The sequence below is a fragment of the Rutilus rutilus genome, assembly GCF_951802725.1.
Source record: "Rutilus rutilus genome assembly, chromosome: 24".
Taxonomy (NCBI): Eukaryota; Metazoa; Chordata; class Actinopteri; order Cypriniformes; family Leuciscidae; genus Rutilus; species Rutilus rutilus.
In genome coordinates, this window is record NC_140228.1 from 5,394,049 (window position 1) to 5,633,364 (window position 239,316).

General features: G+C 37.3%; 18 protein-coding genes across 30 annotated transcripts; 7 read left to right on the forward strand and 11 right to left on the reverse strand.

Moving 5' to 3' along the window:
* Window positions 1-1,331: 1,331 nt before the first annotated feature.
* rab11fip3 (RAB11 family interacting protein 3 (class II)) lies at window positions 1,332-27,957 on the reverse strand. 4 transcript variants are annotated; one of them, XM_084399232.1, is made up of 15 exons: window positions 25,483-27,952; window positions 23,843-25,299; window positions 20,545-20,638; window positions 17,068-17,141; window positions 13,962-14,131; window positions 9,852-10,070; window positions 7,958-8,092; window positions 7,046-7,081; window positions 6,665-6,752; window positions 5,707-5,951; window positions 4,892-4,973; window positions 4,548-4,685; window positions 4,305-4,460; window positions 3,276-3,416; window positions 1,332-3,198 (listed from the first exon to the last, which is right to left on the reverse strand). In XM_084399232.1, the coding sequence occupies exons 1-15, from the start codon at window positions 26,525-26,527 to the stop codon at window positions 3,085-3,087; spliced, it is 4,194 nt and encodes a 1,397-aa protein (XP_084255358.1). In that variant the 5' UTR covers window positions 26,528-27,952; the 3' UTR covers window positions 1,332-3,084. The 4 variants fall into 4 exon arrangements, with proteins under 4 accessions (XP_084255358.1, XP_084255356.1, XP_084255355.1 ...); XM_084399230.1 differs by having other exon boundaries at window positions 13,962-14,128; window positions 23,843-27,957; XM_084399229.1 differs by having other exon boundaries at window positions 23,843-27,956.
* Window positions 27,958-28,338: 381 nt separating this feature from the next.
* decr2 (2,4-dienoyl CoA reductase 2, peroxisomal) lies at window positions 28,339-32,882 on the reverse strand. 3 transcript variants are annotated; one of them, XM_084399405.1, is made up of 10 exons: window positions 32,751-32,882; window positions 32,495-32,602; window positions 31,891-31,959; window positions 31,510-31,561; window positions 31,248-31,383; window positions 30,375-30,499; window positions 30,139-30,232; window positions 29,653-29,757; window positions 29,382-29,570; window positions 28,339-29,081 (listed from the first exon to the last, which is right to left on the reverse strand). In XM_084399405.1, exons 2-10 carry the CDS (start codon window positions 32,593-32,595, stop codon window positions 29,047-29,049), a joined length of 906 nt encoding a protein of 301 aa, XP_084255531.1. In that variant the 5' UTR covers window positions 32,596-32,602; window positions 32,751-32,882; the 3' UTR covers window positions 28,339-29,046. The 3 variants fall into 3 exon arrangements, with proteins under 3 accessions (XP_084255531.1, XP_084255532.1, XP_084255533.1); XM_084399406.1 differs by having other exon boundaries at window positions 29,330-29,570; XM_084399407.1 differs by having other exon boundaries at window positions 28,996-29,081; window positions 29,305-29,570; window positions 32,751-32,863.
* A 387-nt stretch (window positions 32,883-33,269) lies between these two features.
* chlsn (cholesin) lies at window positions 33,270-41,831 on the reverse strand. Of its 4 annotated transcripts, none has more exons than XM_084398131.1 (10): window positions 41,697-41,831; window positions 40,826-40,988; window positions 40,576-40,671; window positions 40,389-40,460; window positions 39,391-39,504; window positions 39,005-39,118; window positions 37,912-38,028; window positions 33,933-34,150; window positions 33,751-33,832; window positions 33,270-33,612 (listed from the first exon to the last, which is right to left on the reverse strand). In XM_084398131.1, the coding sequence occupies exons 2-10, from the start codon at window positions 40,976-40,978 to the stop codon at window positions 33,430-33,432; spliced, it is 1,149 nt and encodes a 382-aa protein (XP_084254257.1). In that variant the 5' UTR covers window positions 40,979-40,988; window positions 41,697-41,831; the 3' UTR covers window positions 33,270-33,429. The 4 variants fall into 4 exon arrangements, with proteins under 4 accessions (XP_084254257.1, XP_084254260.1, XP_084254259.1 ...); XM_084398134.1 differs by having other exon boundaries at window positions 39,005-39,121; window positions 41,697-41,770; XM_084398133.1 differs by lacking the exon at window positions 40,389-40,460 and having other exon boundaries at window positions 41,697-41,776.
* LOC311283613 (G-protein coupled estrogen receptor 1-like) lies at window positions 35,383-37,864 on the forward strand. Its single transcript, XM_084398130.1, has 2 exons — window positions 35,383-35,550; window positions 36,088-37,864. The coding sequence occupies exon 2, from the start codon at window positions 36,146-36,148 to the stop codon at window positions 37,313-37,315; it is 1,170 nt and encodes a 389-aa protein (XP_084254256.1). The 5' UTR covers window positions 35,383-35,550; window positions 36,088-36,145; the 3' UTR covers window positions 37,316-37,864.
* A 224-nt stretch (window positions 41,832-42,055) lies between the features above and the next one.
* On the forward strand, window positions 42,056-43,218 carry uqcc4 (ubiquinol-cytochrome c reductase complex assembly factor 4). The gene is made up of 2 exons (XM_084399375.1): window positions 42,056-42,197; window positions 42,566-43,218. The coding sequence occupies exons 1-2, from the start codon at window positions 42,118-42,120 to the stop codon at window positions 42,915-42,917; spliced, it is 432 nt and encodes a 143-aa protein (XP_084255501.1). The 5' UTR covers window positions 42,056-42,117; the 3' UTR covers window positions 42,918-43,218.
* Window positions 43,219-45,104: 1,886 nt separating this feature from the next.
* On the reverse strand, window positions 45,105-47,617 carry h3f3d (H3 histone, family 3D). Its single transcript, XM_084398913.1, has 4 exons — window positions 47,530-47,617; window positions 46,404-46,550; window positions 45,932-46,085; window positions 45,105-45,626 (listed from the first exon to the last, which is right to left on the reverse strand). Exons 2-4 carry the CDS (start codon window positions 46,529-46,531, stop codon window positions 45,498-45,500), a joined length of 411 nt encoding a protein of 136 aa, XP_084255039.1. The 5' UTR covers window positions 46,532-46,550; window positions 47,530-47,617; the 3' UTR covers window positions 45,105-45,497.
* cUnh8orf33 (chromosome Un C8orf33 homolog) lies at window positions 46,490-51,820 on the forward strand. Of its 3 annotated transcripts, none has more exons than XM_084398910.1 (6): window positions 46,490-46,609; window positions 48,241-48,342; window positions 48,487-48,704; window positions 48,918-49,008; window positions 50,083-50,229; window positions 51,487-51,820. In XM_084398910.1, the coding sequence occupies exons 2-6, from the start codon at window positions 48,318-48,320 to the stop codon at window positions 51,690-51,692; spliced, it is 687 nt and encodes a 228-aa protein (XP_084255036.1). In that variant the 5' UTR covers window positions 46,490-46,609; window positions 48,241-48,317; the 3' UTR covers window positions 51,693-51,820. The 3 variants fall into 3 exon arrangements, with proteins under 3 accessions (XP_084255036.1, XP_084255037.1, XP_084255038.1); XM_084398911.1 differs by lacking the exon at window positions 46,490-46,609 and adding an exon at window positions 47,837-47,908; XM_084398912.1 differs by lacking the exon at window positions 46,490-46,609 and having other exon boundaries at window positions 48,139-48,386.
* A 511-nt stretch (window positions 51,821-52,331) lies between these two features.
* On the forward strand, window positions 52,332-62,072 carry anks3 (ankyrin repeat and sterile alpha motif domain containing 3). Of its 2 annotated transcripts, none has more exons than XM_084398915.1 (16): window positions 52,332-52,447; window positions 52,779-52,963; window positions 54,059-54,257; window positions 54,365-54,486; window positions 55,585-55,666; window positions 56,006-56,123; window positions 56,206-56,343; window positions 57,210-57,335; window positions 57,414-57,526; window positions 57,608-57,748; window positions 57,835-57,959; window positions 58,333-58,474; window positions 59,346-59,568; window positions 60,441-60,500; window positions 60,578-60,673; window positions 61,238-62,072. In XM_084398915.1, exons 2-15 carry the CDS (start codon window positions 52,785-52,787, stop codon window positions 60,658-60,660), a joined length of 1,851 nt encoding a protein of 616 aa, XP_084255041.1. In that variant the 5' UTR covers window positions 52,332-52,447; window positions 52,779-52,784; the 3' UTR covers window positions 60,661-60,673; window positions 61,238-62,072. The 2 variants fall into 2 exon arrangements, with proteins under 2 accessions (XP_084255041.1, XP_084255040.1); XM_084398914.1 differs by having other exon boundaries at window positions 52,352-52,447; window positions 52,768-52,963.
* Window positions 62,073-63,245: 1,173 nt separating this feature from the next.
* wdr24 (WD repeat domain 24) lies at window positions 63,246-78,108 on the reverse strand. Its single transcript, XM_084399524.1, has 14 exons — window positions 78,024-78,108; window positions 76,122-76,248; window positions 75,816-75,880; window positions 75,540-75,647; window positions 72,766-73,126; window positions 72,330-72,507; window positions 70,566-70,990; window positions 69,977-70,242; window positions 68,948-69,057; window positions 68,748-68,848; window positions 66,988-67,092; window positions 66,576-66,913; window positions 64,718-64,902; window positions 63,246-63,735 (listed from the first exon to the last, which is right to left on the reverse strand). Exons 4-14 carry the CDS (start codon window positions 75,639-75,641, stop codon window positions 63,567-63,569), a joined length of 2,340 nt encoding a protein of 779 aa, XP_084255650.1. The 5' UTR covers window positions 75,642-75,647; window positions 75,816-75,880; window positions 76,122-76,248; window positions 78,024-78,108; the 3' UTR covers window positions 63,246-63,566.
* On the forward strand, window positions 78,065-80,149 carry LOC311284504 (uncharacterized protein). Its single transcript, XM_084399525.1, has 6 exons — window positions 78,065-78,203; window positions 78,301-78,442; window positions 79,145-79,238; window positions 79,431-79,590; window positions 79,667-79,819; window positions 79,891-80,149. Exons 2-6 carry the CDS (start codon window positions 78,303-78,305, stop codon window positions 80,082-80,084), a joined length of 741 nt encoding a protein of 246 aa, XP_084255651.1. The 5' UTR covers window positions 78,065-78,203; window positions 78,301-78,302; the 3' UTR covers window positions 80,085-80,149.
* A 647-nt stretch (window positions 80,150-80,796) lies between these two features.
* Window positions 80,797-109,025, reverse strand: rhbdl1 (rhomboid, veinlet-like 1). 2 transcript variants are annotated; one of them, XM_084399116.1, is made up of 8 exons: window positions 105,666-106,330; window positions 96,810-96,968; window positions 92,781-93,005; window positions 90,990-91,138; window positions 90,091-90,203; window positions 87,234-87,334; window positions 86,336-86,396; window positions 80,797-85,427 (listed from the first exon to the last, which is right to left on the reverse strand). In XM_084399116.1, the coding sequence occupies exons 1-8, from the start codon at window positions 105,702-105,704 to the stop codon at window positions 85,156-85,158; spliced, it is 1,119 nt and encodes a 372-aa protein (XP_084255242.1). In that variant the 5' UTR covers window positions 105,705-106,330; the 3' UTR covers window positions 80,797-85,155. The 2 variants fall into 2 exon arrangements, with proteins under 2 accessions (XP_084255242.1, XP_084255243.1); XM_084399117.1 differs by lacking the exon at window positions 105,666-106,330 and adding an exon at window positions 108,851-109,025 and having other exon boundaries at window positions 80,798-85,427.
* A 1,434-nt stretch (window positions 109,026-110,459) lies between these two features.
* On the forward strand, window positions 110,460-112,237 carry h1-0 (H1.0 linker histone). The gene is made up of 2 exons (XM_084398229.1): window positions 110,460-111,026; window positions 111,142-112,237. The coding sequence occupies exon 2, from the start codon at window positions 111,150-111,152 to the stop codon at window positions 111,747-111,749; it is 600 nt and encodes a 199-aa protein (XP_084254355.1). The 5' UTR covers window positions 110,460-111,026; window positions 111,142-111,149; the 3' UTR covers window positions 111,750-112,237.
* A 2,051-nt stretch (window positions 112,238-114,288) lies between these two features.
* rhot2 (ras homolog family member T2) lies at window positions 114,289-133,015 on the reverse strand. The gene is made up of 19 exons (XM_084399539.1): window positions 132,819-133,015; window positions 129,554-129,612; window positions 129,394-129,475; window positions 129,269-129,312; window positions 128,190-128,243; window positions 128,021-128,073; window positions 127,830-127,938; window positions 125,004-125,105; window positions 124,820-124,918; window positions 123,801-123,909; window positions 123,594-123,714; window positions 123,429-123,513; window positions 123,192-123,337; window positions 122,098-122,198; window positions 121,863-121,993; window positions 118,977-119,057; window positions 118,782-118,904; window positions 116,676-116,875; window positions 114,289-115,796 (listed from the first exon to the last, which is right to left on the reverse strand). The coding sequence occupies exons 1-19, from the start codon at window positions 132,853-132,855 to the stop codon at window positions 115,679-115,681; spliced, it is 1,854 nt and encodes a 617-aa protein (XP_084255665.1). The 5' UTR covers window positions 132,856-133,015; the 3' UTR covers window positions 114,289-115,678.
* Window positions 133,016-133,505: 490 nt separating this feature from the next.
* On the reverse strand, window positions 133,506-159,510 carry wdr90 (WD repeat domain 90). Its single transcript, XM_084399526.1, has 42 exons — window positions 159,356-159,510; window positions 158,588-158,682; window positions 158,302-158,478; window positions 158,027-158,165; window positions 157,731-157,901; window positions 157,465-157,591; window positions 156,767-156,834; window positions 156,562-156,683; window positions 156,252-156,467; window positions 155,973-156,038; window positions 154,521-154,589; window positions 154,094-154,204; window positions 151,903-152,048; window positions 151,762-151,819; window positions 151,574-151,692; window positions 151,217-151,378; window positions 150,893-151,023; window positions 149,966-150,082; window positions 149,640-149,875; window positions 149,367-149,509; window positions 148,777-148,907; window positions 148,510-148,640; window positions 147,400-147,561; window positions 147,195-147,323; window positions 146,986-147,116; window positions 146,843-146,877; window positions 144,205-144,306; window positions 143,904-144,136; window positions 143,657-143,759; window positions 143,390-143,511; window positions 141,690-141,846; window positions 139,703-139,893; window positions 139,443-139,611; window positions 139,225-139,354; window positions 138,478-138,646; window positions 138,216-138,338; window positions 135,672-135,852; window positions 135,450-135,580; window positions 134,636-134,779; window positions 134,337-134,456; window positions 134,087-134,171; window positions 133,506-134,001 (listed from the first exon to the last, which is right to left on the reverse strand). Exons 1-42 carry the CDS (start codon window positions 159,366-159,368, stop codon window positions 133,844-133,846), a joined length of 5,523 nt encoding a protein of 1,840 aa, XP_084255652.1. The 5' UTR covers window positions 159,369-159,510; the 3' UTR covers window positions 133,506-133,843.
* A 595-nt stretch (window positions 159,511-160,105) lies between these two features.
* Window positions 160,106-166,863, forward strand: cluap1 (clusterin associated protein 1). The gene is made up of 12 exons (XM_084399551.1): window positions 160,106-160,187; window positions 160,614-160,674; window positions 160,771-160,882; window positions 161,003-161,087; window positions 161,204-161,383; window positions 161,475-161,654; window positions 162,846-162,979; window positions 163,702-163,843; window positions 164,078-164,150; window positions 164,503-164,613; window positions 164,687-164,739; window positions 166,341-166,863. The coding sequence occupies exons 2-12, from the start codon at window positions 160,653-160,655 to the stop codon at window positions 166,521-166,523; spliced, it is 1,275 nt and encodes a 424-aa protein (XP_084255677.1). The 5' UTR covers window positions 160,106-160,187; window positions 160,614-160,652; the 3' UTR covers window positions 166,524-166,863.
* Window positions 166,823-183,206, reverse strand: nlrc3 (NLR family, CARD domain containing 3). Its single transcript, XM_084399527.1, has 19 exons — window positions 182,980-183,206; window positions 178,069-178,251; window positions 177,001-177,261; window positions 175,137-176,922; window positions 174,390-174,476; window positions 173,691-173,774; window positions 173,384-173,467; window positions 172,746-172,829; window positions 172,569-172,652; window positions 172,389-172,472; window positions 172,220-172,303; window positions 172,032-172,115; window positions 171,105-171,188; window positions 170,451-170,534; window positions 169,875-169,958; window positions 169,694-169,777; window positions 168,057-168,140; window positions 167,258-167,341; window positions 166,823-167,066 (listed from the first exon to the last, which is right to left on the reverse strand). The coding sequence occupies exons 2-19, from the start codon at window positions 178,160-178,162 to the stop codon at window positions 166,976-166,978; spliced, it is 3,411 nt and encodes a 1,136-aa protein (XP_084255653.1). The 5' UTR covers window positions 178,163-178,251; window positions 182,980-183,206; the 3' UTR covers window positions 166,823-166,975.
* Window positions 183,207-184,109: 903 nt separating this feature from the next.
* LOC311284507 (uncharacterized protein) lies at window positions 184,110-200,110 on the reverse strand. Its single transcript, XM_084399528.1, has 13 exons — window positions 199,894-200,110; window positions 196,586-197,449; window positions 195,483-195,663; window positions 195,270-195,409; window positions 194,454-194,701; window positions 192,421-192,723; window positions 190,425-190,695; window positions 189,493-189,676; window positions 189,246-189,391; window positions 187,391-187,465; window positions 187,159-187,305; window positions 186,923-187,019; window positions 184,110-185,826 (listed from the first exon to the last, which is right to left on the reverse strand). The coding sequence occupies exons 2-13, from the start codon at window positions 197,427-197,429 to the stop codon at window positions 185,763-185,765; spliced, it is 2,700 nt and encodes an 899-aa protein (XP_084255654.1). The 5' UTR covers window positions 197,430-197,449; window positions 199,894-200,110; the 3' UTR covers window positions 184,110-185,762.
* A 20,438-nt stretch (window positions 200,111-220,548) lies between these two features.
* On the reverse strand, window positions 220,549-229,278 carry sbk1 (SH3 domain binding kinase 1). Its single transcript, XM_084399552.1, has 4 exons — window positions 229,075-229,278; window positions 226,177-226,361; window positions 224,347-224,549; window positions 220,549-223,714 (listed from the first exon to the last, which is right to left on the reverse strand). Exons 1-4 carry the CDS (start codon window positions 229,110-229,112, stop codon window positions 222,941-222,943), a joined length of 1,200 nt encoding a protein of 399 aa, XP_084255678.1. The 5' UTR covers window positions 229,113-229,278; the 3' UTR covers window positions 220,549-222,940.
* Between the last annotated feature and the right edge of the window lie 10,038 nt (window positions 229,279-239,316).

Sequence of the window (239,316 nt, forward strand, 5' to 3'; positions counted from 1 at the left end):
CATGTAAACATCTTTTATGTAAAATATCTTATTCAGGACAGTACTCAGTAAAAAAAATAACACATAGCCTATGTTTTTATGATCCCTCTTACATAGTTAAAATAATTAACATTTTATAGATTCTGCAAGGTGTATGTAAACTTTTGACCACAACTGTATGCATGTATGATATATATATGTGTGTGTGTGTGTGTGTGTGTGTGTGTGTGTGTGTGTGTGTGTGTGTGTGTGTGTGTGTGTGTGTGTGTGTGTGTTAAACGACTTATGCTGGAGGACAGGCACTGACCTGAAGTGGACCTCTCACTGTCGACCTGTAGAGGTCTCTGATGCAGTTGTAGAGGACTCATCTGTCATCGTGGAAGCCAGACTGCACCATAACAACACTGTTCTCCTGCTTCAGCCTAGAACATCAAGGCAGACTCTCTTGTCTATTCAAAGAGCCCAAAATATGGAGCACTGGTCCAGTCTGAAACTCCAGGGAAAGTTGGCAAAACTGCCCTGCGCGGGCCACTCTGTATCACCATCTACAGCAATGCCACCATCAGTGAAGAGATCCTAACCTTCTGCGTAAAGCATGTCTGCAGGTTCTTCCTACAAAATACAACTTATCAGTGTGGTTTCCCTCCACTCATTCGCCCCTCTGCATGTTGCATGTTACACTATTTGAGGTGTCATGTGCATTTGACTTGTTTATGGAGGACTCTTACTGTTCTAAGATTCTAAAATATCAGTCATTGATATCGATCATTGAGAACCTTGGGTACAAATGCCGGCTTATTGTGCTGGTGTTTGGCAGTCTATGTCATGTACACAGGCTGGCGATCCGTGGACTTTGCATTGGTGGGATTTCCAAAACAAGGGCCAAACAGTTGGCAAAGTACTGTTCAATCTCAGCAACTATAGAAAGCATGTTTGTTTGGAAAAGGCGATGCTTCCTGTACCCTTAGAACGGTTTAGTCCATAACAATGTGCTGATTTGTTTTAATCTGTTGGATTATTTAAAAAATTTGATTCCTAATGAAATTTGACTTGTAATGTGGAACCAAATAAAGTATATAAAATGTGTGTGTGTGTGTGTGTAAATGCATGTGCATTCTATGATGGGCATCAGCATTCATATATAATAGGACTGAATAAAACAGAACCCATGTGATTTTTATGAAAGTAAACAACTGTTCAAGTGCTAATTTTAATTTAAATGTGGTTATAAATATAAAAAAAAATACATGGAGTATGTTCTAGTCTACATGCTTTATGTTTAAGTTGTATATCCAGTCCATTCTATTCTTGTTTAATGTGCATGTATATGCTCACACAAATCCACAAATAAATTATTTGCACTTAATTTATTGGTGACTAATTTTCTCACTTTTCTTTTAACCTTCATATACAATAATTTGAAAGACCCCGTACAGTAAAAGATACATCTTAGAGGGGCATCTTCAAAATAAAGCAAAACATTCAACAGAAGACAATACTGATATCTCTCATTTATACAGTAACCTCAACAATTAGAGTAAACATTTTTACAATTGTATCCTTCATCACAAGGAGTCCTTCAGTCATAATTTTCTTTTGTATTAACAACTATTTATAATTATTATTAGTCTTTTAAAGTCTAAGTGGCAAGCAGAACTCCTAAGCTGTGAAATTTTGTCTTTGGACATATCTTAAATCATATACAACAGCTGTTTAACATCAGACAGATCATGAGCAGTGGATTCAGATCTTCCCTTATTATTGTCTCTGCCGAAACAGCAAAAAGCACACGACGCGTGCGCGCGCACCCACAGTTCACAGAAGCAAGGTTCCCGCGCTTTAAAGTCCAGTTGCAGTAGCTCGAAAACAGTAGAAGAGGCAGAATCGTCCTCAAATGTTCTCCAGCATCGTCGTGTATGAAGAACTGATCGGACGAGTTTTAGCAACAAAACCGAAATATGTCAGTCGTCGTCGGAGAGAGAAGAGAAAAGAAAAAAAACAGAAGATAAACTGCTGCGTGCTTTTCCACAATCCAAAAAGAGGAAAGGAGGATGATTAAGTCTCCATAAAGGTTTGAAGTGGAAATCAAACATGCTCGTCCCAGAGGAGAGGAAAGTCCGCTGGAACAGACGAAAAGAATCAATCAAGTGGAAGACAAAATGAAAAGGAATCTCATTTCCTGCTTGCCATAAAAATAGGATTCCAAGAACGAAAGATACAAACGTTCTAGATTGATATTTACATCATCATCAGAGAGAGAGAGAGTGTGTTTTAAGATGCAGAAATGAAGCACACGTTTTTTTTTCCCGCGTTAAAGGTTTTCGTATCCGTCAACGGCTCGATTTCCCTTCAGTGCTTGAGTGTCCGCTTCTTTTTTCCCGCCAACACTGATAAAAGAGCGTCACAATGTTTTTCTTCTTTAAAACAATTTAAATAGCAAACAATACTTCCCTTAAAAATAAAATAAAGCAGAGTGCAATGAACATTTCCAGTGTGTTTTGAAAGTCTTTTCTATAGAAAATCAACGTTTTTTGGAAATAATCCAGGAAAGGAAATGTCCTCAGCGAGGAATCGCGCAGGGCCAATTGCCTTACCCACAATGCAACACTGCAAACTCCCTTGGTGGGGATCGGTCTCGCTTGATCCTTTGCGTTCCGCATCATCATCGTAATAAATAAGAATTTGAAGGAAAAACAACATCAGTTAACTAACATTCAGCAAAAACTCGTTCACGAGTTAAATTGTTCGCACACGCTCAACCCTCAGGTCAGCAAATGTCCCTCAAATAGGCTAACGGTGTGACTGCTTTACCCAGAATTACACTGGTAACTTAAACTGGTTTCTTACACTGAAATTCAATTTATGAATCATAAACATACATATACAGAGAGAGGGAACGGGCGCCTCATTCCCAAAACTCTGGGAAGTCACAGGAACCAGAAGACAGGGCCAATCTCACACACACACACACACACGCACACACACAGTGCTATGGATTATTAAATCATTTGATCAACATAGTGATTGTATTCTCCATTTCCTCTCCAGACTCATTCAATACGCCTGTGTCAGTTCATAAATCAGGAAAGGTCGTCGTCGCGGCGATTATTTGACCTCCAGGATGGAAGGATTGGACTCCATGATGGCGACGATGATGCGGTCGATGTAGTCCTGCAGACGGAAGTTGATCTCCTCCTGTTTGTGGATGGCCTCCATCAGCTGCGCACACACACATTAAATATCACACAGCGTTCACATTTAAAGCAGAGATAAGCGTGATGGTGTGTGACACTGACCTCAGTGCGGGAGACGTTGTTGATCTCGGCGGCGAGCGACTCAGAGAGAGACTCGGTAAAAAGGCTCTTTGCTCCCTGGATGCTCAGATTAATGATCTGTCCGTTCAGCTCATCGTTCTGCTCCTTCAGACTGCGGTTATCCTGCACACACACACACACACACACACACACACACACACACACACACACAGAACCAAACCCGTGTTTGAGATCAGTCTTGGTTTCCTTTTTTAGACTGTGTTGATTAATTTTAGTCCGTCTACCTGTTTGAGTCTTTTGTGTTTGTCTACCAGTTTGAGTCTGTTTACACAAGTCTTGGATCTTCTAGTCTGTTGTCTAATGTGAGTGTGTGTTTAAGTTCATCTGTTTGAGTCTGTCTTTACTTGTTTGAGTCTGTGTTTTCAGCCTGAGTCGTGTTAATCTGTTTGTTTTAGTCTGTGTTGACCCGTTTGAGTCTATGTTTGAGTTTATTTTGACCTATTAGAGTCCGTTGACCAGTTTGAGGTGAGTTCAGATCTTTACCTGTATGTGTCTGTATTTCAGTCTGTTTTTACCTGAGTCTTTTGAGCCTGTTTACCTGTTTAGTCTGTGTTGACCAGTTTGAGTTTACACAGTTTACACCTGTTAGTATCTACCAATTTTCTTAACCAATTTGAGTCTGTCTATCTTTTTTAGCCTGTTTTTTTTTTTCTGTTGATCTGTTTGAGTCTTGAGTTTTAACCTGTTTAAGTGTGTTTTTTACTAGTTTAAGCCTGTTGTAGCCAGGTTGAATCTGTTTTTACAAGTTCAAACCTGTGTTTGAGTCTGTTTATACTTGTCTGAGTCTGCTTTTAACCAGTTTGACTCTGTTTTGACCAATTTGAGTCTGTTTGAGCCCATCTTTACCAGTTTGAGAGTGTTTTTACCCGTTTGAATGTTTTTCATAACCTGTTTAAGTCTGTATTTACCAGTTTGAGTGTTTTTACCCATTTGAATCTGTTTTTCATTACCTATTTAAGTCTACATTTCCCAGTTTGATTGTGTTTTTACCTGTTTGAGTCTGCGTATCTCCTGCTCCAGTTCGTTCTCTCTCATGTGAGTGTTGTATTCCTGTAGGCCGGAGCTGGCTGATCTGCCTCTTCTCGCTTCAGTCTCCAACTTAAACAGCTGCAGGTGTTCCAGCTGCTTTCTCAAGTCCTCTATCAACTACACACGCAGAGAAGCCATTAACAGAGACGAACACACACACACACACACGACTCCACCTATGAAGACAAACAGAGGACCTCTCACCCCCTGAGTGCACTCCTTCTCTTTCTGGTTCGTATGACGTTCATGGCTCATTTTGTCTGACATTTTCGTGCGAGATTCGATTTCTTCATTCAATCGATCGGTGACGTCTTCAACCTCATCCTGAAGTTTCCTCTTTTCCTGAAAAAATTACTCCATCTCAGAGATCTTTTGGACAATTCTTTGCGGGGTCGGCATCAAATTACTGAGTTATAATGAAGTGAAAAACAATTTTTTACTGGTTTGATGGCCAATAACTATTCTTAATTCACTCGTCTTTGCCAGAAGTGATAAAAAGGTCATCTCTGAATGTGATATACAGACGTGTGTGTGTGTGTGTCGGGTACCTCCTCCAGTCTCTCGATGTTGGCTCTCAGACAGGGAACACATGACCTCAGCTCACTGTTCTCCTCATCCAACTGATGCAACCTGAACACACACGGGCACACAGACAAAAATGTACCGTGATATTTTCTTTTTGGGCAGAGTGCACAATGAAAACAATAACGGGTGTGAGGAAACAAAAGTCTCTGTTAACACAGCCGGATTGTATTAAACGCTGAGCCAAGTAATCTCAGAGCTCCTTTGAGCAATCAAATCAAATTTCTGCTGTTCTCCACTAGATGGCGGACAGATCATACCCACACACACGGAAGAGCTGGACAAAATAACACAGACATCATTAACTGTCTGATGGCTTCATTATTTCTCTGCTATTATAAGAAACTGAATAGAAGTTACCTGAGCTAATGAGTTCCTCAGCCACCAAACACTGTTGTCATGCAAATGAACAGCCAGAGCACATTAAAAGTTTTCTGTTTTCAGTTAAAACGGTGTCGTGTAAGCTAATGAAACTAATGATCTTTGCAACGGAAATGAATCAATCAAATTCGAACTTTATTCTAGAGCTGCTGTAAAGCCCAAACAATCTCTGTTACTTTAATTTCCTATTACCACTGTAAAGCTGCTTTGAAACAATCTATATTGTTAAAAGCGCTATATAAATGAAGGGGACTTGACTCAGGAGTTCATAAAAAATAAATTTAAAAAACTCTCAAAATAACCTCAAAGGATTGTCATCCAAACCTTCCAAACCTGCTTTTTTCCTCCTTAAAATCCCACTCTACATTAATCATAAATGATGCATTCTGTCCGCACTCACCTGGCCTGGAGGTTCTCGATCTCCAGGTCTCTCTCTCGCTGGAGTTTGTTCAGTGCATCTCTGTGTTTACGGGTGTATGTGAGTAAATTGTCCTCTGCACGCAGCTCCTGCTCCTTCAGCTGTTCCTCCAGAGCGTTTGCACGGTGGACGAGAGTGAGGTTCTCCTGCCGCAAGCGCGCGTGCTGCTCTTCGCTCTCCGACGAGTCCTTCTCCAGCTCACACACGCGCTTCTCCAACAGCAACACCTGCGGGACAGACACTTGTTCCTCATGCAAATCACTTCTGCTGTTGTTCATGCATTTACAAAACTATCAGTTATTCTATTCCATCTATGGAATTAACTTTGCATATGTATTAAAGTGCCTCTATTATGCTTTTTAGGGTATTACCTTTTATGTAGTGTGTAATATGGCTGCTTGTGATTGTAAAAGGTGCAGATAAATGGAGTTATTGTCTCCCAAAAGGAAGAACCGATTCTGAACAGCCTGAAACGAGTCGTCAGTAATTCCAGTCTCACTTTCTACATGAACCTACGTAGGTTTGTAACAAATTTGTATAATGCCCGCCTATGGTTTTCATTGGCTGTAGACCAATCACAACAGATTGTAAGTTCTCAGAAAGGAGGAGTTTATAGAGACTGAATCCGTTGTCAAACCGTTTCAGACACTGAGAAAAGAGCTGATGCTGCAATGTATATTATGAGAAATTTGTGTTTTTGACCTTGGATGTCAGTAAAACTAAATTAGGAACCTTTAAAATAACATAATAGGGACACTTGAACATTTCTTTTTCACTTTTGCAATGTGAGGTTGGCATTTGATGACGAAACTAATGTACAGCGCAAACTAAAGCCACAAAACCAGAAGTCCACATCAAATGCACCATCTGAACCAGGGTCAGAAATGTAACACAAATTGGATGCAAGTTTGATGCAAAATATTCATATCAGTTTCCGAACCTTGTCTGTGATGTCACGATCCGCAAGGTCCAAAATGTCTGGAGTCAGATCTCCCATGACATCCAGATTGATGGACTGCTGCAAGTGTCTGAAAAACACAAAAACACTGTTTAAGCATATGCAACATTTTTAACTCGTTCCCTGCTAAATGTGCGTGCATTTCTAGTTGGTGGACCAGCAAACTTAGACATAGCCGACTAGCATGATGCTGATTGACCAATAATGTTTTGTTGGTTAATCTAGTTGGATGCTGGGAAAACCACCATAAAAAATGACTCATCAAAAAACATTGCCAAAGTTTTGAGTATTCAAAATGATGAGTTTTCAATTTCATTGTGTCCTTAAAACTGATGTCTGGTGCATTTAGAGGGAGGATCTCACCTTGCTGCTTTCTTACTGGACATCCTTTTGCTGGAACTATAAAAGAGAGAACAAACAGGAAATGAGTCAGGAAGAGAGCGGGAAAAAAAACTCTCTTTCCATTCATGACCTGTGAACCACAGGTCAAAAACACCCAGTGAAGTGCTGAAGTTTGGGCCGTCAGCTCTTTCTGGTGGTTGAAGGCTGAATCAATGCTCTTCTTTCAATGGTCATGACCTCAAAGCACACGGAAATAAACACACTGTTTTTATGGAGGTGTAACATGGATGCGTGAAAGGAGATTCTGTTCCTGTTGAGCAAGTCTGAAGACAGAGAAACTGCTTTGAACAGACTTACATCAACTGTTCCATACTGGTGCCTGGGACAATCCAGGATTTTCCATGAACAAAACACCATTTATTAATATGTTAACATAAACTGGACTCTCATTAAAGTTGGAGAAGTTATGTTTCCTAATTTAGGAAAAGGCTTATTTCCTTTGGTTTTGGAAAAACAGACCCATGCAAGACAACATTGAATATGTAATCAGACACGTCAAAAAGTCTCTAAGAAATTTGCTTACCTGTGAGTTCTTACAAAATGCTCTTTTACTTGCATTTGTATAATGTAGACTACTGTATATTATACTGTTAATATTTACCTCACAAACAGTTAGACTATTGTGCATGCATCAAATACACACACATAAACAACACACCACAGCAAAGCATCTATGTTTACCACACACTTCACCTACAGATTGTACAAACACTGAGCTTTGAAACCAAAACCAATAAGAGTAATGTGACACTGCACAGATATGTCTGCATATTAATGAAGCACACACATGCAGAAAGTGAATGTGTGTGTGTGTGTGTAGTGGTCAAATTCAACACACGCAAGGGAGGCATGCACACGCTGTGAGCGCGTTACCTATTCATCTCTAGTAACTGCAGTCGCGTGGACAGATCCTCCAGACGACTGATCTGCTTATGACAGTGAGTGCAGAAAAACTCCAGCGACTCCGACTGAAGGAAACTCTGGAAACTAGCAGGAAAAGAGCTGGGGCTGAGGAGACCAGAGGAGAGGAGAAGAGGAGGAGATACAATGGGAGAAATGAGGAGAAATGAGCAGAGGAGATGAGAAATAAAAAGAGTGGAGGAGAAATGAGGAGAATAGAGGAGAAATTTGGGGAAATGAAGTGAGATGATGATATGAGCAGAGGAAAGGTGAAATGATGAGAAATAAACAGGAGGATAGGAGAAAAGAGAAGATGAAACAGCAGAAGAAATGTGTACAAAAGAGCAGAAGAGAGGAGAAATGAAGAGAGAGAAAAAATATTGACAGGAGAATTTAGGAGAGGATAAATAAGGAGGGAAAATTAGGAGAGGAGAAAACACATGTAGAGAAATGAGGAGAAATTATCAGAGGAAAAGAGAAATTAGGAGAGTAGAGAAGATACGAAGGGAGAAACGAGTAGAAGATCAATGAGGAGAAATGTAGGAGAAGAGGAGAGGGTAGGAGAAATTAGAAGAGAGGAGATGATGTGTTGGGATAAATAAGTAGAGGAAAAATGTGGAGAATTTAGAAGAGAAGATATGATGGGAGAAATGAGTAGAGGAGAAATGCAGAGAGAAGAGAAGATACGATAGGAGAAACGAGTAGATGATCAGTGAGGAGAGGAGAAATGCAGAGAGAAGAGAAAATATGATTGGAGAAACGAGTGGAGGATCAATGAGGAGAGGAGAAATGCAGAGAAGAGAAAATATGATAGGAGAAACGAGTAGAGGATCAATGAGGAGAGGAGAAATGCAGAGAAGAGAAGATACGATAGAAGAAACGAGTGGAGGATCAATGAGGAGAGGAGAAATGCAGAGAGGAGAGAAGATCCGATAGGAGAAACGAGTGGAGGATCAATGAGGAGAGGAGAAATGCAGAGAGGAGAGAAGATATGATAGAAGAAACGAGTGGAGGATCAATGAGGAGAGGAGAAATGCAGAGAGGAGAGAAGATCCGATAGGAGAAACGAGTGGAGGATCAATGAGGAGAGGAGATATGCAGAGAGGAGAGAAGATATGATAGAAGAAACGAGTGGAGGATCAATGAGGAGAGGAGAAATGCAGAGAGGAGAGCGTGTGTGTGTGTTAAAAACGAGGATGAGCAGAGGAAGGCAGAAAACGGGGAACATTCAGTTGAGCCGGTGAAGGTTAGGAGAGGTGAGTACTACAGTGCAGCAGGAGCGGTGTGTGTGTGTGTTTATCTCAACAGGTTTGAAAGTGTATCGTGTTTCCATGCTCTTTTCTCTAGTGTATGAGTGTGTGTGTGCTAGACCTCATACGCCTGACAACACCAGCACTGCAGTAAAACAATAACCACAGTAACTCGACCTTTACCCGCCGATAATAATATTTCACTACGGAAATAATGATACATACATCATAACATCTCAAGACACACACAAAGTTCCATACGCGCTTTGTTTTGTCTATCACACACGCTCTTTGTCGTCTGTGGTCAGGATGTCGCTCTACAAGGTCTCATTATGCACACGACTTTCGGCTTACACAATGTGCTGACTCACATTCTCTTTCTCAGTGTGGAAACTAGAAATAGAAGGTATTTCTATTTGTGTCTGCAGTCAAGGCGCTCATTCAGTAAAGCCCAGATAAACATTTACAGTATCTATGTTTATAGTTGCCAAGTTTAGCTCAGGACACATCAGTCTTATAAATATATGGAGTGTATCAACAACACAATTCTTAAGAAGTATGTGAAACTTCTGCTTTAAATAATCTAGTATGTTTGTTTGTTTGTTTGTATGTGTTACCTAGGTGACAGCAGCATTAGTGGGCGGGGCAGTGGGCTCTCTGAGTGTGGGAGGGGCTCTTCATCTCCCTCCCCATCTGGCCCCGCCCTTCCCTCTTCCTGATTGGCCAGCAGCAGGTCTGAAGAGTTGTTACTCTCACCGAAATCCTCAAAGTGCTCCTCCTCTCCTCCAATCACGGCCACCACGGTGTGACCATTCAAATCAGAGCCCAGTGTGAACCTATCACAGAAGCACATGGAAAATAATGTGTTATCAGTGCATATTTAATTAAACACCAGGCTAATATTTTCTTTTTAATAAGGATGTTTAATGTTTAATTCCGCCTGGACATGGAAGATTCACTTCTTTTTGTGAATAAAACATTCATTTAACATAAAAATAACATACTGTTCAAAAGTTTGGGGTCGTTAAGAATTTTTAATTGTTTAAATGAAAGAAGTCTCATCTCAACACGGCTGAATTTATTTGATCAGAAATACAGTAAAACTGTAATATATTATGAATATACTGTGAAATATTATTACAATTTATAAAAACAGTTTTTATTTTTTATATATTTTAAAGAGTAATTTATTTCTCAGCTTTTAAGCTGATTTGCTGCTCAATTTTTTGTGCTTTGGTGCTCATCACTATGATCTTAATTTTTTATTTAATTTTAAGTACTACTTGAGTATTACTTTCTTGAGTCTTAAAGGGATACTCCACTTTTTTTGGAAATAGGCTCATTTTACAACTCCCCCAGAGTTAAACAGTTGAGTTTTACCGTTTTCGAATCCATTCAGCCGATCTCCGGGTCTGGCGGTACCACTTTTAGCATAGCTTAGCATAGATCATTGAATCGGACAGGACCATTAGCATCTCTCTCAAAAAAATGACCAAAGTTTCGATATTTTTCCTATTTAAAACTTGATTCTTCTGTAGTTACATCGTGTACTAAGACCGACGGAAAATGAAAAGTTGCGATTTTCTAGGCTGATATGGCTAGGAACTATACTCTCATTCCTGCGTAATAATCAAGAAACTTTGCTGCCGTACCATGAGTGCAGCAGGCGTAATGATATGACGCAGCGCCTGAAAATAGGTCTAATAGGTTAGACAAACTTAGTCCCGGTCACGTTGGAAGTTACCGAGCTGGGGACTATTTTCAGGCGCTGTGTCATATCATTACGCCTGCTGGACTCATGGTACGGCAGCAAAGTTTCTTGATTATTACGCGGGAATGAGAGTATAGTTCCTAGCCATATCAGCCTAGAAAATCGCAACTTTACATTTTCCGTTGGTCTTAGTACACGATGTAACTACAGAAGAGTCAAGTTTTAAATAGGAAAAATATCGAAACTCTTTGGTCATTTTTTTGAGAGAGATGCTAATGGTCCTGTCCGATTCAATGATCTATGCTAAGCTATGCTAAAAGTGGTACCGCCAGACCCGGAGTTCGGCTGAATGGATTCGAAAACGGTAAAACTCAACTGTTTAACTCTGGTGGAGTTGTAAAATGAGCCTATTTCCAAAAAAAGTGGAGTATCCCTTTAAGGAGAAATCGTAAAACTTTACCACATTATATTTATGTCTTTAATATCTTTATTATTTAAACAGATTGACTGTTTGTTCAATGTCTGCTCTTTTCTATTCTTACTATAAAAAAATATAGAACAACTTCTTATCAGTGTTTTTGTGTGCGAGACAGAATTTGAACAGTTTGTCTTTAGGATGATAATCTGATAATTCACTTTAATCTCTTGGCAACCCTAAAAACGTCTGAAGAATTCCAGATTAAATGAAAGAACAGCGTAAAACATAAACAATTCACACAAAACCAGCACATCATCACTGGTGTCTTGATAGACATCCCAGTGCATGTGTTTGATTGGTGAACTCAGTGAACGCACTGTTTAGGCTCAAAAAGATTTTTTCAAAAAAGAAAAGAAAAGAAATGAATACTTTTATTCAATAAGGATGCATTAAATTGATGAAAAGAGACAGTAAAGACATTTATAATGTTACAAAATATTTCTATTTCGCATAAATACTGTTCTTTTAAACTTTGTTTTCATCAAAAAATCCTGAAAAAACTACATTTTCAACATTGATAATAATCATAAATGTTTCTTAAACAGCAAATCATCATATTAGAATGATTTCTGAAGGATCATGTGACACTGAAGACTGGAGTAATGATGCTGAAAATTCAGCTTTGATCACATTAATAAATGATATTTCAAAATGTATTAAAATTGAAAACAGTTAATTAAATTGTAATAATATTTTACAATATTTTTACTGTATTCTTGATTAAATAAATGCAGCCTTTCTGAATACAAGAACACACACAAAAATGTATTTCTGAGTCCAAACATTTGACCATTTTAAGAAATAAATTAAAGATAAATGAAGGTTATACGCACTCACACACACACACACAATAACTGTAACTGATTCAAGCTTTATTCTACATTAGCTTTATATCCAACAATAAATCCCTCAAAGACTTACCCTCGCTTCACTGTAACATTGCGGTTGGTCACACAAAGCACGCGTGAAGACGGCGACCGCATCTTAAAGCGATTCGGTCTTTCTTTGGCGATTCTGAGCAACTGGGCACACAGCGTGTCAGAGCAAACTAAACTCCCACAATCGATATTAAACTCTATTTACATGTAGTTTCCCAGTTTCCCCTGTAGAGTTCAATCTGCGGGACATTCCTGCCGGACGCTTGTGACCCGGTAGATCTGAATTAACAGGCAAAATCTCCTGTGCAAGCAAAACTACATATGCTTAAATCGTACGTCTGTGTGGCGGTGTGTGTGTGTGTGCGTCTAATCAGATTTAGAGCTCAGTAACGGTGACCCAGTGTGTGTGCTAGCATGCTCTACAAGAACAAGCATCTGTTTAATCGGTTTAATCTCCATATGCAAGAACTTGCGTCGTCCGGCTGACACTCAAACAAATTAAACACAGAAATCACTCAGGACTTAATAATGCAACAAAACTGACTAAACAAAACTTGGTTAACTAAGGCTAATCTTATGGATCTGAATAAACCCCAAATGCAAAGTTTTGACACCTGAGACAGGATGTCAGAGTTCCAGAGAAAGTTATAGTAAAATTAGATGATGCATTTTTCCACAACTCTGCGCGTGAGTTTCGGAAGAGTCAGCGCTGGCGAGACGGCGTGACCCTGACACAACAGGAACGCTTAATCAAGAGTAACACACGAGGGCTGAGAGCCAGGATATTTCACAATGACAGAAGCAAGTAAGAGAGCGAGAGAGAAACAGACCCTAGAGAGTGAAAGATGGATAAACTTTGGGCAGCAGGAAGGCAGAAAGAGCAAACTCCACACTTCCTCCGACTGGGAAACAGGAAAATAAAGACTGACACCGATAACACGGGAAACAGGAACACCTCGGTCAGCTGACCTGATGTTAACGGCTCTTGGGGGAAAAAACCTCTAGTCAGCAGATTCTTGCATAAACACAAATAAACAGGCCTTACTTATGTGTGCAACAACACTGAGCACAATTTCATTGCACAAAACTTGGGACAAATGCAATAAAACGTCAAAAATGAAGGAGGATCTTGGTCGTGATCTTGTATATCCAGACACCTTTGCTTAACACTTGTGTGGCACTAAAGTTGTTTTCCCGATGCTTGCGTCATAAGACCAGACGGTGTTTTTGTAGTGGACACACTGTATCAGGAAGTTGTTTTATTTTGTACGATTATTGCGGATACATTCAAGGCTACTAAAACGCCATCATTATGCATGAAGTTATGACATTATTACTATTACAGTTTATATAGAAGCCATTAACATTGAGAGGAACAACACTGACTCTTCCTGTAAAAAGCAATTCATGCTAATTTCCTGACCAGTGATTTGTGATTAAAATGGTTAAGACCATTAAAAGACTAAAATACACTCAATATTTTGTCTTTTTTTGCCCAGGTGTGTGTGTGTAATATATATTTATTTACACTTTATTTCGATTTACTTTTTAGTTTTACTTAACAATAACAACAACAACTGCATTTATGGGTAATTTTGAGTGATTTATGAACCCAGTCTCTTGGTGCATGTTATTTGACAGCTGTGTATGGGTGCGTTACCTGTTGCGGTCGTCTCCATCTGTGAGTGTGTTTTCAATGCCGCTGTCGGTCTCCACGTCCTCGTGGAGTTCTGGATGGACCAGAGCCGTCGTGTCCTCGTCCGTGAAGGTTTCACACTCGCTGTATGCGCTCTCAGAGCCGAGATACGCACTGTCAGAGACCTCCGCCTGCTGCAAACAAACACACACTGATTACAAAACTTTTATTGCTATGAAGTTGGAGACATAATGGTGCTCTTGGTTATGAGGTTTCTCCACAAAAACCCCCCAGATTGAATCACATTGACACACTATGAGTCTAAACCTATAAAATGAATGTGGATAGATTTGGGAGAAATGTTTGAGTTCATATTGAGATTTCAGACTTTTGCATTGCATTTTTGTCCATTCTACCTGCTCATGCTGTTTAGAAGCACCGACATGCAAACACACACGGGCTTGAAGGTTATGAATGTGTGTGTGGTGAATGTTTAAGGAACAATATGATCCGACGCATTCAGAAGTGGTTAAAAAAATGTGACCGCATTGCATTTGTTATGTAAATGCCAATCCATCCCGATGTTTTCCAGATAACAGTGAAGGACCGCCTGCTCACCTGTCAATCATCCACTGCACTAAAACAAAGGTTTTAAACTTTAAAAGACCCTCAAAAGACATACAAACCATTGCTGTTATTTTTTGCTGAGTTTGCATGTTCCTTGAAGATCTAACGTGACTATTTACATAATTTCATGTGTGATTATAGAACCTTGCCTATAATACAGCCGTACAAATCATAATAATGACAGTAAATGGCAATTTTGGTCCATTACAAAGATCTAGTAACAAAAAAAAAAAAAAAAAAAACCGCAACAATAACAATCTGGAAACTTAATGTTCAACAGAACGTATACTTTGTACCCTTGTTCTACTGTTTATTATTTTATTTTTTTTCCTTTTTTATGATATGATTTTATGATTTTTCTCTTGAAAAATCAATGTTACAAATAAAAATCAGACCTTGATCTACTGTTTATTTTTCCTTCAGTTTTATTCTATGTAAAACTTACTTGAAAAATCAATAATGATAAAAAAGTTACAAATAAAAACAGAATGCAAACCCCATTTTCTACAGTTTATATTTTCCATTTCCCCCTTTTTTATACTACACACACCAGCCAAATAACTGGGTTAACATCCCAGATATTATGATGAACATTACAAATGATTAAATTCAAGAGTGAACCTCAAACCTTCATTTGGTCAATCGGTTCTGACCAAAAGAACAAACTCCATCAGAAATCCACATAAACCTGCATCTCAGAAACGTACCTGTTTGAGTCCGAGAGGAGCTCCTAGAACAGGAGAGGCCATTCCCAGAACCATTCTCCCTACTTGAGTACCACCACACGGGAAAAACAGGTTCACCAACTAACCGCAAAACTAACAAATGCTTCCTGTCTCTCCACACAGAAAGAGTCAACAGAGATATATATTACTCCTACTCCGCTTCTTTGGAAAATGAAGAACAAAGTCTGAAGGGCACCAGGACCAGAAATGGGTGGAGTCTGTGCCCGTAACCACGCCCCTTTTTATCTAACATTACCCTCATGTGCCAACAGAACATCTCAACACACGTCTAAACAGCATATATTGTGTGGATGTGACTCAAAACCTAGTGAGCTGCCGACTTAGTATTTTAGTGCATCTATGATGACCAAAAATGATGTCTAGTTAGACGGCTCACTAGGTTTTATGACACAGACTATTGCTGTTATTCATCTGTTCCCAACTTCCCATGTAGAAAAATATTAACGCTTCACACCCAACAACACACACAAACACTTATTCAGTGTCGCATGTGCTGACACAATCATATGTTCTGATGAATGAAAGGTGTGTGTGTGTTATAAAAAAAAATCTATCACCAGCCTGTCCTGTATATTGTCAAGCATATGTGTGTGTAAGTGTGTTTGTTCCTCTGGATGAGGTGCTACACACACCACCTCGGCCAGTGTGTTTTGAAAGCAAACATGGAAACAGCACAGCCATTCATGACCAACAGAAAAAACACACAGGTGTGTGTGTGTGTGTGTGTGTGTTTCATTAGAAGTGACGGGAAGACCGGAATGAGAAAAAGGAAAATCAGATCGCAAAAAAACAACACTCCGAAGAAGCACATTTCTATATTTACAGAATAAATATGCTAAATATTCCTGTGAATAATGAGTGGCATATGCATTTTGGAAAAGAGTTTGTGTTTCTGTAAACACAATTTATGAATTTACTACCAAATTATAACTTTATAGGCTAACTCCTCATTATAATTAAAGCTTATGATAGTCAGGTCCATAAACACTGAGGGGTACATGTTGGGATAACCATAATTTACTATAGTGAAACTATAGTTATATTTAAGTTTCCAGAGAATATAATGATAAATCAAAAACATAATTTACCATCATAAAAAACTAAAACAACATGATTACTAACAAACTAAATAAAAGTAAAACTGAAATAAAATTTTTTTTTTTTAAATAAAATAAAAACTATAAAAGAGACACAATTTCTATCACAAAAACACGTTTTTGAATGAACCTCATGAATCTCAACAAATCAAAATTTAGAGGAAAACACTTAAATGAACTAAAAACCTAGAATACACCCTAATTTTCATAAATGAGTTGTAAATATAGTACTGAACAACAGCATTTACCTAGAAATTTCACTAAAAGAACGGTTTCATGGACCGCCCAAACGAACCGACTCACTTTATCAAATCTTTCCAAACGATTTATGTGAGAGAAAACAAAGTGCGTGTTTGATTACTGCCTCAGTTTGCTCAAGCTGTGCTACAATATGGCAGGACAATGCAAAATAGTGTTTTTGCTACGTGTTGAGCTAAACCAGCAGGTGGCGCTGTGGCGGAACAATGCACATGCTCTGCTTCTCATGTTTCTCAGCAGCTCGTCTGTGGTCTTTCAATCTTTTGGAGGAATGTGTGGAATGTGCTGGTCTGGATTCCACCATTCTGCAATAATGGGGTCCTAAAATTCTGATTTATTATATTTATCATGACAAGAGGGAAGGAGAAAACGGGCCAAATAACCACAACCACTGCGTGTTACCTCGTCGTATTCCTCTGGAGGTCCATTGGCTTCCACTGCGCTGAGATGAGTCTTGTAGAGGTCTGGATCGGAACCTGATTAAGAAACGAAAAGAAAAGCATTTCCTATTTAAAACTTTGAGTTATGGCAGTGGGCTGATGGACAAATGTTTGTTTAAATGGATATATAGACGAAAAAAACAACTACTGGGTTGATCAACATCAACATGATTTGGAGAAACAGAGGTTTATGACACATTAACCCCCGGTTTCACAGACGAGGCTTAAGCTAGCCCCAGACTAAAATGCATGTTTAAGCTGTTTTAACTGAACGCAATTTCCGCTGACAGATCTTAAAATATGCAACTCAGAGCCATTGTTTTGTCTCAAGATGCACATCACATCAGTAATGTTCTTTTCTAAGGCACGTTTATTAAAGCTACTTAAATGTCCTAATCCTGGCTTAATCTAAACCCTGTCTGTGAAACCGGGCCTATATTTTTCATTTGTAAACAGTCACCATGGGATGGAATATAAGGAGCATCTGGGCTGTCTGGAGTCCAGGAAACTTTATTTATGTAATGTCTGTAATGAGTCTTATTCAGATAGCTGGAATATTCATGAATGAGAAGAGGCTGGATAGAAAAAAAGCATGTTTTTTTGGTCTGAATTCAGACCTCTACTGTAAAACTGTCACATTTACATACAAAAGTACAACATTTCCCTAATGTATTTCCCTTTTACCCAAATGTATGCTTCTTGCTATGAAGAAAGCTAACAACACGGTCCAGGGGTGCGTTTCCCAAAAGTATCGTTAGCCAACTATAGCCGTAAGTTCCATCATTCCCAGAATAGATTAATGATTCTGCGTTTCCCGAAACCACAGACCCAATGAACATTCACAAACAGCATCACACAAAAAGTTGTAAGTTGTGTGGTTGGAACTACAGCTCTCTAGCTATAGTTAGAAGCATAGTTTCTTGTTCAAATGGATCTAAAATAAGGAAAATAAGCAAGCAACATGGAGTACTTTCTATATCTTTCATTCCAAATATATACAAATTCTATTCTACTTCTTTTCGTTTGTCAAGAGAATGAAAGGCCTGATTTTAAACAGCTCTAGTACACCGGTGGAAACCTGAGTGACGTCATTAACTATACTGTTGAACCAATGTGGTTTCAATTGATGGATGTGCGACAATGTTACAATGTTTTCAGGAAACAGTCATGACTAGCTAGTTAGTTTCTCCAACGACGCATCGTACTGGTGGTTAAGCAGCGAGTTACGTCTTTGTACCCCAGATTAGTTCATTTGAGTTCAGTTGTAGAGCCTCCTAATGGTGTGATTTTGCCGCCACTGATGCGTGTTTATTTAGTTGGTTGGCACACCACGGCAACTGGGTTTTTTTTTTTAACACATAAAAGCAAGAGTTCAGAAACGCACAGCCACGGAAATATCTCAACCATCATTTCTAGCAAGCACGTTATATAATTTCCACCTTAACATTTTGTTTTCCATGACCTGGTAAATGCTATCGAGCACAAATTGACAAGCAGAGAGAGGTAGATGCTCCAGTAACTCATCCATTAGTGATGAGCGAAATCTGACTCGTGAAACACAGAGCGCCGTTAGAAACATGACCTCATCCTCATTACTGAAGTGATATCAGTAGAAAACCCAAGCAAAGTGCTTCAAACTATTCCACCATCATCATGATGATCAATCTAAAGCGAGATTGGGAGTGTGTATGCTCTCTATTCGAAAAATAGTGAGAAGCCAACATAGACCACATTTTAAGGAAATAAGCATGTTAAAATGCTTATTATGTCCACAACCTAGATAGTACTTTAAATAGTACTACTGTCTAGGAACAGAGTCTAACCGAACGCAGACTAACTATTCTGAAGGCTTAGAGCTGATTCAAATGTACAGCATCTGTGTCTAATCCAGGTGTCTTCAAGAAAACTATGGCAGCAAACATCCGAGGATGATCATGATCTTTGCATTTAAGACCAGGGGCCGGTTACACAAAGCTATTTTAGACCGGTCTACAGTGTTAGACAAGTCTAAAAGTTTCTCATAGACTAGTCTAATGCAAGTTAGACTGTTTCACAAAAATAAAGACTGACTTAATTTAGACCAAAAAAATTAGACACCTTACCCCCAGGCTAACTTAAGGTCTAAGACTCTGTTACCTTGGCAATCAGCAGTAACAATCAGTTACATTACAAACGGAAAATGGCTCATAATTGAAACATTTCTTCTTGTTACTACATTCTCCGCTAAATTTCCCAAGTAAAATGTCCTTGTAACTGTTTTACTCCTCCAACAAACACATATTTTCCACTGGGGTAAACATACAGATATGTTGGTGTGATTTCACTATGCCTGTCGTTTTGAATGTTTAATCTAGCTATTAAAGGTGCATTGTGTAATATTTGGGAGGATCTGTTGACAGAAATGCAATATCATAAACATAACTATGTTTTCAGTGGTGTATAAAGACCTTAGTTAATGAACCGTTGTGTTTTTATTACCTTAGAATGAGGCATTTCTATCTACACACACCGCGGGTCCCCTTACAATGAAATGAGCCGTCATGTTTCTACGGTGGCCCTAAACGGACAAACGCGTTTCGTCACTATGTTGTTCTTCGTGCAAGGAAGCTAGCTAAAGTCAGCGACTAAAACACTGACACAATGATGAACAAGTAACAATAATATTCGCAATAACATATCGTTTTATTGAATAATTAAGAAAACCTAATTTCTTAATTTATCTTTGTAAAGAAACCTCACTGCTTAACTGGCTACGACATCACTGACGACATCACTTCCTGTCGGCCACCGTAACTTCTGATGGTTGTAATTCGCAACCTTGCCACTAGATACCGCTAAAAATTACACACTGCACCTTTAATACTCTTAATATATCAGTCATGGTTATGATCCTGTGCGGATTTTGTTTATCAGCAAGTGAGACACTTTTCTCCAAAAGAAATGCAAAATTCCCAATCGAGCAGCGTGATTCACTGTGCAAAATAATGAGTCACTCAGAGCATCTGTGAATTACTCACAGTGTTTTTCTACACAGTATTTCAGGAGATGTTTTCATCTGAAAAATCGTTATCAAATAGTGTCAGATTATCACTCAGTCGGTCATGAAGAAAACAAGATCTTCTGTGTTTCTGACTCTGCTATTCTTCTGAGGACGGAACTGATGATGAATTTCCTGGCCAAATATAAATAAATAAAAATCCTTTTGGAGATGAAAAAATGAATACAATGAATTAATGCTGCATAAAAGGTTCAAAATATATGTTTATTCTGCTCTGAAAATGACAAAAGTTGTATTTTAGGGTTTGGGTTAGACTATTATATAATTAATCTGTAATTAAGAACAACAGATGTTAATGGAAACTCCCAACGTGATTTAAAACACGACTTGAGTGAGTGTGTGTGTGTGTGTGTGTGTGTGTGTGTGTGTGTGTGGCTGTACCTTCATTGCTGATAGCACTGATGCCTCTGTGGAAATCCTCAAAACTGATCACACCCAGACCGCTGGGATCCAAGAACCGTGTCAGATCCTTCACCTGAAACCACAAGCAAACTATTCATCTTACACAAACAGAGCAGAGATAACGATGTTATCATGCATTTATTGACAACAAAACACACATAAATTGATTTACCCACAAGATAAAGAATGAAAAACGTAGGAGAAACTTGTCATCTTAAAAGTCTTTCTTTTTCTTTTTCATAAAAAAAAAAAAAAAAAAAAGAGAATAAGAGACAAGTTTATGATATTCAATAAAAGTGACACGGGCTCATTTAGTATTTTTCTTATCCATCTAACCTTCTATTTAGGAACAAAACATTACTATGATATCTTTTTTGAATAAACAAAACACTGTCAATCCCTAACATATAGTGACAAAACACAGAACACACATTCCTTCCCTCTCTCTCTCTCACACACACACACACACACACACACACACACACACACTACACTCCAGTGAACAGACACAATAGCACAGTCGGTAACCAGGCAACAGCAGAACTTACAGTTGTGAATTCTCTAAAATCAAAGTTCTCACAGAACACAATCGAAGAGAGACACCAAACACGCTCAAACACCTCCGACCGAGAAATCAAAACATGAAACTGGTGCCTACACATTTACCTCTGATTGTGCGTGTCATATTTCAGCCCTAATGTCATCAAATTACACAACTACTTATCAAACACACACACAAACAAACATTAATTTGAGTTTAAATGACCATGTAGGAAACTGTTGGACTAACTGAAGTGCTAAATGAGCTCATAGGATCATACACTCCTGGATGACATCGGCTCATTTCAAGTCATAGTGACTGTCAGGCACGTCCAAAACCAGCAAGTATTGATTGAGTACCTTGATGATAATGATCTATCATCACTATTCAGAATCATTCATTCCAGAGAGCTGTATAATAAATACTACTACTTTATTTCTACCGTTTATGCAATCATTTGAAGATTATTCCAGGTTTTTTTTAATCACCTGTACTATCAAATATTCCTTTAATTAACCAAGCGATTGCTTGAGGTAATGAGTAAGTGTAATGTGAGTCAGCTGTTTTAACCCCAGTAACAGAAGCATCTCAACTCAAGGCCTTAAATATGTTGAATCACGAGTCAGTTGAATTACAGAGTAATTATTCTACCTTTATTACATTTTAAAATGCACTGTATCAGCTTTCTCATAGATATGGACTGAGTCACACGTGGACATTTTTGCGCAGTAACCTGATGCCAATTACAGTTGCTTCCTGGCAAATGCTATTTCCGGGTAAGAATTTGCATCTAACATCATGCAAACCCATAGCAACCGTATCATTAAAAGATAAAACGACATGGAAACAACATCATCGTGTATAACAAGCACAGACACACAATCACTCTCCAGTGTGTGCAGTGCTTTTTATCAGTTTCTGTCTACCTGTCTCTCTCCACCTCTTAAATCAGTCATAAATCATCTCAGTGAGCCAACCAGCTGAGCAAGCTCTTATAATGTACAATTGAATCACGAGAATAAAAATATCTGTAGATTTGAGTCCAATCACAGTCACGCAGACAAAGGAATGACCCTTGAGGCTAGGACGTAATATGGCATGCAGTTTCCTCCCTGAAACCATAAAATACCTTTTAAAGAACACGCAAACTTGCTTACGGTTGCAATTGTGTGATGCTTTTCACATAACAGGGGAGTTACATTTTAAACCTGGTCACAAGCTCATTACAAAATAAATCTGAGAAACTCAAAAATGGCAATTTTGCACAAAGAAAGAAGTCATAGGTAACTTTAAATATGTACAGTGCAAGGTGCATCTGAGAAAAGATGAAAAACAACGACGAAAGACAAATAAAAGCGTGCATTTGTACACACACCCCTCCCTGTCGTTCATCTGGCCGTTTAACCTTTCAGCTGATCGGATCAGCAGTTTTAACAGTCACAAAAGATACGGACTTCCGGCATCAAATCCATCCTCTCTTAAACGCACAATGGCGCGTGTCTGGGGGATCAGGAGTTAAAGGGAAACGCAAATCTATATTCTGATCTAAATAACCACAGAGGGATTTTAAAATTGGTACAATCAGTGCTTGACGTTATACGTCTAAAAGGCAGTTTTACATATAAAGTTCACCCTCCTGAATATACAGCATCACTCGTCTACTGACCTGCACAGACATGAAGCACATCTATAAACATTAGTGTTGCAACATCACTAACACTACTCAAACAGTAAAGATCACATCACAAACACAAACCAATTCATTCGTTTCCATACAATAACTATTATTGATTTACCTTCAGTTTAGGTGTCAATGAGGTGACATCCAAACTCAGTTAAACGGGTTTTAAAAGTATTCCTGTTTTAGTACAAAAAATGAAGCACAATCGACAGAACCTGTGACTTAATATCGATAATAATAACAAAAAACGGCCACTTTTTCTTTAAAATAAGAAAATATTGTGACACAATGGAAGTGAATGGGGCCAATTAATAAATGTTTCAATAGTATAGCCACAAAAAAAACTAGTTTTAACATGATTTCAGTGTAAAAAAAAAAATCTGGAAAACTATTTCTATGCAAAGTTATACCCAATTGTATAATTTTAAATAAAATGTCTGTAAAAACTATGATTTAAACTGTTTGAAAGCTCAGACAACTTTTAAAAGAAATGAAAAAAAACTATAAGCTTCACATTTCTGCTTTTAACATTTCAATTGCAAATGCCTCAACGTAACCAAAATGTTTGCTCTTTCTTTAATTAAGAAATAACATAAGACAAATCAAAATATTGTCAACTGAGCTTAGCTGGTATTGAACATGTTATATTCCAGTTTTTGTTCAAGGTAAAGTATAGCAAAAACAAAGTCACGACGTAATTAAACATAAAATCAGGTAAAAGAAAAATACCTCAAATGGGTATGAAGTTTGAGTGATCATTACAAGGCACTGAAAAGTGTATTAACACTTTGTTAAAACTTATGCAAAACAGCTGATAGTTAAAACAGGATAGACTCCATTAGAGTTGTATTCTGAGTCTTTGAGGGTTTGAATAATAAAAGAGCAGTTCTTGGGTGTCACCACGATCAAGTTTCACTTGGAGCTATGGGACTCAAGGGAAGACACACACTGTCCTGTAATCATAAAGCATTTTTATAACATTCACCCCCACCTCCACCCACCATTTATCCACCCACAAACTCACACAAATAGACGAAGATACACCAAACACTGACCTGTTCAGCTCCATATGCTTTTGCGAACTCGATGAACTCCTCGATGTGGACAAATCCATCTCCGTCCTGATCCAAAGCCTGGAAAACTGCTCGGAGAGCCGACTGCTCCTCGCTTCTATGGGCTGTTGTGGAAACTATAGGCACGTTTATCAAATCCACGGGGACCCTCTGGTCATGATGCGATTTGGTTGGCGGCGAGTCTGAGGCCTTGCACAAATCCAGAGTCATTTCTGCATGTTTGGAAATGTTGGAAGTATCTGGAGTATTTTCCATCAAGGTCAGGTAGGCCTCCCCATCAAGGCTGGATCCGCAGGGAAAGACATTTCTATGCAAGGGAGGAGAACTGGGGGAAACTGAGCTCACTTGTTGCTCTTGTGCCAGGTCTATTGGTGATGTTGTCAGCTGATGGAAATCCTCCTGATGTGTAAACTGAGCAGCAAACCCCACCTCTCCCTCTCCTGTAGCTTCACACAATTGGCTGGGAGTTTCTGTGTTGTCGGTAAGATCCGGCCCCACAAGTCCACCCATCAGAGTCAGCTGATCACACGGACAGGTAAAGGGAGTGGACTCTAAAGAATCAGGATTACTGGCACAATGAGGAATGACTTCACTCGGAGTTGACATTCTGCAATCCAATCCCTCCCCTCCCTGTAAAGACATTCTTTGAAGTTTCTCTTTGACTTTCAGTAGTGGTGTATTATGACTGTCACGGTGAGCTGTCACATTTTCTCCAGGCGTCTCTATTACAATTGCACTTGATTGTGGAGTCAAAGAGTCATTCAGTTGGTCAACAAGTGTGAGATTTTCCACAAGTACACTCTCTTCATGTTGAGCATGTTCCTGACAGGCTTCTATTGTTGCATTCGGTTCTTGATTGTTGTCAGATTTACTGCAATCTAGATTCAAACAATCATTTTGCAAGTTGTCCGACTTGTTTTTCAGATTGCTTGCCACTTGATTTTGATGCAAATCTGAGGTCTCCAAAACTTTGAGTGTGTCTGGATCCTCTGTGTTTTCTGTTGTATCGTCTGCGTGCCTCTCCGTTGCCTCACGGTCATCGTCTGCGTTGCCTGTTTCTACGCTTGCTATACTATCGTGAAATTCAAGTGTGAGTGCATCAGGTGAGTCTGCATCACATTGTTCCTGATCTGTTAGCTCAAAGGCATCCGTCACAGATGGACTTACGACGTCTAAAGATGGTACAGCTTCACAAGAGACGCTGTCTGTTAAGATCTCAAACATGGCAACAGGAATAAGGTCTCCATGATGCACCTCAGATAAGGCTTCAGCCTCAGTTGAGTGTGTGGGCTGGCTGTGATCCTCAGGTAAGATGTCATCTTCTGGTGAGAGCTCAAGTAAGGCGTTATGCTCAGGTGTGTGGACCGGTAAGGCTAATGTGGACTCTTGTCTGTCTATGTCAAGCAGGCTCTCAGTTGAAGGACCTTCTGCTTGTAAATCTATAAAAGCAATAGGTGTGAGGTCTGTTTCATCTTCAGAAAAAACGTTATCAGTTCTAGCGCTGGGCACAGCCTCCTCTCTTACCTCTTCGCCAACCGTGTCCAATTGTACACCAAATGTGCCTTCCGTGGAAAAATCACACAACGTTTCTTCACAAAGTTTAGGTGATATGCAAGACTCACCTAATGGACTCATACAGGCCGTCTCTGCTTCAGAGGATAGTTGTGTTGTTTCTATGTTAGCGCCTGTTGTCTCTTGGCTCTGAAGATCATCATCATGGGTGTCATTGCTAGCTGAGGGTTTACTACTCTCCTGTTCAGAGTACAGACCTCCAGCCAGCAGCTCGGGTAACAACATCTGTCCCTCATCCATTTGAAGGGGTGCATATGGTGAGCCAGATGGATCTGAACATGTCATCGAAGGGATTGGCTCATGGGAAATGGCTGAGGATGGGAGGTAGATGTCTTTAGACGTAGCCTGACAAATAATTGAAGGCTTGGGATTTGAGTTTGTATCCATAAACGCCACCTCCACGGGAGAAACGGGCGACAAACCTTCAGATAACAGAGTGAAATGAGTCCCGTGTGGAAGGAAGCTCTGACCGTCTTCAAACGTCTCAAACGTTCTTTCCTCTAGGGAATTATGGTTGAACTCACAGTTTGTTAAATGCGTGTCCTCAATGTTGAGGTGAGTTTCTTGTAATAGTGTTTTGTCAGTCTGAATGGTAGGGTTGTTAATAACCAGCTCACCTGTGTACACATCTAGAGGGTTTAAAGTGGCAGTAACCTTCACCGGTTGCAGGAAATCAGGCACCTGTTCAGGATGATTGTAAAAGTTGTTTTGATTCTGCATGGGTGAGTTTGAGAACGTAGGACTAGTCGATCTGGAGTTAAAACTGATGAGATCTCCATCCACAATTTCCAAACTTCCAGGCGAACCCTCTCCTTTGAGATCTTGGGAAGGAGGCGGCGGAGTCTTCCATTCGGGATAGACACATTCCAGATCATTTTCCCAGGAATACGTCTGCCCAGAATACTGAGAAGCCCAAAATAAGTCATCAAGGTTTATGGCGTTCTCCTGAAACATTTCATTAGTAGAATCACCAACAGAACTGTTATCTTTATCCATAAGGAGAAATCCAAGGGGATTCTGTTCGGATTCCCACTCGGCTTTCCCACTCACCTCCCACTCGGAACACCCCTGAGGGCTGGAGAGAACTTGCTCCATTGAAAAGAAGAGTTCTCTCCTCTGACAAATGGAAATATTCCAGAAATTCCAATCCTTTGTTATGATCCCACAAGGTAATGTTCGGAATTCAAAAGTAATTGATGGCCTCTTCCAGCATACGCACCAAAAGAAATATCCTTGTCGAGACCCATGCGTAAGCGTCCACCTCCCTGTAAATGATCAACTACTGTTTACTTTTGCGGACACAAGGATAATGTTTCACTGCGTAACACAGCTCCATGTGGTGCTGAGATATTTTTTTCCGATATGCAAACCTCTCCATGAATAAAAAGGTTGGCCTTGTTTCCCTGTTCTGCATTCAAATTCACTTCTAATCCATTTAACATAAGACTTCTCAAAGTGTGCTGATCCACATCCCAATCAACACATAACAACAACAGGATTACTGCAGTATTTAAGATTGCCGTCCATAAAAAAACTCAGAAATTCATAATGAAAAATACAATCTTAGAATATGTACATGTATTCGAGAATACATGAAACTACATAAAATAGAGAGCTATATCATTGCAAATATCACACTGCACATCCAAATTACACGAGTTGATTTTGTTAGCCTTTAACTTCCTAATGTAAAAAAAAAACTGAGCCTGCCTCATAAGCAAATCATTTATAAGGTTACATTAATGGTTTGACTCTTCCCTGGAATAACAACCGAGTATTAAAGTCTGGTTGTAATGAATAACACTCTGTAAACAATTAATCCTTGTATGGGGCAGTGTATTCAATCATTTCACTCAGATAAACAAGGTTGTCTCGCAATCTGAAGAGAGTAAAGCTTCGCGTATATGCAATTTTTAATGTTAATACAACACGCTGTTCTTTAAACAGCTGTCATTGTGTTTTCAGACTGAAGAAAAATAAAAGAAAACCCTTAAATCATAGAATGATCTAGCGCGGTTAGCATCAGCATCCTCCACAACTGATGTAAACCCAATGGCCGACTAGCTGGCCCAAACGACCCCCCTCTCATTTTAATTTCCAGTTTGAGTAAAATAAAAAGCGTTGATATGATTCTGGTCCACCGTCAGAGTTGATTTAATCCCTTAATTTGATTTGGTGCTGGGTGATTTATTCTTCAGTTTATCCTTAAACAGGCCAACATCCAGGTCGAGTCTTTACGAGTCATCCACCTGCGCTTGTTATTAGCCTGTTAGCGGGGATAAAAACAGCTCGAGACCCCCGATAATCCCACAAATCCTTCGGCGGCGATTTATCCGTTAATCTGAAATCCGAGATTTAAGATGAGCTCGTGAGATCTTGTTTTTTTTTTTTTAGTCGAAGAATAATGTTTCAGTTTTATCTGTCTCTTGCTCTCTCATCAGCAGCAACACACAACCTCTGCTGTCTCATTCACACATACACACTCGTGGGTACACACACGCACACAAACCGACGTCAGCAACACGCATGCGCAGCGCCGGCGCCGCAGTCTACAGCTTTAAACCACAGGCGTCAAGAATCCATTCCTCGCGCTGTTATCAGTGCATTTGGTTGCTTTGGTGATGATGGAATGTAGATTTATAACGGCATTTTTATGTCACATTCACGCGCCTCTGTTAAGTGGCGACTATGCTGCCATAATTTGTTATTAAAAAACACTCCTGGAGGTAAAATAGTGGCTAACATTATCGAGAGAGTTCGCCAGAATTAAATTAGATAATCGACTACTTAGAAGAAATGCTTATTTGTTAACCAGTGGTATTTTCAGTAATTTAATGTGATTTTCTTGCGCCCCCTTGTGTCCGAGCAAAGCATCACAGCTAATAACATAGATCGAAAAAGTAATATGAGCATTATAAAATATTTATTATGAAAACTGACAAGTATATAAGAACACAATATTAACCTTTCTTCACAATGTTTTGTAGCTGAAAATTAAAAAAGGCACTCATTTACGTAGTGCTTAGAGTGGTTATTCATGCCATCAGAAGTAAAATAGACATTTTGATGTATTAAAATTACTAATACTTTGTGGTTAAACATAATTGAAATATATGCTATGTGTCATAAGAATACACAGTACAGAGGTATCTATAAATATACCAGGTGACTCAGAGTTTGGTCAAGAACACATCTTTCATAATCTAACCTCAAAATCAAAAGAAAATTAGAAAAATGATATTTGCATGAACTGCAGTCTATTTTCTCATTACCACGAATGAGAGAAAAATAATAATGAATCGGATTAAAATTGTAACATTCATAATTCATAGTATTATTTGTTGTACTGACATTAATTTAAGCCTTAACTCTCATGATTAATAATTAACTCAAAAAGTATAATATGAAAATTAGAATTGGGGCGGAAAGTTTTTAATGGTCCTAAAAATAGGCTTATTTTTCTTTATGCAGAATATAATTTCTCTTTTTTTCTTTGTTTTTTGAGGGTGAAAATAATCTGCGCATGTTTTTGTGAGCTTCAACAGTATCTTCATACAAGATGTTGGCCTGATCACAACTGGTCCATTGCGGTTATTTCATCCACTTTAGTCGTGCTATTTATCCTTTCTTTTCTCTGCAGACCAAAAACCTAGAAACACAAGGGAAAATAAGTTATGATGAGTTACAATCCACATATTCACAGGTCAATCATACAGTGGCAGAAAAATCATTAGCAAATATGATTTTTTTTGCTCACCAGATCACATATTTGGAAAAGTAATTCTCATAATTGTGTTTGAGCCTTTGAATAATTATAATTAATTATATTTAACGATTTTAGTTAAGATTCTTATAAAACACCTGTCTTCTACCTCACGCACACACACACACACACACCTGTGTGCGGTGCTGTCTGTTCATAGTTTTGCAGAGCGAGATGAGATAATACCCAGCATCCGTTCCATGTCATTGGCCGAGGTAAGCCACGCCCCTCCGTCGGCGACCAGTATAGTTCCAGTGACGTATGAAGCAGCGCGGCTGGCCAGGAAAAGAACTGCATGTGCAATCTCCGTCTTATTGCCGGCTCTTTGCAACGGGATGCCGCGGAAAGCCCCTGCTGTCTCGGCATGAGAACCACCTGAAAGAAGAGGAGGATGAAAATTGATAGTGAAAAAGAAATAGAGACACAAAAATTTGGCTACACACACAACTGGTCTTACCCAGTCTACGGTATCCCTCTGTGCCGGAGATGGGCCCTGGGGCCACTGTGTTCACCCTCACTCCACTGGGGCCCCACTCGACTGCCAAGTGCCTTGTCATGGCATCTACAAACACACATACATATGCAGATAATTAGTCATTTTTTTCAGCCTATAGAATATCTCATATCCTTAAAGAGATAGCGCGTAGCTGTCAATGGAGGGACAGAAAGCTCTCAGATTTCATCAAAAAGATCTTCATTTGTGTCCTGAAGATGAACAAAAGTCATACAGGTCTTTTATCCAAAGTGATTTGGAGTAACATCACCCTTCATACTACCTTGATGTATTAATCTGAATACTATTGTTGTCTTATTGTTGTAACACTGTTAGTCCTATAATACTTAAATACTATATATTCTAACATTTATAAAAGCAATCATATGACTTAATAAAGCACTCAAACAGACACTTATACCATAACATCAACCAAAAAAGGACACTGACCATTTGCAGCCTTTGCTGACCCAGCATGCACCTGGAGAGCCTGACCTCTGTACCCCAGTGTGGCGGAAATGTTGACGATGGAGCCGCCATGATCCTGAGGGAGAAAAATAAAGCCACAGAGTATGAGACACTGACTATTAATCACTGATCGATACAAAGTGAGGAAAAAAGCCAAGATGCAAGATAGCTTGGTAATAAAAATTCTTGGTACGGCAAAGGTCAATGTACATCTTTACCTTGAACCATTTGTCAAACACCACTTTACTAGCGTTGAAAGTTCCCATGGTGTCGATCTCCATTACTGTCTTGAAAGCGTTAAATGACAAGGATGTAGCTGGGCACAAGAAATTACCTGCAGCATCTGAGAAAGAAAAATACAATCCACAAAACATACATAAATAATATATGCATGCATGTATGTATGTATGCATGCATGTATGTATGTATGCACGTGTGTATGTATGTATGCATGTATGTGTGTATGTATGTATGCATGAATGTATGTATGCACGTGTGTATGTATGTATGCATGCATGCATGTATGTATGTATGTATGCATGTACGTGTGTATGTATGTATGCACGTGTGTATGTATGCATGCATGTATGTATGTATGTATGCATGTACGTGTGTATGTATGCATGTATGTATGCATGTACGTGTGTATGTATGCATGCATGCATGTGTGTGTGTGTATATATATATATATATATTATTTTATTTTATTTTATTTTTTAAATATATATTGAAAACATATCCATGACTGTGACATGGCGTTGTTACGGCATGCATGTATTGAAGTTTTTTTTTAAATATGATAGTAATGGAAGAAACTGTCTATACTATAATTACTCTGAGTACTGCATTAAAGAAAACATTATTGATAAATGTAATTTTTCTGGAAAAGGAGTCCTGATGTAAGAGTACTAGTAGACGGCCTAACTACGTACACTATATTATGTAATCACATTAGAGAATGATAAAGAGAAACTTGGTCAGAGGGTGTTAGCTGGTCCATATCTATATCTATCTCAAGATCTCTTTGGTAATACACTGTACTGTATGTTTGTGGCATTATATGATTTTAAGGCACTGTGTTTGAGCCTTACTGTTAATAAGTATGTCAACACGTCCAAATGTCTTCAATGTTTCCTCCACGGCAGCAGTAATTGTCTCTGGTTGACGTACATCCATTACTATCGGCAAACATCGCTTGCCTGTAGCGCTGGTTAACTTCTTCGCTGCCTAAAACACACACACACACACACACACACACACACACACACACACACACACACACACACACAAAGATTAATAACTCTTCATCAAAGAAATTCCATAAATGAGTTTGGAGATTTGTTGAGACAGTACCTCAGAGAGTTTCTCCAGATTTCTGCTGGCAATGACCGTGTCACACCCATGCCTGAATGAATTGTTAAAGATAAATTAAAAAAATAAATAAACTTCAAATGACTTTTGCAAGAACATCAGAAAACATATTCAGATGAATTTGAAGATGCAGGCTTGAGAAAATGTTACCGAAAGTCACTCACAAAGGTTAAAGATCAATTTATAAATGTCATTATAAAAGGTGAGTGAGTGAGTGAGTGAGTGAGTGAGTGAGTGAGTGAGTGAGTGAGTGAGTGAGTGAGTGAGTGGGTGAGTGTGAGTGAGTGAAAGTGTCAGATTAAAAGTTCAGTCTTGACAAAGTGTTGACAGTGAGAAACTAGTGGAAAATCACAGAAAACTCACCGCATCAGAACTTCTGCTATTCTAAATCCAATACCTGAGCCTCCGCCGGTTATAAAGGCAACCTGATCACTGGGCAAACACACAAAAAACTATTATTATAAAAAGTATTATTATTATACTGTATGTATATATACGTATGATATATATATATGAAGAGTTCAGATGCAAAAGCCTCTAAGTGCCATCTGACATTTTCTTCTAGAATGATCATTTATAAAGCTTGTATATTTAAGTTAAGTAATTTCACTTAAATGACAATTAATAGGTAATTTGCATTGCAATTTAAGTGAAATTATTGAACTTAAATATACAAGCTTGATAAAAATGATAATTCTAAAAGAAAATTTCAGATGGCACTTAGAGGCTTTTGCATCTGAACTCTTCATATATATATATATATATATATATATATACACAATTACAAAAATAGAAATAATAAATACATAAATATGTATTTATTTATTAATATTCAAATACTATACTATATTCAAATACTATAAATACTGATACTATATATGCATATTAGAATGCCCTCATTAGTCTTTGAGCAATGTAGGGACTTCCAATGCAAAAATGAAAACTCAAAGGAGTTTATTGAGCTTACATGAGCAGATCAGGGCTGTAGATGTGTGTGTATGTGCGCAAACACTCATCAGTCCCGATGTCCTCTGGCGAAATACTGACCAGCTGAGGTTTCTCTGCCATGATGCTTCTAAAGAACCACACAAACCCATACAAACCATGTAAAAACTCATCTTTAGCTCACACCGCATTAGCAAATAACAGTTGAACTACTAAAAATCCACATCTACTAGAAGTAAGAAGTGATGGGGAAAGTCACAACGTCAGAGTTACATTACCCAAAATGTGAATCCGTTGACGATGAGCTCCCACGCTGTTAATGAAGTTTAAGCAAAAGTTGTTTTCATTCTGCACGATGGACTTCTGTACCTGGCGAGATGCGTGTGACGTCTAAGGAACGTGCAACGCACGGCATTATGGGAAATGTAGGCCAATATTACTAGCGGTAGCTGTGATGCCAATCGTAAAATACAAAGTTATGTATTATTTGACCGTTATGATAAAAAAGTGTTTACATTGTGCCCAGATAATAACCATAAATGCTCTCCTGAGCGACTTATCGCTTTAGGAACAAACAGTGTACGTTCCTTGAGATTAAACCTCATAAAAGTACTGATGGCATCAGAGTGATTAGCACATTCATGTACCATGGTATTTACATAAGGCAAAATAATATTAACGTACTACCATGGAGGTTGTATGATACTTTTTTTTGTTAGTGAAATATATAAAAAAAAAGTTAGAGGGAAGACCTACCTAGTTACATTTTAAAACATGATTAAAAAACAACACAGCCAATCGGTAAAAACCAAAGTAATCATTTTATTACATGGAATGTCAAGTTTTACATATACAAACTAAGACATTGTGACTACTCATTTGAATGGGTGCAAATGTATAGTTTATACAGAGACAGAAAACGTTTCATTTTGATGTTTTGCTTAACGATCGGGTCCATCACAGCATCTGGACGACCTGTTTGGCTCTCTGTTGCCTCTTTTCAGCATCTGCTGTATCTGCCTCTTCTCCTTGTCCTTCCCAACGCACAATCGCTTCAGCTTTCTGCAGCGTGGAGGATCGTGCCAATCCTTGTAGACCGTCAATATACGATAACAGCATCTCAAAATGATCATCAGACACCTGAGAGAGAGAGAGAAATGCAGAGGCATTTTTGCCACAAAAAAAATAATATGATCGCTGTGATTAGGAAAGCATGTGTTCCATGTTTTATTACTGTAAAAAGTGTGTAAAGCTGTAGATGATTGATGTTTCTCATACCTTCACGCTGTCATACATGTGTTGCAATAACCACGTTTGCCTGGCTTTATTAAACTTCCACGCTTCTCGTTTCTTAGACCAGCTAACAAACATAAAATAAATCAGTTAAAACAATATTTAACAATCTCTGATATAAAAAGGAAACATTTACACGTATGAAAAAAAAACTGTTTTTGTACTACCATGCGAGGTATTCCAGCGCCTGCGTCTCTGCAACATTTGTCTTCACCTTCTCCGGTTTTATGTTTTTGCCTTCTTCCTTCAGCTTCCTCTTCTCCTCCTTTTTCACAATCTTCTTCAACTTCCTCTCCAGCACTCGTCTCTCCTCAGGACTCAGTTCTTCCTCTCCATCGAGGCCGTTTTCATCCTCCACTCCAGAGGTGTTCACATCTCCAGAACTCTGAAAAATCACGTGCTGTTTAAAATTCACATCGCTTCAAGATTCATTGATAAATAGAAAGCTCTAAAGAACAGCATTTATTTGAAACCGAAGTCTTTTGAAACATTATAAATGTCTTTACTGTCACTTCTGATCAATTTAATGTGTCACTGTTGAATAGAAGACCCCAATAGACCCCAATTGGAATTTAGAATGGTATACACATGGCAAAGAAAGCAAAAAGCCATTTGTTTTATAGAACTGCTTAATTACATTAATTGCGTTTATTCCTGATTTTAATTGAGAAACAATTTCTGAATGATTATCATATTCAAATACCATTTACAAAATATTTATTCATAAAGCAGATGCTTTTATCATACGAGCTGAAAATAGTCAAAGTATACACTCTAAAAAAAATGCTGGGTTGTTTTAACTCAATTTTGGGTCAAATATGTACAAACTCATACATTGGATTAAAAATGCATTTTAAAAATGTAACCCAACGGCTGGGTTTGTCCATATTTGACCCAAAATTGGGTTAAAACAACCCAGCATTTTTTAGAGTGATACACACAATGTGAAGTTTAAGACGTTTAAGATAGAAGCTAGTATTATTTATACACTATTATAGTATTTTTTTAAAATATTTCGAATACTTTACCTTTTACTTTAATATTTTCAGGTTTGTTTTACATTTAGTTACATTTTGTTGTGCTTTTGTCAATTTTACTTAAAAAAAATAAAATAAAAAAAAAGATTTCTAGTTTTAGTTATTTTTAGCACTTCAACTTCAACTTATTTTATTTCAGTTTGTTGCCAAGACATACTTTTAAATTTTTTTTGTTTAAAGATTGACCTATTGTTAGTGTCACTAAACTTTGTAATTTTAATCTGGTCAAAAATAACTGAAGGAGATAAAAAATGACCAACACAGTTAACCAAGAAATGTATTAAATGTATTATATATATATATATATATATATATATATATATATATATATATATATATATATATATATATATAAAAATTTCTCCGGTTTTGAGAATTTGCCCATCACACACACACACACACTCAAATAATCGAGTTCTCCTTCACTGTGCAACTTTATATCATCAGAGGAGCTAATGGAGCATTTATCCATCATATTGTTTGGTGTAAACAAAGGCGGCCATTGTCCGTGTATAACCTGGCCCTCCTGTATTTACATATTTGTACATGAGACAGCGAGAATTCACCAGGAGAAACGTCTGCAGAACGAAGGAGGAGAAGGAGAAGAACGGAGGAAAAAAAAGAAACAACAACAAATGTCAGACTTCTACATTTGTTTCTCCATGACCTTAAAGGATATACACATGTATACAAGAACAAACCAGGACAACTTAATAAATATGGATAAAAGTATAATACAATACACACGGTAAGATCATAATTTTGACCATTTCATTTCAAACTATCAGTGGATTACTAGTGAAAATAGAAAATCAGAAAAATGCACATTAGTCAAATTCTGCAGGCAAATCCATTGTCTGTTGTAAAGAGCGTAGTGATGTTTAAAGTGCAGTTCGCATAGAAGGTACTTTCATACCAAGCAGCTTTCTGTTGGTCAGCGTGAAAAATTCACGTGAACGACTTGAAAATGTGTGAAATCTGCATGGGGAATATTTTCACGCTTTTGCAAAACTCCCAATCGCACGGATTCCTACTGGAATAACTGGATTTCGCCGAGCATAGTAAATGTGACTGCAACTAAAATTAGTATTAACTAATAATTTGTATATTTTTGATTTTACATTTAACATTAACAAATAATTAATAAATGCTGTAGAAGTATTGTTCACCATCAACTCGCCGAGCAACAGTAAATGTGACTGCAACTATTAAATACACATATTTTGAAACATGCATCAAGATCAGTAGTTTAACATCAATGTGCATGTGTCTTTGTGCATTTCAGTACTTGAAAAAGAGAAGAAAATGCAGAAAACTCCAGTATATTTCCACACTATGTGACAATGGAAGTGACAGAAGGGAAGATGATGGAAGATCCGATGACCTTTGACCCCACCGTTCGACCGAACCACTCCAGCCTGCACTGGCCAGTTATTGACGCCAACGAAACGAACTCCACTTCCCCGGACACCTACGCCATAAATCTTCTCCTCTCCTGCATCTACACGGTCCTGCTCTTCCCGCTCGGCCTCGTGGGTAACATCCTGATTCTGCTGGTGAACTTTGACCCTCGTCAACGGATGAGCCCCCCTGACCTCTACTTCACTAATTTGGCTCTGGCCGACCTGGTGCTGGTGCTGGACTCGCTCATCGAGGTGTTCAACCTGAGCGAGCACTACTACGACGACGCAGTGCTGTGCTCCTGCATGGCCATCTTCCTGCAGGTCAACATGTACAGCAGTGTGTTCTCTCTCACCTGGATGAGTCTGGATCGTTGCGTTGCGCTGACCGGCCTCAGCACGCGTGCGCTACCCGAAAACGTTTCCGTCTCACACCATTCGCGCGTCGCCCGTCGGGCTTGCGTGACCATTTGGGCGGCGGCCACCCTGTGCACGCTGATCCCATTCGCTACTGCGCACATGCATCACGGCTGGGGGCGTGGCTTCTGTTTTGCGGGTGTGGCCGAGGTGCAATGGCTGGAGGTGACGCTGGGATTCGCCTTGCCTTTTTGCGTGATGGGCGTCTGCTACACCCTGATCGCACGTGTGCTTCTGCGCTCCGATAGGCCGCAGCGAACCAAAGCCCTGCGCATGATCGTCGCGGCCGTGAGCGTGTTTTTTGTGTGCTGGCTTCCGGAGAATGTTTTCATCAGCGTGCATCTCCTGAGTGGCGACACTGAAGCCTCACGGCGGAGAGGAAACCACACATTATGGCAGCGCTACCCGCTGACGGGACACGTGGTGACCTTGGCGGCCTGCGCCAACAGCTGCCTGAACCCGCTCGTCTACAGCCTGCTGGGAAACACGTTCAGACAGAAACTGCAAGTGTTTGTCACACACCACGTGCGCTGCCAGCAGACATGCGGGCAGAATGTGAGCGCGACGCCACCCTGTCTATGCGGCGCTTGCACAAACGCGCATCATTCGTGCTCGCATGAGAATAAGGAGGAGGAAGAGCGTGACCTCAGGAGCGGCGAGGAGGGTCGAGAGTGTGTGTGTGACAGAGTGGGATAAACAGTCATGTTGTAATGACACAGGACAAGCTCTTGATTTTATCCACTATCTTTGACAGAAAATAATACTTATGTTAAGCAAGGATGCCTAAAAAGTGAACAGTAAAAACACTTATATTGATACAAAACATTTCTATTTCAAATAAACGCTGTTCTTTGATCTTTCTATTCATCAAACACTCCTGCTCATGATTTCAACTATAATATGAAGCAGCACGACTGTTTTCAACATTGATAATAATCAGAAATGTTTCTTGAGCTGCAAATCATCATATTAGAATGATTTCTGAAGGATCATGTGACACTGAAGACTGCTGAAAATTCAGCTTTGATCACAGGAATAAATTAAACTAGAAAATATTTCACAATATTACTGTTTTAATCTGTTAACATTAGTTAATGCACTGTGACTAACATGAATAAACAATGAACTGTAGTTTTATCAAGTAATATTAAAAAAAGATTAACCAATGCTGTAAACATATATTGCTTACAGTTCATGTTGAGTTCATTCAGCATCAACTCTCTGGACAGCATTACCCATCATTCCAAAACTTTGACAAACATAAAATATAAAAGAAAAGTATTTATCATTACCTTGTGTTTCTTTTTCTTTTTCTTCTTCTCCTTCATGTGATCTTCCTGCTTGTGTGTTTCCTCCATCGGTTCAGTGTCCTGCGGTTCCTCTGTGATGTTTTCTACAGGAACACATACCTGAAAACACACACACAAGAGAGACCATTTATATACATATCTGAATTTCAGCTCTTCATCAGCACTTGACACACAGCGATACGAACAGTAACGATTGCGTTGGTTTTACCGTATCAATTTAATCCTTTGGAAGTGCAGCAAAGTGGATTTGCTTTAGAAAGAAAACAGTTTCTTCTCGGCGTGTCAAAAACACGGACCAAACTCTTCCAGTCTCAGCTACAACTACAGCGTTTGAGGGGGCGGGGCAAAGTAGGTACTGTTTGCAGGCAGCCAATGAAAACCACAGGCTGGCATTATGCAAATTTGTTACAAACCTCCATAGGTTTGTGCAGGAAATAAGACTAAGAATTCCTGACGACTCGTTTCAGGCAATCTGTTCAGAATCGGTTCTTTATTGTAGGAGACAATAACTCGATTTATTGTGCACTTCGATACTTTGCAGACCTTTACAATCACAAACAGCTTTATTACACACTGCATTAAAAGGTAATATCCAAAGGGGTGCTTTAAAATTGAGAGCATAATTTATGTTGTAGAAAAAAAAAGTAGTGTTCACCACAGACATTATGTTGTACTCTAAAAAAGACATTTCTGAGAGAACCCATGCATGGATGATTCTCCTTCCAGGTGTGCCTACAAACTCACATCACATCTGAACAGCTGTATATGTGGACATAAACACGGTCGCCTGAGCAGATTACGACGTTGTTGGTATTATATAAGAATAATGATATAAGAGACATAACAGTATAATGAAAGTGACATACTGATTTATCCATTGGGAAAACAAGCTTTACAAAATTACATGTTACAGGATGTGTTCATATTAGACATGTAATATAATAATATTATATGCATATTATATAACTACTATAAACTTATCAAGTACATTATTATTATGTTGCCTTTATCATACATGCTAAACATAGACATATAGTGGTAAAAGATGGGAAGGAAGCAGTTAAACTGAACTCACCTCGGCTGTACTTTTCTTTCTCTTCTTCTGTTTCTTCTCTTCAGTAGTGTGTGTGTTTGCTGCTTCTTCCTGTGGCGTCACCGGATCTGATTCGGGAACAACAGCTTCAGAGTCCTGCTAATTCAAAACATCTATTAAAATATGTATTCACAGCATTTAAATAAAATCATACATAAAATATTAGCTCACAAACAGCAAATCAATTCTTCCAGAGAACCAAATGGATTAGAGAGGACTGGAAAACACGAATGCTTATGTGTCGTTTTAATAAAGAGATTCATGCATTTTACAGCACAAGTATTCAGCATCAACTCTCTGGACAGCATTACCCATCATTCCAAAACTTTGACAAACATAAAATATAAAAGAGAAGTATTTATCATTACCTGTTTCTTTTTCTTCTTCTTCTTCTCCTTCATGTGATCTTCCTGCTTGTGTGTTTCCTCCATCGGTTCAGTATCCTGCGGTTCCTCTGTGATGTTTTCTACAGGAACACACACCTGAAAACACACACACAAGAGAGATCATTTATATATATATGATCCAGAGAGAGCAGTAATCATCTATAGATATGAAACGGCTTCACAAATAGGTTGTGCATCAGTATTGTATCAATTACAACAAGAGACTGTTAAAAATAGATTTATTTGTCATTCAATCATTGCAGGAGATTTGTTCAAAAACTCTGATTCATCCAGTAATGAAACAAGTGAAGTCTTTATGAGTGAGTCATTGAATCATTCAGGAGATTTGTTCAAAAACTCTGATTCATCCAGTAATGAAACAAGTGAAGTCTTTATGAGTGAGTCATTGAATCATTCAGGAGATTTGTTCAAAAACACTGATTCATCCAGTAATAAAACAAGTGAAGTCTTTATGAGTGAGTCATTGAATCATTCAGGAGATTTGTTCAAAAACACTGATTCATCCAGTAATGAAACAAGTGAAGTCTTTATGAGTGAGTCATTGAATCATTCAGGAGATTTGTTCAAAAACTCTGATTCATCCAGTAATGAAACAAGTGAAGTCTTTATGAGTGAGTCATTGAATCATTCATTCAAACAGATTTTTTTTTTTTTTTTTACATCTAGGATTAATCTAATGAATTAAATATTTTTTAAATAGACTGCAGCCATTTACATTTTGTCAGAAACTCAAGTAAATTACGTTTTATTTCGTATAGTTGTCAAAATCGTGACCTCCGTTTTAAACAAACTAAATTGTGATACTCAATTTATCCAGAATCATGCAGCTCTAATATATATATATATATATATATATATATATATATATATATATACAAACTATATGGTGATTTATATTTATGATATTCATATGCAGTCATATAACACATCCTTTAAAAAGGGAAATCACTTTCACTCACTTCAGACTTCTTTTTCTTCTTGCGTATATTCTCTTCATGATCTCCATTTAATTGTGTACTTGTTTCAAGCCCCTTTATTTCCAAAAAACAAATAAATATAGTCATGAGTGCACAATATTAAACGCAGAGTAAGCTTCTAACATTAATTTAAACAATCATATATACATGCAGAATAACAGCCAGTTACCTCAGCTTTACTTTTCTTCTTCTTATGTTTGCGTATCTCAGTAGATTGAATCATCTGAATATTCTCCTCTGAAATGTTTTCTGTATCTTCACACACCTGAGAATTATCAAACAAATATTGACTTGTATGCATTATGAAAAAATGCATCTTCTGGCTTATTTGATATGTGGATCTATCAGTTATTATCCGACATTTGTTATTAGATCCACAGTCCAAATCCAAATGATAGAGTACTATTATAACCACACACCTCATCGTCAGCCTTTCTCTTCTTCTTTTTCTTGTTTCCATTCATCTCCTCCTTTCTCTCATCTTGAACACATGTGATTTCTTCTACATTGAGTTTGAGTTTCTTTTTCTTGTGAGAATCGAACTTAGGTACAAGAGCTTGACTCTTCGTCATGGCACCAGATCTGAGTGGAAAAGAATAGCACATGTTCATTTGGATTTGATTACAACATACATTTACTGTACAAAAGTGTATAATTTGTCCCAAAAGTGACAGACATTTATAATGTTACAAAAGATTTCTATTTCAAATAAACACTGTTCTTTTGAACTTTCTATTCAGCAAATAATAAAAAAATATATCATGGTTTCCACAAAAATATTAAGCAGCACAACTGTATTCAACATTTATAATAATAATCAGAAATGTGCAGCAAATCATCATATTAGAATGCTTTCTGAAGGATCATGTGACACTGAAGACTGAAGTAATGATGCTGAAAATCACAGGAATAAATTACATTTAAAAATATATTCAAGTTATTTTAAATTGTAATAATGTCACATTATTACTGTGTTTACTGTATGTTCAAATAAACGCAGCTTTAGTGAGCCTTCTTTCAAAAACATTTAATAAATCATACCACCCCCAAACTTTTGAACAATAGTGCATATAAACCAAATTAATCCAGACATATATCAAACTGTAAGTAAAAATAATCATAAACTGCTTCTTAGATACACAAACAAGATGTTGTTTTTGTAGGTAAATGATGATTTAATCGTATAGTAATATAGCAGTAGAAATGCATTCATGGACTTTAAGCCACCCAGCACACACAAACTAATTTACTAGTCGAGTAAGTTTATAGTTGCGTGTTAAGTTTACTTACAAGTCAAACAAAAAAATCTTCCAATGCTTCTTCAGATTCACGTGTGAACGGACAGCGCCATGAAAACGGAATCTGGACCACGCGTGATGACGTTGCTGGAGCTATGCAAAATATGCATCGCTGATTGGTTGATACTCAGAGCTCTGGGTAATGTAGTTTTTAAATTCTCCGTCACGTAATCTTAGAATACACTTTATTACATTTACACTTTATTAGAATACGATGATGTTTTTATAATATTTGTATTATGAGCAGCCCTATAGTATATTTGAAGTGATTAGACAAACTATTCTCTTAAAACGTCTAAAGATGAAAGCGGAACTACATTTCAGTTAATTGTAGTTTTCTCCCGGGTGGAGTTTACAGTAGCACTCGTTACATGACCTGGGAGAGTTACGTCTGATATGAAGAAGCTCTGAAGATGTCAAAAGCCTGCTTTCATTTATCTCGAATTTCTTTGAGTCACAATGTTTTTACAAGCCGGAGGAATGTGAATTTAAGGCAAGTGGATATTTTGTCCTTGTATAAATTATGAAATAACAATCATTCACCTCGATAGGGTTTGTGCTGTCAAATTGCTCTGCGTTGGACATTAATGAAGACAAACTTTTAGTTAATTGAGACATTTTTGTTGATCATTGAAATGTATTTCTTAAACAGATTTGTTTTTTTTCCGTTTAACACTCTTTAATGATCTCTTAAATTGTCAGCTGACCTTGGCTAGAGGGCTATCACTATCAGTGGTACATCATTATTTTTGACAAAAATAAGCACTGGCTGTATTTATAATATCGCTAATGTTGTGATATTTAAGCAGATCTTTAAAAGTAATGTGTTTTATTAAACGTCCATTACTTTTCAACCTGCAGACCATGTGCCACAAGGATGCTGTCCATTACATCACAGCTTTATGCAAAGTCCAGAAAACCTCCGGATGACGATGAGGATGATGAAGTGATATCCAAACCCATCAAGTTCTCAACAAGTAAAGCCAGTCACCGCAGCTGGAATGTGGACCGTTCCCTGGGGAGCAATTTCCAGCGTCCCTGGTGGAAAGTTGTACCCATCAGCATCTTTGGAGTGGGCTTCCTCCTCTGGTGCGTGTTCAGGAAGGAGACTGAGATGGACGAGTCTCTGGAGAAAAAACTGTACGAACATTTACCAGGACTGCTGTCCGATGAAGAACAGGAGCAAGTCGCTGACAAAAACAAACCATCATAGTGGCTTAAAAGACATTTTGCATTTGTGATGTTTATTTATCATTGAATGATGCCTTCAGAAGTAAAAACGCATTCTCCAAAGAGTCGGAAATCAAATTTGTTTATATATCAAACTGACCGTCCACACTACGAGTGCAGTGAACCTGTAGTTAGGTTTCTATTGAAAAGTCAGAAAGGAAGCTAATGGAGAAACTTCTGAATTGCAATTGTGGTGTTACTGCTGATTTAGGGATCAGGGAAACTCATGCTCGACCACATTGATAAAGTAATGCTTGATCTGTATAATAAAGTGTGTCAACTTATTTTAGTAGTTGGTTTTTACTTTAAGGCCTGGATTCACAGACAGGGCTTATATTAAGTGAGGATTAGGCATTAGTTCAACTAGGACATTTAAGTAGCTTTCATATACGTGCTTTAGAAGAAACATTACTGGTGTGCACCTTGAGACAAAACAATGGGTCTGACATTAAAGCTACACTGTGTAGGATTTTCTCCCATCTAGCGGTGAAATTGTATATGACTACCAACTGAATATTACTTTCTAGCCCCTCCCATTCCAAGGGCTTTTTAACTCCTACGGTGGCCGTATTATTTCAGATCAACAGGTGTTGTGCCGAATTTCGACCCCCGCCAAATTATTCCCCCCCTAGTATTGGTAGGTTTAGGATTAGTGGTGGGGGAGGGTTTAGGATTAGTGGTGGGGGAGGGTTTAGGATTAGGCAATCAGGTACTAGGCTTGTTCGACTTGAACCGGCGCTGCACAGACCGATCGGTTTATGACATCAAAGTACCGCGAGAGCAATTCAAAAGCATATAGGAGCCGTCTACTTTCTATTCGCTCTCGCGGTACTTTGATGTCATTCACCGATCAGTCTGTGCAGCGCCGGTTCAAGTCGAACAAGCCTAGTACCTGATTGCCTAATCCTAAACCCTCCCCCACCACTAATCCTAAACCTACCAATACTAGGGGGGGAATAATTTGGCGGGGGTCGAAATTCGGCACAACACTGGCAGTCGCGACTCTTGCGAGTAATCTCCCCCTCGCATTCGTCACGGTGCCACTGAGACCCTGTTTACACGAGAACGCTCGCGGGTGAAAACGTAAAAATATTTGATCAGATGTGCCTTTCGTTTAGATGGCGACGGCGTTTTGGGGGCTTAAAAACGCAAAAAAGTGAAACCACCCTCCAGAGTGGAAATCTTAAAAACGCTCCACCGTCGCGTTTCCGTCTAAACGGTAAAAACGCAAAAGTCTGCTAGACAGTGAAGGCATCGATCAGTACTCCACATTGCCACCTAGCAGCCTGGAGTGCATACTACATTGAATTTCACACTTATATATGCACGCAGATTTCCCCCCCATAACGCTCGTCTAAACGCAGAATAAAAAGTGATCACTCAGATCGTTTCCGTGTAAACGTAGCCTGAGTGTCAACACGTGAAAGGCGAAGCTTGAATTTCCAGGTATGTCCCTCTTTGGCTAATGTATTTTCAAGATGGAGGCACAACATGGCTGCCACCATTCAAGCGACTCGCTCGTATGTATTCTAAATGGCAGATTCTACACTTACTAGAGTACTTGAATAGTTAGAATTACACATGAGCACATCATTTTGAAAGAACGAAGTGTATTTTTTTTGCTAAGAATCAACTTAAATTACACACTGTAGCTTTAAGATACAAGTTGCTTCCAGTTAAAACATGAATTTTATTCTGGGACTAGGCCTAAGCCTTGTTTGTGAAACCTGGGGTAAGTGACATTGAATTTTAAACTAAAATATGACTCAACCCATTTAGTTAAATCTTCCTATTGAAACAAATTACATCCTTTTTACTTTGACAACATAGCCAAGTAAACAAGGTAGCATTTTCAGAACCTAGAGGGCATCAAGTCCAAGTAAACTCAATTTTATTGGAGCTTTGTGGACATTAGCATCTAGATCACGGAAGTGCAACTTTGGCCAACTTTTGTAATCACACCTGAACAAGCCAATCAAGGCCTTCAGGATTACTAGAAAAGATTTAGGAAGGAGAGTTATCAGGGTTAGCGCTAAACTCTGCAGGACAGTGACCCTACAGGACAAGTTCTTGATCTAGACATCCATGATCTCGATGCCTCAAACCTCAAATATGTCAAAAGAAAAGACTGAAATGTGAAACCCAACTAAAGACAAAATGAGCAGCAAGATTGAGGTAGTGGAAAGTTTATTTACAACCAAATGGCCACAATAGAAGAGAAACCCAATATAATAACGATAGAAATCAAATGGACATTCTAATTCATCATGAAGCATGCAGACTAGGCAGAGGTATATGAAAGTCTAAAATACAAACTTTAAAACCCTGAGGAGCTCCCGGAATGTTCTGACGCTGCCCCCCCTACTTATCAACTTTAACCACAAGATACCCCTCCCCTACCGCAACTACCAAAAAATACAAAAAATAAACTTAAACTACACAGGCATTTATAGTCAAGAGCATAAGAACCCCAATGCCCCTCCCACCCGACCCACCCACACAACAAACCCATCCCTCATATCTTCCTCCACACACAAAAATAAAGTTGAGTAAATGGTAAAGTTTAAGCACGCTCTCCACGGATTCGACGGGCCAACTGGATGTCTTTGGGCATGATGGTGACACGTTTGGCGTGGATGGCGCACAAGTTAGTGTCCTCAAACAGACCCACCAGATATGCTTCGCTTGCCTCCTACAATTCAAAGACAAAACATTATTAGGAGAGAAATAAAATAATAAAAACTGAAGCATTAGGTCAGTGGCTCTCAGGGTCCACTAGGGGGCCTCAAACTGAATTAAAATGAGCTAAAACTACTAAAAAATATAAACATTTGGTTATTTTAATAAATATACAGCTTTGTAGTTATGCAAAGCTCATATTTTATTGGATAGAAATTGAGTACATGGGGCTGTCAAATATTGTGGACACTGAGGGACAAAAAGGTTTCGATCTGCTGCATTAGGTAGAGCTACACAAAATCCACAACTAGAACACACCTGCAGGGCACCAATGGCAGCGCTCTGGAAACGCAAGTCGGTCTTGAAATCCTGAGCAATCTCACGAACCAGACGCTGGAACGGAAGCTTGCGGATCAGCAACTCAGTGGACTTCTGGTACCGACGGATCTCACGAAGAGCCACAGTTCCTGGACTAGGGGGAAAGGCAGAAAAAAATGCATTTAGTATCTAAATTACCAAAAGTACCATCTAAAAGTACCATTTATACACACATTATGCAATATGCATGCAAGAAATTATATGCAATTTACATGTACATATGCACTATATACATAAAGCATACATGCATATACAACACAACATTACATGATGCATGCAAGTGTATACACATGCATAAATGCATGCTTGCATAGTAAAAATGTGAATACATGCATATAAATGCATGCAAAAACTTCTATAAAATGTTTACACATACAAGCACATGCATTTACAAACAACTTGTGTTTCTCACCGGTATCTGTGGGGCTTCTTGACTCCACCTGTAGACGGCGCACTCTTCCTGGCCGCTTTGGTGGCCAGCTGCTTCCTGGGGGCTTTACCACCGGTGGACTTACGGGCAGTCTGTTTGGTACGTGCCATGGCACTCTAATAAAGCGGTCTAAAGAGGAACAAGAGCCGATGAGAACAGCAGCCGCGGGGAACTACGCATGCAATGACGTAATCAACAACAAAACTCTTTCAGTCCCGCCCATAATAAAGTCATGCATAAAGAATTTACTGTTTAGGAGAGGACCATAGCAAATTAGCAATACCCTATATGCTAATGTACAACTTGCTGGCGCCATTTAGGAGATCAAATATAAACCTGAACTTTAAAACTGGCAAAATAAAATGTGTATTTTTTAAAAAACGTACGGATTTTATTAATAAATTTGAGGTTAAATTGGATAAGCAGGTAAGTTAGAAACGCGTGTTGTAACGAAACAATAAGCTGAACAACTCACAGTGGCACACTGGGTCACACACACACATAACCGAGTCCCATTCAACGCACACACATTGCCTCAAGGCAAAAATCTTCAACGGTAGTCGGTTTCATTCAACCATTCAGCAACTAGTACTACAAATACGCCATGTCCGCTTCGATTTTTGCGAAAGAGATGAGAAACAACCGGCAAATTGAAATATAGAAGCGCTGCTTTATGCCGTAGTGAAGTCCACCATCTCAGGATGAGACACATACACGTTTCTGCCTTTATGTGTAACATGGCGCCCAAGAACACCAATTATAGCCTTCTCTTTGTCTACACCGACAATTCGGTAACTCCATATAAAAGTGTTTAAATGAAAAATGACACGTGTTGTTAGATTATGTACTAAAAGCACATAGCTAAGGCTAAAATAGCGAAATAACTTCTAAAATAAAGCACAAGTAAGTATGAACTCACGCTCGTTAGCTTAGCTTGTTGCTACCGCGACAAAAAGGATCTAAAACGGTCGCTTGCGAATTCAAACACTGAAAACAGACTGAAAAATGACCTGTGTTCTAAAAATGTCATACATACGATATTTAGTGTGTTAAATACACGATACTATAGGCGCGTATCAGTTAAAGACCGAATGTTAAAGATACTTACGATTTTTTGTTTCGGTTAATCCGTCAAACCCAAAACAAGGAACGTCGGTCACGCGCAGAGCGAGCTGCCCTATATTTATACAGGCACTGACGTCTGCGCGCGCGTTAGGCCACGCCCACGCCGTCGCTCATTGGCTGAAGGGCTGAGGGGGAGATTTTACCCTTCTTTAGTATTTATTTATAATAGTTATAGCGCGGTTTTGATGTAATTGTTTAAACCCTTTTCATTTTGTTTCTGCAGATGAATTCAGATTGTTTAAACAGTTAACTGTTTTCCAATGGCTTCATGACTGTTTATCAACAATCTTCGTGAAACATCGGCGTTAGATGCTTAAAAGCTTTTTATTTAGTCATGTTGGTGTCGATTACATAACCATCGTGTAAGAACAACCGTCCCTTACGGTTCCTTATAATATTAACTAATACAAAATATTATTCATACATTATTGCAACAATCGTTGCCCTGAAAACAATGAAGACAAATGCTTTTGAGATCATCTACTTTTTTTAGTGCAGTCTTTGTGTGTTACCATTGTAAATTCTATCACGCTGCTGTAGGAACGTCTAGAACAGCGAATTTGTTATCGGCGGAATCCTTTGATTGGAGCACACACGTGGGATATTAACCCATGAGTAGCTAAAATGTGTAAACATCATACATTTAAAATTCAGAAGTAGTTAACTGACTCTGTCACATTTCTGTTTCCTCAAGTGCTGCACACTTGATAGTTAATCGTTAGTGTGCAGACTACGAGTGTATTTGGTTTTCAGAAGATTAAAACTCCAGCTATGACAGAGTCGTCAACTGGAACAGGTACGTTAAGATTTCCCTGCAAAGCAGATCATAAACCATTCAAGGTGAATTTATTGAATATACGTGCAGACTTTTATTTTTAATGTATCTGTATGGGTTTAGTAACATCCAGATAAATGCTCTCAATTTGTGTATTCTTTCCAGGAACATCCAGAATGTTGGGAAATGAGAAAAGCACGGATGGCAAGAGTGGAGAGGCAGAGACTGACACAGTGCTGGACCCCAAAACAGCTGAGGCTCCTGCCAGTGCTAAGAAACACAAGAAGAAGAAGAAGAAAACAGCAGCTGACGGGAAAGACGGTCAGCAGAAAGGGATAACAAGCACAGCTGATGAAACATCGAAACAAGAGACCACAGAATTAGTGAGCACATACACAATTGAATGCTTTTAATATTGAGCATGCACGCAATCATTATCATTAGGAATCGTCAAGGACTGTATCGAAAATATATATAAAAATATGTACTTGATATTTACAAATACTTTATGTATACATTATTTATCAGTGTGTTTGCATGTATAAGCTGTGGCAAAGAGAGATAAATAAGTTGGACTTTATAACTGTGTGTGTTAGACTCCTGATGAGCAGCTGAACCGAGAGCTGGACTGGTGCATCGAACAGCTCGAGCTGGGCTTGAGAACTCAAAAAACATCCAGCAAACAAAGTGAGTGTGACTGACAACACTACAAATAACACATCTATATATATATATATATAGACAAAAATACTGGACTTCTCGCTATACATATGCTGCGCTCACGCCATTTCGTAATTACCGTAATTTAGAAATTGTCAGACTGGGAATGTTACGTTCCTACAGCACCACTATCAAAGACCTAAATGAATCTGCAGCAGTCAGGTGGTACAGAGCTCACGTGGTACAGCGGTCAGGTGGTACAGCGGTCAGGTGGTACAGCGGTCGGGGTACAGCGGTCAGGTGGTACAGCGGTCAGGTGGTACAGAGCTCACGTGGTACAGCGGTCAGGTGGTACAGCGGTCAGGGGGTACAAGTTGGACCTCTCAGAAAATTCCTATCTTGTGCCTGGTACACACTGTAGGATTTTGGACTGTCCCAGATGAAAGATTACCAATCGTGTCAATTTCTATGATCATGGCTCCTAAACGCTGGTCCTATGTTATACAGTGATGGAGTTTCAAAGACGGCCGGTGTCACGGTCTTGCGACCAAAGATAGTCTGATTTACTGAGAGTGTCATAAATTCAGCATGATCATCTCAGTGTGTTTGCTGCTATGACCTACATCTACTGACTAGCCAATAAAACTGCAACATGAAATGGCGTATTGATCAAAGTGACATGGCGCTAAAACTAAAACTAATTCCTCAAGCTCCATTTACAAAATTGCATGCCAAGTTGGCCTCTTTTCCCAAGCCATGACCACCTCCATATTCTCCACTTTCGCGTCCTCCTCTTCTTTTCAGCGCACATAAAAACCACAATTGCCAAAGTGCGATTCATCTTGCTCTATTTGTTTACCACTAGCACACTGATGACGTTTTATTTTTCTATTCTAACTTGTGTCATAGCCTACGATTCAATGGGTGTCATCATCGTACAGTCTACATACATGTCGTACCCAAGTTTACTAGATCCATGTCATACAGTGTGATTTGTAATGATCTTGTAGGATTGCCGAAATCGCAGTCTGTAGCAGACATTACAAGTTGTAATTACGAACGCTACGAGGACGTTAACACACCTTATATGTCTCCGTTTAGGGGAAGAAGCAAGTCGCGCTCTGAAGACGTTACGAAGCTCCAAAGCTCCTTTGGTGAAGAAGAGGCAGGTAATGCGAGCGATCTCAGGAGACTACAGGAAGAAGATCGAAGAGGAAAAAGCCAAGCAGTTCAAACTCATACAGTCAGGTAAGGCAGTGGCATAAATCTACATTTATATATATATATATATATATATATTTTTTCTTTTTCTTTTTTTCTTTTTTTGGTGTAATGTACAACAGGGACCCCCAAATATCCTTATGTGAGGGATCCAGATATTTTCATGTATAAAGACCTCATTTAAATATAAAAAAAATGCTATACATTTTTGGAAAGTATTTAGTTTCTATTATGGGTTTTTTTCTGTTCACTGTAATACTGTGCTGTTAGTTATTATTTATTTAAATAATTTATTTCACCATTTACTGTTTATTTCCTTTACAGGGCTGTCAACTCTTAAAATACACAAATACATTGAGGAGCAAAGAGGAAACTGACAACTTGCTGATAGAGAGTAGTTTACTTTTGATATAAAACTAATTTTATTACGAAATTCAAACAATAAATGTGCTCTTTAATGTGGTATGAGAGATCGCCGTATCTCTTCCTCTTTTCTGTAGTTATAGATTAAAATAAACATGAACATGATCAGAAGATATGCTGAAAGATACAGTACAACTTATTAAAAAGTCTCATGTAATCGTTCAATCAGTGTTTCAACAGCGGAAAGACGTCCATAAAACAGCTTTAAACAATGTAACGTAACTTTACATTTACCTCAGGAAAAGCCACTCAGTGTCCATAGTATGTTAGAAAGATTAGATAGAAATATGATCTCTAGAGAAGAGCATTTTGCACACACAAAAAACAACGCACTATATTACATTCCTTATATCAAAAAAAAGTTATTATTATAATGTTATTATTATAAAAACTGCCTTATATGTAATTGTATACAAATCTGTTGTTAATTTTAACTTTTAAAGGGATAGTTCACCCAAAAATGAAAATTCTGTCATCATATCATCAGATTTTCTCCTTGAGAAAAAATTACGTACTCTACCTGATATACAGTATCGAAATGAAATTGAATCAACATTGAATCTAATTGAAATTGAGATTGGAATCGAATCAAATTGTGAAATTTGCGTCAATAATATAATTCTCACTGAACTCAGAAGTTGGCAGCCCTGCTTTAATAATTTTTTATTTATTTTAAGCATTTATTTTATTTTTTTTACATTAATCTATGTATGTAATTATATCTTCTCTTTTTTTTCATTTTTACATTTGCTTTTTTACATAGTTTTTTCCCTTAAATTTGTTCACTGACCCCTTGCACTCTTTTGTGGCCCCTGAAACCCCTGACAGTATGATATAAAATTGCTGTCTCTGTCTCCATAGCAGTGACCTCGGCCCGGGTCACCACTGTCTCTGAGTGCAAACCAGTGTTCCACCGGAGAGCTGAGAGGAACACACAACCCACAGACAAAGCAGACCCATCTCAAGAGCTCCGGGAGACAGATGAACACACAGAGACTGATGACGGCACAAAACCTTTTGTTTTCACTAAAACACATGAAGAGTTTTGCTTCAACTTTAATTTGTGACTGTACCCATACCCATTAACAACAACCAGCAGGATTTGTGCCTTATGTAGACACGTGGTACTTCTATTGCATGATTTTGCTGTACATTCTTTATGAATTTCATTAAAAATGAAATTTTGCCAATCATATTTTACGTTTTAAAATGTTCAAGCCATTGAAAACAACCAAGGAAAAAATGCAGTTAAAGTGAATACAACCAAAGCTTTGCTCACTTTTTGTGAAAAGTTTCATACTATATATTTTTATATAATATTTATTATATATACCTTGTATAATTTATTATATGTACCTTTTTTCTTTAACAAATACTATTATATCTGTGGCAGCGTGTTGACGATGTAGTGTAAGATGCTATGACAACGTATTTAAAAGCCTTAACGTTACATTAGAATTATCAGCTTATTTTAAGTGCGTTATTTCCCCTTAAGTCCACCCTTATCGTGAAAACAAAACTGTAATTTTATGTGTAAAATTCCTTTGCAGTTTATCAACAAACGTGTTGCTGTTTGAAGTCGTCAGGCACGTAAAATATCAGTGCTGGAGCAGAGGCTCATGGGATATGCAGTCCTACATTGCGCACTTGCGGTTCATACTGTATTATGGGAAACAAACAAAAGACTACAATTCCCTGTGCGCTCCGTACTACATATTCAACAACACTGCCCGGTTGGAACACAAAACTTCCTTTGAGTTGCCGCTGCTGTTGCGATTTCTAAAAAAAACTTTGAATATTGCAAAGTTTTAATTATTTCAAGGTTTGTACGCTTTTAGTTGTCGGGTGCTTTATTTAGTTGTTGGGTTATGCGTTTATGGCATTAACTGTTGTTGTAAAAAGTTGTAATTTCCATATTTAGTGTTTGGTTTAACTAACTTTCAGCATCATAACCATGCTATAAACATAATATGAATATGGATATGACTATGAGATAGCATAATTGAGTTGAATTGATGCACAGACAATAGCCCTTTAAATGCCTGCGACCAAATAACGGAATATAATTTCACTGAATAAACTGCAAATTAATTGGAGAGACATAAAATAAATAATAAAATATACATACTGTAAATATCAAAGCTCATTTGCAGAGGAGCATGTCTGAACTGAGCGACGAGGCCAGCAGTGAGTCGGACCAGTTGGGCGCGAGTCTGTCCGTGTGGCTGGCGGACGGTGGAGATGCTCTGATCGGCCCGGAGGAGCTGAACGTGCCGCTGGATCTGCACACCGCCTGCTCTATCGGACAGTATGATGTGGTGACCGAATGCATTCGCAGGTAATAGTGAACACGTTTGATGTTCATGCATGTTACCTAGCTGGCCGTATTTTGACATGTTTTAGTCCAGTGTGCTTGAGGAAATAGATGTAAAAGAAACAGTCCTGGTTCTCAGAACGTTAGTTTTTGGTTGTAAAAAAATAAAACCTAAAAAAAACCCATTAATGTTAAAACTATCCTATACTAATCAGGGACGGCTGTGTGCATACAAATAGTGGAGAATAGATACATGCACTGTTATCATGTTTCAGAATCAGATGCTGCACTGTAAAGTACATGAAATCAAAACTGACAAATCTTTTTTTTATGGAATATTGCAGGATTTATTATAAATAATTTATCCGTGCACATCATTATTTTTTATAATCCTTAATCCTTAATCAAAAAGAGTCTTGCAGCAACATTTCTTCTCTGATGACGTGTTTACTGGCGCGAGGGCGGGGCAGCCTGTCACTCACATCAGATCCACCAATAGCAAACCACAACCATCCAATCAATTCCCCATGGACCCGCCCTACTTTTTTTTTCTCATTCAAGAAGCCATTTCACTCTGCTATATTGTCACAATAGGGAAGAAAAGACGATCAAGACCTTAATCAAAATAGATTTTATAGAAAAGGTTGTCAGAACGTTTTTGGTTGTAAAAACAGGGTTTCTGTGGGTCTTAAAAAGTCTTAATCCTCCGTCACATAAATTAAGACCTTAAAAAGGAAAACAAACTGGAAGACCAAAAAAAAAAAACATCACTTTTTTTGCCATGTGATCAGAAGATACAGTAAAAGTAATTTCCGTATTCTGTTGTTCTATTGGTTGCAAGTTTTATTTGCAAACTCTGAAATGTCTTTTTTTTTTGGTTACTAACTGAAAAAAAAAAATCCTAGAATGTTAACATTAATGTTAATACTTACATTACAGCTATTCAGTACATACAAACAATGCACTGTTACCATGTCTCAGATGCCACACTTTAAAATGTGCCCTAATAAGGTTTTCATGACACCCGATGACTCATTTACCAAACCTCACCAAATACAATAAAAAGACTTATTTACAAAATCTCCACTTTTTTTTTATTGTTTCCAAATGTTATTTCAGGGGAGACGTGGATTTGGATGGGAAGAACATTGGTGGTTGGACTCCTCTGATGTACGCAGCGTATATCGGTCACGATAGCATCGCTAAGCTGCTGCTGGAGACGGGCATCAGTGTCAACACCACCACGTCTAAAGGACTCACACCCCTGATGCTCGCCGCCAGCTGTGGAAACGAGAGCATCGCCCACTTCCTACTGCAGGTGAGATTCACGTTGAGAATTTGTTAACGTGTGAGTTGAATTATGCAGTTTCTTTCTCAAAGCCTCTGTCACTGTACAATACTGGATGAAACGTTCTCTCTGTACAGCAAGGAGCGCAGCTTGAATGTAAGGATGTGCACGGATGGACGGCTTTGTTGCACAGCACGGCTACTGGACATCAGCAGATGGTCAAATTCTTATTAGAGCATCACGCCAATGCAAGTGTCAAGTGAGTAACATTCGCATTCATTAATAACATCCTACACGCAAATATAATATCCTTCTTACTATCTTACACACGCAAGCTTTGTTCAGAATAGCAGACAATACTGCTTTTGTAGTATATTTGCACAATATGCACATTTTCTGTTGCATGGGACATTTTTAAATCCCACAATGCAATTTGACATTGTGCCCTAGACATTGACTTTTCAGTTCGGATATGATGAGTAAACTGAAGTTGATATCTTCAGTATCTTGACCTATTTTTTTATCTGAAGTCTGCTGAAAGGTTTACACAGAATAGGATTACAAATGCAATTTTATTTTATTTTTTTGCAAAATGATACACTGGCTGTCTAAAGTTTGGAAGAATTAATATTTGTTAATGTTTTGAAAGAAGTCTCTTCTGCTCACCAAGGCTGTGTTTATTTGATCAAACATACTGTGAAAACAGTAATATTGTGAAATATTATTGCACTTGAAAAAAAAAATGTCTATTTGAATATATTTTAAAATGTAATTTATTCCTGTGAAGACTGGAGTAATTATGCTGAAAATTCAGCTTTGCATCAGTGTCACATGACCCTTCAGAAATCATTCTAATATGATGATTTGCTGCATTTACAACGATACAAAGTTCTGTCATGAAACTCTAGATGGCGCACTGATAGGTCCCTAACTCAATCTGCTTGCAATCACGTCATTCCCTATAGGGCACAGCTGATTGGTTCCTGCTGTATCAGTAGCCAATGAGCTCGCTGCTCAACCTTCAAAAACTTGCTTTCAGAAAGCGTGCTTTCAGAAAACCTTCTCCTTCCCCAGCTCCACCTGTATAGGTAATTAATGTACTCTATATTGTACAGCGGCCGCATGTCTTACTCGCTCACAGCAGTGTGTCTGTGTGTGTATTGAGTCCCGTACTCGTTCTGCAGCAGCGTAGCAGATCTACTCCGCCAAGACCAAACATATCAACATCGTCATATCCATTACCAATGCCAAACGCTCAGAGATGTCATGACAAAAGTTCATACATTAACAATACATAACTGTCAGTAAACACGTGTCCGTTTGAGAGCCACTGAATCTTTGACCTCTGTCCTCACAGAGAGCCGCTGTCAGGATTCACACCGCTCATGGAAGCAGCAGCGTCAGGCCATGAAATCATCGTTCAGTACCTCCTCAACCATGCAAGTGTGACTTTACTATGATATATTATAGATTTAAAATAAAAAAAACAGTATTTTTTATAATAATTTTGGTTGTGCATTAGTCTGACAAAGAAAACTCTATGCATCCATTACGAAAAATGATAATCGAGAAATTATTCTTTGCATAGTTTTAAAAAGTTATACTATATTGAACAAAAATAAATAAAATCAAACCAAATTGTGACTGAATTTCTTCTTTCATGAAATCTCACAATTCAATTGAGTCTGTACTAAATGATGTAAGAGCATAAATTTACACCCCTTATATTGATATAATAAATATGTTTTTCAGTATTGTTGATTCTGTGTATGATTCAGGGTGTACGAGCAGAGGAGAGGAACATCAAGGGAGAAACGGCGAGAGCTCTGGCGATGTTGTACGGACACACTAAGATCGCCAGCCTCATCGACATGCACGTCATGAGAGCCAAATCATGTCAGTCACACACCTTAGCGTTTGTAATCTTCCTTTTCCATCACACATGCAGAGAATAACACAACCGAATCTCTCTCTGTAGCTCAGTATGAGGAGCTGAGTTCCTCTGAAGAAGAAAGTTCGAGCCCTCGAGTCCGTTCAGCTCGCTGCAGAACCAGAGGACCCAGCATTCACGACGGCCCTCAAGCTATCGCACGCTTCAGAGTCGGCTCCAGACACGGTACTCAATACACACAGTTTGGGGTCGGGAAGATTTTGTTTTTGTTTTTTAACAGACGCCGCCTCTCCTCACTGCATTTATTTGATCAAAAAAATATTGTGAAATATTATTACCATTTAAAAGAACTGTTTTCTATTTGAATATATGTTGAAATGTAATCTATTCCTGTGATGTAAAGCTGAATTTTCAGCATCATTACTTCAGAAATAATTCTAATATGCTGATTTGCTTCTCAAGTAACATTTATGATTATTATCAATGTTGAAAACTGTTGTGATGCTTAATGTTGCTGGAAACCGTGATACTTTTTTTTTTTTTTTTCAGGATTCTTTGATGAATAAAAGCACAGTGTTTATTTCAAACAGAAATCTTTACTGTCACTTTTGATCAATTTAATACATCCTTGCTAAACCAAAATATTAATTTCTGTTAAATAAAAAATCTTCCTGACCCCAAACGTTTGAACAGTAGTGTTCAACTACCGTTTAAAAAGTTTGGGGTCTTTTAAACAACGAATCCTGAAAAAAAAATCAGTTTCCACAAAAATATGAATCAGCACAGCTGTTTTTACAACATTGATAATAATCAGAAATGTTTCTTGAGCATCAGATCATCATATTAGAATGATTTCTGAAGGATCATGTGACACTGAAGACTGGAGTAATGCTGCTGAACATTCAGCTTTGCATCAGAAATATGTAAATAATAAATAACCTTTTAAAATATATTCAAATAGAAAACAGTTTAAATTGTGATCATATTTCACTGTTTTTACTGTAGTTTTGATCACATCAGTGCAGCCTTGGTGAGCAGAAGAGACTTCTTTCAAAAACGAACAGTAGTGTGCAGATGTTCTTTGATTACAGAGGTTCCTGTGGCTCCACCCGGATACATGACCTCACGTGAGGCTGGCGATCAGAGCGAGGGAATCTGCAATCGTGACGTCACTTCCCCCATCAATGAGCTGGACGGCCAGAGCAACAGCAGTAGAGGTGAGCGGTTCGGCGAGATGTCCATCATTCCCGCCGATGCATCCGCTATAATGTGATCTCTGTCCACTGTTTGTGTAGATGAGCTGATCTTTGATCACGACATGCCCACCATGAGGAGCTCCAGCAGCAGCAGTGAAGGTCTGTCTCATCTCCTCGGACTCAGCAGAGAGGCGTCGCTGGAGAGCAATGAGGTCTGACCATCATGCATCACTGCAGATCACAACACACATCTCCGATAAACTGTTCACTGAACGTCTCATTCATGTTTGCAGGACTCTGATCAAGCGAAGAGGAGTTGTCCACGTCGGTCCAACAAACTCCAGCACTCCAAAGGCAGGATTCCCCATAACAGCTCAGGATACCGTGAGGCGCCGTCTTCCTCTGGACCTCCTCCTTCATACTCTGGACCCAAGGTGTGTGTGTGTGTGTGTGTGCTAGTCACTTGCATGTGGGTGTTATGTAGAGATGTGTTCCTAACTGTAAAGTGTGTGTGTCACAGGATCTAGCAGAGTTTCTGGAGCAGATCGGGTTCAGTAAGTACCTCCCCCTGCTGGAGGAGCAAGACATCGACCTGAGAATCTTCCTCACACTCACTGAGAACGACCTCAAGGAAGTTGGCATCACGTGAGTCAGCCTTCACAGATTCAGCAACTCTCAACTCGATGGATGGAAATTAATTTGATTGATTGAACTTTTCTATTGTAATTTTTTTATTATATTAAAATGTATTTGATTTTATTGTATTGTTTTTTTTATTTTATAATTTGATTAAAATTGTATCTGATTTATTTAATTTGATTAAAAATAACATTTTATTATATTAAAAATGCATTCCATTTAATTTTATTATTTTGTATTTTATTACAAATGTATCATTTAATTTTATTGTATAATTTTTTTTTAAATATTTATTTAAATTATTCAGATTAATTTTTATTTTATTAGAAATGTAATTTAATTTTATTGTACTTAACTAGTTGTGCTTTTCTTTTCATAGTCTATTTGGTCCTAAGAGGAAGATGACATCAGCAATAGCCCGTTGGCATAGTAACGCCCGGCCGCCCAGTGATGCGTTAGAGCAGGCGTACGCCGACCAACTGGAGGCCGAGATGCAGGAAATGGCCATTCAGCTTCATAAGGTACTGACCGCATCACTTCCTTTCACATGAGCGATGAGCCAGTGTTACGGTAACTAAAACTACAAAAATAGTTGAAATAAATTAAAATATTAATATAAATAAAACTTTAAAAAGTTGTAGTACAAAAAGAAGTTGTAGTCAGTAAATTACTGAGACTGAAATGAATATAAATATTAAAAAAACAGACAAAAGCACATAAAAAACAACTAACATTTTGAATTTGGACTGAAGTATCCATTTCAACCACTAGCTGTCAATATTACAAACAGCACCTTTAAAATATAACAATAAAAGCTCATTCAAAATACTTCTGTATATACTATTACTATAAAGCAACACTGGCATGATCTTTACTTCATGAAGCTCATTTGCATGCAGAGGATTTTAGGGCCGTAGATTCTGTCAGGAAAGAGAATTAAAATCGTCTTGTAATTTGCACCTAGCTTGCTGTTATTTAATGCACTGTAACATCATTATCAGTGTCAAAACAACGAGATTGCAGTGACAAGCCTCTGTCCTGTAGTGCACTTGTTGACCTTCTAAGCCTATTTCACTTAGTAATGTTATAATAGTTAAATGTCAACAGGGAGTGTTCAGGTAGCTTGTTATATAACCGTATTGTTTATATGGTTTAACTGCCTTTAAACGAATAAAATCTTAGAGCATAACTGTACTTTATATTTATTTAGTTGTGTAACAGGTCACAATAAAACAAACAACATGCTATAAAATATAACCATTGAAACACGTTAAGATTAAAGGTTGCCATGCATACAATTGAAGTTGTAAAAAACGCTGTTCTGGCAACAATTTGTGGCAAACAGTTTATCACATAATACCTGCAAGTTTGCGCGTGTGTGTGTGTGTGTAGCAATGTGTGGAGGTGGAGTCTCTGCAGGCTCAGGTGTCTCAGGAGAAGGAGCTGCGTGCCGTGATGGAGGGATGTCTGATGGAGGAGAAGATGTCGTGGAAGAGTGTTCAGGCAGAGCTGCAGGAGAACACACAGCGCGTTCAGACGCTGAGCGGGAAACTACACACACTACGCAACGCTCACACACAGCTCACGCAGGAAGACACGCGAGCGGCGGGGAAAGGTGTGCAGAAGCTGCCAGTGCTTTTATTGAGGAAAGCTATAAATCCATGTACAAGAGGACATTCACTAATTACTTCCCAGAATGCAATCTAAACACAGTTGTAAAAATGTTATTGAAATCACACCAGATTATGGTTTTATAGAGTATGACGTATGCAAAAAATATATTTGCATGCAAAACTACTTATAATTTTGTTTTGCTATTTATATATAAATAAAAAAATAAAAGTATTTAGTGATATATTGTGTAATGGCCTGCTAGAGTTTTGCTTGAGAAACTATTTTCAGTTAATTATTTTGCAATTGAAAAAAAAAAGGGAAAATCATTGGTGTTTTTGCTTACAAAAAATAAATAAATTTGGATACACAATATTAACTCCAAACCACAGAAGCATATTAGCACTTGCCACATGCATCTCATGCTTGATCCATCTTGAAAGTTGTCATTAACACTTTCATTTTTTGTTAACACTTTAAATCAGGGTCCAATTCTCACTATTAACTAGTTGTTTATTAACATGCATATTACTAGGATATTGGCTGTTTATTAATACTTAAAAAGCCCATATTAATGCCTTATTCTGAATGATCATATTATACATCCCTAATCCTAGCCAATACCTAAACTTATCAACTACCTAACTGTTAATAAGCAGTAATTAGGAGTTTGTTGAGGCGAAAGTCATAGTTAATAGTGAGAATTGGACCACTTTTTTAAAACAGAGATTTGAATGGTGTTTTTTGTGAGCAGACTGATGAGCTAACAGAAGTGTAACAGAAGTGTCATGTTGTCTGAAGTCTCTGAGGCTGTTTGGATGTCTCGATCTTTCAGACCTCAGTGTTTTAATAACCGCTGTGATGTTTGTGTCGTAGGCGACGGGTTAATGTGCTCTCAGCTGCTGGCTAACATGGAGTCTCACATGGCAGAGCTCGGTAAGACTTCTGTGTGTGTGTGTGTGTGTGTTTCCTTCACGTGGATGTGTGTATTCATATTGTGTGTCTCTGTCCAGCTGACAGCCTGAAAGAAGTTCTCCACAGTCTCCAGCGTCTGAGCACTTCTGAGAAAAGCTCACACAACTGGGAAGAATCCTAGTGGCTGCCAATGGGTCAGTTTCTCACACACACACACACACACAGCCTCAATCAACATTATGTGTGCATAAACATTTCTACGAAGCAAAACAATGGGGCAAGTGTACATAAACTGTTTTGACAGTATTCCTAAAAGATTAAGAAATAAATACTTATTCAGCGAGAATGCAATAAGTCGATCAAAAGTGACAGAAAAGACGTTACAAAAGATTTCCATTTCATATAAATGCTGTTCTTTTGAACTTTCTATTCATCAAAGAAACTGTTTTCAACATTGATAATAACGATACACGTTTCTCGCATCAAATCATCATATTAGAATGATTTCTGAAGGATCATGTGACACTGAAGACTGGAGTAATGATGCTGAACATTCAGCTTTGATCACAGGAATAAAGTACATTTTAAAATACATGCAAATAGGAAGCAGTTATTTTAAATTGTAATAATATTTCATATTTTTTTATCAAATAAATGCAGTCTTGAACATAAGAGACTTTCAAAAATATATATAAAAAAAAACTTTTAGAAGATTTTTTTTCTGAACTATTTTCTAACTGATCTGTTTATCCTTGCAGGACACTCGCTTTTACTGACGGAGGGTGAGAAACCACCCTGAACACACAAACGGCCACAGGAACGGGCCAGAGAGAACGACTCGTGTCGGTCCAGTGTGACATGAGTTCGGATGGAGATGACAGGCCGAACGAGGAGCAAAGGGTGGCCAAAAATGACAAGCAGGTCATCTCACCTGTGCTCCAGTCACATGGTACATAACTGCATCATGAGAACGGACCAATCACAGACAGAGCTGTGTCGGACAGGGCGGAGCCAGAGAATCTGCCTGTCAGGAATTCAGTGTGAATAACACAGAAATACATGTGTGTGTGGACACTGCAAGCACAGATGCTGTTCATTGCTGTACAACCAATCAAACCTCTTGATTAGATTTGTTTTATGCCTATTTAAAGCCTAATAATGTCTTCTTTTTTTTCATAAATCAAACCACAGATGATTTGTACTCTCAATTGTTTGTCTAATCGTATTCTCTTAAATCCTATGTATCCTCTAAATACTCTCATTGGGTTTCGACCTGCCATATTCAGTTCAATGCAATACAGAAATGTGCACAGAAATGAATTTATCTGGTGTTTCATGAATAAGGCCACAGCTGCACATCCAGGTTTATGGTTGTATTGCTGGAGCTACTGTCAGTGTTATATTTTTAAAAGAGCTTATTGTCTTTAAAATGTGTAAAAGTACAATGAATATCAATTTTATATGATCATTTTTTTAAATGTAAATCTGCTTGTTTGTCATTATTTCTCAATTATGAAAAAGTCTGTTTTGTAATTATGTCACATGAATGTACATAAATCGAGTCTGGAAATAAAGCATTTAAATCTGTAGGACAATATCGCATAGTGTTTGCATGAGCATCAAACTGTTTGGAAGAACATAATTATAGAGAAAACACTTACCTGAGACAAAAAACACACACACTGAACATCTGAGGAGTGGAAGTCAGTTCTGTAAAACATCTAGGACTCATTGCATAACAAAACATGAAAAAAAATATATATAGTATACAGACCCTTTCCAAAAAATTAGAATATCATGGAAAAGTTTATTTATTTCCATAATTCCATTCAAAACGTTAAACTTCCATAGATTATAGATTCAGGGCCCACAACTTAAACGATTTCAAGTATTTAGTTGTTTATTTGTACATAATTTGGGCTTCCAGCTCATAAAACCCACGAAAACAGGATTTCAAAAAATTTGAATATTACATGAAATCACACAGTAATTACACAGTGATACCATGGTCATTGAACCAGGTTTTGGTTATTTTGGCAGTGTGGGCAGGTGCAAATCCTGCTGGGAAATGAAGGAAGCTCTGAAAATGTCCTGGTAGACGGCTGCGTTGACTCTGGATTTAATAAAGCACAGTGGACCAAAGTCCTCTTTTCTGATGAGAGCAAATTTTGCATCTCATTTGGAAACCAAGGTCCCAGAGTCTGGAGGAAGAATGGAGAGGCACACAATCCAAGATGCTTGAAGTCCAGTGTGAAGTTTCCACAGTCTGTGTTGGTCATCGGCTGGTGTTGGTCCACTGTGCTGTCCACTCAACGCAGCCGTCTACCAGGACATGTTCAGAGCACTTCATGCTTCCTTCAGCAGACAAGCTTTATGGAGATGCTGACTTCATTTCCCAGCAGGATTTGCTCCTGCCCACACTGCCAAAAGAACCAAAACCTGGTTCAATGACCATGGTATCACTGTGTAATTACTGTGTGATTTCATGTAATATTCACATTTTTTGAAATCCTGTTTTCGTGGGTTTTATGAGCTGGAAGCCCAAATTATGTACAAATAAACAACTAAATACTTGAAATCGTTTAAGTTGTGGGCCCTGAATCTATAATCTATGGAAGTTTAATGTTTTGAATGGAATTATGGAAATAAATAAACTTTTCCATGATATTCAAATTTTTTGGAAAGGGTCTGTATATATATATATTTTGTATATAATTTTATATAATCAGCAAACATTCAGTCCTCATGTTCACAGAATGGCACAGATGACTAGCAAAGACTGGCTTTATTGTTTATTTCATGTGTTGTTCACTTACACAATTTTCCAGAGTATTTTCAATGTGAATGAATCATATTCCCAAAGCCAAGTGCATCTTGAGTGTAATTCAGTTACATACATTAGGTTGTATTTATAAAACAAAATCTCCAAAAACTAAAAAAAAAAGCTTACTGATTGTTTTAGCACACATTCGAGTGAACAGATTCCCTTATATGTGTTTGATTATCATCAGATCATTAGTTATGAGTAGCAGCCTGATTGGTCCTGTGTTTAGAGTGTCCAGTGTTTGACGTCAGGTGTGTGTGGTGTCAGGTGTATTCACACAGGTGTCCACAGCCGGCCGGACAGTGTTTCGACTGCTTCAGCCACTCCATCACATGTTCCAGGTGTCCTCCGTGACTGCAGCCTTGACACCACACAAACAAGCCTTTGACCACGTGATGGCAAACCGCACACACACTCGCACACTGGTGGCACCTATGGAGGGTTACAATACACAACATAATATTTATATATATATATATATATATATATATATATACACACATACATATACACACCCTTTGGGTCCACTTAGTAAATAAATAAAATGAATATATTTAATTTTAAATTAAAATTTACATTATTTACATTATAATTATACATTATTATAAATGTTTTTATTATAACTGATTTACTATTATATCATTTATTATTAAAGTTTATTCCATTTATTTTACTTTTAAATTATACATTAAAATATCATTTGGAAATTTTGCTAAAATTATATTATATATATACAGGCATTTTTTTGTTGTTGCCATTTTTCCAAATGATAGTTTTTTTTTTTTTAAATAAAGTAAATATTATGAAGTAGTAAATGATATAATCATAAATAAATAACAATAAATATATTTGTAATAACGTATATTTACAAATTAAATGTATAATTACAATTTAAAATATTCATTTTATTTATTTATAAAGCACTTTTAAACTACACTGAAGTGCTAATATCGATATATTGATATACTATTATAGTTTTTGTTAATATTTTTTTAATTAAATTTTATTTTTATATTTTCTGTTTTAATTTTAATTTTGGTAAAGGTTTTAGTAATTTAGTTGTGTATTTTATATATATATAAAAAAAAGTTTTATTAGATTTTTTAAAGAAAAATATGTCTAGTTAATGTTTATTTTATTTCAAGTAATGAATATGATTTTTATGGTTTAAGTTTTAGTTAACAATACAACCAAAACAATATTTACTGTACAACTGTACAAAAAACAATACATAACACAATATAACAATTTCCATAAATATTGAAAGGCCAGAGAAAACAAAGGCACCTTTAAACACTAATAACCGTATGAGCTCTGATGTTAAACGGCACATTAGATAAACGAATTAACTTGAACTAAACGATTTTGAATTGGACAAGAAGACCAGATGAAAGCCAGAGCTTGGAGGTCGTACCTGTCACAAATCCAGCCCTTGTTGCTCATTGGTCGCTTGCAGTTGCTGCAGTTGATGTGTAAAGTGGTGGACGTTTGATTGAGACACATGATGGCGCCGCACGTGCTCAGTTTGATCACCTCGTTGCTGACGTTCCACAGCTCGAACCGCTGGAGTAGATCGATGTAGGACATGTACCAGTGTTCCTGAAACACACACACAAACACACTGAGTAAACCATCACACGAGTGAGGGATCATGTTACCATGAATCAAAATGGACAATTTCAAATGGAATATTGCATTATATGTTTTTAAATTAATGTAATCTTTAATCAAAGATTAAATGCAGTGACATTCTCTTCTCTGAAGACGTGTTTACTGGTGTGAGGGCGGGACAACCTGAAACTCACAGGAGATCGACCAATAGCAAACCACAACCATCCAATCAATTCCCCATAGACAAAATCAAGTCCCGCCCTACTCTTTTCCTTGTTCGAGAAGCCGTTTCACTCGCATATACGTCACAACAGGGAAGAAAAGACTATCGCAACTTCCGTTTTATGGTGACTTTAAGAGATAACGTATCGTCGTATCACTTACACAGATTTCCATCACATAAATAATGACGGGGACATGAAATATTGGTTTGAGAAAAAAAAAACGTTCCTGTTTATTATCTTATAATCCATTATTGTGTACAAAAATCATTTTAGCAACAAGACAAACACCAATACGACCGTAAGTCTACTGAAGTATTTCAACATTTCTTTTCCGCTGAACCCTTTTCCAGTTGCACAAGTTGCAGGGATACTTCACCGATTAGCATTAAGCTTTGTATCAGTAGAAACACGGTAGTATTCTCGAATGACCGTGCTTCCCTCCCTCATGTCCCCCTGAGACGAGAGATTTCTGTATTGTGTGTCTGGAAAAAAACCTCAGATGACACTAAAATCATCATTTAATGTCATCAGAGGCTTTTTTGTCCAGAGGCGAGAGACTCCAGCCAGTAGGAGGAGCTAGTCCCGCATGTGTTCAACCCGCCCATAGGGGGATCTCACCATAAAACACCGTCTTTTCAGTTTCCAGTCGACTAGTAGCCTAGCTGTATCATTTCTCCCGATACGGCCCTCTGTAACCGGTAGGCGTGGCTTGGGAGTGGCCTCGTAGAGCAGCGAAGCAAGTGCATTCTGGGAGGAGTTGTCTTTCATCAACATGAGCCAAAAATAAATATTCTGGCTTTTCTCAGCCTAGAAGGCACCAACTTCTAAAATAATTTAGCATTTCTACTACATAAATGACCCAATTTAAATACGCATTCATCTTTCCAGCGGTGAAATATCCCTTTAAACTGAAACCATGTGACGTGTGCTCATGGTTAAACATGCCCGTCTAGTGGGTTTGCATAGAAAAACAATGGAAAAGTAGCGCAGTGGAATGGAAAAACTCATACGGTATGTATGACATGAAAGACATGGAAGAAGCGGCGGGGCAGTGGGCAGTGATTATACAGCTATTGACGAGGATTATTATTAGGGAATAATTGACCCCGGAATGTCGAGACTTAAGCATTTCAGTCTTGACATTCAATCAGAATTAAGCATTTCAGTCTTGACATTCAATCAGAATTAAGCATTTCAGTCTTGACATTCAATCAGAATTAAGCATTTCAGAGAGCCATGCAATGAAGAAATCTACAGTTTCAAGCATTTTTTTAAATGCTTATATTTTGTATGCTTGTATGGTTTCTTTTTATGCTTTCATTTGATATGCTCAATGTTTTATTGTACAGCACTCTGGTGCAACTCTGTTGCTTTTAAATGTGCTATAGAAATACATGTTGACTTGACTGGGCAGTTCTTAGACACGCTCTTCCTCACCTGCGTGAGCTCGTCGATCTCCTTACGGATGCGATCTCCCAGCACGATCAGCACAGACACGGCCATCTGCACATCGCCCTGCTCGGCGTAGTAACACAGCATCTCCTTCACAATGGGGCAGAAGAACTTGGGCGGCAGGTGGGGCGAGAAAAGCAGCTGCGAGACAGAAATGAGACTGATGGACTCCATGGGAGTCAGGCACATGCTCTCGGCCTCGCTGCCGCTCACGTGGGGCGACTCGGGCTTCTCCTGCACCGGCTCCGGGGCCGAGGGATGGTCCATGATCTCGTGGCGTAACGGGAACGCCTCCTGAGGGAGCAGGTACTCGGGCTCCTCGGCTGGAGAGACCCAAATCTTGTTTTTTCTCTTTGTATATCACGGATCTGTGAGATGTGTTGAGATGTTGACTGACCTGCCTGGTTATCGTGCTCCATGCTGTAGAGATCATCATCATCAAGTTCAGCATCTCCAAACAGATACTCCCCCTGACCCTCGCTGCCCTCCGTCTCCTCGTTCTCTGCGCACACACACACAGATCTTTATCCACTGCTTTAGTGTTTGTAAGGTTTTCCTGGCAGCTGAAGAGACCGTGAAGCATAATTACAAGAATCAAAATCTGAGCCCCTGAGCCGAACCATTATCCCTGGGGTGTTTAAAGGGTTAGTTCACCAAAAAAAGAAGACAACTCTGTCATCATATACAGGTTGTTCCCAACCTGTATGACTTTTTGTCTTCTGTGGAACAAGTTTAGATGAAAGTCCAAGTTGTTATTTTCAATAAAATGAAAGCATATAGTAATTGCTTTTCTAGAAGAACAGACTGAAATTTAAAGGAACACGCCGACTTTTTGGGACTTTAGCTTATTCACCGTATCCCCCAGCGTTAGATAAGTCCATACACACCCTTCTCATCTCCGTGCGTGCCGTAACTCTGTCTGACGCACCCACCGCTAGCCTAGCTTAGCACAAAGACTGGAGGTAAATGGCTCCAGCTAGCACACTGCTCCCAATAAGTGGCAAAATAACGCCAACATTTTCCTATTTACATGTTGTGATTTGTATAGTCACAGCGTGTACAAATAACATGGTCACATGAGACACAGCCATCTTCTAACCGTATACATACTGGGAACTATATTCTCAGAAGGCGAAGCACTGCTACTTGGGCGGAGTGATTTGCTCGCTATTAGCTACTAGCTAGCTAGTCACGTTGGTTTTCTTGACAGTGACGGTGCTTTTCAGGTGTTGCGCTAATCACTCCGCAGAAGTAGCAGTGCTGAGAATATAGTTCCCAGTATGTATACGGTTAGAAGATGGCTGTGTCTCATGTGACCTTGTTATTTGTACACGCTGTGACTATACAAATCACAACATGTAAATAGGAAAATGTTGGCATTATTTTGTCACTTATTGGGAGCAGTATGCTAGCTGGAGCCATTTACCTCCAGTCTTTGTGCTAAGCTAGGCTAGCGGTGAGTGCGTCAGACAGAGTTACGGCACGCACGGAGATGAGAAGGGTGTGTATGGACTTATCTAACTCTGGGGGATACGGTGAATAACCTAAAGTCCCAAAACGTCGTCGTGTTCCTTTAAGACATTTCTCAATGACAATCATGATGTAGGTTAGGAACAACATGAGTATATTCTTCATAAAAATGCCCATGGAGTTTTAAGATTTTATTAATTGACTTTTCTTTATTCTAAAAGGACATGGTGATGGAAAAATGAATTTCAAAAATAGAAAAAATATATAGGGAAAAAAAAAGTCAATGCTTTTGCGTTCTCTTTCACATTCACTCAAAACTTTTGAGTTCATTGCGAGAAAGTGCAAAGTTTCTTTTAGTGCAAGCGAACACATAGTATATTGGTAAAAGGCAAAGGTTTTACGAGAAAGAACAAGGTTTCTCAGGGAAACGCAAGGGTTGTGCAAACGAACGCAAAGTTTCTGAGGAAAGGTTTTGGAAGCCAAAGCAAAGTTTCTCTGGGAATCACAAATTTTGTAAACAAAAGCAAAGTTTCTTGGGGAAACACAAAAGTTTTGAGAGCAAGCACAAGGTTTGCAGTGTAAACACAATCTAACTGATTAAAAAAAAATCAAAAAACATGTGGCATTTCCATCCTGGTTTCTCATCAGGATGCAGATGCTTCCCTGCATGTTATACGTCTGTCTCACCGTCATTGTTGTTGAGGTTGGTCTCCAAGCTGTGTATGTTGTCTTGTCTGTTTTCTTTGTTTCTCTCATTGAGAGCAGCGCTCATCTCCTTCATACTGAAGCTACAGTGCAGGATGCAGGGAAAAGACACAACTGAGCAACCATGAACAGTATAAGAGGTTGGGATTCAGAAATCCAAAATCACAGGGTAATATCAGTACCTGTTGACGAGCGGAAGGTTTCCTGACTTATTCAGATTGTGATTGGTTGACAAGGACGGATTAGCTGTCTCGGAAAACATAATTCGCAGCATCGTCCATGTGGTCGATTCCTGTATAGCACACAAACACAAATCAAAACTCATTAAAAGTCCTCTAAAATGGTTTATGAGGAAACTGCAGGGGGTTCGTGAATTGATGAAAAGCTAATAATTAAAAATAAATTTTATTACAATATTATATATAAAATATATACATATTTTAATTAGTAAATATTTGCTTCATTTTACTTTTAAAAATAAAAAATGATCACTACAATAACAAAACTTTAAATCAAAATGATACACTGATATGAAATGTTTTATTTGTTTATCTGCATGTCATGTGACATCAGAGCTGGTGGACATTATACATAATACGATTTATCAGCAATGACAAGTTTGATTTATTCAGTCTGTTTTTTGTTTATGCCTTCTTGATGTAAAAAAGATCTTTTGAGACCTTTTAGAATTTTAAGTATCAGGGATATTCAATTTTTACATTATTTTATTGCCACATTTGATATGTTAGAATGTACCGTACTGTTGTTTCACGTTTTTTGGACCTCATGTTTGTTAAAGTGTATGCCTTATCAGAAAACTAAATAAAGTTTATAAATAAAGAAAAGAAAACCATCACTAGAGAACCTTGAACATGTGAACGTTTTGTTAAATTATTACAATATCAAAGTAAAAGACTTTTAAGTTAATATTTCAAGACAAATGGCGGTTACACACTATTTTAAGGTGTCATTGTTACAGTGTAGTTATATATTTAAGTATTGAGTAATATTAAGCAACTACTATAGGGTTAGGGTAGGATTAGGGTTTGGTTAAGGGTTAGTTGCATGTAATTATGCATAATTTATTGTTATTACTATGGTAAGTACATGTAACATATGTAACAAGGACACTGTCAAATAAAGTGTTACCAAAATGGCTTCAGCGGCCAAAACAAGTTTAAACAATACAACAACAAAAAATCTGTGTGTACCTGCAGTCTGTTGAGTCTCTTGGCCACTTGAGCGTTGTGCTCACAGAGTTCGGCGAAGGGTTTTCCACTAAGTAGGTAACTCTGTGCAGTGTTAATGAACCAGTCCATGCCGACGCTGCTGCCCGCTTCACTCTCAAACACACTGAGCGCGCTGGACACCTGCGCAAACTGCTCCGTCACATCGGGCTTCTTGAAGAAGAAGATGGGGTACCGCCGATCGCCTCCAGGGTAGGTTTTACGCCCCACCTCCCCTACAGAAGGGGGAGCTATGAAGAAAGAAAATGTTCTAATTAGAAATCAATGTCGATAAACAATTTAAAGGTGCAGTCTGTAAGAATGACAACTAGTGGTCGAAATAGGTACTGCGATCCAATTCAAAATATTGGAGATCGTCGTTTTTCCCACCATCTGCTCCTAAGACTGGACGGCGCTCACACGGGTAGAAGTGTAGAAGTGTTTTTCAGAGAAACGAGTATGTGAACTTAGCATGTTTCCTCAATATATGCAAACGTATTATGGTATTTTTATGCTTTAGAAGAGTGAAAAGGTTACATACAGCACCTTTAACTGAGTCACACGGGTCACTCACCGGTCATCAGACTCTCTTTAGCAGCAAACGCCAGGTCGCCGAACAACCCGAAACAGAGTCCTTCAGGGTTGGCGCGGTCGACGGGCCTGCTGGCGTCTTTAAACATGTGCTGGTACAGCGTGCTGTCCTTGGACCCCGACAGAAGGAAGTAAGGGTCATGCTGGTGCCGCCACACGATTCCTGTAGTCACGTCTTTGTGCTCCTCGAACGTGGCGAAGGGGATGAATGGCCGACGGACGTCCCACACGTAGATGTTGTGGTCCACCATCATGGAGCAGGTGGCTAAGTGATAGCGCCGCTCCGGACGCCACTTCACCCTGGCCACCGACGCAATGGTCTGAACGCAGTAGATCTCCTTCACGCGATTGGTCGACATGTCCCAGACTTTCACCATCTTGTCACGTCCGCCTGTTGCGAGCCAACCCCTACAAGAGACAGACGGGACTTATATATATATATACAGTACCAGTCAAAAGTTTGGAAACACTACTATTTTTAATGCTTTTGAAAGAAGTCTCTTATGCTCATCAAGCCTGCAGTTAAAAACAAAAAAAAACAAAAAAAACAGTAATATTATGAAATATTATTACAATTTAAAATAATGGTTCTCTTTTTTAATATACTTTAAAATGTAATTTATTTTTGTGATGCAAAGCTGAATTTTCATCAGCAAGTACTCCAGTCTTTGGTGTCTTATGATCCTTCAGAAATCATTCTAATATGCTGATTTATGATCAATGTTGGAAACAGTTGTGCTGCTTAATATTTTTTTATAACCTGAGATACTTTTTTCAGGATTATTTGATGAATAAAAAGTTTAAAAGAACTGTATTTATTTAGAATAGAAATCTTTTGTAACAATATACACTACCGTTCAAAAGTTTGGGAACAATAACTATTTTTTTTTTAAGAAATTAGTACTTTAATTCAACAAGGATGCGTTAAATTGATAAAAGGTGATGGTAACGATTTATATTGTTAGAAATGTTTTTATTTTGAATAAATGCTGTTTTTATGAATAAATGCTGTTAACGTTTTACTCATCAATGAATCCTGAAAAAAGTATTCCAAAAAAATATATTAAACAGCACAACTGTTTCCATCATTGATAATAACTGAGTATCAAATTACCATATTAGAATGATTTCTGAAGGATCATAAGACACCAAAGACTGGAGTACTTGCTGATGAAAATTCAGCTTTGCATCACAAAAATAAATTACATTTTAAAGTATATTAAAAAAGAGAACCATTATTTTAAATTGTAATAATATTTCATAATATTACTGTTTTTTTTTTTTTTTTTTTTAACTGCAGGCTTGATGAGCATAAGAGACTTCTTTCAAAAGCATTAAAAATAGTAGTGTTTCCAAACTTTTGACTGGTACTGTATATATACACACAATAGATCCAAAAAGTTAATGTGTAACCTTTTACCAATTGAAATTAGACAAAACAATCTTTTTAATCTCAAAAACTACCTCACAAACTACCTTGTAACCAATCAGGTCAACGTGTGATCGTCAACGAGTGGATCTCTGAGCTGAGTGAGTGAGTGGAGGCGGGGCTCATTTGCATATTCATAGAACAGCATATACTAAATGAGGCAAGTGTGTCGAGTTACATTCAAGCTATTTTAAGGCATGAAGAATTTTTTTTTTTCAAGGAAAAAACGTTTAAATATGTCATTTTGCTGATCAAAGAAGAGTTTTAAGGCATAAAATTGTTGACTACAGGGGTCGACCTTAAGTCAAGCACACACACCTGTCCTCAGGGTGCCAGTCACAGCAGAAGACGGGGCCGGTGTGAGCGGTGAACATCCTCTCGTAACGGTCGGGTCTGCGGATGTCCCACAGCTGCACGTTTCCATTCTCGAACGAGGCGGCGAACGTGAAATAATCCTTCATACTGAACTGCACATCTCTCACGCTCTCAGACTGACCTGCACAAACACAGAATGATGTTCACATTGTGCACAGCTTCCATATCTCTGTAGCGTCCAATCAAAATCTGTTTAGTCTCTAAGAAGCTGCAGATTTGCTTCTCAAATAGCTGCTCGGATGGCTTCGTAGGGTCATTTTCTGGGTGAATTATTACTTTTAAATGATACTTTTTAGCATTGCCTAAGCAGTAAATGCTTCGACTTGTGCCGATGTCGTAGAAAAGTCAGAGATGCTCCCCTTGACAAGTTTGTACGTACCAGAAAACGTGCTCACGCTCTCCTTCTTTCGCAGGTCAAAACACTTCATGAACCCGTCCTGAGAGCCGGACAGCAGCATGTTGACCTCAGTAGGGTGAAAGCAGACCTTGTTGACCGTGCGCTTGTGTTCTGTGAACAGTTGCTCCTGTTTGTTACGGCACGGGCGCGCCAGGTTCCACGTCACCACGGCTCCATTGGTGGCGGCGGTGGCCAGCAGGTTCTCCTCCATCTGATGCCACATGACGTCTGCGCAGCTGAAGTTCAGCGAGGGTTTGCGTCCCACGCGCAGGTTCAGACGTTCCACGAAACCATCTTCCTCCAGACCGTATATCTTGAAAATATTCCGCCCTGCAACCACCACCTGAAACATGTGATCAATCACAAGTTCACTGTATCTAATGACATTACCCAAAAATTTAATTTTAAATATATGAATATTTATTACTGACAATTTATTATTGATTGACAGATTGAATATTAATTTACATATTAATAACCATATAAATTACAAATACAAATCCCATTACTTAACATGAATTAATCAATTAACTAACAATAAGCAATAGAATAATCTTTATTAACATAACGTTCATTGTTAGTTCATGTTAGTCCAACTTTGATTTTAATAATGTATTAGTAAATGTTGAAATTTACATTAACTAAGATTAATAAATGCTATAGAAGTGTTGTTCATTCTTAGTTCAAAGAACAAAAGGAAAAGAGAAAATCACTCACTGCTCTTGACTGAATAACGTTCGTAGCTTTAATCTATATTTAATTTATAATTTATGTAGTGAAGACTTTAAAGAGTTTGATAACTTTATTCAATTTCTGTATATTTCCTTCCTATGTTGCTTCTATTTCATTCTTGTAATGTTTCGACTTTAATCTCGAAAAGTTTCAACTTTAATCTCGAAACATGTCGACTTTATTCTCGAAACATGTCGACTTTATTCTCGAAACATGTCGACTTTATTCTCGAAACATGTCGACTTTATTCTCGAAACATTTCGACTTTAATCTCGAAACATTTCGACTTTAATCTCGAAACATTTCGACTTTATTCTCGAAACATTTCGACTTTATTCTCGAAACACTTCGACTTTAATCTCGAAACATTTCGACTTTATTCTCGAAACATTTCGACTTTATTCTCGAAACATTTCGACTTTATTCTCGAAACACTTCGACTTTATTCTCGAAACACTTCGACTTTAATCTCGAAACACTTCGACTTTATTCTCGAAACATTTCGACTTTAATCTCGAAACACTTCGACTTTAATCTCGAAACACTTCGACTTTATTCTCGAAACATTTCGACTTTATTCTCGAAACATTTCGACTTTAATCTCGAAACACTTCGACTTTAATCTCGAAACACTTCGACTTTAATCTCGAAACACTTCGACTTTATTCTCGAAACACTTCGACTTTATTCTCGAAACACTTCGACTTTAATCTCGAAACACTTCGACTTTATTCTCGAAACATTTCGACTTTAATCTCGAAACACTTCGACTTTAATCTCGAAACACTTCGACTTTATTCTCGAAACATTTCGACTTTATTCTCGAAACATTTCGACTTTAATCTCGAAACACTTCGACTTTAATCTCGAAACACTTCGACTTTAATCTCGAAACACTTCGACTTTATTCTCGAAACACTTCGACTTTATTCTCGAAACACTTCGACTTTAATCTCGAAACACTTCGACTTTATTCTCGAAACATTTCGACTTTAATCTCGAAACACTTCGACTTTAATCTCGAAACACTTCGACTTTATTCTCGAAACATTTCGACTTTATTCTCGAAACATTTCGACTTTAATCTCGAAACACTTCGACTTTAATCTCGAAACACTTCGACTTTAATCTCGAAACACTTCGACTTTAATCTCGAAACACTTCGACTTTAATCTCGAAACACTTCGACTTTAATCTCGAAACATTTCGACTTTATTCTCGAAACATTTCGACTTTATTCTCGAAACATTTCGACTTTATTCTCGAAACACTTCGACTTTATTCTCGAAACACTTCGACTTTAATCTCGAAACATTTCGACTTTATTCTCGAAACATTTCGACTTTAATCTCGAAACATTTCGACTTTATTCTCGAAACACTTCGACTTTAATCTCGAAACATTTCGCCTTTAATCTCGAAACATTTCGACTTTAATCTCGAAACATTTCGACTTTATTCTCGAAACATTTCGACTTTAATCTCGAAACATTTCGACTTTAATCTCGAAACATTTCGACTTTAATCTCGAAACATTTCGACTTTAATCTCGAAACATTTCGACTTTAATCTCGAAACATTTCGACTTTAATCTCGAAATGATAGCATTTTTAAAAAAAAATTACAGAATTGTTTTTTTTTTACGTTGCGGTTCAGGGCTTCCGTAAGCACTAAAATAAGTTAAATAAATAAAAATATTGTTAAATTATATAAATAAATAAAATATTACAATAATTTCATCTTGTTCCCTTTATTTCACTTTTTTTTTTATAATTAGTTCATAAAAAGTGAACTGCCTGGAGTAAGTTTTAAAGGAAAATACCATTTCAGTCCTTCTACTTCAAAATTTCACATTTAATTATATGTTACTTTCTTTATAATTGTTTGTGAAATTTACTAGCAATATCTTACTTTTTTTGGTGTACCATTGCATCTATTTTGAAATGGGCTACATTTAAAAAGTCATGTAAACAACCACAAAAAAATACATTTGAGCTTGTTGTGAGAACATAGTGTGATTTTCACCTGCGTAGCATCCCGACACACACTGATGGCGTTGGCAGGAGCATCCAGGTGACAAAACATGGTACGGCCACTGATGGTGTTGACCCTGTTCATCTTCTCCATCTCAAGCTGAAAGACACCGAGAGATGAAGCTGCTGCAGATCCTTCTCCGGCCAGCAGGTGGACAGCAGATTCATCAGCTCCAACATCTCATGGTGGACGTGCATTTATCCGATCTTATTCATTTAGCAATACATGCCAAAGCATACATGAATATGATAAGCAGTTCACACTTACGCTTTGTGTGTTGAGGAAAACACTTCAAATAACCTCCAACTTTCTCATTCGCTCCACTCTAAGACCTTCGGGAAAATGAGTCCAGAAACAACAAACACATTCCATCAATGTATTTATTATTTCAAAACAAATATACATGAATGATTAAACTATTCTTTATAGATTATATCTGAATAAGCAGATTATTAGATGTTTATATAAAAAAAGACTACTCTAGAAATGATTAGTGGTGGTAAAATGACACACATTCTAAGGGATTATGAATGTTATTGCAACATGACTTTATATACAGGTATTTTATCTCACCATCTGTGTTCGTCACGCACAGCTCAAGACGAAAAACAAATCCACTTCACGTGACCGTCTGTGCGTGACGTCACGCACACATCCACACCAACGAGTTTAACATCTTCATATGGAATTACACACTGACCTGCAGAACAGAAACAAGGAAGCAATATCACTAGCAGAGAAGCAATACTTATGAACAATGCAATTTTAGAAATCATATTAGCAGTAAAACTGAAGTGAGATGTTTTTAGATGTTATAAAACCTTTTTTATATTTTATGCAATTGATATAATCTGAAGCATGCCATTTTTAATAATAATAATAAATATCTTGTTCAGATTATATTATGGTTATATAATGACCATATTTATTTTTTTCATTGCATGTTGTACATCTGCTGCTGCCTGCCTGCAAGACTCTTTACTGCACGGCAATATAGGTTTATATATTATTATTGATATTCTTATCCATTTTACTGCACGGCAATATAGGTTTATATATTATTATTGATATTCTTATCCATTTTACGACACTGCAATTCAGGTTTATATATTATTATTGATATTCTTATCCATTTTACTGCACTGCAATATAGGTTTATATATTATTACTGTTATTCTTATCCATTTTACGGCACTGCAATATAGGTTTATATATTATTACTGCTATTATTATCCATTTTACGACACTGCAATATAGGTTTATATATTATTATTGATATTCTTATCCATTTTACGACACTGCAATATAGGTTTATATATTATTACTGCTATTATTATCCATTTTACGGCACTGCAATATAGGTTTTATATTATTATTGATATTCTTATCCATTTTACGACACTGCAATATAGGTTTATATATTATTACTGCTATTATTATCCATTTTACGGCACTGCAATATAGGTTTATATATTATTATTGATATTCTTATCCATTTTACGACACTGCAATATAGGTTTATATATTATTATTGATATTCTTATCCATTTTACGACACTGCAATATAGGTTTATATATTATTACTGCTATTATTATCCATTTTACTGCACTGCAATTCAGGTTTATATATTATTACTGCTATTATTATCCATTTTACGACACTGCAATATAGGTTTATATATTATTATTGATATTCTTATCCATTTTACTGCACTGCAATATAGGTTTATATATTATTATTGATATTCTTATCCATTTTACGGCACTGCAATATAGGTTTATATATTATTACTGTTATTCTTATCCATTTTACGGCACTGCAATATAGGTTTATATATTATTATTGATATTCTTATCCATTTTACTGCACTGCAATATAGGTTTATATATTATTATTGATATTCTTATCCATTTTACGGCACTGCAATATAGGTTTATATATTATTACTGTTATTTTTATCCATTTTACTGCACTGCAATGTAGGTTTATATATTATTACTGCTATTCTGATCAATTTCTCTAGACTGCAATGTAGGTTTATAAGTATTACTATAGTTATTTTTTATTATCTATTATCATTAAGCAAACCAACGCAGTGTTTTCTGTGTGTTATTGTAATGCACAGAAAGGTCAATTAAATGCGATTTTCTACAAGGATTTGAACTATTCCAATTCACCATTTACACTGGCCTATTGGTGCTTCGAGGTTATAAAATTAGATTATTTTTGCAATACTATGACATTACAGCTGTACTTTTTGTGAGTGGAATAATATATAAACTGAATATGAGTAAGTTTGTCTTTTAGAGCTCGTGGCAGTCAACAGAAGTGTCACACTGCTCCAGAAACACCTCAGTACAGCAGTAACAACTCCTGCCGCTCGACACCATACTTCAGCTTATCATGTTTCCAAACATGAATGTTCAACTGTAATATGAGTTTGGATATCGCTGGAATAACCGCGCAGAACTTACCCTTTTAAAAACAAGTGTGTCCGTTCTTGAGAAGCGGATGTAGAATTATTGTTTACGTTTGCCGCTGACGTCACCTCCCCTCACGAGGCGCGCGCTTCTTCAGTCACGCCGCTCGAGTTTGTCACACTGCTGGAGGACTGAAATTAGTTATAAAAGGAATATTTATCATAACACATCCTGGTATGGTGATAATATGCTGTTATTTTGCGTGCTTGTTTGAGATCTGCAGTAAATGTTATAAACTGTGTGCGCGCATTCTCTCTCTCTTCTCTCTCAGCCATGCCTGTGGATGGGAGACTGTTTACCTGTGAGGATCCCGCTGTGTGGAGAGGGGTTTATGGGAAATACTGGACTGTGATACAAGCTAAATCTGCTGGAAAGGGCAAGGCTTCTGGAAAGCTCCTGCAACTGGACAAATGGTTTGAGTTCTTACAAACACAGACCTAAAATGTCTTTTTATGTTCATTATTGTATTTGCACGGTTGCACCAGAATGGAATTGAATATTTATTTATATATTAATAATCAAATCAATTACGAATATACATGTCTAAAATATATACATGTAAAATAATAGCAAATTATATCAAATAAAATACTGTTAATTATAAATTATATCGATTTTAATTCATAATTTGTGCCTACGCATCATAATTAGACAATTATGCAATTTGACAACTAGCATTGCCTCTATTTGATATGGAAAACATTTAAATGTTCACATGAACAATACAAAAATTTTTATATTTTGGGTTCCTAAAATGTCTTTTTATGCATCAGAATAGAATTGAATATTAATTTCTATATGAATAATCATACATTTCTAAAATACATACATTTAAAATGAATGATCAATTATATACATTAAAATAAGGTTAAATTATATACATTAAAATATTTGTATTAATTTTATCTTGTTAATTTTATTTCATGTTTGCCTACTCATTATAATTACTCTCTAACATGCAGTTTGACGCCTTAAATGCAGCTTCCACAACCACAAAAATAGACTTGAGTGTTCAGGAATACACACCTACAATGTATTTTTTGTTCATTGTTGTATTTGCATCATAATAAAATACAATTGCAGGACATCTTAGTGACGTTGTCTGTTTTTCCCAGGTTTCAGGAGGAGCTTCCCGCAGCGATCTCAGCTCGATCCCAGCATTCCCTCACACATGCTGAGCTCGTCAAGATCATGGAGTGGAAACTGACTGTAAGCACAATAGAAATAGATTCATGCCCTGCGTAATTAGAGAGAAACACAGAAATAGGCTAGTGGCTCATCGGTCGCACGCAGTGACGATCACTCTTGTGACATCCGTTCACACACAGATATGAGTATTATGCACAAAATGCATTGCTCTCTTTGATGATGATGATGATGATGATGGCTGCTTCCTCTCAGAAAGGGAAGTTCAGGCCACGTTTGCAGCAGCTCATTGGCTCGAACAGCGAGGAGGCGGTTCAAAGCTCCACCAGCAAAGCATTCGGTTTGTTGCCCGATGTCCAAGCGGCCATTACAGAGCTGTGCAAACTCAAAGGTGTCGGGCCAGCAACGGCCTCAGGTACACACACACCTAATCCAGTCATGCAATAACTGTAATAAACCACATTTAAACCGCAGCAAACTGTCTCCATCAGCCGTGTTGGCGGCCGGCGCTCCAGGTGAAGTGGCCTTCATGGCTGATGAAGCCGTGGAGAGCATCGCAGAGCTCAGACCGGTCGAGTACACGGCCAAACATTATGCACTTTTCCTCCAGAAAATGCTGCATAAATCATCCCAGCTTAATAGAGGTACGATACACACATTAAGCTTAAATATTTCTTTATTAGGATCTTACTATAGTATTTATTTCCGGTCTCAGTGGACGGTCAGCAGGACTGGACTCCTCACCGGGTGGAGCAGTGTTTATGGGCATGGGCCGTGGCCAATCAGATTCAGCCCTCATTAATACAGGAGTTCAATCTGATGGACGCAACACACGCAGTGACCAATCAGAAGCCGGAGAAGAGGAAGACTGCTGATGAAAAGCCATCAAAGAGACCGAAGAAAACTTAAACTCAGAACTGTGCACTTCTCTGAATTTTCCTAGAATATAGTACATGTAATGTTAGTTAGAGGGCGTTGGCAAAATATTCCTATGCAAAAGTGTCTCTGTGTTTTTGAGGCACTACTTCAAGATCACGAAATGCAACATTTCCCAATTGCTCTTCTGAATTTGTAATTGTTTATGTATAGATGTTTTAATAAAGCAATATTATAAATAATATTTTCTTTCATTTATGAGAAACTAATAACAGGGTTTATATATATATTATATATATATAAATAATATGTATACAATTTATTAAAATATTAAAATAATTTAAAATATTAAAAAATTACGAACAAATTAATAAAAAATTACATTTATTTAAATATAATATTTTCTTTCATTTATGAGAAACTAATAACAGGGTTTATATATATATATATATATACATATACATATGTATACAATTTATTAAAATAATTTAAAACATTAAAAAATAACATTTATTTAAATATAATACCTTATTTAATTTATGAGAAACTAATAACAGTTTCAAAAATGGCAAACCACACAGAAAATAAACAGACTAATTATATTTTATACAAAAAAAAAAAAAATTCTGAGTTGACTAAACCATTTCTGACGGTTGAGCACATCCTTGCACTGACAATTTGCTGAAAAAAGGTTAAGTTCAAGAGGAGACTGAAGTACTTCACACCTCACTGGTGGAAAGCGTCTTACTGTGGGCACACAAACACACGCAGACGTCTCTCACAGTATGTTCTTTATTTCATACAGCTGAGAAATGAAAGCAAACACAAAACCATACAAAATAAAACTACAAAAAACAAATTGCCTCAGGTCCCAATATTTCATAAGTACAATACATCATGAAATGATAAAGAATTTAATAGAAACTATCAGTATTTACATCTTTTTTTTTTTTTATCTTCATCTGATCCAGAGAAAACTATTAGCCTTATGTTATATTTTTAGTTTTAACTTCTTTTTATGTAAACAGAATATTTCACTGCAAGAGTCGTCATCTCTCGTATTTTGGCACCATTTTGAAGTCTGTACATGGACTACGATTCTCAGTAGGACTAGAGTTGTGGCGGCAACACAGACGCAGCGATGATCTCAAAGCAAAACTACACCTACATCATGGAGAAATCAAACTCCGGACACCATGATCTGCGAGAGCAGCTATTGGCTGGGAAGTAATGTGGGCGGGAATAAGGGGAGGCCCTTGGTAAATAGGTTTGTTCCCAGTTTCAAAAGGATTGATTGAGCACACTTCTTCACCGAGAGTATGTTCGGAGTGGCATACTACTATACTACCCATACTATGTGCAGGATGCAAATCCTCAGTGTGAATGGCATACGTGGACAACTTATCTGTAACATTTGCCAGAAATGTGCAATATACAACAGTATAAATGTAAAACTATCCCATAATGCAATGTGCTTGACTTTACATTCTGAAACAGTATTAACTAAAGCTATTACATTTTTTTTTGGAATGAATAAAGCTGAAATTAAACGTTTTGCATTCTCCCAAGTAACTTTGTGTTCGCGCGCAAAAACGAGAATACAAATAATTTTTTCTCCCATCTCATATTTTTTTGTCCGTTTATGGGCTCCGTATGTATGAAACCAGTGCCTAAAACTAACCTTAGCCACACCTCCCAATGGCTGGAGACTGTATGTACTGGCCATAAATATTTTTTACCATAAATTATTCCTTATTAAAGTTACAAAAGTTATTTAGTCTAGAGCATTGAGTGATTGTTCTTTGTCTTTTGTTGTCTGATTAACATTAAAAACACAGACAGTCGCAGGAATATTAGGCTGCTGTCTCTTTAAGAGCGGATGCACGGATCCAATATACTGGTACTGATACACATGCGATTACTTTCTCAGCTGTTTACGTTCACTTAAGACATAACCGACTGTGTATACAAGCATACTTGCCGGGTACTTTGACATAATTTGTGTGGATTTGTCCGTTTAAGCGCAAGAAGAAGTTAAAGAGAGCTCAATTCAGTATTCACGGCTTTCTGAGTGATGAATTGAGTCCCCTTTCGCGTCTTTTTGCGCTTGGATATTTCAATTGGCAAGGCTTAGACCTTCATAACGATGAAGCGCTGTCCCGAGCGTTGTTCCCGTTCATGTTCTCGCAGTATTGCATTGTTAGAATTCATAAAAATGCTACCGGCCAACGGCAATTTGTACATTTTAGGCCCTGTACGAAACAAAAAAAAAGTGTAAAATGCATAGTTCCACATAATATTCTTTAAAATTAGTAGGCAGGATACTGTATAAACTGCAAAGTATGCATTCAGTATGCTAGTATTCCACTCTGAACACATCCCAACTGTTTTAGACCATGGTCAGTGTTTCCCACACACACAGACTACTGTGTGCTTGTAACAGTCTGAAAACCAACAATGGTCATACAGCACATTAAAGCATGTTTAACACACACACACACACACACACACTTCCAGAATCCATTTGATGAGTGTTCAAAAATAATACATCCATCATTCGCTGTTTTCTCTCCATTTTCCATCATTTCATCAGCTATTTCTCACCTTATTTTCTTCTATCACACATCCCAATACAGCTCTTAGCTTTTTCATTACATTTCTCTCTCTCTCTCTCTCTCACTGTTTATATGCGCGTCTAATAAATATTCATCAGCTTTTCATTTTTCACCTGTCTAAAAGTGCCAGCCAGGTGGATATCACAGGAACTCTATACATTTCACTACGGTGCGACTCTTGCATGCTGGATCAGAACATTTAAAGTCAACTTGAAACCAAACTTGACACCATTTAACGTATTAAATCCTTTCCTGCTGTACTCTCTTTATCCTTTTCACTCGCAAATATCTCACAGTATGGCAAATATTCAAATGACTCACTTGTTTCCCTCAAAAGTATTCATGTACTATGTTACATAACCGTGACCTTTGAGCACAGCAAAGCCAGTGAGAACGTATTAATTAAACATTTCGTATTGTTCATTTTCTTTGCTTTGCATCTTCCAGCACTTTCTGTTTATGTATGACTATGTAAATGCATTTCATCTAGAGGTTTGAATCATCAGTCTAAGACCATCTTTACGCACGCCACAATCCGACAACGACAGCCACTCGGGCAATAAATATAAATATAGGACTATGGCATAAAAATCCACAACATTAAATAGACACACGGTCGAGCTTTTCGAAAATGAAAAGAAATCAACTCAGAACACAGCAATCTTTCCTATAGCTATTTAATCAATTCCCCTTAAGTATCTTTTAGCAGCTTAGCGAATGATAACTTGGCACTACTGAATTGTGTCATTATTTGCTTTGTCTTAGGGTTAAGGGTCATAATGTCTATCTTCTTTCATCTTTTGCAGTCTTGTCATGAAAACATAAGGATTGTGGGTTGTACTTTTCCATTTTAAAACTAAATATCCAGTCTTAAGCATCATTATTCTTTCACTGAAAATGTAGGCAGGCAGAATTTTCCCATGACATACGGTTCCGGTGGTTCGCGACATCCGTTTCTATGTTGAAAGCATCTTTAATCGTGTTATGGCAGTTACCATAACAACTGCAATCTGCACAGCAATAACCGAAGTATTCATTACTGTGTGGCACAGACATATTGTCTTGTAAACTTCTAGCTCGCTCACTGGCTTTTGTTTATGTGATCACTGGAAATATTTTCAAAAGTCAAGATAAAAGGTCAGGTGTGTACTCTGTTCCAAAGCCTAGTGAGCTCCCTTGCTGTGCACTGCCAACATAGGATATTAATAAAACAATTAATAAGCAAATATTATTAGGTGGAATAGTTCATTTTTAAGTAGTTAAAAGGACGTGTGAGGACAGTGATACGAAATTTAGACTTCTTCAGCAAGGATGCATGAAATTTATAATTTATAATATTTCAAAGATTTCTATTTCAAATAAATGCTGCTCTTTTTCAAAATATGAAGCAGCACAACTGCATTCAACACTGATAATAATCAGAAATGTTTCTTCTTGAGCAGCAAATCAGCATATCAGAATGATTTGTGACTCCGAAGACTGGAGTAATGATGCTGAAAATGCAGCTTTTTTCACTGGAATAAATTATATTTTACAATATATTCAGTATTTTAAATTGTAATGATATTTCACTGTTTTTACTGTGTTTTTGATCAAATAAATGCAGCACTGGTGAGCAGAAGAGACTGAAGGGACAGAAAATATTACGGTAGTGTGTATATATATATTATACACACACATTTTGGAGCTTGTTGCAATGAATTCTGGGATTGCTTTCTCTGACACAGAATGCTACGTTCACATTTAGCAAAAAGAAGTTATGTTAGAAGGCAACATAATGTGCAACACATGATGCCTACATCGACAGCCCACTATGATTTGGAACAGAGATAATGTTTCTGTCCTCTTGTAGCGTCTACAAGTGTGTGTGCAAATGAGGAAGAGAGTAAAACAAGAAACTTCATCAGAAACATCACTTTTTACCCTTGAAACAAGTTTTAGCTTGTTGGAAAAGAATACTATCCGTAATTATCCTACAACAAACATCAACATCAACCCCGTACCTCAGTGAGGACTTTACCGTGTCTTCAAGCGTAAGGCTTTGTTTTTAGTCAGCGAGATTCCTGGATTCAAGTAACGGCGTTTCATCTACTATGGATGTTATCTGTAATGCGTAACAGGATTAGATGAGGCTGTCAAATCAAAACAATACAGAAAGGCGTCATGAACGAGCCTTGGGCTGAAACTCGCACTCAGAGAGCAAAACAAACCTGATGTACGTGTGTGTGTGTATGTGTGTGTGTGTTCAAATAAGCTCACCGGACCCTTGAGCTGCCTTGGAGTGTTCATTAAAATACCACGCTGTTTATGTTCGCTGCTTCTGTATGGAATGTGAGTTTGCATTTTTCATTTCACACCTTCCATGTTTTTACACCCTTTTCTCCGCTGCTGGTCGAGTGGAGTAGATCGAGGTCGGGCCTGTGTCGGACAGGGGGCGTGGCTTTCTGCACCCGCCAGGGGGTGTGTCATCAGGGAGCGGGGGCGTGTCATCAGGGAGGGGGCGGGATCTGAACCCCGAGCAGCTCGTAAGCGAAAATGTTCCAGAAGATGGCGAAGAGGAGGAAGGTGATGAAGGAGAAGATGAGCACCCACCAGGAGCACTGTTTATGCAGAGATTCCTCATAGCTCCGCAAGATCAGCAGCCCCATGCTGATGCCCACCACTGCGCCCGACAGATGAGCCATGAAGCTGGGCTGCGGACCGGAAGAGGGCAGCGGCGGAGAGAAACGCAACCATACGGCACGGCCCACCTCAGAACTCACTGTTAAAGACAGAGGGAGAGATTGGCAGATGTTTGGAATAGTAGCATAATACCATTTTACTTATACTATTGGATTCTAAGAGTCTCTTATGCTCACTAAGGATGCATTTATTTGATCAAAAATACTCAAAAAAATATTGTGAAATATTATTACAATTTAAAATAACTTTTCTCTATTTGGATATATTTTAAAATGTAATTTATTCCTGAATTTTCAGCATCATTACGCCAGTCTTCAGTGTCACATGATCCTTCAGAAATCAGTCTAATATGCTGATTTGCTGATCAATAATTATTTATTCAAAATATATGTAGAGGTCATGTGAAAACAACGTAGCATACTACTATTCGAAATGATTATCAATGCATTGCATTGCATTCATATCTATTTCTATTTTTTTTAAATAGTATGCAGTATTTAGTGTATACTGCATAGTATGCAATACAGTCTTCCATTCTGAATATAGAAAATAAAAAAACAACAGTACACAGTAACTTGCTAGTATGCTATTGTGAATTATTTTTAAATAGTATGCGGTATTTAGTGTATACTGCATAATATTTAACATGCTAGATTTCCATTGCGAATATCAGAAAATATTTCAGAAAAAAACAATAGTACATACTAATTTGCTAGTATGCTATTGTGAATTCAGCCATAGCCTATTTTTTATTTAAGTATTTACTTCATAGCATGCAATATGTTAGTCTTCCAAATTGTAAGCAGTAATAGTATATACTGTGATGAATGCTGTGTAGTGTGCAGTATGCAATAAAGAGTCCATCCCAAAACAAGCTTTACAACTGAAAGGCAACTCATAAATAGAACAAAACAAGTGTTTGTGTTCAGTCTGTTCCTCTCAGATGTTGCTTATTTAGCACAAATTTAGAGAACTAAAATTACTCACTGCAAACAAGTGCAAGAATCATCCGCAGCAACTTGTATGGACACTTCATACCGGCCCAGTTCTGAAACACAAACACATACGTGTTAAAAGGCGTTACGAAAAACCTTGAAGTCGTCATGACGCATGATGTACTGTATGCCAATTCGTTTTTAAAAGCAAAAATGTGAAGCTACTGTAAATTGCAATCACTAAAAATATTAAAAGAAATATTTCGGTAATTGAAAAAAAAAAGATATACAAATATTAAAACAAAAAATTCAAACAAAAATGGTAAAACTAAATGAAATAAATTGCATTTAAGTTGAAGTACTAAACCTGAAATAAAATAAAGCTAAATAGAATTTCTTTTCTAAAAATAATACTAAAATACCACTGATTGCCAATGCAATCCATTTTTACTTTCATAATATGATATTTTCTATTAAAACATAATGTTCAATGATAAAGCTGTACGTCAAAATGACTAAGTAGCTATTTGGCTACACATGCATGCACTGATGAATTGTTTTCAATAAGACCAGAAACATGTAAAAGTCCATTTTGATTTCATGCTGAATTTGTGCTTGTATTAAGTCTCATGCACAAAAACGTGTTATTTGAGCTGTAAAGCTTCTAAATCGTCCTCAAATTCCCCACACACAAATGAAAAGGCACTTATATCCCCATAAGAGGACGTTCAGAGCCATCCGTCAGCACACACAGACGCTGAAGAGACTTTAGGACTCTCGCAGGCCTGTTTGTATGTGCGAGTGATTACAGACTCTTTGATCTTTGGGGAAGCCGCAATATAAAGCATCCGGACAGATTTATCCCTCTGCGTTTCTCTATTCCTCTGCCTGATTCCTCCTTTTCATTCATTCTGACACAAGTCGCCATGGCAGCAGTTAGTTTGGGTTACCATGACAACGTTGGCGAGATGTGCCGAGCAGAGAGCATAGACCCCGCCGGACCCGCCGACCACTGGAGCGCGCATGTCTGTGATGGACACCGTCAGTGAACCTGAGGAAACACACCGGCACAGGTTTAGTCTTCGCTAATGACAAACAGTGGGAGTATGCATTATATTCTGTCTTGCAAATCCCCCCACCAAGACCACCAACAGTGAATTCATGCAGAGTTATGACATCATGTGAATCGATACATTTGAAATTCCAGTATGTGATACATTGTTTCCTGTGATTCTGTGTAAATGTACCTTTGTGTGCGACATTACAAAGTCTGTTTGTTGCTTTCATGCGGCTTTTATCAAGTAAAATGTCTCCTGATAGGCAAATTTAATTTATATAATTGGCTCATAATGACATGAGGGGGTCCCTCCTGTACACTAGTGACGCACACCTATTTTTCTGGATTATTTGAAATTTAATAGAGAGTGTCTTACTGTCTTTAAAATAATGTTAAAAAAAACTAAATTAGAATTTTATCAATTTAATATTTTTTTAATATTGTAAAATGTGATAAAATTATTTAATTCAATACATTTACTTTTTATTTAATTTAATAAATGTATTTATTTTAATTTAATACAAATCATTTTAAATTACATATATATACACATCAAACTTAATACATTAAAATGACATGCCAAAATTTGTCAAATAAAATGTAATAAAATAAATAATTTAATTTAATTTAATACATTTAATATATATAATACATTTTTTATATATAAAAACCCCTACTGACCTGCATTCCTGGCATCACTGTTGTTGACCCATTTAATGAATGTAATAAAGGTAATTAATAGTTGTCATGTAATTATAGGATACAGAGCTGCTCTGCTGCAGACTAAACACTAAAGCATAATGTTCAAACCTACCGCCATGATGCTAGGGTGTTGCTTTTAGTACATTGCGATGTGGTTGCTAAGGTGTTGTGGGTGGTTGCTATGGTGTTCTAGGTGGTTTCTTACTAGCCCAAGTGAAAAGAGTCCACCTAATTTAATACAGAACATTCAAACCCACAGCTGCATAAAACACACCCAATAAAGCTAATTCTGCGCTGTAAACTAAAACCTCATTGGAAAGCGAACATGCATGCAAAACGGGTGCGATAATTGAATATTGGCAATTCCTGTGTGTGTGTGTGTGTGTGTGTGTGTCAGATCGTCTACACACTGAGCTCTGCTGCGCTCAGCACTATACCTCTACCACCATCTTCATCATCCTTCTCTTTTTTCCGTTTCGTTTTCTTGAAACTCTTTCCTCTCACTCAAATCCTCACATTTTCCTTGTCTTTTCATCTCTTTCTCACACACTATGACTCTCCTCATTTTCTCTTATCTGTTCTTGCATACTCTATTTTCTCCTTCCTTTAATTTCCATCTGGCTTTCTGTGTCCTCAACATGAACACTTGCTCGTACAGTATGTCAAAACAACACGTGTGTATTGTAGGTAGTGATGATTTGGCATTTGTATAAATGATTTTTGAGTAAATATGATATGACACAAGTTTGTATTTAATGTCATCATATTAGTGTTCATCTCATTTGCTATAGTTAAGCTGTATTATTCTATATCACGGCTATTCGAGTCTGTTCCTGGACTGGAGGGTCACGTCCTTCAGGGTTTTGCTCTGACTCTAATTAAACAGACCTGAACCAGCTAATCAAGGTCTTCAGGATTACTTAATTACACACAACTGTTTGATTAGGCTCTGAACTCTGCAGAACACGGTCCAGGAACCAAATTAAACAGCACTTTATATGACTTGTAAATCTCCTACAGGTGAAACTCGAAAAATGTGAATTTCGTGCAAAAGTTCATTTATTCCAGTAATTCAACTTAAAAGGTGAAACTAATATATTATATAGACTCATTACATGCAAAGTGAGATATTTCAAGCCTTTATTTGTTATAATTTTGATGATTATGGCTTACAGCTTATGAAAACCCCAAATTCAAAATCTCAGAAATGTATTGCTGTAAGCAATAATCATCAAAATTATAACAAATAAAGGCTTGAAATATCTCACTTTGCATGTAATGAGTCTATATAATATATTAGTTTCACCTTTTAAGTTGAAATACTGAAATAAATGAACTTTTGCATGATATTCAAATTTTTTGAGTTTCACCTGTATATCACACACACACACACACATTATTTTTTAATAAAATAAATTTTAAGAAAAAAAAAGAAAATTATTTACAATAAATAAAAATTTATTTAATAATAAATAAATCATTTCATTACAAATTTATTTTAATTGAATCAGAATTTTATTTAATTAAATTAATATTTTAATATTTAATAAAATATGTAATAGTTTTTTAATATTTAAAAAAAAAAACGTTTTTATTCTATTTATAGAATTTACAAGGTCAATACTATATATATTATTGCTTTATTTTAATTTATTTTATATAAAAAAATAAAGTTAATAAAAATACATTTTAATTTAATAGGATTTTATTTAGTGTGTGTGTATATGTAAGCCTAATCATACACACTTGCCCTGAAGACCTTTAATTAATTGGTTTGGGTGTGTTTAATTAGGGTTGGATTAAAACTCTATAGGACGTGTGTGTGTGTGTGTGTGTGTGTGTGTGTGTGTGTGTGTGTGTGTGTGTGTGTGTGTGTGTGTGTGTGCGTAAATAATTCACAGATTATTGATTAGGTCATTGCCCACTGGTGACATGTCCATCATAAATATGAGCACATTCTCCTGGTGAACTTGTCACAGTGCAAGGACAGCAAGAATTATGCGGACACACACACACACACACACACACACACATGCACACTAACTCACCAGCGACGACTCCTGCCATATACAGCAGACTGATCCTCAGGATCCCATGAACCATCTCCAGAGGAACTCCAATCATCAGCTGGAGAAGAGCGTTGAAGCCCAACTGCTCTAACCTGCACACAAACACATCCAGAACGAGAGACATCAGCTGTTCTGGACGGCTAAACACAGACTGAGGAACACATGAGACTCTCATCAGCCTCAGAACAAAGTCAACTTTTGTCTCTCATCTTTTAAGCACTCAACCTTTCTAAGTTCCCCTGGAATACCTGACAGGATTGATCAGAAGAGCACTTCACATCTACTTCAACAGTGTCATTTTTCTTCATTAGAATTAGAGATTTGTGATGAAATTTCTTTGCTTTACAAACATATGTTAAGCTCTACAATATGTTTCTTGCATTAACGCAAACCGCATGTGGTGCATTTAAAGTAAACATGAATGTGAAATAGGGTTCACACTCACAGCCCATTTTACTTTTGTATTTCTCAGTTAAAAAAAAAGATATTCTTAGCGAATAATGTGGGCGGGAGCCGCGGGACCTAATTTAATCCATTAGGAATTCATTGCATGGTAAAAAAGTATCTCAATATGACATGATTGGAGGAGATGGGTTGAAAAATGGTTTTCATGACATCAGTTGATAAGTCAAATCATTTCAGAGGTGGAACGTTTTGATAAAAGATGACAAAGACACACTGTTTTCCTTAAAATAAAGTGCACAATAAGACCAGAAACATGAAGTTCATGTTGAAATGTAAAGCTTGTAAAACTCAAATAAACAGATTCTAAACATGGATAAACAGTTTATCCAAGGAACAGTTTCCAGTTGCATAATACAGCTGATACTCATCTATAAACGGAGATCTAAACGGAGTTTGTTCATCCGTCTACTTACCCAACATGCATGAACATGTAGCTGAAGAACCTCCAGATCTGCGCGCGGTGTCCGGGGTGATACACCAGCGGGCTCTTCATGAAATCCGGCTGGTAGGTTTGCAACACCCATTTATTGAGCATCACACCGTAACACATGAACACTATGATCTGGAACACACAAACACACACACACGTTCAACAGTCTTGACCCCGTGAATAATGACATTTATTGAGCATTTAGACAATATAAATCTTTAAAATGTTTGCATGTGTTCTATGAAGTTGAGTATCATATTTGATACAGTACATCAGGGCTTTTATGGCTCTTAAAGTATGATATAGGAGAATATGGAGATCACACTCGAGGAAAAACACCTTTGTTTTATTTAAAATATGCAGTTTAGTGCAGTTGTTATTTGTATTGCCAAAAAGTAAGATGAAATTCTGATCGCTTGTAATGTAAATCAATGATTGAATCAGACTACTTGTATAAAATGCATATGAGATTATATTTACATGCTTAGTTTTATGATCAAAGCTCTGTAGTGGAGGGGAGGGGGGGGTTAAAACATACACTCTTATACAATGCTGGGTTGTTTTAACCCAATGTTGGGTCAAATATGGACTAACCCAACGTTGGGTTGAAAATGCAATTTAAAAATGGACAAACCCAGCCGTTGGGTTACATTTTTAATGTAACCAATGCAATTTGTCAATTTTTTAATTGCATTTTTGTCCATTTTTGATTTTGTCCAAAATGCAATTTGTCCATTTTTAAACTGCATTTTTTAACCCAACGTTGTGTTAGTCCATATTTGACCCAACATTGGGTTAAAACAACCCAGCATTTTTTAGAGTGTATAACACAATGCAATACAATTATGATTGAGAGATGAACAAATAAACATTCCTAAAAAGCCTGATAGATCATATTTGATACATCTTATCATTTATTATGATTAAAAAAAAGAAAGATGTATGGATAATCAAGTAAACCTAAGTTGCTTCAGGCCAGTAAGTGTTCATCTTGAAATAATACAAAGATATTAAAGCTATTATGTTTACTTTTAAAATCAGTAAAGATTTCACGGTAAAAAAAGACATGTATACCATAACCTGAAGGGGGACGTTTTTAAAATGATGCCTTTTATTTGCTTAAAAAAGTGTGAACTATCAATCAGATGACAGAAGGCATGATTGAGTAACAGGCTTTTCAGAAAAGTTTTGATCATGTTGATAATTTAGAAATTAGTTTCGAATATGATACTGTAGGGTAAAAAAAAAAAGGTGGTTACACTTTATTTTACGGTGTCATTGTTACAGAGCAATTATATATTTAAGTACTGAGTAATATTAATTAAGTACATGTATTTACTATAGAGTTAGGGTAGGATTAGGGTTTGGTTGAGGGTTAGTTGCATGTAATTATGCATAATTAACTGTTAATACTATTGTAAGTACATGTAACAAGGACACTGTAAAATAAAGTGTTACCCAACCTTTTAAACTTTTTCTAAGAAAGTTTGGTTACACTTTATTATAAGGTGACGTAGTTACATTGTATTTACACAAATAAGTACTGAGTAATATTACATGTACTTACTATAGAGTTAAGGTTAGGGTTAGTTGTATATGCATAATTTACTGTTATTACTATAAGTACATGTAGTAACATGTAACTACGTCACCTCTGGTTCTTTAGAAAACCTACAGAATGGTGTATTAAAGAACGAAGAAACAAATGAGCTGATCTGATGAACCTATAATGCAACCTGAAGTAGAAAGAGCCTTAAGAGTTCAGTGAGTGTACCTGTACTATGGTAATGATGGCCATGAACACAGGAGGGGGGCAGATTCTGTTCTGATGGAAGTACCACCGGCGGTCCGTCTCACATGGCAGAATCTCGTAGGCCACATAGCGCACGAAGCGCTTGTACACGCCCAGCCCCGTCTCATCCAATAGGATCTCTCGCTGCAGTGTGCGACGCCCATTTGCAATGGCTCTGCGAAAACTACTGGAGCGCTTGCTGTTCAGCTGAGGGAGACAGAGCGAAGTGCTGTAATTTATGCAGAATGGCTTGCTTAACCTATGTACATCTGTTATAACATTTCGTGGCGACTGTACTGTATCTTACACACTTCATTAAATCATTAAATGAGAATGTTAACATAAAAACCTCAAATGCATCAACAGTAGACAACTTATCAAAGTGTCCTTTCCAGCAACCGTGGGCAAAAATGACACACAGATGTGCACAGTGTTATACCAACTAACACAAGCCTCCATCAGGGAAACACATGGCACTTAAAAAAATGCTTTAACTAAATAACCAAGTGTATAAAATACCCTAATAGGCATAACTAACAACAAAGCTTTTTTTTTTTTTTTTATTAAAATGTAAACAAACTTGATGAATCTTTCAAGGACTTCTGGTAATGCACCCTACATTAAGTATAAGGTATTAAAAGGTATAAATAAAAAACATGCATTAAATAATGTCATTTTATACAATATTTGTTATTAATTAAATTTATTTATATATTTTAATATATAATTATATAAAAAAAAAATTATATCTATTTGATTATTTCTTGTATTGTCTTTTAAAATAAATACTTTTTCACCATGTATGATATGATGGCTTACGGCTGGGTTAATCAATAACATATAGAATTTTTACATTAACATTTTTTACAGTGTATTTATGTGTGATTGTGTATATAGTATACACTCTTAAACAGACCTCACAATAGCCACATTTTAATATTTAATTGTTAAAAAATGTATTTACACTTTTTAATACCTAAAACATTATTTGACCAATAAATATATATGTACTTTCTTTTAAAATATATAATTTTTCACCACATATAATATGATAGCTTGCAGTTAATCAATTAAATTGAGAATTTTAATATATGAATTTTCCAATTATAAAATTCAGTGTATTTCCTTGTGATATATAATATATATAGACACTTTAACAGACCTCACAACAGCCACACACACACACACACACACACACACACACACACACACACACACACACACAGACATGACCAGTTTAATACTGTGACGTTCTTACAGATTATTCCATGTATGCAGGATTTCTCACACTCTCTTCTTTCTTTTCCCTGTTTCCTTCATCTCCCTCATGCCCCAGATTTACACTTCACCCAAATCCTTTTAAATTCATTGCTTTCTCTCCGGCTCAGTCTCAGTCTCTCTTCCTGTAGAACATGGTTTTAAATCAACGTATGTCTGGAATTCCAGCAACAGAAGAGTGCCATGCATCTTCGTATCATATTTCTGAACGAGTCTAGCTAGATCACCAAAACTGTCAACACAGAGCACCGCAGTCATGTGTGTGTGTGTGTGTGTGTGTGTTAGTGTGAATGTGTGTATTAAAAGAGCCTGCGGCAAAATTGATTCAACTGTCTGTGCCAGAGTGAAAACACTTACGCCCCCTCGTATCAAAAGTGAGGGAGTGAACAAGGTCCTGAGAGGAACACGGTTGGGTTTGTAAAGGAAGCACGTGGAGGTTCAGCAATTACAGAGCTGAGACCTGCAGTCTATTACTGACTGTGAGAAGAGCTTTTCATTCATGAACACACACACACACACGCAAACGGCATTCATCTGCTCACGGTCTCATAGAAATAACATGACAATCAAATATCACACTCGATATTTGTGCATCAGAGAATCTTTATGGTTGCATGAGCTCACATAAACACAAACACTCTGCAATGTGCATGTATGCGCAAATGTGTTTCTAAACTAGCACTAAACTAGCTAAATCGATACTTAAGTGCTAATTCGATCACTAGTTAAATGACTTCCAATACACAACATTGATCAAACTTTAGTCTCAGAGTAAAATAAAATAAAATAAATAAAATAAAACAGTATACACATACACTCACCTAAAGGATTATTAGGAACACCATACTAATACTGTGTTTGACCCCCTTTCGCCTTCAGAACTGCCTTAATTCTACGTGGCATTGATTCAACAAGGTGCTAAATGCATTCTTTAGAAATGTTGGCCCATATTGATAGGATAGCATCTTGCAGTTGATGGAGATTTGTGGGATGCACATCCAGGGCACGAAGCTCCCGTTCCACCACATCCCAAAGACGCTCTATTGGGTTGAGATCTGGTGACTGTGGGGGCCATTTTAGTACAATGAACTCATTGTCATGTTCAAGAAACCAATTTGAAATGATTCGAGCTTTGTGACATGGAGCATTATCCTGCTGGAAGTAGCCATCAGAGGATGGGTACATGGTGGTCATAAAGGGATGGACATGGTCAGAAACAATGCTCAGGTAGGCCGTGGCATTTAAACGATGCCCAATTGGCACTAAGGGGCCTAAAGTGTGCCAAGAAAACATCCCCCACACCATTACACCACCACCACCAGCCTGCACAGTGGTAACAAGGCATGATGGATCCATGTTCTCATTCTGTTTACGCCAAATTCTGACTCTACCATCTGAATGTCTCAACAGAAATCGAGACTCATCAGACCAGGCAACATTTTTCCAGTCTTCAACTGTCCAATTTTGGTGAGCTCGTGCAAATTGTAGCCTCTTTTTCCTATTTGTAGAGGAGATGAGTGGTACCCGGTGGGGTCTTCTGCTGTTGTAGCCCATCCGCCTCAAGGTTGTGCGTGTTGTGGCTTCACAAATGCTTTGCTGCATACCTCGGTTGTAACGAGTGGTTATTTCAGTCAAAGTTGCTCTTCTATCAGCTTGAATCAGTCGGCCCATTCTCCTCTGACCTCTAGCATCAACAAGGCATTTTCGCCCACAGGACTGCCGCATACTGGATGTTTTTCCCTTTTCACACCATTCTTTGTAAACCCTAGAAATGGTTGTGCGTGAAAATCCCAGTAACTGAGCAGATTTTGAAATACTCAGACCGGCCCGTCTGGCACCAACAACCATGCCACGCTCAAAATTGCTTAAATCACCTTTCTTTCCCATTCTGACATTCAGTTTGGAGTTCAGGAGATTGTCTTGACCAGGACCACACCCCTAAATGCATTGAAGCAACTGCCATGTGATTGGTTGATTAGATAATTGCATTAATGAGAAATTGAACAAGTGTTCCTAACAATCCTTTAGGTGAGTATATATATATATATATTACCGTTCAAAGTTTTGGGATCAGTAAGATTTAAAAAAAATGTATTGGTAATTTTTTCACACAAGGATGCATTAAATTGATGAATAAATTCAAAATCAAGAGTAAAGACATTTATAATGTTACAAAATATTTCAATTTTAAATAAATGCTGTTCATTGAACTTTCTATTCATCAAAGAATCCTGAAAAAATGTATCACTGTTTCCACTAAAATCTGAAGCAGCACAACTGTTTTCAACATTGATAATAATAAAAACAAATGTTTCTTAATCATATTAGAATGATTTCTGAAGGATCATGTGACACTGAAGACTGGAGTAATGATGCTGAAAATTACAGTATAAAACATATTCAATAGAAAACCGTTATTTTAAATCATAATAATATTTCACAATTATACTGTTTTTAATGTAGTATTACTGATTAACTAAATGCAGCCTTGGTGAGCATAAGAGACTTCTTTCAAAAACATAAAACAAATATTTTAAAACGTTTTTATTTTATATGGTACTGAAGCTCAGAAAACAAAGCAGAACATTTGTGGAGTTTACGTGTGACTCTTGCATGACTCAAAGTGAGTGCAGTCCATATCCGCAGTGCATGCTTATAATGCACACAGTAACACAACTGTGTTTCTCAGCAGACATATCCAAAAATCCTGGAAGTTGCATGTGTGCGTCTCACCAGTTCTATGAGCTCCTGGTAGCAGACGTGTCCGTGTTCGTTGCTCTGTACCAGCGCCAGCAGCATCTCCAGTTTACTGGGGTCCAGCTGTAACTCATGGTGCTCAGCTAGACTGGTGAAGTTTTCCACTGCTATGAAACCAGTCTGCTCTGGGTCCAGCTGAACACCAACAGAAAGAGAGAAGCAGCACATGATTAGTTTATACGCACACACATAAACATTCAGGACTAACATGCACAAAATAAACGTAAAATGCTCCATGTGCTTTGCATTTGCTTGTATATTTGTTATACAAAAACCATGTGATCAGAATGTAACAGTATGATTCAACATTACGCTAAGGCATAACTGGAATGACTCCCAGTGGGTGAGCAATGAAATCTTTTTGCAGTACATGGGTGAATCTGTGATGGATAAACATACAGAACGCTCTGCAACAGAATAACAGCAAGATGTCTTTATAGTGCATCATACTTGTTTGAGCAAGAAAAAGAGAAAATCCTGTTTTCCATGATATGACCTCTTTAACATGGATACACACACGGTTAGTTCGAGCAACTGCGGTTGTGACTCAAACGAAGTCATTCTGCACAATTCATCTGTCAGCTACACACACAAACACACACAGTCGAAGATTCTGTAACCATTACCGTGTGAGTGTGTGTGTGTGTGTAACTATCAGCCTGAAGCTTTTCCCCAACAGATCCAAGCAGGAAAGACAACCCAGGAGAACACAAACACGGCTATTTATGCTGTCTGAGTTTACTCTGAATTACTGCTGTATGCTATGTTTAAATTTCAGAAGACAGATGGGTAAAAGATGGGGTAAAAGATGTGGTAAAAGAGGAAAAGGAAGGGGAGGAAGAAAGGGAACACGGTAGGAAGAGAAAGGAAGGAGACTAGGAAATTAAAGGAAAGCAATGGAGGAAAATTATGTAAGGGATGGAAGGAAGGAAGGAAGGAAGGAAGGAAGGAAGGAAGGAAGGAAGGAAGGAAGGAAGGAAGGAAGGAAGGAAGGAAGGAAGGAAGGAAGAAAGAAAGAAAGAAAGAAAGAAAGAAAGAAAGAAAGAAAGGAAAATGTGAGTAAATTAAAGGAAAGGGATGGAAGAAAAGGGCAGAAGGACGGATGGACAGACAAATGGATGTAAGGAATGATGGAAGTAAGAAAATCAGGAAAGAAAGGTAGGAAAATCAGGAAAAAAATAAAGAAAAGATAAGGAAAAGGAAATAAGGAATGAAAGTAAGAAAGAATGAAATGTGGGAAATGAGTAAATGAAAGGAAAGGGAAGGAAGAAAAGGGTGGAAGGACGGACTGATGGATGGAAAGAATGAAAGAAAGAAAAGAAGGAAAATTTGTGGACATTAAAAGAAAGAAAAAAGTAAGGATAGAGGGAAAAAAGGAAAGGAGGGAATAAAGTAAGGAAAGAATGAAAGGTAGTGAAAGGAGTAAGAAAGAAAAGAAAAATAATGTAAATGAGGGGAAATTAAAGTAAAGGGAAGAAACAACAGACGGAAGGAAGAAATGGATAGAAAGATAGAAAGGACGGAAAAGGGAGGAAAGGAAATACATTTTAATGAGGGGAAATAAAAGAAAGAAGGGAGAAAATTATGGAAAGAAGGAAAGGAAGAACTGACAGATGGATGGGAGAAATGAACGAATGAAAATAAGAAACGAATAAGGAAAAAATGGATGGAAAGGAAGAAGGAAATGAAAGAAAGGAAGGAAGGGGAGGGAAAAGGAAATAAAGGGAAGGGAGGGAGGGTGGAAGTAAGGAAGAGAATGAAGAAAGAAAGAAAGAAAGAAAGAAAGAAAGAAAGAAAGAAAGAAAGAAAGAAAGAAAGAAAGAAAGAAAGAAAGAAAGAAAGAAAGAAAGGAAAATGTGAGTAAATTAAAGGAAAGGGATGGAAGAAAAGGGCGGAAGGACGGATGGACAGACAAATGGATGGAAGGAATGATGGAAGTAAGAAAAGAAGGAAAGAAAGGTAGGAAAATCAGGAAAAAATAAAGAAAAGATAAGGAAAAGGAAATAAGGAATGAAAGTAAGAAAGAATGAAATGTGGGAAATGAGTAAATGAAAGGAAAGGGAAGGAAGAAAAGGGTGGAAGGACGGACTGATGGATGGAAAGAATGAAAGAAAAGAAGGGAAAATTTGTGGATATTAAAAGAAAGAAAAAAGTAAGGATAGAGGGAAATAAGGAAAGGAGGGAATAAAGTAAGGAAAGAATGAAAGGTAGTGAAAGGAGTAAGAAAGAAAAGAAAAAGAATGTAAATGAGGGGAAATTAAAGTAAAGGGAAGAAACAACAGACGGAAGGAAGAAATGAAAAAGGAAGGAAGAAATGGATAGAAAGATAGAAAGGAAGGAAACGTAGAAATTAACGAATGAAAATAAGAAAAGAATAAGGAAAAAAAGGGATGGAAAGTAAGAAGGAAATGAAAGGAAGGAAGGGAAGGAAGGAAGGGGAAGGGAAGGAATGAAGAGAGTGAGAGAAAGAAGGAGAGAAAGAAAGAAAGAAAGAAAGAAGGAGAGAGAGAGAGAGAGAAAAGAAGGAAGGAAGAAAGAAAGGAAGGGAAGAGAAGGAACAGAAAAAGAAAGAAAGAAAGAAAGAAAGAAAGAAAGAAAGAAAGAAAGAAAGAAAGAAAGACAGACATGCAAACTAATAAGTGATCTGCTTGGCTGTAATGATGTAGACACAGACAGGAGAAAGAGGAAGAGAGAATGTGAGGGGTCTGTTTAATGAGTGGAGGATGAAGGATGGAGGGATGAGAGCAGCAGACACATGTGGAGAGAAGGATGGAAGTGAAAGAATCATTTAGCGAGGCGATTCAGCACATAGAGCCGCTGCCGTGTCACCATGGTTACAAATTACCAATGTCACCATGAGAAAGACTGACAGTGTGTGTGTGTGTGTGTGTGTGTGTGTACACCGCCAGCGACTGATCTAGTTCTGTCACCTCACACCACATGATCATGTACACCAATCACCAATAAACAAGCGTCACAACACACCACGTTACAACCACAGCTCTAGCATGTAAATACCATGATATCTGAACACAGTAATCACTAAAGTGTGTGTGAACAACATCTGTTTATTATTACAGCTGTGCCAAAACATCAGGCCAGCGTCCGGGGTCACGGCGCTGAGCTCAGTGCATCTGATGGCCTGGTCATTGATTACATGAGCGAGAACAAAGCCTGTCGTTCGGCTAAATGTGCTAAAAAGAGCCTTACTGTTGCCATGGTTTCCGATAATACACACCATATGGCTGAGCGCAGAAACATCTGAGCAATGATATGGTGTTAGTAGTAAAATATGTCAGCTTTCTCATCACAAATGATCTTAGTTTTACACTGTAACCCTTACAAAACAGCACCGGGGCGGTACCACCATGAATACCATGGTTTGTGTATTTTGAAATAGAAATCTATTAGCAATTTAGATCGTTTGATCTGGAAATTAGATATATTGAGATCTCATTTTGAAACTTTAGAGGAGACACTTTACTGGGGTGTTTTTCTCAGGAGAAACATCTGAGAACCAGGAGGTCAATTCAAGTTCTTTTCTTCCATCATTTCATCTGGTCATAGAGGAAGAGTCTTAGAGGACGAGCCGCTGCTGTTTTATGCTAATATAATGCTAAATATGGTGCGGCAATCCAACTATCAACTGCCCTCTTTCTCTCCGAACAGCTGGTGCCAAAGAAAATACTGCTTACACACACACACACACACACTCACAATATCACACTCACTCACTCACTCACTCACTCACTCACTCAGAATATCACACACTCACTCACTCACTCACTCACAATATCACACACACACACACACACACACACACACACTCACTCACTCACTCACTCACTCACAATATCACACACTCACTCACTCACTCACTCACTCACTCACTCACAATATCACACACTCACTCACAATATCACACACACACACACACACACACACACACACACACTCACTCACTCACTCACTCACTCACAATATCACACACACACACACACACACACACACACACACACACACACACACACACACACACACACACACACACACACACTCACTCACTCACTCACTCACTCACTCACTCACTCACTCTCACACACACACACACACACACACACACACACACACATACACACACACTCACACACACACACACACTCACTCACTCACAATATCACACACTCACTCACTCACTCACAATATCACACACACACACACACACACACTCACTCACTCACTCACTCACTCACTCACCCACTCAGAATATCACACACTCACTCACTCACTCACTCACTCACTCACTCACACTCTCACACACACACACACACACACACACACACACACACACACACACACACACACACACACACACACACACACACACACACACACACACACACTCACACACTCACTCACTCACTCACTCACAATATCACACACTCTCACACACACACACACACACACACACAACAATCACAAACTTACTTATACACACACACTCGATCAATCACTCTTACTCACTCACTCACTCACACACACACACACACACTCACACTCTCTCATTCTCTCACTCTCACATACCGGTACACACACATACACACTCACTCACTCACACACACACACACACACACACACACACACACACACACACACACACACACACACACACACACACTGACTCACTCACACATACTCTATCACTCACTCACTTTCTCACACACACACACACACACACACACACACACACACACACACACACACACACACACACACACACACACACACACACACACACACACTCACTCACTCACAAACACTCTCTCTCACTCACTCACTCTCTCACACACACACATACATACACACTGACTCACTCACAAACACTCTCTCACTCACTCACTCACTCACTCACACACTCGCAAACAATCAGATTTTTACACCTTCTGAGCAAAATGTCAACTGTGCAAAAGTTCCTGTCACGATGCTACAGTGTTGTGAGTGGTTGCCAGGGTGTTGCTATGCAGCTGCTAAAAATACTCATCTATCTGCTTTTCAGATTTCAGCTAATGATTTTATCATTTTTAATATGAAAATGAATGCGTAAAAGTGAACAAAACAATAGTGTTAGCAAATATGTAGAATATGAACATTATAGGATCCACAGTATAGGACAGACCACAGTCGTCGGTCACATGACAACATCATCTGCAGTTATACAGTCGGGCTCCAGAAGTAATAACTCATAATTCATTTTCTCTATAGGGAAACTTAAGGTTAGTAACTAAAGCAATTGCGATGCTTACCTTCACAAGCACCACTCACTAAACTCCAGTCGGTGAGAGAAGACACTGTGTAACTCAGTCATTTAGAGCTGTCTTCCATTAATTCAGTTTATCACACATTGCGTTGAGTGTGTGTGTGTATGTGTGTGTGAACTGTGTGCGTGTGCATTCGAGCCAGAAATAGTCTGAGCTCAGCACTGCTTCCTGCAGCAGAAAATAAAAAAAATCATAATAAACTGAAAGGTTAAGCATCTTGCCTTTACACAAACACACACACAGTGGCTGCAACACACTCACACCATATGTACACGAACACACACACACCCACACAACACAACAAAACAGTCAGGCATCGTATCCGTCTGAGAACACACTTACTGTACACACAAAATCAGAAGCACGGCACATGTGAAAACATATGAAACACACCCACACAATACCAACACAAACACACACACACACACACACTGAACTGATGACTGTGTGTCCCTCGTCCCCTGAAGGCAAAGATCAATTCTGCCCCTCCGACTGAATGATTGCCTTTCCTATCCATCAATCAACCTAATCTCACAGCATCAGCATAGATTAGACAACAAAATCAAACACACACACATTCACACACGCACACACACACTCTGATATTGCCTGATATAACTTCCAGCATCCTCAAATTATTGCTTTAGAAATACAGTGTGCATTTACAATTCATGTACAAGCTCTTCTAAGTTTTATGAGAAAACACACTTATTATATGACTGATTATTCAGAAAGCAGCAGTGGATATATGAAGTGGCCACAAGGGTTCCTAGATGGTTGCCGGGCGTTGGCACTGTGTTGAGAATGATTTTACACACCTTAGATTAATACTTATAATAAGGGGAGTGTTCAAAACACTAACTCGGTAAGTATGTGCAACAATACCAACATCACACATTAGTTACACTCTAAAATATTTTGAGCTGCTACATTGTTTGGCGGGTTAATGAATTAAAAAAAAATATTCGGATTATTATAATCATTATTAAGTAATTTGGAGAATGTATGAATGATGCATATTATTATTATGCATCATTCATACATTCTCTAAACTAACTTTATTCAATTATTCTATATTAAACTAACTGTATAGATAGATAGATAGATAGATAGATAGATAGATAGATAGATAGATAGATAGAATCTGGTTATTAGTATATATTTTTTAAATAGTTATTAAATAATTAATATTATATAAAAGATGAAGTATATAAATACTGATATTTATATAATTTAATTTTATATATAGTAGTGCTGTCAAATGCGATTAATCACATCTAACAAGATTGTAAATAGTGTATATATATATATATATATACAGTATGTGTGTGTACATACACACTGTACATACACACACACACACACACACACACACACACACACTGTATATTATATATTTACAAACCGTTATGTTAGATGTGATTAATAACAATTAATAAATATATTAGTGCTGTCAAATTGATTAATTGCAATTTATATATATATATATATATATACAGTATATCAATATTTACATACGTGTGTGTGTTGTATTATATTATGTATTATTTAAGGGAAATAATCAGTAAAGAGCACAGAACTGATATCACTGCGGATGAATTATCAATGCAAAGCAGACATAAACCAAGACCAGAGAGCGAGACCTTTATTCACACACCTTAAAGCCTTACATTTCTGTCAGAGGAGCTGCTTTTGCTCCTAAAACTAAACCAATTAGCATATACTCATGCATATGTATTCAAACAAGCTGTTGTCCGAATCCTGACGAATTTTGAGTGCAAAATTGTGCTGCCAGGACTTGGGAAGAGCTTTCAAATGTTAGTTTCGCCAAGAAAACTCAGTGAGAAGAAGCACTTATCCAGCCCATCTGAACATTAACAGCTCTTACAGCAAACTCTGGAGGACTGTTCGTCAGAGCTCTTCCTGAAGCACTGTACAGTGTGACTGACCTCACTGTATTTCTTCTGTTCCTGACGGGATAAATAAGTCATGTTTTTGCACACAAACTGATTGTAACCTGCCAGGTGGTAACAGAATGTGGTATCTTGTCATTTCATGCCTAAACATATTTTCATATTTCTTGGTGTCTGCTGCTTACACTAAATCTCTTGAAGTGCTCTGCTCTTTTCTGATCAATGGCGACTTCTTTTGAGTGTTTCTGAGAGTTTCCCTCCTTTCACTGAAGGAATGTGGATGGACTGGACGTTTGTGAGCGCACGGCTACTCAGAGACAATCTGTGTTATTAAAAGCATCGATGAAACTGAACTGAAATATCAATATCAACATTAAAATGACCAATAGAGTTCAGTGCCCGGCCACTTTCTCAGCGGCGTTGGTTCGGAAAGTATTTTTTCCATTCACTTCTCCCATAAGTCTTCATTAAAGCGTTATAAGCCAATCAGCAACGATGTAAATCAGTATTTTGAGAGTATAGGGACTTTTTGAGGCGTGTTGCTTGTTTCGACTCTGATTGGTGGAATTTTCTGTACAGCATCATGGGTAATGTAGTTTTTCCACCATGAATTCTGCTGTTAAACATGATTATTTTCACACTAAGTTGAAACGATGGGGGCTGACGGCTTCAACAGAAATAAATTTGATTTGAACAACCTTGTGGCTCACAGTAGGGCTGCTTTTAAAGGAAAATAAAATAAAAAAATCAATTTCCCAATGGAGAAAATGAAGTGTGTGAAGAATTTACCGGTAACTGAAATGGGCTGAATTTAACAATCAATATTGTGAAAAGACATAATGATGTTTAATTGAACTGATCTAAACGGAATTGAGTTGAGCAATCTATACTGTTAAAAGTGCTAACGAGTCAAACTGACCTAAGTGAACTGAACCGGATTAATCTGATCTGAAATTTCAAGTCACCAAAAAAAACACACACACCCAAAAAGCTGCATCGCCACATCCTTGGATTTAATATCTGCCAGTTGCTGCTTTGAAAAATTATATAGGAACATATATCATACTGAAATATAATACTTTTATTCAGCAAGGATGCATTAAATTGCTCAAAAGTAACAGTAATGACATGTATAATCTTAGAATGATTTCTGAAGGATCATGTGACACTGAAGAATGGAAAAATGATGCTGAAAATTCAGCTTTGATCACAGAAATAAATTACATTTTACACTATATATATAAAAAAAAAAAGGTTATTTTAGCAGTATTTTTGATCAAATGAATGCAGCTTTGGTGAGCTTAAGAGACTTCTTTCACAGACATAAATAGCATGCATGTAAGTGTAATTTCCACATATCAGTACACAGAACCAAGCGAGTGTCGAGCATCTTCAGTAGCAGTGTTGGTGTCTAGTGTACTACTACCAGAGTAACAGCCACTGACTGAACATGAGGACCTCTCTCAGTCACACACACACACTCCTGTACTCATTCATTCCAACTGTCCGTCTCGCTCCATATCGGCCTAGAAACACATGCACACACATGCACATCGACGCACGGGAGGATGCAGTAACCATAGCAACCTGCTGCTGCTTACCTGCTCTTGTATGAGCTGAAACAGAGAGCTTCTATCCATATACTGGGCCCTGGTGCACACACAGCCACAAAAAGAAGGACATAGGGGGATTTCACACACAGAGACACGTCCACACACACACACGTTCGTCCGTCTGTGCGGCACGCCTCCCCAACGGGGACAGAGACCCCTTGCACACACTCTAGCGAGGGCCAGTGGTGTATCTGCAGGATTCCCTCCAGTGAGGTTTGGTCCGGCTTTGGTTGATCCCAGACGGGTTAAAATCCAAAGTCCCAGTCAGCATCCAGAACCCATAGATCTTTGTGACACTTTTGCACCCGCTTCCATCCAGCAAAAAAAAAAAAAAAAATCACCTTCAGCTTGCAGTCAATGCACTTTCTGTCCCTTTCCTTCCTCTACTCTACCCTTCCGTCCCTCTCCGCTCGCCCGTCTCGTTGTGCTCGTGTCGCCTTTACCTATGTAAATCTCTCCCTCTCTCGCCCTCTCTCTCCTCTGTCCTCCACAAAGACTGTACTACCTGAATACCAATGAAGGAGGGGAAGGAGGCGGCGGTCTGCGGCCAATCAGAGGCCAGGGGGGCGTGTCCAAAGAGCTGCAGCTCTCCATCTACCCTGCAGGAGTCTTAAAGAGAGACTAAACACACAAACACACATTCACTGCAGTGCACACACACACACACACACACATACACACACACACAGCGCAAGCGCACTCAGGTTTCCTAAATCAGACATTTATCACACGCAGCAGATACTACAAACCCTAAAACATGCTGTTCAGTCACAGCTTGCGCTTGTAATATCCCGGTGATGACATACATATACTGAAACACACTAATTACAATATCTCTGAGGACTGTTTAACTGTGGTAATAAATGCAAATATGAATCTCTAAAGTCCAAAATGCATCCGTGTTATTCATGTAATCTAGTTGATTTTTTTATGGCAGCCTTATGTTATGGAACGTTTAGAGGATTATTATCATCAGTGGTGCAAAAGTGTGGGATTTAAAAAAGAAATATATTAGGTTTGCATATGATTATGATGAGGATCTGGTCTGGCTAGCAGTGGCACTGACCCCTCGTGTGAATATACTGCTCTTCTTGGATATCTGGGTCATGATTTTAACACAGTTTGTTTCAGATTGACTCAACTCAGACTAGGAAGCAGCCAAACTGGTAAAAATTTTTTAAAAATAATAAAAAAATCTTTGCATTAAGCCTGTAAAAAAATCTCAACAGATTTTCACCCGAGGCTAAACAGGCTGTGCAGATTTTCTTATTAGACACAAGACTGTATGACAATACGCTCTAATTGTTGGTGATTTTAAAGCTCACAATGATTTGATTTGACATACAACAAAAAAATATATAATTATTTAAATATATCCATTTTTTTTACAAATATTTATATCAAAGTATACAAAAAATATATATATATATATCTAATATAGATTTTTAATTATTTTTACATAAATATATTTCCTCATTTTTTTGTCCATTTTAATATAATTGTAATTTATAAAAAATATAAAAATATACTATATATATCTAATATAGATTTTAAAATATATTTACATAAATATATTTCCTCGATTTTGTGGATATATATATAGGAAACATATATATATATATATTATATATATATATATTGTGTGTGTGTATATATATATTGTGTGTATATATATATATATATATATATATATATATATATATATATATATATATTGTGTGTATATATATATATATATATATATATATATATATATAGGAAAATAAATAAAAAAAACTGAAAAAATATGCTGTTTATATACTTAAAAAAAGAAGTGTTAAAAACGATACTTTTTGCCGAATGGGTTTCTGTAGCACAAACGGTTTGGGACGAGCTACACACCAAAATCACTCAGTGTTAGGGGTTTATTCAAATCTCTAACCCTAATTATGAACAATGTCGTGATGCCAGTCTCAGCAAACACCACTAACCATCACAACAGATTTTAACCTGGAGCTAAACTGACTGTGGAGATGTTCTTCTCATACAGAAGTGTTTATGACAACACGCTCTAATTGTTGGTGATCTGACAGCTCACATGGAAACAAAAACACTATCTTGCGAGTTCACCATTTCCTGGTCTCTTCTAGAACGAACATAAGCCCGAATTTTGATTATACGCTGATCATGATCATCTTTATGAATATGTCTGGTGTCGATTGAGACTGCTGTAACACCTGGCTGGTACATCTACAGCGTCTCCATCAGGTGTCACTGTGAATCAATGACGCTGACGGACACTTCATCAACTAAAGAGTCCATTTGTGACTTATAATATTCATTCTTAATCTTAATGATACTCGTGTGCTATCAATCCATTACTGGCCTCATGTTTATGAACTTCATGACCTTCACGACTCTGGTAGCGTAATATAAGACAGACAGTACTGACCTTGATCAATGAGCATAAATCTGTTTTTCAGAGGAAGTATTAATCAATATATTTTTCCTGCATGTAATCACATTAGCCCGCTGACTATGAGGTGTGGATTCAAAGTGCATCAGCAAAATTGCCACATTTAGATTATTTATATGCATATTTTTTATTTGTTGATTTGTAAGCAAACTAATTAAATAAAATATATTGTTAGAGCCAATTAGAGAGGGAAATTATAATTTTTTAATATCCTATATGCCTCATTTACACACACACAGTAATCGCTGCAGAACAGAGCAGTGCTGCCCTCTCCTGCTCAAACTTATACAAGTCATTCTCTACACACCATATAGGACACAAAGGACTTTTATTGCACACTTGCATGCACACATTTCTCTTTCTGGACATTTTAAAGACATATAAGTATGACGCTGATCAAATCAAAGTCTTCAACCCAATATCCCCTGATCAATTCACGATATTAAATGATCCGGGTCCAGTGCATTACAAAAATCTTTGAGTCCTTTATAATACTGCTTTCTTCAGTCTGTTCTTATATATACTATTGTTTGTGTCATATGCCTATTCTCAATCTGTATTTTACCTGCTGTTAACTAACTTTTAACAGACCTGAATTGATATGACTTTGTGCTTTATGTTCAATTCCATAACATATAATGCACAAAACCATATCATTTTAAAAGAAAACATTTGTATATAGAAAATTGCACTTTTGTCATGTAGATATAAGCCATACCGTATTTAACAGGTAGCTCACGCGACGACTGCCTTATAGTCTGATGTCATGCAGTGATGTAAGTGCTCATCTGCTACAGATCTGCCTAGATAGGAAATAAAATTAAAAAATGTTAATTGCAGCATATTAAATGGCAAAATACAATAATTCTGACATTGTGTGGAGGAAACTACAGTATTCAGTGGTCAGTACACTGGGTTATTATTGCCATTACAGTAATATGGCAATATTACTGTAGTAATATTAGAGTAATAGAGTAAATATAGGCCTAATAATGAAAAATGCATATATGTAAATATTTCCAGGAGCAGTTTTTTTCTAGTCCTACTGTTATTATGTCAACATGTGATATGTGCATCTATCTATCTATCTATCTATCTATCTATCTATCTGTCTGTCTGTCTGTCTATCTATCTATCTATCTATCTATTTATCTATCTATCTGTCTATCTATCTTATATACATATGATATATTCATCTAATTGACATGGGTTGAGTGCACAGACTGAGGGAAGGTGCTGTTTTTAGCACTAGACACCTGCAGACATCTTACACTATGTCACAATGTGAAGCTGTACGTACAAGCTTGTATCAAACACACACACACACACACACGGGAATGACAGTGACAGTGATCACAGGTGTGCGTCATGTGCACTGAGCTTAATACCTAGGCTACTATGATGTAATTCTGTTACAATAATCCAGTGCAAGTGTAACAAAAGAAGCCATATCTTTAAGAGTCCATGGCTGTCTAGCAGAAACTAATAATCAATATTATTATAAAAAAGAAAAAAAAGAAATAATGTTCCATTTTGAATGTTATTCGTGAGAGAAAACTGCCTGCGCGCAAGAGTTAAAGCGTCACGCGCTCAAACTTGAGTACAAAGTTCAAATAGAAAGGCTATTAATCTGGTTCATCAACTTAAGTTAAATTACAAATATGTAGTAGTCCAATTAAAAGTTGTGTAAAGCGGGCTTACAATAGATGTGAACAGAAAACCCTGAAGTGAAGAGATTCAAGATGGCGTTCTGACTGAAACACCATCCAGCCTGAAAATGTGAATAACAGAACAAGCAGGAGCGATAGAAATATAACTGTGCATCAGCCCGATAAGAGCCTGAACTAAATTGATGACTTAATAAGTGAACAGTGGGAAAATAAGGGAAAATAAACCGACGGGATACGCGCTTCCCTGCCAAACGGAGAGATAACAAAAGAATGCGCGAGCGTTTAAAGCATCCAGCCCAGTTTGATCAGTCTTAATATGTTTATCGGATCCATAACGCACAAACCACCGGGAATGCATACACAGATCGATATGGTCAACCTGACCATGGTACCGGTGGGTTCTGGTCGGTAAAGCTGGTCTTTGGGTCGTTGGCAACTTTCCTAACATCCGAGCTCTTCTCCTAGAACACTCAGCATAGGAGCTGCTTCTTTATATACTATAACGTTTTACTCGTTTATATCTATAGCTCATACATTACACCGACACCCCTTAAAATGTGTGAATATGACCCACAATATGAGAGCCACTTTATTTCGCGCACATTTAATTTATAGAAGGTTTAACAATAAATAATCGGAGAAACGTCACGCGGACTCAGTGGCCAGACTGTGTTAGTTCGTCAACTACTTCAGCTTATTAAAAACGAAAACGACGTTTTATATGAATCAAACCCACCCTGTCCTCCAGTGTGTTGATGGGGCTTTCATATACATTCGGTGTTTTCCGGCTCGGTTTCGTTGTTTTGGGCTATTTTTACGCGAATTCTGCAAAATCCATCACCACGCTCGCCGGTTTGAGCTGATTTTCAGGGAAAAAAAGTTCATGGCGCAATGAATTCAGGCTAAAACGACACACGCACATGAAGCCCAAAGCCTCCCCTCTCAGACCGTGGCGTTGGGAGGGTCGGTATCAAACGAGTCCGGCTGAATTCGGCCTCAGTTCGAGGAGGAAGAAACACAAACCAGCCCGCGCAGATTTCATGGAAGCCCGCTTGATCAGCTGCTGGCAGTTGGTGTTCTCAATCACGTCCGCGTGGAGGCTTCATATATAGTACAGGCGCACTTCGGCGAATAATATACACACTTTCAACGGCACTCTTTTGTAGCTTATTTGAATAAATATTTTAATTCAAAACTAAACAAAGACCAACGTTTGACGCGGAGGTAATTTAATCGGCTATCACTAATTTTTAGCAGCTCCTCAAGAATTTCCTCTCACTTTCTCGTGAAAGAGTTTTTGACAGTTGTGTTTTTTTTTGTTTTATCTGAAATCCTCTAGGATCGACCATGGCTGAGACGGCAGCTACCCCCGCATCCAGGCCCAAGAAGGCGAAAAGCTCCAAGAAATCGGCGTCGCATCCCAAATACTCTGACATGATCAAAGCGGCCATCGCCGCCGACCGGAGCCGCAGCGGCGCGTCGCGTCAGTCCATCCAGAAGTACGTCAAAAACCACTACAAGGTGGGAGACAACGCCGACTCACAGATCAAACTCGCCCTGAAGCGTCTGGTGGCCGGCGGGCTCCTTCGCCACACCAAGGGCATCGGAGCTTCGGGATCCTTCAAACTGGCCAAAGCTGACGACGTCAAGAAGCCCGAGAAACCCAAACCAGCAGCCGTGAAAGTCAAGAAGCCAGCCAAAGCCGCTGCCAAGCCCAAGAAAGCCCCCAAGCCCAAGAAAGTGGCCAAATCCCCAGCGAAAACTAAGAAAGCAGCCGAGAAGAAAGTGAAGAAGGTGGCGGAGAAGAAGAAATCGCCTGTCAAAGCCAAGAAAGTTGTGAAGAAGGCGAAGGTGGCCAAACCTGCCAAGGCGAGCAAAGCCAAGAAGGCGAAAACGGCGAGACCCAAACCCAAAACATCGACCAGGAAAACGGGGAAAAAGAAGTAACGTTAAAGTGAATTCCAACCGACCGGACTGATATCGGTGTAAATAAACTTTTTGAAGCAAATGTTTTTTGGTATATTGTTATTTTTCTAAGGTCTTTGTGCGCGGACTTTTACAGCGTGTTTCTCCAGAAACTTTTTTTGTGCGCAATTGTGACTCTATAAAGAAGATCCGAGACATCGAAACGGCTTAACTATTTATTTTTTAATTTTTTTTTAAAAAACTTCTTTAAGTTGAACTGTTGCACACTATTATTATCATCCTCATCCAGAGACATACTAATTAATTTGCCAATTAGATATGTCGATAGAAGATATATTCTTATTTTAGGTCATTCTAGGACTGTGAAGAACAATAATAAAAATGTCTTTGTATGAAGAACGGTGACTTATATGATGACGATGTACAGATTCAACTTGTGACGTGGACTGTTGTAATCTAGCTCCATTGCTGTCCATACTGTGCATCAATAAACTTCTCTCATTTGAAAAGCTGTAGTTTTGTCTGGTGTTTTCATGGAGTGCGAGCAGATTAAACGGGTACTATGACACTCTGGTCCCGCGAGAGATGGGGGTCTTCAGGGACCGCAACCTCCAGTTCATCTCAGAGCGAAAGGTGAAGCGCATCTTCGGGTTTGACACTTTGACTCACTGCTGCCCCCGCGGTCTCATCGGGGAACTGCACCTGTCAGTGTCATGCTGGGGCAAATGCAAATGGTTTGATGACGTTAATGCGGTGACACGCAGGGTCATTGTCGAGAAGTACAATCCAAATGAAAACAATGAAAACTGAAAGAAAAAGTACATTGAAAAAAAAATGCCAATATTAGTTTTAGTTTGATACACAGCATGTCACATGATGATAAAATAGTTTGAAGTGCTACATATTCTTTTCTTTAAAATAGTTCAAATAAAATAAAATGTACCGAAACTTATTCTTAAGTATAAAACACACACACACACACACACACACACACACACACAAAAAACTAAAGATAACAAAACCAGTTAGTTTAACAAAACTAATTATAATTCTACGATATACTATTTTGAACATATAATCTTCATAAACATAAACATTCATTTGTGATATCGCATGACTATTCAAGTAAACTCCAAAAACAAAGTGATTAAAAAAGTGCATGTAAGATAAATGTGCTTTCCCTTATACATTTACAGTAAAGTCCGAGACCTCAATCCAAAACTGAGATTTTTTTTTTTTCAAATAATCCTGGAAATATTAGGCTTTAAAGGGGTGGTTGAATATGATTTCACTTTTCTAACTTTAGTTAGTGTGTAATGTTGCTGTTTGAGCATAAACAACATCTGCAAAGTTACGACGCTCATAGTTCAGAGCAAAGAGAGATATTTTCTTTTAAAGAAATTGCTTTTTAAGGACTACAACAAGCGGCTGGTAGAGACTACAGGACATTCCTCCCGGGTTAGTGACATCACCAACCCTAGAATTTACATAAACCCCGCCCCCGGAACACGATTTATAGATTATCAAGACAGAATATGCTAATCAATGACTAGAAGATACTACACATAAGAATATAAGATACATAAATTCATCAACTGACCATTCAGAAATGTTGTCTACATGTTGTCACTTCTTCTTGAGTCTCTCCATCATTGTCTGACTTCAGTTTGAACATAAAAGGCTAAAAGTTTTTGACATTTTCAGTGCATGTGTGTGTGAGGTAAAAGGACATGAGCTCTTGTAGCTCCGCCCCCTGTGCCGGGAGCAGCAGCTCATTTGCATTTAAAGAAACAGACACAAAATGTGCGTTTTTGCTCACCCTCAAAAAGTGACTTTAACATGCTATTTAAAAATATCTGTGGGGTATTTTGAGCTAAAACTTCACATACACACTCTGGGGACATCACAGACTTATTTTACATCTTGTGAAAAGGGCATTATACCACCCCTTTAACATTTTTGAAACAAATTAAAATCACATCATGTTGAAATATTTCAGATTTCTGTCTCTAGTCAAATGTAAATATCGAAGTGACACTGTACAGATGGTCAGATTTTCTTTCTTCCACTGAAGCTCAAGATGCTCTTTAGAGTTTAGATCATCATAAATCAAGCTGGAGAACATGATCATCAGGTTTTGTTATTAAACACTTTACTCAAAAGGTATAATTTATCTCAGATGTTCGGACACCCCTGTATAACGTATAGACGTTATATCTTTTATTCCCGATGTTAGTCAACTTTCCAAACTCGCATCAAGCATCTCTCATATGTATTTTGCAGTGTTTTTGAAACGTGATGCTGTATCCAGTCTGAACAGAAATGAGATACTGATACGAGAGGGCCTGTATCCGGACCTGCCTGACACATTTATGCATTAAAAGTTGATTTCAATTACAGAAATATATAAAATGGCTGAATGGTTATGACACAAAACAGAACCTCAACGAGAGATAATCAGCCAATCAAGCCTCTTGGGCTCAGAGTCATGTGATCTATCAAAACACACAATTTTCCACATGCTGATGTCATAGAGCACAGTAAACAAACAAAAAAAAAATCACCAGAAAAAAATGCTAGTTTATTACAAAATATTTCTATTCGAACATTCTGGCTTCATTCCAAGCATCTCATTTGATACTGAAGCTGGAAGATCATGTCATACGAGACGCAAGCCTGGGGGATTTTAAAGTTGAGCTCACCATTTTTAATACTGGGCATTAATACTGAACAAAATATTGAAATTATGAAAATTAAAGAAATGAATCAGGACATCCACAGTCAGATCTGAATATCTCACCATGCAAATCCTCATGAATAAGCAAGACAGTCCTTCAGTGTGGGGTAAATGTGTTTAGGCTGAAATCAAACCTTTTTTTTTTTACTATTTGGCCCAATAAACAGTAACAGTTCTGAGATGAATCCAGTTTGGACAATATTATAATTAAATACAGGCAGCTAAGTCATCCTCTATAGTCTATCCTGATCTATAGGACGGCCAAAGCATCAGAGCATCTCATCTTCTTAAAATATCATTTAAAATACATTTATTAACACCATCCATCCCTACTGCATTTTTAAACGAAATCTGAGATCATTCACCCCTACAATCAATATAGGCAAAGCAAGATTTTGGGCCCAGTGTAGCGATGACAAAAATCAATAACGGGTTTTGCCTCGGCATCTTAAAAAAAAAACAAAAAAAACATTAATAACAGTAATTTGTCAGTCATGGTCCATGCATATAAACAGCAATCTGAGGAACATGAAATGGAAATTTATTCCGTTTTAATATCAAGCCAATTTAGAACATGCACTTCATTTAGTTGATTGCTTCCTTTAAATGGGCTAAATACAAGTGAAACCGAGTCAAAATGGTGACATCATCCGTAACATATACCTAGAGCTCACCTTCTATTTAACCCAGAACTTACTTCAGCTTCTCAAATATTCTGAGAGGGTGAGTTATGAATTAAATTGAAGTGCATTTCCTGAACTGGCTGAGAAAAAAAAAACTGAATTGAACCCGACACTGTTTCAGAGTTTGAATACATTCACATGGAATATATTCTTGATCTATATTGATTTCCCAAACTCTTAAATACATTACAAACTCTGTACAATTCAAAACATAACCTGTTATATATCGTTTCTTAATATTGTTCCTCTCGAAACATGTTGGAAAACGTCCCTTGGGGGTCGACCGATGCAGGTCATACAGTAAAGTCGGCAAGTTTTCGTAGTGAAAGCAAAGCGTGTGTGTGATACTTTAGTCCAGCTGGAAAAGAAAAGAAGAAAAAAAACAATGGACTGCTTAATTGGGTTGTTGTCACTGTAACTAGCAGGGCTTCACACCCTTGATAAGCCACAATGACTCTGTAAGGCCAAGACAGAGTGCAGGAAATGAAGGAGTGTGTGTTTATCTGTATTGCGTAAGAAACGCGTGAGCATCATTTGTGTCGGCTGAAGGCTCTGAACAGAGCGAAGCCCAGCATGGCAGCTATCGTGGCGCCCAGAGTCACACGCAGCCAGAAAGACGTGCTGCTCATGTCTGATCCGTTCAGGTGCCTGCAGACAGACAGAGAGAGAGAGAGAGAGAGAGATTTAAATACACACAGTATTTCTAGTGACCTTGATGACACACAAACGGTCAAGCAGGCTAATTTTAGTCTGGCATCCGCAAATCTTTGAAGTCAACACGCAATGTTTGTAAGCCATTTTACTCAGCAGAAATATTTACGAGTGGCTTGTGATATTCAAATAAAAAAAGAAAGTCGTTTTGTCCAACAGGAATTGATTGGATCATGAGAAGTGGGCGTAAGAATAAGGGCTTGGCAACATCAACTCAAGAGAGAAAAAGAAAGCAGGTTCTAAGTCGGAGCAAGTCATAACTTTTTAATTTCATGAAAAGAGTTTAAGTGCAATTTATCAAGTTAATTAAAAATGTAAAAAATTATTTATATGCATGTATATTTGTTTTATGACTCTACAAGTTTGATTAAACCATCAAAATAGGAGGAAAATATTTTATATTCTTTTAAATATTTTAAATATAAGGGTAGTACAAAACACTAAACTTGGTTTAGGTAATTTATTTGGCAAAAAAAGGCAAATTACAGCTACATGTTTTATGTTTGCTATGAAAAGAAATGCATAGAAAAACAAAAAGCTCAGAAAAAAGCATACATTGACTACAACATAATCGGTTATTAATATTTCATTGGTTTTCTCTTGTTTTTCATGCTTTCATAGTTTCTTTGTATGACAGCCTGACCAAATATTATGACAAAGTGACGTTTCATTGCATTATCAATAAATAAAATAATTAACTACGCAATATGTTTACAAAATCATTTTTTAAATAACATTTGAATAAAGGGTGTTGTTGTCAATTTTGGCTTCTTGTATACATTTAAAAATAAAATGGTAAGATGCGCGTGTACTTACGGGTACATGGCGGCCCAGATGAGCTTGCTGTAAATGTGTGTGTGAGTGTGTGTGAGCAGCGTGGAGAAATGGAGGGGTGAAGGCAGCCGGTGTTTGTAACAAAACTCAGACGGGCTCATCCCATGATGCTGTTTGACTTCTATCAGATCAGCTTTGGAGCCCACCACCACACACGGGATCCCGCTGTCCATATAGTGCTGCTGCAGGGGAATCACGCAGAAATGTCACTGGTGGATTTAGTCAGCTCTAATGGTGCTTAAATCAAAAACCCTATTAAACCATCTGTGGTTTATCACAATGACAACGAGGGATCACAGACCTAGTTTAATGACATGGACTTTAGGAAACTCAATAGTCAAACACCATACACATTACAAATGTGCCATTTAGTCATTAAAGGGTTAGTTCACCAAAAAAATCAAATCATTTCTGTCATCATTTACTCACCCTCATGTTGTTCCAAACCTGTAAGACTTTTGTTCATCTTTGGATGTATGTATAAGTAAGTTTGTGATTGTGTGTGTGTAAGTGAGTGTGTGTGGGTGAGTGAGTGAGTGTTTATAAGTGAGTTTGAGTGGGTGAGTGAGTGTGTGTGGGTGAGTGAGTGAGTGAGTGAGTGAATGAGTGAGTGAGTGAGTGAGTGAGATATTGTGAGTGTGTGTGTGTGTGTGTGTGTGTGTGTGTGTGTGTGTGTGTGTGTGTGTGTGTAAGTGTGTGTGTGTGTGTGTGTGTGTGTGTGTGTGTGTGTGTGTGTGTGTGTGTGTGTGTGTGTGTGTGTGTGTGTATGTGTGGGTGAGTGAGTGAGTGAGTGAGTGAGTGAGTGTGTGTGATATTGTGAGTGTGTGTGTGTAAGTGAGTGTGTGTGTGTGTGTGTGTGTATGTGTGGGTGAGTGAGTGAGTGGGTGAGTGAGTGAGTGTGTATAAGTGAGTTTGAGTGGGTGAGTGAGTGTGTGTGGGTGAGTGAGTGAGTGAGTGTGTGAGTGAGTGTGTGAGATATTGTGAGTGTGTGTGTGTGTGTGTGTGTGTGTGTGTAAGTGAGTGTGTGTGTGTGTATGTGTGGGTGAGTGAGTGAGTGAGTGAGTGAGATATTGTGAGTGTGTGTGTGTGTGTGTGTGTGTGTGTGTGTGTGTGTGTGTGTGTGTAAGTGTGTGTGTGTGTGTATGTGTGGGTGAGTGAGTGAGTGAGTGAGTGAGTTTGAGTGGGTGAGTGAGTGTGTGTGGGTGAGTGAGTGAGTGTGTGAGTGAATGTGTGTGATATTGTGAGTGTGTGTGTGTGAGTGAGTGAGTGAGAGTGTGTGTGTGTGTGTGTGTGTGTGTGTGTGTGTGTGAGTGAGTGAGTGAGTGAGTATAAGTGAGTTTGAGTGGGTGAGTGAGTGTGTGTGGGTGAGTGAGTTTGTGTGAATGTGTGTGATATTGTGTGTGTGTGTGTGTGTGTGTGTAAGCAGTATTTTCTTTGGCACCAGCTGTTTTAAATTAAACTAAATTATTTTAATGAAATCTGAGAGCTTTCCGTCCCTCCATTGACAGCTACGCAACTACGCTTCAAAAAGTTCATAAAGAGATCGTAAAACTAATCCATATTAATTTAGCGCTTTAGAGACCCGATCGCTTTATATGATGAACAGATTGAACTTTTACAACGGGTGAGTAATTAATGACAGAATGTTTATTTTGGAGTGAACTATCCCTTTATGCTGAAAGAAAGTGTTAATTCCTTTAATAAAAAAATCTTACTGACCCCAAACATTTTGAACAGTAGGTTATGTCATTACATTTTTACCACAAAATTCTATGAAATACACTATTTAAGGTCCAAGAGATCATTTCAGCTTTCTATCAATGAAGGCCATCAACATGATGAGAGTCCAGTCCAGTCCAGATCATCAGATGGCTCATACATTTATTTAATAACTAAAAGTGCATGTTAGCCAAACAGGTGAAATGAATAACTCATATCATCGTATATTATTCACTGACAGATGCAGGTCATTATGGGTTATTAAATCATTTGGATGATCTGGTATTTAATGTGATTAATGATTATGAGTGAGGTGTGTGTCAGAGTTTGTCAAGCATTACTCCACAACTAAAGCATCTCGTTTCTTACCTTATATATACTAGCACAATAGTTGAACGAGTCCGGGTCGCTGACATCATACATGAGACACGCCACATCACACGCTGCATCTGCTGCTTTTAGAAACTCTGTTTCCACGTCCACCTCCTCCAGCTGCGAGCAATAACACACACGTCAGGGGGGGAGACCAATAAACTAGGGCATGTGTAAAGCTTGAGCACTTACGATGAGGTACTTCTCCTGATTGGCTACTGAGATGGTGTTGATGGTGTATATCGATGGGGGAACAGGGTCACAGTCGTTTCTCTGAAAATAAACACGTCATCAGCATTGTAAATATTTGGTGGATCTAAATGAGACTACTGGGAATCACACAATGGATAATTATTTCCTAGACAGACTATAAAGTGTGGAAGAATACCAAAAGTAACACAAGAAAACCTCTTTCTAGAGTAAAACCCGTCTCAAGTACTGTTCTCTCGGGCTGCGCACTAATAGTCCACCAGAAGAGGCTTAGTAGACAAAAAAGAAATTAAAAATAAACTGTGGAGATGACGAATGAGCATTGTCAACTTTAGCTTTGCAGCTGACAATGACTCAGAAAACACTAGTTTATTAATAAATCATTAATGTTCAGACAGTCTCATTGGTTTTTTACAGACACATTCATAATCATTACTTTTGCCAGTGTCGCTGTTGCAAGCTTTATGTGTGTGTTCAAGTGCTAAATTTATATAAGGCTCATTGTTATGGTTTATTATTTCTCTGTAATATAGAACAATGTTAGCAATGTTAGCAATGTTAATATGCTTTCTTCCTGTAGCCCTGAAACTCATTTTCCAATGCAACCTCCAATAGTATATACAGTATTTATTAAAGGAGAACTCCGGTCAATTTTAACATTGAGCTCATTTTTTTGTACATTTGGAGTGCTGTCAATACAGAGAACAACGACAAAAATCGGTGTTGCCTACAACGTGTTATCCTCTTTTAAAATTTGCACCCTGTTGATTTCAGTGGGGCAAGTTTTAAACCTGCTTTTAGCCTCTTAACATCCTTGATGTGTCATTACAAGTGCACAGGTCATGTGAGTGATTCCTTCTGAGTGAACGCGGGTGAATCTGACTGCAGTAGATGTGAAAGAAATATATGAAAAATTATGTTTATTCAGCCAGCGCACATACCTGTATTTACATCCTGTTTTCGGTCGAAGTCCACAGTAATCGATTGTCGAGTTCACGGGCGTGATCATAGGTACTAAACCTATGCGCGTGAACTCGACAATCGATTACTGTGGACTTCGACCGAAAACAGGATGTAAATACAGGTATGTGCGCTGGCTGAATAAACATAATTTTTCATATATTTCTTTCACATCTACTGCAGTCAGATTCACCCGCGTTCACTCAGAAGGAATTAAAGTTCTCCTTTAATATAATAAATGTGCGACTAGTCGACTAATGGCTTAAATGAATGACTACTAGTCGACTAGATAAATCTTCTAGTCGGGGGACAGCCCTACTTTTTTGTACTCATATTAATATTAATGTTCTTTCTTTACTGTAAAAATCTGTGTCGTGTGTTTTAATTTGTACAAATTAAAGAAGTACAAACATTTGCTTGATAAACAGTTGAAAATCCACGATAAAGCAACCTTTTGTATTTAATGCATCAGCCAGAGGTGAAATCTCATTGGTCCATTAAAATATATTAAACATCATATACGTTCTGATTCGACTGCAGTTTGTTGTGTCTACACAGGAATATCCCCAGTGTTAAATTAACACTGCTCAGTGATTATATAATCCACTCTCAGAGTGCTATAAGTAACACTGAGGCAGTGTTAAAGTCAATGAGATAATTAAGTGATTAATTGAGTGATGATTGAGCATTATTGAAGACACCTGATGTTAACAAGCAGAATCACTGAAGGAGAAAATCACAAACCTTAAGTCACCATTATGGTGATCAGTGTATGCTTTAGTTGGGCTCATGACCTTTAAATTATTAACTTTAGGTCTAGTTTGGCTGCTCTAACTGAGTTATAACAGCTAGATAAACAAAGAGAAAAGATGATCTGATGGTGTTTGTTGTGTTTTAACAATCATTATTTCACAATCAATTTGACCTGAAACCCTGAAATCATATAGAGCCTAATTTCTGAGTTAGGTTTACTTTATTGATTATAGCAGTACTGTCCTTGAACAGCATAATTTAACATTTACAATGTAATCCAAATGATTTCTTAAAAATGGTTCTTATACAAAATTTTGTTTTGTTTTTTTAGAGACAGACATCAAGAATCAGCCTGTGAATCTCAACAATGGTGACAATTATAAAGCATGTTGCAGTGCATTCTGGGTGCCACCAATCAAAACTCATTCATGGCTCCCATCATGCATTGCTGCATGAATAAATGATAAGATAATGTTTAGAGTTGATCTCTTTATCTGAATATACGGTTTGTCACCATTGTTGGGATTAATACGCTAATTCTTGATGTCGGTGTGTGCCTACATGAAAGATTTTTTAGAAGCTTTTTTTTGGTATCAGACTATTAAGAAGAAATCATTTAGATTTCTTTGAAAAACCCCAAAAAAATTAAGCTATACAAGGACAGTGCTGCTATAATCAAAAAAGTAAACCTAACTCAAAATTAAGCTCTCAATGAGTTCAGTGTTTCAGGTCAAATAATGATTATGTTAAAACACAACCAACACCATCAGATCACACTTTCTCTTTGCTCATCTGCTCATAACTCAGTTACAGCAGCCAAACAAAATCTAAAATAAAAAAATTAAGGTCATGAGCACAACTAAAGCAAACACCGATCACCATAATGGTGACTCGCACATTACAATTTTCTCCTTCAGTGATTCTGCTTGTTAACATCAGGTGTCTTCAATAATGCTCAATCATCACTCAATTAATCACTTAATTATCTCATTAACTTTAACACTGCCTCAGTGTCACTTATAGCACTCTGAGTGTGGATTATATAAACACTGAGCAGTGTTAATTTAACACTGGGGATTTTGCTGTGTAGCTTCATGCTGAATTTTGCAAAGTCAAATTACAAACAAAAGTTTTGCTTTCAAGCCACTCTCTCACCTCAGTGCTTCTCTGCAGAAAAGCTTGAAGAAAGTCTGTCTTTCCCGTTCCGCGTGGACCGATCACTTTGCAGAGGAAAACCGTTCGCTGTGTCTGTCTCTTGTCCAGGTCTAATGCCTTTTCTCTTGTTACTAATATACACAACACAGAAAAAAAAAAAAAGAAATATTCTTTAGTGTCCGTTTGATCAAACATAAGTGGAGTTTAAAGCAGGTCTGTGTGTGGATCTCATTACCCGTGATGGCGGAGGTCTGGGACTCTCGCTCCATTAGAATCGGATACCCGAGGTATCCCAGATGCTCCAAACACCGGTGCACATCCAGATAAGCAGACAACCTGCAGTTCATCCAATAACACATCATATTTAAAGGAATGTGGAATAATAATACAGACATGTTTTCAGAAAATTCTGCTTCTCATGGTCTGGTTTTAGATTCCGGGTCGGATACAAATTTTGGATTAAACGCAACCTCTATGTCAGTTTCTTGCACCACTCCCGCTGAATCTACAGGCAAAATAAGTCTAATTTTACCCAAGTTTGCAGTCCAAATGTAATGTGAAACGAGAACACCAAAAAATCTTAATATAAAGTTATAAATATTTCAGCAATTCACAAACAATTAGTTTTTAGTGGTCCAAATACACACAGTTTGAACTAGTCTGATAAAAAAATTGTTTGTTTTTTTTTGCTGTTTTTTTGTAGAAAGTCATATATTGTACATACAGTGCAGCCAATGTAGTCTGATTCAAATGACTCGCAGCCTCATGGACTCTTTTTGTTTTGTTTTTGTGAATGATAAAAACCGAGCAACGAGTGTAGTCTAATTTACAAACTGTTTTTTTCCTGGGAAATCATAAACATACAGCACCGCCTATCGTAGTCTGACTCCTGAACAAATGACTCTTTAAAAAACAGGTTATTTTTAGTGAATCATAATAAAGATCAAGTGTAGACAGTTTCACAAACAAATGACTGTTATTAACTGGTTCTTTTTGGTGAATCATAAACAATACAGCACAGTGTAGTCTGATTTACAAAACAAATGACTCTTTCGATCAGGTCCTTTTAATGAATTCTTCTAAAATACAAAACAGAAGAATTACTCTGATTCAGTCTGGTGATTTACTGAATGATTTCGACACAGTGGAACTTGATGGGAGTATTTAAAATAAAAGAATCAGAATTGAATAGAACAGGTTCAATGTGTATCAATACCATCACAGCTCTTGTGGGAAAGGGCACAAAATAATCATAAAAAAAAACTAAAAAAGTGACTCTCAGAGAGAAAAATGCTCCTTTTAAATGTGTATTGTGTATCGTTCACTCACATCCACTGGCAGAAGTATCCGTGTTGGGAGATGTAGTTCTCGTCCGTTAGGGGGACATTACTGTACACCGCTGAGCCCCAGGGCATGTAGGGTAAAACACTAAACAGATTCTTCAGCTCTGCGGGAGACAGGGCTGAATCCTTATCCTGCAGGAGGAGACACACAATCATAAGCCCAATGAAATTCTAAGCACGCAAAGTTCATTAGAGGATCAAATCCATCACCATCGTCGCTTACCTCATCATACTTATCAAAGAGCTTCTGGAGGAACTGATGGCCCAGATGATTCAGCTCCGTCGTACAGCCCACCGATACTCGCAGTCTGTGAACACACACATTAAAGGTCACTTAAATGCTGATTTCCGTTCATGCAATCACATGCTTTCGTGTGCACAGACGTACGGTGGGTAGAGGTAGTCATCCGTCAACTCAAGCGTGTCATCGTAGCCGAATTTACGCAGGATGGTCCAGGTGGTCTCGTGACGTCCCCTCTGGATAAAGAGAGTGTTCAAAAACAGGAAACCTACGGAAAACACACAAAAGCAAGAGTGTATAAATTATAATTAAGAGACACAAGAGGAATATGAATATACATGTGATGCGTGTTACCGTTGAGTGTGAGTCCGTTGTCCTGGACTCCTTCACTGGTGTTCTTCCACACGACTGTTTTCACGTCCTCCAGAGCCTGAGGAGCCAGTGGATTCCCGAAACACAATTTCTACACAAACACACACACACACACATTGGGTTTCCATGTTTTATGGGGACTTTCTATAAACAATGATTTTTATACTGTACAAACTGCATATTCTATGTTACCCTGAACCTACCCATCAAAAAAAAAAAAAAAAAATCTGCATTTTCAAAAAACATAATTTTGTAATTTCATAACATAATTTTCGTAACATAATTTAAGCTGTTTTCCTCATGGTGACCAAAAATTTTTTCCCTACAAGGTCAAAAATTACTGGTATTATTAGCCTTGTGGGGACATGTGGGCCATATAACGTAGGGTTTACCAGGAACGAACACACACACACACACACACACACACACACACACACACACACACACACACACACACTACCATACAAATATACTGTATATATCACTGTTGTTATTGTTAACTGAAATTATTAAATTATTTTTTTTCGTTAATTGAAATAAAGCTGAAATAAATGAAAAATAAAACTTTCAAAAAGTAAACAAAAACGCAAACTGTTGCCTTAGCAATTAAATGAAATAAAATTTGTTTAAGCTGAAGTACTAAATTTACTAAAACAAAATTGGAAAAATTAAAGCTAAATAGAAATTTTAAAACTACATTAATAAAAATGACAAAAGCTCATAACTAAATTACTAAAACGTAAACAATTTAAAATGAAAGCTTAGAAATGTCAACATTTTTCATAATATTTCATGTAACTGTAATAACTTTGTGTACCTTTTAAACAAGTTTTCTGCTGACTGATAGGCGAGGGAAAAAACGTTTAGTAAACTTCACATGTTTGATTCAATCAAATCCTGATGGATGAAAATCCTGCCTTACATTATTTTCTGGCTGTATAACTGGCCACATTTACAAAGTGAAACGTGTTGTGGATGTTGTTTGGTGTTTGTTAGCTCACCTGAAAGCAGTTGAGCTCAGCGTCACTGAGTATGTGATCATTATCCTGATCAGAGATGCTGAAGATTCGGCTCAGAGCTCGAACACACTGCGGCTTCAGCTACACAAACACACACAAACATTCATAATGCCGTATGTACTCGCAAGGAGAGATGTAGTGTGAGTGTGTGTGTGTGTGTGCGCACCTGTTTGTCTTCGGGGTCGTAGAGCGGAGCAGTCGGGTGCAGAACGGCCTTCTGGGCGTAATAGAATAGCTCAGAAATATTCTTTAGATTCTTAGCTGAGCACTGCGGACACAAACACATCATCATATAATCATATATAACCATATACAGTACTCTTGACCACCCAGGCTAAAGGCTGCCATCTAAGCAGACAGCTCATTAGGTTTTAGTCACAATGACATCAAAATTGACAAATCTTTCTTTTTTTAGGGTATATTGTGTATTAAATGTTTAAATATTTATTAAATGATTTATTCGTGCACATCATTCTTTTTTTAATTCATGTGCCCTTGTAATTTATAATCAAAATATCTTCCCTTCACTCTTGCAGCGACATCTCTTCTCTGATGATGCGTTTACTGGCGAGAGGGCGGGGCAACCTGTCACTCACATCAGATCCACCAATAGCAAACCACAACCATCCAATCAATTCCCCACGGACAAAATCAAGCCCCGCCCTCATTGGTTCTTGTCCCAGAAGCCGTTTCAATCGGATATACGGGGAAAAAAAGACTATCGCAACAAATTGCAGTAAAAATCAATGGTATATTGATGTATATTATTTCAATAAATATTTTTAGCAAAATAAATTATGAATGAAATACTATTGAATTATTATATTTATATAAATTATATTTTGAATTGTGAATTTTATTATGAATATACATTATATATATATATATATATTAGGGGTGGAGCCGAACCCGAATACGGTATTCGGAAAGCACAAATAATGTGTTTTTTACGAATACTTATTTCGAACAAATACTTTTAAAAATATTTGTATTCGGGAACAAGAAAAACTTTATATCAAAAAGCTGCGTTTCCTCATGAGACATGGCGACCGGCGGTGCTGCTGATGCGGTGGCTGAAATATTTTGGATTAGGCTAATGTCACGTTGTCATAAGCGGTAGTTCACATAGCGCGTTTTTTGCGCGTGCAGATTTCAAATGTAGGCGCGCGGCAAGCGCGCTTATAATAGAAGCGAGCGGCGCGCTGCATAGCAACGACAGACGCCACGGGAGGGCAAGCGCTTGTGGAAAGGAGAAAGCGTGCGAACTGCGCTCTTCATGATTACGAAGTATCAGCAAAGAATTAATTGATTTCTAGCCCTTGCATTAGCTTTAGATATATTTATGGAGATGAGAAATGAAATAAAAAAGCCGTCATTTTGTCATTAATATCAGTCCGTCAGAAAAGCAGTTCTAGGCTTATTCTTGGCTGGATAACTCTTAGCAGGTTTAAAAAGCTCTTTTAAAATTAAATATGAATGCAGTTTTGGATTAAATATAAGTACAGTCAAGTCAAATAAAACATGTTTTATCTCCTGTTTGGTAACACTACAATAAGATACCATTCATTAACATTACTTAATGCGCATCTAACATCAACACATTGAGTGAACAATATATTTTTACAACATTAATTCATGTTTGTGAATGTTATTTAATACAAACACTTGATTGGTCATGTTTGTTCACTTCATTCATTGTGCATTAAATAATGTTAACATAAATAATGTTAACTTTTGATTTTAAAAATGTATTTTTAAATGAACCCCAAGGAGAATAATTGCGACAGTATATAGCCTAACTATTGTTTATTGTTAGGTCATTTTATCTATTGTTATCTAACAAATGTAATATTAATGTAGTGTTTTTAATACTACAGTTTCCATCTTTGTAACCGTGATATAAACTTTAATATATGTAAATTTAATCTAAATTAAGCTTTACCGAAATTGTTACCGAGAACCGTGGATTTTCACAGGTATTGGTACCGAATACTGAAATTTTGGCACCGTGACAACACTAGTAGCTCTGTTAGCTTGGTAATTTAGACAATAGGCTGTTGACAGAGTAACATTAACGTAGGTAATGGCTGTTATGTTATTTTCTTTTCAATGACGTTCCTTGTTACATGTTCATTGCTGGATTTATGGAAAAACATCAACCAATATTGCATATCCATAATTATTATAATGGATATAATTAAAGAATACTTACACTATAACGTAAATTAGAAGTGTAACGCAAAAAAAATGGATTTTTACACCTATTTTGAAATTTACTCGAATACAAATACAAATACAAATACTTTTCCCCTCTCAACAAATACAAATACAGATACAAATACCGGCTGCTTTGCACACCCCTAATATATATATGTGTAAAATTGTATATTCATAATAAAATTCACTATATATATATATATATATTATGAATATGATTGTATATATTTATTTATTTTATATACCTCCTACTAAAATTGTTAAAAATAAAATACAAATAAATTCAAGATAAATAAAATAAAAAAATCTAAAAACCCCCCAAACAAAACAAACAATAAAAACGACACTTTAAATTCTAGAAAGTCTAACAAGTCACACAGAGCTGAATGAATGATTGTGGTTGCATATGCTAATCTATACACTATGCTGCAGATTATATAGTTTAAGAGTGTTGGAATAGGATTTTGATGCATTAGCTCACAGCTACGGCAATCCGGCGGGTCGTGTCACGGAAAACAAGGGTTTCTTGCGCTTTTGAAATACTAGTTTAATGTATTAATCCACAGCAGCAAACAGAGCTTTGCTTAATTCTCGTCATCAGAGAGAGGTCATCTTGGAAAACTTAATTATGACTTTCTAATGCAGGAAACATTGACCAATTTCTTAAGATGACTTCAGGGGAAAACTAAACTGGAATAAGTGTGATAAACAACCCCTTTCACGCATGTGTGTGTCTATAGGAGATGTGTGTGTTTGAGTGGTCAGTGGTTCAAACCTCTACACAGGTCTCAATCTCCGAAAACTGGTTCATGATTGGCAGGATGGTTTCCATGGAGCTGCCGGAGCGCAAGTCAGACTTGTTGCCCACGAGGATGATGGGAATCCTACAGCAAAAAAACAAAAAAACATTTTTCATGGAAAGTCCAAAAAAACGTAGGTGTATTTACATGAGCATCAGAGACATACTTGCTTCCTTTCTCAGCGCCGCCATTGACCAGCGGAATCCATTTAGTCCTGATCTGAGAGAAAAGACAACGATAAAATCAGTTCAGAGGAAATAAAAGACAATGTTAAAGGATAACATAAAGATAAAAAAAAAAGATAATGTTAAAGGACACCGTGAAAAATCCAATACCTTGTCAATGGTTTCCTCTTGTGTGACATCATAAACCACACACACGACATTGGCCTACAAATGAGAAATCAATCATCTTCATACAGTCAACAATCATATATATATATATATATATATATATACAGTATATATACATACTCTACTGGTCATACGTTTGGAATAAGTCATATGTTTTAATGATTTTTAACATTCAACATTTCTGATTATTATCAATATTGAAAACAGTTGTGCTGCTTCATATTTTTGTGGAAACCATTAAACACTTCCACTCAAAAGTTTGGAGTAAAAAAGAAATTAATACTTTTATTCAGCAATAAGGAATTAAATTAATCAGAAGTAACAGTTAAGACATTTATAATGTTACAAAAGATTTCAATTTTTTTTAAATGCTGTTTTTTCGACACAAAAGTATGGAAGCTTGTTTCCGCCACAGAGTGAAAAATAAAAAAGATAATTGCGACTTTTTAATCTCACAATTCTGACTTTTTATCTCAGAATTACGTGATATAAAGTCGCAATTGCGAGAAATATACTTGAAATTCTGACTTTTTTCTCAAAAACTATAAATTTCACTTTATAATACGTAATTGGGAGATATAAAGTCAGAATTGCATGATATAAATTCGCAACTGCGTGTTATAAAGTCAGAATGAGCAACTGCGTGTTATAAAGTCAGAATTGTGAGATATAAACTATTCTGAAAAAAAAAGAAAAAGTCCGTCTTTTTTTTCCTTAGAATTGGACTTTATATCTCACAATTCTGAGAAAAGATGCCAGAATTACAGAGATGTAAACTCGCAATTGTGAGATAAAAACTCGCAATTATCTTTTAAAATGTTTTATTCTGTGGCAGAAACAAGCTGACATACAAAAGAATAAAAAAATAAAAAACTTTTTCACAAAAATATTAAGCAGCAAAGAACCATTGTTAATAATTAAGTACCAATAATAACCAGCATTTTATAATGATTTGTGAAGGATCATGTGACACTGAAGACTGGAGTAATGATGCTGAACATTCAGCTTTGATCACAGGAATAAATTACAGTTCAAAATAACATAATTAGGACACGTCTCACCTTTACAATTTCCTCCCTCAACACTTCATCAGACTGTTCACTTTCTGAAGAGAGACACTGAGTGTTAGTAAAATGCTACAGGGCACATATTACATGTCATCTAACACACACACACACACACACACCTGAGTAGTCGACTATATGTGTGGGCACTTTCTCAGGCGTGACGTCAGCAGGTATGGTGATCTCCTCCGCCCGGAGAGGAACCTGACGGCACAAACAAGTGAGCTTCCTCTTACTGCACCAGTCCAACACACTACCAGAGAGGCTCATGGGTAAACTCACCTGCTCAGGAAACTCCTCTCCGACCAGAGACATGATGAGAGAGGTCTTTCCCACTTTGGCTAGTGGATGACAAAGAATAGAATAAAAGTTATTCCCAATAAACGCATTCCCACCGGCTCATTCAACTCTGGATTTGTGAAACGTCACATGATCAACGGCCGCAACCACAAGCGCAAACTCTTCTGCTGTGATTTCCTTTGCAAATCAGTGTGGCGTTAGTTTGATTTCCAGTTTTATTCTAATGAATCTCAGTCAGGCTGCGCACACGACATGTTTTGGGTTAAAAATTGTAGCCACTGTCAAACTTTTATAAATGTTGCTCTTAACAAGCGCTCTAAAATAACGGGTCACTCCTACAGGTGTTGTTCACCTTGAGCTTATAAGGTCAGATAAGAGATAATACTAATAAGGACACGACTTGAGCCCAGCAGGCATGGATTTAATATAACACTAATGCTGAAACAAAGCATGTGTGTGCTGCCAAAGAAATGACACATATATAGGCTATATAATTTATGAAAGCATGTTTCTGACACAGGATTTTTTTTTTTTTATTAGAATATTATATACATATATATATATATAGAGAGAGAGAGAGAGAGTATGCACATTTCTTATCAATGTTGAAAATGTTTTTGCTGCTTAAAGGGACAGTTCACCCAGAAATACCTCATTATGCGACAGGAAGCTCATTTGCGAGGCTGAGGATTACAGGTAATAATGTTGTAAATAACGTTCAGTTTATATGTTCAGACTGGTCGTTTCACTTCATCAGATATCAGTGTATCATCAGGGGCCGGTTTCACAAAGATAGACTTTGACTATGGCTTAGATATAGTAGATAGTCAGACTTCAGATAGACATCTAAATCAGACCGTTGCACAAAGCACTTAAGACCCTGACTATATTAAGTAGGACTACACTGCAATGCATTCTGGGTAAAATAAGACACTTTTCAAAACAAAAAACATGGCGGATCGAGTAAGCGCATTCAACCGCTCAGTGCAGTTTACCCCCAGCGGAAAATATGTGTTTGTTGGAGGAGTTTAACAGTTACAAGGACATTTTACTTGGGAAATTTAGCGGAGAATGTAGTAACAAGAAGAAATGTTTCAATTATGAGCCATTTTCCCTTTTGTTTTGGCTGTTTGTAATGTAACTGATTGTTACTGCTGGATGCCAAGGCAACATAGAGTCTTAGACCTTAAGTTAGCCTGGCGGTAAGGTGTCAAATTTTTTTGGTCTAAATTAAGTCAGTCTTTATTTTTGTGAAACAGTCTAACTTGCATTAGACTAGTCTATGAGAAACTTTTAGACTTGTCTAACACTATAGACCGGTCTAAAACAGCTTTGTGAAACCGGCCCCAGGAGCAATGGGTGGTTTGCCTGTACATGTTTTTTGACTCAAAGTGACGGTAGCCATTGACTTGTACATTATATGAATCATCGAGGACTTCGGTTTCAGCTAAAAATCCTCTTTTAAAGTCCTACTGAAGAAAAAAAGACATCTGCATCTCGGATGGCCTGAGGGCGAGCGGATTAACAGCACATTTTCACTTTTGGGTGAACTGTCCCTTGGATATTTTTTGTAGAAACTGTGATACACTACCGTTCAAAAGCTTGGGGTAGCAAAAAAAATTTTTTTTCAACAAGGACACGTTCAATTGATCAGTGACAGTAAACTTTTTTTTAATTTTCATTATTGTGTTTATATTTGCTGTAAATAAAAGCTGTTCTTTTAAACTTTCTATTAATCAAATAATCCTGAAAAATGTATCGAGGTTTCCACAAAAATATGAAGTAGCAAAAACCGGTTTCAGCATTGATAATAATAATCAGAATGTTTCAAATCATCATTTGTGACCCTGGATCACGAAACCAGTCACATGTCGCACGGGTATATTTGTGGCAATAGCCAACAATACATTGTGTGGGTCAAAATTATCAATTTTTCTTTTATGCCAAAAATCATCAGGATATTAAGTAAAGATCATGTTCCTTGAAAATATTTTGAAAATTTCCTACGTAAATATATAAAACATTTCTTTTTGTGAGTGAATGCAGCACAATCGCGAACACATATGAACAACTTTAAAGGAGATTTTCTCAATGTTTAGATTTTTTTACACCCTCAGATTCCAGATTGTCAAATAGTTGTTTCTCGACCAAATATTGCCCCATCCTAACAAACAATACATCAATGGAAAGCTTATTTATTCAGCTTTCATATGATGTATACATCTCAATAGAAAATAAAAAAAGACCCATGTGACCAGTTTTGTGGTCCAGGGTCACATATTAGAATGATTTCTGAAGGATCATGTGACACTGAAGACTGGAGTAATGATGCTGAAAATGCAGGATATAAATGAAAACTTCAAAAATATTAAAGTAGTTATTACATTTTAATAATATTACACAATATTTGTACTGTGTTTCCGATCAAATAAATGTAGCCATGGTGAGCAGATAGACTTCTATCCAAAACATGTAAAACACCAGCTCAGTGTAAACGCTCAGCACTATCATTAGGTTGAAGTCTCTCTCTATGAATACGTGCATTGTGTCACAGCAGCAGGAGGATGTGTTTACTCTTCACTACACACCTTGATAGTTACCATGCCAACACCATTATCAATCGCTCACCGAAGAATTAATGAGCAGATTCGGACATTAATTCTTCGGTGAGTGATTGATAACGGTGTTGACACGGTAACTATCAAGGTGTTCTAATATTATAATATTCTATATAATTAAGACACGTATATAATATTATAATATAACCTAATATGAGGTTGGATAAATAAAATAAATTATGAATTAAATCTGTCAAAATGAGTAAAACTACTCAAAACAATCGCTACATAATAACGTTAGATATACATTTTTTTAAACTCATGACACATCAATCACAAGTAAATATCTATTAAATAAAACATATATGCGGGTGTTTAATTAATTAATATATAGTGTCTAATTCAACTTCTAGAGTTTGACTGAACTGTCATTAGCCTGTAATGTGTGTTAAGAACTTGCTCGCTTGTTAATAAAGTTCATTTTCGTGTGTTTTGATTGTGCATGATTGCAAACCACAAAAAAATGAAAGCACTTAATTAACGGATGATTGAAGAGTGCAAGTGTGTTTACTTCAGATCATTCCTGCAGCAGCTCAAGGTTGAGGGTTAGCGCTCTCTAATCATGCTAACTTTCATTAAACTGTCACATTTGTTTCCCTTGATATTTAATAGACAAAATCATATCTTACGTTCCCCCAACAGCAGTATCCGGACATCGCGTTTCATTTCACTCCACTCTCTATTGAACTCTGCGGAAAGCTGCGTCTATCTTTTCCAAAAACTTCAAATTCAATTCAAAGCTCAGTGCTAGTTTATGACTAGCCCCATTCCAGTCAGAGAAACTGGCACCGCTGAGGACTTCCGGTTGGAGCCCAAATGGAGCGCCCTCTACTGGGCATTTCCGATTTACTTCAACTTATTTATTTTCTATATTTCTGCATTATAAGTACATTATACAGTCTCAATATTAAACAATTATGCCTTATAATGTTATTTAATTATATTATATTACTTAAACTTTACTGATTCTGGCTGAATTAATCATTTAAAATTAATTAGATTAAATAATATCTTGGATATACTGGCCCATATTGGTAGTAATTTATGGAAAAATACTTTATAATTCCATTAAAACATTAATCGTTCATATAATACTGAGTTATATTAAAAACTAATATTTTAAATAAAATGTTCTTTCAAAAAAAAAAAAAAAAATTATAATTTCTTATCTTATGAGAATTTACATGAGCCAAAGGTCTGTGTTGCATTATATAATGTTTAAGGACATATTAATGAAAGTTATTTTGTGAGTGTAAAAATAAGGTTGTTTTATTGTAGCTGTGTGCCAATGACTTTATCTAATGCAGACACCAGTACTGAAGATTTTTTAATGAATTTTATTTATCAAAGTGCATGACAATTTCAGGGTATTTCTTACTAGCAAAATCATTTTAAACAGAGTGAAAAGTATTAGTAAAGTACAACGTTTTTTTGAAATATTAAAAAAAAAATATTAAAAACAAATGAAAAGACTATAAAAACTGTTAATTAATAAAAGTTCAACTCATGCTAACTGCATACAAAACTGCCATGTTTGCTCTGCAATGCAACATTTCTACTGAACAAAAAGTGTAAAATCTGAAATCGGAGTAACTACTGCAATCCGAACTATTAAACCCTGCGGATGAGCAGTAGCATTAGTGTTCTCCTGACATTATAAGCCGTGTACAGCCCACAGTAAGAGCTCATTATGAGCAGCAGTGAAGAGCTGAGATCCAGACCAGCTGAAGCTGCACACGTGGACCGAGTCACTGTGAGACGGGAAATCCTGAAACCGACCGCTGGAGGAATGAATCAGCTTCAGGACGTGCTCTGAAACACAAGGCATCGCTGTTAGACGACTGTGTGACTCTCAAAGACTTTTATGTCGTGAGTTAAACGGCACGGGCACACTGACGGTTTGATCCAACAGCGAGCAGCCTTCCAGTTGAACACAGACTGAGACACAGAGCCCAATCGGCCAGAGAGATCGTCCTCAAAACCTAGAAAACAAAACACCACTGCATCATTATCTCACAATCTCTCAGGATGACTTCAACTGGCCAATGAAACTGTGTGGAGAGACAGCTGAGGTGTACGGTCATGGTTATAAAGGCAGAGAGTGAGTGAATGTGTTGTTGTACATCAGTTCATCAGTGTGTGAGAACCTGTTTTTTGTAAAGACAGTAAAAGATGATCTCTTTTTCCACAGCGTAGCCGGTGTAAACCACCACTCCTCTCTCACTGGGGCTGAACGCTGCCAGACTGGGAGGTAATGCAAGTACATCCTGATTTAAAAGACAAAGTTGGGCCAAACGTTACTTCTTAAGCCTTTTCAACTACATTAGTAACCTTTGAATGATTAGAGCGGCTCAATTAGACAAAGTGTAACTGTACATAATATATGAGCACGGTCAGGGCATATTTATTGGCTTAATACTCATGAATATTCATCTGTGTCAATCACCTCTGGTGGGGTGGGTGCTGGGAAGGTCAGCCAATCAAGCAGCTCGCATTTATCCTTCGTCCAATCAGCAGCCCAGATGCTGACACGCCTGTCTGAGCTCACAGCCAACCAGAGCTCATTTCCTTCCAGACCAAACTCCTTATACTAGAAGACATTTATATCAGCGCACACACACACACACACACACACACGCACACACATTAAATCACTCAGAAGTAGAGCTGCACGACTTGGGTAAAAAATACAATTGTGATTTTTCTGATAAAAATTGTGAGTGCAATTTAAAATGTGATTTTTTGCTTGTTTGTAGGACTGCACAATTTAGCCCAAAATTGTGATAATATATTAATATGACTATAATAATAATAATAATAATAATAATAATAATTATTATTATTATTAAAATAATAATAGTAGTATCAATAATAATACTAAAATAAAAATAAATACTAAATCAAATTAAATAAATTATTATTATTATTATTATTATTATTATTATTATAATTATATATTAATATTATATATATATATTATAGTTACATTTATTTTATTCAATAAAAATAATTATAAAAATAAGAAATGATTGTTATTGTTGTTATAATTATTATAATTATTATTATTACAATAACAATAATTAACATTGACATAAATAAATAACAAATAAATAACATTCTTTTTATTCAGAAAATATTAAACAAAACAAGACATTTTACTATTGTAATACCTTTTGAGTATGGCCCACAATTCCACATCATAATGTTGAGTCATTTGCCTTGCAAAATAGAAAACCAAGGACACGCATACACACACAAACCTGTTTGCTGGTGCACTGCACTGTAGTGATGGGCGCCCCCTTGTGGTCACTGATGGTGCGTACAGTGACTCCAGTGGCAGGACTGCTGACGGTAATAAGACCATCACGACCAGCGGACAACAACACATGACCTACACACACACATGCATATAGTGAACAAACACATAAACACGACCAGACACAGGACACTCACACACAGGAGTCTCACACACACTCTCTCACCGTAGTGCGAGTACTGCAACGCACACACAGACACAGGCTGAGGTTGTAGTTTCAGCACCATTTCGGCCGACTCCAGAGAGAAGATCCTCACAGTACCATCACTGTAACCGCCTGCAACACACGTGTGGCCGCTCGGCTCATACACCCCCCTCAGAGGAGTCCAACACACACACTCACAGCTCTGCAATACAGAGAAATCACCACATTCAAACACACAATTAAACAATAACTGCAATGACAAAGCAGAGGACTTGTCTGAGTTTGACAGGAGATAAGAGAAAGATCATTAGCAGTGTTTCACTGCCGGTTAAGATTTAGCTTAGATTTTTAAATGTTTTTGAAAGAAGTCTCTTCTGCTCACCAAGGCTACATTTATTTGATCAAAAATACAGTAAAATCAGTAATATTGTGAGATAATATTACAATTTAAAATAACTGTTTTCTACTTTAATATGTTTTAAGTTGTCATTTATATCCTGTGATCAAAGCTGAATTATCAGCATCATTACTCCAGTCTTCAGAGTCACATGATCCTTCACAAATCATTCTAATATGATGATTTGATGCTCAAGAAACATTTCTTATTATTATCAATGTTGAAAAACCGTTTTGCTGCTTTATATTTTTCTAGAAATCATGATCATTTTTTTCAGGATTCTTTGATGAATAGAATGTTGAAAAGAATAGCTTTTTTTTTTAATAGAAATCTTTTGTAACATTATAAATGCCTTTACAGACACTTTTGATCAATTTAATGCATCCTTGCTGAATAAAAGTATACAAATTTTTGTACTGACCCCAAACTTTCGAACAGTACTATACATCAAAGTAGAAGGTTACGAGACGACTTATGCAAATTTTGGATTATCGCATTAAAAAACGCCGGATGGAAAAACCAAAATCTGAATAAAATTTGCATTAAAATCTTGTTTGAGGTGGATACATTATTCAGTATGAAGTCGTGCACAAAAATAGGTTGGAAAGCCTTTAAAAAAATCTAGGCTGGCATTAAAAAAAAAGAATAATGATTGTCTACAATGAAGAACTGTTGTCATCCCAGACACAAGGCATCTAACATGGAGTTCATCAGTGTTTTGTGAATTCATTTTAAAGTGTGTCGTCCTGCACACATATAGCATCAGTCAGCAGGCGCGTTTCCATTACAGATTTGCACAAAACTCTTGCGATTTTTTCTAAATGTTGACAAAAAACTATTGCGAAATGACGGTGTTTCCATTAAACGATGTTATGCGACTAAAACTTCATTTTTCCTCTTGCAACAAGTCATTCCAAAAATCATAGCAACGGACGTTGGTCGGTTTATGTATCTACGCCACCGCACTGGCCATTATTATTCATCAAAGGAGACGTATGTGTGTTATCCAATCATTAATGGCAAGGAAAGACCCTTATACTTGAGAGCGGCACATATGAGGTGTTTCTGGGTGTTTCTCCCTCATTTCTGCTTCGAGGTCTTTGATTGAGGCATTTCTTTGAGGTTTAGAATCCAGTATTCCTGTAATTCTTCTGTCTTTTATGAATTTAATAAAGAGCTCCGTCTCGTATTCTGTTCAAACACGCCGCGTCATCTACGTCAGGTGACCTGTAAATGCGCAAAAACTGTTTCCATTGCAGTTTTGCGAAATATTTATTTTTCGAATTGCCTGAAAAAGCTCCTCATACGAGCGTAAAAACTTGTTTGCGATAAATGGGAGTTTTTGTGAAATTGACGTGTTTCCATTGGGCGTATTTTCAATTCGCAATTTCAAATTTGCGCAGTTTGAAGGGTAATGGGCGTTACATAGTGTTGTAAACTCAGAATCGAAGACCAGGAGACTTTGGTGACTGCAGCTACCGACAGCTCGTGATCTCAATAAAGAATCCTGCTGAAGAAACAACCAAGTCTCCTGGTCTTCGATTCTGAGTGCATCGGTACACATACGCGTCCGCAAAGCTACGCATCGCTACGCTTCGGCCGCCATTATGCGTCGAAGCATAGCCAAATGTGTCGTCCTAGTTTTTGATGCGCGTGTGTGATTTTGGTTGGGTGACAGTTGTAGGTTACAGTTTGACAAAAGCACAATGTTGTGTTTTACACAAATATAAGTAGGCTAAACACTTTGCAGTTTTAATGATGTCCTGTATGAATAAAATGACAGAGTATGTTTTTATGTTTCCACTGTTTGATCGCGCCCGCGCCTCTCTCTCTCTGACACACACACACACACACACATTCCAGCATTGCAATCTTGACATCGTAGCCTGTTATTATGCTGCGATCACACCAAATGCGAATAGAGCGTCAAATTCGCGTCTAGTTCGACGCTTGAACATTTTGAATCCATTCGCGCGTCCAAAGCGAATAGGACCCGCGTATAAAGCGAGCGTTTGAAGTGAAATAGACGGGCGTTCAGAGCTATGACTCTACTACCCCCTGTTGCGTGAGCGGTGTATTGCATTTCACGCATCACCCGTGACGCTTGCGTCAGCTTGCGTCCACTGTGACGGCCCTAATGGAAACGCGGCTAGTGTGTTTATCCTCACCTGGTTCAGCACCTGAAACTGCACCAGCAGCTCGTGGCTCTGCAGCGCCCACACTCTCACACTGCCGTCCTGCCCACACGTGACGAAATGCTTCTCATCTGGACTACAAACCACTCCGTTCACCTGGGGGGAGTTTGAGTAGAATAGCTGCTTTTAGAATCGATTCAGATTCATTGCAACTTTCTGTTTCTGGAAGGTTTTGCAATGGATGAACTTAACAGCTAAAAATAGGTCTAATCAGATTAGCAGGGATAAAATGTACCTTGCTCTTATGCCCGCTGATCAGACGTATGCTGGTGCTGTCGGCCCAGTTGATATACCACAGGGTTCCCGCTGTCGTTCCCACGATCCCCATGTCCATGGCATCATCAAACGCTGCACTGACCACTGTCCCATCCAACAGCAGCTCTTGTTCTAGCTGCACCTGAGCTCTTCCGGGTTCAAAACAAGCGAAGCTCTTTATAATTGTTTTAAAAAAAGTGAAAGTGACATTTTTTTTCTATGGGTATTAGGACAAAATATGTAACAAAATGTATTTCTCATAATCATCATGACTATATTTCACAATATGACACTTTTTTGACTTTGAATTTTTGCATTGCAACTTTATTTCTCATGATTGAGATATTAAATCTTACAATGTGACTTTTTGTAATTGTTCACCTCACAATTAGATGTACATTTTTTTCTGCTGAGGTGGAAATGGGTTTCCATGTGTAAAATACATTACCATTTAAATATTTGGGGTCAGTAAGATTTATTTTAAATAAATAGTTTTAAATGACATTTTAACATGTATTCAAATAGAAAACAGTTATTTTAACTTGTAATAATTTCACAATATTGCTATTTTATACCAAATAAATGCAGCCTTGATGAATCTTAATTTAAAACCATTATTATTATTATTATTTTAATCTTACCGACCCCAAACCAAACAGAAGTGTGTACATACAGAGAGAACCTAAAGCATTGTTGAAGGAGATAAAGTGAGTGTTTGCATGTTTACCCATCATCCCGTCCTGCGCTGCTCTTGTTATTTGGGTTACTGAGTTTCTGGACTGAAGCTACAGACCACAGTCTCAATTTTTTGGTGTTACTCCCTGTGACCAGCTTATTCCCACGGCAAACTACCACACCTACACAAATGCACACAAAAACACTTATTTATGTTCACTTCCCATTTCCCAACGACCCAAATGCGATCAACACATTCCTCACACACACCTATCTCTCCACCATCTGCTTCCCAAGTCACAAAGCAGCGCTGTGTGTTACAGTCCCACACACACACGTGGCCGCTGTTTGTGCCCGTGTACAACATATGGTGCGTGTTATAGCACAGTGATGTCACCTCTGCCTGCCCTACTGCATCCGGTAAGCCAACTTTCTGCACCTTCAGGAGGAGGAAAGCTTTTTACCAACTTACTTCTTTGCAATGGTGTATGTAGAAGGATTCTTTTCATGCATACAGTGCCAGTACATACCTGAAGTTCAGTGGCGTTATCGCGGGTTTGAATGTGAGTGAAAACAACAGCACTGCTGCCGACGAGCGTCAGCTCATTAGCAGTAAACGGGCAGAAAGAAGCATCATGCAGCGGGACGGATATCTGAACGGTACAGAGCAGCTCAAATGATCGAGTGCTCCACAGCGCCACCACCGGCTCCGAAAAATCACCTAAGAGCATATTAAAACACATCATTACAAATGATTCATCATAAAAGACAAGATTTATAATCTGTCTGTACTGAAGAAACTCAATTGATTTGCAAGGAATAAAATGTGGTTCTAGATTTTCGTTTTATTTGAAACTTTTTAGACATGTTTTTCCTTTCTAAAATTCCTTTCAAATTAATTTACATATTAATGTTATAAATAAAGAAGGTAACTACAGTAAGCAGGATTTGTTTTGTCCCAGTATATAATATGCTGTCGACTGTTACTAAAGACTTCCAATGTAAGTGCATTAACGCATAATGTTTTTAACAGGGCTCAACAGTGCGAGCATTTCACTTACTAAAAATAGATGTGTGAAAACAGTCAAATATATTTATGTGTGAATAAAAAAGTAGGTCTCCTGGGTCCTTAGAAAGTCTTTTGTTCAGATTTTTTTTCTTTCCAAATTCTTGAATGGTTTAACAGAAGTCTTTATTATAATTTTAAGAGGTCTTAAATTTGGGGTCGGAAAACAGAAATACTATGATTTCATTAAATAAATGTAAGTGCTGCAGTTCACAGTAGGGCTGTAATCTCCCAGTCGATTAGTCGATTATTTGGTCGATACGTTCTGACTCGACCAAAATTCTAATACGTTCATTTCATCAGGTGGAAAGCACTAATTGCTAATGGGGGTGTTTTCAGGGCACCCCTGTTTCACAGGTAACAGTCTGTCTTCAGAACACCCCCCTTGTTTTCACTTCTTTTGGATTAGCCCAACCCACTGGAGAAGAGAGACAGATTGAAGAAAGTAGGCTACTAGAAGGTTTGCTGAATATTATTTATCATTATCATTTAGCATTATTTATTTTTTTAGGTCAGTCAGACCTCTTCTACCATGTCAACAAGGACATCGGCAGTGTGACAGCATTTTTTTAAAAGTTAATAGTCTATTCGTGTCTCAGCACAGAGCGGCTGAAATGATAGTGTCTGTCAGTTATTGTAATACATATGACAAAAACAATTGTCTAAATTATGTTGCATATTCCTCAAAATATAGTACTATTTTCGGAAATCATAGGCTATGATATTGCGCAGGTGCACGTGATGCAACGCTGTCAGAGCCGACAGACTCGTGTGTCAGACTCATTTCAGTGCAAAATAATTAGGTCAAAAACAATTTAATATACTGCAAATAGCCTATTAGTTTTTTATGTTTATTTAGAATTCATTTAGGCGGACAACAAGGCTACCAAGTACTGCGCAGTGCGCAGCTAATTAATTTAAAGTTTTTTTTCCTAACGTAATTTTTTGTCGAAAATTTCAGGACTTCATTCGACCAAGATTTTCTTTGGTTGATTACAGCCCTAGTTCACAATCAATGAATAGCGCATATTTATACCAAACGATTACTTAAGATTTTTGAAAAATTTTATGGTGTTTATACTGTAATATGTTTTACATGGTGCATATAAGAATGCATATTTTATGCAATAACATTTTTTTCTGGTTATTCTTGCTATTTTAGTTACACAATAAACTGTCTCTGGCATTTAATTAAATATTTTAAACCCACACAATTCCATAAATATTAAATAAATAGTTTACAAGTGTACTTTTTGTATTCAAATAAATTAAATAATTTTGCTTGTAAATGTCTCCTTGTATCCCTTTAGTAAGAAAACAAAACAAATTATATCATCATTTTTCTTTGCACCCCTAAAGTTCTTTATGCACTTCTACATTTTTCAAATTAGGAGCACATGTGCTGAGTGGGGAAAAACATGACCCCATAATGAAAAAGATTAAACACTGACCCACTGAGAGGAGGTACATGTCATCCCTGGAAAACGTAAGGCTCTGCACTGCCCCCTTGTGATAGGAGAGACGGTTTCTACAGGAACCGTCTGAAACGTTCCATATGCAAATGAGGCTGCTGTGTGAAGCTCCGCCCCCTGATGCAGATGCAACCGTCTGCCGAGCAAATTAGATGGAGATTTCACTTTAAGGCTCATAATGTTTGCTAACAATCATTAGTAAAGCATCACCAACTGGTGGAAACAGAGGAAGAGTGTGTGATTTATATTAGGGGTGTCCCCGACTATGGATTTTCATAGTCGAATCAGAATCGTCAAGTCTTGATAGTCGAATCATGTGTATGGGGGCGGGGCTTTAACATTTCAAAGCCGCGATGTACAGAAAATCACACAAAGATATAGAAGAAAATGTATAAAAACATTTTGGATCAATAAAACTAAGAAATAACATAAATAACTCCAGAAAGGCCACATTTCACATGCAAATCAAATTAAATCGGCTAAATTACCTGTGCGAGCAGGCTCTAAGTAGGCTACAGCACAACATTGATGCACCGAAAAAATAAACAATTAATTTACTAAATTAAATTAGAACAGAATATACCTTTCTAATAAATAAAAATACCAAACGAAATAAATCAGAATCAAGTCACAAGATGAGGAGCAAATGTGTGCAAAATGCCTAAAGTGCAGGGGAACATATGTTCAAAACACAAGCCACAAATAGTTAGATTAGATAACCCTGACAGATCAATAAATAAAATAAAAATAAAGAAATTATTAAAATAACGATAGTAGCCAGAATTTTCAACTTTGTCTTTTTAACTGCAGAAACAACAATAAATGCTAAACTGAAGTGGCAGTCTTTTTAGCTAAAAATGTTCACAGCATCCGAAAATCAAATTAGAACCGGCTGAAAAGTTTTGAAATCACTTGTACCCGACCTGATCGCGAGAACAAATCCAGTCTTTCACTCCGTCTGTGTCCGTTGGAGTCTTTTCAAATTGTGCACGCGGATAAAATACATTCTAAAACGTGAAAAGCGTTTACGGCTTAATCTCCTAAAATAGTTAAATTAAAATATCAAATTATGTAAAGAAAACGATTTACTATAATATATCTGCACATAGTATGGTTTCTAAATAAAGTGTGTACTGTGTAGCCTACATGCATTAAGCCACATTAAAGTGCATTTTAAGCGTTTTAAAAGCTTTTTTCACGTTAAGCATTTTAGAATGTCCCGTGGAAAACCAACTTGTTAACGTTGGCCGGCAGAAGTGCGAAAAATGCTTGAATGCTGAATTTAGCCTTGGAGAATATCCTTTCTGATGGTGTACATTTAGATTTTCTTATCCCAGACATTGTTGAAGATTTAAATCCTTGCCGCCAAGACGCTCCTCTGTCGGTCACGGATTGAAAGTGAAACTTAAATCTGTCACGGGGTGTTTGGATTTATTCACGCACGTTAAAAAATATTTATTAAAAGCTTCTTTCTTTGCACATTTTTATGTACAGCATTATCATAATAGGCTGAATATTAACGTATTGACAGAAAACCGGTAGTTCTATTTTATTAAAAAAAATTGGCGAAGATTCAACCGTGAGATCTGTAGTCGAATCAGGCTCCTCCAATCGAAGCATCGAATCTTCGACTATTCGGGGTCACCCCTAGTATATACTAAATCATGCCTGTGTGGTACCTGTGCATCATGGGTAACAGCAAGCGTTGAGATCTCCTCTGTGTGACCGAACCACTGTCTCTGTGAGCCTGTGTGAAGATCCTCAACGACGACGACACACCCACAGGAGTACACAAATAAACCTGCAAACACACACAAGAAGATGAAGCTAAATAACAGTTGTGTACACATACATGCTGAGAAAGGACACACATAAACACCCCCACAAAACGTGCACATGCATTTTATGTGATGGACATCATGAAAGAGTTTTTTTTTTGTATTTACCCGTGTCTGGATTCCAGACCATATTATTACGTCCATTGCCGTTATAGCCAATCACAGCCTTTAGACTCAGGCCCGCCTTTCCTGAGGGCGGAGCTACTACGGTCTAAAAAGCAAATGATTGTTGTGGAGAAAAGAAAGACACAGTATACAAAAGAGTTTGAATTGTGTTCTGGTTTGAATGTTAATAATGCACAATTCACTTTCGAGATTAACATATTAATGAATAATTGATAAAAAAAATATACACCTGATCTAGCACAGGAGTCTTAAAGCGTGGAGTGAAGTGTTTATAACAGTCTGGACGGATTGCCGTGTGACCATCTCGTATTTTCTCCGTCCTTGATTGGTTGGCTGGGAAAGTGGGCGTGTCCTCATTCGTCACCCATTCGGTCACTCTCAGGAAGGAGGTGTGTTTAGGGGAGTGTGTGTGTCCTGCAGTGGGACTGAGCTGCAGTTCAGCTGTAGAATCGCACAGGAAACCTAGAGGAGAAAGTGTCTGAGATAAAACACTGACACATGAATGAGGTCAAACGCTCATGAACACATACCTTCCCTGTCCTTCATAGCAGGCGGTGAGGACGGCTGATATAATGCCACTCGAGGACTCTCATTGGACAGCTCAGCTCCATTTAGCTCCACCCAACTGTGAGCTGAACAAGAGGAGCTCATTAAGGATGAGTCCTTTTATGGTTGTTTCTATGAGTCATTCTTTCAAACATATTATTCTTGTATTAATCCATTTAATGCTTTTTGTCTATTGTATATTTTAATATCATATACTCATATTTACATGTTCTAATTCAGATCAGACATTTAGTTCACCTCTACTATGAAAATGTACGTTTATATTTTGTGTTTTCTTCTCCATTCTCAATTTCCGTCTTCTGCAAAGTGTGTTATAGGTCTAATATTACATTTCTCAGAATTAAGGTACAGCTGTATTTGCATAGGGTTAGACATGCTGAATTTTTTTGGCTCTTTCTGCTGCTGAGGTGGTGAAACCACAATGCTTTGCCTCATTTCTGCATAGTTGCAACCAAGAGACTAAAGCTGAATCTTACAATAGATGTTTTTGATCTGAAACTGTGTATACATGCTTGGAGAGTTCCTACATCTCTAGCATCTCGCTCGTAGGGCTCTTCTTCTGCTCTTTCACTCTTCTGGCAACATTATTTATAGGTTTTTGGTTAAAGACTTGTTTACTGTTGTGTTTACATGCTACTCGCGAAATCCTGTCATTGCCACTGTAACGATTTTCTTTAGTCTTAGCGGGCAGAATTATGAGGTTGACGACACGGGCTTTTGCCAGTGACTGAAACTACCACAGGTTCATCCATTTCATCATACTCCTCCATCGATTAGTTTAGTTACAAATCTCTTTAAACGGGATAAAAACTTGCAGCTCGACAATTGAAAGCTGGCTCATACGCACGCTGTCACTCATGTCAAGTCAAGTCACCTTTATATATATAGCGCTTTTTACAATACAGATTGTATCAAAGTGTATCACAGTGATAACATGAAAATAATACAACAAAGTTTGTTTCTAGAAGAAAATTGCATCATCGTCCACCTTAAGTAAGGCAGGTCAATAATATTGTTGAATATTAAATGTCCCCAACTAAGCAAGCCAAAAGCCAAGGCAACAAATTCATCTTGAAATCATATGATTCCATTCGCATCTTCTGATTGGTTCTGTGTGAACAGAGGCTTTTGCTGGCAAAAGGGAAGTGCCGTTTAGAAGTTTCTGCCAACGAACCGGTATTTATGAATGGCCTAAGGCTGGGATTTAGCGGGTTTGAAGCAAAAGTATTTGATGAACGTATATACTACGTGCGGAGAGCATTCGCTCAATATCATTGAGGTGACATTTAGCAGCTTTTGCATCTGAATTGTTCATATATATTTATACCTAAATCTGTCTAAACATATTGAAATAAGTAAAATTACATATAATATAATCTATTAACATTTTTTTAGTAAAATTGCAAAGAAAAAAATGGTACTTAAGGCGAGACACTACAGGTGAATAGGGTAACATTTTTAACTAGCAGATATCACCATGAAACTTTCCCAGTTGATTACCTACATTAAGATGAGAAAAAAATGTATTACAAGTTTTCTGTAATTTAATGTTTAAATATGCAAATTAGGCCATATCTAATTAAATATGCGCTAATTTGCATATATTTAAAAAAACGAAATCTGAGTATTGGATAAATTCAGGTTAAAAATTATTTTTTCATTGTGTTCACATATTAGATGGGAAAAAAATTACAGAGGGATTTATGGATATCTACTTTTGTTATCCTGTAAATCAGAAAATACTGCCAATAGCCTTAAAAAAATGATTTTCGCCATGTTTTTTGGGAATAAAATGTTATATAAATCTGGCTAGGAATAATATATTTACAAATCCCTCAGTAAATGTCTTCATAATATAAATAGGTACAAGACTGGAAAGTTTGGTGTATATAGGTGCTACTGAAGTGGAGATTTCGGACTTGGAGTATGAGAGAAAAGTCATTTTGAGAAAACAGGCTTTAATGATTTATCATCAGCCAATGAGATTGCGCATTCAGCCCTTTTACTTTCACGATTGGTTGCTGATAAAAAGGAAATGACCATATTTGGATCTGACAGGATTATACAGAAGAGAGAGAGAGCTTCCTAACCGTGCATGTGATGACAGGGTGCCGGCAGAGATTGCAGAGCAGCATGCTGATTAATAATAACACAAACTTTTATTGAATTTATGAGAAATCTACAGACGCAAACAGAGAGAGTGTAGTAAAATAAAGACCCAAATGTGTATTTCGGACTTTTTTTCACCACAAGTCTGAAAGAAGACATGTTATTGACAAATATCCAAAAAATATCAAAATTGACCAGTAAAAAAACCCCCGATGTTTTTGCCTGCCGTGTCTCGCCTTAAAGAATGTTAAAAATAAATGCTTTAGGATCAATTACAGGATAAAATGAACAAAAACAAAACAGTAAAGAAAACAATAAATAAATGTGCTTAATTGTTAAAATGCAAAATAATTTTGAAGGTCATATAAACAGGCTTTATATTCTTAATGCAAATTATCATATTTATTTGTTTTCGGGTGATTTGTAAGATTGACATAAAAATTCATAATCTTCCAATAACAAGAGACAAAGTTAATATTTATCTTATCATACCTGATTTATGAGGGGAGACCTCTATAGCTAGAGACCTGGTTGGAAAGAAAGATTTCAACAATTAAAAAAAATCCACGTTACTAACAAATAACTAAAGAGGAGATTAAAACCATGTACAGTATTATGGAAAACACAGGTCTGACCTGCAGTGTGAAATCTCTTGTGGGGGTGCCAGGAAGTCCCAGAAGAAGAGGGCGTCGCCTGCGGTGACCACGCCCATCTGATCAGGCGTGAACCTCACCTGTCTGATGGGCTCGGAGTGACCGATGAACACCTGAAGGAGAAACAAACACATTCTTGATCTCATTATGTACTCTGCGCATCATCAAATCCAGTGTTCAAACAAACATACCTGTGAATTGACATCCAGGTGCATGTCATAGTCCCAGACCTTCAGAGAGTTCTGACCGGCCGTCAGCAAATAACGGCCATCTTCGCTGACAGCCAGAGACACACACTGATGCTTATGCACCTCAGACACCTGTAATTACATTAATTATGAGTCCAATATGTGATACTTGATGTTCTCAGAAAGTGTTCGGCCTTCAGTCTTTCACCTGTCTTAGAAGTTGTCCTGTGTGTGTGTCAATCCAGAGGATCTTATTGGCTGAGGTGGTGACGAGCAGGTGTGACAGTGACGTGGGGGAGAAACACACATTCAGGGCAGAGTCCAGCGTTGAGCTCTCAACATCCAGAATGCTCACATCAACCCGAAGTAACTGACACACACAGAAGCAAATGTTATTTAGCATGAACAGCATGTCATACTGTTGTAATTGTTAATATACTATTAAGAATGGGGTCACACTTTCGTTTAGGGTCCAATTCTCACTATTAACTACGACTTTTGCCTCAAACTCCAAATGACTACTTATTAATAGTTAGTTAGGTAGTTGTTAAGTTTAGGTATTGGCTAGGATTAGGGATGTAGAATATGGTCATGCAGAATAAGGCATTAAAATGTGCTTTATAAAGTACTAATAAACAGCCAATATCCTAGTAATATGCATGTTAATAAGCAAGTAGTTAATAGTGAGAATTGGACCCTAAACTAAAGTGTTACCAAGAATAGCTTTCGTTGACAGAAATACAATTAATAAAATATAAATATTAGATTAAATTAGTTTTTGTTGAAAAATTAGGAATGTTGCAAAATGGCAATGGAAACTAACTGAAAAAAATAAGTTTAAGTAATACAATTATTAAAACTAAAAAAACTTCCATGTCCATGTTAAATAAAAATATATATCCATGTTGAATAAAATATTACAAATAAAACAGACAAAAGCACATAAAAATATTAAAATGATGACTAAAAAGCTCATTTAAAATATTAATAAATTATATAATAGTATATAAATACGAAAATAACATAAATCATTGTTGGAAATAATAAAATGAAGAAAAAAACACACAAAACACACACACAAAAAAGTGAGATTTTGATTATGTCCCAGATGCAACAGAGCTCAGCACAAAAATAATGATTTAAAAGTTTTTTTACATTTATTCATTTATTTACTGATTTATTTAAATTTTTCTCAGAAACTGTGAGAGAGGTAGGATGGGATCAGAAGTTGTGATACAAATGCTCTTACATGTGTCAAGCAAGTCTAGCAAGCAAGTACTAACTCTCAGCTCTGACAAACATTATGGCTTTGATGTACCTCATTAAGTGACTGCGCCTCCATGATTGTGACGATGTGTTCGGTCGGTCCGACCAGCGCTAGACAGCGGCTGTCAGAACTCACGGCCAAAGTCTCCGGGCCACGACCCGCACCCCGTGCAACCGCATTACCTTAGACACAATATTAATAATTCAGAATGCTGCTTCCACACAGTCCTTTGGATATATCTACAAATAAAAAGCTGAGTAGTTCATCTGAATGTGCTGTGAAGGGGAATTTGTGCTGAAAGAGCGACCATTTACTCACCCAGAACACGGACCACGTGATGGTCATTTTGAGAAGAGTTGTAAAGTACCAAGTATCCAAGAGCGCCAGCACTAAACAGACACTGACCATCAGGAGAATATATCACACTCTCAACTGATCCCATGTGCTGCCTGCAAACACACACACAAATCAAATCAATATACACTTTTAAGAGGAATTTTTAAGAGCTTTTTGTAGTTTAAATAATAATGTTACTACAATATACACTACAGTTCAAAAGTTTGGGTTCGGTACGTTTTTTTAAATCTTTTTGAAAGGAGTCTCTAATGCTCATTGCTCACCAAGGCTGAATTTATTTGATCAAAAATACAGAAAAAACGGGTGAAAAGCTGAATTTTCGGCATCATTACTCGAGTCTTGAGTGTTAATATTTAATATTTTTGTTGATTCTGGATTCAATGATGAATAGAAAGTACAAAAACAGCATTTATTTGAAATTTTATATCATTTTGTAACATTATAAATGTCTTTTCAATGTCTGCATCCTTGCTGAACAAACGTTTTGCATCATCAGTAGAGATACAGACATTATACAGAGGACAAATGCGTATTTGAGAGTGTGCATGTACCTGTGCTGGGCGATTAAGCTCGACGTTTGAATATCAAACACTCTGACGGTTCCAGAGCTCGATCCACAGGTGAAGAGAGGCATGCTGGGATGGAATGCAACTGAACAGGGACTTTCATCATCATCAGAGACAAAATCATAGAGCTGAAACAAGAATTAGAGGCCGAGTAGATTAACTTCATGGTAATATCAGCACGTCTGCATGCATGTTTATGTATGGCCAACAGTGTGCAAAAGCATGTATGCTTTAATGATAAACATTCCCATAAATGACCTGTTGCATGGTGTCCATGTCCCACACCCGTACGGTGCTGTCCCTGGACACGGTGGTCACACGCCGTCTAACTCCGTCCACACTGAAGCCCAAAACACTCCCTGTGTGTGACCTCATCATTGTACGGTAACCACGGCTGCCAACATCCAGGTACCCAAGATTCCCGGCGGTTGTTGCCGCTAGAACTCTCGAGCCGTCCGAGGACACACACACCAAACTGACGGGACCCTCGTGCTCTACAAACACACCAAAGATCTCAGTAATTCATAGAGTTAGTTATAAGCAAGGTAATTGGTTGAGAGAGTGATTGACAGGGGAGTACCGACCCGCCTCTAAAAAAACTGATGAGAAGTCAAGAGGCCACAGACGCATGAATCCATCTTCTGAACCGGTCACACAGAACTCAGCACACACACTGATGCTGTTCACCGCAATACCGGCACCTGAAAACACATATTTATAATACAGTCAATATATTCAAACAAACAATAAATAAATAAATAATTAACAAACATTTAAATAATAAATAATGTAAACATTTATAATAGTCAATATATTCTAACAAACAATAAATAAATAAATAAAATAATTAAACATATTCCAATAATAAATAAATAAATATAAACACATATTTATAATAAAATCAGTATATTCAAATAATAAATAAACAAATAATAAACAAATATGTTCAAATAAATAAAAATAGTAAGATCATTTTTTATTAAATTGTTAATCAAATAATAATAAATTGTTTAAATATTTTTTTATTTAAATGTTTTTTTTTAATGTTAACAAACATTTAAAGAAAAAAATAATGTAACAGAATAATGCTGAAATCATGCAGCAGTCCTCCAATGGCCTTCTAATTGTGCAGTTAGTAGCTGATATTTTATACATGTTGAGCATCAATAATAATTAACAATAATAATTAATTATTTAAAAAAAATTTTTTTTATTGTATCTGAATAACTGGGATAAATTAAGAATAGTTTTGAATTCCCTGAATCAAATTCAAAATCAAATCAAATCAAATAGTGAGGGGTCTAAAGAGACGCCCTTTGACAGAACAGAATAATATTACGTTTTTAAGTTTTTTTTTTTACACATACTGATGAAAACATTGGGGAGGCAAGAAACAAACAGGAAGAGATGTAATGAGGAATAAACGGAGCAATTCCAATATGGTCCTCCTCACACCATCGGTGCTCAGGCCCTAATGATATGAGTCATAAATCAAAAGCACAAATTTTCACCTGTGCTAAAGGTCTGTTTTTCTCTTTGGTGGGCGTGGCTTTCTTGAGCTGGGAGGAGCCTCCTGATGTTTTTTATCGCCACGGCAACATAGTCGATCTCCATGATGTGACCACTCCTACTGCTGACAAACCTGCTCCAATCACAATAACACTTGAGGACGAGATCAAGATCAAATTACATCATTAAAGAGTTAGTTAGTCGAGGGTGAGTAATTAATGAAAGAATTTTAACCCTTTAATGATCAGCAGGTCTGTACAGCTACATTAATTACTCTTATTTAAATAGTTTGTTGGTCATGACGTCACATTTTTCTGTGCACTCACAGTGTGCGTTCATCCACCGGACGGTCCTGAGTGTGTCCCTGCTCAAATCCGAGGTCAGTAAACTCCAGACTGTGATACTGTCCAAGATCCACAGGACAGGAACGTAGAGAACCACCACGCACACGCCATAGTCGCACGTTACCTAAACCACACGACACCATGCTGCACAAACAAACACAATATACACACCTATAATCTGACAATATGATTAAAAACTGAGGTAGAATTGAGGTTAATAACATTAGCTAATAACCCTGTTAGTGATATTGACCATATTGTACAACAAAATCCCACTCCACATTAAACCTCAAACATGTTTAGATTGGTTGTAATTACAATACAAGTGTGTATGCGCACCGTGTATCATCAAAGAACGCAATCTTCATCATCTGGATGTCCACGTCTGTGTGTGCTTTAGCTAAAACTGGGACAACACTTCCTTCTGCCGCACGCCGCGTGTTCCAAAGGATCACCGTCTAAACAAGCAAATCAAACAATTAATACACAATAAAAAAAGTATAGTTCTTCACATGCAAAAAACTCACAGTTTTGTTGTGACTGTCTTTCCCTACGCCACACAGCACTCCTCCACTCTGAGAGAAACTAAAACAACAACAACATCACCTGATGGACCTTGAGAAATCCAGCTGGCATGGAACTGTGTTGTACATGTGTGTTTGGCGTACCTAAGCAGATTCAGAGCATGTGTGTGTGTAGGAATGATGGTTTGACACACTCCTCCGCTGTAGCTCCAGAGACGAATCAGACTATTTGTGCCCGTCTGAGCTGATGCCAACACCGTAGAACTGGCATTTAACGCCAGAGCTGAGACCTAACAAACAACAGGTACACATCAACAGGAAAATCAAGGCCAGCTAACCTAACTGTAGCTTAAATGCACAATGAAATGATCACTGTTATTGTAAAACAAATTCTAAATACGAATTGCATGAACCATGTTATACAATAAACGACACACACAACAACTGTGACAATCATTTAGACTCCATACTAATGTGGCAAGTTGCTACATTTCTTAGTATTATAATAATAACATATTTGAAATATTGAATTTTTGAGATATTTTTGAAATATTGAGATTTTAAATATGAATATAAATATTCTTTGTATATAATATCTATTATTTATTTATATATTAATATTACTATATAATATCATGTATAATAAAAATCTAATATTATGTATTATTATTTTTATTATTATTATTAATAATTTATACATATACAGGGCTCGAGACTAACGGCGTCCTATCGTCCTGGGGACGATAGAAAATGTGTTTAGGACGAACAGAAATATTCTCCAGGACGCCTTCAGGACAAAAGACATTTTTGTATGTGTGTTCATTTATTACTAGCCTATTAGGGTAACTTACTTAGAAAATGCCAAAATTAACCGACCAAGTGCTGACTACAACGGAGCGCGTCTTCTCATGCTGTTACTATAGTTACTATCACTGGCCGGCTACTCACCCGGAGACTTGTTTCGCGGTACATCTATCACATGGCTTATTTTCACAGACGAAAACGAGACGATAAGTTTAAAATTAGATTAGAATTACTAAATTACTAAAATTAGTTTTGAATTACAAAAACTATGACGAAAATCTATTGACATTTTCGTCAACGAATAAAAACTAGACACAAATGTTAGATAGTGACGATTTGCGAAGCGATCCAGTCAGAAATTATGTCCTGCGTTTGTGGTAGATGCGCACATTTGTACTGTAACGTGCTGATCTACCCAGCAGCACACGGGTTGACATGCGCTGCATGTCTCATAAAACGTTAAAAAAAATGTAAACGTCTGGGAGAATGAGTAGAGCAGACAGATATAGATCTGAATAAGAGTGACGACGCAAAAAAAAAAAAAAAAAAGCTCTATTCGGTACGGTTTTCTGTGCGCGCACACCCGACCCGAAGCGTGCAGCCATGCTGAATTGAGCTCTCTTTCGTGTCTGAATGGACAAATACACACGACATTATGTCGAAATGTCCGTTTTGGAGAGTATTCACGTAAACTATGTTGGTTATGTCTTAAACAGTTTTGAGTGTATCGGATGTGCATCAGTGCAATTGATCCGCATGTCATTGGACATGATCCGATGTCTTAAAGTGACAGTGGGTAATAAACCTAATGCGGTCTGTGTCCTTAATATTGATCAAGCAACAAAAGAAAAGCATTCACTGCTCGTTAATAGCTTTAATAAGGATTCATTATATTTAATTCTTTCGGCTTGAAAGAATAAAAAATGATATTTTTTGAGATATGTTGTCACCAGTATTTATTTGTTATTGTTTAATCCAACCAACTCAAAAACATTTTGAGCTGTATGTATTTTTCTCTTAATTTTCGTATATGTAAAAAAAAAGAGATTTGTTCTGCATGAATACAAAAAAGCATTTAACTCCTGTTATTTTTTATTAAATCTGTTTTTTACCTGTTTACAGATAACTACTTTGAATGGAGCTAAATAAATATAATTATATATATCATACACATTTTAATGGTGTTTTTATTATGTGACTAACAACTATAGATGATAATAACAAAGTACAGAAACAACATGTTTATTTTGGGACGGTTGACATTCACTTTAGGACGGTTCAAATTGTTTTTCAGGACGGTTCCAGGACGGAGGTGAAAAAAGTTAGTCTGGAGCCCTGATATATTTTAAAGAATTTATTTTTTACATTTTTAATTTAATTTTTATTAGGTTAGAAATAAAAAAAAAATTAATCATAGATATCTTTTATCATATTGCTATTGTAATATGACTTTACATCGGTTTAATGGCGTTATGCATAAACCATGGTAAAATCATTACAACACACAAAAGTGTGTGTGAGTGAGAAAGACCTTATCTGTGTGTCCGATGAAGAATCTCTGCTGTCCGGAGGAAAGAGTCATGCTTATGATAATGGCATGACAGGGATACACAACTTCCTCCCCATCTGAGCTCCATACAGCCTGAGAGTGGGACAATATGACAGAAAGTGTACCATATGATATTCATGATATTAAAGCAATGCATCATCAAATCATTCTAATAATTTTGGTACGAAAATTATTTTCAGAAAAATATGTCCCTTGGTTTCACATTCACAGACTCAAGAACTGTATTTTTGGATATGTCTGAAGACTCTCAGTTATCTAGGTCATTGCAGAATGTTCTAGTAGATTTATTCAGGTCATAGATGTTTTTCATGTTTCTTCGGTAAGTGCATTTACACACTAATGTTTTGATGTGTGTGTATGTGTGTGTGTTTGCGTGCGTGTCACTCACACATCTCATTGTAGCTCCTCCGAAGCCAATAATTCTGTTTAGCTTCAGAATGGGGTCAGGATACAACTTCTGAAATATATACAGAATCCCTCCACATGACCATAGCACACAAAAAATGCTGAAGATACGCTCACCTAAAGGATTATTAAGAACACCATACTAATACTGTGTTTGACCCCCTTCCGCCTTCAGAACTGCCTTAATTCTACGTGGCATTGATTCAACAAGGTGCTGAAAGCATTCTTTAGAAATGTTGGCCCATATTGATAGGATAGCATCTTGCAGTTGATGGAGATTTGTGGGATGCACATCCAGGGCACGAAGCTCCCGTTCCACCACATCCCAAAGATGCTCTAATGGGTTGAGATCTGGTGACTGTGGGGGCCATTTTAGTACAGTGAACTCATTGTCATGTTCAAGAAACCAATTTGAAATGATTCGAGCTTTGTGACATGGTGCATTATCCTGCTGGAAGTAGCCATCAGAGGATGGGTACATGGTGGTCATAAAGGGATGGACATGGTCAGAAACAATGCTCAGGTAGGCCGTGGCATTTAAACGATGCCCAATTGGCACTAAGGGGCCTAAAGTGTGCCAAGAAAACATCCCCCACACCATTACACCACCACCACCAGCCTGCACAGTGGTAACAAGGCATGATGGATCCATGTTCTCATTCTGTTTACGCCAAATTCTGACTCTACCATCTGAATGTCTCAACAGAAATCGAGACTCATCGGACCAGGCAACATTTTTCCAGTCTTCAACTGTCCAATTTTGGTGAGCTCGTGCAAATTGTAGCCTCTTTTTCCTATTTGTAGTGGAGATGAGTGGTACCCGGTGGGGTCTTCTGCTGTTGTAGCCCATCCGCCTCAAGGTTGTGCGTGTTGTGGCTTCACAAATGCTTTGCTGCATACCTCGGTTGTAACGAGTGGTTATTTCAGTCAAAGTTGCTCTTCTATCAGCTTGAATCAGTCGGCCCATTCTCCTCTGACCTCTAGCATCAACAAGGCATTTTCGCCCACAGGACTGCCGCATACTGGATGTTTTTCCCTTTTCACACCATTCTTTGTAAACCCTAGAAATGGTTGTGCGTGAAAATCCCAGTAACTGAGCAGATTGTGAAATACTCAGACCGGCCCGTCTGGCACCAACAACCATGCCACGCTCAAAATTGCTTAAATCACCTTTCTTTCCCATTCTGACATTCAGTTTGGAGTTCAGGAGATTGTCTTGACCAGGACCACACCCCTAAATGCATTGAAGCAACTGCCATGTCATTAGTTGATTAGATAATTGCAATAATGAGAAATTGAACAAGTGTTCCTAATAATCCTTTAGGTGAGTGTATATGTACAGGCTTTATCATGTAAACCTTTCTTCAGCATACACTTATGTTCTGTTAGTCTGTGTTGTCCAGGGGATAAATAAGTGTGTTTATGCATGGCTAACCTGTGGCAGCTTCACTGATTGGTCAGAAGACAGAGAGATAGGTCGAGGACACGCTGCATTAATGACCTGAGAAGAAACATTCAGATTGGTTCATTCACAAGTATTTATGCTTTTAAAAAGCAAACGTCCACAATTACATGCATTGAGGAAAGTGCAAATTTATTATGAAAGTAAAAGAAGGTCAATTTTAATTTAATATTGACTCAAAGTAAGACCCAGTTGTCTCTTCTTAGCTTGTCATTGTTAGGATTTCAACGATCTTGGATCTGCAGTACTTACTGTGATTTCCTCCTCACTGTCTGTCATGTGGGCATAGACGTCATCCTCGCGATGGGCATATACGTGTACTCCAGCATCATCAGCACACACTACTGTGACCTCTTCACCTGCCTGCGAACTTTGACCTGGTGACCCCGGGCTCTCTGAGCCTCCAGAGGGTGTATAAATCAGCTCAGGCAGTTGCTTTTTCTGGATCAGTGAACGCTGCTTAGTGCTCTACACAGAGAGAAAGAAGAGAAAAGAAGCCATTAGGGCCTGTATGTGTCAACATTAGCTGCATTTGAATGAAGGTCAACTGAAGTTCACACACAAACACTTGTGCAGATTTTGGGGTGGTGATCTGCTGGATGAGGGAGACTCGGTCTTGTACAGGTTTACTGAGGCTTACGATGCGACTCTCTTCTCTTTGAGGGCTCTTTTCAGTCGAGACTTCTGCAGAGTGACCACACGGTTTCATCAGATAAAAATGTACGCTGTTGTGTGCGACTGTGTGTATTTACATGCGTAAGACTCACTTTTAGCTGCACTGTTGGATCCTTTCTGTATGGAATCAAATGGCAACTTTGTTCCATCTGAGGGAAATCTGTCAATCACACAAGGTGTTATATTTTTGCAATATACATTTTGAAACAATGAAATAACATTAATTTGTGAATCACTGACTAATGTTTACATGCACATCAATATTGATATCAATCAGAATTTGGCAATAGTCCTATTAGTATTCTGCCTAATTCCACAAATTTCAATTCTCACCCATGGACTCTGTTTTAATCAGAAATGTAGACACCTTATTCTGAAAATCCACTAAAATGAGACATATGCACATGGAACTTGGGCGGTGTTGTGGCGAAAAAAGTGTTTGAAAAATATGCTTATTAAATAGTGGAAAAGTAGTAATAAATTTCTCAGGAAACAAGAGCCGGAAAGGACACATGCATGGGTAGATCGGAAGACTTACATCAACCAGCTATACATGACAGTGTTGTCATTGTTAACTAAAAGTAAAACTATTAAAAATAATTTTCAGTAATTGAAATAATTATTAAAAAATAAATAGTTTTCATAATTAAAATGACTAAAACTAAAATAAAAATGATTCAAAGCTCTTCAGAAAAATAAAAATTACAAAAGCACGAAACTAATATTAAAAGCTTATTCAAAAGGTGTCAATTTAACAGGAAATGTGTATTCCCAATGTAGTGGCACTCACCTAATGTAATCATATAAGTGGTGCCAGCTCTGTCCTTTGGGTACAGGGAAACACATTTCTCTGGGCATCGGGGCAGTGCCATCTGGCAACATCACACCAGACTGCCTGAACTCAGAGAACGACAGATCTACAAAGAAGTGGTGTAATAATAATTAATTTAATTTACACAGCACCGTTCCAGAGCTCAAAGACGCTTCACAAGACTGATATTACATGTTTTACAATTCACAATCTGCAACTGTAAAAGGAACAAAGTCAAAATGTACCAGGGTCAAACAGCAGGTCACTGGTGATGATGTTTTTAACAGACATGTTGGCACAGAGTTTGATGCTCTTGAGGTGACTGTGTGTTCGGTTCAGATAAACCGAGAGCACGTAACGTAGGTCCATCGTCAAACACGTCCACCTTGTGCTCGGCGGCGCTGGGCCCACCAAACCTGAAATGCACAAGTTATCAATCAGTAATCACACACACATACACACACACAAAAAAAACAGCACTTGCTGTATGTAGAAAACATCTAATAATGAGTGAGATGATAATCAATCAACGAATGTCTACCTTGTTTAGCAGTACTGGCTGTGTTCTCATACACTGAACAGTGTGCCGCTCCACACAGAAAAGGGAACTGCAGCCATGTCGCCGTGGACTTGAACTCTTTGAACATGTTAGAGAACGACACACGGATCACCTGACCCTCCTGAATGATGAACAAAGCAAGAATATACAGGGATATAGTGATATACAGGACAGTTTTGTTATTGATAATAAAAGCTGAAATGCACATGAAAGTCTGTATCATTAAATAGCTATGCATATAAAACGACACTCTTCACCTCAGCAGTGACGTCCAGGTGCACGATGAAGTGTTTGCTTGGGCTGGGTCTGAACAGCAGGTAGAGGAACTGGCCAGTGAGACCCAGAGACTGGCTGCTGGTTTTGGGAAGCAGGATGTAGTTACTGGCCGGAACGGAGCCACGGATCCGAAACACAGAACATTTCAGCTTCTTGTCCTAATAAACAACACAGCATGATAAATACACACAAACAACATATAATGAATGCTAATGAGAAGCAGCAACAACATAGTGTAGTTTTACGAGAAAGGATTAAACCTCCTACCATGTATGTGGTGACGTCTCCCGCTTTGCTGACTTTCTTCCATTCTTCTATCTTCACGTGTTTGAAGACGTTTACGTACGGCTGCTGCCACAGAGCTGACGGAGAGATGCAGACACAATCATCATTCATCACTGATGGATGTGTATTTAGACACACTCCACCCTGCGTGTGTACATTGTTAAAAGCATTGAGAGCGGGAGTTTTCAAACTGGGGGCCGCAAGGGAGAGTTAGGGGGTCCAGTGAAAAATGTAGGGAAAAACAGTGTAAAATAAATAAAGAATTTTTTTATTACAATTATTTAAAATTGTAAAATACATTTTATTAAAATAAATGCATTCATTAAAATAATAAATTAAATAAATACATAATAAAAGTACCAATCCCTAACAGTATAGTAATGCAGTGAGTAGAAAAACAACCTAAATATTTTCCTAATAATATTGTACACATATTTATAATATAATTTACAATTTAAACTGGATATTTACACATGAAAACATAGCTGGCTTTTAAATTTAAGTTTGGTTACATTGGGGCGTCCATGGTATGTAAAAGATTGAAACCTTGATGTATGGTATATAATGTGCACTTTACGGCACGGTATATTTCAAATTGTATTATTCTGTGTTGGATATTGTGCTCTGCTGTACTGTATTATATTGTGCTATATACAGTAAATTCCGTCTTTTAAAAAAAATAACTCAGTCCAGGTCCATTTCAGGTGCTTAATACTCAGTGAAGTGATTTAATGGGTCATGTAACCTTACCTTTGGAAGACATTGTTTACTTCACAGATCTGATTCACCTGTTGACAGCTAACGAACTGTAGCTCACAAACTACCAAAAACTAAATCAATTCACTTCCGTTTCCTACATGTCCAGAAAGGTTTCATCCATCACAACACCGTAGTTCATCGTCCATCATAATTTTAGATGTTAAATATGTTTTGACTGGGTTTCGCGGGTCTGCGAGTGTGTTGTGTTGTTGATGAACCGCTCTCCTCCTCGCGCTGCAGAGACCGCCGCGACGCGTTCGAACGGCATGACGTAGGGCCAACGTCATCATGCCTACAACTGTGAATCGCCGAAAGACAATGCAGATAAAGACATTTTATCTTATTTATAAGCATATTTTAAATAAAAATGGGGAACCCTCATGCACATATACAGAAAAAAACAGGCTCTGTGTGTAATTGTGTAAATTTCTCCTAAAAGTCACAGAATAGACGACAAAAAAATAAAAATAATAATAATGCAAATAGAACTTTTTTGTGGTTTATTTCTCATTTTTCGCATTAATATTTTAACTGTACATTCTCGATATTGTCTGTGTATATTTCATATATATTATAATCTGAAAATATCCTTTAAAATTATTGACTGTATTGAACATTCTATCGGATTATTGTTGAGATCGTTATTATTATGATATACCCAGACGTAAATGGTTCTTCTTTAATAATTTCGCAAGAAAATAGTTTTCAGATGAACATCCTCAGAAAACGCGTTTCTCATTTGTAATTTTGTTTGTTCTTTCTGGGCTACCATAGGTCCATCTGGCTGCTATAGTGACGAACACAGTAACAGACGCTTATGCAAGTAAGAATTCCGCTTTTATGCTAATTATCCCTCTTATTTGGCATTTAGATTTACAACTAAAACGGCAACAGGTTTGTTATAATTCTCGATTGTCAGCATTTGGACATGAATTTGAGAGGGAAGGTAAAAGTCGACGATCAAGCAAGCTAGCTGCTTTTATCTGATGAGGCTTGTTGAAATTAGTATATTTACCCCTTATCAACACAAGTTGTTAAATATATTATCTTGTATATGTATATGTATTAAATATATTATCTTGTATATGTATGTATGTCTCTCTCTCTCTCTCTCTCTCTCTCTCTCTATATATATATATATATATATATATATATAGTTCCATTGAGATTTGAAATCTTAACTATGTGTACATTAACAATTAAAGTGTATTCCTTTTAGTGGAATGTAATTTTTCTTCTTGTCTAATAGGGGACAGTCGTGTGTTCACTGGATTAAAAGACAGCAATCATGTCTTTTAGAGATCTGAGAAGTAAGTGAACCTAAACCTAAGCACTACTGTAATATTTGCAGTATGTGGTGTGTATGAATATTTGTTAAAGACTTATGTTATGATCTGGATATGTAGATTTTACAGAAATGATGCGAGCGCTCGGATATCCTCGTCTCATCTCCATGGAAAACTTCAGATCTCCAAACTTTCCTCTAGTGGCTGAGATTCTCATCTGGCTCGTCAAGAGGTAATACATATTAACATGTGAGAGGCTGGCAGACAGGCAATCATTTACATTCAATTCAAAGCTATGTGTGTTAAATATGCATGAATATAAAAATATATATTTTTATGTATCTTCCCCCAGATATGAACCTCAGATGGAAATTCCCAGTGATGTTGACACCGAATCAGACAGGGTGTTTTTCATCAAAGCTGTGGCACAATTTATGGTGAACTATATTATTGTGTTAATGATCATCATATTTGTTCACTTAGACTTTTTTGTCTAGAATGGGTGAAAAATGTTTCACAGTATATGTTGAATTCACTGCATGTGTTTCTCTAGGCCACCAAGGCTCATGTGAAGCTGAATCTTAAGCGTTTATACCAGGCAGATGGCTACGCTGTCAAAGAGATGCTGAAAATCACCAGCATCCTCTATAATGCCATGAAAACCAAAGAGAACGCCGGTGGTGACCAGAACAATGACGAAAACAGCAAGTTCAAGTTTGATCTGGGGTCAAAGGTGAATTGAGAACATAAGCAGACTTTTCGAGATGAGTTAGTGTCGTCATAATCAATCATTTACATGATGTTTTGTTTATGTGTGTGTGCAGATAGCTGATTTAAAGGTGGCACGTCAGCTGGGATCTGAAATCACAGCAAAGGGAGCGGCTCTGTTTGACCTGCTGGGGCACGAAGAGGACCTGAGAGAGAGCAGGGCGACTGCGATAGCCCGACCGCTGGAGATCACTGAGACAGAGAGAGCCTTGAGAGCGGCTGTCAAAGACGTTACGGTAAAACACTGATCCTCGCAGGTTCACAATCACAAGATCCTGTTTTTCATGTAATGATCACTTCAGTATGCTTTTCAATACTGCCAAAACAAAGGCTCTCATTCACTAAGCATGTGCACGCACAAATTTGTGGATGAAATCTGCGTACGAACGTTTTCACGAACAAATCATGATTCACCAAAAACGCTCGTACTAAAATTGATTCAAAATGTACGAAAAAACAACTGAAAACACACGTACACATGATTCCTGTATTATATTTAATCTTAACACAACTTTAATTATATAATATTTTATAAATTAAATTAAATTATATAATAAAATTGATAAATAATACAATAAGTAATACAACAAAGCTACACACTTGGCATTGCTCGTCTGCAGAGAGCGGCGTATGTTTGACGAGAGCGACGAAAGGTTTTGTGGAAAGCCCTTATATGGACGTGGGTTGGGCGTGTTTTATGCAAATGACTGTCCTCACATACATTAGAATGAGATTAAGAACAAATTCATGTGCGTAGGCAAAGATTTTTCGTCAGAAGTTCTCCTGTGCGTAAAATACGTAATAATCCACGCAATTATTAGTGAATGAGACCCAATATTCAGAGATATTTCTGGTACTTCTGCTGTAATGGCAAAGCTGCTTATTGTTAAATAAATCAGTAAAGCTTGACATAACTAGAACAATTTATATTCGTTATAAAAATGCCTATAAAATTGTATTAGTGGCTTTATAATGAACAGAAGTCCATGATATATCCAGGTCTTCCACGACCGTGGGAATACTGGTCCTTAAATAAAAATGACAATTGTTGAGGGAATTCATTAAATAAGAAATGTAATAATGTAACTTTACATCTTGATTTTTTTAGCTTATTTTATCGTTGTTGTTTTTTTTTATATATAAATATATCATTTCAAACGGCCTGTTCTGAGAAATAACCTGAGGAAAATCCTCCATAAATGTTGCATAAGTGTTCTTTGAAGGTCTCCAGAGGGCTGCGAGAACTCGAAACACTTTCTGTTTCAGGTCAGTTCTTGAAAAGGATGATTTTAGTGCATTCAGCGAGTAGCGTACTTGAATTATTTACCAAGCAAAAAGAACAGTAGGAACGTCTTTGGAGAATTGTGATGTTATTTTGGGGTCTGAATGGCATCTGTCCTTGTGGATGTTTGTTTGTCTGTGTTCAGGAGAGCATCCAGATGACGAAAGATCTGCTCAATAACGTATCGTCAGATGAGGCCAGTCTGGAGGCCAAAATCGAGAAGAAGAAACAGGACCTGGAGAGAAACCAGAAGCGTTTACAAACTCTACAGAGCGTGCGGTGAGCTGCTGCTGTGGCATTTCACTATCATTGATACACTGTTATTTTTTGTTAATATTTTGAATATAAAAAAAAAATTTTTTAAAATAGAAATCTTTTGTAACAACAATATACAGTACTGGTCAGTAATTTGGGGTCAGTAATTTTTTTCTTTCTTTTTTTGAAATAAATCAATACTTTTATTCAGCAAGGATGTGTTAAATTGATAAAAAGTGATAGTAAAGAAGATTTATATTATTAGAAAATATTTTTTTCTTTTGAATAAATGCAGTTCTTTTTAACCTTTTATTCATCAAATATATTAGGCAGCAGAACTGTTTCCAACACTCATAATAAATCAGAATATTAGAATGATTTCTAGACTGGATGTCACATGTGACACTGAAGACTGGAGTAATGATGCTGAAAATTCAGCTTTGCATCACAGGAATAAATTATTTTTTAAAGTATATTCAAATAGAAAACTATTATTTTAAGTTGTAATAATATTTCACAATATTACTGTTTTTTTTTCTGTATTTTTGATCAAATAAACGCAGCCTTGATAAGCATTAGAGACTTCTTTCAAAAATATAAAAAAAACATAATGTTTCCAAACTTTTGACCTGTACTATATATTATTTTAGTACTTTAACTTAAACTTTTTTTATGGTTTTAGTTTTAGTTATATACAAATGCACAAACTATTAAAACACTCTCTGTCACTGTGTTTCAATATGTAGTCCAGCGTTTATGGATGAGTATGAGAAGATCGAGGAAGACTTGCAGAGACAGTACCAGACGTACGTGGAGAAGTTCCGTAACCTCAGTTTCCTGGAGCAGCAGCTAGACGACTATCACAGAGCCGAGCAGGAGCGCTTCGAGGTACGATCAGTGGAACTTCCCTCTGGTACTCATATGAGGCCTGTACCTAAACCTCACCATTTCATTTATCCAGCTAAATATATTAATAATAAAAGACAACAATGAGTGGAACTCTTGAAACCTATCAAGAACGTGATATTTCTGTCATATTTCACCCAAATTCACCTCAGCAATTCACTTTAAAAAGTCAATGCTGATGTTTCCCTAATTAATCCTTTGGCTGTTTTCTTCCAGGAAGCAGAAATGGCAATGAAAATGAGACAAAACAAATTAAAAGAGGAGGAGAAGAGACTCATGAGGAGTGGAGGTGGGTCTAACACATTCAAAAACACACGTTTGAGCTGTCGAAGATGCAGAACCTGATTTCGTCAAATACAACATGTTCCTGGATCAACATCTTTGTTGATCCTGGAACAACTTTCCATTCAACCAATCAGATTTGAGGGACAAGTTTACAGTTTGTCAAGTTTAGACTTATAACCAGGGTTAGGTGCTTCTGCATCAGTGTTTTTAGAGATAACTCATGGGTAGGGTTAGGTTTAGTCATAGGGATATGGTTAGGATTACATTTTCAGACAGGAATGTTGATCCAGGAACGCGTCCAACTCGGCAAAATCAGGACGTGCGTCAAAGATCTCACGGCTTCTCTTCCTCTGTAGCGAAAGATGAAGACTCCGATGTGGACATACCAGAGGATGAAGGATCTGACAGCGACATGGATGACGGGCAGCAGCCCAGATCACACCTCGCACGACACGCTCAGATATCAGGTGATGGAAGACGTTCAGCATAGAGTCCCACATCATCTGCTGCCTCACTCACACACATTTCTGATGTCTGCAGGTCGAGGTGGCGCTCGATTCATTGGCAGTATGAGAGGAGAAGACAGTGAAGAGGTGAGAACACACACACGTTCACATACATAATACATCATACCGACCAAAAGTTGTTCGTTTAGGATTATTCTTAAACATTTGGAATATTTAATTAATATTTTGAATTAGCTTTTATATAATAGCTTTTATTTAGTTTTAGAAATTTTGTGCATTTTTTCATTTTTTTTGTTAACACTTTACATTAAGGTTCCATTTGTTATCATTAGTTAACTAAATGAACAATGAAACATACGTCTAAAGCATTTTTTAATCTTTGTTCATCTTAAAGTCAACATTTACTAATACATTATTAAAATCAAAAGTTGTGTCTGTTAATATTATTTAATGGACTTGAGCGAACATGAGCTAACAGTTAACAGAGATTAATAAAGATCATTTTTAGTTAACAATAACAACACTGAACCAACTCTTTCCTCATTTATTCTGTTATATTCTTCAGATCATTTAGCAAATCATGGTTTCCAAGCTCTCTGGCTTTCTTTGTTTCCTTCACATTTCCCTGTTTTTCCTCCATGATCTCTACACTGTATATGCCACCAGCTCTCATTTCATTCACTCCGTTTTCACTCCATCTCTCTTTCTCTTCCTCTGCACTCGTTCTTCAAGCCCAGAGTAAAGGAACGAGCTCGTCTGTCCGGCAGCGGCCGGAAGCAAAAGAGAAGAAAGGTGGTGTGTGTGTGTTTGAGTGCGTGTTTGCGCCGGTGTTAGTTAGTTCACCCAAAAATAAAAATTCTGTCATCGTGTCGGTCCAAACCCGTAAGACTTTCCTTCATCTCCGGAACACAAATGAAGATCTTTTTGCTGAAATCTGAGAGTTTTCTGTCCATCCGTTGACAGTCTAAGCAACTACCACTTTCAAGAATGAAATTAATCCATGTGACTCCAGTGGTTTAACCAGCAAGTTTGGTGTGTTCGCGCAAAAAAACATAATTGACATAATATTAATCTCCAACGCCCTTCCACACCACAACTATAACGACAACGACGGAATCACATTCACCAATTTTTTTTCAGCTGATGAACCATAAAAACATTGACAGCCAATCAGAATCTACCAACTTAATAGAGCTCGTGCCTTTAAAGCAGCAGAAGTCAAAACTGCAGAGCGTGCTTATAAAAAACATAATATTTTTCGTTGGTGTGGATGCTAGTAGTTATTATTCTTTGTGTGAACAGGCCTCTATAGTATTCAGTAATATTTTAAATAAGCTTTTATTTTTATCATTTCATTTCACGTTTTTATTTTTATTTTTGAAATATTTTTATAATAATATTTATAGTAATTTTAGTACTCAAACTCATTTTATTTCAGTCAGTGTTAAGCTAACTAACTGAACTTGGTCAAAGTTTTTTTTTAAAGTTTATGTTTTTCATTTAATATTTATATTTTATAAGATAGCTTTCAATAAAAACAACTATATTTTTTATGTTTTAGCTATCATCAACACTGGTGTGAACTCCTGGACGTTCTCATAATTACTCATTCTAATAATTCTGAATTAGGGGTATTAATTGAGCCTCGTTCCAGTTACCATCCACTGACCGCTGTGTGTGTGTGTGTGTGTTCTGTTATATAATTCACAATGTATTTTGGTTTGCAGTCAGAGAACAGTGAGATTGACGTAGACGACGATGACGAAGATGGTGAGGAAGACGAAGATGAGGAGGAAAACGAGGATCTGGACGAAGACAATGACAGTCTGGAGGGCTCCTCTGCCAAAGCCGGACGGTCAAAGCGATCGCTACACCCACAAATCCTTGAGGAGAGCGACAATGATTTTTAACATGCAACTTGATCATGCATTTGCTTGTAAATGGAAAAACATTAATACGCCAACATGGAAAAATACGCTCAGTTGGCCTTCTTGAATTTCTTTGAACTTTTCAAGAATCAATTCTTATGTAACTTGCTGCATCAAACTGAATGTGACCATATAAATGTTTTTTTCATGACATGGAAAAAAGTAAATATATGTAAATACCAAAATGTAATTTCCCAAAAATGAATATATCTTCTTGTTTGTATTCAAGTGTTCAATTGCCTTTGAAATTCTCAGTTATTTGTATTCAATTTGAGTGAAAGTTCAACTAAATTGCTATTTTATTATGGCAACATCTCTGTCAGTTCTGTTTTATAAAATAAACGTTTATTATTACACAACTTTAATACATAAACAAAAATATTTACATGAATAAGACTCTAAATAAACATGTTTTTTGAACATTTGTACGTGTGCTAGATATCCACCACGCAATCTGGTGCACCAGCTTTGATGGCGTCTGACACGACCTTTGCCCCCGACTCGCCGATGCCGTTACCCTGGAGACTGAGGAGAAAAACACAACACATCACAGACAAATCACACTCGAGAGCATGTGCCATTCACGGAAAAATAGAAATGCTCAGTCTGCAGAATCACAGCCTCACCCACGTGCCATGCAATCGTAACACTCTGTGGTTAAACCTCTCACTCACAGACAGCGGTTCACACACACACGCACGCACACACAGACTGACTTGATGTAGGTGAGCTGATGGTTTCCTCTCAGCGCAGTCGCGATGAAGATCGCTCCGTCCATCCCCAGAGAATTCTCCTGTAGACTACAAACATGTGCAAATATGTTATTTCAACATTCATGTTCTGTTTGGGAATAGAGATACAAGCATCTTCTCACATGCTAAGATTCATTTACTTCACATGCCAACATTTATTTGCATTTGTTTTAATGTTTAAGAAAATAATACTTTTATTCAGCATGGATGCATTAAATTGATCAAAGGTGACAGTAAAATATTTATCATGATACAAAAGATTTATATTTCAAATAAATGCTGTACTTTAAATTAATCGAATAAATAATGCATCAGTTTCCACAATAATATGAAGCAGCACAACTGTTTTCAACATTGATAATCAGAAATGTGTAATGATGTAATGGTGTAATGATGCTGAATATTCAGTTTTGATTACAGTTTAACATATATTCAAATAGAAAAAAAAAGCCATTTTAAATTGTAATAATATTTCATTATATTACTGTATTTTTGATCAAGTAAATGCAGCCTTGGTGAGCAGAAGAGACTTTAAAATAAAATAAAAATTTGACTTACTACAAACTTTTGTAGAGTAGTGTATATGTTTTGCAAATTTAAAAAAATAACCCCAACCAAAAGCATGATTACTGTACTGGATATCAGCCGCAGTTCTGCACATGTGCACTTAGTGATCCAACAGAGGGTTAGAGTTTATCTGTCAGATGTTTAGATTAGGATTTAGGAATATATAGAGAAAATAATGTGGTGTTTGTAGACATACTTCAGACTTCTCAAACCCCTGTTGTTCTTCAGAGCGCTGGAAAACGCCTTCGCTCCTTCCATCCCGATGGAGTTTCCACGCAGACTAAAACAACAACAAAATATAGGATGGATGGATGGATGGATGGATGGATGGATAGATAGATAGATAGATAGATAGATAGATAGATAGATAGAACAATGGATGGATAGATAGATAGATAGATAGATAGATAGATAGATAGATAGATGATAGATAGATAGATAGATAGATAGATAGATAGATAGATAGATAGATAGATAGATAGATAGATAGATAGATAGATAGATAGATAGATAGATAGATAGATAGATAGATAGATAGATAGATAGATAGATAGATAGATGGATGGATGGATGGATAGATAGATCAACAGAACAACGGATAGATAGATAGATAGATAGATAGATAGATAGATAGATAGATAGATAGATAGATAGATAGATAGATAGATAGATAGATAGATAGATAGATAGATAGATAGATAGATAGATAGATGGTCCTGGATGGATGGATGGATGGATGGATGGATGGATGGATGGATGGATGGATGGATGGATGGATGGATGGATGGATGGATGGATGGATGGATGGATGGATGGATGGATGGATGGATGGATGGATGGATGGATGGATGGATAGATAGATAGATAGATAGATAGATAGATAGATAGATAGATAGATAGATAGATAGATAGATAGATAGATAGATAGAACAATGGATGGATAGATAGATAGATAGATAGATAGATAGATAGATAGATAGATAGATAGATAGATAGATAGATAGATAGATAGATAGATAGATAGATAGATAAACAGAACAATGGATGGATGGATGGATGGATAGATAGATCAACAGAACAACAGAACAACGGATAGATAGATAGATAGATAGATAGATAGATAGATAGATAGATAGATAGATAGATAGATAGATAGATAGATAGATAGATAGATAGATAGATAGATAGAACAATGGATGGATGGATGGATGGATAGATAGATCAACAGAACAACAGAACAACGGATAGATAGATAGATAGATAGATAGATAGATAGATAGATAGATAGATAGATAGATAGATAGATAGATAGATAGATAGATAGATAGAACAATGGATGGATGGATAGATAGATAGATCAACAGAACAACAGATAGATAGATAGATAGATAGATAGATAGATAGATAGATAGATAGATAGATAGATAGATAGATAGATAGATAGATAGATAGAACAATGGATGGATGGATATATAGATATATAGATAGATAGATAGATAGATAGATAGATAGATAGATAGATAGATAGATAGATAGATAGATAGATAGATAGATAGATAGATAGATAGATAGATAGATAGATAGATAGATAGATAGAACAACGGATAGATAGATAGATAGATAGATAGATAGATAGATAGATAGATAGATAGATAGATAGATAGATAGATAGATAGATAGAACAATGGATAGATAGATAGATAGATAGATAGATAGATAGATAGATAGATAGATAGATAGATAGATAGATAGATAGATAGATAGATAGATAGATAGATAGAACAACGGATGGATGGACTGATGGATGAAATGAAAATGAAAATGAAGACTTACTCTAGTGTATGAAGGGTTTCATTGGCGACCAGAGCGTTGGCTAGTGCAACGGCCCCTGATTTACCTGCTGATACACCCTGAAGACTACAAAAAACACACACACACACACACACGCAAGGTCAGACACAACCAGCTTTAGCAAATAGCCATGAAATATGAAGCCAGCTGAAGTGAGACTCACTAGAGCACATTGAGAGAAGAGTTTGACCTCAGAGCACAGGCCAGAGCGATGACACCATTATCACCAAGAGCGTTCTCCTGCAGACTGAGAGGAAACACTCATCACACACACACTACACTATACAATGAAGTGGAGACATGCACTGTTTAAAAAAGGAGTTATTTTGGAGTTCTTTAGTAAATCTTCTGTGTAGTAGTAGTGCTTTAAAGGACAAACCAAAACACACATCTGAAGAACATGTACACTTACTAAAATATAGGTTCCAAAGGGGAGTTTTAGTAGCGAATGCCATAGAAGAACCTTCCAGTGAACAGATCTTAAAACAACCATTTTTTCTTTGTGTGAAGAACATTTTGTGCAATGGGAAGATTCCATGGATGTTAAATGATCTTCTGGAACCATCGATCCCAATAAAGAACTTTTATTTTTAAGAGTGAAGAATATAAGGTGCTTCAAAGCACCATCGAAGAACCTTTTATTTTTTTCAAAAAGTGGTGTTGATGAGAGAAAAAAAAATCTTTCTGCACCAGATCACACTGATAGAGGTTGATGCATGAGGAAGTAGAATAGACTTACTCCAGAAGCTGAATGCAGGTGTTGCTCATGAGAGACTGTGCTAAAGCTTTAGCAGCTCCAGCCTTCATGAAGTTCCACTGGAGGCTGAAACACACACACACACACACACAGCATGACATCACATCCTAACACGGATGATGATATCACATCCTGACCTTCAGTAGATGATATCATTTCCTGACTGCTAGTCACACAGTTGATCTTTAAGGTTCTCATTAGCTCATGTCTATTGTCTTAAAGGAACACTCCACCGTTTTTTCATATTAAACGATGTTATTCCCTTAACTAAGACGAGTTGATACATATCTCTCTCGTCTCAGTGCGTGCACTCAATCGCTCTGGCGCATGCCTCGGTTTCTTACTTAGAGGATGCAGAATAACAATGCTGAAGATAAGTGAGGGAGAGATAAGAGTATTTAAATAGGGAAAACGTGGAGGTGTTTGGTCGCTTCTAGCTTCATCTCTGTTTGGATCCTAATGAATGAACTGGGCTAAGCTAAGTGCTATCAAAGTGTCGCCGCGCGCCAGAGCGATTGAGTGCACGCACTGAGACGAGAGAGATATGTATCAACTCTTATCTTAGTTAAGGGAATAACATAGTTTAATATGAAAAAACGGTGAAGTGTTCCTTTAAACTCAGTTGAGTTAACTCACTGTAAGGATGTGATCGCTCTGTTGACCCTCATGGCTTCAGCGATGGCTGTCACACCCTCATCATGAAGAAGATTAGCGGTCAGACTTCAACACAAACACAGATAAAACACAGATAAATGATCTGTAATACGTTCAGCTCAATGAAAAGTGTTGCATTATGAAGAATTGAGTTTGTGGTACTTTTGCAAAAAGTACTTTTGCTGATAACAAAAGCTCAATAGATGGTGAAAATGAAAATTACCAAAAATGTAAATTATTTCTTCTTCTGAACACAAAAGATGATATTTTGAAGAACATTGGTTACCAAACAGTTGATGGACCTCATTTACTTCCATAGAATGATTACTATAGAAGTCGATGAGGTCCATCAACTTTTTGGTTACCAATATTCTTCAAAATATCATCTTTTGTGTTCAGAAGAAGAAAGAAATTCATGCAGGTTTGGAATAACTTGAGGATGAGTAAATTATGACAGAATTAAACATTTTAGGTGAACTGTCCCTTTAAGGTAATCATTTGATAAATGGTCGGCACACACATTTATTTTGTATTTTTCTAAACTCTAATTTGGGGGGAAAACTCTCACAAGTTAGGTAATCTGACAAAAATCTCTTCAAAATTATTACTGTATATAAACTATACACATTTATAAAGCTAATTATAATTATAAATATTATTTAATAAATAAATATTAGATTTATTTATGTTTTATTAAACATTTTTTATTTACTTTTACTTATATGAAATCATTTTAATATTTGATTTTTATTAAAAAATATATTTTATTATAAATAAGTATGTATGTGTTAATTATAATAATTTATAATATTAAAATATCTATATTATACAAATCTAAAATATTTATAATATAATAAATGTGTGAATATACAATATATATATTTTAATCATGTGTCTGTGTGTACTTACTCGAGTTCTCTAAGACACGTGTTGACTTTTAAGGCTTTGGCGATGTCTTTGGCACCAGAAACTCCTATTGAATTCTCCCTTAGACTGCCACCAAAAATATACACAAAAACAGCATTATTTCTAAGCCAGAACATAAATGTTTAATAGTTTAATACTGTGGTGTTTGAAATGGCCATGTATTGACATACTTCAGACAGCTGAGTCCTCGGTTTGACTGAAGAGCGTGTGAGAGCGCTCGAATGCCTCTGTCACTCACAGAGTTACTCTGAAGACTAAACCAGAGAGACACACACTCATTCAGAGCTGCTTCTGTAGTGGACAGTTTCAAAATGAACTCGCTAACTGAGTGTGTTTTACCTGAGCGTGTGGAGAACGTGGTTGACCATAAGTGCTTGAGCCAGAGCCACTGTTCCCAAATCACCCAGATGATTGCCGGACACACTGTAGAAACATTCACACAAAATTATTCTCAATAGAGAGTTTCATCTCTCTGTTAATCACTCAGTCAGACTTTAAGCAGACACCTGAGAATCTTACTTGAGATCCTGTAGAGTTTGATTCTTTGTGAGGGCTTCTGCGATTTTTTTCATTCCTTCTGCTCCAATGCCATTCTTCTGAAGACTGCAATGCATGAAGATTTGCATATGCATGATGCTCTATTACAGCACACACACACACACACACACACACACACACACTGAAACACAGACTCACTTCAGTGTGGTGAGCTTTCGGTTTGACTGAAGAACCTCCGCCAGCGCACGAGCACCGTCATCCTCTATGTGATTACTCTGCAAACTACACCAATCAACACACAAACACACATATTAAATACTTTAGGACTTAAATTTACACATTAAAGATGTTTTTTATTACTTTAATTTATTAACTAAAAAAATAAAATCAAAATTTTAAATTATTTAATAAAAAATTACATCATTAATTATATTATAAATATTCTAAACAATTTTGTTATAGCTAATCAGAATTCACATAAGGACCTCATTTGTTATTTTATGAATATAATTTATGAATATAATTGATGAAATTAGAAATGTAGCATTTTTAAATAATTAAATATTATATTATATTACATTTAATTATATTATAGGCTATTATATTATATTTAGTGCTGTCAAGTCAATTAATCGCATCTAACATAAAAGTTTGTAAATATATGTCTGTATATATACTGTATTCCAACACACACACACACACACACACACACACATTTACAAACTTTTATGTTAGATATGATTAATCGCGATTAATCAACTTGACAGCACTAATTATATTATATTATATTATAAATTACAGCTGTCACAATTCTATAATGGTTTATTAGAACTCACTTGACTGACACGAGGACCTGATTCATTTTTAGTGCCTCGCTCAAGGTCTTTGCTCCCTTGGCGCTGATGTTGTTGCCTCGGAGGCTAAGAGAAGAAACAAGATCTAGTTTATTTCACATCCTCAATTTCCCTTGTTGATTCAGCTTATAAGGATCAAGGGCAAAAGAAAAGGACATATCACATTAGTTTGCTTTATATTATTCAGTGACGAAGTTAAAATATAGTATTGAAAATACAATATAATGCACAAAAATACAATATACAAATACAAAAAAACAAAAACAAAATTGTTAATAAAGTCACTGACTCCAGGGTCGTGAGGGTTCGGTTGACGAGTAGAGCCCGACTGAGTGGATTAATTCCTTTACTGCTGATTGAGTTGTCAGCCAGACTAGAAAAGAGAGAGATAGAGAGTTAAACAAGTCAATAAGTTTATGTGTAAATGTGTGTACCTCACAGGGTTATTAAATCTAAAATTAAAACCATAAAAAATTATTTTTGTTACTTGAAGAAAAGAATGTTAACATAAATAAGCTAAGTATACTACAAATACAGTACATATACTTCATATAAATACCCTGCAATTGTACTTTTTGTATACTAACAACTAATTTTGTACTTAATGCACTTATGTACAGTATATTTGATTGTGCTAAAAATGGAATTATTGCAAGAATACTTTAGGCACACTTTAAATATCTTGCATTTATAGATTATATACTATCCTTACTAATAGTGTTATTAAAACACATTTTAGGCTTAATATTAAGAAATGTGCATTGTGCAATAAAGAAGTTATCCAAATAAAGTTTAATTATGTCTCAAGCTATATGTCAGTAAGTATGGTAATGGATCTGTAGTATACTATAAATCATATACATTCTGATATAGGTTTTTTTCACTAGTGTTAAAAGACAAAATCTAATAAAAATTACTCGTTTACTAAAATTAAAATAAAAACAATTTCAAAGTATTAATAGTACATCAGTAATCCTAAAACTGGTACCTGAGCATCTGAATATGACACTCTTTGGCACTCAACAGACTTCCCAACAGCTCCATGGCACCTTCCTTAAATTCATTGTTTTCCATTCTATAATACAAAGGATACACAATATATTTTAATTGAAAAACGTTTTGTTTATGCCACACACAAATCTAAAGTATCGCTGAAATATATCACTCAAAGTGTAGAGACTACTTTTATTGTCTTTTATTTAATAATTTGTGTTTGCATTTGCCAATGTAAATTGTAGGATGTGTTAAAGGGTTAGTTCACCCAAAAATTCTGTCATTAATTACTCACCCTCATATTGTTTTATAATAATATTATCCAAAGCGCGTTCACTTCCGGTCTTGAGTCAACACAATACACATGCGTCGTGGTGCTCCCCCTACTGGATTACAGGTCAATATTTTCTTTTTTTGCAAACAAAGCACTCGCGTCGCTTCATAAAATCGAGGTTAAACTTCTGTAGTCAACATGGATTACTTTTATGATGTCTTTCCTATCGTTCTGGACCTTATTTATTAAGTGTCAGTTGCGTAGCTGTCTATGGAGGACAGAAAGCTCTCAGATTTCATCAAAAATATCTTCATTTGTGTTTCGAAGACGAACGAAAATCTTACTGGTTTGGAACGACATGACGGTGAGTAATTAATGACAGAAATTTCAGTTTTGGGTAAATTAACCCTATTAGGGCCTTTTCTTTGCAAACATCTAAGAATATGTGTATTTACATGCACGTTTTACCTCAGATTACTGCAGTACAGCAGCTGTGGGAGGAGCCTCTTTAGGGAGGAGGAGTCTAGGCAATTAGACAGTTGCGTTTCTTCTGTGCATGCATCTGATACTTGCAACAAGTAAGCTAGCACAGAGCAAACTCCGCCCTTCAGTTTTCCCCGCAGGCCGCAGGTAATGAGATCCTCCTCCACTGACCGTAGCCACTCCCCTTGTTGCAGCTCCGCCAGACACGTGACCATTGTGACGCTGCGCATACTTACGGCGTCGCCTCCTGTCCCCGTCACCGTATTCTGAAGCAAATTTGTCGCCGTGGTGCGCTGGGTCACCTGCTCCTCGCGGGAAACGCCCAGAGGACCACCTAGCAAAGCGGTGACCGCCGGAGACATCAGCCCTGACAAGAAGCGCATGAAGAGGTCGAGGTTCCCTTGCGCTGCGGCGTCCGATTGGTTGGTTTTCTGCAGCGCTGCACGGTAGTGACTGTGGAAGCCAATGCGGGGCCAGGAGACACTACTTTCGGAGAACAGATCAAACATCCCACGCCTTGACGAAACGTAGTAAAAAAGAGCTCCCAGAAATTCCTGCACAGACGTGTGCGTGAACTGCCACACCACGCTATCGGACGACCAGCTTTGCTTGCGCTGGAGTATGCGGTGGCCGAGAGTCCCAACCTGAGGAGGTACGTCAACACCGTAAGTTCGCAATTCGTTCTCGCTGAATGTATAACGTCGCCGTAAAAGGCTATAAAACGCAAGACGACCCAGAGAGCTCAGCGGCTTCCTGATGCCGCCACTGGCCGGGTCTGATCCAGAGAGGTGTGGCCAACAGTAGTGGGCGTAGACTTCTGTTAGAGTCCTGGGAAGGGGCGTGGAATCTGACTCCAACTTTATAAGGCGCGATAATGTAGTCACGATAATGTGGCAGACCGCGGGGACGGAAGACAAAATGAGCAACGGTTTCTGAGAATTCAGGTAAGTCCACACTTGAGAGGAGACATCCTCAGGTATGTGCGTTTGAGACGATGAGCTCTCTTGTGATAAAGAGTGCACATCTAATGTGTTCGTAATACAATGATTAATATAGTTCTTTATTTGCGTTCGCGAAAGAGGCGGGGCTTCGGTCACACGATCGACCAATCCCGCGGGAACTTTCGCTCCAACACCAGGCCTTGACAAAAGCCAAAGTGTTGCCCATGGCAAAAGGTTACCTCGTACAATATTCGCAATGAGGTCCGATACTGGAATTTCGCGACGAGGGTCGCTAGTGGGCGGAGCATCTGCGAAATCCAACGATTGGCGAAATTCTTCTAATCCATCCAAAATTAGTAATATTTTGCAGGACTCATTAAAAATAATTACATCCATGTTATCATACGGAACGAACAACCGTAGCAAGCGCTCGACCGATAACCGATCGAAACTGCTCAATTCCCAGCATGCAATGGGGATCGCAAGACTCAGCTCTGGATAGATGTGACCGCTGCTCCAAAGTTGGACGAAACGGTGGACCATCCGGGTCTTCCCGCTGCCAGCCACACCCACGGTCAGCGTCACACGTGGGGCGGTGCTAACCCTCGTCAAAGGCACGATCAGCTTGTCCAATCCCAGCGCTCGACCGTGAAGAGGCCCCGCCCCTCTGTTGACCGACACCTGTACGAGGTCGTGTTCTCGCTGCTGAAGGTCAGATACGCACTCAATAAGGAGGAAACCGTGTGAGCTTCCGCCGGGTTGCGCAAATGTTTTTTCATCTTCTTTGAGTCGCTGAAGTAGAGCGTCTTTATGCGGTCGAACCACAGAGTCTGCGGAGAGAAAGAGGGAGAAATGAGGAACTAAGGGATGAAAAGTGATTGGAAAATGACAAATAAAGTCATGCATACCATGTACAGTTATAAGGTTGTACTCAGTCAGGTGTGAACTTTGAAGATAAGTCTGAAGGGCGGCGCCATGTGGATCAGTGACAGACAGGAACTCAATCAATAAATGCACTTTATCCTTCAAAGCCCCCATTTCCTGGATAAGCCCCGCCTCCTGTGTATTGAGCAGGTCTGCTTTTCTCATGTGATGGACCACATTTACCAAGATGGAGGTGGATAAGAACCTTTGCAACAAAGCCTGGTGTCTGCGTAACCACCCGGGATCTGAAGAACAAACAAATACATACGCAAAGAACATGTAGCATAAGCTTTTAGAGATAGGGATGCAAAGATACTGAATTTTCTTCTAGTGCTGAAAATTAATTCGATAACACTTTACATTTATTGTACACTTTATTAGTTAATGCATTAGAGCAATACATTTGTCACAGTATTTATTAATCTTAACATTAGTTCATAAAAATACAACTTCATTTTTACCTCAGGTCCATTCAAATAATATTAATAGATACAACTTTTAATTTTAAAGGTGTATTAGTAAATGTTGAAATTTGACATTAACTAAGATTAATAAATGTTTTAAAAGTATTTTTCATTGTTAGTTTATGCAATGTAATGTTAACAAATGGAACATTATTGTAATTATTTAAAAAAATATTTTGCCTATAAATTTTAATATTTAATATTAATAGCTGTTATGATTATACGAAATAAGAAATGGTCTGTATTAAAAATCTATACTACTTTTTTAAATAAAAAATATGAAATACAAATATAAATATATAAAAATATTACAAAAGTTATGCACAGGCATGCATGGATCTGCTAAGGTATTTAATATTCACTATTAAATGCTGATATTGCTGATGACAGAGAAATTGTCAGTATTGTACATTTATACTACATTATGTATAAAAAATATTCAATACAAATATTCAATACATACAAATATACAATAAACAAAAAACTATGTAGGCCTATTTTATGAAAATGTAATATTTTTGTCATTTTTATGCACAGACACTCACAGATGTGAGTTTCAAAATGTGTTTGTGGGCTCTCTATCTTTACCTTCCATCCTTTTGCTAGTCTCTTGTTTTTGAGCATTGGACTTCAGATCCAGGTAGCAGTATTCCTCCCATGGGATATGGTCATGTCTAGCCATCCCAGCAGAGCGCTAAAAGGAAAAAGTGTCCGAGTGTGTGTGTGTGCTGGGTATCAGACCATCAGTGTGATTCAGTAGGATCCATTCCCCTGTAACACACAAACACAACACACAACAATCAAATGGATACGGCATTGTAGATGAGAGATTTGCACAGACAAGTAATGCTCACATTTTCTTAGATGTATATTTTGTAATTAACGAAATGTGGAATAGTGACACTCTGGCTTTTGTCATGGTTTCTGGTGATGTTAGTATACTAGTAAATGAACAGGGGGTATTCTAGCACATATCAGTTCAGTGGAAACCAAGACCTGACCTCATTACCCACATGCATCAATAAACATTGTGTTACTATGGTTACAGCACGAGAGACGCAGGTTATAAGCCAGTAGCGTTAAGAAATCTATGAAAAGTGTATGCTACAATAAGGTATATTTCTATTAACAAAACAGTCTGCGTAGCATGTAGACTCAAAAAAGCACAAGCAGGAGTTCAGGTGAGGTAGAAACTGCAACCTCGACCTTCTCCTCAAACATATAATGAGTCCCATATGACAGACGCACAGCGGCAGAAAGAAACGGCCAAGTCAGCAGAACGTTGTCAAGCATTTGCTTCTGCAGATGTTATTCAGCAACTGCTGAGAAACCCCTGAAACCTCACGGTTGAGCCGAAGTAGCCTATAGATTTAGAAGAGTTGCCAGAAAATTTGTAGAAGCAAGTGATAGTGAAGTACATCCGTCATAGCTATCGATAATGTGGCTTCCATTTAAAGTTAAAACAGACCTTGAAATGAAGTCCAGTTAAAGGAGACTACTGTCATTGAATGAATGAATTAATGAAAGAGGTTCATTGATGTTGTTAAAGGCAGGGTAGGTGATTTGTTCCAGAATTTTTTTTTGTTATGCTGGTTAAAATCTCTTCACATCCTGATAGCAATCACTAAGTTAAGTGGTCTAAATGTATATATATATATATATATTAGTGCTGTCAAACGATTAAAATATTTAATCGCATTAATGTCATAGTTAACTCGCAATTAATCGTAATTAATCGCACATTTTTATCTATTCTAAATGTCCCTTGATTTCTTTTTGTCCCATTATTTTTTCTCATTTTAATGCTCTTATCAACATGGAAAAGTGTTTCGGCTTGCTTTGTGCAAAGTTTTTTTTATTTTATTGAAAATAAAGGCATATACTGTAGCGTTCAATTTCACACTAACATTCTCACTTGGAGCAAATAATCGCATCAAAGATTTTGCATCTGCTGTGTGCTTGACCATCAAGTGGTATTTGAAACTGGATGTGCTGCGATGATAGATCAGTTCACAACGACAAAACACACAGATCACTTTGGTCTTGCTAATGGAACTTGGAAAGTAAACTTTAGCGTTAGCCAAACGTTAGCCTTCTACTCTTTGGCCGGCTCGCAAACCCAAACAAGTGTGTGCGGCGTGCCTATTGTTTTGTTTCCAGTCTAGCTAGATCCGGTGTGGTGTTGTAGTTTTTCTAACGTTACTGGTTGTTGCAACAGCATGTGAAAAAAACTAAGTTTGCTAGGCCAAAAAGAATGTTAATCATGTGCTAAAAAAATCGATGCCGTTAAAATGGCCTTCACATAGCCTTCATTGACCTCAGTAATGCATTTGACACTATCAACCGTGAGATGCTCTGGAAACAACTTTCTAAACTTGGGGTACCACCCAAGTTCCTCACCATTCTACTGCAGCTGCACAATGGGATGCAAGCCAGAGTCACCACAGGAGAACTTCAGTCAGAGTTCTTTAATGTAAATGTTGGGGTGAAGCAGGGCTGTGTCTTGGCTCCAGTCCTTTTCAACCTCCTTCTCTCTGCCGTCACTCACCTTTTTCATCGTGCCTTAGGACACAAGGATGGTGTTCTTCTTGAATACCGCCTTGATGGAAGCCTCTTTAACATCCGGAGGTTGCAGGCCTACACAAAGACCAAATCCTGCTGCATAGCTGAACTACAATATGCTGATGACTGCGCGATTCTAGCACATAGTCCTGAATCCATGCAGCACGCCCTCAACACAATAGCCAGTCTCTACCAATCCTTTGGTCTTCAGGTTAACATTAAAAAAACTGAAGTTATTTCCCAAATCTTCTCTCAAACCTCTCCACCCCCCAGCTTCCATATAAACGGCATCCCACTCAAAAATGTAGATCAGTTCACCTACCTCGGTTCAACTCTGTCCTCTTGCTGCTCCCTTGATATGGAAATACACACCCGTATCAAAAAAGCCTCTTCATCATTCGGTCGCCTTCGTAGTAGGGTTTTTGAAAACCGAAACCTGAGGGTCAGCACCAAGGTTGCTGTTTATAATGCCGTATGTGTCTCCACCCTGCTTTATGGGGCGGAAACATGGACTCCATACAGCCGACACATCCCACTCTTGCAATCCTTCCACATCCGCTGCCTCCAGAAGATCCTCGGCCTCTCCTGGATGGACCGAGTCCAACATGCGGAAATCTTACAGAGCACCAACTCTATCTGCATGGAAGCCGCTGTGGCTAAGAAACACCTACGATGGATAGGGCATACCATCCGTATGCCGGACCAAGTCCAAGTCCTCTATGGCCAACTACAAGGCGCCAAACGAGCAGCTGGTGGACAAAAGAAGCGCTATAAGGACTACACCAAGGGACTTTTAAAGCATTCCAACATCAATCCCATGCAGCTTGAAGCTCTGGCACAGGACAGATCAGCCTGGCAGGTTACCTGTGCCCGAATAGTTTCACAAATCCACGACAAAGACCAACAGCAGAGAGCCGAGAGACGCAGGCAAAGACACCAGAGGGCAGCCGGGGCTCCTCTGTCCTTTGGTTTCCCCTGCTCCACCTGCGGACGAGTGTGCGGCTCAAGGATCGGCCTCAACGCCCACGAGAAGTGGCACCAACGGCAACGTCGTTGACCCCCTCCCCAACCCCTTCATCATCGGAAACGATGGACAGCTATGATGAATAACGCGTTTAACTGACAGCACTAATATATATATATCGTCTTTGGAAAGGCGTAGGACCATAAAATGTTCATCCAATCATTGCATTTAGTCCGAATGCAACGATGCGATCTCAGCATATGTATTTCCATAACTCCGCGCACACGTCATGCTATGCAGAGTTAGACAGACGTCAGTCACCGAGCACCGCAACCGAAACAGCAGCCGCGTAACTACTGTAATTTGCAAGAGATGGAAACCCGTGACATTATACTCTGAGCGGTTCGTGACTCGAATGTATGCGTTTCAATGTCAACGCTATCAACGCCAAAATGAATCTGCAGCAGTCAGGTGGTACAGGTAAGTTGTTTGCTCATTATTATTATTATTGTGATGTTATGTGCTTTGAGACATGAGGTAGTTTACGCGGCACTTTTATTTGCTCCCTGCTGTACGCGTTCATGTGTTTTGAAGGAGGCGTGGCTTTGAGACGCTCTGAAGGAAGGGTGGGATCTCATCATTTCTACTAACCGCTCTCTGAACATTGCCTACCCTACCTTTCAAATGTACTGTAATATTGTTGAATATTATTTCAATTTATGATAACTGTTTAATATTTAAAGGTTGTATCAGTGATTTCAGGCCCAAATTTTTTTTTATCACATTCATCTAATCTTTCCTAACGATCCGCTAGCTGCCCGCCCCATAAGCATGCCGTCAAAAAAACGCGTCTCTGTAGGCAGCCTAGGCTCTGAGATCTGCACACAAAAACAATTGGTTTCACCAACCACTCAAAACCAAAACAAATAGTTTTCCAACCAATCACCGACAGGGGGAGGGTGTTGTGAGGTTTCGAGCCAGCTTCTTCTTCAGCTCCGACTTCGCGTGCAGCCGTGCAGGAGCACAAAACCTGTTGTGCTGCTGCATATTTTTGTGGAAACTGTGATGCATTGTTGTTTTCCGGACACATTTATGAATTGAAAGTTCAAAAGAACAGCTTTAATTTGAAATAGTAATCGTTTGTTAACATTATAAATGTCTTAACGGTCATAATTCATTAAGATGGATGAAATGTGCAGATCAATTAGTAACAGAACAGCAGTGTTTGTGTCAGTCGTGTAGCACTTTCACTCAAGGTGTAAACTGGCCTAAACGTCTTCACACATGTAACTGTATGTAACTTCCTTTGTAAAATTTTAATGTAAATATATATCGAAAACTTTTTTTTTTTCCCACGATTGGTTTTTTAATAGTCGCTGAACCCTGACAAATATTCTGCTGTGGAGTTATTCTGGTGCAACTTCACCAAATCAACAAGGTGCGTGGAAGGAAAAAAGCGAAAGTATTTTTTGAACATTTCCAGCAAAATAATCCGAGTCAAAATAATCCGAAAATGAAGCTGGAAAATAGTTCTGTTTATCTTGCCAATGCAAAGCCTATAACAATCATGGCTGTGAGTTTTGCACAGGCAGTACCAAAGAAAATAAAAAAATTCTTTAAAATACACAAAAGAAATTTTACTGGATTTTACTGTAGTCATATTAACTGATATAACTACGGTTAGTGATTACTAATTTACATTTATGTACGATTGTGTTCTCAAAAGCTCTCAAATCATTAAAATCATGTTTATGGGCATACACCTTTGAAATATATTTAATACACAATATGGATAATAAGCTCATATATATGTATATTTAAATATGTGTGTGTGCGTGTGTGTCAGACAGATAGATAGATAGATATAGATAGATAGATAGATATAGATAGATAGATAGACAGACAGACAGATGTTATCAATATTTATGACATTTAGACAGTCAGCTGTAGTAGTGAGGAAACTGAATACTCACCGTTGATTCAGTTCGTCTCGTTGTTCTTGAGATTTAGAGGCTCTAAACACACGACAGAAGCAGCAGGAGTTTTTGAGTTCAGTTTCACTAACCTCCGCTCGTCTCTACCCTACTTCTCACAGACCTCATCTTCATCCTCCATTCGACACTTTCTCTGTTTGAGTGTCTCTGTCACGCACCGTCTGACTTTTTCTTTCCCTCTCTTTCTATCCTTCCTGTCGCACCTCCTTCTCTTCCTGTGCAACAGGCCACAGATGCACTTTTGACGTGAGCATCGTCTGACATGCTGCCATTGTGTGCACAAAACCACATACAGCACACACACACACACTTCCAAACGCTTGCTTTACATGAAGCACTGGACTGTGCAAACAGAAAAAAAAAAAAAACATATATTCACACATGACTACAGTTGTGTGAAGATCATTACATAGACACACTAAGGTTCAAAGCAAAAAAAAAAAAAAAAACGTATGCAAACCAGGGAGGTGAACAATAAAAAGTGAATGTAAGGCACTATTTTGGGGACTGTGTCTTAAGAAGATGCATCCGATATAGACAGGACAGGAAGTGCTGATTAAAGAACAGGAAGAGACGAAAGAGTGTGATGTGTGTGTATATATACACATGCTGTATAAGAGCATACACACACACACATAACACCTTATAACTCTTTAACACCTGTTAAAAATGACCAGCCTTTTAAAAAATTCTTGTAAATCACCCGTTATGCTATATTATCCCCCAAATATTGGATTTAATCTTCTTGTTAACATGTTTTCTTTAAATTAGTACAGGTTTTGTATATATTTTTGGAACTAATTGATCAAAAAAAAAAAGTATGTTTTTTTAAAACAAAAATATGAAGCAGCACGACCTTTTCTACATTGATAAAAATAAGAACCATTATTAATAATTGAGCACCAAATCAGCATTTTACTATGATTTCTGAAGGATCATGTGACATTGTATTTTTTTTATCAAATACTGTAAATGCAGCCTTGATGAGCATGAGAGGCTTCTTTCAGAAACAATAACAAATCTTACAGAGCCCAAACTTTTGAACGGTAGTGTACATGGCCCTTGTACAGTGTTATATAGAAGAGAAAAAACTTCATGCACAGCCAGTGTTAAGAAAAAAACATTTATTGTGATGGTCCTTTTTTAAAAAAAAGAAAATTTCCTCTTACAAATGTACATGTCTGATCATCAAAAATCAATGATGCAAGACTAAATCAATAATCAATTACATAAAAAGAACCTACAAGGAACCAGTGAAAATGTCAAATTGGCAAATTGTATTTTAGTTTTGAGAAAACACAGCAAAATGCACACAAAAAAAGACCTTTGAAAATGAACATAATGGAACACATTGCAACTCTACACACCGACACTAGTAATCAATATTATACTTTGTCATTTCCACCCTTTATTTCCTGCATGTGTGTTTTCTGCTCTGTCTAGGGTGCTTAAAATTGAATGTCATGAGCACTTGCCAGTCCTTGAATGAGATTTAAGTGACAGAACCAGGCAGTTTCAATATAACTAATGAGAATGAACTGAGGGAACAGTGTGTACTGTAAGTAACAAGCTGGACAGTTTTTGCTCCGTCTTACTGTAAGCGACACACTGAAATGCTTCTGTGGTCAAATGCACTCAAACACTGATCCGATGACCCTGAGAACAACTGATAACGCTTTGCAGATGCATAAAAGAAAATCTGTAAACACATGAAACAAACACAACATTTGGAGAAAGACTCATGAAGGAAGCACGTACGGAAACCTGCAGTCACAAACGGCCGGACTTTAGCAGTGGCACAATGTCAGATGCTGACACACACTGATGCTACAAGCAATATTTTTGTAGGAAAGCGTACAGGAACCATACCAGCCAACAGAACATGAGTCAGATGAAGAGCAAACAACAGAGTGCCTTGGTGCATACATCAGACTAAAAGATGTTTAAATCTCTGTGTAAACAATGAGTGACGTACACGCGCGAGAGATCATTTCCGGCGCTTGCGCAGATCGAAGCGCCCGCGCCCTCTGACCTTTTCCGTCGCTTTCCGGCGCTTGCGCAGACCGAAGCACCCGCGTCCTCTGATCATTTGGGTGTGTGTGTTTACAAGAGGACAAAAACTATATAAATACTGTTCGTTTTCTCACACAAACCGTTCGTTTCGTGTCTTAAGCCATCAATGTGTACTTACGATGGGGAATTGTTTAATTTGGACGATGGGGAATTGTTTATTTTGGACGATGGGGAATTGTTTATTTTGGACTCTGTGCATGCTGTTTTGAGACAGTGACCATAGACCTGCATTATATGACTGACAGACAAGAACGGTTTGACCTAAAAATATCAAAATTGAAACTACTCCGGAAAAAAAGACACCTACATCTTGGATGCCTTTGAGGTAAGCTAAAACATAGCAAAAATTTATTTCAAAGTGAACTATCCCTTTAATAGGATTTTGTACATTGAGTGACCTAATGACATTTTGTATCACGCTAATTTGTGTCAAACAACTATTTTTGTTTGTTTGCTACGGCCTTTTTTTTTACCGATGAGTATGTACTTCAAAGTCACAATAATACACCTGAATTCAATAAAAGAAAGTTTTTTTTGGAACATTTGATAAAACACTAAAGAAATTAAACATCCTGACACTTTGATAAAATCTTGAGAATATCAACATTGCATAATCAAAACCTGTGAGCCTGCATTCATCTATAGTAAAAACACGCAAACAAAACTTCACACACACTCAAGCAAACACACTAAAGTTCGAGTGGCGTCTCGACCTGTTCGCTCAACTGCATGGAGAGGTAGTCAGCAGGACGCCTGCGAAAAGATCAGCACACATAATGAGCTGAAACAGGTTTGAATATATTTTCTTTTTTTCTTTTCTCAAATGCAGAAGGTGAGCAAGAGCACATTCATTCTACAAATCGGCTAATCACACAACAAAAACTGTAAATGAATTATGAATATATTCTTTAAAAAGTATATCCAATGAGATGGTACTTTGATATATACTGTATTATGGTACAAAATGATTATCATATTCATGGTACCACAGTATTTACCATGGTACTCCAAGGTACTTGAAAGAATGTTGTGGCTTTACTGTGTTAATCGCCTAAATAACCATGGCTATAAACCATGTTATATAAGTGTAAAATGTTTTTTTAATTATTAAAATTATTAATCCTGCCGTCAGCATGAATGAATGTGTTTGGGATGCTCTTTTTTTTTTTTTTGGACCACCACCAATACGTTAAAACTGCACATTTTAGAGTGGCCTTTTATTGTGGCCAGCCTAAGGCACACCTGTGCAATAATCATTCTGTCTAATCAGCATCTTGATATGCCACACCTGTGAAGTGGATGGATTATCTCGGCAAAGGAGAAGTGCTCACTAACACAGATTTAGACAGATTTGTGTACAATATTTGAGAGAAATAGGCCTTTTGTGTACATAGAAAAAGTCTTTGAGTTCAGCTCATGAAAAATGGCGGCAAAAACAAAAGTGTTGCGTTTATAATTTTGTTCAGTGTATATTCATTGGTCAGTTGAATTATTATATATGATTATATTATATATAATAATAAAAATTATTTATTTAATATTACATACTTTTTATTTCTACCAATTAATGAACTGAATTAATATTAATATACATTTTATTATATTATAATATACAACTACATTAATACATACGTTTTAAACAGTGTATTGATATTAATTAAATTTTATTTAGCACAAATAAACAATATTTAGTATTAGAAAAAAGCTTAACTACTTTTAAACTCTATATTGACATTAATTAAATTGGCAAATAATTTTAATATTTATAATACATCTTATTATAGGCTTCACCACAGAGAGCTTAATGCAAAACACACACACACACACACACAAACTGATCTTTCCTCACCTTTTTTTGTACAAGTAGACAAACAGCGCAGCACCCAGTGCGAACAGCAGAAGCGCTGCGAGTACAAGCCCGACCTGCAGTGCGACCGGTGACCCCGCTGGACATACAAAATAAACACACACACACACACAGTTACTTATTTAGGCCAGTATAAACCCAGGACTTCCAGAAGAGCAAACTCTAGCAGTTATCTGTCATTAACATCTGTGTGTGTGTGTGTGTGTGTGTGTGTGTACCTCCATGAACCAGTCGCTCCTGTGCGGGTGAACATGAGAGCTTGTTGTTGTTCAGTGTCTCAGTGATTTTCTCCCTCTGTTGGTGAGAAACAGCAAGAACAGGCCCCCGTGCGTCCAATATACCCGCCTCGCAGGACACATTCACACCTGACATAGCGTAAAGACAGGACATCAGGTCAACTCAATTCAGGTACATTTTAACACCATGAATGTGTGTTTTATTGTGTCTTACCTTTAACATGCAAGCTTGAGATCCCACAGTTACACAAATCTTCTAACAAATCAGTCAATTCCACCTGGTCACAATCTGAGAGAGACAGATGAAGAACTCAGTGAACGGCTCTCAAGAAATACTGATTTTATTTAGAAGAGGACATTTTAGATGCATCTCACATTAAGTGCCTACTGAAAAGTGCAGACATTAGTACAGTAAATACAGTAAAAACAGTAATATTGTGAAATATTATTACAATTTAAAATGGCTGTTTTCTATTTTAATATAATTTGAAATGTAATTTATTCCAGTGATCAAAGCTGAATTTTCAGCATCATTACTCCAGTCTTCAGTGTCACATGATCCTTCAGAAATCATTCTAATATGCTGATTTGATGCTCACGAAACATTTTTGATTAATATCTACTATTATCTATTAACTTTTTCAGGATCTTTAATGTGTATAATGTTCAAAAGAACAGCATTTATATGAAATATAAATCTTTTGTAACACTACTGTCACTTTTGATCAATTTAATGCATCCTTGTTAAATAGAAATATTAATTTCAACAACATTTGAACATGTGTGTGTACTGACTATTTCCATTAATATGTGACTTGATGTATTAATTTGGATGAGGCATAGAAATCAACATTTGAAATGTTTCCAGTTCTTCCGAGGACCGTGGGAACACTTTAACTTCCTACCAAGTGAAAAAAGACTGACAACCTGGAGGACAATGAGGGATAAGTCATCTAAACTCTCCCATCTTCTCTGAGTCACTTGTCAATTCCAGCAGTTTTAATTCTCTGGGTGTGTTCAACATGCTTGTGCATGTTTTGTGGGTTTTTGACACACATACAGCAATTCTTCAAATGTTCTCGATGAGTGTTATAGAGCATCACAAACCAAAATAACAGATAGATGCTACTGGCCGGCATGAGAGAAATTCATTTGAACCTTTCCATTTTTGTGTGTGATCAATTGAGTTCAACAATGTTGTTCTAAAAAAAATATATGTTATGCATTCTGGGTTTTCAACAGAAACCGATTATTTTTTGTATTTGAACGGCTTTAACAGATGTACAGAGACAGAGGCAGGTTTGTAGAGTGATCTGTGGCTAATATATGCATTATTCGAACATAGTGTTTGCCAAGCCACATTATTTTTAACTTGAGCTTCTGGTAGATTGCATTGGTCATAATGGAATTGAGCTGCGGCATGAATTTTGTCATTATTTACTCACCCTCATATCATTTTAAACCAGTATGCTGTCATTTTCTACCCTGGTAATCCAGAGTTCTCACGAGAGCACAAGTTGAATTTGCTCAGCGAGTTACTCTGGCGTGGAGTAATGATGCTCATTAAATATGCCCCTCGATCTGAGCTGCACCAATCACATCGGGTTATCTGATATAGGCGGGCCAGAGGCGAGCTAAACAGATGACGACAGCGCTGTGACGTCGAAGTCATTAGTAAACAGTGCAAGATGGCTATGGATGAACACCAGTTGTTTGAAACGGCTTTGGCCGCTACAATGAACGAGTTAGACTTGGCTTTTTATCTAAAACAGGAACAGAAGACGCCGCTCGAATCGTTCCTTTGCAAGAAGGGCGTTTTTGCTGTTTTGCCGACCGGATACGGCAAGAGTCTAATCTATCAGTTAGCTCCGCTGGTAGCTAAGCGTATGGCTTGTTGTGATTGGTCGTAGAGTTATCCAATTGCGTGCAGTGAGATTTTCAAATGCATGCTTGGTGCCGCCCCTCGAGCTGGCTGAGTTTCATTAGTCGACGCCAGACCATTAATCTTTTAGATTTAGATCTGGATTTCCAGGCTAATCATTTTCTACAATCCTTTTAAAAACACTTACTTCCTGGTGTTGATTTTCTCTGCAGGCACACATCCATGGAGCTGGAGAAGGCAGGACTCGGGCAGAGGTTCTGGAAGCCTGGAGTCTCCTTGGATGAGACCCAGAGAAAGAGCCCGTCTGATGCACATCGAGAGAAGGAATCAAATCTTACAAAAACACAGGCACACAGAGCATGAAAACAGCGTACAAAAACTGCTGATTCCAATAACACACTGGATTCAAATACAAAAGCAGCTCCCAAACATACTCGGACAACATGCTTTCCTCGTGTGTTGAGTTGTGCTGGAGAATTCTTTGTAACTTTGGGTCATCGGATAAAACAAACCAGTCCAAACGGCGCGAGTTTTTCCCATAAACACCTGATCCTGACGGCTCAAAACACAACAGCATTGCAGAAAATGCCAATTGATCCTGCGCTGGAAAACTCTGATCTGCACAAACACAAAGATCCATGAGTAAACAAATGAATTTGACTCTTTAGAATTAATCAAAATCACTGGTTTGTCTATAGAGAACATCAGTCTCTCAGAAGTAACAATCCCATTCATTTTATCCATTGAACAGTTTATTTATTTAACTTTTATTGTATTTTATTTGAGGTTGACTATCCATGCCTCAATCATGTTTATTAGTCAAATGACCAGTAAAGAACAACACAGTAGCACACTAGTATCCCATTCCAAACATAGCACACATTAAAGGCAAAAAGCAATCCAAAACAAATACTTACAAATAAAACGACTTTAAAAATGAAAACAGGAGTAAAATGACTTTTCCCACAATCCTGCGGTTGATCTCCTTACATTTCCTCACATACTTGAATATTTAACAATTGTGTTTATATCGTTTTAGACTAACAATCAATGATTTTATCATTTTTATTGTTTATTCCCTAATGAAATCATTAAGTACACAGCCTTGTTGTACCTATTTCTCAGATTTTCCTATACTTTTCTGCTTTAAATCAAAGTATGTAATATTGTGATTCATCTCAGAGCTGTTATTCAGTCTTTAATGAAGAATTCTCAGAAATGTCAATGGAGAAAATGCGTTTCAGAGACAAAAGTTCAAATGATTTTCGGCTTTATTTTTGCACACATCAGTACTTTTTTTTTTAACCAAAACATGCACTTCAAGCTGTGCCTCACAAAGAAGACATTTCCAGATCGACACACCCACCTGCGTTAGACACGTTCCCGATGAGATAGAGCCCGTCTGTTCCTGTGCTGCCAGTGAGCGGGAGATTAAATTCTTTAGCATCTTCCCCAAAAAATACTAAAACAAGTCCATTCAATGGAGTCAACGGTGGGCCTTTCAACTCCACAAATACACATTGGAAATTTGTGCAGTTAAGTATGTTGAATTCATTGAAGAGGAGACCCTCAGGAGGTGGAGGTATAGTGGGTTTCGCGGGACAGTTATTCTGCTTCCTTGGAGTGGGAGAAGCGACCTGTTGACACATGATGGAGGGTTAATATGGCATGCATTTGATGGGTCCAGCACATAAACTCCTAAGAAAGCGGTGTCACCCGGCACAGTGAGTAAATGCTATGCATGCATTCAGTGCCTAGACGACCTACTACATTTGTCAAAATGTGCAGTTTACAAACTGCAATGCGCTCGTCCTCTATCGCCTGTGAATTTAAACATTTCAACTTGATTTATTATATGATTTGACTGCCAGAAGTTAAATTTTTTACTTAAAATGGATTAAAAAAAAAAAAAAATTCCTGCAATGGTCTTGCTCTTTACTGTACCCCATGTTTGTTTTGCTACAACATTTCTGTAAACAAATGTAATTTGTAATGTAATTACAAATGAATCAAATCCCTTTTTATTGAGGTAATAATGTTTGAAAAACATATCACTGTATACAGTTTGAAAGTAATATACACATTTTTTAAATAAAATATCATAAATAAAAGTAAAGTACAGTAAAAAATAAAAGTAAAGAAAAGTGAAATAAAATGAAGTAAAGTGAAATAAAAAAGAATAAAAGTGAAATAAAATAAAGTAAAAGTAAAGTGAAATAAAATAAAGTAATAGTAAAGTAAAATAAAGTTAAAGTAAAGTGAAATAAAGTAAAATTAAAGAAGTAAAATAAAGTTAAGTGAAATAAAATAGTTAAAGTAAAGTGAAATTAAATTAAAATAAAAGTAAAAGTGAAATAAAATAAAGTAAAAGTAAAGTGAAATAAAAAAGTAATAGTAAAGTAAAATAAAGTTAAAGTAAAGTGAAATAAAGTAAAATTAAAGAAGTAAAATAAAGTTAAGTGAAATAAAATAGTTAAAGTAAAGTGAAATTAAATTAAAATAAAAGTAAAAGTGAAATAAAATAAAGTAAAAGTAAAGTGAAATAAAATAAAGTAATAGTAAAGTAAAATAAAGTTAAAGTAAAGTGAAATAAAGTAAAATTAAAGAAGTAAAATAAAGTTAAGTGAAATAAAATAGTTAAAGTAAAGTGAAATTAAATTAAAATAAAAGTAAAAGTGAAATAAAATAAAGTAAAAGTAAAGTGAAATAAAAAAAGAATAAAAGTGAAATAACAAAGTAAAAGTAAAGTGAAAAAGTAAAATTAAAGAAGTAAAATAAAGTTAAGTGAAATAAAATAGTTAAAGTAAAGTGAAATTAAATTAAAATAAAAGTAAAAGTGAAATAAAGTAAAGTGAAAAAATAAAGTAAAAAGTAAAGTGAAATAAAAAAGAATAAAAGTGACAAAATAAAGTAAAAGTAGAGTGAAATAAAGTAAAATTAAAGAAGTAAAATAAAGTTAAGTGAAATAAAATAAAGTTAAAGTAAAATTAAAATTAAAATAAAAGTAAAAGTGAAATAGAATAAAGTAAAAGTAAAGTGAAAAAGTAAAATTAAAGAAGTAAAATAAAGTTAAAGTAAAAGTAAAATAAAAGTAAAAGTGAAATAGAATAAAGTAAAAGTAAAGTGAAATAAAATAAAAAATAAAATAAAGTAAAAAGTAAAGTGAAATAAAATAAAAAATAAAATAAATTAAAAGTAAAGTGAAGTGAAGTGAAATCAAATAAAGTGAAAAAAAAAAAAATGTAACAGACCTCAGAGGAATAAATTCTACTAAACACTTTGCACATGGTACAAATGAGATCAAGTAAGTTTCTATGAGAATTCGGCATGAAGCTCACATGAACAGAAACACAAGCTCTCACCCTGAAAGCACTGAGGTTGAGTCTCTCGGTTCCACATCGACTGAGGGTCTCATCGCCGGGTAACGCGCTGATGTCCTCCAGCAGAGGGATCTGTCTCGGTGTCAGCGCTTGCGTTATCTCTGAAACCCTTTTATCAGATCCACGAGTGCGATAAACTACTGCGTCCAGCAAACCGCTTCTCGGAATATTCTTACTCTCCTTAGAGGGCGGAGACTTGCTGCGGTACAACACTACAGCGTCTGGTCCATTCTGAATAGTGTTCGATGGGACTCTAATGTCAGGGCCGACCTTAGCACAGCCAATCTGGAAGAACAGATTCAGAAAGATTTTAAAAGCTGTCACTTTATGTTTGTTTCAAGGATGCATTAAAAGTGACAGTAAAGACATTTATAATATTATAAAATACTTCAATTTCAAATATATCTTTTGGACTTTCTATTCAACAAAGAATCCTGAAAAAAATGTATCCATGTTTCCACAAAAATATGAAGCAGCACAACTGTTTTCATCATTGATAATAATAATAAATAATGTTTCTTGAGCAGCAAATCATCATATTAGAATGATTTGTGAAGGATCATGTGACACTGAAGACTGGAGTAATGATGCTGAAAATTCAGCTTTGATCACAGGACTAAATTACATTTTACTATATATTACAATAGAAAACAGCTATTTAAATTTGTAATAATATTTTACAATATTACAGTATTTTTGATCAAATAAAATGAGCCTTGCTGAGCAGAAGAGACTTCTTTCAAAAACACTAAAGGGGACCTATTATGCCTTTTTCAATGTCAAGTCAAGTCAAGTCAAGTATATTTGTATAGCGCTTTTCACAATACAGATTGTATCAAAGCAGCTTCACAGTATTAAATTAAAATAATACAACAAGGTTTGTTTCTAGTGGAATTTATTGATAAAATCAAATTAGATATCCCCAGAATATCCCCAACTGAGCAAGCCAAAGGCAACAATGTCTTTTGTTTTTTTGGGATCTGTTAGAAAACACATTATTTTTCCCATATTCTCCTCTCTTCCCAGTCTGTCAGTAGCGCTCTGTTTAGTCCCGGTCTCTCTGAAGCCCCTTCTGCTCAAAAGCACAATGTGCTCTGATTGGTTGGCTGGAGTAGGGTCTTGTGATTGGTCAACCATAACCCCCTTACCATAACCGTGAGTTTCAACACAGTAATAATAACTAACTCAACCAGGCCCCGCCCCTTTATTTGCATATGCCTTGGGCAGAAATCCTTGGGCAGAAATTATTTAAATGAGGACGTTAATTGTGACGTGTTCATTCCCGGAAGAAAACCCCAAGACTACAATGGAGGTGTTTCAGGGAGTTCAGAAACAGTGCACACTGATATTAAGAATAACTCCCTTTGGAATGACTTTGTAACTTTGTAACCGTTAATTTTCAAAGTCGTCACCTGATTGGTTATATTCTACACGATATCCGGGTCGCGTTTTTTAATGGTCCGCCTAGAAACAAAGATGCCGTGATGCCAAACCCCCTCATGGAAGAAGAACGCCGTCATGTTACAACTATGAACATCTTCAAAAGAATGTAAAGTATGTAAAGTTTGTGTAAATACTTTTTTAAAAAAGTATCACACACCGATCTGTTATTGTAGGACATCAACGTTACATTTTCACGCCCCTAAACATGACGCGGAACAAAATGAACTGTGATTGGTTGCTTTGCATGTCAGTCAAGGCGGTCGTTGGCCAATGAAAGCTGCCATGGAGTCCAGACATTCTGCCGTCAGTCTGAAGGTCTGGCTACACGAGACTATAACTTTGCAGACCTTTTTCATGCTCAAAGAGCAACATTACCCACTAAAGTAAGTTGAAAATGTAAAAAAAAAAAAAAAAAAGCATAATAGGACCCCTTTAAAAAAAAATTGTAGACCCCAAACTTTTGAATGGGAGTGTAAATAATTGCCTGTTATTTTATAGCTGACTGCTAAATGGAATTCAAACATGACTTATTTGCTCTTCTTTTGCAAGCGTTCAAGTAAGCAGCTGCTCACCAGGAAGTATCCGTCATCATCTGTGAAATATCCATTCAGCTCCAGCTCATAGTACACCTCTACATTCTGTCCATTGATCATCACCAGCCAGATGAAGTCCAGCGACATACGGGAGCCAGACGGATGCCACAACTCTATAAACTCCTCGTCCTCGGCTCCTCCTGGTGTGTCAGTGTTGACCTCATTAAGCAGGAAATCAATACCGCTATGAATCTTGGGATAGCTCGGTCCTCCCACCGTAGAAAAGGCTGAAACAACAAGGCAGAACTTAAAAACATGACCGGACACAGTTCTTTGATACGCATAATGGGGAACTCATTTATATACATATGAAGAGTTCAGATGCAAAAGCCTCTAAATGCCATCTGAAATTTTCTTATAGAATGATCATTTTTATCAAGCCCGTATATTTAAGTTCAATAATTTCACTTAAATGGCAATGCAAATTACCTATTAATTATCATTTAAGTGAAATTGCTGAACTTAAATATACGAGCTTTATAAAAATGATCATTCTAGAAGAAAATTTCAGATGGCACTCTTCATATATATTTACATATTTATTCATTCTTATACATGGTATGGACTTGTTTTTTAGGTATTCGCTCGTAGCAGATTATAATTAACATGTATTCCGTGCACATTGTGTCATAAATGTATGATGCTTTTATGTATACGGTTTACGTGGCCTCATTAATTGCCCCTTCGGGGACAAATAAAGTGTTTTGAATTGAACCCTAAAAATGTGTCCTTAACATGGAAGAGAAAGAAAGTTGTAAATATGGTTCTGTTTCGCAACATGAAATCAAGACCTACTCATGTTAAGCGGGCAGGTCTGAAACCAAACGCAGTCATTGGGTTTATCGGGACTCCGGGGCCTCGTAACAAACAGTCCCGGATCTCTCGTCCATTCGGTAACACCACATCGACTGACATGAACACCAGCTGTGTGAAAACTGCAGCGTACAAACAGGGGTAAATATATATTGAAATACACAATAACGCATTGTATGGCACGGTGCTGATCACCTTTCTGTGAGAATGAAGGGTTTTCTCCCGGGTATGAGTGTCTCTGTGAGGTTCTCACTGGGCATGTGCGCAGAGTCACCATAGACAAAGGCATCGATTGGCTGTTTGTGGCTGAGGGGGTCGCCCTTAGGGAAGTCTGTCGACGGGCCGTCATACAACGCAAATGCTGCACTTTGTGGCACTGAAATATCAAATATTACATAAAAATGTATTTAGTTGCATATGAATATTTCATCACTTAATTTAAAATTTTTATTATTAAAGATACATTAAAGACCACTATGATATTTTTCATTATGGCCTTATTTTCATGACATTGAAAATCTAAACACTCAGCAGCATACTATACTGAAAGAAGTTAAATAATAATAATAATTGTTTGAAATGTAAAGTACATTTATAATGTACACAGTTGTTATGCTATTCTGCTTAATAAAAAATAAAAAAATAATAATATCAGGATGATTTTCATTAATTCAGTTTTTTTCCTATCGCATTACGAGAATTTAGAAGAGAATATTTGTCATGAAAATAATGCAAAACACATCCTCCAAAATTTTAAAATGGTCTTACAAATTCGTTTCATTCCCTTTATGCAAAATATAATTCCATTTTTTTTTCTTTTGAATCAGAGGTTATATGTGATCTGAACATTTCTAAGATTTACCCAACAACATTCGAGACAATAAACAACACTAAATTGTTTGAACAATTTACCGTTGTATTGTTAACTAAACCACAAATACACACACAAAAAAAATGTATTTAAATGAAATAGTTTAAATAAAATAAAATATAATATTAGATAAAACTTATAACGTAGAATTGTTGTCTCGGCTAAAATAAAAGCTAAAGTAAAAAAAAAAAAAAAGTAATAATTCAATTAAATGTTTAAAAGTTAAATTTAATAAATTAAAGCAAAATAGAAATATATTATAATATTATTATATTATATTATAAATAGAAAATGACACATAAAATTACTAAAAATGTAATTCCAAAAATTAACAAACAGTATAATGGCGTGTAAATAATACTAAATTACACTGGTTTGGAATACTGATTTTAAATAAGTTTATCTACAAGTATCCGATTAACTCTACCTGCCAAATTTTCAGTCTGCACAGGTATGGTGAGGATCCCCGCCTTGTTTTTGGAGACCTCCACACTCGAGCTAATAAGGTCTGTGGTGACGTCATAAAGCACCAAAGAAAACGTCCTGTTTGCCATGCCAAGATCGAGTTCCACAAAACCCCGTCGGTCCGGCCCGTTGATGTCGACTTCGTTGATCCAAACTTTTACAGGGGTCGGCGGTGGGCAATGATTGACCCACTTAGGGGTGGGGGGGCCAGTGTTAAACGTCCAGAGGTTTCCCGACTGCCAGCAGCGCTGAATGGACTCATCCCCCTCCAGAGCCGCCTCATCCTCCAGGAACGGAACCGAGCCGGGAGTCAGAACTGACGCGAGGCCATCGGCTCCTTCTACGGATTTACGAGAAGTGTACACCACTGCGTCCAACAAACCCACTCCTGAAACTCGTCCCCCAACAGAAACCGGGTCCCAGTTGGGACCGTAGAGTGCGATGGCGTCGGGCCCGTTCTGAACGGAGTTGGGTGGAAGAGAGATGGCGGGAGGGGGAGTCAGTTCAGCAGAGCCAACTAAGAAGAAGCCTCTATGATCCGTTAGCTGTCCGCTCAGATCGATGACCCGGTAGGCTGTGTCTCCATTGCCGTTGTAGAACACCAGTGTGTATCCATCCAGAGAAGCGGGATTCACGCCATCATTGTACAGCTCCACAAATTCATTAGTGTCCAATTTGGGATTGTCACAGTTCACTTCGCTGATTATTAAACATTGGGTCGTTTCTTTAAAGATGCACATTAACAGCAAAACCCCCAAACTCAGCTCCACACGCATGGCTGCTGCCCTGATAAAAGCTCTCAGCATATCACAATAAGCAAGTGGACCTGTGGAAGGAAAACAGAAGTTTCATTCCAAATGCGTGCAGTTCACTTTCAAAACATCTTAAGTTTCGTTTCCATTCAATCCAGACACATTGCTTCCCCAACAGTTGCGATATTAGCAAATTCAAGGACAACCTATGAACTGGAAGGCTTGAAAACACCCAAACACGTGAAAACAATTCTAAGGTCTGTTCAAAAAGATATTCAATTCTCCGCATTCATTTGACACTGACACAAGAGATCATAACAAAGAACATTCAAACCCATGAAACAACATTACAGGTCTTCTGAAGTCGTACAACAGTGTTGCATGAGGAACAGACAACAGTTTGGGGGGGGTTGACCTATTATTCCTAGTAGCTGTTGTTGTATTACAAATTTATGAAATGTTTAATTTAGGTTGCAACAGTAAAAGTTGAGTACATTTAAGTTAGCATTTTAAGGTTAGGTTAGGATAATAGTAACAACAGTTTCTGCCAGTCCTGTTTTTCTCTGTTGTAAGAAAATATTAGAGAAAATATTTTCTCTATAGACCATTTGTCTTTAATGGCTCGAGCCCCAGCCCCAGACGATGAGTCGTTAGGTTGATTGGATTAGCTGTTGGGGAGACTTTCACCTTTTGTCTTTAATGGCTCTGGGATTGGCTCTTGGAACCGGAGTTCCTGGCCAGTATCAGTATTTGAATAAATGATGCTGATTCAATTGGACTGGTAGCGCTCTCAGAGTAGGGTGTGTTCATACTTAATTTACATGCTTTGTTCAGAGACTCCACCTCTATGTAATCCCTCCCCTCTTTGAAAAGTATAATTACAAGGAATACTGTATTATGGACAGTCTTGTTGATGATGAACTACAGACTACAGACTTGGAAGAATAAATCTCTTCTGCTTATAAGATCCATCTCAAGTCTCCTAGTTTTTGCTTCAATGAAGGAATAAAAACTTTCCAACACTGTGAAGGAAGTGTGGTTCTTGAACGTTAGTGTGAACTCTGGCATTTAAATACACACATGGGCACTTGCACAACAGCATCTATCTGAGTCATCAGCTGAACACAAACTTCAATAATCATCAAATTTAGCTCCTGTCACAGTTATAAATGCCGACCAGGCAGCAAGTGTTCAGAACTTTTCAGAAAAACCTTTCATTTCACCAACATGCAGTACATTGACTGCAGAGTGCATTTACACTATGTACACTTTTTAAGGTTTATGAAATGCAAGCAGTAAATGACAATTAACATTTGAGAAACTCTGTAAAGGGCAATTCGGACTAGAAAGGGAAAACAAATAAAAAAAAACACTTTTCAACAGTGTACACCCACTTTTTAATCCTTGGTTATTATGGAAATATTGGAAAACAAATGAAGATCTTTTTGATGAAATCTGATAACTTTCTGTCCCTCCATTGACAGCTACGCAACTACCACTTTGAAGCTTCAAATTACTCAAGATCGTAAAACTAATCCATATGAATTGAGCGGTTTAGTCCAAATTTTCTGAAGAGACTTGTCACTTAATATGATGAACAGATTGAATTTAGGCTTTTATTCACATATAAATATTCATTAATTCACACATCAGTTGTGGTAAACTGAAACTCAAACATGTTCGCTTGACGAGCGAGAACCAATGAGGTTCATTCTCGTGTTACGCATCACGTTTGAGCTTCGGCAAGAGGTTTGTTCGAGCACGTCAAGCAGGTTCGGTTGAGCTTCTGTTATGTTTGCTGATCCGTGTTTATATGTGAATATAAGCCTAAATTAAATATGTTCATCATTATAATTCAGACTAAACCCCTCAATTAATATGGATTAGTTTTACGATCTCTTTATGAACTTTTTAAAGCATCAAAGTGGTAGTTGCGAAGCTGTCAATAGAGACAGAAAAACTCTCATCAAAAAGATTTTCATATGTGTTCTTAAGATGAACGAACGTCTTATGGGTTTGGAACGACATGAGGGTGAGTAATTAATGACAGAATTTTCATTTTTGTGTGAACTATCCCTTTAAGACTGAGTATAGTCACAGCATGCAGTGCACTAATATGCCATTCAAAACATAGCCTAGCCTACAGCACTATCATAACGTCATACAATGTATTCAAAGGATTGTTTACAGAACACAATAACGATGGATACAGTAACGTTTTGCACACTGCAGTGAAGAAGACAAAAGTATCCAAGTAGAAGTACCTAACTTCACAACGTTAAGTTAGAAGTATCTTACTTAACAACATCTACACAGACTATAGTAGATACATTGTTTATTGCTGAGAAATAAACAATGAATTTAACGTACTTAAAAGTTACTAGCTACTTCGCCATCACAATGACAAACGATTTCGCAATTGCGAAGTTAAAATCCCTGCAGATTTGATCTGTTTAACTAAAAGCCTGAGCGAGAAGATCCGCATTAACGTGTGGTTTAATGGAGAAATGTTGCTTACCGTGACGCCCGATGCTCGACTGAACGGGTTTGAAATTGTTTTATGAAGTTTCAGTAACTTTTGCTGTGTGGGGGAACCGATTTGATCCGGTCGGTGTCTTCCACGCGAGTGTGGGCGGTAAATTCACGCACATTCCCGGAGACATAAATCCTAGTTCCCAGAAAGATGCCTCTGTCCTTTGTGTGCAACAAGGCTTTTCCTACACGCATATTGCTTCACAGTGGATGCATCATTTCCCGAGTTTTGCAATTACCCCAAAACTGTTTCGACATTTAAGTTAGGCTACACTTGAAAACCAATTAAGGTACAAAATATCAAACAAGTCTAATGTATTTTAAAGAAAGATGATGGTGATGGCACAGCACTTGACAAGAAAAAATACAACAATGTAAAAATGTTTTCTCAGCTACTGATTCTTGATTTCACAATATCTTCATAATTTATTATAAAAGTCTTGATAATTTATTTTCGCTACATTTCTTTAATGTGGCTTATATAATAGGCTAGCCTACTGTTTTGATTGTCCCAGACCCCGTACTTTTAGTATTAAATTCATAAAATATTGAATTCATCATTACATTTTTTTTATTATTATTATACACAGCGAGTATAATAAATTCAATAAGTATTGTGTGATAACCATTTTTTACACAAATTACGACTTTCCAACAGTTGTGACGTCACGCCAACGTGACCAACAATTTTATGAAAAGTGCTTATCGAGTAGATAACGGTGTCAGTGAAGAGCCTGAGGTGAAATGAAATATGTGATATGAATATGTGAAGAAAACAAAGACAATGTATACATTTTATTTGCGAACAGAATATTTTAATCCACCTTTTTAACCTATACACCCATAATTCGCGCAAAGCGTCATTTCTAATCATCATGGTGCAATTATGTCATGCTATTCGTACTTCAGGGTATATGTTTAAAGGTCAAATGTGGATCTTGAGTAATTTCCTTCATCTTCACGTCTAGGCATGATAGGTAATCAGTATTTTTGTTGACCTTATCATACAGACACTTGATAGAATACTTAAATCAATAAATTCTTCTCCCCAGAATTCCTCTGCGGCTGTTTTTCCATGATAAGAAAAAGATGTGCATTATCTGTGCATACAGTGCACTTCCGGCATGGTAAGTGTTCCCTGAAGTTTTCAGTCCTGACCCGTTTTTCAAATGGGATAAGTTCTCTCAAAAATTAAAATTGTGTCATTACTTACTCACCTTCAAGTTTTTCCAAACCTGTATGAGTTTCTTTCTTCTGTCAACACAAAAGAAGATATTTTAAAGAATGTTGGTAGTTGACGGCACCCATTGACTTCCATGGTATTTTTTTCCTACTATGAAAGTCAATGGGTGCCCTCAACTGTCTGGCTACCAACATTCTGAAAAAGGGTGCATCTCGGTCAGGGTGATCCAATCCAATTTTGCTTTGAAAAGCCGGCACAAAAGATGGATCATCTGATATGCAGAACATGGGATTTCCAAATCCAGATCATTCTGATCCCGATTAAACTTTCTAAACAACTGGGCCCAAGGGTTCAAATCTTTTTTTTTTACAGTCTATGGTTCAAAAACAGTCAAATGTAGACCCATAAATTCTCACTTGCAACACCAGAGGTTGCTGTCTCCACAATATTAGGTGTACGTTGTCTTGGGCTGTGTTCAGAATAGCATACCACCATACTGTTCTTACTACTGCAGAAGTAACTGTCCACAGTATCTAGGTATAGTACGTATACTGAATTTTCTATGCATGGAATACTCAAATGACTTACTACATTTACCAATATGCAAGCACTACTTTAAAAACAATACAAACAGGTAATCCAGGGCAAAAAAAGAAACTCAGGACAGGAACATGGTACAGCAAACAACGACGGACGAATCACAAGAGAAACACAAGGGCAATTTATACACAGGCTAACAAGGGTGTGTGGTTGATTGTCATGGGAACACACAAGGGTAACCAAGGCAACTAACAAGACACACCTGGAGAGACTAATCAACATGAAAAACTACAAAACATGGCACAATAACACTAAAATCCTCACACAAGACATGAACACAGGCTGACAATAAAATTGACCGTTATTCCTTTTAAAGCGTAAATAGTTGTAATAGTTCTTTATGACTTTGGAATGTAATGGTTACTTTACTGAAATGAGGCAACCTCAATGACGTATGCGTCCGACAAATGCGACCTTCGGAGGACGCGGCCTTCGAAATGAGACAAAGCATTCGTCTACTTCTACAGCTACGATTTTTAACCTTTCAAGCTCTGGTTGGGATGGCATCCTAGTATACTGCTTAATGAATACTGTGCACTATACTGTATCGCAGGCGTTCTCAACCCTGGTCCTCGAGGGCCACTTTTCCTGCAGAGTTTAGCTCCAACCCTAATCAAACACACCTGAACCAGCTAATGAAGCTCTTACAGGCAGGTGAGTTTGACCAAGGTTAAAGTTAAACTCTGCAGGAAAAGTGGCCCTCAAGGACCAGGGTTGACGACCCCTGCTTTATTGTATACTCTCTACGATTTAAAAAATAGTATGTGAAATGCAGTATGCATGCAACCAAGCATTAGCCTGGCAATCAGATCTAAATCTAAAAGATTAATGGTCTGGCGTCGACTAATGAAAATCGGCCAGCTCGAGGGGCGGCACCAAGTGTGCATTTGAAAATCTCACTGCACGCAATTGGATAACACTATGACCAATCACAACAATAAACCCCAGCTCCCAGCAGAGCCAACCTTATTAGACATTCTCTGATTATACTCTTACCGTATCCGGTCGGCGAAACCGCAAAAACGTCCTTCTTGCAAAGGAACGATTCGAGCGGCGTCTTCTGTTCCTGTTTTAGATAAAAAGCCAAGTCTAACTCTTTCATTGTAGCGGCCAAAGCCGTTTCAAACAACTGGTATTCATCCATAGCCTTCTTGCAATGTTTACTAATGACTTCGACGTCACAGCGCTGTCGTCATCTGTTTAGCTCGCCTCTGGCCCGCCTATATCCGATAACCCGATGTGATTGGTGCAGCTCAGATCGAGGGGCATATTTAATGAGCATCATTATTCGACACCAGAGTAACTCGTTGAGCAAACTTGTGCTCTCACGAGAACTCTGGATTGCAGGGTAACCAAGCATGCAAACAGTGGACAAACTCATATGATCTCAGTGGATTGGGTTATTTTGTTGTGTTAATTTGTATGTCTAATTGTGTATAAAAATCATGTATCGATATTACTTCCAGTTCGTTCATCACACTTGAAATGAAAAACTGGTGGATTTTTGATAAAAGGTCAAGTCGACGGCATTGGCGTTGCCAGCACACTTTGGCAAATGTCGTTGGTCAATCAGGTATTCATGCTCTAAATGTTGCAGAAACAGTGCTAGTAGTTTGGTAGTGCGCTTTTCTAAACACTCCCACAGCACATTTCTGGTGTCTTATTTAACACATCCTTTCCGGATCACAGAGTCTCTGCTAATGATCTGATGAGTTGAATCAGATGTGCCATATAGGCGAGACCTCCAGTTCAGTTCTGTCTCTCTGGAAAGTCTGCACAAATTTTTATCTCGATCACTTCCTTGCTCTATGTATAATTCCTGCACTCTTGCTGGTTCTTCATGTTCTACAGAAGCTGCCAAAAGCTGTTTTTGGCAGAGGCATCACACCCAAACCAGCCTACACACTGACACCAGTAAACACAGCCCATGTGTTTGGTGGTGGAGTGATTTACGCTGAGGTTTTTTAAGGTCTTTGAGCAGATACATCACATGTAAGCTGTGATTATCACTGCCACACAAACTCATATTGTAAAGTGGAGTAGAGCTGTTGAATCTATTCATCTTTTGTTAAACAAATTAAATCAAATTTCTGGTTGTTTGGGATGCATATTATTTCAAACTATACTTGTCTTAAATTTCGCAATGTTTTGACAAGGTTCTGTCAAAGTTATGAACAAAGTTCTTCCAGTAACATTAATAGAACTAGTGCAAAATGTCCGTGCAAAATCAGTTTTTAGTAATTGTTGGTTTGGTGTGTTTGAGTGCTCATTGTTACAATTACACAGCAAAAGTTCAGTGACATTTTTATTTATGCATGGTAAGAAAGCAAATACTGATACTGACATAATGATATGCATTAAATATGGAAAATTGAACTACACGATTGAGGGAGCAGGCTACACAGTGAACTCCGAGAATACGCTATACGCTTGAGCAAACAGTTTGTGAATAAGCTACTACAAAGGATGGCCGTGAAAGAGACTGTGAACGCATTGAATAGTGTTTAGTTGGTGAATAGCATAGGCTACTATTACACAGTAGCGATAACGTTAAGCGCACCAGAATAAAGTATAATATTCAGAAATAAACAGTGTAGCTGACTTACAGATTCAGTTAACATCCACAAATGAATAAGCGCGACGATTCAGGGAGCAGACTACACAGTGAACTCAGAGAAAACGACCCTCTTTTGTTCCGTTATTTTGCTTGTTGTTGTCATCTGTTGACGTTGTACAAGCAGAATGTGGCGGACGCGGTTGGTCGGTGTGGTATTAGTCCCGCCCCTCCTCCACTGTGATTGGTCGGTTGGGTAAAAAGTGACAGTGATGAGCGCAGCGTTTTACCCAAAGTTGAACATTCTTCAACTCTCAGCGACCTGTAAAAAACGCCGAGCGCTCGGCGCTTAAGCATGAAAAAAACACTCAGCGCCTCGCTACGCTCATGGCGTTTTAAAAACGCGGCGCTCCCATTGAAAACAATTGAAAAAACACGCCAGCCGCGTGAAAAAACGCTTTGGTGGACACACGGCCATAGAGTGTTTATGTCAGAATGTTTATTTTTAAACCACAACCCTCTTAAGTGCTTCTTTTACCGATATATTTACCAATATCTTTAGCATTTCTAATCCAAACAACGCCAAACTTGGCACTGCACTTACTCGTGCCCGTAGCAAGACACCTGTCAAGTTTGAAATCTATCGGACTAACGGTTCGAGAGATATGCGAACAACAGACATACAGACAGACACACAGTCAGACGTTTCTGTAATTTATAGATAGATGTTTGTTCAAAGTTAATGTTCTCAAAGAATTAGCACAAAAACCTTATTTATGCAATATGCATTGTTATAATATGCAATATGCTATTCATAACTAAAAACAATAAAACATACATGTCTTGTTGTTTCTTCTGAAACATTTTAGTCGGTAGTTTGTTTAACATTTTTTAACTTGTTATTACTACTTGAACATTCAATAGTAACACTCAAAATGTTTGCATGATAATAAAATGGAATGTTTCCTTAACGATTACATAACAAAGATTTTTTTTTTGCAACATTTAAAAAACTAGAAGTTCAGAACGTTCAGAGAACATTCAGAAATTACATTTTCATGACTTAAAGGGAACGTTAGAGAAATGTTCTTAGAATATAGTTATTTTTTTCTATTGCATATAAAAGAGAACAAACTATAACACTGATACACTTCTTAAACTTGTGTCACCATTTACAATGTGGAAAAATGTGTCATTGTTATCTGTTGGATTTCAGATTACAAACAAATGTAATCTATTCTTGAATTAACTCGATAGTATTCTATTACATATGACCTTATTTACAGTATAACATTTTGTATGGATGATAAAGTAGGCCAAAAATTAGTTTCATGAGGAGTTTTCAGCATAATTGTTGATAATGATGCAGGCTGGTGCAAAACTAGGCAAAAATATAAAACAACGATAAGAAAAACAAAAAGCATCATCGCTCACGGATAATGAGATGATTTCAGATGTCATTTAGAGGAAGTATAAGGTGGTTTCGAGAAAATAAAGGTGGCCCAGTTTTTCTGCTTCATTCATCTAGCTGTGTTAAATCATCTCATTGTCCTGTCATCTTTCTGGGATTACAGATCATATCACAATGAGTTTGAGCTCCATTTAACTCTAATGTTCGTTCTCTCTTTTCCTCTAGCACTTGTTCTCGTTCTCGAGTGGCTTTTGATGGCAGTTTCAGACCTGATGGCGGGACATCTGGACCCTTATGTTGCTGTTGATCTGTGTTTGAGGAAATAGACTGGAAGATCTCTCTCTCTCTCTCTCTCCTCCAATCCTCCTTTTCTCTGTTTCTCCATATGGAATCTGCAGGTGAGCTCAGGAAACCTGGGGTGTTTGACAGGCTGATTAAAAGAAAGTGTTGCTTGTCATGTTGAACGGGGAGGCTTTGAGGCGTCTGGGTATTTAAGGATGTGTTTGGCTCACTCCTCAGCGTGTGTATGCAAGCATCTGTTCATTTATTTGTGAATGAGACGTTGACTCACTCTGGCAGACAGGATGTTTGAATCATCGAAGTGTAACACATAACAGACTGAAGTGAGACATGCACATATGAAACACTCTGCAAATTAGCTAGCTGTGGTTGTATTACAGACAGTGCATGCATGCATGTGAAATGAATGATTGAGATCTCGCCTGCTTTTCGTAAAAAAGGAAATATTAAATCAATGAAACAATACGTTGTTGCCGTTTCCCGTAATGCATTGTATTGTCAGGGCACAACAGCTGATGCACGTTTAGAGACAGCTCTACATTTCTGCCGGTTCTTCGCTAGGACTTTCATATTGTCTTTCCACTTTTTCACTGGTCTCCCTCTCCTTCTTGTGCCCTGGAGAATGGTTTTGGCCCGCCTGGAGGATCTGGTGACATGTCTATACTCTTATCGAAAAAAGAAGCGTGAAAATAGTTGCTCCAAATGAATTTATTAATAGCACAATGTTTCGACCATCAGGTCTTCATCAGGCACAATACCAATGTAGAGTAAAGTCAACTATAAATAAAAACTGGTAATCACTTTAATTGGGCCCACACACAAAAACACGTGACAAATAATACACGTCATGTGACAAAAATAATAATAATAGCAGTATAAAAAATATAACAAAAAACTCTTTTTTTTCGTTAATGTTACTTAATTTTCCCGCACCTGATCCCAATCTGGGTGTTTGGGATGTGCACACCAGTTTTGTATTTTTGATGTCTATACTCTATACCACTGTAATTTCCTTCTTTTGACTGTTGCCAGGAGTTCTTCATAGAGCCCAGCATGATGCCTAATGGTGTTGCGCACTTCCTCGTTGGTCACATGGTCTTTGTTGCTGATCCCCAGAATCTTTCGAAAGCGTCGCATTTCCAAAGCCTGAATTTTCTTCTCAAGCTGTGTCCACGGTTCACATGCATACAGGAAGATGGAGATAAGCAGAGCTGAGCTGATGTTCTTGTCCCTCCATACAGGCTTCAGTCTGGCAAGTGCTGTTGTAGGCTATCCTGGCCATAATTTCTGATTTGGATCCCTCATTGGATATCATAGCGCCAAGACATTTGAACTGGGATATACTTATATCACTTCAAACTATGGCTGATATTTGACCGCTACATATAGCAATTGACCAATCAGCAACATGTATTGTAGAGCGCTGTGTAATCTTGTTATAATAATTTATTTAGCTGTATAGGCAAGGCAAGTTTATTTATATAGCACATTTCATACACAATGGCAATTCAAAGTGCTTTACATAGAAGAAATTAAAATAATAAAAAGAAATAAGAATAATTAAAACAGTTTAGAAAAATAAAAAATAAAATACAGTACAAACAGTCGGACGAACATTGGCACAGTGCTCATTCAGTAAATGCACAGCTAAACAGATGTGTTTTGAGTCTGGATTTGAATGTGACTACAGTAGGAGCACATCTGATCTCTTCTGGAAGCTGGTTCCAGCATAATAGCTAAAAGCAGACTCGCCATGTTTAGAGTGAACCCTTGGTATTTCAAGCTGATATGATCCTAATGATCTGAGTGATCTGTTGGGTTTATATTCAGTGAGCATATCTGCAATGTATTGAGGTCCTAGGCCATTGAATGATTTATATACCAGTAATAATACTTTAAAATCAATCCTAAATCTAACTGGTAGCCAGTGTAAAGACCTGAGGACTGGTGTGATATGTTCATATTTTCTGGTTCTGCTCAGAATCCTGGCGGCAGCGTTCTGTATGAGCTGCAACTGTCTTATGGTCTTTTTGGGAAGGCCAGTGAGGAGTCCATTACAATAATCCACCCTGCTGGTGATGAAAGCATGCACAAGTTTCTCTAGGTCTTGTCTGGAAACAAAGCATCTAATTCTTGCAATATTTTTCAGATGATAGTATGCTGATTTAGTTATTGCTTTGACATGAATACTGAAACTAAGGTCTGACTCTAGTGTCACACCAAGATTCCTGACTTGATGTTTAGTTGTTTGACCCCTAGAGTGAAGGTATGTGTTCACCTTGAGAACTTCATCTTTGTTTCCAAACGCAATGACTTCAGTTTTGTCTTTGTTTAACTGAAGAAAGTTTTGACACATCCAACTGTTGACTTCATCAATGCATTAGCACAAGGAGTCAATGGGGCTATAATCGTTGGGCGATAGGGCTAAGTAGAGCTGTGTGTCGTCTGCATAGCTGTGGTAAGCAATTTGGTTCTTTCTCATTATTTGGCTCATTGGGAGCATATACAGGTTGAACAGGAGTGGTGCAAGAATTGAGCCTTGAGGGACTCCGCATGTCATGGATGTCCACTCAGACTTATGGTCTCCTATACTCACATAATAACCTCTCCCATCTAAGTATGACCTGAACCATTTTAGGACTATCCCAGAAAGCCCCACCCAGTTTTCCAGCCTGTCCAGAAGTATGTTGTGATCGACAGTGTCAAATGCAGCACTGAGGTCGAGTAGTACCAGCACTGATAATTTGCCTGAGTCAGTATTTAAGCGAATATCGTTTATTATCTTTATGAGCGCTGTCTCTGTGCTGTGGTGCGGTCGGAAACCAGATTGAAAATTGTCAAAGTATCCATTCGAGCATAAGAATTTGTTCAGCTGATTGAAGACAACTTTTTCAATGATCTTGCCTATGAAAGGAAGATTTGAGATCGGCCTATAGTTGCTTAATATGGTCTTATCCAGATTGTTCTTTTTCAGGAGGGGCTTGACAACTGCAGTTTTCAGGGAGTTTGGAAAACTACCAGAGAGAAGTGAAGCATTTACCACTTCTAGAAGCACCTTTCATACCTCAAATGCAGCTTCACAGATCAGATTTTAAAAAACAAGAATGGCAATAAAACATAACATTTATAAAAAAAAAGCTAAATTAAAAGATAATCCTAAATGAAATGACAACTTATAGATAAACTAATCCTAAGCATGTAAATTATATTAATATTAAAAAGAAAGGCTAACTTAAAATATAGTCATATTAAAAGCGAACCTAGAATATATTAATCTAACTGGAAAAATACATTAATATTAAATAAAAATAATAATTTTATAGCCAAAAAAAAAAAAAGTTTGGTTATAAAAGCTATCATTAAAATGACATTAATTTTTTATAATATATTTTAAACACCTAATTTAAACCTTATTATAAAAAGTTAACCTAGAATATATTAATATTAAATAAAAAAAAGCTAACTTTATTAAAAAGAAACATTAATATATTTACAAAAGCTGGTCTTTATAATAGTCTTTATAGTCTCAATGTCATTGTAATGCAATAAAACTGAACAGTTGTTCTCTTTGTGTAAAACACACAAAGCAGTGCTTTTGTGCCAGAACTGGCACATGTCTGGACAGACTGCTAAATTTAACATGTTTGTCGTGTCTATATTTAGTCAGAAGTAGAAGAGAGTGTGAGACTGTATCGTATCGAACACGTGTGTGTGTGTGTGTGTGTGTGTGTGTGTGTGTGTGTGTGTAGTCCTGTAAGCAGATGGTCTTCGGGTGTTTGAGTTCATATGAAACATATATAGGTCAGGTGCAGCATGGGCTGTCGTTACCGTGGAAACTAGGAGTCAAACATGACTGCAGTCTCATCACCATGATGCTTTGGGACACATAAACACATGTAGGGGACCTTATTAAAAAATCTATACGATTTGATTAGAATTCTTGCAGCTATACTGCAAATTGATCAGGATGCAGCCAGAGCGCCGTAACACCTTTTCTCCGCTTTACCTGTTCACCTGTTCCTCTTCTGGGCATTCTGCTATGCTTTACTGCTCTATCCATCATTCAGAAACCAGCTCGGGTAATAAATCATGTCTGACCCAGAAGGCTCATGGGAAGACTCTGTTCTATTTTACTTCTGAGAGGGAGAGAAATAACAAAGTAGAGCAGAGGAAATAAGGGTATGTCAGGTGTGGGTCTATTGCTACTTTTCTACTTTATAATTTCAGAAGCAATTTAAACTAAATAGTGTTGATGTTAATGTACATTTGATAGACATGCCTGCACAAAAGTTCTGTTCTAACAAATGTAAATGCTAATGCAAGTTGTTTAAAAGTTACATTTGACTTGATATTCGATTGCAAAAAAGATCGGATTTTACAGACATTCCCCTTCGGGAGTTTTTAACATATTATATCCTCTATTTATATTCTGTTTGGAAAAAGTATTATATATTTTATTTTTAAATCTCTGATGCTCCTGGGAAATTAAATAAAGTAGAATGTACAGATGAATTTATTTGACAAACGTAATTTTAAGAAGTAGTTGAAAAGTCTGTCATCATTTCATTCTAAACACATCTGTCTTTCTTCGGAAAGAGTTCATCATTTTAAGCTCCTGAAACAACAAAACATCACCGTTAATGTCCTGGATTTATGTAACTGGATTGCCATGATGTTAGACTTCTTGATGACAGCTTCTGGAACAAGGGCGGGGCTTGATTTTGCCCGTGGGGAATTGATTGGATGGTTGTGGTTTGCTATTGGTCAATCTCATGTGAGTGACAGGTTGCCCCGCCCTCACACCAGTAAGTCGCTGCAAGAGGGAGGGGAACTTATTTTGATGATAAAATACGAGGGCACATGAATTCAAAGAATAATTACGTGCACGGATAAATCGTTTCTAATAAATATAGCAATATTCCATCAGAATTGTCACTTTTGATTTTATGGTGACATTAAATGTGCACAAACATGAACGTGCCACTGACAAATAAATAATTCAGGATTTGGATGGACATAAAGATGAATAAATGATGACAGAAATGTTATTTTGGTGTGAACTATTCTTTTATAGGTAAACATTATTTAGCGTCTCAGTGTGTAGAACAAAAGGATTTAGCCTAACTGAGGTACTTCTTTTAAAGTAGAAAGTGAAGTGTAGCCAATGAATCATCACATGTTGAGTGGAGATATTGATCACAATATTACTTACAAAAGCTCTAGAGTCACAGACCAGCTGTTATTGACTCTCGCTCAGTGAACGCCAAACACATTTACAGACTGACTACTTGAAAATCAATGAAAGTCAGAATTAAATGCCAAGTATAGACCTGAGTGGGGACGTTATGTTGACGTACATATGATACGTGACTTAATGGTTATACGCAAAGAAATAACAAACAATATTTCCAGGAAGCACAGGTACATCTTTAAGCTCATGAAGGACACAGATTGCATGTTAACTTCTGTGCTGACTATGAAGTGACGTCAAAACCTTCAGCGTGTGTTGAGAAGAAGAACATACTGTTGGGTTGGGGAATCTAAAAACAACCCTGATATCTGGGGTAACCCACTTTGGTTTAGCTTGATTTTTAGCTTGTGTGTGTTTATTTGAGACGTATATATATATATATATATATATATATATATATATACTGTGGGGTTCAGTTTTGAGGAAAAAATGTGTGAAAAGTTAAACATTAACATGAATGTCTTGGTATGTTTCTTTTTTGCTTTACTGACACAGATACAGAGACTTACTGACTTTGGAAATGTATGCATTTGGCATATACTTTTATCCAAAGCAGCTTGCATTGCATTAAAGGTACACTGCCATTCCAAAGGGTTTAATGCTTTTCAAAGAAGTGAATTGTAAAATATTCTTACAATTTAAAATAACTGTTTTCTATGTGAATCTATTTTAACATGTAATTTATTCCTGTGATCAAAGCTGAAAGGGTTAGTTCACACAAAAATGAAAATTCTGTCAGTAATTACTCACCCTCATGTTGTTCCAACCCCGTAAGACCTTCGTTCATCTTCGGAACACAAATTAAGATATTTTTGATTAAATCTGAGAGCTGGATCACTCCTCCATAGGCTTCTAAGACATTATAACTTGCTGGCCCAGAAAATGCATTAAAGACATCGTTAATATAGTCCAAGTGACTCCAGTGGCTCAATCTTAAGTTTATCAAGTGACGAGAATACTTTTTGTGCGCAAAAAACAAACAAAAATAACGACTTTATTCCACTATTCATTTCCTTCTCTCTCTGTGCCTCGAGTTAGTTCACGTAGTGTTTTAGCGCAGCGCGTCTGTGTTGTACGTCACACGTAGGCTCACTATTGGCCGACGCTGGTCATGTGTGTGATGCGTGTAACACAAGACGCGCTGCGCTAAAACACTACGTGAAAAAACTCGAGGCCCAGAGAGAAGGAAATGAATAGTGGAATAAAGTCGTTATTTTTGTTTGTTTTTTTGCGCACAAAAAGTATTCTCGTCACTTGATAAACTTAAGATTGAGCCACTGGAGTCACTTGGACTATATTAACGATATCTTTAATACATTTTCTGGGCCAGCAAGTTATAATGTCTTAGAAGCCTATGGAGGAGTGAGACAGCTCTCAGATTTAATCAAAAATATCTTAATTTGTGTTCCGAAGATGAACAAAGGTCTTACGGGGTTGGAACAACATGAGGGTGAGTAATTACTGACAGAATTTTCATTTTTAGGTGAACTAACCCTTGAATGTTCAGCATCATTACTCCAGTCTTCAGTGTCACATGATTCTTCAGAAATCATTCTAATATGATGATTTGCTCAAAAAACATTTCTGATTATTATCAATGTTGAAAAGCTTTTTGCTGCTTCATATTTTTGTGAAAACCGTGATGCATTTTTATTTTAAGGACTCTTTAATGAATAGGAAGTTCAAAAAGAGCAGCATTTAACAAAACTCTTTTCTGTCATTTTTGATCAGTTTAGTGCAGCGTTGATGAATAAAAGCAGAGGCTTTCTTGAGATCAGATTTTTGAGCCAAATGGATTTGAATGCAAAAATAATATTTTTACATTTGATCATGTGATTAGAATGTTCAGTGCGCCATGTGATCAACTGCTCAATTAATTTCTGCACTGTAAAAAAAATCCCATGAAATTTACGGTAAAAAAACCTGCCAGCTGTTTCCAGATATTTACCTTAAAAACTACGGTAGCAACATTTTTAGGTTTTACAGATTTCATTCAAATTTACAGTAAAAAAAAAAAAAAAAAAACCTTTCATTAACTGATATAATGTTAATATACCAACCTATACAAATATCTGTTTTGTTACTTTGTAATTCACTGACAACCTCTAAAAACAGTTGGTGATGTGAAAGTCACATGATGAATTTACTCCAACTCTGAGCGAACTCTCTGCTCCAGTCCTCACCACGGGGCTTCTCAGGCGCTGCGAGCAAATCACTCCGCAGAAGTAGCAGTGCTTCGCCTTCTGAGAATATAGTTCCCAGTATGTATACGGTTAGAAGATGGCTGTGTCTCATGTGACCTTGTTATTTGTACACGCTGTGACTATACAAATCACAACATGTAAATAGGAAAATGTTGGCGTTATTTTGTCACTTATTGGGAGCAGTATGCTAGCTGGAGCCATTTACCTCCAGTCTTTGTGCTAAGCTAGGCTAGCGGTGGGTGCGTCAGACAGAGTTACGGCACGCACAGATATGAGAAGGGTGTGTATATGGACTTATCTAACTCTGGGGGATACGGTGAATAAACTAAAGTCCCAAAAAGTCGGCGTGTTCCTTTAAGGTGATGATACACAAGGCAAATTTTTGAGCAATGTTGCCGAGTGATTGTTGCTTGGGCACTTTCCCATTGGAAATGGGCAATCAATATCTATCTGGATAATTTAGATCGGTCATGGGCCCTGTGTCTCATCTGGTTGCCCGTTGACGGTAACATCCCTGTGTATCGTCACCTTCAGCCTCGAATAACACGGTTATTTCCTTCTTTTTGTTGTTTTTTCCCCCCATTACTTAGGAATCACACATACGGAGCCATTAAATGAGTTTCCAGATGAAGTAAAAGGTCTTTGATGACAGTACACAATTTCAGATTAATGAAATGGATTTTTTTGGAAAAAGACAATCTGTGTGTGTGAGGAGGCAAAACAAATGTGCTCACCGTCTCTCTCTCTCTCTCTCTCTCTCCCTCCCCTTGGGGTCTCACTAACTACAGCCATGCCTCGGTTTCTTACTTAGAGGATGCAGAATAACAATGCTGAAGCTAAGTGAGGGAGAGATAAGAGGAAATGGAGAGAGAAGAAATGGGAAAAGGGAAGCAAAAGTGCTCGGCTCAGGGTCTCCTTCAGACGTTTATCGCACAAACGCTTACGCATTCTTCAGCCAGCCGGAACTATTCCCTTTATCTAGAAGTAAACGAGATTTTTAGGCTCTGTGGTTGCTAGGGTGTTCTGGTTGGTTGCTTAGTGATATTCTGGTCTTTACACGTGTCTCATGTCTCTTGTTCAATGATATATTTTTTCTGACCACTTATAATTATTATAGCTCTTCTCTCCTCATTTATAGTATGAGCAATAATGCTTCAAAAACACACAAAAAAAACTAAACATACAGAGATATCTCTCCTTGCTGTGTTTCAGGGTGATTTGCAATGTAGAAAGGTTCTGTTCACTGTGATAGTAACAGGATTGCTCAGTCTACCATGAGAGAAAATCTGCAAGGGAACGAGAAAGAATACGGGAAAGTGAGATTATTATTAAATGCATCTGTGAACCAAAACTGGAAGTTGTCTGCAGTTGTTGCCATGGAAATGCCTCAGACTCACTCCCTTATTCTGTGTGTGCGGTCGTGTATGTGTGCACAAAATAAAATGAGTTTATTAAATGTCAGCATTATAGCATTAAACCTTGTTCACAAACTCTCATACTTACCAAGCATGGTGGTAAAACACTGCACTGTGATGTAGAATATATATATATATATATATATATATAACACAACTGTTTTAACATTGATAATAGTAATCAAAAATGTTTCTTGAGCAGCAGATCATCATGATTTCTGAAGGATCATGTGACACTGAAGACTGGAGTAATGATGCTGAAAATTCAGCTTTGATCACAGGAATAAATTACATTTCAAACTATATCTAAATAGAAAACGGCTATTTTAAAAATGTAATAATATTTTACAATATTACAGCTTTTACTGTATTTGTGATCTAATCCTTGCACCCATTATGAGACTTCTTTAAATCTACAGTAATACTTTTGTAAGCTAACTTACCAAAGGAAGGAATAAACACCTTTAATATCTCTTTAATATCTCAATTGTTTCTCCTAAACATCAGTGATATTAATAATAGAGCAAAAAATCTGCCGCACAGATTTCATCACACTTGTAACATTCAAACAATGTCTCAAAACAAGATTCTGCAATCACAGGTCTCAAATCAGTACAGGCTTTTTTTTTAAATAGGCTTGAGATTAATTTCACAGCACTGTACTCTTACTATGTCAACAATCGACTTCATTTCTGCTAAATCAAACAACTTTTTCATTATCAGACGCGTGATGAGTGTGTTTGTGTGCATGCGTGTGTCGCTTCGGTCTCTAGCGGATACAACTTGAGCAGAAATCATCAGCAGTTTTAATTACTTTGATTAAGCTGCGTGATGAGTCTCTGTGTATGTCTGTGTTGGGTTGAAAAGTTAATTATCCACACAGATAGCTGAGAGTGATGAAGACCAAAAGAAGTCAAACTTCAGAAAGGTCACAGAAAGGTTGTTCGTCTGTTTGTGTTTACGTGTAAGAACCAAAAGATAATTTGCAACCAATCAGTATTGTTTCCTCAGGTGAACCGAATGAGAAATTACAATATGCCCTTGACTTTGATTAACCTGATTCATACAAGCATTAAACTTTCATATTCAACAGTTTAATAAGGAATTAAAAATGGCAGACTGTGAATTCACACTGTTCAGGACAGACAGGTACAAACTTCTCAGTTTTACGATGTCATAAAACCTGCAAAAAAAAACACCCCATTTATGTTTTTTTTCTTTTCTTTTTTTTTTGCACTTTTCAGGTAAAAATTATGTTGAATGTGTTATCTTTTTTATTAAGCAGTATAAATATTTTATGCGCAAGAGCAAATTTGCATCTTTATCATGCATATATTTTTTATTTATTTTGGAAATATGCCTGCATGTATATTTTTATTCTTCTTTATTTTTTTTATGCAGTGCTTACTGTTAAATATAAATAAATAAAACCTATTTTAGGACTTTTTAAGTTTTTAAATTTTGCATTGTGATGTTTTTATTTTAACTGAACACATTTTCCCACCAAATTCTGATTATCATAATGCATCAAAATCCTCATTACTGTAATGCAATTTGCATTTGTTATACTTCCATTAATTTATGCAGAAGAAATCCTAATCATGTAATCACTGCATAGAAAGTGTGCTGGAGAAAATATTCTCAATGCACAAAAAAAATAAAACCGTACAAGGCTAGATTTTCATTATGCAATTCTTTTTTCTGTTTGATTTTGTTTGATTTTGTTTGATGTTTGTGGTCGTGTGAGATTCACCATAGCGTGTAACTCTGTTTACCGCCTGTGCCGTCGTGTACTTTGTAGATAAAGACAAAACTGGAGGGCAGAAAAAGAGGTTCCGGATTACAACGGACATCTTCAGGACAAAATAGCTTATACTGACAAAACATACATGGTAAATTGTTCCCATTACTTCTAGAAAAAAAAAATTCCCCAGCTGCTTTATTCCCCATTTGCAAGTCTTTCATTACTGAGGGACATTTGAAGGATTCGAAACGAGCTTTTTTGTCCTTTTTTTTATTCGCTTCACTCTTTTTTTCTCTTGAACTCCCTTGTGACTGAATCTAACCACCCCTTATCACCACAACTTAATGAGCTCCCAAGCATTACCGGCATCAAACACACTCACACACACACACACACTCACACTCACTCACTTTATCAGGCTGGTAGCGTCTACCGTCTATTTAGTTTTCTAGTTCCCCTCAGTCTAATTGTGCATTTATTCTTTTACTCTCTAAAACAGCTCATTAGTGTTTTATATCAGAGAGAGAGAGAGAGAGCGAGAGAGAGAGAGACCTAGTTTTAATGACCTTCAGAAAAGCAGCAAAAAATTATGCAAAGCAAAGTAGGATAAAAAAAAAGATGAATTAAGTAACTGGGAGAAAAGGCCACAGAAAGAGAGCAAAAGAGTCATATCTCGCGTCTTTAATGATGTGTGACTCATCTATGAAAGACTTCTGTAGTGATAAAAACATACGTGCACATATCAAGACATTAGCAATAAAGTGACACAGGGTGAAATGTCAGGGAATGCTAATAATGGACGGGTGAATGATGCTCTTGATCCAGTTTAAAGTGTTTGTGTCTTCAGTATGCACTGAACAATTGTGTCTTCATTAGTTTTGTTGATTGACATAATGATCAGGGAATACTGAACTGAATGGATGAAAACTGAATGAATACTGTAGAGATTCACATTTGCTCACTATTTATTTTACATAACCTTCGTTTGATGGCGTAAATACTTACTTTTACGATGATGGTGTTAATATTGACTTTACCCTTGTGATACTGTAAACATTTACTTGAGTGTAATCCTGTAACTATTTACATGATCTCAAATCAGTGCTGTAACTATTTACATTATCTCTCTGTGAAGCTGTAAACTTACATTAGCTTACTGTGTTGCTGTAAATATTCATAATATAATACAGTAAATATTTAGTTAACATCACTGCAGTCTTGACTAAAACTATTAAAATATATTTTCTGTTGAAATAAAGTTGAAATAATATAAAAAATATATAGATGAAAAACAAACGAAATTCAAAATAATAATAATAATAATAATAAGTTCATGTAATGATCAACATTATTATTATTATTATTATGCATTTTATTTATAGGCGCCTTTCTTGACACTCATCATTAACAAGACAATAACAATATTTAAGTAAAAACAATGAAATACAATACAATTAAAAAAAGACAATGCAGTTGTGATCAGTGTAATGAATAGAGGGGGTACGACTGAGTGATAATATGTAATATGTTACGACTGAGTGATAATATAAGTTTATGGAGGGTTTAATGCGGGAGGCCAAACAAAAGGGAATTGGAGTAATATAAACGAGAAGTGACTAAACTATGAACAAGAATGGCAGTGGAGTGAGGCGTGAGGAAAGGACGCAATGGTTGATGTTTCGAAGATGGTAGTAAGAAGACCGGGTAACATTATTAACATGAGACGTTAAAGATAGGGTGCTATCGAAGATGACACCCAGACTCTTAACCTGATGGGAGGGGGAGATGAAGGAGCTATCAATGGGAATAGAAAAATGATGGAGTTTGTTTAATGTTGATCTTGTACCTATAAGAAGCAATTCTGTATTATTGCTATTTCGTTTGAGGAAGTTTGAAGTGAACCAGGATTTTATGTCAAGAAGACAGTTAGTAAGTAAAAGATGGTGGAAGTTTTGAATTAGGTTTGGTTGAAAGATAGAGCTGGGTGTCATCTGCGTAGCAATGGAAGTGAATCTGATATTTACGGAAGATGTAACCAAGAGGGAGGAGATAAATAATGAACAGCAGGGGCCCCAGGACAGAGCCCTGGGGCACTCCTGTGATGACAGGGACTGAATGAGAGGTAAATTATTTTAACTGAGTGCGGCCTGAGAGATATGAATAAAACCAGTTAAGAGGTGTGTTAGTAATACCAATAGAGGAGAGTCTGTCTAGAAGGATGCTGTGTGAAATTGTATCGAAGGCCGCACTCAAATCAAGCAGAAGGAGAATGGATAGTAAACCAGAGTCGGCAGCTAGGAGAAGGTCATTAGTGATTTTAAGGAGGGCTGTTTCTGTGCTATGAAGAGGTCGGAAACCAGACAGGAATTGTTCTTATAGATTATTGTAGGAAAGATGAGTATGGAGTTGAGCAGCATCTATTTTTTCAAGAATTTTGGAGATGAATGGATGATTTGAAATAGGACGAAAATTATTAAGGTTGTTGGGATCTGAACCAGGTAAAGGGATGGTTCGGAGTAATTTCAAGTACTACTGTAGAAGTTTGGTACCATTCCGGGCATTATTTGTGGGGTAATTTACGAGATACAACCTTGGATCCATTAGCGCCTGCACTAAGCCATTCGGCAGATATCTCTAAATAAGCTCTAACTTTAATAATGTTCGACCAAGGGAAAAAAGCTTCTGGGGGGGGGGGGGGGGGGGGGGGGGTTGAAATTACTCCAAACCATCCCTTTAAGAATTGGAGTTACAGCAGCTGTTTTAAGAGAAGAAGGAACGATTCCAGTGGTAAGAGAAGAGCGAATGATGTCTGTAATGAGAGGGGACAGAAAAGGGACAGTGGCAATTATGTCAACAGAACTATCAAAATAACGTTTTCAACTTATAAGGTTTAAAGGAACCGTATGTAAGAAATGTATTTCAATTAATCATAAAATGGCCCTGATATGTCACTAGACATTAAGAAATCATGTTCATTTCAAATACTTATATCACTGACAACAGTAGTCCGGCCAGGATATTGTCATTTAAAAGTGATAGTTGCAGCCCTCAACTGATGTTGATGTTGTCATGTTGTGTTTTGGCCTGATGCCCCACCCTCCACCTATCTACCAATCACGAAGTCAGTAGTGTTTCGGCATCCGGGTTGCCAGCTCTGCTCTAGTTACCACAGCTGCAGCTACAAACGTGTCGGATAAAAAAATGTCTAACGTTACGAAACCTAAAAGACCTCCTTATGAATCCGAAATACGCAAAACATCTCTCATGAAGCATACCCATACACAAAAGAATTGTATTTGAAATATATTTTCTGGATATGTTTTGGAATATATGCAAATATTTGAAATTGGCCCAATAAATATATTTCATACTTATATTTCATATATTTTTGTTATATTTCAGAATATATTTCAATGTATTTGGAATATATGCCACATATATTTTTGACACTTTTGGGGACCCGTACAGAAAAAAATACATTGAAATATATTCTGAAATATAACAAAAATATATGAAATATAAGTAGGAAATATATTTATTGGGCCAATTTCAAATATGTGCATATATTCCAAAACATATCCAGAAAATATATTTCTTTTGTGTATGGGTAAACATAATTAACAGAAAAAAAACTTACTGTGTAGGACTCGTCACTTGCCATTGGAAGCTCCTTGTAGCAGCCTACGTTCCTGCTGGATCCTGCAGCCTAACTGGCAACCTCGAGTCAGGGGGGAGGGGGAAGGGATACACCGCTCTACAGTAATTTGAAAGTGATTGCAGTACCAGTTTTGGCCACAATCTTACATACAGCTCCTTTAATAAAATCAATAAATCATAATTTTAACTTGCAACCATGCATGATACATTTATTTAAGTTGTAGCAGGTCACCTTAACTTCTGTTTATGTAGTGTTGTAGTAGTTTTAAACTGTGACACACACACAAAATTATAGACGCAAAAGGTGCAATTCAATGTGCATTTAATCTGTTTAATTAGCTGCTTATCATCCAGAACAATCTACGACTGTATGACAATCCTTACAACAGCTAAATAACATGTAGGTTTATAAATGTACTTTTTTTTTATTTTTTTTTATAAAAAAACACCAACTATTGTAGGTTGATATTCCAAGTTCGTTTGAACAACTTTTATAACCATGAAACAGTCCTATAAAAAGAGCAAAATCCATTATCATTAAACTGTTTTATGATTGCTATTATCTCATACTAACCACAACAGAGAACTCCTTCAGATTATATCATATTCTTTTCGTCTGTTCTTGAGTTTGTTTTTGATGAGAAACCTCAGACATTAACATTAACTGCTCTATACCACCTAGATCACTATCTAATGCATCCTATGTAAACATACACTTTAATTTAAGACTAAAAAAGAGTCTCTTTAGAAGTTAGTTAATTGATCGTTTGTTCTCTGATACAAAAGAAGCTACAAATTAGCACTACCTGACGAAACACAGTCACAATGTTCTAGAGAGCAGATGCTCTCGTGTTCTTGAAATGATCCCTTGAGGCTTTGCTTACCTAAATGACTCTTTATACGAGAACTCGGAAGACGGGTCTCGGTTGAGCCGTTAAGATCGCCACTTTTCTTCAGAAATCTCATAGAAAGGTGTTTGAATGCACACTTCAAATACAAAGATGCATAATAAAATCCCTGTGATCTATGGAGACTGTGTCTTTACTCTCGAAGATTGTTTAAAAGTCCTGTGTCTCTGTGGAAGTTCTTCTAGGCAGTCTCCAGGTAATCGTGGATTTTCCAGTTTTCTCGTAAAACTAAAAAAAATCCAGTATAAAATATATCTTCTTCTTCTATTGGTGCACATGTATGATTCTGTCGTAGGCTGGTTCAAAAGTCACGTGATGACGAGCCTCCGTGGAGAAAAGACGGCGATCCGTATATTCACACCATCAGTGTACTTCCCTGTTTGCCGAGTTTCAGTGCACTATTGAAAAGTTAAAAGGATAGTTCACCCTAAAATAAAAACTAAGTCATCATTTACTCACCCTGGTGTTGCATTTCTCAACATTTCCCATTTTCGTTTAGTAGTAAAGTACTAAAATAACTAAAACTATAGACATTTAAAAAACCAACAAAAATGATTAAAACCTTACCTAAAATTAAAAATATGACGATCTATTATAGTATATCAATGATACTAAAATAGCACTACAACAGAAGTCTATACACTATATTCTAGCCTAAGTCTTGTAAAGCCACACGTCCATCAGCTTTGAGTGCGTATCTCTCAAATATCATTCAATTTAAATCAAGATGGATCAAATTTGATGTCAATGACCATCAATGCATCTTCTCTTTTAGAAAATGTGTGCAAAAATCGTACAACTCAGTACCTTATCTACTCCTAAAAGGTGTATATTAGTAACTTACACAAATGATATGCATTTTAGGGCTAGATATGTTACAAAATTGTTCCTTTATGGGTACTGCCTCAGTCACAAGCTAAAGGTATGATTTTTCACATTCTTTCTGACAGTGAAGATGTATTTTTGAAGCAAAAATCAGCATCAATGCAATTTTTGGTTAACAATGACTTTTCCTCACATAAATCTATCATATGGCTTTAGAGGACTCAGACTATGGTACTTTGATGTGATTTCAGGATCTTGACATCTAAAGCACCCATTATGGAGCATTGTGCAGTATTTCTTCATTCGTGTTCAATGCAAGAAAGTACGGAGCCCCTAAAGGGACAAGGCGATGGGGGAAAAAATATGAGATGGGAGGAAAATGTATTTTTCAGTGCTTTTGCATTCACACCCAAGTGTTTTGCGTTTCCCTGAGAAACTTTGCATTCACACACCTTTTGAGGTCTTTGCAAGTGAACGCAAAGGTTCTCAGGGGAACACAAAAGTTTTGCGAGCGAACGCAAAGTTTGTTTCTAGGGGGAACGCAAAGTTTCTCGGTCAAACGCAAAAGTTTTGGAAGATAACGGAAAAGTATTGACATATTTCCCATCTCATATTTTCCCCTCACCATGTCCCTTTAGGGACTCCATAAGAAAGAAAGACATGTTATTGTTTTTTGAGTGAACTATTCTTTTAAATTAAAAGCAATTATGTTAAATTCAGTATGTTTTTCCTTGCAAAACTAAATAATTTCTAGAGCTAAAGTGACCTACCAAAGTTATTTTGATCCTGTCGATCTTCTTTTCCTCTAAATTAGTGAGGTTTCACAGTCACAGAGTAATAGTTTTGCTAGTTCTTAATAGCCTACGGCGTTCTTGTCATTCTTGTGCAAGCGTTTTTCCAGTAGTTCTCCTGAAGTAATATTGCTACCAGTTTCGCAGCTGTCCAGTGAAACTCGTACACTTTTGAGACCCAGTTTTGTCTTCATACACAAATCTCAATAGGAGTGGTCATCATCACTTTGCTCTTGTCTTGGCGGTTGGGCGACGGGCTTTTGGAGGACTCTTCCCTTGAGGAATGTGGTTCCGACAGGATGCTACGTTTGAGGGGGGTGGGGCGTAGACAGGAAGTGCCTGAAGGGGGGGAGGGCTCTGTGTGTCTGTGGGCGGAGCAACGTGAGGCTCCTCCCCTCGGGGCCCTACAGGACGCTCTGCGGCGATGATGATTCAGCAGGTCGTATTTAAGGAAGTAAAACACCTCTTTAACGCCACAGCGCCGCTCCGGCTCCAACGCCAATAGCCGGCCGAACATGCGTAACGCATCATCAGAGAAACGCCTCCACTGGGAGGGAACGGCTCCTGGAGGACACGCCCCCTGTTGCCAGCGCTGAAATTCCGAAAAGAATGCGTCGCTTGGCAACGCCGCTTCCCACGGGAAGTTTCCCGTGAGCATGCAGAAGAGCAGAACTCCGAAAGCCCACACGTCCTGGGTCGTCGCCACGACGATGCCATCCGAAACCGAGGCCTGGCACACCTCGGCTGCAGTGTATGGGATGGTGCCGCTGATCCGCTTGATCCGGCTGCCCGCCCGCCGTGTCATTCCCAAATCTGCCAATTTCACACGCCGGCAGTCGCGGTCGAAAAGCAGAACGTTTTCTGGCTTCACGTCACGATGGACGAGACTCTTGCTGTGCATGAAATCCAGAGCCAAACCCAGTTGCTGAACACAGCGTTTGACCATCTCCTCCGGCAGGCCGGCCTGAAAACACACGGGAACACAAGATGGCACAGTTTAGAGCTGAGGAGGTATAGAGAGTATATAAGCTCATAATCTGTAAAGGAGGAAGTAGAAACTTATAGTTGATTCACCGTGTTTTCTATAATCAAAAGCAGGATCAAACAGCCTGTAGAACTGCACAGATGTATGCAGAATTAACATAGGCTATACCTATCAATCATAAAGTTATACAAATTCCCTGTGCATGTTTTGGATATAAAATTTTTTGGCCATATTTCCCCCCCAAAATAGCACAGAAAATGTGAAAAAAGAACGATACATACAGATAGTTGGTTTTCTGTACTGTTCATGTCATCCAGACTAAATCATATTGAGTTCGGTATGAGTTTTTAAAATGTTTTTGAAAGAAGTCTTTTCTGCTTACCAAGACTGATCAAAAATACAGTAAAATTGTGAAATATTATTACAGTTTAAAGTAGCTGTTTTCTATTGCAGTATATAGTAACATGTAATTTATTCCTGTGATCAAAGCTGAATTTTCAGCATCATTATTTTGGGTTGAAACATGTGACAAGCTGTGTGTGCGTTCAGGATTCTGACACACTGAAATACTGATACAGGTGTTGAACAGGTGATATGAGGCGCAGTGATACCTGAGGTGGGATGATGTCGAACAGGTCTCCCGCGGGCGCGTACTCCTGGCCGAACACGTAGCTGTCCTCCGTCTCAAACAGGACGTTCAGGACTTTGATGATAAACGGACTGCAGCCCAGAGCCGCCGTCAGACTGTACTCGCGCAGGAAACTACGCAGCTTCGTCTTGTTCTTACTCACGTACTTCAGAGCCAGTTTAGTTCCTGCCAATACACAAAACAGCGATGAATGAAACATCATGATGCATCAAGATCTCTCTATGTGAATATAGAGAAGCATTTTTTGGAGCTTGACAGTAGCTGTGTCTGAAATCGCTCCCTATCCACTATATAGTGCACTATTTAGGGTGTCGGCCATTTTGTAGTGGTGTCCGAATTCTGAGTGAACGACATCATTCCCTACATTCGTTCACTACTTTTACCCACAATCCTCTCTGAATTCGAGTGTACATCCGATGTACACTTGCTGAGACACTAGCTGTGTCTGAAACCGCTCACTCGTTCACTCATTCACTAATCCCTACATAGTGAATGGCAGTTGAGTGCACTACACCAGCAAAGAGTGAACGAAAATGAGTGAGCGAATTCGGACGCTGACATAATTATCACGCGCCAGAGAGCTCTGACAATTTCGTCATAAACATTACCTACCCATCTTTAATATTTCCTTTTTTGGCTGTATGAATTGTATGTAACAATTGTATGTATGTATTTTTCACGTTTATTGCGTTATTTGATAAAAATAAAAAAGATAATAAAAACACTTGCTTGTCATATTTATTTACTTTTTACATTTATATGTGAAAATAAAAGAGAACAAAACACTACACAACACATTTGTTTATTCAAATATAGATATAACGGTATATATATATAAATAAATAACCAGGCGTCTGGTCTTATAAATGATTGTTTTCTATATCGCGTGCGCCGTTGCCATGGTGACATTGTTGTTTATTTTTCATTCGCGCTCTATCGCCTTATTGTGTTGGATTGTGGGAAATAGTGTCTCAGCAAGTGTACATCGGATGTACACTCGAATTCAGAGAGGATTGTGGGTAAAAGTAGTGAACGAATGTAGGGAATGATGTCGTTCACTCAGAATTCGGACACCACTACAAAATGGCCGACACCCTAAATAGTGCACTATATAGTGGATAGGGAGCGATTTCAGACACAGCTACTATTTCCCACAATCCAACACGATAAGGCGATAGAGCGCGAATGAAAAATAAACAACAATGTCACCATGGCAACGGTGAAAACAATCATTTATAACACCAGACGCCTGGTTATTTATTTATATATATATATACCGTTATATCTATATTTGAATAAACAAATGTGTTGTGTAGTGTTTTGTTCTCTTTTATTTTCACATATAAATGTAAAAAGTAAATAAATATGACAAGCAAGGGTTTTTTTTTTTCTTTTTTTTATCAAATAACGCAATAAACGTGAAAAATATATACATACAATTGTTACATACAATTCATACAGCCAAAAAAGGAAATATTAAAGATGGGTAGGTAATGTTTATGACGAAATTGTCCGAGCTCTCTGGCGCGTGATAATTAGCTATGTCAGCGTCCGAATTCGCTCACTCATTTTCGTTCACTCTGGTGTAGTGCACTCAACTGCCATTCACTATGTAGGGATTAGTAAATGAGTGAACGAGTGAGCGGTTTCAGACACAGCTAGTGTCTATCTACATTCACTTCCATTGTATGGAAAGGAGCAGCCAGGAGATTATGCAAAATCTCTTTTGTTTTGGTTCCACTGAAAAGACGGGAAAAACCCCCGGCACTGCCTCATTTTCATCCAGACTCACCCTGTGTCCGATGCACACACAAGTCGACTTTGCCGTAGGTGCCCTTCCCCAAAGCAGCGATCAGCTCATACTGCTGTTCTACCTCTGAGGCGGAGAGAGACGTGATGGACAGCGCCTGCATGTCCTCGACCGGAGCCCCGCTCGTCTCACTGCCCCGTCCCGCTGCGAGAACACCCACCTGGGCACTGAGAAACACACACACACACATCATCTCACATGCACTGACAGACTTATTTCAAGAGGAGGTGTGTCCTGAGGCCAGATTCACACAGCTTAGTAAGCTCTTGCTTAGTAATTTTGTCTCGTTTTCCATTAAAAGATCTCAAAATTCCTAAATCAAGATATATTTACTTGAGAAGCAAAATGACTTAAGATATTAACCCCTGGTTTCACAGACGAGGCTTAAGCTTATTCCAGACTAACACGCATGTTTGAGCTGTTTGACTGAAAGCAACTTGCACTGAAATATCTTAAAATATGCCACTCTGTCTCAAGATGCACATCAGTAATGTTTTTTTCTAAGGCATGTTTATAAAAGCTTCTTCCCAAGTAAATATATCTTTTTTTTTTTTTTTTGTTAAAACATTTCTTACGATTTTTTGTGTATTTGCGAATATATTTGTAATCTCTGATGCTGTTCGGTTTTACGCTTTATTTATTTACATTTTTTAACTTTATTGGAATGATACGAAACTCAGTTAAGGTTTCGGCACTTGCTAGGTGAACAAAAAAATTATTATGGACATGATTCGAAAATTCTAGATTTACCAGTTTAAATTTCATTTCAGGTCTATGCTTATAAAGTCATTAACAGCTAATAAATGGATCATAACTATTCCATAAATATAATTTGGTACCATAAAATCCCCTAAAAATAACAAATATTGAACAGAAATAATAAAATAAAAATATATGAGAAAAAAAAAATGGGTTATCTGATTGTATGGCCATTCTTGTTGAAGATTTGCTGATCAAAATCCCCTCAAAGGTCATCTTTTTTGTGCTGTATGCAAATTGCCTTAATAATAATAAGCATGCACACTATTTTTGGAGTCATGTTTTCTAATGTATTTTAAATAGTTATTAATAGCGGTTCGTTGCATTCACAGCCGCCCCCTCGGTTGAAATCATGTTGTGTGTGTGTGTGTGTGTCTGGGTGTTCGTCACCACCTTTCGGCCCGCTAGCGACGGCCCTGCTCGCTTGCACTGATGCTTTGACTGAGTGGAAAAGTACCGGTATCATGTGAGGAGAACACTAAAGATTAATATATAGAAGTGCCGGCCCACTTCAAGCTCTGTTCTGAAGAATGTTTTGTGAGACCGGCCCCTGGTGAGTAACTCTCTCCTGGTGTTACAGACCTCCTTGATGACGTCTTTTATCTTTTGCTCTGTTTATTCTTCTCCCTCTACCGCTCGTGTCCTTATTTCTTTCCTCTTGTCAGCACTTCTACACTCCGACGAAGCAGTCAAATCTCTGTGAATATTTCAACAGCAGCAAAGGGCACTGACTGACGCCCCGCAGAGCTCACGGGAATAAAGCAGTGACCTAGAATGAGTCCTCATGTTATCAGCATCATGCATAGTGACAGCGCAAGACCCTCCGCTGAGCATCACTGCTACACAACAACAACAACAGATGACCTTAAGATGACCTCTCAGAAGTTCTGATGTGCAGAACCCCTGCTATCCAGGACACTTTAGCCCCTGACTGAGAAACAAATGAGAAATCGATTCAGGAACGTTCTCATTTCCTCTAGAGGTCATCGTCTACCTCGGCTAGATACCTGTTATTTTTACTGCATTAACCCACCTGTCGTTCTCTCCCGCCCTTCATTCTCTACCTCAACCGGTTGAGCACTGAGAATTTAGGAATTTCCCTTCCCAATTTCAATTGAAATAGCCATAACACACTGGATATTGAATGGGAATGACAGGAAAATGAATTTCCAGAAGGACAATTGGAAGAAATGCACATTAATCCTACAGAACAACAACAACAAAATGAGCTGGAACAGAAACTTTCCATTTTATAAAGCTGCTTGATGTTAATTAGCTCCATTTTGAAGACTTTGAAGTAAATTTTATATATATATTTATATATATTATGGAAAGAAATAGCCCATATATTTTGTGTATGACTTCAGTTTGCTTTCTCTGAAAGGAAATTTGATGTAGGATTTATTTTGAAACATTTTTCACTCAGATATTGCAAGTAAATTTCACAAATAATAAGAAATAAATGGCAAGTAAAACATGAAATTCTGAAGAGGTGTTTTCTTGTAAAAATGCACTCCAATAATCAGTTTAATTTACTGATATATAACTTTGAAAAGTCTTGAATGCACTTTTCTATAGTAAATCATAATTGCCCCACTTAATAAACGGGACAATTTGTTCCTAAATTTTATCCCAAGTTCAACACCTGAAGGTGACCTTTGACCTGCCCTCCCTCACAGGTCACACTCATTTCACACTCAACATTCTTGCTTATACTTACATGTTTTTTAAAACGCTAAATGCATCAGCATTACACAAAATAAAACAGTTCTGAATTCATTCTCATTAAACTCTATTCCTTTTTTATACTTGTTTTAATTCATTTATTTACTGTAGCATTTTTGTCTACCCACTTTCTCCTCTATTCCCCCTTCATTTCCTTTCTTTTTTCACCTCATTCAGTAACTTCACATGCTTTGTGGATATTATAAATGTTAACAAACACGCCTATAATTTCAGACCCTGGAGACATCAACAAGAATGCCTGAATGCACGCCGTGCCGCCAACAGTGCAAAACAAACAGTTGAGCCCTCAGCGGTCTTCAGACAAAAGAAATCAATACAGGCGTCAGGCTTCAGTTTCCCAGCGATGACCTGACGAAGGAGATCTCCAGGACTCACCTGCTGGTGCCCTCTCTCTCTCCCTCATGTTCCTGCATCCAAACGGCGCGTCTACCAGCTCATTCCCCCCAGAAAAGCATGATCTTCAATCACAAAGAATGAGTTTCCTCAGCGTTCCTGAAGGACGTCTGGCTCAGAGCTCTGTCTCACACACACACACACACTGCTCTGCTCTACATCCTCAGCTTTGCTTTCCAGTCCTGCGCTCATGTGGAAAAATCACAGTCCTGTTCAGTGTTTCCTTTGTGAAGGTTCTGCTGGAGCACGAGGAGAGAGGAGCTTGTGTGTGTGTTCAGTCATCAGTGATGTACAGTGTGTGTGTGTGAGAGAGAGAGAGAGAGAGGGGAGGGGGTTGTATCTGTGCGTGAATGACCTACTTCATTGCGTTTGCGCTCCTGGATGCTGGAAGAACGGCGTCTGTGTCTCGCAGCATCCAGGGTCCTTTAGGGATGTGAGATGTGCTCAGCCAATGGCCTGTGTTCACATGATCACAGAAGCCCTCGAGCCAGCAGCGTCCCGGCATCCAGGCTTCATTTTCACCCACAATTTAATGCAGAACATCAAACCTATTTTTAGATCTTTCTCGCATTCTGTGACATTCAAGCACAGTTTCCTTCCAAGTTCTTATTCCTGTACTGTGTACTGTTTTTTTTGTTAGTCGAGATACATATTTTTATAAATAGGTTTTCATGTTTTTATTTTAATTTTAGGTATTTTTTATACATTTGTCATTTTTATTAGTTTTCTTTTTTTTATAGTCGGCTGAAATGGAAGGGATAGTCTTTTCTTCCCTATTGTGACGTATAGACGAGTAAAACAGCTTCTCGAACAAGAACAAATGTAGGGCGGGGCTTGATTTTGTCCGTGGGGATTTGATTGGATGGTTGTGGTTTGCTATTGGTGGATCTGACGTGAGTGACAGGCTGCCCCACCCTCACACCAGTAAACACATCATCAGAGAAGAGACAGAGAATGTCTAATATGGCGAGAAGTTTCACTCTCACTACACTTCCGGCTTCTGAACTGGTTGCAGTTCCACTCTGATTCCATATGAGGGCGCTCACAGGACGAGTGCAGAATGAATGGAGGTCAATGGCGGTATACCGCTCAAAATCCACTTTTCTCAGGATATAATTTTTTGTCTAGTAATTTGAATGTTGTATTCGAAAGGAGATGCAAAGAAATTACACATTGCTGGGTGTTAGATTTTTTAGAGTCACTTATTTGCTTTAAAAAAGTCTTTCAAAATGTCAATGACGTCAGAATGCTGACGTCATTAGCAGAATGCTAGCGTGTTATGGGCAACAACAACTCAACCTGTAAGAAATCAAAACGACATAAGTACTCGTTCATTCAACTTTCGACCTAAAACCCATGTTGAACTTGCAAAATCTACAATCACATCTGAGATTTCTCAACGGCAATCGGGTGAAAGAGACAAATTTAGCCGTCTAGCCCCATTGACTCCCATTCATTTTGCACTCATGGCGAGCGCCCCCAGTGGAACTCTGGTGGTACTACAACCAAAATTCGGTACAATAGGACTTAATAGGGAGTGGACAGGCTCTCCGTAGACGGGCTCTGGAAGAGATGTCGCTGCAAGAGGAAAGGTAAGATATTTAGACTAAAGATTATGAGGCACATGAATTTAAAAAATAATTATGTGCACAGATAAATCTTTTATAATAAATGCTGCGATATTCCATAAAAACAAGAATTGTCAGTTTTAATGTCATGGTGACTTAAAATATGTCTATAGGTTTTATAAATTATTTCAGTTTTTCATTAGATTCTCATTAATGTAATACAATAATGAAAAATCATGTTTATTACTACAATTAAATTAAAGGCACCACAACAAATATCATCATGATGCATCAAAATTTCCCGTTGACATTCATTGTTTAGAATGTTCGTTATTCAAAACCTAACCGACCACAGTGACATCATTGTGATATTTACATACTGCATTGTGATTGGCTTTTTTTTTTTTAATGATCTAATATAGTGTAACAGACGGGGTAAAGAAGTAAATGTGCATTTATGCATTTGGCAGATTATCCAAAGCGACTTACACTGCATTCAAGGTGTTAAACCTCAGCCTAAAACGAACATTTCAGGAAATGTAAATCTAGTAAAATAACACTGTCGTTTCCACACATTCACAATAATGGAAAGAAACCGTTATAAACATCCTTCTGAAAGCCCAAATGCAGAGTAATCTCACCTCTCCTTTGTGTTACGCCTCCGTTTCTTTTCATTACGCTTTCTCTCATCTTGAGCTTGCACACTTTTTGTCCTAGTTTAAGTTGCTGTCTCCTCACTTTATCCAGGTCGGCATGTTTTTTTTGGAAACACTGTCTTATAAAATATGGGCTTGAACGTGGAATCCTGCTGCAAATGTCTGCCCAGTAAGCCCATGTTTATGCACAATAATTATTTTATAATATGACATAACATTGTGAGGTAACTACTTTGGTATTAATCTTGTGCATTTATAAACTTATATAAACAATACTAATGCTAAAAAATATATAATTACATTGAAATATATAAATGATTACAAAAAATTATAATTATTATGTTAATAATTTATTAATGATTAATTAATGATTTATTAATAATTAATTAATGATTAATTTAGTTATTAATTAGTGATATAACAATTATAATATAATTGCTTATATATATATAAATATATATATATATATATATATATAATGTTATTATATGCCACCTAATAAATTATAATTACAATAAAAATATAAAGTTATTACAAAAATATAATTATTATTAAACATTCTATCCATTTATTTTTGTAATTATTATAATTATTGTTGTTGAGAGTATACATTATCTTTTTTAACAACGATGATGACAATTATTATTATGGTTATATTGCTGTAATATAGTTTATTTTATATAATAAACTATATTTTTCGTATATATATATATATATATATATATATATATATATAAATTATTTAAAATAGTAATATATATTATATTATTTGTAATATAATATCATACCATACTATTATTAATATAATATTAATATCAATAATTATTATTATTATGTACACAACCATTATAATATATTAATAATAGTACGTAATATTTGTAAATAATAACTGTTAAGTATTATTATACTTACTAAATAAGTAGTAGTATTATTACAGGATAAATATTATGTAAATACCCTTATTAATAAACATAAAAAATATATATTTTATCAATGTGTTCAAGCCTGTTTTGCATGCCGGTGCACAAGCAGCGTCACGTGACTCTCTCTCCACAGAGGCCTGTTGTCTCAGTCTCTGTCTCTCGTCCTGACGTCCCTCCTTAAATGAAATCTGTACATATATGAAGGAAGATTTCTGGTTTATATACTCGCTTTTATGCATTTATTAAGAATTGATAAGCAGCACTTTGAGGATCTTCTCAGTCTTGTTCTCGCTGATTGACCGCAAGCTCACTCAGAGGTCGTAGATTTCTCGAGAACATTTATAAGTTCTTCAGTTCTGAAATTAATAGACAAAACTGAAGTTCACGGATTTCATGCTGAATGTCATTGCCATATTTTGTTGTTTAGATCTAATTAGATGAAAGGCCTTAATTGCCCTCCTGAGGTTTGAGTGACAGGCGCTGAAGTTCATCAAATGCGTCTGTCATGCGCCTGATGGAAACGTCAGCACTGACCTTTTTGTGTTCTACACTCAAAAAAATAACTCATTGGACAAACTCAATTTAATTGAGGGCAGGATTTCCATCCAATAAATATGTGTAGCCCCAACTTATAAAAAACTCATTCATGCAATGAAATGTAATTAAGTTGGTCCAACTAAATTTTGACCAACTTAAATGAGTTGGTCCAACTCAATTATGAGCAACTTAAATGAGTTGGTCCAACTCAATTTTGACCAACTTAAATGAGTTGGTCCAACTCAATTTTGACCAACTTAAATGAGTTGGTCCAACTCAATTTTGATCAAATAGTTTAGATGAAATGGATACATTTATACAATTAGTTTTATGCTTCTTAAACTTAAATTAGAACATTTCATTGAAAAATCAATTAGGAAATCCTTATTTTGTACCCCATAGAGACAAGAGACAAACTCAAACTCAATAGTGCAATAGTTATTTAATGTGAAAAGTACTTAGAAAAATGCAAGTACACATTAAAGCCTTTATCCAAACATGTACAAATGTCTTTGTTCTGTTGAACACAAAGGAAGATATGTTAAAGAATATGGGAAACTGAACAGTTCTGGGCCACCATTGACTTCCATAGTAGGAAGAAAAAACAACAGCTATGAAAGTCAATGGTGGCCCAGAACTGTTAAGTTTCCCATATTCTTTAACACATCTTCCTTTGTGTTCAACAGAACAAATACATTTATACAGGTTTGGAACAACCCTAGGATCAGTAAATGACAGAATTTTCATTTTTGGGTGAACTATCCCTAAAGACAAGAACGACTAAGTAGAAATACACACAAAAAGCATGTAAGAAAAAGCATGTAAGAGTGTTTAAAAAAAAAAAAAATGTGTGGTGTGTGTGCGTGCATAAGTATGTTAATGACTCAATATACAACATTTTCTCAAATAATTCTCATTGTGTTCTCAAAAAAAGTGCACATCTTATGCAAACAGCTTGATTTTAAGTTGCTGGATTTTTGCATTCAGCCTATGTCCATCCAAGTTCATTAGGATTTTCTGGATAAACTTGAAGGTGTACTTGAGGTTGTCAGGAAAATTAAGATCAAGAGCATAAATGAGATCGAACAGCATGATGAATGCCAGGATCACGCAGTCTAGGTCGCTCAAAACCTTAATGCCCTCGATCACAACTCCGATGTCTTCTGTACAATCTCCTTGACTGTGTTTGGGATTTCATTTTCTGCATCCTCAGTGGCCTGGACAAAACACAAAACACTTTGGTTAAGCCCAGGTGAATTTGACCCTTTATATTTTAAAAGTAATCGGCAAATTGCATTGCTACTTTTCACTTTTACTATTACATTGTTGGCTGCTATTTACTTCCATTTTATGGACATAGACATACACATCTGAAAACTTCTAAAAATTCTATTGTGTTCAGATGAACAATGAAAGGCATACACATGAAATGAAAAAAGTTATTACCCCTGCAAAATTATTACTATTAAAAATATTATTTTATTAAAATGAATAAAACAAAATATTATTATTCCACTAATACATATTTTATTGTGAAATGAAAATTGAGCATTTAATAATAATCAATCATATCTTCTTTTATAAAACATGAAAGTATTAACAGAATTGTTGTTATATATATAAAAAAAAAAATCACTTACCACATACTCCTTGAAGAAAGAGTCTGGATCTTCAGTCGGGTAGATCATCAGGCCTTTCAGGGTGCACTCTCTCCTGATGTTTATGTTGTCACACTACAGCAGGGGGGAAATCAAGACTGAAATTAGCCAAATGCAGAAAGCTGTACAATAACTAGACAAAACAGAAGACATTGCATGCATTTATACTAACAGAGTCTGTGATCGCCAGGGCGTTTTTGATCTTTTGCCCCTTCACTCCTCCTTTGCTCTTGAAGATCTGCATCAGTTTATCTGAAAAGTGGTCCAGCTGTAGGAACATATTGATTGCAGTGGCTTCGTAGTGATCTGCATGAACTCTGTGTTCACCTTCAAAATGAAAAAAAAATAACAACACAAAAACAATTTCTTACTACGAAAAGAACCTAATAACGACTAAAATAAAACACTACATAACATGTTTACTTACTTCACTCTGCTGAAAAAGAGCTGGCCATTGATTCTTGAACACCTCTATCATGGGCATTGGCTGACGACAATGGGTTTGAAGTCTATTAATGAATGTGGAATGTGGATTGTGTTTCCGGTATCTGTGGGTGTTAAATGTCCTGTAAATGTTACTTTCAAATGCACATCCTACAAACATACACTGAACTGTTTCATTATGCCTGAGATGTCCATTTATGTGTTGAAAATAATCTTTCTGTTGCTAGCTCCTTGCATGAACACACATGACACTGGAATGTTGTTAATTCTTCTGGCTTTGGAGTTTCCTGTTTAGCATGTATTTTGTACGTGTGATTAAGAAGCTTACTCCATATACTAAACGTGCATGGGCAATCTGTGTATGGACATGGATAGCGAAAACTGCCCCTAAAGCACAGATGAGTCTGCATAAAATGCTGCAGCAACAAATACCTGCTAGATAGTTTCGATGGACACATTCTTTGCACTGCCACATTCACAATCCTAAAAAGAAGAATAAAAAAGTATTATAAGATACCATATTTAACAAATGACACAAGTAGCCTAAATCAGAATATTTGAATATGACTTACTATAACTAGGAGGTTGCTGTTCACCTGGTCATATTAATAAATCTGTGAAAGAGAAGATGTTGATTAGGAGTGGGAACCAGTACTCATATGAAAATATGCTTTTTGAGGTGAACTAATCCCTTAATATGACACTTTACAATTCTCTCAAGTAATTAAATTGATTTTAAAATAATTTAAAATGTTTACTTGGTACAATTGTCTACCAGCAATATTTAACCCAGTCGCATGAAAATGCATATCTATAGCATGCTTTGTGTTTCATCGCGCAGTTGATAATCAAAAATGACTTTTTACATGCATAGCCTATTTACGCACTGTAAACCCTTGGGTAGGTTTAGTAGTGTGGGGTACGTGCATATTATACCCCATCAAAGTGCGTATATAGATAGATAATGTTAGATGCCTATTATTATTTTTTTTGAGAAATGAATGGGAGTTCACAGAATACATAGATTGATAATTTCAACAAATATGCGTTTTATAGCGTTAATCAAATAGTGTGTTTAATGCAAAAACAGACGACTATATCGTCCATTCTGTCACATTTTTCAGGTGTTCTGATGTAACCTTAACTTAGGTTAACCCCTGTATGTGTCACTTGCTCTGATTTACCATGGGCAGCTCAGCTACGATGTTGTAAATAGGTAGTTTACATGATAAAAGTAATCTTAATATTGAGATATACCTTCTACCTTATAACAGTTAGTTAATTATTTAAACAGGCCTTTGAACAAAAACGATGTTTTCGTGTATTCCCCCCCCCCCCCCCCCACAGCGCTTAATGTCATTATGGTGATTGTGAAACACGGAACACCTCACTTCATGATTTTATGCTGAAATGTCTTATTTTTCATGTTAGGCAGGTCAAATTTGATCAAGAAAAACGCACTGTGGCCAATTCAGCGTGAGTGAGTGACGCAGCTAAAAATAGATTCGGCGCCGAAACAATCGCGGCGATCGCAAGCCTCTAATTCATTTTATGACGGATATATCAATCCAGCTAGCAAACCAATAAGTTAAGAACCAATTTTGCACAGTTACAGTCAAATTCGGGATCGTTAGACTGGTCTAACACAGAATTTGCACGTTGTGTGAGTAAGTTAAGCTATCGAAGGGACACTTAAAACAATTCACCTCGCATAACTTTCACTGCTGTTGCATGCATATTTCACTCAAAATTATGATATAAGTTACACATCCTCTTACAGTGAGGAAAATTCTTTGTTACAAATACTCAAACAAGATAATACTTACCAATAACGAATACGACGTTGCAGTCCTTCTTGCGGCGGCAGACGATAAAATGGCGGCCACACTCTGAGCATGTTCTTCTCTAAGCTTGTCTTGCACATGCGCAAATGGCGCGCTCCGAAGCCAAATTAATTTGAGTTAACCAAATTAAATAAAATCTCATAGATGACACTATTTATACATTTTACGTTAGACTTATTAAATATATATACGTATTATTCCTAATTAGATATATTAAAATAAAGTGAACACAATTTAAATGTGTCATATCTAAGAAGGCCTTGAATCATTTTTTTGAGTGTACATGCGTTTGTCAGCGTTAAATGTTTTCCTCCTAAATCAACCCGAACAGCTTGTGCAGAAGTAAAACTTCTTGTTTGATTGTAAAACGCCCATTCAAAGCAGTCCGATATTAGGGAGCCGTATGAGTCATCTGCAATCCTGAAGTGAGGATCTAATGTACACAACCCTGATATAAATATCTGCACCCTTTGAGTGCGTCATTGTGAGGCAGAGGATGTCCTGCAGGCAAGAGCTTCATCTCTTGAGAGAGAGAGAGAGAGAGAGAGAGAGAGAGAGAGAGAGAGAGAGAGCTTTGTAATAAGGTCACTCGCTCTCTTTTTCAGAAACCAGACGCCACTTCAGTCTCAGATCAGGTGTGTGACATAAATCAGTCCTGATTGTGCGACTACAGATATGAATGAGCTCTCAAATCATGTGATATGTTGAGGAGAGGTGCACTATTACGGTGATTAAAACTACAGTATTGCCTTGATGGTGATAAAACAGATCCTAGGCAAATTGCACAAATTAATTTTGAAAATAGGATTATGCACTAAGTTCAATAAATTAGTTTAATTTATGCATGACTGATAAATATGCATCACGTTAAATTTATTAGTTTGTTTATGTTAAAACTAATTAAAATGAATGGAAATTTTATATGCAATTCAAATAAAAAAATTTTTTTGGGGGGGGGGGGGGGGGGCGCGCACACACACACACACACACACAAAGCACTTAAAATACTGTTTATAATATTGTGCTTTTTGGTGAATTTATCAATTTGACCTTAAATGTTAAATTAACACAACTTGCAATTAGTTATGAAGTTATTAGCTAAGTAAAGAATGTTAAGTGACCTCATACATTTAAGTACAACAAAAGTTGGCAAGTTGGATTTACTTAAAAAGGTTTGTTGCAAAAATGTTGCATGTATATTTTAAGTAAAATATTTTTTTTTCAGTGCGATAAACCACAGAACACCTTAGAAACCGCATAGCAATCATGGTGGCACGTTTTGCACGGGCAAACTCTGAAGGAGAAGTAACAAATATAGTTTTATTTGCTCTCTGAGTTCGGCCGTCTCTATGTAATTGGATTTTATTTTTCATGGTCTGGTCATTTTCAGTTGAACTCTCCTCTTCCCTTTTCGGCTTCTAACAAGATGCGTCTCGACACACGGTTGCTACATCCTAATTTAACATCTTATTTACAACCAAGGAGGAAAATGCTGCCCTGGAACCGATTGCTCGAGGGCTTGGTCTGTTACTTGCAGCTGGATGTGGGCTGTTTGTTCTGACAGTGATGGCTGTCTACTGATGGCAAAGAAAAGAGCAGAAATTGGATGGGAGCAAATAAGAGACTGGAGGGCGTAAGAAGGGGATTTCTGTGTAAATGACAGGTATTTCGGCTAAAATGCTTGGTTTGTTTACACACAGCAGAGAAGTGCGTCGAAAAAAAAAAACGATAGAGCTTTGGATGCTGCCATCTAGTGGTCCAGAAAGAGTTTTTCAAATCTCAAGTCACCGGATCCTGGCAGTGGGACGTACGATTCATTTTAGCGAATCGGTTCGTTTGGACAGTTAATTTTAACGCATTGATGATTGATGACAAAATGATTCATCAATTACTTTGGCTCATCACTGTAGAGTCCCAAGAAGTAGCTATTGTAATTATATACGCTACTGCAGTTTAGAATAACTGTTTTTGATTAGGTTATTTAAATTTCGTTTAAAATCTGTTTTACTCCGCAATGTTCTCATTTAGTCGAAAGAAATACGACGAATAATTCCTACGATTTATTCATCAATCAAACATCAACACTCGGTCCACACCTTCCCAAGGCAAGGCAAAATTATGAATTCAAATCTCTACTCCATTTTTAACTACTGTTATAGTCATGCAATAGTTATAGAATTTCATCGTTTAAAAAAGGCCAGCTTAAAAACCTAACTTTTGATTTTAAAGGTACAGCAATTATTTATTTATTTTCCACTTAGAAATGAATACTTGTATAAAAATAATACTAATAAATGAATACCTGCCCAAGATAAAAAATAAAATAAAGTCATTTCAGTGGCCTTGAAAAAGCTGGTTCATTCTACATGAAGGGTGGTCTGCCCTCATGGCGGCTGCCATTTTGTGATGATAACGCCTGGTTATCGAAACTTTCAGTTGTGGAATAAATCATGGGTGACACATATTCTTATGAAAAGGCTAGACTATTTCTACCATAGTATTAGTAATCAGAAACCTTCAATCCAACTAAAAGATTAAATGAAGTCCCACCCAAACTTTTTTCTCATTGAATATCGTCACACGCATTATACTGA

Coding starts and splice junctions, on each gene's coding strand:
- rab11fip3 (XM_084399229.1), bottom strand. CDS start 26,527: ATGGAGCAAGTTCTCTCCAGCCCTCAGGGGTGTTCCGAGTGGGAGGTG. Junction 10,071..13,961: donor GATGGAGACGACCGCAACAG/GTAACGCACCCA, acceptor CTTCTGTGATAG/GTTCACACTGGGCTCTGATT. Junction 4,974..5,706: donor ATCGAGAACCTCCAGGCCAG/GTGAGTGCGGAC, acceptor GTGTGTGTTCAG/GTTGCATCAGTTGGATGAGG.
- decr2 (XM_084399405.1), bottom strand. CDS start 32,595: ATGGCAGAGAAACCTCAGCTGGTCAGTATTTCGCCAGAGGACATCGGG. Junction 31,384..31,509: donor ATCTGGAGAAACTCTCTGAG/GTACTGTCTCAA, acceptor TGTGTGTTTTAG/GCAGCGAAGAAGTTAACCAG. Junction 30,500..31,247: donor TGTTGACATACTTATTAACA/GTAAGGCTCAAA, acceptor TTTCTTTCTCAG/ATGCTGCAGGTAATTTCTTG.
- LOC311283613 (XM_084398130.1), top strand. CDS start 36,146: ATGGAAGTGACAGAAGGGAAGATGATGGAAGATCCGATGACCTTTGAC.
- chlsn (XM_084398134.1), bottom strand. CDS start 40,978: ATGACGAAGAGTCAAGCTCTTGTACCTAAGTTCGATTCTCACAAGAAA. Junction 40,461..40,575: donor AGAAGAAAAGTAAAGCTGAG/GTAACTGGCTGT, acceptor TTGGAAATAAAG/GGGCTTGAAACAAGTACACA. Junction 33,613..33,750: donor ACATGTATGACAGCGTGAAG/GTATGAGAAACA, acceptor TCTCTCTCTCAG/GTGTCTGATGATCATTTTGA.
- uqcc4 (XM_084399375.1), top strand. CDS start 42,118: ATGTCAAAAGCCTGCTTTCATTTATCTCGAATTTCTTTGAGTCACAAT. Junction 42,198..42,565: donor CGGAGGAATGTGAATTTAAG/GCAAGTGGATAT, acceptor TTCAACCTGCAG/ACCATGTGCCACAAGGATGC.
- h3f3d (XM_084398913.1), bottom strand. CDS start 46,531: ATGGCACGTACCAAACAGACTGCCCGTAAGTCCACCGGTGGTAAAGCC. Junction 46,086..46,403: donor AAGAAGCCCCACAGATACCG/GTGAGAAACACA, acceptor CTTTCCCCCTAG/TCCAGGAACTGTGGCTCTTC. Junction 45,627..45,931: donor CTGCCATTGGTGCCCTGCAG/GTGTGTTCTAGT, acceptor TTTGAATTGTAG/GAGGCAAGCGAAGCATATCT.
- cUnh8orf33 (XM_084398910.1), top strand. CDS start 48,318: ATGACAGAGTCGTCAACTGGAACAG. Junction 48,705..48,917: donor AACAAGAGACCACAGAATTA/GTGAGCACATAC, acceptor TGTGTGTGTTAG/ACTCCTGATGAGCAGCTGAA. Junction 50,230..51,486: donor GTTCAAACTCATACAGTCAG/GTAAGGCAGTGG, acceptor CTGTCTCCATAG/CAGTGACCTCGGCCCGGGTC.
- anks3 (XM_084398915.1), top strand. CDS start 52,785: ATGTCTGAACTGAGCGACGAGGCCAGCAGTGAGTCGGACCAGTTGGGC. Junction 57,336..57,413: donor CCAGAGCAACAGCAGTAGAG/GTGAGCGGTTCG, acceptor CTGTTTGTGTAG/ATGAGCTGATCTTTGATCAC. Junction 58,475..59,345: donor TGGCCATTCAGCTTCATAAG/GTACTGACCGCA, acceptor GTGTGTGTGTAG/CAATGTGTGGAGGTGGAGTC.
- wdr24 (XM_084399524.1), bottom strand. CDS start 75,641: ATGGAGAAGATGAACAGGGTCAACACCATCAGTGGCCGTACCATGTTT. Junction 73,127..75,539: donor TGTGTCGGGATGCTACGCAG/GTGAAAATCACA, acceptor CACATGTTTCAG/GTGGTGGTTGCAGGGCGGAA. Junction 63,736..64,717: donor AAGGGCTGGATTTGTGACAG/GTACGACCTCCA, acceptor AACCCTCCATAG/GTGCCACCAGTGTGCGAGTG.
- LOC311284504 (XM_084399525.1), top strand. CDS start 78,303: ATGCCTGTGGATGGGAGACTGTTTACCTGTGAGGATCCCGCTGTGTGG. Junction 78,443..79,144: donor CTCCTGCAACTGGACAAATG/GTTTGAGTTCTT, acceptor TGTTTTTCCCAG/GTTTCAGGAGGAGCTTCCCG. Junction 79,820..79,890: donor ATCATCCCAGCTTAATAGAG/GTACGATACACA, acceptor TTCCGGTCTCAG/TGGACGGTCAGCAGGACTGG.
- rhbdl1 (XM_084399116.1), bottom strand. CDS start 105,704: ATGGATAGAAGCTCTCTGTTTCAGCTCATACAAGAGCAG. Junction 96,969..105,665: donor TTCAGCTCATACAAGAGCAG/GTAAGCAGCAGC, acceptor GTTGGTGTTCAG/CTGGACCCAGAGCAGACTGG. Junction 85,428..86,335: donor GATTCTTGCACTTGTTTGCA/GTGAGTAATTTT, acceptor TGTCTTTAACAG/TGAGTTCTGAGGTGGGCCGT.
- h1-0 (XM_084398229.1), top strand. CDS start 111,150: ATGGCTGAGACGGCAGCTACCCCCGCATCCAGGCCCAAGAAGGCGAAA.
- rhot2 (XM_084399539.1), bottom strand. CDS start 132,855: ATGAAACGCGATGTCCGGATACTGCTGTTGGGGGAAC. Junction 128,074..128,189: donor AAGAGGAAACCATTGACAAG/GTATTGGATTTT, acceptor CTTTTCTCTCAG/ATCAGGACTAAATGGATTCC. Junction 125,106..127,829: donor AGATTGAGACCTGTGTAGAG/GTTTGAACCACT, acceptor TTGTGTCCGCAG/TGCTCAGCTAAGAATCTAAA.
- wdr90 (XM_084399526.1), bottom strand. Junction 157,902..158,026: donor AGCCAGTACTGCTAAACAAG/GTAGACATTCGT, acceptor TGTGCATTTCAG/GTTTGGTGGGCCCAGCGCCG. Junction 157,592..157,730: donor TGACCTGCTGTTTGACCCTG/GTACATTTTGAC, acceptor ACTTCTTTGTAG/ATCTGTCGTTCTCTGAGTTC.
- cluap1 (XM_084399551.1), top strand. CDS start 160,653: ATGTCTTTTAGAGATCTGAGAA. Junction 161,384..161,474: donor AGTTTGATCTGGGGTCAAAG/GTGAATTGAGAA, acceptor GTGTGTGTGCAG/ATAGCTGATTTAAAGGTGGC. Junction 161,655..162,845: donor CGGCTGTCAAAGACGTTACG/GTAAAACACTGA, acceptor GTCTGTGTTCAG/GAGAGCATCCAGATGACGAA.
- nlrc3 (XM_084399527.1), bottom strand. CDS start 178,162: ATGGCTAGACATGACCATATCCCATGGGAGGAATACTGCTACCTGGAT. Junction 177,262..178,068: donor GACTAGCAAAAGGATGGAAG/GTAAAGATAGAG, acceptor TTTGTTCTTCAG/ATCCCGGGTGGTTACGCAGA. Junction 167,342..168,056: donor AGGGGTTTGAGAAGTCTGAA/GTATGTCTACAA, acceptor ACATGTTTGTAG/TCTACAGGAGAATTCTCTGG.
- LOC311284507 (XM_084399528.1), bottom strand. CDS start 197,429: ATGCTGAGAGCTTTTATCAGGGCAGCAGCCATGCGTGTGGAGCTGAGT. Junction 190,696..192,420: donor TCAACCTCAGTGCTTTCAGG/GTGAGAGCTTGT, acceptor ATGTGTCAACAG/GTCGCTTCTCCCACTCCAAG. Junction 187,466..189,245: donor GAGAAAATCAACACCAGGAA/GTAAGTGTTTTT, acceptor TGTCTCTCTCAG/ATTGTGACCAGGTGGAATTG.
- sbk1 (XM_084399552.1), bottom strand. CDS start 229,112: ATGCAGGAACATGAGGGAGAGAGAGAGGGCACCAGCAG. Junction 226,362..229,074: donor GAGAGAGAGGGCACCAGCAG/GTGAGTCCTGGA, acceptor TGTGTTTCTCAG/TGCCCAGGTGGGTGTTCTCG. Junction 224,550..226,176: donor GTGTGTGCATCGGACACAGG/GTGAGTCTGGAT, acceptor GTGTATTGGCAG/GAACTAAACTGGCTCTGAAG.